This window comes from Peromyscus leucopus, chromosome 4 (assembly GCF_004664715.2).
Source record: "Peromyscus leucopus breed LL Stock chromosome 4, UCI_PerLeu_2.1, whole genome shotgun sequence".
Lineage (NCBI taxonomy): Eukaryota > Metazoa > Chordata > Mammalia > Rodentia > Cricetidae > Peromyscus > Peromyscus leucopus.
Window position 1 is genome coordinate 41,916,937 of NC_051066.1, and position 238,788 is coordinate 42,155,724.

Genomic DNA, 238,788 nt, shown 5'->3' on the forward strand with positions numbered 1-238,788 from the left:
TTTGTTTAGGTCTGCATCTGGTTTTTTAAATCAGATTATTTGGTTTTTCAAATGTCTAGTTTCTTGAGTTATTTATATATTTTGGAGATCAGCCCTCTGTTGGAAGTGGAATTGGTGAAGATCTTTCCCTAGTCTATAGACTGCCATTTTATCCTCTTGACAGTGTCCTTCATCTTATAGAAACTTTTCAGTTTCATGAGATTCCATGTATTAATTGTCATTCATAGTGCTTGTGCTACTATTCAAGGTTATTCCCACTTTCTCTTCTATCAGGTTCAATGTAACCAGATTTATGTTGAGGTCTTTGATCCACTTGGACTTGAGTTTTGTGCAGGGTAATAGATATGGATCCATTTGGATTCTTCTATATGCTAATATCCGGTTATGCCAGTGCCATTTGTTAAGGATGCTTTTTTTCCCCACTGTATAATTTTGGCTTCTTTGTCAAATATCAGGTGTCTATAGGTGTGTGGATTTATGTCTGGGTCTTTGATTCAATTCCATCATTTCACATATCTGTTTTGTGCCAAGACCTTGCTGTTTATATTACCATAGCTCTATAGTAGAGCTTGAGGTCAGGGATGGTGTTATTTTATTGTATAGGAATATTTTAGCTGTTTTGGGTTTTTTGTTTTTCCATATGAAGTTAAATATTGTTCTTCCAAGTTTTGTAAAGAATTGTGTTGGAATTTTGATGGGAATTGCATTGAATCTACACATTGCTTTTATAAGATGGCCATTTTTACTATATTAATCTTGCTAATCAATGAGCATGGGAGATCCTTCTGTTTTCTGATATCTCCACCAATTTCTTTCTTCAAAGACTTGAATTTCTTGTCATACAGTTCATTCACTTGCTTGGTTAGAGTTACCCCAAGATATTTTATATCGTTTGTGGCTATTGTGAATGGTGGTGTTTCCTTGATTTCTTACTCAGCCCTTTTATCTGTTTATCTGTGTATATAAGAGGGCTATTGATTTTTTTTTAAGTTAGTCTTATATCCAACCACTTCCCTAAAGGTGTTTATAAGCTGTAGGAGTTTCTGTTAGAATTTTTGGGGTCACTTTTCATCTACAAATAGCGATACTTTGACTTCTTTTCCAACTTGTATTCCCTTGATTTTCCTTTCTTGTCTGATTTCGCTAGCTAGAACTTCAAGTACTATATTGAATAGATATGGAGAGAGTGGACAGTCTTGTCTTGTTCCTGATTTCAGTGGAATTGCTTTGAGTTTCTTTCCATTTAATTTGATGTTGCTTGATGGCTTGCTGTATGTTGCTTTTATTATATTTAGGTATGTTCCTTGTATCCCCAATCTCTCCAGAAATTTTATCATATATGGTGAATTACATGAACAGATTTTTGTATGTTGAACCATCCCTGTATCTCTGGGATGGAGCCCACTTGGTCGTGGTAGATGGTCTTTTTCACGTGTTCTTGGATTTGGTTTGCCAGTATTTTGTTGAGTATTTTTGCATCAATGTTCACTAGGGAAATTAGTCTGTTGTGGGAGTCCAGCTCCCAGTTTTTGAAGGGTTCTTAGGTGGAGGAGAGAGAGAGAGATAAGAAAATATCAGGTAGAAAGAGAGACAGAAACACAGGATAGCTTTGGGAGGGCCTGGGTCAATTCCCAACAGCCTTGTCCTTTATTGAAAAGGCTTTTATAATATGCCAAGGGGAAAGGCAAAAGACCTCCCTCTTGCAAGATCAAAGCACACTGTACAGCCAAGTGTAAACCCTTCCAAACACCTGGTAAACACACCCATGACCAAATCATCTCCTTATGCAGCCCTGCTGTGTAAAGCAAGCTCAGATTCTCTGACCCCGAGTAAGGTCTCACTAGATAGCCTCTGTGGGCTCCCACCATCTGTAATTATCTTTATTTGTTGGGTCTTTGTGTGGCTTGGATATCAGGGTAACTGTGACCTCATAAAAAGAATTTGGCAATGTTCTGTTTCTATTTTGTGGAATAATTTGAGGAGTACTTATATTAGCTCTTCTTTGAAAGTCTGGTAGAATTCTGTACTGAAACCATCTGGCCCTGGGCTTTTTTTGGTTAGGAGACTTTTAATGACTGCTTCTATTTTCTTAGGGGTTAAATAGGTCTATTTAAATTGCTTATCTGGTCTTGATTTAGTTTTGGTATGTGGTATCTGTTAAGAAATTTGTACATTTCTTTTAGATTTTCCCATTTGGTGGAGTACAGCTTTCTGAAGTATAACCTAATGATTGTCTGGATTTTCTAAGTGTCTGTTGTTATGTCCTGTGGGAGCCCGTTCTGGGGTTCCTCGTGGCTTTACCCAGCAGGTCCGAATAGAGGATGATCAGGACCACGAGCCTGAGTGCATGTGTCTGAGATGGTCTGCACTTGGCTGTGCTGGGGGAGGAGGTCTTTTGCTCCACCCCTTGGCGTCCCTATAAAAACCCTGGGCCAGAGACAGTCGGGGCCCTTTGGAATAGGTTCCAGGCCCTCTCGAGGCTATCCTTTATTTTCTATCTGTTTATCTCCACAAGATTCTCCGCTATAAATCCTTCTATCTAATATTTCCTGCTGCTCGCACTCAAGAAAACTCTGGGAAGCTGTGGGGGTGGTGGGTAAACGCCCCACAATGTCCCCCTTTTCATTTCTGATTTTGTTAATTTGGATATTCTTTCTCTGCCTTTTAGCTAGTTTGGATAAGGGTTCCTCTATCTTGTTGATTTCCTCAAAGAACCAACTCTTTATTTTATTAATTCTTTGTATTATTCTCTCTGTTTCTATTTTATTGATTTCAGCCCTCATTTGATTATTTCCTGCTATCTGGTCCTCTTCGGTGTGTTTGATTCTTTTTGTTCTAGTTCTTTTAGGTGTATTGTTAAGTTGCTAGTATAAGATCTCTCTAATTTATGCAGACACTTAATGCTATGAACTTTCCTCTTAGCACTGCTTTCATAGTGTTCCATAAGTTTGTGTATGTTGTGCATTCATTTTCATTGAATTCTAGGAAATCTTTAATTCTTTCTTTATTTCTTCCTTGACCCAGTGGTAATTTGGTTGAGAGTTGGTCACTTTCCATGATTTCCTAAGCTTTCTGTGGTTTGTGTTGTTGTTGAACTCTAACTTTAATTCATGGTGACCTGATAAGGTACAGGGGGTTGTTCCAATTTTTTGTAACTATTAAAACTTGCTTTGTGACTAAGCAGGTGGTCAATTCTGGAAAAGGTTCTAGGAGGTGCTGAGAAGAAGGTATATTCTTTGGTGTTTGGGTTAAACATTCTGTAGATATCTGTTAGGTCCATTTGAGTCAGAACATTTGTTATTTCTGTTGTTTCTCTGTTTAGTTTCTGTCTGGATGACCTGTCCACTGGTGAGAGTGACATGTTGAATTATCCCACTGTTAATGTGTGGGATTTGATATGCTTTATTAATGTTTCTTTTACAAATGTGGGTGCCCTTATATTTGAGGCATAAATGTTCAGAATTGAGACATCATCTTGGTGGGTTTTTTTTGTAATAAATATGAAATGTCCGTCTCCATCTGTTTTGATTAATTTTGGTTTGAGGTCTATTTTGTTAAATACTAGGATAGCTATACCAACTTGCTTCTTAGGTCCATTTGTTTTTTAAATCTTTTCCCAACACTTTACTCTGAGGTAATGTCTGTCTTTGATGCAGTGTTTCTTGTATGCAGCAGAAGGATGGATTCTGTTTTCATATTCATTCTGTTAGCCTGTGTCTTTTTATTGACAAATTGAGTCAATTGATACTGAGAGATGTTAATGACCAGTGATTATTAATTCCTGTTATCTCGTTGTTGTTGTTGTTGTTGTTGGTGGTGGTGGTGGTGGTGGTGGTGGTGGTGGTGGTGTATGTGTGTCCCTTCTTTGGGTTTTGCTGGTGTGGGATTATCTATTCCCTATGTTTTTGTGTATATAGCTAACTTTCTTGGGTTGGAGTTTTCCTCCTAGTACTTTCTGTAGGGCTGGGTTTCTAGATAGAGAGTGATTGAATTTGACTTTGTCATGAAATATCTTGAAAGTTTTGCTAGGTATAGTAGTCTGGGCTGTCATCCATGGTCTCTTAGAGCCTGTGAGAGGTCTGTCCAGACTCTTCTGGCTTTTAAAGTCTCCATTGAGAAGGCGGGTATAATTCTGATAGGTCTGCCTTTATATGTTACTTAGCCTTTTTCTTTTGCAGCTTTTAATATTCTTTCCTTATTCCATATGTGTAGTGTTTTGCTTATTATTTGCTTATTAAGGCAAGGGAACTTTTTTTTCCTGGTCCAGTCTATTTGGTGTTCTGTAAGCTTCTTGTACCTTTATAGGTATGTCTTTCTTTCAGTTGGAAAATTTTTCTTCTATGGTTTTGTTGAATATATTTCCTTGGCCTTTGAGCAGGGATTTTTCTCATTCTTCTATTCCTATTATTCTTAGGTTTGCTGTTTTCGTAATGTCCCAGATTTCCTAGATGTTTTGTGTGAGGAATTTTTTACATTTAACATTTTCTTTGACTGACTAATCTATTCCCTCTATCATATCTTCAGCTCCTGAGAGTCTCTTCCATCTCTTGCATTCTATTGGTGATGCTTGCATGTGTAGTTTCTGTTTGATTACCCAGATTTTTCATTTCCAGAATTCCCTCAGTTTGTGTTTTCTTTATTGTTTCTATTTCCATTTTTAGGTCTTGAACAGTTTTGTTTATGTCAGCTGCTTGTTTGTTTTTCCTTGGTTTTCTTGACATTCTTTAAGAAATGTATTGAGTTCCTCCAATTTTTGTCTTTTCTTCTATTTCTTTAAGGGATTTTTTTCCCATTTCCTCTTTAAGGACCTCTACCATCTTCATAAAATTATTTTTAAGGCCCTTTCCAGTTGCATTGGAGTGTTCAGGTCTTGCTGTCATAGGATTGCTAGGTCCTGGTAGTGACGTATTGCCCTCTCTGTATTGTGTTCTTACACTGGCGTTTAGGCGTCTGGATTTGGGATGACTATAGGTCTAGGTGTTGATTCCTGTGTTTGTCTTTGTTAGAGCAGTGTTTTGTTCCTTGGCTTCTGTTTCCTCTCTGATTTTCTGGCCTAAGTGTCCAAGGATTCTGGTAACTGGTGAGTGATTGGTGAGTAAGGCCCAGTAGGGTGTCTCCACTGGGGTTTGGAGACCTTGGATCCCTTGATCTGGTCTGGCCTCCAGTAAAGCTAATTTTTTGGGGGGGTCTCCAAATCTAGCCTGGCTTCCAAAAAAGCCTGAATCTTCTTCTGGGGTAGTAGGACAAGCATGGCCTCTGGTAGAACTTCTGGGATACACTTCCAACTGGTGTGAACTGTGTCTGGGCCTATGCAATCTACTGGAGTTCTGGGGAGGGCTGGCTACAGAGAGAAGGATGAGGAAGTTCGGTTTGTGCAGTGGTGTAGGTCTTGGAGGAGCAGAACCCAAAGGGGTGGCAGCAGCCAAGCTGGCAGGCCAGTTACTCACCAGCTAGTCAACTGCTGAGGCCGTTCCAGAGCAGTGGGATTCCATTGGAGTTGGGGGCAAGGCCCCGCAGTGGTGCTGGTGCTGAGATGGGAGGGGACAGGCCACAGAACAGGAGGGTTACTCACCACCAGATGTGGCTGGTATGGTCTGCAGCTCAGTGATGGATTAGGGGCAGTAACAGAGCCAGGGACTAGCTGGGATAGCCAGCGTGGCCCGGGAAAGGGTCATAGTGTGTGTGGGTAGGGGACAGAATCCAGGGAGGGGAACAATTCCACTGGCAAACGGGTTACTCACCAGTTCTGGCTTGTATGGCCATCTACTTGGTGGAAGTTTTCTGGGGTTAGGGGAGTGTCTAGCAGAGGGGCCAGGGACAGGATGGGACTGAGTTGGCCTGGGAAAGGGTCCCAGGAGACAGATTCCGGGGAGGAGTGTGGTTCCACTGGCAGGCGGATCACTGGTGTGGTCTCTCTCTCTCTCTCTCTCTCTCTCTCTCTCTCTCTCTCTCTCTCTCTCTCTCTCAGTCTCTTAACAGAACAGGAAGGGTTAAGCTTCTCACATGAGTGATCAGTGTTTTTAAATAAAGCAAAGGGGAGGTAGGCATAGACAAGTATGATAGGTACAAGAGACAAGCTAACGTCTTAATGTGCACTTGCTAGTGATGAGTTGCAAGGTTGGCTCCAAGCTCTCCCATAGCCAGATAGACCTTAAATAGCTTGAGGCTATCTTCATACAGAAGCCAAAAGTGAGTCTGAATGACCTCGAGGCTACTCAGTAAGGATATGAAGATTTCAGTGATGTTGCACTTTGCTTAACAGATATTGTTGCTGGGAACACTAGAAATGGGAATGTTGCACTTGGAATCAAGGGCTCTGATAGCGGGATCTTACATGTCTTCTCCTAAAGAAAACCAAGTGTCTCTGTAACACAGAGAACTGTGAAGCATCTCTTCTACGTGTCTGTAGCTAAAGTTTTCCTGCCTTGCCCACAGTAAGGACAAATCTTTGTCACCTGCCAGTCCCACAGCCACTCAGACCCAACCAAGTAAACACAGAGACTTATTTTGTTTACAAACTGTATGGCCATGGCAGGCTTCTTACTAACTGTTCTTATATCTTAAATTAGTCCATTCCTATAAATCTAACCTTACCACATGGCTCGTGGCTTACCGGTACTTTACATCTTCCTTGTCTGGCGGTGGCTCCAGGCAGTGACTCCTTCTGCCTTCCTCTTCTTTTATTTTTCCTATCTGTTAGTCCCACCTATACTTCCTGCCTAGCCACAGCCAATCAGGTCTTATTTATTGACCAATCAGAGCAACTTGACATACAGACCAACCCCCAGCACAGCCAAGTGCAGATCATCTCAGACACCTGCACTCAGGCCCGTGGTCCTAATCATCCTCTATGCGGACCTGCTGGGTAAAGCCAAGAGGAACCCAAGAATGGGCTCCCACAGGACATACAGAACATCCCACAGCACGTGTCTATTTTAATATTGGGTTTTCTGAACGATAAGATAGGACCAGTGTGGTGGTAGTAGAAATACCCAGTGCACATATTCAACATTTCAGAATGTAGTTTAGTTTGTTTGTAACAACCTCTCACTTCTAGCTTGTTTTACCATGTTTCTGCCCTTGTTTAGTGCTCCAAAGCCTTAAAGCAACTTGTATATTTAAATTTCTTTGTCCAACATACAGGTATTTAACCCTTGAAACTATAGAGATCCATAGCTGCAGCTTCACAAACATTCTCAATATTCTGCAGCCATTGTCTCTATTGCAGGGCATTCTAAATGATGAGCCATGAGTTATTTCAGATGCCTAAGGGAATAAAAAAAAAGGGCTTGGGTGATTTTACTTTTGAAGAAGTCCTTTTATCATTCTTGAAATGAAAACAACTAGATTTATCAAGAAAACACATGTCTAAAAGGGACTTTGGTGGTGGAGTACCAGTTTCTGTGTGAAGAGATGCAGAGGGGAGTCAGGTTTTCCCCTTTGTTTATGATGTAGACCTGTGTAATTGTATCTGACTCCAGGTGACACTGTTGGAGCAGTCATCAGTGACAGTGGATTAGACTGTGGAATGCACTAACTCATCAGCTATGGTGACAAAGGTCTCATCCTAGAGCATCACACGCTTACTTGGAGAAGCATACCATTCTGTATCAACCACTGCAGCTTTCAGATATGAAAAGGCAAAAGTCAGAGGACAGAGTCAAATTAGAAGCCTTGCATATGTCATGATTTCATGATAAAATGAAAAGTCACGCCAATATTTGTGTTTATTAAATTGAAAAGTTCTTGAGGGCAGTGATTCACTCAAGGAAAGAAAGTATCTCCATATTAATAACTCAGGAAAAGAATCACTAGCAACAGACCACACAGTTAAAATTAATGCACACCAATGTAATGGCTGCTTAGCTAGTTATGGTCCACATGAATTCTGGATTAGGACACCAAAGTACAATTACCAAGGAACAAAGTCTTTTAATATTAGATGTGAAGGAACCATCAGATTTTCTACAAGGCATCTATCTGAAACAAAGAAATACATAGCAATGTTAAGTATTCCCTCTGTATGCAATAGAGAATTTCAGTAGAAGGCAGAAATAATAATAAGATGTTCTCAGTGACACAAAGCCATGATCATTTACCCTTCTGGGAAACGATCAAGTACTGTTTAAGAACTGGAATTGTGTGAACTTTTAATTATTCCAAGTACTGGAAATGAAAATGTAGCTGGATAGTCAGGGCATCTTTAAAAGAAACCAGAAGACAGTGAGAATAAAATGTGTGTTAGAGAATTAACTATGAGTAACCAATAGAAATGAAAGGTCAAATGGTCATAATGAGGTAATAGTGAAGGAAAAGGCTGAAACCAGACTAACGGTCACAGGTGGAAGCTGGGAGTGGAGGAAGGGAGCAAGATCACCAATTCCTGTGACAGTAGCACCAAAGTCGTGACATAAATCTAATGCATTCATCTCCATGCTTTTCTCATGGGGCTGGTTAGTGAGCATGCCATCTCTCCTTGAAGGACAATGACAAGCCCTTTACTTCATGCTGTGCTTCATTAAAAGGGTTTTGTAGATAGACATGGGCAAGGGAAGATTTGCTTTCTTTTCTAAAGACAAAGACACCTTGACCTCCATTTATTTATCCTTTTTTAAAATTAATCGTGTACTTTTGTTACACAATCTTCAAAGACATTTAAGAAGAAAAATTAGGTCGTCTGTATTCTTACTAAGAACCCTGAAACCAAGCATGGGAGTTCACAACTGTAATCCCAGTGTTTAGGAGGTTGATGGGGAAGAATTGCCTTGAGTCTAAAGCCAGCCAAGGTGACATTGTAAAACTCTGTATCAGAAAACAAACATATAGATAAAAAAAGAATGTTAGTTGATTCAAGATGGTGGAGACAAGCAGACGCAGGTAGGCCTGTGGCAGCGGCCCGCGGAGGTAGACGGGTCCGGCGCAGTGGCCGACAGGGACATTTAGGCCTGGCGGCAGCTGGCAGAGACATTCAGGCCCAGCGGCGGCCCACAGAGGTGGATAGGCCCTGCAGCGGAGATAAGCAGACAGAGACATTCAAGCCTGCCAGCGGCGGCCCACAGAAGTAGACAGGCCACGGGGCAGAGACAGGTGGACGCAGGTCGGCGACTTGCGGAGGTGGAAGGGCCCGGTGGAGGCGGCCAACAGGGACATACAGGCCCCGTGGCAGTTCGCAGAGGTGGATGGGCCCGGCAGCAGTGACAAGCAGAGGTAGGTAGGCCCGGCGGCAGCCGGCAGAGACATACAGGCCCGTTGGCCGTCCGCAGAGGCAGACAGATCCAGCAGCAGCTGACAGGGACATACAGGCCCAGCGGCGAAGACAAGTGGACGCAGGTGGGCCTGTGGTGGCGGGCCGCAGGGGTGGACAGGCCCGGGGACAGAGAGGGGCGGACGCAGCTTGGAACGGGGACGCCCCTAGCCCCAACACCTGGGGAAGAGGCTATCTCCCTGGGTCGGAAACAGGGTGAGTCTGGACACTCCGTCTGGGGACAACCCAGGGCCCAACTGCTGATCCTGTGAAACCTAACAACTTGGAGGTGTTGGTGAGACTACCCTGCTCAGCTGAAACCCATCTGGGAGAGGATTCAGATGCCTACAGTTTGAAGTCTGAAGAAACAAGATCAGCTGAGGAGTTGACAAATGAACAAAACGTGACCTGGGAACACAGAAGAAGGCGCTACCCAGTCACCAAACCAGATCACCAGAATCATAAGTATATAATTCACCGACTGAAATCAGCTGTCCCTGAAGAAACAGCCCAATAGTACCAATTTAACCAAGAACCCCTACTAAACCAAGACTAAAAATTAGAACAAGAGAGGCACTCTCAGACACAGACACCACCTGCACCGCACAGAGGAAAAGATGAGTAGACGCCAGTGCAAAAATACAGGCAACAACATAAAGACCTATATGGCAACATCAGAACCTAGTGATTCTACACCTGCAAGACCTAAACATACCATGACAGAAGAAACAGAAGAGATCAACCCTAAAAATGACTTTAAGAAGATGATAGAGGCCCTTAAAGAAGAAATAAAACATTCCCTCAATGAGGAAATAAAAACTTTCCTTAAAGAGGAAATGAAAAACTACCTTAAAGAGGAAATAAAAAATTTCCTTAAAGAGGAAATGAAAAACTCTCTTAAAGAGGAAATAAAAACTTCCCTTAAAGAGGAAATGAAAAACTCCATTAAAGAGGAAATAAAAAATTTCCTTAAAGAAATGGAAGAAAAAACGAACAAAAAATGGGAAGAAATCAAATCAAGCCAAGAAAAAGCAATTAAACAGATGAAAGAAACATTCCAAGATCTGAAAAATGAATTTGAGACAATAAAGAAAACACATGCTGAGGGAATGCTGGAAATAGAAATCCTGACAAAACGAACAGGAACTACAGAAACAAGCATAACCAACCGATTGCAAGAGATGGAACAGAGAATCTCTGACACTGAAGACACGATAGAGAAAATAGATTCCTCAGTCAAAGAAAACACTAAAGACAAAAAAGTCATAACACAAAACGTCCAGGAAATTTGGGACACCATGAAAAGACCAAACCTAAGAATAATAGGGATAGAAGAAGGAGAAGAATACCAACTCAAAGGCACAGAAAATATATTCAACAAAATCATAGAAGAAAACTTTCCTAACCTAAAGAAAGAAATACATATGAAGATACAAGAAGCTTACAGAACACCGAATAGGCTGGATCCAAAAAAAAAGTCCCCTCGCCACATAATAATCAAAACACTAAACACACAGAACAAAGAAAAAATATTAAGAGCCGCAAAGGAAAAAGACCAAGTAACATATAAAGGTAAACCCATCAGAATAACACCAGACTACTCAATAGAGACTATGAAAGCTAGAAGATCATGGACAAATCTCATGCAGACACTAAGAGACCACGGATGCCAACCCAGACTATTATACCCAGCAAAACTCTTAATCACCATAGGCGGAGTAAACAAAATATTCCAGGATAAAACCAGATTTAATCAATACCTGTCTACAAACCCAGCCCTACAGAAAGCACTAGAAGGGAAAATTCAACCCAAAGAAGCTAAACACATCCATGAAAAATCAAGCAATAGATAATCCCACACCAACATACACCACAGAAGAAACAAGCTGGTGTAGCTATCCTAATATCTAGAGAAAAAGGGTGTTTCAAAAGAGAAGAAGTCTTGTGGCAATGCCTCAGTGGTCCAGGTAACTACCAGAACTCGGAAAAGTTGGTAGAACTTGGGATTGACTGGGAGGCCAAAGATTTAAAAAGCAGAAGATTCTCTCAAGACACAAGTTGTGTGATAATTAGTGTGTTTTGTGTGTGTGAATGAGAATTTGTAAATGTTGAATTCTAGGCTTCGACAATCATTGTCAGTGCAGATTAAGTTGCAAGTATTTATGCTTTAATACTTAAATTATAAAGCTAGTTACGTCTTTCTAACAACTAGTTTTAATGTTTATGAGCATATTTTACCTACATTACCTTTTCAGGATGTTGAGAAAGATGCATCACAAGCACAGGCTGGAGGCTGGGGACTAGATGGTTTTGAGGAAGAGGTTTTGGTGGACTCTTTCATAGAGCAAAGGGAAGCAATGCCTTCTGGGAAATGAGCTAAGTCTTAATCTAGTCTTTAAGATTAGAAGTCAAAAACAAAATTATTAAGGAAAGGAAAACCTAATTGATCTTTGAAGTATTGTTATGTGGAACTGAGTGGGACTTTTGAGGCCTTTCTTCCAGAAAACAAGGACTTGGTTGTCAGGCCTATATTAGGCCTAAACCTTGGTGCCATGTAGTTGTACTTAAATCATTTCAATGGAAAGTGTTTTAGTGATTGGATCTTCTAGTGCAGTTTGGAGTTCTTCCATTTGAAAAATGTGATATTTGCATGGGATTGTTTGAATCTTGTTTTCTAGTCCCTCCCCATCACCACCCTCATAGTCTGAAGGTAGATTTTTCTCTTGATAAAGGAACAAAAAAAGTGAACATCTTGTTTGTAAATAGGTATCTAGTAACTAGTGGTAAACTTGAAATGGTAGAATTCTTTAAAGCCTAATTCTAGATAGCCTCAAGAAAATGTATCTTAATTACTTTTGAACCTGTATTCACCTTGTTTTTTTCAAATATCTTAAGTTATATTTTCTTTTTCAGAGCTGCTTCTTATTTGGGGCTACCTTTTTTTTTCTTTTAATTGAGGCGTAATTCATAAAAGGGTATATTGTTTTGATGAGACTTTTTACAACTGTGGCTGGATGTCTTTCTTTAGTCTTCCAAGAAGGGCCATTTTACTTTTTTAGAGTTACTTTTAAAAGTCATCAGGTCAACAACTTGGACTACTATGCATGTAAGTGCTAATGCAAATTAAAGCCCAAGTTGACCTCCAGCAGCAGTTCATTCTATGTTGACAGTGAGAGAACACTTTGCCTGTTAGGATACTGTTACTCGTGGACTAAAATGCTGAAGAAACCCCTCCCCCTATTTTGTTTTTTTGCAAAAATCAAGGTATATTTAGGGTTTCCTGGTTGACCTCAACAGATAAACTGAGATGATAGTCTTAGTTCAGAAATGATCTGAATGTAGATTTACAGTCTACGTGTACAGCTGGCTAAGTGAGATCGCTTTCACAGTTCTGCATGTATCCCATCGGCTCCCCATTAGTCACTGAACTCTTAAAACTGGTATTGTAACATTATCACAATGTTTTGCACCAATTTTATAAACTTTACAGTGCAATATGTGTTCCTTTTCCGAGGCAAACCAAAGGTATATTTCTCAAGGTTCTGCTGCTATCAGCAGCGTTGATGGAGGATTTTTTATACATTTGTAATAGATAGAAATAAACCAGAAAAAAAGAAGGAAAAAAAAGTGGTGGAGGAAAAGGTGAACACTGCAAGAGTACTCAAAAGGGCTAAGAGTTGCAAACGCCAAGAATGGCTTTGCATAGTAAATGGAATAGAACAGCTCTGAACTATAGTTTACTTTTCCTGGTTTGGTCTGATAGAATGATTGAATGCTTTTGTATAAAAATCAGAGCCTTAAAAACAAGGATTGGATGAGAATGTAAAATGGAGTGCCACTTTGGCAAAACAGTTTGGTGGTTGGTCAAAATGCAAAACATTGTTACTTTGTTACTCAACAATTCTACCCTTAGGAATATATCCTCAAACTACTGAAAATGTGCACCTATGAAACATGTACATGAAGGTTTACAGCAGTGTGTTGCTAATAGTAAAAAAGTAAAAACAACACAAATAGCTATCAAATACTGGAGAGAAATAAAATGTGGCTTATTCATACAATAGAATATTATTAAGACATAAAATGAATGAGAAACTGACAGATTAAATGACTTTGGTGAACCTTCATAATTTCATTTGTAGATCTTTCCATTTCTAATTTATAAATACATTTGGGGTTATAAATTATAAATGTACTGCCTCCTGTCAACATTGTATACTTCTATTTGATGATTTCTGTGTCAAACATTATATGGAAATGTTTCCAAGTATTTTCTGTATTAACTGTGAATGAATAGAACAAAATAAATTGCCTGTGATGGAAAAAAAAAAGAATGTTAAAGAAGATATAGGAAAACAAAATCATTGCTTCAATTATTCAATGGTCTTTCCCAGTTTATTCACCTTAAATGGTACAATCAAAGTGTAGAGATAAAGTACACCTTCAACGTTCTGATTTTTAGATCTTAATTTTCTGTTTTAGAAAATTCATGTTTATACTTATGTGAGAGAGTAAAATATTTCATGGCTGTTTATTTATTTGTCTTTTGTTGAACAACCATCTGACTCCTTAGATTTCAGTTATAATGATCATTGCTCTTGAATTCTCTCTACATTTTTCTTCATTTTAATTATTGCCTTAGGATAAATTCCCAGGAATGGGGGAGTTGTGCCAAACAGTAAGAACATTTATAGTCCTCTATGAATGTTGCCAAATTGTTGTCTTTAAGGGATGCTCCAATTTACACTTTCCTCAGCAACATCTAACACAGTGATTTTCTCCCAACATTTACAGCTGATAGTTTTATCATTTGTCCGGTCCTGTTAATTCTTGATGGTTTTCTTTCCTTATTTAATTATAAATTTTGTGTGGGCAGGGGTGTGCCCCTGAGTGCAGGTGTCCAAGTGGGACGCCCTGTTCCATGTAGATGGGAGCTGTCCAGCGTGGGTGCTGGGAACTAAATTTGGGTATTCTGCAAGAGCAGTCCATGTTCTTATCTCTAAGCCATGTCTTCACCCTGTCCCTCTTCTTTTTCTCAACTAGGTAAGTAAGTGAGGGAGCATGAGATTTAACTTAGTTTGAATCCACTCAATGAAATACTATGCAGGACTCGGTAAGTAGATGAGTGTTCAGTGGTGTGGAAAAACACATTCTGAATTCAATTGAAAGGGAAAGGAGCTGGGCGGTGGTGGCACACACCTTTAATTCAGCACTCGAGAAGCAGAGGCAGGCAGATCGCAGATCTCTGTGAGTTCGAGGCTACAGAGTGAGTTCCAGGAAAGGCTCCAAAGCTACACAGAGAAACCCTGTCTCAAAAAAAAAAAAAAAAAACATAAACAAGTTGGGGGGGGGAGAAACTTAAAGAATTTGACGTGTCTACTTGTGTTTCCAAAGCTACACCATCTGAGAGACACCTGCGTACACTCAGCCTTGCCACATGCCGAACACTTTCCAACAGTACAGTATTTCCAAGAATAATATAAACCATTTTTCCAAGAACATTGTCTGCTGCCCAGCGACTTCTAGCTACTTACAAAGTTCAGAAGAAATGAACCAAACCAGAGACCTTGTGACCAAATGGGCATACATGGCCAAGTGGATTGATGGTGAAAAATTTATATACGTTGATAGGCCAGTGATCTGATTACTTTCTTGGTATTCATCCATGAGGTAATTTTCCTATGAATTACAAACCGTGTGCTCATCAGAATGTGTGACTTCCTATATTGTTTACAAATATTCCTGCTAAATATTAAGCTTGCCTATATTTATTTACACACACTGGACTTTAGAAATAGGCCATTGCAATCAAACCCTGCTTTTACCTCATGATCATAAGAGTTGATGGGTTGTTTAACCTGCCTTTGGTTCTATGTACTGGTCTGTAAAATGGGAATAGTAACAATAGTAGTGTTTGTCTTATTGGCCTGTTGTAAGGCTTTAGTTATCACTTCACAGTATCTGGGGTCACACAACAGAGCATTTAGTCACTCTGTGATGTTGGATGAGAAACCAGACTTCCTGTAGTGTTTGTTCTCCAGAAGCCCAAGTACAACGGTTTATTAGTGGCCTTCCTTTCCCTGCCTTGAATTGTAGTTTCTCCATTTAAAGCCGGATGATGAAAATACTGAAAATAACAGAGGCTGACTTTGACAGCTCATTATGGACCCCACAACGGACTATTTCAAGACATTACCTCAGTGCTCCCCCCAGTGATCCTAGAGTCTGTACCAGTCTTTAGAGGAAGCAACAGATGCTTAGAGAAACTAAATAACATGCCAAGAGCCAGCTAGGGAGCAGTCAAAATATTTCAGAGAAAGAGCTCACGTACCTAAGTGCTGCCGGTGGCTGACCCTGGGTCATGGAATTAGGACTGACGTCTTAAAATATTTTTATATTTATCTTCATTTTATGTACAAGAACATACTTATTTGATAACAAGTTATTTAAACACATTCCAATTAGTGAATATAATAGCATTTCTGCTTCATACTGAATCACAGCAAACTGCTCACTAAAATAAAAGTCTGAGTCTTTTGGGCTTATTCACAAAGCAGTTCCGTTATAGCCTAAACATGAACATAATGGAGCTGGAGAGATGGCTGAGTGGTTAAGAGCACTGCTGTTCTTGGAGAGGAACCAGGTTCGATTCCCAGCACTTACATGGTAGCTCACAGCTGCCTGAAACTCCAGTTACAGGATATCTGACATCTTCTGACCTTTGTAGGCACCAGGCACACACATGATATACAGACATTCTTGCAAACAAAACACTCATACACATAAAACGAATATGAATATAATGGTTTAGGCCCTAAACCCCACCTACTTTTTCTTAGCAGGAATAACACGGGGCTGGAGAGATTACTCGGCTGTTAAAGGCTAGACCACAGCCAAAAAAAAAATATAAGAAATTTAACATGTACGTATAGTTTTCTTTTTTTTCTTTTTTTTTTCAAGTGTAAGCAAGAGCCTGCTTTTCAGTTGGATCAGAGAGACTCTGCTCTTGCCATTTGGGTCCCTGAGGAAAATACCCTCCATGGGTTTGCATGGTGATCAGCAATAGAAAAGAGAGGCCAAATGAATACATAAACCTATCCTACTCCTCAGTATGGCCCTTATTCAACAACTTCTTAGAATTTACAAGGACTTGAGAGGAATGAAAGCAATGTGTGACTCATCAGAGTCATGGCTAGCTACTATTACTCTAAATCTTTCTAGGTTCTAAATCATTTTACCAGTGTTGTCCCTTTCCATCCTTCAACTCCAGTGTGAAGCAGGTATGGATAGTCTCACCTTACATGTGAGGTCAATAAAGCTCAGAGAGCAGCTGTGAACTGAAACCCACAAGGACAAACATCCCAGAGCAAACACTGAAGCTCTGGCTACCAGTCATCCACTCCTCTCCCCACACAACACCCAAACCCATGTGTTCATCCTTCCCAAGTCCCAGAAGCATAAGCCAGCTGGCAAGCTATGGATAGCATTACATAAGACAGTATCCATGAATTGAAATATGGGACAAATAGCATTAGTAAACAAGGAAGCATCACTCTATTGGCATGTGGATTCTACACTTCCTTAAGTTTTCTATGTAAGAACTCATTCTTTGTTGTTTATCTTTCAGTTTAAAATAGTAGTTGGCCAACTTCTGCTATGATCTATAAAATGTAGGGTGAAATTTCATCTTATAACTCAGGATAAAGTAATCCTAATGATGGAAACAAATCATTAGATTCGGAAGACTGCTGTACCTGAAACCACGTTCCACCAGAGATCTTTCCATTATCTTCCTTTCATAAGGCCCTGGGAAGGCGAGCAAAGACTGACCTCTATAAAAAGGACTTGTTCCCCTTTCCCAGATGAAGAGACTGAGTCATGGAGATTCTAGGAAGCCATCTATTAGCCCACAACCTACCCTGGCAACAGCTGAGTTTTGTTTCTGGATTTGACCTTAAGCACAACTTCAGGAGTAGCGGCTAATATCACACCTGTCTGTGATCTAACTATAAGGCTCTCATCATCTTTGACATTTCTGTAAATTTATTATCTTATATATCTATCAACATGGAGATTAAAAGGAGAGTATGAGTTCATATTGTTTTCAGAACTTTATGAGAACGAAGACATTTAGACAATGGGATATGCTACTGAATTGCATTAGAAAGATTTTTTTTTTTCTCCAAGAGGCTAAGCTGCCATTTGACTGGAATGCTTTGGGACAGTTGTGCCTAGAGGCAGGACTATGGACTCATTACCTCCTAGCCATGCAGGTCTGTCAATCTCAATTCTCACCATGGTTTCAATCAGATATGGCTGTCTCTCATTGTATTCTGGTTGGTCTAGGGTGGCTGTGAGCTCTTGCAATTTTCTGTATAGCAGGGAGAGAAAAGAATCTTCAATGTGTGTCTGTTGCTGGGCACGAGGCAGTGTGCATGGCAGTGGCTCCTTCCTGAAAGTCGTCATGTAACGTGTATTGATAGACAAATGCTCTGGGGCATTGAAAAGTGTCCTGTGCCAAATATAGATGAGTCTTGTTATTTCTCTTTGCATACAGATGAACACACAGCTGAGGTGCACTCAGGAGGCCTACGAGTCAACTTATTCCAAAGGGATGACTGTGTTATTTTTGCACTTTTCCCTCACATTATTTCTCAAGGCTTGAGGGAATTTAAATGTGACTTACTTGGCAGTGACAAGTCTCTGACCCTTTGGTACCTCTCAATGAGCTCCCTTTACATGACTCACTTCACCACACCCACTTTAATTCTTCACGGAGAAACCCTATCACTTAAAGGGAACCTACACTTTGAGAAAGAAGTTGCAAACTCTGCCTTGAAAACAGCTACTTTAAAATGTCATTATTAAAATCACAGCGCTCAATTGAAATGTCATCAACACATATATCTTCTGGAAAAGGAAAAAGGTTTCCTAAAGTACCTTAGTTTTATGAATATAGGACTTGAAGCTCTAGGAAATATCTTACTTTTGTGTCTCTGTGAAGAAATACCTGCTATCAACAACTCTTGGAAAGAAAGATTTGTTTTTGACTTACAGTTTCAGAGAATTCAGTCCATAGTTGCACAGCTCCATTCCAAAGGTGCATTAGGGCTGTGGGAGCATGGACCAAAAAGTAGAGAGACGAGAACTAGCACTCAGACTTCTTTTTTTCCTTTCTTCTCCCCTCTGGCTCATTGATGGTACTATCTACATTCAGAAATGATCTTAATTTGATAGTTTACCATCAAGTAGACAGGTGCCTTATTGATGTCATAGGTGGTTGGAAACTTGCTCAAGCTGGCAATGAAAATTAACCATCACATTAAGTATCTCAGACAAGGTATCCTGATAAAGGGTAAGTCTTGATGAGCATTACCAGGACTACAAACTGGACCTCTGGAGTCCTAGTCACTCTATGCCTTCCCTTTGCCCAGAGCAGAAAGGTTGTTTCAGTCATCTATGTATTTATGCAATTTTTTTTTTCAGTTTCTACCTCTATGGTAGCTCACATTCTTTCAGTTAATTCCAAAACAGAATTTACCATCAAAAACACCATGCTGGGCAAGCACTCTTGGAATAAGATCCATTTTGCTTCTCATTTTTAAGTGACCATTTAAAGTTTTAAGAAAGCATTCCTTAATTTCATTTGGATTCATTCCTTCAGGCAAAATTCTCTGTGAGGCTCCAGGGACCTTTGTCTTGAAAACAAGCAGTTCTGGGAAGAAATGAAAAGACCAACTGCTAGTGTTTGTTGAAGACGGGCTTCGTTGTTGCGACAGATGGCATCAACAGGCTGGTGGTTAGGAGGAGGGGACCTCCATCTCCATAACCACGCTGCCTTGTTTGACAGCATACACCACAATGACAATCCCTTCATGTAGACCGTCTTCTCAGCCTTCTACAACTGAATTGATGTGGATAATCTGCATAAATATTAACCAGACATAGACCAACTTCAAATGGTTGTGTAAGATGAATTGCTAAATGGTCTTATTAATTAAAAAAAAAAAAAAAAACCCGAAAGTCAAGAGATCAGAGGAATAGGACTAGCCACAGCCAACCTCACCTTACCAACTCCTCAGCTTTCAGAGAGAGCTACTTTCTGTATACCCACACCTATATGCCTTTCTGTCCTTTCCATCTCACCTCATCTCTTCCTCTCTCCACCCAGCTACATCACACCTCTTTCTGCCCAGCTCCGTCACTTCCTGTCTGTCTATACAGACCACCAGACCTTTATGGTTAACTAGTGTTGGAATTTAAAGGTGTGTGCCACCACACCTGGCTCTGTTCCCATTGTGGCCTTGAACTCACAGAAGTCTGGATGAATCTCTGCCTCCCGAATGCTAGGATTAAAGGCATGTGCTACCATTGTCTGCCTTCTATGTTTAATATAGTGGCTGGATTTTCCTCTGATACTCAGATAAGCTTTATTAGGGTGCACAATATATTGGGGGACATAGTACATCACCACACTGTTGTACTTGAGCTTATACCACATTTTTGTGGGTACTGCTTTATCTTCAAGTGGGAGTCTGTGTTGGTGTGTGAATTAAGTATATTGGAGTCTGTTTTTAATAATTCAGAACACTGTCAGCACTTTTAGTGGTAAAACATGTTTAATTAAATATGGGCATTAATTTTAAGATAAATACTATCACACATATTTTAGGTAACAAGTACAATATAAATATAACTTTTATTGGTTTTTGTTTTGTTTTGTCATAACTTTTATTGGTGTTTGTTTTGTTTTGTGACATCATCTATCTATTAACCCAAACTGTCTTTAAACTCACTATCCTATTGTGTCAGCCTTTCAGATTTGTGCTACCATGTCTGGGTTAAAGATAACTTTAATGTGCTACTGGGAAACACACACACACACACACACACACACACACACACACACAAAATGTAACTCATTTTATTGTAATATTTGCTCCACAGCTGTAGCCTAGAAATCACCCGAAATATCAGAACCTCTAAACACACTCAGCATTCTGGTACCCAGTCAACTGTCAAAGGCATGGAAAGCATAGATTTTTAAGATTCATGTTGAAACAAACACAGACTTTCCCCACAGACAGTTCATTTAGGCAATGTTTTAAGTAGAAACCGTCATTCTTAGAAGCCAGTCTCATTACTCTGATTAATCACCAGCACAGTAAGATAGTCCAAAAGGTGCAATAGTGGCACTTACATCCTGAGGGTAACCACCAGTCACCTAATTGGACTTACAGCCCGCTCAGGAGGAGGAACTTCATGCCTAGCACTGTAGATTTAGGCAACAATCTGTGGCTAGTAATGCCAAGGAACCTAGAGGAGAGCCTACTACTGCTGTTTTCCAGTGTAGATGCAGAATCTAACTGCCTTATAAAACCAATATAGATGCAGAATCCAACTGCATTATAAAACCACTGTAGATATAGACTCTAAGTGCATTATAAACACTTAACCTCATATCCACAAATAAGTGCATCTCACCATCATCAAAGAGACCTCTTTATGCAGCAGATGGAGATCATTACAGAAAGCCACAACTAGTCAAAATGCAGAGACCAATTGATTATGCGGTGCCCAGCCTCAGTTAATACATTTATAACACAGCCCTACACTTAAAACTCTGGGAACATTGTGACGTTGTGGAAGAGGAGGTGGAAAGATTGTAAGAGACAGGTGCCCAGGACATCTGCTCTAAGACGGCTTCTTCTAAAAACAAAACAAAACAAACAAACAAAAAAAACAGTAACAACAAAGACATGAGTGAGGAAGGAGCAAGTGGATCTGAAAAAAGTTGAGGTAAAGGATAGGAATATCGGGCAAATATAATCAAGATACTTGGTATTCTTGAAGAATTAATAAAATATCGTGTAAAAGGGAAAAATCAATTAGGATACTAAAACAAATACTGCTGTTACTTTTCTTCTCCGCATTGTCACATGTATTCTTTGAAATGGAACAAGAACAGGAAACATCATCCTCACCCCATTCACTAGAAGACACCTGAGACTGGCCAGTGCAGCCACGCAGGTGCAGCCCAGGCCTGCTATGATTACACAGAGAAGTGTGAAAGCATTGCCATAGTGCAGTGCTTGAGTGCACTAAAAATAGACAGCCCTGAAATATACTGCACTTGAAGGACATGATAAAAATAGGAAATAAACTTGAAAATCATTGTATAAATAGAGTTCTGGAATTAACTTCACCCGAATTCACTAATAAGATTGGTTATTTTTATTAAAGGCAAGAAATACGATACCTTTTACAAATTCAAGACAAATGTTGGCTAAAGAAGGGTATTTTGAGTTGAAGAATGTTTGATATTAAAAACATTGACAATTTACACTCTAATTTTGAATAGTCTCAATTTTTAAGCTGATATATCTTATATCTTTTAATGGTATTGTACACACACACACACACACACACACAAACTTGAGCTATATATGGCAGCTAGACACAAGCAATTGATTGTGCAGAAATATAATCCATTATTGGAAGCGTCAATAAAAATCATTGAAGTGTCACGGTTTCACACCTGTATCCAATTCCTGCCACACAAAAAGCTCAGTTAGAGCCCAAGGAATTGAGATGAATCAGATCATTTAATAAAAGTTTAGCTATTAATACAACGTCAAGTGATTTCCATGCCACCATTCCATCTTAATAGACCGTACTCTTCACGCTGATGCCAAACTTCCAAGGTGGCGAATCTGTCCTGGATTACTTACTCTTGGCCTCCTACTTGGTCCTTCCTTGTTTACCACCAAGAATCCTATGACTCCCCAGCTCTGCATCCTTTTCTTTCCCTTTATCTTGAGCCATCACTACCAAAACTTTTGGTCAGAACTCCTACCATGCAGACTTGGATTTGGACAAATGATCTTTAATTGCTGAAGTTTTTGTCTACTTCTGGCCTATGAGTCATCATTATATTATAAAAACAAAAACAAAAACAAACAAAATATCTCAGAGGATTATGTAGTGAAAAGATTTTAAATTTGATAGCCTGGAAGTCTAGACTTTCTAACCTAGCTTCAAAAGTTTAACTGAAACAGACCAATTACATATCTACTTTTTGACTTACTGATTTGTAAGTGATTCCCCCTGAATTTACTATTCAGTTTCTAAAAGAGAATACTGCATTACCTACCTGAAACAATTTTTCCTTCTCTTCCAGGGAAAATAATTCTATCACTCTCCAAGAGTGGTGTTTATCATTACTTACTTGAAAAATTTAGTTTTCTCAAGTAAAAAAAAATTATATAGAATAGGTTATTTTCACACACACACACACACACACACACACACACATTTTTGTACTTGCTTTAAAAGGCTTTAGCATTGCTTTCCCAAGCACATCTGTGTTGTTGACTGTGGCAATAATCAACTAGTTTGCTCTTTTGTATAATGTTATATTTGGGCATTATAACACAATATTCAAATACCCATTTACTTGTCAATTGGCATTTGATCTGTTTCTTTCTCTCTATTTTTTTTCATAATACAAATGTTTCTAAAGGATGTCTGAACACTCCTGAATGGGTGAGCACATTGAGTTTTAAGTTTTAAGTATCAACCATAGTCCTGTAAGGACAAGGTCAAAAGTGTCGCAGAGGCACTTCAATGAAATAACTATTACAGGACAATAAAACATGCAAGGGCTAGCAAGGGCAGGGAGATAAAAAAAAAAAAATCCCTAGCCTAAAGAGGCAAAGGGGGTGTAAAGGGATTAAAGGAATCTCAAAAGGCCAGCTAAGGCAGGAGGGAGGTAGACTCAGCTGAGCTCCTGTTCTCAGTGAGGTAGCTAACAGCCAGCAGGGGGGCTGAGCACACTGGGAACCCAGACCTGACCCTTCCCATCTCTCTAATGCCTTGCCAGTACTACATAGGCTGAACAGGAAGCCCTTCATCAAGGGGACCCATTGATAAAGACTACAGACTGTTTCTAAGAAGAGGCTGTGGAGGGCTGGAAACTAGCTCCAGAGAAGTAAACAGATACATGTGAACGTTAACTACTATTCAGTTCTATCTCATTTTCCTAAGTATTTATGTCAGCTGAATCAGGGACCAACAGCTTTAGGGAATTAGAACGATCCCTATCTTCCCTGACACTGACCTTCTCTTCTATTTATTAAATAGCTATATTAACTCTTCTATAAAATTCCTAGTCACACAACATAAAACTTAATTTTGTGCTAAAGCTTATGTAGAATAAAAAAATTAATAAATAGCCAAGACATTTTTGAAAGGGAAGAAGTGCCCCCTCACCACAAAATAGGAAGGGTGCTTAAAAGGTAGTTATCAAGACAGTATGGATTATCCTCTGCAGTATAAATTAAGATATACTTATCTTAGTCAATGGAACAGATGAAAAGAATTCCCCATGAGGCACACATTTCGGGATCATCACCCATGACAAGAGTAGCATTCAGATCACTGAAGAGAGTCATGGATATTTAAATCACAGAATTTCAAAAATTGTTTTTCATCTAGAGATGAAAAAGAAAATGGATTGCTATCTTCCACTGCCAACATCAGAACTTAACTTTAGGATAGAAAATCTAAAAATTGTCAGAATTAAATGTGATTGAATGCTCTTTCTGAGCTAGGAGTACTGAAGGATCTCTTAAGGATAATTTAAAAAGAAAAACAAACCTTAATCATGAAAGAATATATTGATATGACCAGTTTGTGTACTTTGAGTTAACTAAAATTTTGAAACAAGAAGGCATAAACATGGAGAAAATATTTAAATTTCATATAATTAATAGTGGGATAGAATCAAGAATATATAAACACTTTCCAAATACCAAAAAGGAAGAGACAACCTATGGGGAAATGGACAACTTGGATTGCCAGTGTGATTTTCTTTCATGATCTTGTTTCGTGAACTATAACTGAAGTCCTCTTGGAGTGCAAGAATCCTTTGTCAGCCATCTCTGTTTTCTAATCACTTCTCACAATGCCTAGGAAAATGGAAATGGTCAGTGTGTATGCTTGTCAAATACACCAGCTAGTTAGTATACCACCCCAGGGTAATGTGAACTCTGTTAGTGAAACTCACTTGGCACACCATCCACAGACTTTACTCACACTCTCAACTTAAATACCTTTCTGCTTGTGTCCACACCACTGGCTTCTATCCATCTACCCTAAAGTCTTCCCAGCACTTGCCAACTACCAAGTGTTCTTATGGAATATCTCTTGCAACATAAAACTGTTACTCCATATTTCTGCATCTGTGCCTCCTCTCCATGAATTTGCTTCTAATCACCTTGAGGGCATAGCCACATTTCTTTAAAACAATGGTTCTCAACCTATGGGTCTCTGAGTCTTATGTGTCAATTGGGTGACAACATCTCTATCAAAGTTCACCTCACAGAGTAAACAGTACACAAATAACACTTGACAACTTTTATTTCCCATCTTTCTCCCTTCTCTCAAAAATTGTTATGCTCTATCAGATTATGGAGTACATGCTTCTAGGACTGAATCATAATAGCCTTCAACAAGGTACTTTCATCAAATCATTATTTGCCTTTCATGATTTATATTGACCTGAGTGACACTAATGGTTGGTAGAAAAGAAACAAATGGCAACAACTCAAACCCCTCTCCACTTACCTGTGTGTTATGCAGACATGGGGCTCAATAACTCATCTACTGGAATGCTGGAAATAGAAAATCTGAGTAAACAAAAAGGAAACACAGATGCAAGCATAACCAACAGAATATAAGAGATGGAAGAGAGGATCTCTGGTGTGGAGGATAAAATACAGAAAATGGATTAGTCACTCAAAGAAAACACTAAAGCCAAAAAAGTCATAATACAAAATGTCCAGGAAATCGGGGACACCATGAAAAGGCCAAACCTAAAAATAATAGGAATAGAAGAAGGAGAACAATACTAACTCAAAGGCACAGAAAATATATTCAACAAAATCATAGAAGAAAACCTTCCCAACTTAAAGAAGGGAATACCTATGAAGATACAAGAAACTTATAGAATACCAAATAGACCAGAACACCCAAAAAAAGTCCCCTTGACACATAATAATCAAATCACTAAAAATACAGACTAAAGAAAGACTATGAAGATTAGCAAAGGAAAAAGGCCAAGAGACTTATAAAGGCAGATCCCTCAGAATAACACCTAACTTTTCAGTGGAGACTCTGAAAGCCAGAAGGTCCTGGATAGACATAATGCAGACACTAAGAGACCACAGATACCAGCCCAGACTCCTATACCCAAGCAAAACTTTTAATCACCACTAGAAGGAAAACTCAAACCTAAAAATGTTAGATGCACCCATGAAAACACAGGCAATAGATAACCCCACATCAGCAAATCCCAAAGAAGGGAAATACACACTACTACTACTACTACTACTACTACTACTACTAGCAAAAGACAACAGGAATTGACAATCACTGGTCATTAATATCCCTTAATATCAATATCAGTGAAATCAATTTGCCTATAAAAAGACACAGGCTAACAGAAGCGATACGAAAACAAGATCCATCCTTTTGCTGTATACAAGAAATATACCTCAACTTTAAAGACAGACACTACCTCAGAGTAAAGGGTTGGGAAAAGACTTTCCAATCAAATGGACTTAAGAAGCAAGCTGGTGTAGCTATCCTAATATCTAACAAAATAGACTTCAAACTAAAATCAATCAAAAGAGATTGGGAAAGACATTACATATTCATCAAAGAAAAAATCCACCAAAATCAAGTCTCAATTCTGAACATTTACGCCCTGAATACAAGGGCACTCACATAGTAAAAGAAGCATTACTAAAGCTTAAATCATACATCAAACCCCACACCCTAGTAGTAGGAGACCCGAACACCCAATTCTCACCAATGGACAGGTCTGCCAGACAGAAATTTAATAGGAAAAATAAGGGATCTTACAGATGTTATGACTCAAATGGACTTAATCCATATCTACAGAACATTCCATCCTAACAAAAAAGAAGATACCTTCTTCTTAGCACCCCATAGAACTTTCTCTAAAATTGATGGCATACTTGGTCACAAAGCAAATCTCAACAGATACAAAGAAAAATTGAATAACAGCCTGTATTTTATCAGACCACCATGGCTTAAAGTTAGATTTCAACAACAAAAATTACAGAAAGCCTACAATCTCATAGAAACTGAATAATGCTCAACTGAATCACCAATAGGTTAAGGAAGAAACAAGGAAAGAAATTAAAGACTTCCTAGAATTCAATGGAAATTAATGTATAACATACCCAAACTTATGGGACACTATGAAAGCTTGCTAAGAGGAAAATTCATAGCACTAAATGCCCACATAAAGAAGTTGGAGAAATCTCACACTAGTGATTTAACAGCACACCCTAAAGCTCTAGAACAAAAAGAAGCAAACTCACCCAGAAGGAATAGATGCCAGGAAATAATCAAATTGAGGGCTGAAATCATTAAAATAGAAACGAAAAGAACAATACAAAGAATCAATGAAACAAGAGTTGGTTCTTTGAGAAAAATCAACAAAATAGACAAGCCCTTATCTGTAGCAGGAATCTTAAAGAGTCTTATTAATAAAATCAAACCTGAGCCAGATATTGGGGTGAACACTGGAAAATCAGAGAGCCAGAACAAGCCACAGCTACGTCACCTCGCTGGATCCTCAGCTGGTCTTGTCTCTTCAGATTGGAGGCCTCTGAGTCCTCATCCAGAATGGGTCTCAGCTGAATTGCTGTGCAAAAGCCTGAATGCTTAACCAGGCCAAATGCTTAACCAGCCAAATGCTTCTAGTTTCTGATCCTCACACCTTATTATATCTTTCTGCTTTCTGCCATCACTCCCTGGTATTAAAGGATCGCTTTCTGAGATTAAAGGCGTGAATCACCATGCTTGGCTGTATCCTTGAACACATGGATTTCTGCCTCTGGAATGCTAGGATTAAAGGTGTGTGCTACCACTGCCTATCCTCATGTTTAATATTGTGGCTGTCCTGTTCTCTGACCCCAGATAAGTTTATTATTGTATACAATATTTGGGAAACACAATACCACCACACTTATCCAAACTAACCAAAAGGCAGAGAGAGAACATTCAAATTAACAAAATGAGAAATGAAAAGGGAGACATAACAACAGACAAAGAGGAAATACAGAGAATCATCGGGTCATACTTCAAAAACCTGTGCTCCACAAGATTAGGAAATCTAAAAGAAATGGACAATTTTCTGGATAGGCACCACAAACAAAAATTAAATCAAAACCAGATAAACATTTAAATAGACCTATAACCCCTAAGGAAATAAAAACAGTCATTAAAAGTGTCCTAACCAAAAAAAAAAAAAAAAAAAAAAAAAAAAAAAAAAAAAAAAAAAAAAAAAGTAGATGGTTTCAATGCAAAATTCTTCCAGAATTTCAAAGAAGAGCTAATACCAATACTCTTCAAATTGATCCACACACTAGAAACAGAAGGAGCATCACCAAACTCTTTTTATGAGGTCACAATTACCCTGATTCCCAAACTACACAAAGATGCAACAAAGAAAGAGAATTACAGACCAATCTCCCTCATGAGCATTGATGCAAAAATATTTAAAATACTGGCAAAAAAAATCCAAGAACACATCAAAAAAATCATCCACCATGATCAAATAGGTTTCATGACAGAGATGCAGGGATGGTTCAACATACAAAAATCTGTCAATGTCATACACCATATAAACAAACTGAAAGAAAAAAACCACATGATCATCTCATTAGATACTGAAAAGGTCTTTGCCAAAATCCAACACCCCTTCATGATAAAGGTCTTGGAGAGATCAGGAATACAAGGAACATATCTAAGCATAATAAAGGCAATTTACAGCAAACCAACAGCCAACATCAAATTAAATGGAGAGAAACTCAAAGCAATTTCACTAAAATCAGGAACAAGACAAGGCTCTCCACTCTCCCCATATCTATTCAATATAGTACTCAAAGTTCTAGCTAGAGCAATAAGACAACAAAAGGAGATCAAGGGGATACAAATTGGAAAGGAAGAAGTCAAACTTTCACTATTTGCAGATGATATGATAGTATACATAAGTAACCAAAAAACTCTACCAGGGAACTCCTACAGCTGATAAACACCTTTAGCAATGTGGCAGGACACAAGATTAACTCAAAAAAATCAGTAGCGCTCCTACATACAAATGATAAACAGGCTGAGAAAGAAATCAGAGAAACATCACCCTTTACAATAGTTACAAATAATATAAATACCTTGGAGTAACTCTAAGTAAGTGAAAGACCTGTATGACAAGAATTTTAAGTCTTTGAAGAAAGAAATTGAAGATATCAGAAAATGGAAAGATCTGTGCTGTGGGATGGTCTGTATGTCAAATGCTCTGATTGGTCAATAAATAAAACACTGATTGGCCAGTGGCTAGGCAGGAAGTATAGGCAGGACTAACAGAGAGGAGAATTGAGAGAACAGGAAGGTGGGAGGAGACACTGCCAGTCACCGCCATGACAAGCAGCATGTGAAGATGCCGGTGAGCCATGAGCCATGTGGGCTAATTTAAGTTATAAGAACAGTTAGCAAGAAGCCTGCCACAGCCTTACAGTTTGTAAGCAATATAAGTCTCTGTGTTTACTTGGTTGGGTCTGAGTGGCTGTGGGACTGGTCGGTGACAGAGATTTGTCCTGAGAAAACTCTAGCTACAGATCTGCTATGCTTATGGATAGGTAGAATAAATATAATAAAAATGGCAATCTTACCAAAAGCAATCTATAGATTCAATGCAAACCCCATTAAAATCCTAACACAATTCTTCACAGACCTCAAAAGAACAATACTCAACTTCATATGGAAAAACAAAAAACCCAGGATAGCAAAAACAATCCTGTACAATAAAGCAACTTCTGGAGGCATCACGATCCCTGACCTCAAGCTCTACTATACAGCTATAGTAATAAAAACAGCTTGGTACTAGCATAAAAACCAACATGTGGACCAATGGAATCGAATTGAAGACCCTGACATTAATCCTCACACCTATGAAGACCTGATTTTTGACAAAGAATCCAAGACCATACAATGGAAAAAAGAAAGCATTGTCAACAAATGGTGCTGGCATATCTGGATGTCAACATGTAGAAAAATGAAAATAGATTCATATCTACTGCTATGCACAAAACTCAAGTCCAAGTGGATCAAATACCTCAACATAAATCCAGTTACACTGAACCTGATAGAAGGAAAAGTAGGAAGTAACCTTAAGTGCATTGGCACAGGAGACCACTTCCTAAATATAACACCAGTAGCACAGACACTGAGAGAAACAATAAATGGAACCTCCTGAAACTGAGAATCTTCTGTAAGGCAAAGGGCACAGTAAATAAGACAAAACAACAGCCTACAGAATGGGAAAAGATCTTCACCAACCCCACATCTGACAGAGGGCTGATATCTAAAAGATATAAAGAACACAAGAAACTAGACATCAAAATACTAAAAAAAAAAAAAAAAAAAAAAAAATTAAAAAATGGGGTACAGATCTAAACAGAGAATCTCAATAGAAAAATTTCAAATGGCCAAAAGACATTTAAGGAATTGCTCAACATCCTTAGTCATCAGGGAAACACAAATCAAAATGACTGAGATACCATCTTACACTTGTCAGAATAGCTAAGATCACAAACACTGATGACAGCTTATGTTGGAGAGGATGTGGAGTAAGGGGAACACTTCTCCACTGTTGGTGGGAGTACAAACTTGTACAGCCATTTTGGAAATCAGTATGGCAGTTCCTCAGAAAATTTGGAATCAATCTACCTCAAGACCCAAAGATACCACTCTTGGGCATATACCCAAGGAATGCTCAATCATACTACAAGGACACATGTTCAACTATGTTCACAGCAGCATTATTCATAATAGCCAGAACCTGGAAACAACCTAGATGCTCCTCAACCAAAGAATGGATAAAGAAAATGTGGCACATATACACAATGGAGTACTACTCAGCAGTAAAAAACAATGATATCATGAAATTTGCAGGCAAATGGATGGAACTAGAAAATATCATCCTGAGTTGAGGTAACCCAGACTCAGAAGGAGAAACATGGTATGTACTCACTCATAAGTGGATACTAGATGTAAAGCAAAGAATAACCATACCCACAGCTCCAGAGAAGCTAGGTAACAAGGAAGACGCTAAGATTGATGCATGGATAGCCCTGGGAAGGGGAAATAGATGAGATCTCCTGAGTAAACTGTGGGTGACATGGGGCAATGGAGGGTAGGGAATGGGGCATGGGAGCATAGGGGAATGGGATGGTTGAGCTGGAACGGGGCAGAGTGGGGGAGCAATGAGGGAGATACCTTGATAGAGACATCATGGGGATAGCGAGAAACCTGGTGTGAGGGAAGTTCCCAGGACTGTACAGGGATGACTTAGACTGACTACTTAGACTACTAACAGTGGTGGAGGGGGTGCCTGAGCTAGCCTATCCCAGTGATCAGATTAATGAATGCCCTAACTGTCATCATAGAGCCTTCATCCAATAACTGATGGAAACAGATGCAGAGAGCCACAGCCAAGAACCAGGCTAACTTCCGGAAGTCCAGTTGAAGGGAGGGGAAAGGGATTCTATGAGCAAGGGGCATCAAGACAATGATGGGGGAAACTTACAGGTACAGCCAAACCAAGCCAGTGGGAACTCACAAACTTTGAACCGACAGCTGTGGAGCCTGCATGGAAATGGACTGGGCCGTCTGCATCTGTGAGACAGTTATGTAGTTTGGTCTGTTTGAGAGGACCCTGACAGTGGAATAGGATCTATCTCTGGTGCATGAACTGGCTTTTTGGAGCCCATTGCCTATGGGGGACACTTTGCACAACCTTGCTGCAGGGGGAGGGGCTTGGACCTGCCTCAGCTGTATGTGCTTCTGGGCTTGGCTGACTCCCCATGGGAGGCCATACCTTTTCAGAGGAGGGGATGGGGAGTGTGCTAGGGATAAGGGTTGTGGGAGGAGGAATGGGGGGATCTGTGCTTGGTATGTGGAATGAATAAAAAAATTCTTAATTAAAAGAGAATTAAACTATGATCCATATGTATAACTTTGAACCTTCTAGAAGCTACATTAAAAAAAATAAACCAGGTGAAAGTAATTTTAATGATAGTTTATTTACAATTGTAAATCCAAATTACCATTTCATATACATAAAATCAGAAAATAAAAGGTCATGTATACTACATGTAAACCAGACTTTATTTTATATACTATCAAAGTCTAGTGTGTACGAGAACCAAAGTTACATTTTAAGTTGTAATTACTGTGCCTAAAAGATCCATGAAACAAAATGCCTCTAACCTGTAAACCCTTTGCCCAAGGACAGATACTTCCTGAAATGCTGGAGGCTATTGTTTATGGGCGGTAACAAGCCACGTTTTCACTTCTCTAAACAAGTTTGTTTGACCTAAGGACACTGGATGTGCCTTATCACATGCGGGTAGGAGGCGTGAAGGAATAAAATAAGTCAGGATGTATGCTTGCCCTCATTGGACCTGATGAAAAATACACTAAATTGTGGGTTTTGCCTTTTTAAGCTCCTGCAAACCATAACTTGGGGCCATTTTCTGGAAAACCAGAGATGGAGCCCATCTACCTGGCCAAGATTTAATTAAAGCTTGCTTCAAATTTGAAACAAACGAACAAAAACCTATCCACTGACTTTATTATGAACAACTTCAAATGTAATGAATAGTTTAAAACCATTTAGTTATAGCTCCCTATCTTCACATAAATTTAATAATTGCTATAATTATCATAACAATACTGAGGTTAGTGGGGGCATCAGCAGAATTTATGATTTGCTGTTGCCTTGTAGTTATCTACAATCTCTCAACAGAGTCACTCAAGTAGTTTCTTCACTGTGACTTCATCAGTGAACATTTCCCCATTCATGATGTGGAGATTCCTCTGATGGCCAGCTAGCCAGTAGCTCCAAGGTTGAACTCTGTAATACAAGCTCATGGCTCACTTCAGCTGGGCTTAGACCTGTTGTCTCCTCTGCTTTCATGACCCATAACTCCTGCGTCTTCTCTCTCTTCACAGATTTTCAAAGAAATAATAATATTGACAAGCTTGGCAAAGCGAAATACATGATGGTCAGTTAAAATGGAATTTCAGATAATAATAGTTAAAATGTGCCCCCAATACGGCACAGAACTAATCACATTGAAGAGTATTTATCAGACATGTAAATTCACCTGGACATCTTGTATTTTATCTGTCAACCTAGAAATCCGAAGATCCTTTGAAGAGAATGGAGAAGATGCCGTTGAAGAATGGAGAACAGATTGAATAAACCTATGAACATGGTTAAAGTCATTCCGTCATGTGTCTAAAATGGTGCATCTCACTGACTACCACACCACAGCTCAGTCTAGTCCTGGGTGAGGCTCTGTGACCCCGTTGATTTGGGCTGGGCTGGCTCTTGCCAGACAGCCAGATCTTAGCAGTTGCTTCTGCTTTCTCCTTTCATCCTTCCCTCAGGACCACTCACAGATTTCTCAGAGCAGTATCTCCAGCATAGGTCCAGTGGCCCAAACACACCAATCTTCGAGATGTCTCAGAACCAGTACAATGTCACCTCTGTCTTGCATTAGGCATAAAACCAGATGCTTCTACAGGCAGGATACTGGGCCTGGCCTCTGTACAGAGAATGTCTGCCAAGTCACAGGGCAACTGCGTGCATGAATGGCAGAGAAATAATGTGGCCTACTACAATGGAAGATAAAAAAAATTATAAATGAGTGTTGTTTTGAAATTATAATTTTTTTTGAAATGTAGCATTATTTTTTCTGCCAAGAAAAACAAATTTTTCCAACTTTCAGATGGATTTTTAAAGTCCATAATGTGTCAAAACAAAGAATTCTATGCAAATTATCAGAATTTTCTATAATTTTTCTCCAAACACCTTTCAGAAAAGTTCTTTGAGAAAATATATGGTGGCATATTTGTCTTGTGATAAGTAAAGTATATCTGTCCACAGGATAAGCTAGAATACTAGGACTGGAAATTTGCAAGAAACAGATAAAATGGATAAAAAAATAAAAGGTTAAAAGGTCCGTAAGTGGGCCTACAATTCCAGAGAGCGTGGAAGGCAGCACCATTGACCTCACTACCATCTGTGAAGTTTCATCACGGGAAAGAGAAAACTCCTGAGGTACATCTGGCTGAGTGTCATTTCTAACCCCGCAATCTTACAAACTTTTGATGCCCTGTAAATCAAGTAACATAAAAATCCTATGCAAAGTTTAAAGTATCAAATAAATGAGTATTTCAAACAATTTCAAAGACACTTCAGGCAAGGATCTCCACTGTGACTTTCAGCTGCAAAGCCCCTTTACTCTAGAAAACAGAACAGTTAAAAGTTATGGGTGTGAGTTTTAGCTCTTTGGTAGTTAGTTTCTTCCCTGGTAGTAAGAAAAGCACTGTCATTAGGCACAGGCACCAACTGATCCATGGTTTTCAGCATCAGCTCTGGTCTAGGAAAGGCGACTGAGCTCATTGCAAGGACTTAGATCAAGTAGCAGAGTGGATTCTGTTGCCAAGGACAGACCTGGTAGGACATGTAGGTGAAATGTGAGGGAGGGCCATTCCCCCAAAGAACAAAGAAGTGTAATTCTTGCTCACTCAGTATGAAAAACAAATGCGTTTGGAAGAAAATACTGTGTGTCAAACATCTTTAAAATCCATCCAATCCTTAAAATCATCTCTACGAGACAGGTGTATCTGAACCCAGTTCCTCTGGAACATCAGTCAGTGCTCTTAACTGCTGAGCCATCTCTATCCTCTCAAAAGGGAGTTAATTTTCCCCCCAAGATGCTATGATGTTAAAAAGGTAGACAGACCTGAGACTTGAACCCAAATACCTTGACTCCAGGCAGTTTGGTATACCATAGCAAGAAATAGGAAGATGGCTAACAAATGTGACAGATCTTTTAGGTATAAAAACTTTCTCTTCCAGAATATTGGTATACCAAAGCCAAGTTGCTTAGGAATATTAGTGTGTGACTCTGTTCAATAAACACATACTCAAGACCTTAGAGTTCCATCAGATGGATTCAACAAAACATTAACAGCGGTTCCCCCAGCGAGGGAGCTAAGACACTAAGAATAAAAATCTCGTATCATATCCAAGTTATAATTTTAACATGTTGTAAAGAACCCATCAAGGTGAAATGCCTAGCTAGTCAACATTATATAGCTATTCAACATTCAACATGATAATCTAAAGTTGATTCTGGGTCTTTCCTGTCTTGTAGTTTTGTTAGCTCAAGGAAATGAGGGGAAAAACAACTCATCTTAGACGTCTCAGTTAAGGAGGTGGTGACAAAAGTCTAAAGCAGTGTGGGCAAGACTTTTCAAAATTTCCTAATTAATGACTCATAGACTGACACATCTCCCTCCATTCCATGTAACCTATACAATATTAAAACTACGTCTGTAGATTAGAACCTGGGGTGTAGGATGTCTTTGTTTTCAACCAACAGTTTCTACAATAAAACACAGCAACATGATTGATGTCTCCCATGATTCTCACTTGCTTTCCTCATCTGGTTCCTATCAAGTGACCAACCACCAGCAAGCTTGGAAGGAGATTTTATTTTTTTTCTACATGCTCAACCATACTGCAGAGAATCATTTATCATATTTTATACTTTCTATAACTGATATCATAAAACAAATCGGTAGTGGTTATTTGTTCCACCTGTGGCCTTGGAGTACCAGCCCCTGGGTGTGGCTTCTTGGCTAGCTTAAGATCTGAGGAACACATACTCTTGCACTCTTTGGTGGTGAAGACCGAGTCAGGTGGTCCGAAGCAGCATGAGACCAGTTCTCAGCCTTCCAGGGACTCTGTGACTGAATTTGCCCTATCCTGTATCAGTCAGTTGTTTGACCATACAATCCACTAACAAACAGTCCCTTTCTCAGTAGTCTGTGGTGATATTGTGTTCCCCAATACATTGTGCACCTTAATAAACTTACCTGGGGTCAGAGAACAGAACAGCCGCTAGATAGACATAGAGACCAGAAAATGGTGGCACACACACCTTTAATCCTAGCATTCTGGAGGCAGAGATCCATTCAGATCTCTGTGAGTTCAAAGCCACACTGGAAACTGCCAGGCATGGTGACACACGACTTTAATCCCAGGAAGTGATGGCAGGAAGGAGAAAGGTATATAAGGTGTGAGAACCAGGAACTACAGTCTGTTAAGCTTTGAGGCTTTTGAACAGCAGTTCAGCTGAGATCCATTCGGATGAGGACTCAGAGGCTTCCAGTTTGAGGAAACGAGATCAGCTGAGGAATTGGTGAGGCGAGGTTAGCTGTGACTGGATCTGTTTCTCTGATCTTTCAGCATTCATCCCAATACTTGGCTCCGGACTTGTTTTTATTAGTAAAACCTTTTAAGATTTGTGCTACAGTAATCCATGGGTTTCCTGCATTATCTGGCACCCAATGTGGGGTACAAATCATGACCCTGAGATTGACTCTCATGCTCTACCAACTGAGCTAGTCCGCCTACACCCATCTTGTTCTACGAGTTTTTTTTTTTTTTTTTTTTTTTTTTTTTTACGTTGTTTTTTGCTGCATTTGTGCTAACTCAGGACTCTAGCTTGACTGAGTATTGTATATGAATCTATCATGAATATACCCCAGTGTGGAACATAAAGATGTATTCAAGGCTGTCACATCTTGTTAAGGTCTCCTTTACATGTTGAATAATTTGAGGATATAGGCAAGGGACCTCTGACTTGTGGAACACTTCCTAGCAACAGCCACACATCGCCCCATTGCTGTTTCTTGTTTTTGATGCTGACTACTTTGGACCTTGCAGTTTTGCTGAGATGGTAACCTATGTATTTCCTACTTACTGTCTACTATGTGTCCGATTAGCAATGAAAAAGTCTTTTCCAAGTTTTCTAGGCTTTAGGATTTCCTCATCCTGTTAACAAATTAACACCTTTACATATCTTAAACAAGTTATTAAATGTGCCTTATTTGCCTTCATGGTACTTACATACATTTCATATCCTAAAGGTTTGAGATTCATTATATCTTTTATGAAAGCACCATGTATTTTAAATTAGTTTTCACATGCTACAGTCTGAAAGCACAAATTACGTTCTAAGTTTTTAAATGTTACTTTAAAAGCCTTCAGTCTGACACAAACCCATTGATGATACAGCTTGAAGTAGAGACCATGCTTTTCCTCAAACAGACAATTGTACAAACACTAATTTTCAAAAGCCTGCTCCTTTCTTCTCCTGGTTTAAAATGATAGAACCTGACTATCTGTGCAGACGGTTCTCACTCCAAGCTTGACACAAGGGAACAGCAGCAGCAGGAGGAACCAGGCTAAGTACTTTATGTGCTGGCATCAGAATATCAGGGCTTAACTTTTTCCTGAGAAGGCTAGTAACTGGAAGGAAGTACTATGATGTGCATGCTAATGGCGGACAGAAACATGCTCATCAGGGCTGGGGAGATGGCTCAGCGGTTGAGAGCACTGGCTGCTCTTCAGATGACAGGGATTCAATTCCCAGCACCCATCTGGCCGCTCACTACTGTCTGTAACACCAGTTCCAGTGGACCTGATGCCTTTTTCTTTTTCTTTTTTCTTTTTTCTTTTTTTTGGCCTCCACAGGCACTGCACACACAGGGTGCACAGGCAGAAAGGCAGGTAAAACACCCATACACAAAAAAATTTTTAAAAATGCATTCTCTTCAGGTATGTTATTCAAATATACCAGTTAATACAAACCACACTGGAAACAGCAGACTTCAAATATATAACTTGCTTTTATTAAATGGAAAAAGAATTCATGTTTGTCAAAATGGCAGATATTCCAGTAGCTTTAGTAAGAGTCAAAACAGCGTCAGGCTGTTTCAACAGTGTCTGGAATAAATGAGCAATTAAATTCATAAAGAAATCCAGCAACACCAACGTGTTCTAGACCCTAGGATCACTGTAAGCTAACACATCAATCACTGTTTCCCTGAACCAGTTTGGCTTTCAGGAAAATATATATTATTATTTAGACAATTAGAGTCTGAGCTACATAAATGACTAATTTAGCATTTTATTTTAATTAAATCAGGATTTTGGAAACTTCGAACTAGTCTTTAAATTTTTGAATACGGACACAAACCAGCCCCTATTCTCCCTACATACCAAATGTGAAATAACTGTCATAATATATCAACATTTTCACAGGAATATTTTAAGACTTCTGGCATTAGAAAATATGTAATATCTGTGTAACAACATAATTATATACAGAAAACATCTTAAAGTCTCCTTGTGCAATTTAACTACCAAAGGTTAAAGTGTTATATTTTTAAAAAATACTATTATTATTTCCTATTGATCTGGCACTCATTTGTAATTAAAAGAATGCACAAAATAAGTCTCACAATAAGTGATTCTTCAATAAAAATAAATGAACATTATTTATTTGATTTACTAGTTTTCCGTATCTTTCAGCAAAAAGACTTTATTATAATTTATGTTTCTAATTACAGCCTAATGCTGAGGCAGTAAATGTTAGTATGTGCTTGTCTGCTTCTCTGTCATACAATATATTCATAAATCTCAATTTATACCTTTGTTTTATGGTACACAGTATGTCCATAAATAAAAGAAAAAAATCAATAAACTGTGATTATTCACTGTGGGAAAAAAAAACAAGGCATTTATACCTTGTTTAAAGTTTCTAAAGCAGCAATATTTAGTTATGACAAAAAGACCAAACACTATTATAAATTATAAATTCTAGTCATTTTTCTTTTGGCATTAGATCCACTAACACAAATGCTTATTCTTGAACAGAGTTATATATTAATGTACATCTGAATATATAGTTGCCAATATTCCTTGCAGGCAGGAAGCTGGTCAGTGAAGTGTGTCACGGCAGGGTGATGTTAGTGACTGTCCTGGGCATCAGAGGACATGGCATAGCTGAGTCCTGACTTCCCATTCACAGAGATTGTATTTGATGGAACAGTAACCTAAGAGGAAGAAACACATTTTGTTCCCATCAGTTTTTAGAAAATGGGACAGCTGTCTAATTTTTAACAATTATCACATTATAACTTCTGCTTAACTGAAAATGTTAGCATTCAGCATTTATCACTCAATGATTTACAAATAATTAAGAATAAATGTTCATTCTATCATGAAATGGAAAACGAGAGACTTGTTATTTCCACAACAAACAAGTTAAATAACCCATCAACATATCTTAGTCTTTATTACTAAGCCAACATAAAAGACAAGAGCACAAACAGACTGCAGGCCAAGCTGTCACAGTGCAGTTTTAGCTAGATGAATCCTGCCTTCCCAAAGAGGCTTTGAGAAAAATGGGAAAACTAAAGTAAATTTTTTGCAAATTTTAACAATTTTGTACTAATATCAGAAAGTAGTTTGAAATCCTCCTCTTACCTACTCCATATATATATAAAACAAAAGCATCAACCACCAAAACTGGGTCTTTAAGAATTCTTTCATGGTAAAGGGTTACAGCCAACTGTCAAGCCTGTGACTATCATGCCTAGAACAGGATGAGGGAAGGGCTTTACAGGAAGTTTCAATCAATAAACACTCAACCTTCAAAACCCAGTGGTTGAGTGTTCCATCTGCAAAGCACTAGAGGAAAAAAAAATATTTAAGACAGTCGAGCAGCATGGTATATACCTGCCATCCCAGCACTTGGGACACTGAGGCAGGAGAGTTCCAGGTCAGTATTTGATGCAGAGTTAGATACACACACACACACACACACACACACACACACACACACACACACCACACACTCCCAAAAAACTGAAAAGTTTTCCAAATGCCTTGGAATTCTTAGGTATTTTTAGAAAGACTTAGAAGAATGTAAAGAAAAAAATATGGATCATGAAGAGTAAATACATACAAACATATATACATATATATGTCACATGTAAAATACAACAAAATATCACAAGAATACAATATAATATTATAATATTACATTGTAGTTTGAGCAGCAAAAATTTATAAACAAGAATTGCGATCTTCGAGTAAGGACTGACAGAGAAAAAACTACAGATCCTGTCACTAGACTAAGGTATAGAACGAATCTGTTTTGTTTGTACTTCAGTTGCTGCTTTTCATTAATGAAGATTTGGTTCTCTGTGGTAATGAGTTTCCTGGGGGGCTTAATCAACTCAAGATGCAGGGGAGCAGATCGAACTACACACCTGAAACTACAACTAAGAAGAGTTGCCACCAAGGCAACTGCTTAGTAGTCATGCGGGCTACTTTCCAGTATAATCAGAAAGCTACAAGTAATGACTTTTCACTAGAACTTTAATCTTAAAGCCTCTCTACGTGAAAGAATTATCTTTGTAATTCATTGTATAATTACAGTTCTCAAAATCCTTCTGTAAAAAGGTTTATTTTATTTATTTATATATGTATGTGTGTGTCGGGGTGGGTTTGTATGTGATCTATGTGTGTGCTTATGGAGGCCAGAAGAAGTTATCAGATCCCCGGAGGTAGAGTTATGAGCCTTTGTGAGCTGCCAGGCGTGAGTGCTAGACACTGCACTCTGGTCCTTCAGAAGAGCATCAAGAGCTCTCAATCACTGAGCCCCATTCATGGTTCTTTATAAGACACAAAGCATTCACAAAACTATAGTGATGGCTCTCAATAACTGCAAAACTTAAACACAATAAAAACAAAACTGGCAACCAATACATGGTCGGAACAGATGGCTCTCAAAAGGAGAAATACAAATAACCTATAACTGTTTTTAAAATGTTCAAAAACCCTAGCCATCAGAGCAATTAAAACTACTTTGAGATTCTCTTATCCTAGACAGAATGGCTACAAAAAACTAGTAAAGCCAGTGTGGAGTCAACATACAGGTTTCACACACACACACACACACACACACACACACACACACACACACACACACACACACAAAACACCTAAAAAGAGAACATATGACCCAGCTATACTATAGCTCACCCAGAGATATTCTCAAATGACTCCATATCCTACTTCAGAGACTCTTGCCCTGTTTACACTACCCTTTTCACAATAGTGAGGCAATGAATCTGCCTAGATCTAGTTTATCAATAGATGAAGAGATAGTGAAAATGTGGTATAAATACACAAAGGAATTTTATTCAGCAATTAAAAAAAAGCAGAATTATGAAATTTGCAGAATAATGGTTAGAACTGGAAAATACCATGCTAAGCAAAGCAAGAGAGGCCCAAAGAAACACATACAGCATATGATCTCACACACATGTACCGCTAGCTTCTAACGGCTAACTACGGATATCTAGGTGTACTGGCTACTTTTCTGACAACTGGACACAAACTGTGTCATTTAGGAAGAAGGAACTTCAGTTGAGACAAAGCTTCCCTTAGACTGGGCCAGAGGCAAGTCTGGGTGGCATTTTCTTAATTTATGACTGATGCGGCAGGGCCTAGCCCACTGTGGGAGGCGTCATCCCTGGGCAGTGGGCGGTGGGTTATAGAAGAAAGCAGGCTAAGCAAGTCTTGGGGAGAGAGCCAGTAAGCAATGTTCCTCCACCATTTCTGTTTTAGTGCCTGCCCTGAATTCCTGCCTTGGCTTCCCCTGATGATGATGGGCTGTAACCTAAGACAAATAAACCCTTCCCTCCCCATGATGCTTTTGGTCATGGTCTTTAAACAGCAAAGAAACCTAAGTAGGATACCAGGTCAGGCAAATATGGATAAAGACCAGGAGACTAGTAAGGGGCAATGTGCCTGGGGTGGGGGGGTGATACTTCAAGGGAGGGGGATGGGGAAACCGAGAACAAAATGAATGAGGGTAGAAAGTGGGGTGAAACGCGAGGGTGGGAGATCAAAGCAGACAAAGAAGTCAGGGGAGAATCAACTAAAATGTAACATGTGTGAAAAAAACTTATGCAGAAACCAACCGAGTATTTTGGAAGCTAATTTTAAAAAGTCAAATACTGTATCATCTTAAATACTGCAAATCTACGGAAGCTTCAGAGATACAAATTTATGAATTATGTCCAGAAGATTCCACTGTACAAACCAGATTTGCTAATACACTAACAACATATTCTGGAAGGTTACATGGCAATATGCCAGATGCAATTATTTACAACTTGATAGCACTTTGAGAGGTTGGGGCAGAGGGACTGTGAATGCAAGACTAGCCTGAGCTACAAGAGATAGATCAGACCCTATATCAAAAAAATAAAAATAAACAAAGAGAGGTTACCTTAAAGGAGAAAAAACATATTTCTTTGATATTTCAAAATATATTAATAGATATCATTAGTATACTTGTCTATGAATATATGAACTCTGGGATCAGAGATCCCATCTATTGGATCCCACGTCATATCAAAGCTTCTTTTGGTTCCTGTCACAGTCTAGTGCTAAAGAATATTTCTTAGGTGAGATGCAACTTTTCAGAAACACCCAGAAACCAAAACATTATTTGACTTGAACTTCGATAATTAACTTACAGTAGAATTACTTTAAAAAAAACTATTTATTTTTATTTTATGTGCATTCTCAGTGTCCACATAAGCCAGAGAAAAGCATCTGATATGCTGGAACTGGAGTTACAAGCAGTTGGGAGTGGCCACATGGGCACTGTGAATGGAACCTGAGTTCTCTGCAAGAACAGACAGTACTCTTAACTTCTTAGTCATGTCTCCAGACCCACAATAAAGTTACTTTGTAAAAACTAACATTTAAGACCTTATTGATGTGCCTGTTGGTTATCTACCCTTGATGTTTAAAGAATCTTCATGAATAGTCACAAAATTTGAACTGTGGCTATGAAATACAGCACTAGTTTTTTTTTTGTTGTTGTTGTTTTTTTTTTTTACAGAAAACATATTTAGAAAGAACTGTCAACCTGTGATCCTTTGTTTAAAATCAAACCAAAAAATAAGAATAAAAAGCAAGCTAATTAAATAACATAGACTAGTAGAGTCTGTAAAAGGCTTCCACAGACTTTCTGTTCCTTCCATACTTCTGGTCAGTCAAAGATAAATTTTACATTCTGAGACAATGTACAATATGAAATATAAAACAAATTTACTCTAGACTCTATTTTTAAAAGCTGTATCTATTTGTAACAATGTAGTGGTCCGATTTTCAGTAATTTAGGGACAACACAAAGCACCCAAAGGCCTTGTGTCACAGTTGACCAACAATATTGGGTAATTTAAACTTCATGCTCTATGAACAATTTGCTGATTCACGGATAAATCTGAACACTGAATACAATTTTAAAATACTGCACTAGGCTAATTAAAGCTTTGTATGAAGATAAACTAGTCTCCATGGTTACCTGCGCGGTGCATGGGAGTAAAGTGTGGAAAAGCCCCAGAGAAGCATGAAAAGATCACAGCACATTCACACAACAGACATGAACACAATGTCCTGATGCAAAGCAGCTATTCTAACGGAGGTTAGCTGCTCCACAGGAACCAGAGCCATGGCCAGGTTCATACCTGGAACTAAACTGAACACTTTGAGTTCAAAGACATAGGTGAACATGGAGCCAGCTACCCTTTCCATATTCCGATTTTGTCTGGCCTGAGCTTGTGCAGAAATTGTATATGCTGTCACAGCCATTGCTGAGTTCATATGAGCTACAAGGCATGCCCACTGGTCCAATAGTGGAATGGATGTTGTGGTGTAACCAACCACTTGATTGGACTTCAGGCCTGCTCCACAAGGTGAAACCCGTACCCAGAACAGTTATTGGAACTCCCAAACTTCTGGCTAGACATGTCAAAGGCCCTAGGGGAAAACCTGTCACTAATATTCTTCTAAACAGACATAGTATTACACCAACTCCTGATGATTATCCTTCTACTCCTAGATTAGCGCATTTCTCATGAGGATCCAAGAAGCTCCTTTTTGCAGTGGATGGCAGTTTACACAGAGACTCATGACTGGTCAAGATTTATAGAACAGAAGACCACAAAATGCTCATCCCTAAATGGGACATCTATATCACAACTCCTCCTCCCAAGGCTCAGGGAACTATGGGGAAGAGAAAGCTGGAAGATTGAAAGAGTCAGAAGTAGTGGATGGCTACAAGAAAACCGTTTCCTGGACACATCACATCAGTTGCATGAGGTCCCACCTTTATCTGAGGAACCATTGACAGTTGACAGCTACTGGCAAAGGGAAACCCAGCTTTAAGGGTGCGAGTCTGTGGTAGGTTAACCACACTTCTGGAGTTAGCCCAGAACCCAAGAGTACATGGGCAACACAAGTTGGACTTGGTGGGTTTTTTTTTTTTTTTTTTTTTTTTTTTTTTAAATAGAAGACACAGAATTGGGTAAGGAATGAGAAGTCGATCTGGGAAGAACGGGGCGAGGGAATGAACAGAATCAAAATGCCTCATATCAAAGTCTCCAAGAAGCAATGCAAAAGCTTTCTAAGTGAGGCTATGAAGTTGGGAGGGAGGAAGATGGGGACCAGTGAGAGGAGTGGAAGGGTGGTAGTGGTGGATGGACGTGATCAACATACATTGTATCAATGTATGAAACTATTAAAGAACATTTAAAAACACATTCCAGTAAGATGGTCTAGTCTTCGAAAACATTACTGTTTTTATTTTTAGAGGTAGAGTTATATTTATTTGGAACATCACAAAAGATATGACAGGAGCACTGTTACATGTAAGTCTTGGTCTACAAAAATAATTTTTAGAAAAAGCCGGGCGGTGGTGGCGCATGCCTTTAATCCCAGCACTCGGGAGGCAGAGCCAGGTGGATCATTGTGAGTTCGAGGCCAGCCTGGACTACCAAGTGAGTTCCAGGAAAGGCGCAAAGCTACACAGAGAAACCCTGCCTCGAAAAAAAAAAAAAATATATATATATATATATATATATATGAGAGCTGAAACGCTGGCCATTGAGTTTAGAGATTGTGAACATGATCAGCTCCTTTAACCACTTTTAGTGAAATAAAATAGATTATGTATGAAATGTTCATTAAAAGCCTTAGGAGTTGGCACTCTACAGGCTGCAAGCTGTTAATAACCTCCTACTCAATGAGATCAAGTTTTATACTCAATAGAATCTAAAGTAATGAGTTTTAAATAGGATGCAATTATAGACGCATCATTTAGGCCCCCTGTCTGTTGGTTCTGATCCAGCTCTTTCTGGAAGCCGTGAGAGTTTACTATGTGAAAGCCATGCCAAATCAGGCCCAGGAATCCACCAGTATCCAGCTGCTGGCTTCAAACACATTTGCAGTTCAATGCACAGGATTGTGCAATGAGTACACAGGAACTGGTTAGTATATGCACGTGCTCACGCCTGAAGCACTGTGTTTAATTCCTGTGTAGGCACTGGGCTCTCCTGTGGACACAATGCAACACTGCTTTTCAGGCCCAAGCTATATAGAAGGCAATGGCTTGACTTATTCATCTTTCTGCCCCCTGTGTCTAGTAAAATATTTGTGCCTCAAATTTATTAAATTTAGGAATCTTAGATTGGTGGTAATTGGCTTGAAACTCATATGTAACTTCCTGGATAAAGAACAGAAAATATTTCATAAATAAGACTAGGTTATTTACTGACACTAGCATATTTTCCCCTTGACAAAGAAATTTGTGAGAACTGATAAAATAATAATTTCAGTATTTAAATCCATATGGACTTTCCTGGTACTTATATAAAAAATCTACAAAGTTCAGATCTGTCCTCTGAATTATTCCTTCATGTTTCTATCATTCTTCAAACCACTTAATATGTGTTTTGCCTCAGTGCTTGCTCAGAAGGGTGTGCCAAGTCTTCTGGAACAGCAGTAACACACGCACTCACTGACGCACGCACGCACGCACGCACGCAGAGGTAACTGCCTTGACAGCTCTTCATGGCAAAGGCTGGTATGGTTGGAACACCTAAGACACTGATCCCTTCTGTTTTTCAGCACTTCTCTTCCTTTGCAGCTTTAATTTCTTGGAACTCAAAGTTTCACTCCAGTAGTCTCTTAGCCCTTCTTTAAACAGCTTCTAATGTGGTTATCAAAGGAGGCTACAACATGGAACACCCAGTCAGTCAGTCAGTGGACTCAAAACTCTCATGTTGAGGGGCTTCTCACTGCACAACGGAGCAGCATCCATGGCAATGGCTGGTCAACTTGCCCATGCTCTCCCAGGGGAGGAAGGTAGAGAGGCCAGACTCGCCTGTGACACTCACATTCTGTCTAGAAGAATTGTACCTCTGTTTCATTGCTATCCCTCCTACAGCTAAGCAAGGGGACGGGCTAGATCCTTATGAACAAGGCTCTGGATGAGCTTTCTACATTCTCTAGCTTCCTTTCTACTTTTTATAACTGAAATTACTTTTTGGAATTGTCCCTAAAGCCCGGCTCACAGTTACTTGGACCACTGAGGGATGACTGCGAATATAAACATTCCCACTAGTAAAAGTCTACCTTTTCTGGGGAAAAAAAAAAGGTGCGCGTGGGGGCGGGGGCGCTTCAAGAGAATCTTTCTTACTGTGCTAACATAAGTTTTTAAAATAAGAGTCAAGGCTAGCTTTCTATTTATACAACAATGAATACAGTCGTATTTTGAACCTGGCCCACACAATGGAAAAAAAACAAACCTGACGTGTTTTTATGAATGTGTAAGACTCTGAAATCCTTCAGTCTATACCTCAAAAATGATTCCTAGAATAAAAATAATTCCTGGCATATCTTTCCTGTTCGTATTTGAATGTTAGAAGAAACACCCCTGCCCCTTGCTCAAGTATTAGTTTAACAAGATTGAAAGCAAACTCACTGCCCCCCATCTGACAGAGGAAAGCTTACTCTCTTCAACTTGGAAGCAGCCTCTCCGGAACGGATTGCGGTCAGCAAACTCTGCCGGACATGCTCTGGGTCAGAGCTTTGCAATGTTAAAGAACTCTGTCTCATAAGGGTGAATGGTGGGCCATCAGCTGGACTCAGCATCTGAGAACTCTGTTCATTCTGTAAAGGTTTATTTTGCTATGAGAAATAAATGCAAGATATTTTTATGAATTCCAAGAGAAGAAAGGCCTATTTGACAAAACATATTATCTATTGCTCTCTAAAAACCACCACTTGCCATGCTAATGACACAGTTCTTTCTGTACCTCCACCCTTCACTCAGTTATCTAGGTCAGTAGAGCCCAGATGGAAGATGACCTATGTACCTTCCTTTCTCAGCTTAGGAAGCTGTGGAAGAAAAATTGCTACCTTTTTTTGCTTCATGAATAAATAAAGTGGCAATTTTACTGTGTGTAAATCAAAGAACACTGATATTGCCAACACATAGAACTAGCTACCAGAGCCAAAACTCATGACAAAAAAAATCCCACAAACTGAAAAATAACCTATTTTCATGGTTCTAACATATTCAGGCAAATGTACAAGGCAGTTGAATACTGACTACTTTATACTTTAGAATCCAGTATACCATTGAACAAAGGAATATTGATGCCTCTACTACCCTTAACTGCCCAAGTTTTTGTTTCTAGAAGCAACAAGAAGTGTGGGCTGACTAGGATTTTTTCCCCATTAGACTAAAAATAAATGTTAAGAACTTCCAAACTAAATAATCAGAAATTTAATTAAACCTCTTAAGAACAAATATTTAGTAACTGATGTAACTGGGAAGTGTTACATCAAGTAATCTTAAAAATGTCTTTTACAAATTGTCAAATTCATATCTTTACTTTTTAAATGAACTAAATAAGGTTGAAGTGGTGACTCAAACTGTTTCATCTAAGTTAAGCTTCTATTATTTAGGAACAGTGATACATTTCAGGGAAAAGGCAGGCTTCACCCCCAAGTCAAGAATTCATCTCTATATCACACATCACTTCCTGATGCTAGGTTAAACTAGTAAACATGAATGTCAAGTGTATGAGGAGATATTCTTTGAGATAAATATTGCCTCAGCATTATAGAGAAATGTTTACTTGGCATCAGGGTCACTGTCTTCACTTAGTCTAGGAATATTTGAAAAAGTTGTATAAAATGCTCCTGGAGCTGTCACACATGAAAGTATTCTTTAAACACTATCAGAGCAGAGTACACAACGTAGTTTTTTAATGACTACCTGTGGATTCCCACACATCACACTGTGAATGTCATCATCTCCTTCGACTATTTTATGTGAATCCAGAAAGCAAGATGCTTAGTTGACAATTCAAGTCAATAAGACGTTTTTATAATTACCATGGTTGGATGGCATTTTGGTCTACACGTATATAATGGTAACTAACAAAATGGATAATTAAGAAAGCTACATTTTAAAGCCATTTTCATTTTAAGTAAGTTATATGTGATACATCTGGTAAGCTGAGGTAGAATACATGTGATGGGAAATGTACAACTGAGATACTCTGGGCCCCTTCAGTCTTTGATACCATTTGCTTCAAATAATTAAAACTTTCTGGCTATTACACAGTGCTATAAAAGTGAATGAAAAATAAAGTAAACCATAATATCCAAGACAGTTAAAAAATAACAAAGCACAGGAAAATAGTCACTGCCCTACACTCAGCAATTATACATGTGTATGAAAAAGAAATTTTAAAATATTTGCTAATGATACAATTACTTAACAATGACCTTATAACTGTATCTGATTGAATTGTAATTCTCAGAATAAAGAATATAGATCCTTAAATATATCCAGTCTTTTCCCAAAGATATTAATTCAGAATTAAACGATACACAAACGTACGAAAGTATTGGTATAAAATGGGCTGTCCCCTACTTTAACCAAGTCGTACTGGAATCGGATTATTTATACTGGAAAAGTTAAGGCTTACCTTATCAACATCATCATGTTGGGGAACCACTGCAGATTTATTTATTGCGTATAATCCATCCTCTGTGTCAGCTGCAGGCTGGGCAGAGAGGCCCTCACTGGATGATTCTGGACGTGCTTTACTGAATGACTGTGACCTTTTCACCACAGCAAGGGCAAAGGGTGAGGGGCCAGAAATGGAGTATGGTCGTGGGGCCCCAAATGTTTTCAAGGTCTTCAGGTTTAGTGATGCTCCCTGACTACCAGGAAGAGCCACAGGCTTGGGAGCAACAGGAGGAGGAGAGGTCTCAGCAGGAAGAGCCACAGGCTTGGGAGCTAGAGGAGGAGGAGAGGTCTCAGCAGGAAGAGCCACAGGCTTGGGAGCTACAGGGGGAGGAGAGGTCTCAGCAGGAAGAGCCACAGGCTTGGGAGCTGCAGGAGGAGGAGAGGTCTCAGCAGGAAGAGCCACAGGCTTGGGAGCTGCAGGAGGAGGAGAGGTCTCAGCAGGAAGAGCCACAGGCTTGGGAGCTGCAGGAGGAGGAGAGGTCTCAGCAGGAAGAGCCACAGGCTTGGGAGCTACAGGAGGAGGAGAGGTCTCAGCAGGAAGAGCCACAGGCTTGGGAGCTAGAGGAGGAGGAGAGGTCTCAGCAGGAAGAGCCACAGGCTTGGGAGCTACAGGGGGAGGAGAGGTCTCAGCAGGCTTCCGGGTGATTACATCATCATCAGTTTTTGAAATATTGGGCAGCGGAGCAGAATGAGTCCTTTCGCTTAAGGGAGAAAGAATCTGCTCTGGAGGGAGCCTTGGGTCCCTCTGCACCTCTTTGATTGTCGGTTCCTTGGGGGCAGGCCCGGGGGCAGTGTGGACACTCTTAGCAGCTGCAGAAGTCACATAGTGGCCTGATGCTCTCTTCTGCATCTGCAGAAAAAATGAACTTGGTTTGGCCTGGGGATTTGAAGCTCGAGATCTGAATTTTGACTCCAAAATATTGTTTATATCTTCCAAATTTGGTGCAAAAGGAATACTGCCAGTGTCCATAGTCATCCTGGGAGGTTTTGGAGGGTTCACCTCCCCACCAACGGGGGAGCTCACAGTCCTGTGCAAATGACGTTCTGTTCCTAAACTGGGCTTTGGTTTAAGGTCAGGCTGTGGCTCCTGTGAGCCTTTGGAAGTAACAAGGGCTTCTGTTTGCATGGCTGTTTCTGTCATATTCTCAAGCATGTGCTTCTGCCCCACAGCATGCGCCTTTTGTTCATCTTTATTCCCCGCTGTTTCTGACCCCCAGTCCTTTACTATTTCCAGGGACTTGGGAGGCACTATTTTGTAAGTAGTCATTCCGATTTTAGGTATATACTCTCTTGTAATTTCATTTGAAGGTTTTGGCTTGGGATTGTAGTCCTGTTTATAAAGTGGAAAATTCTTTAGGTAAGGAGCAGCTGGATTCTTATCACTTCCGTCTACAGGAGACAAAGGGTCATCGTTCCCATATGCACAAGCCGCATCTTTCATGGGGAGTCTATCTTGCACGTGTGTTGGGGTGCCCTGACTCCTGAATGCTTTTGAGGCATTTACAGAATCTTGGAGACTTGAGGAGGAGTGCTGAGTTGATCTGCTGCTGTTTGAAGTCTGCACACTCTCATCAACCCTGAGGTCAGATGAATTACGGTCTTCGTGATGCCCATCAATATTGCGGCAGGCAGGAGTGGCCTGAATTGCTGCGTCTTGCATTTTTGTCTTTTCTACACTTGGCTGATTCAGTTTTTGATCCAGTCCTGATGGTGCTGTTAGATGGTTTTCCCTAGAACTTTTATCATGATCCGTTCTACATGCAGCAAAGCCTGACAATCCATCAGCTTGTAGGTCCACGGCTTTCTCTGGGGTTTCTATGGCGGTTTCTGTTTTCCCTAGTCTGTCTTTCACATAATCTGTGTTTGTGGCACAGACGGCAATTTCATTTTCAACTATTAAGAGAAAGAAATACCATCAAGAATATATGTTAAAATGGAGAATTCAATTTTTCAGAGTGTGTCACCCAATCTATAACTGGTTGACTTGAGTGCTACATACCATTTTCAGCTTTTTAACTATACAAAGGCAAGTCATGGGACACAGAATATAGTATAGGCTGTTTCTAAGGGAAAATAATCAAGTGTAAAACTATTTGTACAGATCTCCAATAAGGAACTCTAATTTACTGGTGTCAAAACTGAATTTCAGGCGTCATATTTTCAGTGAGTTGACTTATTAATCACTTTCTATTTCTCATCAACATGTCACAATTATTCCCAAAGACGGTCAAGAAGACAGCCTAGACCCACCACTGAATTCATCAGCTGCCCACCCCCATTCATATCTAATGACGTCACCGACTGTCTATGAATGGCTGCAACATTTCCCAAGGAATGCCAATATGGGAGAAGGTAGCTACTGAATTACCGTTCTTCTCCTCCCTCTATTCGAAATTAACACTGACTTCTACAATGGGACAAAATGGTGGTTTAGATAACTGTATACAATGAAAAGAAAATTTTAATAAAATACCTTATGGATAATAGAAACTAATTTTTAAAATTACCTATAAATTGAGCAAGGCTACTACAAAGTACGTGTAGATGACAGAAAATATTACTGAGATATACTTGCAATTAACCCAGCACTAACCTGATGTCAAAATTTTACTGAGATGTGACTATCAAATTTTAAAAAAAGGAAGTAACTGATTGACTTTTAGATAGCTTCACTATTTAACCAGACTGTTTGTCTCAGCCTTCTGAGTACTGACATTACAGCCGTATGTCAGCTGCCAAGTTTAAGGAAGAGCTCTGAAGACTGGGACCTACCTGTGTGGTAGACACCAACCCTCTGTGTTGAAAGCCTGTATACAAATCCTAGCACTGCAAAGTAAATAAGTAAATTGACTCCCAAACGAAAGTAGTTATAAAATTCATGATTTTCAATAACAACACTATTGCCACAATAGTGTATGCAGCAAAAATCAGAACCAAGAAGAGTTTTAGAACATTTTAATAGAGTACCAGAGAAAAGTACTCTCAAGAATGGAAAAAATATGAATCAGATGTAAATGATTCACATTAGCTATAAAATTCTGTACTATACACAGGGTAAACACACACATACAAAAAACTACCATCATCAGCACCAGCATCAACAATATTGGAATTATCTATTTCCTAATAACAACAACGACACTAGAACTATCCATTTCCTTCCAAATATGAATTCTATGGCCCTGTGTTTGTTTTCTATGACTATTAAAAATGTTTACTTAACATAGATTGGACCATAAACATTCATAAGCCTTCCTTCTCATTCCCTTAAAATGTGTTATCACACGTTCCTTGAATTCTCTCCTGTGCATTATTCTGTTTTGAAGTTCAATCCTATGTAGATATGTTAAGTGTGCCTTGATATTTTGTAATGAGCTATACAGGTTTCACGAAGTCATAGATTGGGTTCCCTGATCCAACACTGTGTGACTTGGCTGGGAAGTCAGGAATTCTGCAGCACGTGGCTTGCAGTCATCAAATAAGAAAGTTAACAGAGAAGAAGGGTGTGAACAGGAACTGAACGGCCGAAGTAGATGGAAACAGTGTACTATACAAGGACAGCACGACCCTACGCCAGTTGGCAGAAGCAAATCAAATTACATCATGAGCAAAATAAGAAGCTGCCTTAATTTGAGTGTAAGAATGGGGAAATGGTGGCCAGTGATATTGCACAATTATGTGGCTTGAAAATCAAGAAGGCAAGTTTCATCCAAAGTGTGGCAATTTGAGTATGAAGTAAAAGCATGCACTAGGGAACTGAGAGGAACTTGGGTCACAGATAGATGCACAGAGGACACAACCTGAAGACGTGAGGTTTAAGTCAGACAGCATCCAAAGGTGGAACACCACCACGAGGCACAGACAGGACAGCTAAGAGCCCACTGTGGAACCATACCGTCCATGTTCAAATCCTAGGTCCACCACTTAGTAATTGTGAGATAGTATCTTCATGGCTTACCCTTCAGTGATAGGACACTAATAGTAATGTTCCCATAATACTCACAAATGAGACAGATATTGAATGAGTCAATGCTCAAAAGAACAGATTCAATATGTTTTAAGAATAGTCCTTGGTTCATCGCAGTCTATGACAGTGTTTGCCATTCATGTTTGTAACACTCACCGCTCCCTTGGTTTGAGCTCGATGTCTCCAAGTCCCTTAGACTGTTGGATACTGTGTCTTCACTGCTTATATCACATACAACAGGATGATGTGGCCCTCTGGAAGACAATGTATGTGATGTGCGGAGGTTGTTCAAATACACCATGAAAAAAAAAAAGCAGGCAATACTTTTTTCAAAGACAGATGGACTGAAATAATTATCCTTTCCTGCCAAATATTAAAGCATTAATAGCAAAGAAAAATATAACAGGAAATGCTGCTGTGAAACATTAGCTTCAGTATACTTGTCCTGCTGCAAAGGAAGATGTAGAGGCTTGGTAAAATGGACACTCTTCCAAATGAATGTCCGTACTTAGTTGTTAGGAGCTATTTTTCTCTTAATGAGAAAAGGAAACAAACTGGAATGTTTCAGTCTCGCATCTGGCAAAGTCAACTGCAGAAATCAGGATGTGAATTGACCTCACAGATTTTCTTTTTCTGGTGACAAAAGAGTTTAATTTGGAGACAATCCCATGCAAATTAGGTAAGCCTCTAATGAAGAAAGCTTATTTTGCTTGTTTGGTTTCATCTTTATTCACAGTATTGCATTTCAAACATAGTATTAGTAGACTAGAGGAGTTTTAACAATTCCTGCATCAGATGGACAGTGCTGCTTCCACTTCAGACTTGACTGTAAACAATGCTGTTGGCTTAATTTACTTCCAATTTCCAGAGCATTTTTACAGTGCAGGTAGTGAAAATCCTCAGATGCATTTGTTATGAAGTGAAAACTCGATTTATTTGGGTCAAACAGATAATAGACAAAAATGTATGAACAAACGGAAACTTATTTTTGAGTCACATAAATTAACTGTATTTGATGGCTATCTGACATCAGGATGCTACAACTCTTGAATTGGGCTTCATTTGAACACAATTATATGTAGCTTGCCACTTTATTAATAAGCATTTTACAAGGACAGTATGAGAGTTAGAATCTAAGCAAAATGGCCGACTACAGCTAAGCTTACAGTATCAGTTTTCTCCAAAAACAACAGCATTAACCAAACAAACCACCACCACCACTTATGGCCTAGAAACTACTTACCGTCCCTCTGTGTTTCTGCCTGCTTGGCTTTTTCCCTTGGAGCTTGGAGAGGCCTCTCCATCACTGAGGCCGAGGGCTGAGTCAGGATCATTCTCCATCAATACCGAAGGGACGTCAGGTGACTTCACAGGCCTGCCTTCTGCCTGATCTTTAGATGACTCACCCAGTTCTTCCTTTTCGTCTATCTCTTCAAGACTGTAATCAGAGCTTACACCAGCTACAAAGAAACAGATACAATTCTAAATGTTAATTTGCCCTCTTCATCCTAAGCAATCTAGCAAGAAGGTTGTTTTTTTTTTTTAATAATAATAATAATTAGTTAGCATCTTTTGGTTTTTCAAGACAGGGTTTCTCTGTGTAGTTTTGGTGCCTGCCTGGAACTCACTCTTTATCCCAGGTTGGCCTTGAACCCACAGAGTTCTGCCTGGCTCTGCCTCCCGAGTGCTGGGATTAAAGGCGTGCGCCACCACTGCCCGGCTAGTTAGCATCTTAAAATGTGGTTCCAAATTAATAGTGAAATGCTTTTTCTAATGGTAAATCTAATGGTAAATCGTCATCAAACAGATCATCTCACATTCATATTATTCTAGAACCATGTTCTACCACTCTGGGCTTTATTCACAGGTTAATCTTATAAATGTCATATGATTGCATTCAGGAATGAATACCTTTGCTTGGGTAACTTTAGAGTCATGTAATAATAATGTGAATTAAACACATTACCAAGTTAAAATTCAAATTAATAGAACATGAGATTCTTGTACTGTCTACTAACATGCCCGTAGACTGTCTCAGTAGGTACAGCATTGACTGAAACTGAGAATACCTGGTTCTTCTCCTTTGGAAATATGGATGCTCACATACATTCTGCTACTAAATTAGAATCCTATGGTATGGGGCCAAGAACTGTGAAGATTCTTTAGGTGTTTCTAATGTGCAACCTATATTGAGAGCCAACTTATCTAACTGCTTAACATAATTTTTTTAATAAAGGAAAAGAAAGATTACACACTGCAAATTAATTTTTATTCTCACTCAAGATTTTTTTCTCTTCTTAGATATGATATACTAGTCCTTGACTTTACTACATCCTGAACTATGTTTGCAGCAGTTTTATATTTTTCCCAGTAAATTTCCCAGATTGGCCTTGAATATTCTCTGTAGCCCAGGGAGGCTTAGACATGCAATCCTCCTGCCTCAACTTCCTGAGTAGTTAGAATTACACATCTGAGGCAGCAGACACAGTTCCAGTTTTTGTTGTTATTTTGTGTTTGTTTGTTTCATTTCATTTTCCCTTTGTCGTTAAGGTAGAGTCTTGTGTTTCCCAGGCTGGCCTCAAACTCTTGTAACCTGAGTGCTGGGAAATAGAAGTGCAATCCATGCCTAGCTGAAGCGACTTTCTCTGACACTTTTTCTTGTGTTCCAGAAAGTATAACATACACACACAAGCAGGTATCCACGTTCACAGCCTTTTCTCTTTTTGTTCATTTAAAATGGAGTATGTTACACTCCATGTTTTAAACCGTGCTCCCCCACCCCACCCACTTACTATAGTTAATTCTTATCCCATATTGGTATGAATGTGTGTGCATACATATCTTTTCAACAGTTTTGGATAATGTTTCATTCTACAAGAATTTCTTTCTATCACTTCTTACTACCAACAACCAATGGCAGCAGGGTAAAACAGGGGACATTCCAACAGCTAAGTGCTCACCATTCTTGCCAACATTAACTGTGAAAGTTAAACTATCCACGAGGCTCAGGACTTTTGCTTAAACAAATTTTAACATTTCCACTGATATGACAGCCTCTGAACGAAGTCTAATTGTACCTGGGGAGAGGGCAGTAAGGTCACAAACCACTGCTACAGTGGTCAGACTATCCATAAACTGTAACAGGCTTTGATTTTAGTTTTAGACAGGAAAAGTGTGTTAACTTCTGATCTTTGAAAAATATGAGGCGGGAGTGGTGCCATACACCTTTAATCCTAGCACTTAAGGGGACAGGCAAGTCTCTATGAGTTCAAGACCAGCCTGGTCTACGAGTCCAAGACAGTCACGTCTATATAGAGAGAACCTGTCTCAAAAAAAAAAAGGAAGGAAGGAAGAAAGAAAGAAGAAATGAAGGAAAGGAAAGGAAAGGAAAGGAAAGGAAAGGAAAGGAAAGGAAAGGAAAGGAAAGGAAAGGAAAGGAAAAAAAGAAACATTGAGTGGGTGGGTGGGTCATGATTTTGTACAACACTAGCACCTGGGAAGGCTGAGGCAGGAGAATGATGTCTCCTAAGAATTTTAGGCTAACGTGAGCAACACAGCAAGACCTTTTTCAAACAAAACAAAACAAAAAATAACACACAATGAAAACCTCAGAACAAAACAAAATCAATGCCAGGCATGCTGCACACGCCTTTAATCCCAGCATTCAGGAGGCAGAGGCAGGTGGATCTCTATGCGCTTCTGGCCAGCCCAGTCAGAAGTAAGTTCCAGGCCAGCTCGACCTACAGACCTTGTCAAAAAAAAAAAAAAAAAAAAGGAAGGAAGAAAGGAAAGGAGGGAAGGAGGGAGGGAGGGAGGGAGGGAGGGAGGGAGGGAGGGAGGGAGGAAGGAAGGAAGAAAGAAAGAAAGAAAGAAAGAAAGAAAGAAAGAAAGAAAGAAAGAAAGAAAGAAAGAAAGAAAGAAAGAAAGAAAGAAAGAAAGAAAGAAAACACTAGTGGTTAGTACTGCTGATTATTTCCTTCATAAAAATTCGATTACTTAACAAAAAATTTTAAGAAATTTGAATTTAAATAAATTTGAAACACATGAAGATGAAACACAACTAATACTTCAAAGAATGTGTCCACTGCATTTGAATTGTGAAGCTATTAAACTTAACATCTAAATAAGTCTTCAGATACCACGGTTTTTTCCTGGTTCTCATCAAAATGGAAAAATTGCTTGATAGATACTGTGCCTTTGGTAAAATATAGCTCTGTTAAATCAGTCCTAAACACACTTCTCTTTCTAGTCAGCACTGCATTGTATGGACGAGTTAAAACTTAACTATTTTACAGTTTGGAAATATTTGGGTATTTTCCCCTTTTGAGGCAATTGCCTTGATGGAATCTGTAACACCGCAGGCTTCGTATGTATTTGGACTTTCATTTTTCTTGAAAAATACCCATGGGCAATGATTGTTGAGTCATATAAGAGATGAGTATGTACATTTCATTTTAAATACCCTGCCAAGAGCTAAACGATAGCACAGTAGGAGATCCCTGCCCCCTTAGCATGAAGCACCCCCCCCCCAAAATTCTCATCAAACTGTTTGACAAAGTCCTCGGACAAGTTTGCATTCTCACAAGGAGCACGTGACGGCATACTAATTTTAGGCAGCTAAGTTGAAATGACAAAGGGCTTTTTTGAGTCATTAAAAAAATGAGTCAATTCATGAGGAGATTCAAGTTTTATATAATTATAACATTGTGCTATCTTAAAACAAAATAATCCTACTTCCAAAAGAGAAAAGGCATCTGAGAATAACATTAGAGAAAATAAGCCACATTGCTAACAAAGAGACAGCTCAATAAAGAATACTTGGAAATATTCTCTTATATAGTCATTGAAAGTGATAAAGTTCAAGCAGCCCTTCAGAATAGTTAGGAAACCAAACACAAGCGAAAGTGATCGTCAGGGCCACTGAGTGACTCCCCTCCTCTTTGCCCTGCTTATTTAGATGGTTAAGGAAAACCACACATTTCAAACTGGGAGAAAGGGAGAAACGCTTATTTACTTATAAAACACTTTAGAGACTGTCGTAAGTCGTCTGAGCTACACTCAAAGGCATCTTCCTCTGCGTATTCCAAAGCCACAGCCAGTTAAGGCCTGAGCACCTACATGTCAAGGACGCTGCTACAGCCGCCTCTGGAGTCCCAGGGCCCTCAGAGAGCGAGAGTTCATCCTCCGGCATGGGCACAGCGCGCCGCTCCTGGCTTAGGAACCCGGGGCCAGGGGAGCCGGCTGCCAAAGAAGCAGAGTCTGTGGAAATGGCACTTAGACAAGGGGGTTAACACAAAGCAAGCAGACATCAAGATGCAGTGGGAAGTCAGTGCTGTTAGCTCCCATTGGCCCACGGAATAGCTCTGGAAAGGTAAAGCGAGACTCAGATATGGGACAAGGTCTGAGTAGCATGCCCCATCTTTCCTAAGCTTCAAAATCTTCTAATTCCACTATATATTTTATGTTGACAACAGTATCTGATAAATTCCTGTGTGGAATGAGATGGTGCTGTTGAGACTGTTCTAAGAAAAAAAAAAGCATTACTACTTATCTTAAATCATAAACAGGAGATACTTTTATGACTTAAAATCCCAAATTCCTAAAGTCATACCTTTAGTCATCTCCATGCTAATGTACTAAGACCAAGACATTTTTAATATATTTTTTTTCCTTCTTGAGGCAGGCTGGCCTGGTTCTATGGAGCCTCCTGTCTCAGCCTCCCAAGTGCTGAAATTATGGATATGCACCACTACACCCAGCTCATATTTCTCCTTACAAAAGCCACTAGGTAGTTAGTACTGAAATATTAAAAACAGATGGAACTGTTTCATTATTTTTTTAACTTCAGAATCCATAGTGTGAGCTATGTTGTGCAAGGTATTTGCATGTGAACAAAATTCATCGTTAGAATGCTGAATTCATATTGGAAGCAGCTGCTGAAAGAGACTGTATTTAATGTGAAGCCTTTGAAACACACCGAAGAATCTTCCCACTGTGGTGTATCCCTACCTAGAAGGAGGCTGTTAACTGTCCACTAGATAAGGCATAAGGAAAAACAAGAGAGCAAATAGAGAGCACTCAGGGTCCAGCTCCAGAACTGAAATGTTCATCTCTGCCAGTTTCTAATCCTGGCCTCTAATCCTCGGAGGGAGGAAACAAAGGATTTGTTTCATAGCACAACTGTGGGGAAAGGACACCAAAGAATTCAAATCTCTCTCAGTACGAGGAGCTGGAATTCCAGTTCGATTCACTTCTCAACCGTCAAGACATTTCTTTCCTTCACAGCTGCAGTGTGCAGTGATTGGGGGGGGGGGTCATACCTGGGCTGGACAGGCCCTCAGGAGAGTTTGCTTCCAAAGCGCTGTCTGGAGAAATTCCATCTTCTGAAGGCAGGGCTGAAAGATGCAAGAACACCGATAAAAAGTCATACTCCGATGAGAAAGAGCTCCCGAGGGATTCCCTGCTTTTACTTAATCCAGGAAGGATGAGATTTAAGTTACCAGCTGTGAAGTGACTACATTCACCCTCCATCCCCATTTCTATATAGCCAAACCCGGAATCACAGTATCTTCTGAATAAAGCTGCACACTGTCCACACGTTCATTACAATAATGAAGTGGTATAATTTTGTCATATTTCATTGAAGACTCTTCAAAAGCAGTTAAGCAATAATAATCAGGTTATTTTAAAAGCCTAGTGTCAATATCTATACATATATTAATACAATTTTTATATATGCATATATACACATTATATATATTTTAGAGAGAGAGAGTGAGTGTGAGCGAGTGCATGAGCCAAGTGCGCATCTCAAATGCCAGCACTCAGGGACAGAAGCACACAGATCTCTGTGAGTCTGAGGCTGGCCTGGTCTGATTAGGGAGTTCTAGGCCAGCCAAGGATATATAGTGAAAGCCTGTCTAAAAGGAGAAAAACAAAAGTTAGGACTCACACTGCTTTTACTGACTGTATTAAAACCCAAAGCCAAAGCCAACCAACTGTTCACAAGAGAATACCATTATCAGATGCAGGGCTGTTCTCATCATTCTGCTGCAGGGGTGTTTTCGAAGGTGGCGCGGGTGCTTTTCGCTTCGTTCTTTTCAGGGACAAAGTTCCTACTGCCGAGCTACTGAGCTGCAGTGACCCTGTCCTCACCATGACCCCGTCAGTGGAACTCTGCAGAAAACAAGATGGCCAAAGAATCCTACATGTAGAAATCAATCACAAACTTCAGGATGGCCCTGATCTCCATAGCAAACACGTCAAATAAAACAAACCACAATAGCCATTCACTCGAAAATATTTACAGAGCATCTGCCATGTACAGATGGTAGACAAGGAGATGGACACATAAAAAAACAGAAACAAATGGCCCTTCTTTAAAAAAAAAATTAGCCTATGATGGGGTTGACACACAGTCTCCAGTGTATAAGACTTCAAACTGGCACAATTAAAAGCTAACTTTTGAGGAAAGTTCTGGAGAAATTATTAGATGCCAAGAACAGTATGGAAGGGGCTGGGAAGACGGGTCAGAGGGTAGTGTTGCTGCACAAGCATGAGGTCTTGAGTTTGAATCCCTAGCATCAACTTAAAACTCACACATGGTGTCCCGCATCTGTAATCCCAGGGTGTCCTGCAGCTGTAATGCCATGGTGTCCCATATCCTCCCCCCATGGTGTCCCACATCCCCCATGGTGTCCCGCATCCCTCATGGTGTCCCGCATCTGCAACCCCATGGTGTCCCACATCTGTAACCCCATGGTGTCCCACATCTGTAACCCCATGGTGTCCCACATCCCCCATGGTGTCCCGCATCTGTAACCCCATGGTGTCCCACATCTGTAACCCCATGGTGTCCCACATCCCCCATGGTGTCCCACATCTGTAACCCCATGGTGTCCCACATCTGTAACCCCATGGTGTCCCACATCTGTAACCCCATGGTGTCCCACATCCCCCATGGTGTCCCGCATCTGTAACCCCATGGTGTCCCACATCTGTAACCCCATAGTGTCCCACATCTGTAACCCCATGGTGTCCCACATCCTCCCCCCATGGTGTCCCACATCCCCCATGGTGTCCCACATCCCCCATGGTGTCCCGCATCTGTAACCCCATGGTGTCCCCCATGCCCCATGGTGTCCCGCATCTGTAACCCCATGGTGTCCCACATCTGTAACCCCATAGTGTCCCATATCTGTAACCCCAGTGTTTGGAGGGGGCAGAGGAAACCAGTAGATCACAGGGCAGCCAGTTAAACCAACTGGAGAGCTCAGGATTCAGTGAGAGACCCTGTATCAAAAACAGAGCACAAAAGAGGAAGACCTCTAACACTAACCTCTGGCCTCCCCACATACATGAACAGGGGAGCGCAGGTGCGTGCAGCACGTGCATACACACATACACAAATGTATAAAGTACTGACGAGCTGACTCAATCTATGTTTTTCGGTATGAAGTTATACATGAAAAACATGTAAAAAAAAAATCTCTGTGTGACAGTGCAGCGGGAAGGAGAACGGGAAGGAAGCCATCAGGAAAGCAAAGGAGCCAAGAGCACAGCATACGGAGAGGAGAATCAAGTAAGGCACACTTTACTCAAGAGCGTCACAACTGCACCTAATAAAATTAAAAATAAAATGCTGAAAACCACAAAAAAAAAAATAAAGTATCTGACTGGTGTTTTAAAAATGTAAATAACACACATATACATATATACATACATGCATGCATGCACGCACGCACGCGCGCGCACACACGTCCTTCTTCCCCATTCTCCTGTTCACTTCCATGTCACGTGTAGATTTTTTTTTTACAGGTCAACATATATATTTGTACCAAAAACATAGACTGAATCAGCTCTTTAATTTTTTTTACATTTCTTAGTGTATGTGTGTGTGTGTGTGTGTGTGTGTGTGTGTGTATGTGTATGTACATATGTGCCTGTGTTACACAGATTTGTGCTACATTGTACATGTGGAGGTCAGAAGGCAACTTGCAACATATGATATCTATTGATCGCTCGATCCAACTATTGATTGATAGACAGACAGACAGATGAGAGGCAAGTCCTTAGAGGTCACTGTGCACGAGCATCCCCTGTGGCCCCATGGCAGGTGACTGCAGACTCCAAGACAAGCATTTCTCAGCAGGCTGGCTGATGCCTCCTGGTCAATGGCCTTACCATCTTATCTTGCCTTCTGCCCTTACAGGAACACTGTTTCACAGAGTTGTATAAATAGTTCAATATCCTATTTTGTACTGAAGTCCTTCCAACTAAATTTTTCCAAACCTTTGATCCATTAATACTTTTGCTAAGAAAATCAACAAACCTGATCATAAATAATAGTCACTGACCTGTGCAGCACTAAGCACAGCTGAGCACTGCTATTCAAACCTTTCCTTACTCCTGGGGCACCACATTCCAGCTACTCCATTTTTCTGTTCATTACTATTCATGTCCTGAAGCACATCTCTGGGACTCCCTCACAGTATATAATTCGTTTTTAGTGTCTACATTCACTCTGCTGGCAATCCCATGATTTTCTTGATTTTAAGTATTCCTTATATAATATCCCAAACTCCTGACTCCATCCTAGACCCCTGTCCTTTCTCCCCTATATGTTATAAGGATACTTGATGTTAGCATGTCTGCACCTGAGCTCTTGATAATCACCACTTCTCCGTCAGCAGCAAAGCTGTTTTCCTCATAGTCCTGGAAGTATCAGCAAAGAGAAAGCCCTGCTCCCATCTTCCAACTGCCTCATCTGCTCGCTCCACCCACACTGCCTCTGGTCTGTTGGCTCTCTCCTTAACATCCAGCACCCAGATGACTTCTGTCCCCCTCTGAATCACTGAAAACCTTCTAAATTGACTTAATTCTACATCACTTCCCTACTGACCTTTCTTAACACATCAACGCCTTGTTAGGATGCACACCACAGTAAGCCCCTTTACTCAAAGTCCGCTGATGACTTTTCATTTGGCCCAGTGAAAAAAATTCTAAGTGATGATATGGCTCCAAGAGCTCTCCTTCTCCAGGGATGGTTGACTCACATCACCAATACTGTCCTTGCCACACTCTCTTCTTGCTTTCCCTATCTCAGAGTGGTTACCTTTGCTGTTCTCTGGGCCTAGAACTCTCTCTTCTGACAACACAGTATCATATCCCTCATTCTCTGCTGGTTATTTCTCAAATAGCACCTCCCCAGTGAATCTCCAACTCCCAACAGCTCACACCTGCTTCCCAGCTTGATGCCTGTAGACCAGCATTGAATAGTTTTCCAGCATACTACAGAGCTAGCTGAATTGCTCAATGTCAATTCCCCCCTCTGACAGACTAAAAGGGCAGGGACTTTTTTCCCCCAATTACGCCCACTGCTGTATTTCAACACCAATGTCTGGCTCATTGAAGTTTTGTAGTTATTATAAGTAAGAAGCTGAGGTGAACTTGAACTAGGAATGCATGATCTTGGGTCAATCTAATCTTACAGGATAATTAAGTACACTAAAGGGTAGTGAACAAATTCATAGGAAAATTTCAATCCTTGTACCTTGCTATTAATCAAGAAAAATTTAACAAATTTACTCTTTCAGAATTTTTAATCTTTTTTTCCAAAGGAGCCTCCCAACACCAGGCAAGAAAATAAAAAGGTTTGATTTAGCATCTGTATCAGGCTCTAAAGACATCTCATGGGGACAGAAAAGTGAGCTCTACAACAGCAGGCACTTGGCTACACAAATATCTCTACCCACTCCTTTTACAAAGGGGCCAGGACTATGTAGCACCACTATGACCTCTGAGGCAGCCAATAACTAAACTTCCATACCACTTGGTAAAATACCTACAGCCAAACCTAAGCCAGCCCTTACCAAACACTACTCCTCTCCTTCCTCCAAGAGTCTTGAGACCTCTCCATAACCAGACAAGGCATGAGCTACAACGTGCACCCCAGTCCACATTTGGTGTCAGAGTCAATAATGTCAATTCCGATTAAATATTGCAATCAGACCCCCTTGGGAGGGCATGCAAGTGCATCCTTAATGAACTTATGACATAATTCAAGGACCTTCTGTGACAAAGAGCTGAGAATGAATCACAGGACCTGGTAGTGTTTAAATACCACTGTCGGTGGAATATAAAGTTAAAAAAGCTCCTCCTGATGCCTCTGTATTCTGAAACTTTCATTTATTATGTTATGAAAGTAATAAATTCTCCTCAGGTCTGCCAAGGGGAGGTTGGCAGGCAGTGTTGTCCATGCTGGCCAGGAGACAGAGCCTGCAACAAGTCACCGAGCTGTTCAAGGTGCAACAAAGACCGTCATAATAAAAAACAAACAAAACTAATCCATCACAGAAGAGGATTATGGAAAAACTACTAGGGGTTCAGAAAGATGGCTCATCAGTTAAGAGCATTGTGCTGCTCTTGCAGAGGACTGGAGTTTGGTTCCCAGTACCTGCATCTGGTAGCTCGCTGCTATCGGTAACCTCAGCTCCAGGGAATGAGATGCCCACTCCTGGCCTCTACAGATACCTATGCACCACTACTACTAGGACCATTATTGTGACATCCATGTGAGCATTTTAAAGGACTTTGGCTGTAGTGTTTAAAAATACTTCAAGAACTAAACCGTGGCATATAACATTTGGAAGGAAAAATGAAGAACTGTTAAGTGAACATGGGCAAATCATGAAAATTCACATGCAATTTGATGCAGATATACACACCATATTATATAGGAAAAGATACCCCAAACAGACATTATCAGGGAAGCCTCAAATTCTAAACAACCTGACATTTCCCTTTTTAAAATATTTACCCCAAAGCTCAAAGAATTAGAAGTCATTTCTTGATGACTTTACTTCTTTTGATAAAGCCCGTGACACACCATTCCCACCGCAGTCCCGGTTCATAGGTGAGAATACAGTAGGTAATCAATAAGTAACTGTGAGAAGCAGGAAGCAAGAGAAACTGCGGCTTGCCTTCTGGTTCCAGGCTCCTAGAGTTCTGACTGATTGCTTCCAGGGTTGTATAATAAAACTCTTTCACCTCCAGGCTTCCATGCCCCATCACTGTCACTGAGGGGGTCCCTTTTATCACCTGATAAAAGCAGTCATGACAGGAATTTTCTCAAGCAAAAGCATGTGGTTAGAGTCAGCGCTCTTAAATGTGAGGCAGAGGAGTCTAATAAAACTGAAGACAGAAATAAAAAAGGGAGGAATTTTTCTACACAGGCTCACAAATTTATATGAACCTATCTGTAACTTAAAGACAGAATACGCACAGATTCATTTATCAGTCTGGAGATCTTAAAAGCAAGCTAGTATTTTTTGGACGTGATATTTACATTTCTAGGGGTAGGGAATTTAAAACACATCAAAATGAGACTGCAGTTTTATAAGTGGTTTAAATTTTTTCAGTACGATTTATGAAGCCAGTTGAAAGGGGAAAACACGGACATCCTAAAGTGTTTTATAACCTTATCCTGTGAGAGCCACCCCGTTAGCCTGAACAAAAAGTGGAAAGAAACACAAATTTCTAAAAATGCAGTTTGGATCAAGGGTGCTAAGAAAGTGGACGTTAGGGGAGAACGTGATTGTTACTAAGTCACAAAGGCTAGACCTGAAGGCCTATCATAACCACAGACTATGTGGTAAGTATGGTGAAAACTCACTAACTTTATTGATAAAAAAAAAAAATGCAAATGTGAGAATTGGTGCAAATTGCCCAAAGGTAGGAATTTTGAACAAGTAAGAATTGTGACTTTAGATGATCAGCAATAAGTTGATGACAGGAAGACATATTTCATTTTGATATATGAATGAGATTAATGTTAAGCCTTCAAGAAAGTAGATTTGTATATTTTACTGTCTTATAAGACAGGGAGACAAGAGGTGATTGGTTGCCATAAAGAGCCTTCTCAGCAAAGAACTACAGTCAGGATACAGTCAAAGAAAGCTAAGGTCATAGCATCATATCTGAAGATCTTTTATGTTACCTAAAGCACTACTTTTCATAAGGCATGGTGAAAACCCTAGGACCCTGATGAAGAGAAGTCTTTCATCTACTGAATGTATCTTTTGCTCCAAGTCTTCACGGAAAGGGGACATGCAAATTAGAAGACTTCAGTATCTGACTAATTTGCAGGCAAAAAAAAAAAAAAAAACTATTAAACATTTATGTCAACTATATGACACAAGACTGGAGAAGCTCCGACATCAAGAATATCAAACCCCGGAAAGCAAACTTGCAGAACTACTACAATTACTTAAGAAAAGCATATTATGAGCTTCCAAGGTGACCAGCCACTGTATTCAGTATTGTTAAATGTGAACTTATCTAATTGAAAAGAGGCGTACAGAGTGCTCTCAATTTGGAAGATGACAGACTCTAATAGTGACTAACACGTAGGATTTGAAGTCAGTATTACGGGCTCAACCAGGGAAACATGCTGTTCACTGCCTTGAGAACTCCAGCCCTCTCACGTATGGAAAGTAACCACATTAACCATAAAAAGTACCTATGTCCAAAAGGGACTGGTTTACCCAAATGGCATCATGTGTGTACAGGAAGAGTAATGCCAAGCACACAGTACATGCTACATTGATATTAGCGGGCACTACTACATTTGTCTATGTTTAGGCTGTGAATGTTACTTTATAAATAAGACTTTATACTACTACTACTGAGGCAAGGAAGAGAGTTATGGATATAAAATGGGGGCATTTAAAATCACCTATCTTTAGTGAGAGTGGAAGTGGACTTCTACTGGAATCTGTCTTAGGATCAACTCTAAAACCCAACAGGGCTTATGTTCTGCACCCAGGTTTAGCTCACTGCATATACCAGACCCACTGCCTGAAAAATCTCCGCTGTCATACATGAGAGACTTTCCTAACAGTTACGGTTTAACACTAGTGTGTTAAATCTTGGCAATGAGTAGATAAATGTATGCTATAAGATATACATATAAGATAAGCATGTTTAATTAGAATTAACTACTTACAACTCTTTAGTTTTGCCATCAAAATTCATTTCCTTCAAATTGGGATTGAACTTTTAAAAGAAGGGCTAAGTTATTTTTTAAGTCTGAAAGGTTTGCAAAATGAAAAAACAGGTTTTCTAACTCCCAAGGAGAACCTGCCTTGGATAATCATTAGCTACTCAATTATTTGTTCTAGTTAAAGCCACTGATAAGGTTGGGTGCTATTAGCAATCCTGCACCTGAAACAGCAACACACACCTCCAAACTTTATGACCTGTGAAAAGGGAAATATTACGAGGAAAAATAGAACACGCAGATGAAAGAAAGTGGTAAGGTCAGCTGGAAAACCATGGCAGATAGTCCACCTGCATCCACATCGGGATTAGAATCCACTCACTCGGATGGAATGAAGTCTAACAGAAGGCAGAACTCAGCAGAGCTCCCCAGCTTCGCTGAGGACTAGCGCTGGAAACACTATTGGCTTACACATTGATCACAGGCACATCATAACATGGGGCAGTGAAGTGTATCCTGCATGAATCATGAATACAGAAAGAAAACGACTTGCCGAACAGAAACAGGGCAGCCCCGACTCCAGTGATACTGCTATTCTATTATGAGATCTTGGATTATATCTGCTCTTAAGAATATTTTCATGTTTGGGGAGTGGTGGGTTTAGGGGGAACTTAAAAAATAATTTGAAAAGATCTTTACTCTTAAATACATTTCCCTTTAATAGGACAGATTCATATTATCCTCAGCTAACCTATTCCACAGCATAAAATGTATTAAATATCTTATGATTGACATTAGGCTTATCCAAATATACCATGGATATGTCCCAATGTCTCAACTTCATATATGATTGAGGGTTAAGTTTTAAACTCTTGGTGGAAGATCCCTAAAATAATTTTACAACTTAAGACATACAAGTTGGGTTTAAACGCCAATTATTTAAAGATAATTATTATGCCATAATTAATGGGATATAGAAATAAAAGGTATTGAATTTGCAAAGTACGTAAGCTCTGTAAGCAACTTTTTCTCCTATAACAGTGAAATCAGTATAACTGCATGTGAAATGTAAACAATGCCTAAATGGAGGTGGGATAAAGAAAAGAAAAGTTGCTGTTAATTCTAACAAACACTGGCCATCCCTTTGAGGTTTTACTATTTATTTTCTCGTGTGTAATTTTTACACCTGTATAATCAGAATTGGCCTTACACTGACTGGAAATATAAATGCTACTTGTTTATTTGTCATTGAAGCAGATTAAAAATAAATTGCTATTTCTGGATGAAATATGGAAATGCTTCTTCCAAAGACCCAAAATCTCTGCTCTCTATTCATTTCTTCCCTGGGAAACAGAAGCACCTAGAATGTTATATGCTCTATTTTCATACTCTCTATTTAGGCCCATATTCGGAGTCCTCACTGATAGCACGGGAAGCCATACCTTGTCAGGATCAACTCAGATTATGCTGTCAAACGGAAGGAGTGGGGAAACAGAAGTGACAGATCAAGTATCAGCCATCTGTGCGGAGCAGGAGGACACAGGAGACATTTGGTCTAGGGTCTGCGGCCCTTCATCCCACACCGTGAGCAGCCATCGGCCCTGCCAACTTTAACGCCACTCCTATCAACCTTCGGAGGTAAGTACTATGACAGCAGCCAACGAGATAAGAGCTGGACCAACCAGCGGGTGTTCCAAGTGGCATCACCACCAACAGCTTGTGGCTTTTTGTTCCTAATTAAAGTTAAGGCCCTCCAGGGAATTCCAAGTGGCTGAGTTGGTCACAAGATTTGTATTAACCATATCTAGTATAAAATTCATTACTAATTAATAATGACATTTGATTCCTCTAGTCACTAAGTTCAGTAAGTGCACACATCTTTCTCACACTTGAAGCCCTCCATTTCTTTGTGGTAATGTGAGGTGCTTGTATGGATCCTTGGGTTACAGTCACTGCAGAGAGATGCCAGGTATTAAGCCTTACATGTCACTTGGGTAACAGAAACCTTCCAATAGGAGTAGGCATTATAACCTGGTTATGACTGACCAAAGGTCCACACCACAGGGCACTTTCATCAGGTAAAAGCCAGACTTAACAGAATTCTGCAACACAAGAAGTCGACGATTCTGGGAAATTTAGTTACAAAATCTTATTCCTTAGAGGAGAAAGCTCGGCAATGGAGAAGTTCAGTGAAGATGAAAAGTAGGTGGAAATGAAACGACAGGGGTAAAGAACAAGACAGAACAACGAGGAGAGACCAAGATGACACAGGACGTGCCGAGGTTTAGTAGCCTCCCATTGACATCCACACTGGCCCTTTCCTGTGCAAAGAAAAAAATGACAAATCTGAAGGCCTCCGTTGTGGCCTTGACAGACTTTCACGTTCCCCTTCTTTGGACAAATCAGTGTTCTCGTCAGTCCTGCTCACTCCTCATTCACTGAAATGTATTTATGGAATCAAGGCTGATGAGCAACAATCCTTGGTTTTAGCATTTTTAAGCCAAACGATGAGGGCCGAGCTCAGCAGGACATCTATGAACAAGAGAGTAGAGCCGAGGACTCAAAGTCAAGGGAAAGAAGGGGTGGTTACCACGCTTGCCTGTAACCCCAACACACTGGGAAGACGTGATTCTAGGGACATGTGAGGAGAAGACAAAACACTACAGATGAGCCGAGCTTAGAACCTATGCCAGACGGAAGCACCAACCAAAGTAATGCACTGGGGGACATTTCAATTCAGCCCAGACAGGAAGCCAAAGCTGTAGAGCAAGCTCTACCCATGTGCCCTCCCTATAAACTTATACCCACGGCTACGTTTATCTGCTCTGCCTTCTGCTGATGCATGCTGCTCACTGGAGGAAGTCTACTCCTGCACCACTCTAGGAGAGCAGCTAAGCAAACCCTCTGCACCCCTGACTTCAGCATTCTGCTGTGACCTTAGTGTGAAGCTTAAGAGAAGTTGTCTTCTCATTGACAGCCAAGGAAGAGAACTATGTATTCCGTCTACAAATGGTCAATGTAGAACTTCGCCTGGACTATTAAAAATAAATCCATAAGCAAGCACGGTAGCTTTACTTTTCGTGGCTGATTTGTGAATAAATCTTAGGAAAGTTACAAAGAAATAATGTGCATTATACCCGGCAAAGATTAAGTATTATACTGCGATGGTACATTTTTCAGATGAATTAACCCACTCATAGTTTTGGAAGTGTAGCCAGATGTACTCTGTAGATCAAGCTGCAAATGCCATGGTAACCACTGTTCCTAGGCAACTGCAGAACTATGTGTGGGGGTCCACTTTCCATACAATAAATACAAGAGGAGAGTGGAGGGGAAAGCAAAGTGTTACATGATAACCTGGACAGAAAAGAAAGGCAGAAAGGAATATTACTTAATGAGTACAAATACCTCATCTATTATACAGGGGAATACAACCTTAATTATTCTGCATAAAATAACTAGAATTAAAATTCACCAAGTAAAATAAAAACAAATGTTTACTTATTTCATTAGTACAGCATCTGCTTTTAAACCACACTATGTGGAGAAAAGATAAAACTGGGTAAAAGAGGAATGTGAAGCATTCCTAAAAAATTTTAGCCAGCTATTTAAAAACTAATACTCTGGGTATTAAATTTCACTTGCATAATATTAGATGGCAAGAAGTCTCAGTTTCTCAATATTTGAACGTTTTCTGTAGCAGCATGCAAATTGAGACCAAATGAAATGCCCAGTAGAGATCATCCCTTTACTGTGCTTTCAGCCACAACCCTATCCCCAAGGAGGTCAAGCACCATGCTAGCAGCCAGGGAAAAAGCTGTTCATTGTTGTATGCCTGGGATTCTAAGCAGGAAAGCTACACCAAATATACAAGTGAAAGGTTCTCCAAAGGTTTTGTGAATTCTGTGGGTCAAGATTTCCAACAATTTCTTTTCAAGCCCTCTACCTCCACTTGAAACATAAAGAAGCCCAAGAGGTTAACTGGCCTAAGAGACAAGGCATCATCTGCCTACTGGTTTTGTTAAACGTGTTTCCAACAGACAGTAAATGGGGTATAGGAATCGGATTCCTATACTTAGCTTTAATTCCAAAATTCTGTATTACTTTAAGTCAATGCCATTGTGTTTGGCAATCTGACTGTATATGGTTATATACATTTCATATAGGAATACAGTATTACTGTTCATACATATAACAACAAAGGCTGAATACCATATACCTCATAACACGAATGGCATTTCAAATCACTAGGGAAAAAAAAAAAAACCCTGCTTAACAAAACATTCAGAAAGTTCCAGGAAAAACTGCTAGAAAACTTCCAATTGGAAATTCATTTGGAAATGAACATTGTCATAGAATGTAATATATTCACCTTTATAGAGAAAGTGACATGGGGCTGAAAATCATGCCCAAGTGGATAGAAACATTTATGAACATGAAAAAGACATTCTAGCACTGACTTCAACGGAGTTTCAGGAAGACTTATTCTTTAGCTGGAATGTTCAATGCAGAAATTCCACCAAGGTCAGGACCGAGGGCTTTGTTAACTTGGATCTTTAATGAGCACTTTGGGGAAGAGCACAAGCAGCTGTCAAGATTAGATTGCAGATCAACAGCCAGCTATGTGAATAATTCCAGTGTACGTTCCAGACTCACTCTCCAAGTACCTCAATGAGGCAAATTATTAAACATGGAAAGCCAACAGCAGAAGAGATGTGGTTAATACTTTTTTTTTCAAACACATATATTTAGCATAAGCATTGACTAACAAAGGTGACCACTAGACAGACCACTGACTACTTAAAAGGGGGCCAAAATGAACCAAAAGGTGCAAATGAAAGCATTGTTCGTCATAAGTATTTTTCATGCATTACTAATATCTACCTTTCTATTTTACATTCCTGTCACTTTACCAAACAAAATTAAGAATTTATAACGTAATGTAACCATTTCAACATTTTCTTTTTCTTTCTTAAGATGCTTTGGGGGTAAACATGGAAAATTTAGAATGCTGTACTTCTGTTAAACAGCACACCCTGGTGGTTTATGCTGCATCACAAGCAATAGCAGCTTTGGTCATACATATTTTTTTTTCCTTTCTGTTATGTTTTCATATTTCATTGCTATTACTTTCAGTGACTTAAAAAATAACATTTGTTAAAATTTCAACCAAATTGTTCAAGTAAATGTATAATATTTCATTACAGTTTATAGTTTTTATTTAAAATTTAAAACAGCAACAAAATAAGTAACATTCATTAATAAACAGATATGTTCCACTGAACTTCATGAATATTTAAATATAAACAATACCAACTCAAGAGTTAATTATAAGTATCCTACCTATAGGCACACACAAATTAAAACCCACAAGACAAATTCAGAAAAAGCAATGATTATTCTCTTTAGATCATTCTTCATCAGGAATCAACTCTGTGGAGAAGTGAGAATACAGAAGACAAGCAGCATGATTCCCTTCTGAAAGGATGGGAAGCGAGACGTCACAGGAGCAACAATGACTCAAATACCCTGCTTAGAGTTCAGAGTATCCTGAAATTGATAAGGAACAGAGGTTTAAAAGAAAAATTGTAGCCGAGTGGTGGTGGCGCACGCCTTTAATCCCAGCACTCGGGAGGTAGAGCCAGGAAGATCTCTGTGAGTTTGAGGCCAGCCTGGGCTACAAAGTGACTTCCAAGACAGGTACCAAAACTACACAGAGAAACCCTGTCTCAAAAAAAAAAGGAAAACTGTAATCAGTCAATAGATGAACTTAAGACCTAAAAACTGATCATCTATACAGTTTCTAACCTGGGAAACAGTAAATAAAAAACATAAATGTGACAGTCAGACACAGAGAGCAAGATGAAGATAGGTTAAGCACATTCTCTTAAGCACATTCTCTTAAGCACATTCTCATCTGACATCTACTCTGGATTTCACTGGAAATGATATGAGCAAAAAGAATGGGAGAGAAATGAAATCCTGGTCTCTAACAGACGTGAAAACTATAAAACACACACCAAGATGATTCTGAACTTTGAATACAGGGTAAAAACAGAGTTGCATGTTAGATGTGCTGATTTCCACACAATGATAAGCATTCATGTGTTCAAGTTTAACAGCAAGAATATGAAGATTGGAATTACAAAGTTGGCACAACGGTTTCTTAGGAATGCTATAAAAACTCACAATGGCTTAAAACAGGATTCCAAAGGCCAACAGTCTGAAATCAGAGCACAGTCCCTACCCTTGCCGCGGCAGTCTCTGGTGGCTTCCAGGCTTCCTGTACGGCAGAACGCCCAGCTTGGCCTGGGGCTGCACACAGCCTTCTCTTCTGCCTCCATGCTGTGTGAATCATCTTATAAGGATCCTAGCCTTTGCATTCGGGCCCACCTTAAAACAAGATGGTGGCACCCCCAAACTGAAATCCATATGCATACCCTCTATTTCTAAGTCAAGTCATATTTACAAGCATCAGGGCTTAAGGAAAGAGAGTCAGAGGGCCATACGTAGACAAGCAAAATGGCATCAGGCTTCCAGAGAAGTGGGATTCTTATTACCAGAAGGCACTATGAGGAGAAACGGTAGGAAAGCACAGGGTGGGTTTCTAAAAAAGAACAGTGAGGGCAAGAAGAGGAGCCAGGGGCCTACAAAATACTTATGGATTCTAAACCTTAGAATCTGCACCCTGGTTACATTAGGATCTGAATACAACTCTTCGAGGGGCATTATTCAAACCAATATACCTGAGATCCAATCAAAGAGTCAACAACAACACCAAAATGAATATCCTTTCTTAAAGAGTATAGAAAGTGGGCTTAAGACCATAGATTCAGGTTTGGCCAGCACAGAAAATGGGTGATAGATAAAGAAAGTAATAGTATTACTTAAAGGGGGTGGGGGGGTGGGAAGAAAACTCCTAAGTTAGAAGGAGACTATCAAGATAAAGGAAGAGTTAAAAATGAAGGGTGATTTGTCACATAAAATTCAAAATAGTGAGTGCTGAGATGCCTGAGAAGGCATGAGTTCTTGTGTGTCCATGAGTAGACCCACACAGACAAACACCACCCCAGCTTAATCATTAAGGGTTTTGGTAATGAATAAACAAAAAAATGGTTCTTCAGCTTCTCTCGGGAAAAACAAATAATTCTGTTTCCTGTTGAACAATACATCAAAGAACTACCCAGATGTCCAGATCAAAAGACAAAATAATCAGAAAATTGCATGAAGATGTGTAATTTGCCAAAGGCAATATACAAAAAAAAAAAAAAACAACTTAACCCAGGGTACCAAGTAGTCACAGAGTGGAGGGTGAGAATCAAAAGCACCAGCTTTCTATGAGGCTGCTGGCAGCACAACTCAGGCATGTAAGAGGCAGACAGCCAATCCAGACTCCACACAGAAAGTTACAGGGGTATCTTGAATGAGGACAGCTGGTAGAGGTAACTTCTGTATAAAAGAGAGAATAGTCTGGTAGCTACACAAGTGTATAAAAATTTCCATTCTTGTAGTTCAGTTTTAAGGTAACTAAAATCAAAATAACCTTCAAAAGGCTATTGTTCCTATAAAGACGTAGAAAGGGGCTATAAACACAAAGGGAGGTCTTAAGGACCAGCCTTGTCCTGCCTTCCTTGCTCAGCTGCAGTCTGGTTCTCGCTCAGGCCCCAGCACGCCTTTATCCTTGACATTCTGGAATCTGAGCCGAGTCTTTCACCCAACTATTGTACTCCCACACACATTTATGACCCAACACAAAGATCTCCTGTTCTGTGAACCACCGTCCGACTACAGCGCGGATACTCTCCAAGTTGTGTCAGCAAATGAACCTCTCAGGGGGAGAAGCCATTACCCTTCTGTTTTGTTCGATGAGATTTTTCATGCCACAGCATTAACTTAGATAAGAAAATACTAAGTTTTTAAAGAATTCATTTTTTCTGTCTGAGTTACTAACCACCCAGGGGGAGTAAAAATCCTTCAAACCTCAATACTGGAGCACCCACCACTCAGTGTCTAAGTAACTCAAAATACATTTTACTCTCAATGACATTGAGATTATTCCACCTGATTATAAACAATAAAATAGATGGTGTTACGTTCCATCACGTTTACCTAAATCCCACTTATGCGCCACCTGAATAAAGCAAGGGAAGTGTAGATACATTTAGACAAATGGATCTCACAAAAAGATATATTCAGCCGGGCGTTGGTGGCGCACACCTTTAATCCCAGCACTCAGGAGGCAGAGGCAGGCGGATCTCTGTGAGTTCGAGGCCAGCCTGGGCTACCAAGTGAGCTCCAGGAAAGGCGCAAAGCTACATGAGAAACCCTGTCTCGAAAAAACCAAAAAAAAAAAAAAAAAAAGATATATTCTGCGAAACTTTAGTATTAAGTATTTTTTATTTTAAACTGAGGTGGTCTGGTGAGGTGGTTTAGCTGGTAAGGGGGTAGGGGCCTTCTACCAAGCCTGATGACCCAGGTTCAGTTCCTGGAGCTGACGGAATGCTGGAAGGACAGAATGCACACACATACTGTTCTCTAACCTCCACCTGCCACACACATACCCCACACACCCATACTAAAATAAACAAATATTCCTTTCTTTTGTAAATTGAGAAGAAGGTTTACGCAGACCGTCTTCTCTGGGTAGACAATATGAGTAAGTCAGCAGTATAGTCTATTAAAAGACTTGTTTTAAAAATCAGCATTGATAGATCAAGTAGACACCAGGATTTCCCCTGGAGAATCTCCGAAGATACAAAAGGTTAGAAACGCAAGAATGGAACACACAGACCCGTGTGGTTGTTTAAAAGGTGTGTGTTGAAGATATGCAATTAATTCCTAACACACTCAGCCAGTGTAGAGATCCTGGCTGAGATGAAGTAAAGCAAGACGGAATGTATATTATCATGCGTTAGCTTGAGGATGGAAGCTCCTTAAAGCTGACATTTATTCAAGATATGGCAGAAGTATACATGACCTTTTTCCACCAACCTGGTCGGTAACTATTCTACTGAGTGCATATTAATAACTGTTTCTTTCTCAGTAGTCTATGTGGAAAAGAACAAGTTAGACAGAGAATAACAGACACCTCCCTACATCAACTTGGAAAAATAAAACAAAAGAAACAGCAGACCTTATCAGTGTCGTCCACACTGGTGGATCTCACCACGCACGAAGCTCGCCTCTCCTGGCCTTGCGCAGAGCCCTGGGATGGGGGCATGGGGGGCAGCGGGGCACGCCTCTTCTTGGGTGCGTCCGAGGGCAGTGTGTTGGAAACATAGGGTTTGGAAATGGTGTTGGACCTCGTAAAAGATGGGCGGTGCTTGCTCACTAGTGGGGTTGCAGGCGCGCTGGCAGTCTAATGGAGAATCAAAAGGCAATGCCTGTTTATGATCAAAATGAAAACCACTTTAAAAAAATACTTGTTAAGCATCTTAACACGCTGCATGAAAATGCTTACTTGCTCCCGCTTTTTCTTACTGCGTTGGAAAAAGCTGAAAATCCCTCTGTTTTCTTTCTCCTTCACGATGTCTGGGGTTTGCGATATTTGGCAGGACTCTGAAAAAGATGAAACACAATTTCCTTTTTGTTCATGGGTGTAACATTTATTTCCAATGCTTCTTTCCTAGTCTCCCCTTTTAGACGCTTTTCTGGTGATGAGCATTACCAGTTACAGCCACTCTGCTAGGCAGCATACACCTTACCCGACTCCCGAAGCAACAAGAGAATTACACAGTTACCGACCTAGATCAGAGGAAAGTGGAGCTTAAGGAAGCTAAGACAGACAGACAGACAGGGCCAAGAGGCCCGGCTGGACAGTGAGCTCAATTCCTTACACACTGTGTCATTACCAGCATTTCAGATGCAAAGTAAGGAGGCTACAGCACAGTGACACATGATGCTTCTCCCGCGCAGCTTGTCCTTTTATTTCAGCTACAATTTCGTCGGAGCTAAACAACACTAGGCAATTCTTTATCAAGGACTTGAGTTCCACAGACTTTGGTTCAGAACCAATCTCCCCCAGGCCCTGAGGGAAGAATGGACTGCATAATGTCTCATAAATGCTATTTGTTTAACCTAGTAGTTCGAATAGGGGCCGAAATTACCAGGCCCTAAAAGGGTTAAGAGTGCTAAAATGGAACTTTAGAATGGCAACTGTCAAACTTCAAGGCTGCATCCACAATCTTTCTTTAAACCCACCCCACCTCAAGGCCTGTTATCCTAATGTCAACTGAAGGGGTCAATGAGCAAGGGCCAAGCCAGCAGCTAGGCCGCTGTGTCCCAGTACACTTCCAATATGGCACCCCACTGAAAGGAACCATGGCGGCTTTGAATTCGTTGGTTTGCTGTTTGTATAAAGCAATGAGCTACAAACAACTAGTCATGTCAGGGTGAAAGTTACCAAAGTCCACTAGGAATCCTGCCAAGGGACTTAGGAACCATCCTACAATGGTTTGTTCTGGCAAAATTCAGGACAATTTAATGTCGTAAGAGTAACTCTATATATTGAAAGGTATCACACGAGCATGAGGAACTGAGTCCAGATTCCCTGAACCCACATACAGCTGAGCAAGAAAACACACATCTGTAGTCCTAGTGCTCCTACTGTGTGATGGGAAGCAGACAGGAGAACCCCTGGAGGCCTGTGGCCCTCTAGCTTGGCAGCAGGAAGAGACCCTATCTCGAATGAGGTAGGTTACAATGAACAGCATCTGGGGTCTGCTACATGCACATTATAGCACACACACACTCCTCTACAGGCATCCCACCGTGCCCCCTACATTCATATACACAGGATGAAAAAAAAAAAAGTGCTGCAGGGCAGTGGTGGCGCACGCCTTTAATCCCGGCACTCAGGAGGCAGAGCCAGGTGGATCTCTGTGAGTTTGAGGCCAACCTGGTCTACAGAGCGAGATCCAGGACAGGCACCAAAACTACACAAAGAAACCCAGTATTGAAGAAAAAAAAAAAAGTGCTAATAACTAAAAGCAGGATTGCATAAGACTAGCACTCCTTTTCAGTTCCTTATTAAGATGCATACAGAAAATGCTGTTGATTAGTGATGTTATTAATATGTCTCTAAGTGGAAATACAAACCACTATTTATGAAAGGTGTTTTGTTTTCCTGGAGAAGGGATCTCTCTGCAGCTCAGGGTGGCCTTGCAGCCCTAGACTTACACAATCCTCTTCCCTCCACCTCCCGAGGAGCTGGGACTACAGACAAGCATCACTTGGTGCTTATGAAGTATTCTTGCCACAAATCATCTCACCCAAACCAGTCAAGTCTCTAGATTTATGGTCAGTTGACAGGAACAAAAGAGCAGGTGAAATTATACCCACAGGGTACACGGGACCAGTCCTGAAAGAGACAGACTACGAGATGAACCATGGAGACAAAGGACTTGGTGTCTTCAGAAAAAGAATAATAAATTCAAAGAGGGAGAGTGAAGTGTGAAAATATCTCTTCCACGAAATACACGAGAATTCTATGCAAATCCTAATGATATTGGAAACAAAGCACTTCACATAAAAAAATGGAGAAAAAACTTAAATGGGACTTGGAAGTAAATGTACAATCTTAAATGATTGTATTTAAAATAAAGTGTTTAAAGGTAATGTAGGGACTAGTGTAGGGAAGCAGAGAAACTGTGCTGGGTGTGTGTGTGTGTGTGTGTATGTGTGTATGTGTGTGTGTGTGTGTGTGTGTGTGTGTGTGTGTGTGTGTGTGTGTGTGAACTTGACATAAACTACACTCATCTGGAAAGGGGGAATCTCAAATTATAAAAGGCTTCCCTCCACCAGACTGCCTGTGAGGCATGTTCTTGGTGAATAACTAAGCTTCCTGTGGGTGCTGTCACTCTGGGGCTGGTGATCTCGGGTTGCTTGAGAAAGCAGGCTGAGGAAGGCGTGGCTTCTGCTTCCATTCCTGTCACCAGGTTCCTGTGGCCCTGCTTGAGTCCCTACCTCAGCCTCCTTTAATGACAGACTGTGATCAGGGACCTTTTCCTTCTCAAGTTGTCTTCAGTCATGCCGGTTTTTTATCACAGCAATGGAAAGAAAAGTAGGGCACACATTAGTGCAATCTGTCGCAGCAGCACACTAAAGGAAAACGGTGTTTCGTAAATTGAGACGCCAATAACTCAACCATGAAATAAGCGGTACACACTGCCCAAGGGCCTCCCCGAGGCTAACAAATGCCAGTGAGAACATGGACAGCACGTCAAGGCTGAAGGTTTTTCATATGCTTTATTTCTGAGAACACCTCTGTGAATGAAGAAATAAAAGCTTCATTCTGAGCTATTTTTTTCCACTGGCATATGTTAGCCGGTGGTGTGACAAATGAAAAAAAAATCAGCATTCCATTCACATTTAAGGAATCAAGTGCCCCGAGATTTGAATAACTTGCAAACTCATGGAGACATTCAGCAAGTGTAGCCAGAATATGTCCAATGATGCTTTCTGGACACCTGGTCACTGACCGACCACTAGGTCAACCCTCCTCAATTAAAGCTGTGTGCGGATCGCTGGGTGTCAGAGTCAAACACTAAGACATGTGCATCCTTGCCTTGACTCAGGAAATCAGCTCAGGTACTTTGGCTTCCTGATTCTAGAAGAGAGGCCAAAAGTCACAGCACACAAAGTCGGAAGGCTTCTGATGACATCCCACCAAATCGGGGTAAGAACATCTGTCGGGTTTGGACTGACCTGCTGGACTCTGACACTGTAATATGAGCTCTCCTGAGTCCACAATTCCAGTCCCTGCAAGTTCTGTTCATAGCAATTAAGCCTCTGAAAAACCCCATACGTGTAAGGCTAGAAAGGACATTAAAAATTAATATATTAAACGCTTCGAAGTTGAGTCTTAAGAAGACCACGGGATGTGGTGAGGAGCAAGCCAAGTATAAGCACCATTTCTAGAAGGAAGCAAAGACTATTTGTTCCCATTTCCTGACTATCAAAGACGCAGAGTCTAGACATATAAAGCTATCTTCCCTCGAAGCTTGCCACCCTGGCTTAACAGCCAATGTAGCGTCAGAATTAAAGAGCTATTTTCTGATTCTCTGCCAGGGTATATTTTAAGACAGGAATTTTTAACTCCTTTGATTAGACTAGCCTGTAATAGCCACTGAGAATAAATCAACATACACTTGCTCCTGTGGGCTTAATCAGAAAAGCCTGGCAACATGTAATATGCAGTTTGCTTTGAGGCAGGGTAGTAACAATTAGACAAATCAGAAATATGAGCGTATCCTGTTTTAGTGGAGGAAAAAGACTCATAGATTCTATTATTAAATAATTTCAATCAATTTTTTTCCTATGAAAATAGTATATATTCATTGTAAATCCTGTAACAAAGAAATACAAAAACTTGCTCACAGACCTACCCCTCAAAGCTAATCACTTTTAAACATTTTATGTATTTCCTTTCAGAAATTTAATATAAAACATTTTTGACATACAGTATTAAATGCCTGTATAAGCTTTCAAAGCTAATTTTAACATAAAAGTTTTCATATTATTATAAAATGCTCACAAGAAACCTAAATGGTGGCAAACAGAAAAAAAATGTTGTGATAAAAACAGTAAGTGCCACCTCTCTCAACGGCTGCTCGGCGTTGAGACTAAGCTCAGACCCTTCTACAGAACCACCCAAGTATTTATCCACACTCGTATCCAAGCACGCTCCTACCCAAATCGTTTTCACTTCTATGAGAGTAACAAACCCATCTTCCCACATTTTTAGCATGATCCATTTTCTGTTTTGTTTTTAGTGTCTCAGATTTTTTTTTTTAAATATGTGTAGCTCAGGCTGGACTCGTCTAAACTTGGAATCCTTAGAACACCCCGAGTACTGGAATTACAAATCTGTACTATTACTCCTAGCTCTAGAATGACATCATTTATTAGCATTCTGTTGGAGTGAAATGATTATTATAATTAGAACCAGAAATCAAAGAAGGGAACCTATAAATTCTTTTTTTTAGGAAATCAGACCCCCAAGATTTTCTAAGTTAAAATCTCTTACGGAATTGCATGTGTTAGTAATGTTAAAAAAATAAGATTAGGATCTCAATTTTCATCCTCCCCATTTGTGTTATGATTTACAGTTTCTGCTGGTTCATGTGTCTTACCTTGGAAAGATGACTTATGGAAGGCAGTAACAGTAACAGAGGGGGCTACAGCAAGAGGAAGTAAAGGAAAGGACGGTGACAATGTGTCCATTAATTACTCAACAGCACTGACTCCAAACAGTAGTCGAGGGATTACACTCTACCACACCCTCAACAATGTCTGAAATTCTCTGAGCAGTGTGCATTAACTGTCTCCTCCACTAAACCCCTATTTCCCCAAATAAGAGATTCACACTGAATATCTACCAGGCACCTGGAAAAAAAAAAATCAACCTCATTTGAGAGCTCCATAATTTAATGCCTCCCCTCCTTATATAGATGAAAACTCTGCTACCTAGAAAATTTGGGGAAGTATTTATGATTCATTTTATATGCACGTTTACTCTGTGTGCTAACCTAAGAAAAGAATTTGGCAAAAAATGTCCAAACTTTGAGTGATAACTAAGCCTCATATAAAACTATATAAACTAACTACTTCTTCATAAACTAACTACTGCTTCATCAGAACGGTATGGGCTTGTACATAAATATGTACTTCATTTAAATCCACCCAAAGCAGGACAGGGTGGAACAAGCCTGTCATCCTAAACTACTGACTCAGCTGAAGAAAGGAGGATTCCTTGAGCTCAGAAGCTCAAGCCCAAGCTAGGCATCCTGATGAGACCTGATCACAAAAACAAAACAAAACAACACAAACAAAAAAAACCCAAAAGGAAAAAGAAATGCAAAGCTACCAAAAGAATTCCGGGGTTGATAGAAAAATATAAAATGGGATGACAGCTGAGACGACCAGCTTTGCTTCCCATTTCAATAACTGCTATCAAGTTAAACTGTACACTTGGTTTGATTTTCATACTTCTATTCAATTTTTTTTCATTTTATCCTCAACGGGATGTACTTACTTCTATCTACATGACTGATCCATTAAATCCTTGGCCTTATAAAGTTGGGAGCATCTAGCTATACACACTACATACTACACACAACACACACACACACACACACACACACACACACACACACACACACAGAAATCACTTAAGTGGGGGAAAAGTCCACTTACCTCTGCTGATATCCATTGCGTATAACTCTCTCAGTCCCAAGTCATTAAGAGATTTTGTCAAGTCCAGGGGCTCCTGCGCCTGATAATCCTTCAACAGCACTGTATGCAGTGGATCAAACTCACATTTACTGCATATAATGGGAACAAGATCTTGAAGCGGTGCATGGGGACTAACTCTCACTATGGTCTTCTGCGTTTTCTTAAAGTTGATCACTACTCTCACAGTTTTCTGAAATGTAAATTAAAGCCACAGTTACAACATAATTTATTAACTAATACAAAATTTCCACAAAGGCATCTAGAATGTTGTCTAGAATAAATGACCACCACAAGTCTCTGTTCTGTAACCTGTGAATTAAATCATTACACCACAGGTTATTTATTAAAACAAACTCTGCAATGCTATCCAGTGTTATGTATTACTCAAAGCTTCATATTACTTCAGCAAATAGTTCTTTCCATTCTTTTCTTCTTCTGGTGTAAAATTTTCTTTATCATTAATACTATTTCCTAATTTTAAAACAAATTCTTAGAAAAGAAAAATTACAGTTTTTGTTTTGTTTTGATTTTTTTAATGGTCCTGGAGATTGAACTTAAGGTGTTGGGGAATAATCTTTTTGAACACTGTGAAGATGTGTCATTCTGATTGGTTCACTAAAAAGCTGAAGGGCCAATAGCTAGGTAGAGATTTCAGACACACAGGATGCTGGGAAGAAGAAGGGGAAGTCACCAGCCAGGCAGAAACAGTATGAACATACAGAGTAAAGATAATAAAGCAATGAGGCAGAAAGTAAATTAATAGAAATGGGTTAATTTAGGTTATAAGAGCTAGTTAGAAACAAGCCTAAGCTATTGACGAAGCGTTCATAATTAATAAAACATAATAGTACAGAATATCAATATCTCCATGTGGTTATTTGGGAGCAGGCTTGCGGGAAGAAAAGTCCTCCAATATTAAAGTTTTATTCATGGTAGACAGGTGCTCGACTACTAAGCTATACTCCTGATCCTTTTTCCATTTTCATATTGTTACAGAGCGTCACTAAGTCCCGGATGGACTTGAACTCAATATATAGCCAAGGTATGTCTTGAATTTGTGATCCTCCTATTATAGCCTACTAAGTTTCTGGGATTACAGCCATGCACCAGGCCTAGCTCAATTTGTTTTTATAATATTAAATTAAATTCAAAATTCTTTTAAGGTTTCTATATTGTTTATTTATTTTTGTTTGTTTGTTTGTTTGTTTTGAGACAGGGTTTCTCTCTCTAACCCTGTCTGTCCTAGAACTTGCTCTGTAGACCATACTGGCTTTGAATTCAGAGATCTGCCTGCCTCTGCCTCCCAAGTGCTGGAATTAAAGGTGTGTGCCACTACTGCCCAGCTAAAATTCTTGAGAGTAAAATATTAAGCAGATTTAAATCCAACAAGAACAAAGGCTCATATGTAGTATTACTAGTATTTTTATATTGTGTCTTAAAGTATTTATTTTCAAATTATCAAATACACACAATAACAATTCTATGTTTTATGTTGTCCTTTATTTAAGGAATGCTTATCTTATAAAAGCCTGTCAATAGCAGCATGAAAAAAAAAGTATTTAGAAAACTACTATCCTTCTAACAGGATCAATCAGATCAATCATACTAAGAGATTAGCATCATGCCAATCACATGGTCAGTTATCAGTAAGTGAATACTACTTATTGTCATTGATGTTTGTTGTTTATATTATTATTGCCCCAGTTAACTTTAACATAATAGTACAGAATATCAAAATCATCCTTACTTAGACGTAATACTAATAATTCCAAAATTATTTACACACTTTCAAGTGTTTCCTAATTTTGATGTAACTGGATTAACCACATTAAAAATGGAACTCTGCAATAGGTAGCTACAGTAAATGAAATCTACAGTTTTCAGATCCTCAATGATGTTAATTCACAAAACTAAAATCCTGTATGTAACTGAGGGGCTCCTGAGATTGACAATCTATTTGCTACATAAATAAAATTGCTACAAAATGGATCAATAGCATGTACATACAGCAGGTAAATTCAGACCTAGACAGAAGACAGACCACTGTTTTATTAATATTTAACATTAAATCAATTATTATTTTCTATCAATGTTTTATCATGAAATCTGTCAACATTTTTAGTAAATGCTTATAAACAATATGAAGACAATGTAAGAATGTATGTATTCAAGTCAGTGCACAAAATTCTATATATATTACAAAGTAAAAAAAATGTTATGTTCGTAACTCAGAAGTATTTTTTGAAGTCATCAAAATGGACATCAACTTACTGGTAGAATGTCTGTCTAGCAAGTAAAACGTCCTGGATTTGGTCAAATACACAAATAAATAAATTAGCATCACTGTGGTTCAAAGTTTCTGGTTAAAATTCACACATTAAAAAAAAAAAAACAAGATTTAAGGATCAGAACAGATGGCTTAGTGGTTAATCATGTGTGCTGTACAATCACGATCCATGTAACGAGCCAGGCAGGATTTCACACATGCCTACAGCCCCAGTATTGTGGGGGTCAGAGACAAGAGAATCAATCGTGATTGCCAACAGAGTAGCTAACAATTAATAGCTCCACATCCAGAGAAAGACCCTGCCTCAAAGGAACAAGGTAGATAGTGATAAAGAAGGACACCCAATGTCCTCTCCTGGCCTCCGTACATCCACCTGGAAATTTACTACACACACATGCACACACACACACAAATATCAAAAAATAAAAATGAGCTACTATATAAAATAATAAACTGTGTTCTAGGTGTATATTGTATTAATGACTTACAAAATACCTAGAAGTCAAATATGATACTAATAAATATTCAGTGGTTTTTAAAATGTCATTTAAATATAAAATATTTCAAAGCATAACTTAAACTATAGCACATGGATTACTGTCAGATCCTGATTAACCAATCCCGTCATTTTCAGAGCACTTGATGTCTAAATCGTTCCCCAATTCTCGTTGACCCAAGAATGAATAACCAGCTGATTAACAAACAAAGTAGTTTAGGAAAATATGATAACCATATTCTAAAAAGCTAGGCCAGAAATCTAATCTTTATTTCACCTATGATGAACCATAACCATTGGCTAAAAAAATTTACTGAATATCTCAGCCATAAGAACATCAAAATCTGTGACAGAATCCTTACCTCTGGGATTATAGGTGCAGGCTTTTTCTTGTCCAGAGATTTTGGCTTTAAAATGACCTTTTCTACCTCCAGCATTCCTATTGGTGTGTTTGGCTTAAATTTGATGAGATTCTCTTCAGCAGACAGTAAATCAATTGTGTGACTTGATGGGTTTAAGTGATACTGTGCGCAGAGGTACACGAGCAAGTCCATCATTGGCTTACTGTAAAACAGGAGGAACAATGTCTTTAGAGTCCAACTCAACCGACTGTGCAACTTGATTGTTTTGAGAATTCTACTCTGGTCCTGTTTGTCTTCAAGACATAAAACAAGGCTACTACGACGTAAGAGTTGCAGGAGCAACTTAAAAATCTCATGATTAGGAAGACAAAATCCTCATAGATTAAAGGCAGTGGTTAGAAGGCTTGAGATCTTAGAGGCTAGTATTGGTTCAACAATTCTCTACATATTTTTATTTGCCAAGTTTTTTACATATAAATTGTAGGAGTCCTTCCTTCCCCAAGAATAGTCACTTGGTTTTTAAGATAGTCCTCAATATTATAACTTGCAGCTTTTAGCTCATGAATTGGCTACATCCCAAAGCTCAAATGGAACAAAATACAATCTTCTGGGTTTTAAAGTATGTGTGTGTGCATGCATGCATATGTGTATGGGTGTGTGTATTATATAGCAGTGAACAAATATATGTGGATCCTCAAACTTACAAAGGGTTCTTGCATTACTCAAAGAATACTTATATTTCCTAGGTTCTGCTGTCATTGTACAAACATTGTTACATGCCTGGTCTGAAAGCTCTAACACTCTAGTTGGCAGACTGGACCATGTGTCAGCAATTATACTTTGTAGTCCACACACAATCTGCCAGAAGCCTAGGCTAGCCTCAACTCACTGTGTACCCACAGTCAGGCCTCAGCCTTGGGATTCTCCTGCCTCAGCTTCTCTAGTGCTAGGACTGCAACTGTGTGCCATTATGCCTACTTTCGATGTTCTGCTTGCTAAATTGAGATTTTTAGGGTGCATCATGCTTGTTGGTACTATAACTTGTTAATATAATGTCTCAGGCTGCTTTTTTGTTATAGTAGCAGATTGAGGTCGATGTGGCCTGTAGATTGTATGGCCTACAAAGCTTAATACTTTTATTATCTGGCCCTTGATATAAAAAGTTGATGGGCCCTTATGTAAAGCAATAGAAGTGAATGTCTGAGTTCATATGAAATAATGGCCCAAAGGAGAATGCAGGACTGATCTCTGTGCGGGAAAAATTTCCACAGGATTCTTGCACTCTCAGCTTGGGATTCAGAGTACTTCTGAGCTTGGGGCTCAGTTTTCTTTTCCAATAACAGAACACTGTGGTCTTGTCTTTGGTAATTGTCAGCCCTTTAGAAACAGGAAATTACAAAATCTTTTGTATCACGTTTTCCTCAAATGCCTGGTGATCCTGAACCATTCACACTTAAGACAAAGGCATGCAGGCATGAGCACGGAAGTCCCGTTTCTTATTTCATGGGCGGAGGTAGAGCTTCGCGGACTTCGCTTAGGGAAATCTGAGAGCGGCCACCCCCTTTGTTTTGGGGAAAACGTAAATGCCAGCAAAAATGATTTTCCAGTTATTCAACTAGAACCCAGCTACTAGCTTTCAGGAAGCCTGACAGGGAAATGAGGCGAGGAAACTCACCATTGAGCTTTCCATGTCAAATTCAGTATACCTGCTCAATACAGTGCCTCACCCGTGTCCAAACTGCAGCTCCAGGGCTGTGACCTCTTTGACTTAGTCTAGAGAAACAGTCTCCTAGAGGAGAGCTGAAGGGCCAGCTGTCACCATGTGGACCTTAGGTGACATACCACTACTTTCCCTAGATTTTCAAAACATCCCCTATATTTTGCTTGGTTTCATCCCCAGGACATTCCAATCTCTAAGCATTGAAGAGCTATACCTCTCTCCCCAACGCGCCAACCTGTGGACTGAACCCAGGGCCTTACGCTACACCCATCTCACAAGAGGTATAGCTTTAATGGCACCCTTTGCCCCCCGCCCCATGTACAAGCAGCATTCCAGCGTGCAATAAATGACTAAATCAGTAAATGACTGCACACTGCAGTGTGCAAAGCCTGGATTTAGAGAGATAATAAACAAAAAAGAATACACAGACTCTTATTCCTAAGTGCTGGGGATGGGGAGGATATGAGGGAATGTTTTTTAATTGGAAAATGGCATTAGAATAGAGAATTGGAGAGAATCGGTGAGCTGGGGAAATTTCACATTTCAGCTCTACCTGGAATGACAAGGCTTGTCCAAGGCCCTGGATGCAGAATATTAAAAAAAGACAGTTATAATCTAACAGTGTTTTTAAAGGCTTCTCTGGGAAAGACCTGAGATTTGACACAGTGAGAATTAAAAGGCTGTGAGAACAGTTAGAGGGCTATAGCAAAAACTTACACGGGTCACTTAACATATACCTGTAAAGCTAGAATGTTGTCAGTCTGGAGGCCTGGACTAAATACTGAGGGAATAGAGGAGAAAACTGAGGGGAGAATACGACACTTGGGAAATTACATCAAGTCACTAAGGGGACTGCAGATTCCTTGGGAATTTTGATAGGGGCTCTGGCCATTTTGACCCAGACCGAATCTAGGATCCATGCACACCTAGACGTGGTCACCTCTCTCAAAGGACCCCGGCTTAGCAATTTTCATTCCCGGGAACTGAATGGAGGCACAGAATGAAGGTAACGCTGATACATGAGGACTTCAGAGGACCAGCCAATGGCCATTTCCTCCTGGGCAATTCTGCTCCAAGAGCAATGTTACACACACACACACACACACACACAGAGAGAGAGAGAGAGAGAGAGAGAGAGAGAGAGAGAGAGAGAGAGAGAGAGAGAGAGAGAGAGAGAGAGAGAGAGAGCAAGCAAAACATCCCAAGATCCATGTGCAGTGACTGATTTACGGGTTAAACCTCTGCTGAAGGGAGAGGCACATGCTTCAGGAAAAGATATGTACTGAACACTTCAGCAAATTTGTGAGGCAGCCTTGTTTTATATAAAGCTGTGCCACCAACAGTAAAGAGGGCTAGAATCTTTTCCAAATATACCTTCAGACCAGTTTGAATGGTTAAAATACATAAGAGAAGTCTCGGCATTTGACAATAAGACACCTCAGCCTTTCCCTCCACCACAAGGGTAGGAATCACAGTCTAGCTTGGGCATACAGGAGCCAAGACACTCTCAGGGAGGACTCAAACTCTGAAGGAGGACAGACTCACTAGTCACATACTGCTCCCATAGAAAATAAAGTCAGCACTTAGATCTAGATGAGAATTCTCTACCTGGGGGCCAAAGTACTTTTGCCAAAGACGACGGTTTTGACTTAGGAATAATTGTCCTGCTCTGATGTGACTGACAGCAGTTAGGAAGCAAGTTTGGCCATGGGTTATAACAGAGAAAGTGCCATTTTCCTGTAGCTCAAGGCAGGAGCATCTGAGACCCAAAGAAAATTAGTAAAGCAGTTAAGGAGCACAGGTCCTGAATTACCACTGCCTCACTGATATGTGCATTGGCCTCCTCTCCCCTTATCTCCAGACCACTGTGAATTCTGACTTACCACAATACCCAGTTGCAATGTTACTATTATTAATGTTCCTATATTATTATTAATACTTACAGACATTTACATAATTATTTCCTGGAAGGCTTATTTTAAAAATTTTAAAACAGCTAATGTAAAAAAATTTCTTTGAAAACTCTCTTTGACATGAAAAAAATCTCTGTGAGACTTCCAAGTTTTTTTTAATAAACAAATAATCACCTTTTGAACCTTTAGTTCATGTCTATTATTTTATTTGAGCTCTTGTCTACCATTAAAGCTATTTCCACACTATAAATGAAACAAAGGAAGTTTAGGAAATCGTATTATACACAGCAGCTATAGCAATCACTTGGACTGGAATCTTCTCACTTTCCAATCCAGAGTTTCCAGCTACGTTTTAGCATCCTCGTGATTCCAGGCAGTGTCCACAGTGGTGAAATGGATGGTGTAGAACAGGCCATCTGCTTGGTGCTATAATTTTACCGTATAGATCAAAGACTTCATCAAATCCTTCCTAAATCCTCTGGGACCCTTTCTGTATCTGGGACACAGAGTAGTAGTAATCTTAACCTGGTTTTGATAACGGATGGTTAGAGTTTCTATTTCTGTATTTTAAAGATGCAGCTAGAGATCAAAAGATACAGGTCACGACGCAATAAAGGGCTCCAAGAACAGCAAGACGTGCAAGATGGGACGGGGCAAGTGAGGTTCCAAGCCTCCCAGTGTTTAAACAAGGCCATTTGCCAACAGGGTGCCTAGGTAACTTTTCATTCAATCGGGGAGAGCTGAGAGCAAAGGGGTGCTTGCTCCGAGTAACAACGAGGATAAAGGGCGCTACCAGGAACACCCCAGAAAATGCGAACACGTGACAATCAGTGAATAGACGCTTTTCCAGCAACAGAAGAATAAATAAGATTCTTCCTGTACCTTTTCAATCTGCCCCAGTCTCGAACAATGTATATTATACAATTTCAACAAATCCTCAAAACTGCTTTGAGTTGAATTGTGTCTCTGCCTTCCGAATGCACACCAACAACTGAGTATGATCTATGCTGTGTTCGCCCTTCCAGATCCAAACATATTCAGAGGATGAAAGAATGCTAACTATTGTGCATCCAAGATGGCGAACACAGCTCATCATGGTGTTAGGAATGGCTAACTGTGCCAGAGAGACTAGGAGACTAACACAACCAGCAAGGTCTGAAGACAGCTAATGTTGGAATAGGTCACTGCTAAACTGGGAAGTGATTTCATATCAAACACTAAAAACAGAGGAATACAAAGGCTTTTTTTTTTCCTTTGTAAACCATCATTTTATGCTGTGGTTTACCTGGTCATTTACCTTTAATGCCATTTCCAGAGTAAATTATAAATAATTGCCTTCAATTTAAAAAAGAAAAACCATGGCTAGGTAGTGGTGGCACACACTGTTAATCCCAGCACTTGGGAGGCAGAGGCAGGCAGATCTCTGTTAGTTCGAGGCCAGCCTGGTCTACAGAATGAGTTCCAGTACAGCCAGGACTGTTACACAGGGAAACTCTGTCTTGAAGGGAAAAAAAGAAAGAGAGAAGAGGTGGGGGAGCTCGAGACTGACCCGGTGATTTAAGAAGAAACCTATCGCAACTTCAAGGTGCATTCTAGAGTTAAAGAAACTGAGGCAGGAGGGCTGAAGTTCAAAGCCAACCTGGGCTAGAGATCAAGGTCCCGTCTCAACACTAAGAACACACATACACAAACTATCACACCCAAATAGAAACAATCTAACAACCAAAAAAGAATATACCCACTAAATATAAACACACACACACACACACACACCATTGTGTTATGGTTTGTCTTTGTTGAAACATCAGAGTGTATCCTGGAGTACATTTCTCATACTCAAAGTCCTGCAAGTACTACATTGATTCTTGGAGGAGATGTTACGCTTTCTTCAAAGGTGAGGTGAAAAGGTCACAAAATAGTCGCTGTTTGTCCAAGTGTACACACTAAGTCTCCTAGAAGTAGGAATAGCAACTGGAGAAGAAGACCAAAGCGAGGCAGAAAAGCAGAGAAACCGGGAATTCATCAGAAACTAAATGAAGTAGTGCAGAGAGACTTCCTCCAAAACAGCCCAGCTCTCAACATGGCGACGACCTAGGGAAATTTACAGACAAGGACCAGGGTCAGTCACTGCATGGAAAATAACTAAAAAGGAACAGAGAGGGGATGAAATTCTCAATGTGCTGGCTAGTTTTACGTCAACTGGACACAAGCTAAAGTCACCAGAGAGGAGGGAATGTCAATTTAAAAAATGCCTATAAGCTCCGGCTGTAGGCAAGCCTGTGAGGCAGTTTCTTAACTAGTGATGGATGGGGGAGGGCCCATCCCATTGTGGGTGGGGCCAGCCCTGGGCTGGTGGTCCTGGGTTCTATAAGAAAGGAGGCTGAACAAGCCATGAGGAGCAAGCCAGTAAGCAGCACTCCTCCATGGCCTCTGCTCTTGACTCCAGGCTCCTGCCCTGCTTGAATTCCTGTCCTGACTTCCTTCAGGGATGAACAGTGATTGGGACGTGTAAGCCAAACCCACCCTTTACTCTTCAAGTTGTTTCTGGTCACGGTGTTCCATCATCACAGCAAGAGGAACCCTACCCCGGGCACTGAGCAAACCAGCCTGGAAGAATTCTTGTGGGTTTTTTGTTGTTGTTTCACTTGTTCTTTTGAGATAGGGTCTTACTTAAAAGTTGCTACTTAGTTCAAGATGACTTTGAACTTCTCATCCTCCTGTCTCTGGTTCCCAGGTGCTGACTATACACCTGGCTTCATTTAACAGTTTTCAAATTAAAAAACAAAACATAAAAATGTGAACTTCTGAATTCTGGAATCCATACTTGGTTTTAACATAAACTGATTCACAATGGTGTAGCCTGCCCTTTTTATCAGTCTATTTCCTTCCAATAGGTGGCACTCTACTCCATGTAAATGCTCTCAGTTGGCTGCTGACCTGCCCTGTACCAGTCAGAACTGCTCTCAGGGATCCTGGACAAAGTATCAATAGGCCACATGTTTTATGTAAAATCTCTCTGGTCCTTTAACACAAAAACCCCAGAGAGGTCAGCTGATGTTTTTGAGGTCACACAGTAAGCCATGATGCTAAGTCTAATTTCTAGCAGGGTTTTCTACTTTGAAGTTCGGTGCGGCCTCTTTTTTTTCATAAGATTTTGTAAGATGTTTTCCCCCTTTTTGCAGTTACAAAGATATGACACGGCAAGTCTTCCCATTAGCTAACACTTTTAATAAATAGAATATACTTTACTATTTGGACATCTTTTGTGCTTATTAACACCTTTTAAAATAATGGCTCATCAGGACCTGGAACTGTTAAGACAGCTTTAATCACACTCTTAGTATCCCTCACATCACACTCCTATGGTGCTCCAAATTACACTGGGAAAAGTCCCATACTGCACTCTAAAATATCTAGAAAAGTAGCTCAAAAATTATCACAGAATCATACAAAGATAACTCAAAACCACACAGTGCCTTTCTACCATCGACATTTCAAATAATCACGAGTCCTCTAACTGAAAGGCTTGTAAAAGTGACCACACACCATTAGCTCTTGGGTGGTAAGACTATTAGAAGCGAGCTGCTACATTAAAACCTGATAGCAAATAAATCCCAACTTGCAAAACTTGAACCCTAAACAAAATTTTTAAAAAATTAGAGACCGTTCCTTTTAGGGCATTCCTACCATGATCTCTACTTGGAGAGAGTGGCTCAGTAGTTAAGACTGTTCTTCTAGGGGACCCAAGTTTGGTTCCCCAGATTCAGAGGATCTGGCACTTCCTTCTGGCCTCCACATGCACCTGTGCTCACATGCACATGCAGGAGCTCGTGTACGTACACACACACACACACACACACACACTCACGGGTTAAAGGCAAAAAGCATCTTTGCTTTTTCTTTTTTTAAGATAAATATATAGAAAGCATAGGATGAAACAATATCCTCTTACTGCATGAAGAATCAAGAGGGTGGAAGTGTGATGAGGCAGCTGATTCTGGGATATCAGGAAGTTTCTGTATCAAGTGTCATCTGAGCCCACATAAGCTAACTGGAGAAACTGTCAGCTGGCAAGTCCTACAGAGGGTTGGGGGTGGTGTTTATAAAGGTACTGAGGTTTCAAAAAAAAAAATATCTGTCGAAGAACAAAGAGTCATGTGGTAAAGCTTAAGATATATAAAAGAGGGTAGGGAAGAAAAAGCTTACTTAATTTCAGGGGAGAAATAAACATATTCCAATCTCCGCACTTGGTAGTCTGGACTTTCTTGATTTAGTATTGAATTGCCATTGTTGCACAGACTGAGAGGTCCTTCAGTCCCAGAAGTCTGTGTGCGGAGCAGTAAAGGGAGACAGGCTAGGTGAAGGGAATCAGCCCCCTATAGAAGAGACCTTGAGGGTACCGCTCAGTGATACAGGACTTACCTGATGCTGGTGTCTCCCCATCATCTCCCCACCACTAAGAATAGAGCCAATCCGTGCCAAGCAGTGATAGTATTTCATGTAATCCTAGCAATATGTGAGGTGTTATTTAATCCTAACAGTTCAGGCACAAGACATTTTCATAGATAAGCAAATGTCGCCAATCAGTAATGGCTGGGCTCGGACACACACAAAGGTTGATGGATGGAAAATTACTCAGGTTTTAGGAATGGAGAAGCCAAAGAGCTGGAAGGCAAAAGGTGTGAAAAGTTCTACGGTCCCAGTAAGAACACACGTCGCAAAAATGATTCAGAACCTTTAAGTCATATATGAAGAAAACTCAGATCCAAGGAAAATGAAGAAGACAGAGCATCATAAAATCAGTCATAAATTAGACTAAGAAGGAAAGGGGGAACAAACTGAAGTCAAGAAAAAGAAAGTAGAAAACCTAGACATTTAAAAGACTGCTCAAGGAGGCCTACCATCTCAGCAATGGGGCAGTTTAAACACAATGAGATCCCACAGCAGCTCTCAGGACAGAGGACTCAGGATGTAGCTTCCCAGAGTGACTGTGCCAAATACAAGGTCAGTGGGCAAGACCATGGTTCAAAACCAAGTCTAAGGAGCTGGCATAATAAGAGCAGATCCCAAACAGAAAAGACCACAATCCAGTGTGATTACTGGGATGTGTCAGAAGAAAGGCATGCCGGTAATGAAGTGTGCCGGTGATGAAACCAACCTTACCTGTATGCCTTAGAGAAAAGCAGGAAAACTGAGGTTTTCCTGTTGCCGATGGGCTCTACTGCCTAAGCTACATCAATAACCAACGCTGTTTTATGGCATCAATGCTATGACGTCAGAGTACTGATTTGATGGTCATTGCAACTTCCTTCCCAGAAGAGTGCAGGATAGGTAGAAACCCACCAAGGATAGTCACAAGGATAGCCACTTCATAAATAGGGTTCAATGAAGAAACAAGAAGCCCTAAAACTATCTTCACTACAAAAACAAATAAGACTAAGACTTAAGACTATAAGACATAATTAAGAATTACTTCCTAAGGCTGAATTTATTTTCATCCATTTTTTACAATGTTATAGTGTGACATAAGATTTTGATTAATCTAGCCGGGCAGCGGTGGTGCACGCCTTTAATCCCAGCACTCGGGAGGCAGAGCTAGGCGGATCTCTGTGAGTTCGAGGCCAGCCTGGGCTACCAAGTGAGTTCCAGGAAAGGCGCAAAGCTACACAGAGAAACCCTGTCTCGAAAAACCAAAAAAAAAAAAAAAAAAAAAAAAAGAAAAGAAAAAAAAAAAAAGATTTTGATTAATCTAAAGTTGTGGTTATTCTGAACGAGAGTGTTACAGAAAGCCATCTTATTAGAATGTAATGACCAACACAATGCTTACTTCTTTGGCCACATACGCACACACTCATGTATGTTGAATATCAATGCTTCTGATTCTAACACATGTAAAAAGTGACTGAGATCAAAGATATAGTTCATGTAACTTTCCACTTCCGGACAAAATGGAAAATTACAAGTGGCTTTGTTCCATCTTCCCATTTTTTTTTTAAGTATTCAAAATCACTAGCCTCCTAAACTGGATCTTTGTTCCTTGCTAGTTTTAGTTTGATTTTCTATTTCTACTTGATGCACGCACGTTTATGGAATTAAATCAGTGAACTGAAAAAAAATCCCTAATGGTGCATATAGAGCTATTTGGGTAAGTAAGAAAATGCTACATTTTAAGCCAATTAACTCTTACATCAGAGCAGCAGCCTGAGGGGAAACAAGAAGGGAAGGAGAGAGGGAAGGGCAGCCTGGGCTGCAGGCTCTGGCTTTGGAGCCTTGACTTGCAAACAGAGTATTAGGACAGGGTTACTTCTAACATCTATCAATAAAGAATGATCCTAACATCTATCAATAAAGAGATATGTAAAAATTCCAAATCTTCATCACTGAACTGAGCTGGTAGAATACATAGTGTAGTGGGTAGCCATTCCAGCCTTGATCTGGAAGTTCCAACCCCCCACTGAGGCTTCAGTAACTGTCACAAGGCGGGGCCAAGAGAGTACAATGAAGACCCAGAGATCTGCAGGCTCTCTTGGTTCCTGGACCCAGGATGCTGGATTTAGACCGAGCAGGGTTCTCCAGAGAACACCGCTGGACTGTACCACGTCCTTCCCAGACTCTGTACACTATCCATTCACTTGTAAGTTACCCTACAAAATAAACCTCCCTTTTAACTACATGGAGTGGCCTTAATAATTTCACCAATAACATAGCCTTGATATTAAAACTCCATGAGAGATTTACTATGTTAGCACTTGCTTTAAAGACATAAGTAACAATTGAATGATGTATTTTGTCAGAGAACAAAAAAGAAGACCTGTGTCACAGGAGCTTCAATGGTGGCAGAATAAAGTAGGGGCCTGGTATTTTAGCCGCTGCAGCTTACCTGCCATGAACAGTAGTAGATTTGAGAATATCTCCAGGCAGGACCACTGTGAGTTCAATGTCTTTATCGATCATATTTTCATCTTGCTCCATGATGACAGCAGCCGATTCTATAGGCTCCCCCGCAGAAGGGACACCCATGCCCTTTGTCTCGGCAGGAGGAAGTGGTGCCTTCGCTTTTGATTTCCTCCTAGAATAAAAAGAAAACCGAGAAAATAAAATTACCTTTTTTTTTTTTTTTTTTTTTTTTGGTTTCTCGAGATAGGGTTTCTCTGTGTAGCTTTGCGCCTTTCCTGGAACTCACTTGGTAGCCCAGGCTGGCCTCGAAATCACAGAGATCTAACTGGCTCTCCTTCCTGAGTGCTGGGATTAAAGGCATGAGCCACCACCACCCAGCGAGAAAATAAAATATCTTAAAAGAAGCTTTCTAGTATTACCTAATTTTATAAAAACCCCAAACCTAAGTTTAGGTTATTCTCACATCCAGGAAAATTGTAATTCGTTAATTAAAAGGCATGAAATATGAATAGCCAATGAACACATGAAAAATGTTCATCACTAGCCATCTGATAACCAATCTAAAAGGACACTGAGATCCCATCTCATCCTACTCAGAATGGACATTAAGAAAAAAATAACAATAAATGATGCTAAGAATCACAGAAAAAGGAGCCCTTACAAACACTAAGTAGGACTGTAAACTAGTCAAACCACTTTGAAAATCTGTATGAGGGTTCTGGGGAAAAAACAAAACAGATGGACTGTCTGATCCAGCATGCCATTCCCAGGTATTCACTCAAAGGACTTTTAGACAACATATCATAGAGATCCTTCTTCAAGGATAGTCACTGCACCACTATTCACAAGGGCCACACTGTGCAACCACCTTAGGTGTCCATCAACAGGAATGCATAAAGAAAGCAGGTATATATACACACAACAGCATTTTATTCAGCAATAGACTGGAATTGTGTCACTTTCAATAAGACTGATATGCAACTGAAGATTTTAATAGTAAGTGAATTCTGACTCAGAGAGAGAAATAATACATACTTTCACCCATTTGTAGACCCTAGCTTTTATATAGATATACAAAATCATTTCTGTGTGTATGACCTAAAAGTAGAAACAACCGTCTATGTGAATGAAGTTGACTACTAGGAGATTGGGAAAGAGAGTAGAGAAAGGGATATGGGGGCCACGAGAGAATGGCATTGTATGTATGTATGCACAAAAATGTCCTTATGAAACCCAGAGCTATTTATGTATAATGAATAGACACATTTTTAAAAAAACACAATAAAATCTATATCGGCCTTCATCTGCTTCAGTCAATGTTCATTTCTATCAAATCAAGTATACCGTTTCTCTTCTTTGATGTGGTAACATTAACAGTGTCTCAGGATGGACGACTACACTAGACACTTCACAATGACTCCCGAGTCTGCTGTTCTTTTCACACCATGTGCTCCACTTCTCTACCCAGATAAACCTTATCCATCCATTATAGTCTAGCTTAGTTTACCCTCCCTTCCCAAGAGCATACACAGAACTTCTTTCTTTGAACTGATGCAGCATATGCAACTGAATCTCTAAATCTAGTGGCTTTTTTCCCCCTATTTTTCCCTGATTACCGGATCATTCCTCTGATTTTATAAGACCATGAAAGAAGAGAAAAGGCTGTGAGTGGCTCTATTTTCTACTGCTTCCTCCTGGCATGGAACAATGAACTGTCTCACTGTAAGACACTCATCTGGGCATGGCTCTTACCCAGTGGGCATTTTCAGGCAAGTTTAACTGAGGCAGCAAAGATCCACCCTGAATGTAGGCCCCACCTACCAGAAGGCTAGGGTTCAGCCTGCATAGAAAGGAGAAAGGGAGGGAACACTGGCCCTCAGCACTGCCCTAGAATCCTAATAGCACAACGTCCTTGTCATGGTAGAACACACTGACAAACGGGAAGCCAAAAGACACTCTGCCTTGCTTCTGTCAGACACTTTGTGGCAATGGTAAAAACCACAAAGTAACTTACCTAACCTTGTGGTTCACACTTTGTAGCCTATGGAAGGCTTGGGAGCTGCAGCCAAGAGAAGCCCAAAAAACGCTATGAGCGGCACTGAATGGGCCATTCAGAACTTCTGAAGACCAGAATGCCTGCAGAAATACAGGCAGGAAAGGGCAGGCTCTGGAGAGGTTTCTGAGATGAACAGGACTCTATCAGGAACTGGGTTAGAGGCCACTCCTGTCGTGTTCTCCAAAGAGTCTGGCTGCATTCTAACACTTGAGGCGGAAAGCAATGGACTGCATTATTCAGCAGAGCAAATTTCAAGGCAGCAAAACATTCAGACTGTGGTCTAGTATTTCCTCAATCTATCCATTGAGGTTTATATGAGACTTGCAGCAGAAATGAAAAAAGTGTGCAGTCTAGCAAGGAAAGGAACTGGAGTATGGTGAAAGATGCAGACAAGATTGAAGGAGATAAAATAGCACTAAGATGAATTAGTGTCATTAAAGAGAAATGTTGTGTTCTTTACTGGGTAACAGGAAAGATGTCCGGAGGGCAAGACTCCACCTATGGAAGGCACCAACTTTTAGAAATGCAAATTCATTTGAAGAGAGAGATCCAGAATTGAAAATACCAGGGACAGCCTCCCCTATTGAAGGGACTCCCTGCTTATAAACAATTCCGTAGGAAAAGTTATTTCCCTAGTTTTGCCTGCCACAGAATACAAAAGCCAAAAGAGCTCTGGAAGAGGAGTCCAGACCGTATCTTGCATTGGCAGCAGAACTGGGGACCATCAGCCAGAAGGTGCTGGTTTTAGAGGCACGTGAAATGCAAAAATTATGGGATCACAGCGGCTTACACCATGGTTGCAGGAGGCCCCTGAGACCAGGCAAAGGTAGGTTCCCTGCTTTGAAGGTTCCCTGCTTTGAAATACTGTTGTATGCCACTGTGAAGATGATGCCTAAGCTGCAGTCAAGAACCCTATTATGTTGGGAACGTCAGAACCATTGAATGTCCACTAAGGAATGTAGCATGAATCTTAAAAGTTCTTATTAATAAAATCAAACCCGGCGTCAGTTATTGGGGTGAAATGCTGGAAGATCAGAGAGACAGAACAAGCCACAGCTAACCTCACCTGGCCAACTTCTCAGCTGGTCTTGTTTCTTCAGACTGGAAGCCTCTGTGTCCTCATATTCGAATGGGTCTCAGCTGAATTGCTGCTCAAAAGCCTGAAGCTTAACCAGCTTTTTAAAAGCTTAACCAGCCAAATGCTGCTAGTTTCTGGTCCTCATGCCTTATATACCTTTCTGCTTTCTACCACCACTCCCTGGGATTAAAGGCTTGCTTTCTAAGATTAAAGGCGTGATGAGTCACCATGCCTGGCTGTATCCTTGAACACATGGATTTCTGTCTCTGGAATGCTAGGATTAAAGGCGTGTGCTACCACTGCCTATCCTCTATGTTTAATATTGTGGCTGTTCTGTCTCTGACCCCAGATAAGCTTATTAGCATGCACAATATTTGGGGGAATACAATACCACAAAGGAAAGCTGCAGTCTAAGTGAGAAGCTATGGATGCTGTAGATGGCAGAACTGAAGGACCTGGTCCGGCCAAGTCAGCGTCAGCTCCAAGGATACCATCACAAGCCCCATACCTGGACATGAAGCTGGGGACTGGATGTTTTATCTGCTTAGTTTCCTAGTGATTTTGTACAACTTTCCTTTCTTTACCTCTATTCCTCCTGTTTGGAATGTGTGTATTTATACTATCCCATTGTATATTGGAAGAAGTGATAATGTAGCTTTAAAAAGGTTTTCGTTTATAAGGTATCACAATTAAGAAATTACCTTGGGTCTCATAAGACACATTGGACTTTTGGACAATGCTAGAACTATTAATATTTTGGGATTCTTACAGATGAACTAAATGTCTTTGTGTTATGAGATGGCCATGAGCCTTTGAAGACCATGAGTGTGGGGCTATGGCTTAAAAAGTATGATTGTCAAACTGACAAGGGATAGACGTTAATATTCACAATTAACATGGATAGATTTAAAATCACCTAGGAGGAATCACTTCTTGGTGTTTGGGCTAAAACTAAGATCAAGTGTAGCATTACCTAAGAGACAGACCTGTGGGTAGGCCTGTGAAAGTGCTTCCTTCCAGAAAGGTTTACCTGAGGGAGGAAGACCCATCCTTCTATGGGGGTGCCATCCCAAGGGCTGGGAGCATAAACCAAAGAAAAGAAGTAAAGCAAGAAGAGCTGGAGCCTGCAAGATCACCTCCTTCTCCTGACTGCCCAAGATGCCACAGCCATGATGGACTAGACTTTCTTCCGTTGCTTTTGCTAGGGATTTTGTCACAAGAAGAAGAGTGACAAATAGTTACTTCATAAATTACAAATTGGGGGGCTGGAGAGATGGCTCAGCGGTTAAGAGCACCGACTGCTCTTCCAGAGATCCTGAGTTCAATTCCCAGCACCCACATGGTGGCTCACAACTATCTGTAATGAGATCTGGCGCCCTCTTCTGTGTACATAATAAATAAATAAATCTTTAAAAAAAAAAGAAAAATATTTTTTAAAAAATTTACAAATTGGCTCCAATTAAATTTCACAACTAATTATACTAATGAATACTTTCAGTGTCAAGAGGACAATGAGGCCACTTGGAAAAAGAAACAGTAGACATCTGGAAAACAATTCCTACAGAAACAAAAGGTCTTTAAAAAAATAAAATGTGGGCCGGGCGGTGGTGGCGCACGCCTTTAATCCCAGCACTCGGGAGGCAGAGCCAGGCGGATCTCTGTGAGTTCGAGGCCAGCCTGGGCTACCAAGTGAGTCCCAGGAAAGGCGCAAAGCTACACAGAGAAACCCTGTCTCGAAAAATTAAAAAAAAAAAAAAAAAATAAAAAAAAAATAAAATGTGAAAAAAAGAACTGTAACTAATGATATATTTTTTAATATTTAAATAAAATTAACTTTAAAAGTTTGAAATGGCTCCAAGATGAAGGGCACTGGCTGCTCTTCCAAAGGACCCAAGACTGATTTCCAGCATTCACATGGCAGCTAGCAACCATCTGTAACTCTGGTTCCAGGAGATGTGACACACTTTTCTGGTCTCTGTGCATGCAGCAGGCATGCACAAGGTACATGTGCAGCAAAACATTTTACATATAAAATAATTTTTTAAAAACATTGCTTTGGAAGAAAGAATACTATTCATTTCTTTTCAGGAAAAATATAAATTTTAGCCGGGCGGTGGTGGCGCACGCCTTTAATCCCAGCACTCGGGAGGCAGAGCCAGGCGGATCTCTGTGAGTTCGAGGCCAGCCTGGGCTACCAAGTGAGTTCCAGGAAAAGGCGCAAAGCTACACAGAGAAACCCTGTCTCGAAAAAACCAAAAAAAAAAAAAATATATATATATAAATTTTAATCCCACATTTCCTGAGAAAATATAAGAACCACACGAGATAAATATACCATTCTCCAACTCAGTGTTTTCAAATTTTAGAACTTATTAATCCAAGCATCTTTAAGCACTACAGTAAAAAGACAGAAGTAGTTCTTTATACACTAAGTTATTTAAAGAACTAGTCTTTAACTTTTAGCCATATAATCAGATTTATGTTATATTTAGGGAAGGCTTCTTTTCTAATTTGCAACAAAATTAAATTTTAAAACGGTTACAATATATTTTTTATTCTATAAAGAAAAACACTATCCTGTTCTATATATTAATATGTAGAAACTGACTACTCATATATAATGAACATTATTTCTATAACAGACAATTTCAGTACCCTATTCAAATAAGCACAAGAGAACTCAAGATGAATGATTCAAATATGACTTTCTAAGGGCATGGCCCACAGGGCTGATGAACATACAAAATTACCATAAAGTCTGATGAAGGGTCAAAGCTACCTGCACAGAGTTCTGCCCACAGTCACCACAAGACAATCTAACTTTCCTGAGAAGCAAAAGGTTGTTAAGTATAAGAAATATGAATGCACCAAATATGGGTGAAGAAATCTAAATATATAAGAAATAACTTTAAATTATATTTCTGGCAGAGAAAACAAATAGAGCCACAAAGGAAAAATAGTACTTCTTAGAATTGAACACTGTGATAAAAATTTTACAAAGAGAAAGGAGATCAGCGGCACAGCTGAAAAATGTAAGAGGATTCAATCAAATGGCTTAGTGCAAAGATATGCTTAGGTCAATAACCTACTTACACATAAGCAAAAACTGATCAGAAGTCATAGTGATCAAAAATTCTGCTGGGGATGTCTTTCTGTGTGCTGTGAATGTGTATTGCTCTAATTTTGTTGATAAATATTATACTGATTGGCCAGTAGCCAGGCAGGAAGTATAGCATATTTGGTATAAGCAGAGAGGAGAATTCTGAGAACAGGAAGGCTGAGTCAGGAGTCGCCAGCCAGTCATAGAGGAAGCAAGATGTGAACGCAGAACTGAGAAAAGGTACCAAGCCATGTGGCTAAACATAAATATGAATTATGGGTTAGTTTAAATGTAAGAGCTAGTCAGCGGTAGGCTTGAGCAGTTTTAATTAATGTGAGCCTCTGTGTGTCCAAGAAGCTGCAGGACTGGCGGGTGAAAGAGATTTGTCCTGACCACGGGCCAGGTGGGACACAGGAAAACTTCAGCTACAAAATTCCTTTTATAATAGTAGAAAAATGGCCGGGCGGTGGTGGCCCACGCCTTTAATCCTAGCACTCGGGAGGCAGAGGCAGGCGGATCTCTGTGAGTTCAAGGCCAGCCTGGTCTCCAAAGTGAGTTCCCGGAAAGGCGCAAAGCTACAAAAAGAAACGCTGTCTCGAAAAAAAAAAAAAAAATAGTAGAAAAATGAATTAGAAAAGACTCCAAGTTTCCCCACTTTTGTGAATTACATGTCTTGAAGTTCTCTGGAACTCAAAATCTCCTTTCTTAATAATCTAATCCCCAAAGCCTCTGTCAGCACTACATTACAAACAGCTCAAAGCTCACCCCAACCAACGCCCTGTGTTGATTTCCTGGTGTTTGTTGCTACTGCCCTCCTCACTTCCGTGTCTTTTTCTATCTACCACCCTTCAGGACCTAGAGAAGTAAAACTTCCTGAACAGGCTCTCCCCTGGTTACTGGCCCCACCAATACATACATTCTCACAGTTTTGACACTGTGTGAGAATGCTGTCTTGCATCCTAAGGTAGTTGGAGTCTGTGATGAAACTCCATCTCTAATTACTGCCATAAGTCAATTAGAGACCAATCCACAGGCTAATGGAAAGTGCTGTCTACGTCTACGTAGAACTGCTACAAAGAATTATCTCAAATCTCCTTTTATTGCCGTAAAGAACAAAGCATTTGTCTCATTTTTTGAACTAAACATGGAAGTACCTGGGAGACTAAGGCTTGATAATCCAAAAAGGAAAGTGTAAAGACACACAACCCAAAGGCCACCAAGTAGACGGTTAACTCTGAAGATCAGAGCAAGGACCACAGCTGGAAATGGGTGAGTGGCGTGGGGAGGAGGCTCAAAGCGAGCTTCTGAGAGCAGAGAAAGTGACTCAGTCCCCGAAGGCAAAGTAGGACTTCCTAGGTAGAGCATGTCCTGCCAGTTAGAATTGGCTGCGAATGTGAGCCATTCACAAAGTGAGGGTGTGTCTCTCCAGTTCACTTACTCCATCCGCCATAGTCTAATCTAGTGAGCAGAATACCAGGAGAAGACCTGGGTTTGGCCTGAATCTTAAATAGCTTCAACACTTTAACTTACACGACCTTTCATTTTTCAGCAGAAGATTTCAAACACTTTTTGTTTAACCTATTGACTCCTCCTGGTGTCGATGTTTTGATGTCATGATATGAATCAGCAAGACAAGTGGACATTACTCAAGCCAAGTAAACAGAGTCAAACATAAATTATAGGTTATCTAAATGCAGAAAATTCTAGTAATAGAGAGGGAGAAGAGGAAGATAGGGAGGGAAAGGGGAGAGAGAAGACAGAGGGACATAAGTACTTAATAACTACTGCCTACGAATATGAGTCTTTATTACCATTTATCTTGTGTGGCACACATATGCAAGCATGTGTGCATGTGTGAGTGTAGATGCAGGTGCATACAGAGACCCAAGGTTGATGGCAGGAATATTCCTCCATCACTCTCCCACATTATTATTGAGGCAGTACCTCTCAATCAAATGCAGAGTTCACAGCCACAGCTCATCTTTATAGCCAACTTGTTCTCGGGATCCCTGCCTCTCTGCTTTCTGGAGCTGGGATTTACAGGCAAGCCACCACGCCTGCTCAGCATTTCATTTATGATTCTGGGGACCTGAACCCCAACCTTTAAGTGTAACCAGCAGGTACTTTAATTGCTGAGTATCTCCCCAGGCCCTAGTTTCCAGTAGTGTATTGAAATCATAGTTTCATAGCTGAAGAGATGGTATGGCAGTTAAGAGCATAGGTTGCTCTTGCAGAGAACCTGAGTTGGGTTCCCATCCATGTCTGGCATCTCACAACCACATTAACTCCAGCTCCAGGGCATCAGGCCATCTCTTCTTCCTTGCTCTATGGGCACCTGAACTCATGTAAACACACTCATATACATAATTCAAAAATGACAAACATAAATCCTAAAGTGATAGTTACTGTCACTGAAACCCCACATCCTATTGGCTGACCGATTTTGATGCTCAGGATCAAATACACCACCCTGAGCAATTAGAAAAGTGCTCCATCGTTGAGTTGATTCCCAGCTGTACCCCACACCTTTTAAGAAGAATACTGAAGAATTTTCACAGCAGCTCTTCCTTACCAGTGTCATAGAGTGCAGTTACCTGTGCCCATTCAAAGGGGCTGCTACCCTTGGCAAATCTCAGTGTTAAGAGGTACGAAAGAGAAGAAATATGAAAACATATCTGAGACAAAAAAAATCCCCCAGATTAGATGAAAAATTAATCCTTAAAATTAGCATGCCACAGTCAATCACTGTGGAATTATTGATTTTTAATTTGAAAAAAAATTCATTACATTTATTTACTTAGAAAGAGGTGGGGAGACACAAACATGCCCGCCACAGAGGCCAACTTGCAGGAGTCAGTGTGTTGCCCTTCCAATATGTGAGCCCTGTGGATTGAACTCCCGATCAGCAAGGCAGCAAGGGCTGGTACCAGCTGAGTCTTTGTGCTGGCCCCAATTATTGTATTACTTAATGATCTTCATGAAGACAGCTATCATTTCAAATACCCAGTGCATTACTTTTCTGCAGCAAAACACCTAACAGAATCAACTTCAGGAAAGGCGGGAGTTTGTTTCGGCTCGAAGTCTGGGGGTCCATCCTGCTGCAGGCACGGTAGGGCACTAACTGTAGCAGCAAAAGGGCTGGTCACATTGTGTCTGCCCACAGTCACGGAGGCAAGGAGGTCAGAGATGAACACCGGTGTTCGGCTTACTTTCTCCTTTTCTCTTACTAATTTGTCTGGGTCCTCAGCCTCTGGGACGGTGCTGTCCACAATCAGGGTGGATCCTCCCTCCTTAGTCAAACCTTTCTGGAAACACCATCACAGACACACCCAGAAGTACTTTTCTTAGGCAATTCTAAATCCAGTCTAACTAATCATCACACCTGATGATACATTTTTAAAATACCAAAACCTCAGTTGACTCAGATTTCCACTGGCATCCCTACAACTAACACTGGTCTTTTCATCTGATCTGGAGCCCTTCAAATTCTGTGCCCAGGATGATCCTAAATCTATTAAGGTCAGAACTGAGACCCATAAAAGATGAAGAAGAAACAGAAATGTAGCAAAATAACAGAATTAAAACCAAATGTCTCTTCGGCATTTCAAAGAAAAGGTGAAAATGCCATCTGAGCTTCGGCTGTTCGTTGGGAAGCTTCTCAGCTCAATGGGATATCACCTGTGCTTCATTATGCTGCAGCATAATAAGTTATAATATTCTCACAGATTTAGCTGCACCATTAAAGACAAAGGCATGGAAATAAGACCCAAGACAACAGCCTTTGAAACAGTGCAGTTCACCACCAGAAACCAAACGTAATAATGCTTCCACCCTCCCAACACAAAGTGCTATCAACCATGTGTCTCCCAGTGTAGGTAGTGAGCCCCTCATTCCACAGAACTGGCAGTGTTTCTGGAGCCCCTAACCTATGCCTCTTCATAATATAATAAGGACTGGTCTCTCCATCTAGGTGTCCTGAGGGAAGAGCAGATTTAGTTAAATAGAACTTGTCCCATGGTGGATAGAATGTTGCACTCTGGGGAGGATCATGAATAGTAGAGAGCAAGACTAACTTGACATCAGAATGACTGTCCATGTGGCTTTGACAAACCAGAAGGAAAAGCCACAGAGGGAGACCTTCCACACTGACTCAGGTGACATTTCTCTTGTCAAGGGCACTCACTGTGTTCCCGGGTTTAAGCCAATCACTCCAAGCACCGTCTCCTGGCTGTTCAATCTCTCTACCAGGGATTGTCCATGGGCTTTTTGGTGAAAGCACAATCCACCATTTTCTTTCTTCCTGTCCCTCCTGTCTCCACTGCCGTACTCTGGGCTGCTGTATTCTCAATATCAGAGACCCTAGTGTCCACTCTCTGTACTTGCCTAGTCTCTGTTCACATCTGTACTCCCCAATGACTTCATCCACCCCCATAGTTTTAAATGTTATCTACATGTACATGGCTCACAAATTCACATCTGCAATCCTCACCTGTCTATTGAGCTCTTATTGTAATTTCATAATCATATTGAAATTTCATAATCATCCCACTTGGATGTACCATGTGTACCTCCAACTTTACATAACTCAAGCATTTATTTTCGTCCCCATCTCCATTTTTATACAAACCTCTCCATACCTCTGTGAATGAATCCAATTAACCCTTCAGTTAACACAAGCAAAACTCCAAAGCTCATTTTGATTCCTCTTAGCCTCATACCTACTTGCAATCCATTACCAAATCCCACAGGCTTTTTATCTAAATCCCATCTTGAACCTGAGTTCCTTGCTCCAGATCCTCTGTTACCATCTGGATAATTCAGTCATCATCTCAAGTGCTGATACATCTCCTGCTGTCTCTCCTTTCCCTTGAAATCCATTCTTCTCACAGCAGTCAGAATCATTCCCTAACATGTCAACCAGCCTGTTTCAGATCTCTGGTCCTCCAGTGTCTTTCCTCGCACTGACAGTGTCTCCTGAGTCCTTTCATTGGCTTTAACGTCCCCTCGGAATGTATTCGTTTGGTTTCAGATCATGAGCGAGGGCACCTGAGACCTTACAAAGGCAGATTCCTTTTCCAGAGCTGTTACCAGCAGAGTCGGGGGTAGGGCAACCCACACCTCACAGCCTTCCAAATGCGTGCTCAACATCTGGGCTAGCCCCGGGAAACCTGAGCTTTCCTATTAGGTCTAGTGTCTGTTCCATATATAATGCACACAGGTGTCTTTCCCTTTCTGAAGCAGACCCAGTTCCTTCGCATCTGAGGACCCTGCAGAGCTTTCCTCACCCCCAAACACTCCAGGCACTGTACTGTAAATCGCCTATTCCTTGGGCTCATTCTGACTTCAGATAAAACATTTCCTCCTGAAAATGGGATGGGGGTGGTGATAATGAGATGTGTGTGAATGATCAAAATACCAAATATACATGTAAAAAAGTCACAGTGAACACCTTATTATACATAATCAGTATATTAAAAAAAAAATAAAAACCTCCTTTTTGAAGTATTTCCAGATCTCTCAGGAGATGCCAACCCCCAGTCCTACCCAGCATATACTTTCCCAACAGGACATTGTCCTCATCATGTCTATTATTACTAGAAATCATCTTGCTCATGCATTTACTTGTTTGTTATTCAGTGTTTAGATGAAAGTCCCCTGGAGGTTGGGACTTGGGCCCTCTCATTCTCTCTTGTCCCAGTACAGAGTGGGTATTCTCTACACCAAAGCAAGCATCTACCCAATTAGCATCTAAGTCCCAACAATAAATTCCAATAAAGGACACAAGTATAGAACAAAATAGTGTTATCCAACATCCTCAAGAGGAAACCCTTGAATATCTTAAAATTATCATGGCTGGATATGGGGATCCAAGAGGCTGAGGCAGAGGTTTGACAATGATCTAGATAATACAGCAAAACCTTGTCTCAGAACAAGAAAAAAAGACAAGAGGAGGAAGGGACGAGAAGGGGAGAAGAGAGGAGGAGGGAGGAGGAAGTAGGAAGCGTTGTCTTAGTTAGGGTTTCTATTGCTATAATGAAACACCAAGACCAGAAGCAAGTTGGGGAGGAAAGGGTTTATTTGGCTTACACTTCCCTATCACTGTTCATCATCAAAGGAAGTCAGGGTAGGAACTCAAACAAGCAGGAACCTGGAGGCAGAAGCAGATGCAGAGGCCATGGAGGAGTGCTGCTTACTGACTTGCTCTGCTTGCTTTCTTATAGAACCCAGGACCACTAGCCTAGGGGTGGCACCACCCACAAAGGGCTTGCACCCTATCCCCCACATCACTAATTAAGAAAATGCCCTACAGGCTTGACTATAGCCTGCTCTTACTAAGGTATTTTCTCAATTGAGGCTCCCTCATCTGCAGTGACGCTAGCTTGTGCCAAGTTGACATAAAACTAGTCAGCACAAAGAAGAAAAACTGTCCTCAGTGTCTCCAGATGTGTTAACACATCTTCACACCACCAATGTGGTAAGTACTAACAGAGGAGCTTCTGCATGAGAAGGTTGGGAGGTGGGGCTGCCTAAGGTCACCAACGGAGCAGAATTTTAATCTTAAGATTTTTGGTTCTAATGCAAGGGCTCTCAACAGCTATAGCATAGCATTCCTTTGGGAGCTCAAAGAGTCATACAAAACCAAATCAAACCATGAATTAGCAAAGACCAAGTAGCAGAGGAGAAAAGAAAGAGCACAATCCATGAATATCCACCACTTCCACCACTAGGCCTTGTATAGACACTTTTTTAAGTTTTACATTTAATCTCATGAGGCAGTTGCCATTACACTTTAAGTATGGTTTAGAGAAGTGAAGAAATTTGTCCCAAGGCGCACAGAATGTGGTATGACCACAAATGAATTCCAAACTCTTCAAGCTTAACACGGGTAATCTAAATAAGGCCTGCTGTGTATGCAGCAAAGCAGATTCCAGATGTGCAGCAAAGCAGATTCCAGATGTGCAGCAACCTCAGCCTCCCCAACAGTAACTGCTTTCTCCCAGGCAGGCTGGGGGAAAAACACACAAACCTCCTGTGTAGTAAAGTCCTGGCTGCACTGTCCATGGCCACTGCGTTATCTTTTAGTGTTTCTAAAATACAATATTTTAGAGGATCATGGGTCCAACCACATTCAAAGATTTGAGCATGCCTTGTTTAAACACTGAAAACAGACACAAGATCTGCAGAACTTGGTGGCTGAGCTAGTCTGCAGGCCATGTGTGGTGAGAAGAGTCACATGGACAGGACTGACTCCTCCTCATGGGAATTATTCCTGTCCTGGGACACTTACGGGTCTATTCTGGGGCTCCCAGGAATTGGAAATCTGGAAAAGGTTCCATTGCTGAGTGTCTCTCTCTCACACTTGGCAAACACACTAGGAAAAAGATGAGCTTCTGACAAACTAAAAATGAACAATTCTGAGCATCTTCTGGGTTGTGTTTCCTACATGCTACTGTTTTACATTTCAGCACCTGGAATATTGGGGCCCGACCACAAGCCATTCTTCATCCCTTGGGGACCGTACAAAAATCACTAATGATTTCTCTCTGTAACAAACTAAAACCCTGAACCATATTCCAATCATCAAGTCCCAGTTACATGTTTCTGTCCCGTGAGTAATAAATGTCAGCAGTAGCTGGACTTGACATCCTCTCTCATAAGCTTCCTTTGTACCTTGTCTGCTGCCTTGCATGATGTAAATGGAGAGGTCAGGGGAGTGTCCAGAAGTCAGTCTGAAAGGGCAGTAAGTGGAGCAGGCAAGACAGCTCATGGGTAAAAGCATTTGCTCGATGAGACTAACAAAGGAGTTTAATCCCAGAGGGAAGCAGAGAACCAGCTCCACAACAACCAAGTAAATATTCTTTACAAAGCAATAAAAATCAGGGCTGGAGGGGTAGCTTAGCAGATAGGAGTGCTGGCTGCTTTTCCAGAGGATCCAGGTTCAATTCCCAGCAATCACATGACAGCTTACAACCATTTGTAACTCACAAATAAGGGAAGGCAAATATAGAAGTAAACACACCCATAAGGAAGTAAAGCACACACAATATGTGGAAGTAAAAATTAAAAAAAAAAGCCGGTGGGACCTTTAATAGATCAAGAACAGCATCTGTGAGTTCGAGGCAGCCTGGCTCCAAGTGAGCTCCAGGAAAGGCAAAAGCTACGCAGAGCTGTCTCGAAAAAAAAAAAAAAAAAAATTAAAAAAATAGCCAAGTACTTTTAAAATTAATAATTAAGTCATAAAATCTGGTTGGTACCACTATTTATTTCTATTAATAAAAACTAAAGGAGAGATAAGTAGACAAAGGTTAGAACACATTTTCAAAAGCACACTAAAGTTTAAGAATAAAAGGTTTTAAATATGCAGCATCTACTTCCACTGTTTCAAGGAGGTAAATATTTCACTCAGAAAGATACAAAGAAAAAGGGACTGATTAAAAACAAAATTATCCATACATATTTGTATTATATTCTGACATAACAAATAGATGCAAAGAAATAATTTACAAAGTCATTAAGGGTTTAGTCTAAGTATTTTATTAGTTTTTCAAAACATGATAGGTAAGAAATTCTAAAACTTAAAGGTGAGATTTATAATTGTGTGTGTCTGTGTGTGTGTGTGTGTGTGTGTGTGTGTGTGTGTGTGTGTGTTAATTAGTAGGAATGAACTCTCTTCTAAGCAAGCAGGAAGATTGGTCAGCCAGCCAAAGAGTGAAAGAAAAAAATCAAAGTCATGATCTCAAAAATCAAATATGGACTTTAGTAAATATTAAACAGTATCCAGTTATTAGGCGATGTTGTGTTAAATCTGTTTGAGGGAGTGGTGCATGTTGGGATAAATCAAACCAATCACATCAAAATGAGAAAGCAAATCCCTTGAAGTAATTTTCTAGAATGATTATCCTATCTAAAAGTTCTGACAAAGACTAATTAGGAAAGAAGAACTGTTAAAATCTAAAGCAGAATCTATGAAAGAAATTAACCCAATCTCATCATAAACCAAAAACGTGAACTTCTAAGTGTTTACATGAAAACATACCAGTAAAGCATTCAGAGCCACAGGTTTGTCAAAAGGTTCTCAGGCACAGGTCATTGTAGATGAACGGTCTTGTTAAATAAGAAACACAGAGCCAATGCAGAGATGAAAGACCAAGAGGTCAGAGCTAGAAACCTTACCCTTCACTGCCGCTGCTGTCTTCCTCAGCAAGAGACCTACTCCTGTCTTTGTCTTTTTTATAGACCTTCTTTTCTGCCTTCTCACTGGTTGTAAACCCAACTACATGACCTCCTCATCACTGCCTGTCTGTATAGACCTCCAGGTCTTCTATGGTTGGTATTGAGATTAAAGGTGTGTGTCTCCAATGCTGGCTGTATCCTTGAACACACAGAGAGATCTACCTAGCTCTGCCTCCCAAGAGCTGGGATTAAAGGCGTGTGCCACCACCACCACCCACCACCACCACCACCACCACCACCACCACCCAGCTTCTGCTATGGCTTGCTATTAGCTCTGACCCCCAGGCAACTTTATTTATTAACATACAAATAAAATCACATTTCAGTACAATTAAAATATCACCATAGGTCATCAAAGATTTAAAAATAAGTAACAATTTTACAGTCTTGATAAACCTAGCGGCGTGGGCGCAGCTTTAATCCAGCACTCGGAGCAGACAGTGATCTTGTGAGCAGACCTGACTACAAGTGAGTTCAGGAAAAGCGCAAAGCTACACAGAGAAACCTTCAAAAAAAATTCCACATCTATAAGCAACAAAAGACACATTAATAATCAAACAGAGACTCCTCTAAACAGTAAGAAACATGTATTCCAATTATAAAATGAGGGGAAAGGTTTGAACACTTTGGCAGTGAGGAAGATCATTGCAAGCCTGACTACCTGAGGTCCACGCACAGAGCCTCAGGCGCAAGGAGAGCAAAGACTCTACACAGTTGTCCTCTGACCCCCCACACAAGTGCAGGGTCACAAGTGCAGTGTCATACCTATGTACAGACATAATCTCCCACACCACACACACACACAATGGGGGAGGGCGTGATAAAATCGAATTTAGAACAGTAAAGGTTTAAAACTGGCAACTAGGTACAAAAAATGATATTCAATGCCATCCAATAGGAAAATGAAAATTAAAGCTCAGGTAATATATACCACTACACACTGAAATAAAACCGATCTCATAAATGATAGCTCCTGCCTTTTCTTTTATAAAATCAGAGGCTGCACTAGATTTTCAACGTTCCTCTTCTGGCATTTGCATGCTTATTTTATATAAGATCACTTTTTGGCTGGAGAAATGGCTCCGTGGTTAAGAGTGTTTACTGCTCTGTTGAAGGACTGGAGGACTTTGGATCCTAGCACCCATATTTGGAGGCACAGATATGTCTGTAACTCCAGCCTCAAGAGATAGATCCAAAGCCCATTTTTGACCTTTGTGCACACATATAAATAATCTCTAAAAGACATTTCTTGTTTGTTTCTAGTAACTTTGTTCTAAACCTAACTCCACACAGTCTCAGGCAACCCCAATGTACTTTCCAACTCTATATATTTATTCTGAGGACATTTCACTGATTTTTGCATCTGTCTTCTTTCACAAAGCTCAATACTTTTAAGGATCATCCATGTTGTAGTATACATTCAGACTTTCTCTTTATTACCTAGTACCAGTCACTGTGTGAAATTATGTTTGATTTAGTCATCAACTAATTGGTGAGCATTTGGGTTTTCCTCCTTCTTAGCAACTGAAAACCCTTCTGGTAAGAACATTCACACACAAGTCTTTGTGCACACCCACTCTAACATAAGCAGTTCCCTGATTTTTATAACTTATTCATTCTTCACTGTCTCATTCATCTCTAATTCAATAGCACATTTTAGGGTGACTCACTAGCATGCCCCTCCTAAGCATTTCGCTATTATAGAAACATCTTATTAAGTATTGTATATTTATGATATTTAGTAAATCCACTATTATTAAATTATTGTAAAATAAATCTTCCTAGGTTAAGACATTAAAACAGAACTTGGAGCCAGGTGGTGGTGGTGCACGCCTTTAATCCCAGTACTCGGGAGGCAGAAGCATATGGATCTCTGAGTTTGAGGCCAGCCTGGTCTACAGAGTGAGACCCAAGACAGTCAGGGATACACAGAGAAAGTCTGTCTCAAAAAAACAAAATCAACCCCCTCAAAAAAAAATGGGGGAAAAAAAAAAGCAGATTTTGGACGAAATTCAGTAGGCTTGTACATGTAAACTAGACAGTCTCCCAACTAGGGACTCTACAGACATGTGGTTTGTTTCACCAGGGAATTTATGATCTACTTAGTGAACTAAAATTTAGGAACTTCTATAGGACTTCTACATATAGAATTGCTACAGAATTTGAACCATACATTGACATATCCTCAGGGAACCATGACCAAAAACTTGTGTTGTTTATTTTTTTTAAGTTCATGCAAGCACTTGCGGACTAAAAACCTGCTGACTCACTATCGAATTCCTAAGAACAGCAGCAATGAGTGAGAATACACACGCCAGAAGTAATACTAGTTAGTACCTCAATAAAACAATACTCTAGAAGGCAGCAAGATATAAATATGTATCTCCCAGGTAACCAGCACTTTTATTCCTCTATAGACACAAATTCTTTTATCTGAGGGTGAAATAGTCTGCTGCTACAGTTTCTATTATTTACATGTTCATACTCATCAAGATACATGTATGAAATGCTCAGATTTAATAAAATATACTTTAAAACACATTCTCACTGGGCGGTGGTGGCACATGCCTTTAATCCCAGCACTCAGGAGGCAGAGCCAGGCAGATTTCTGTGATTTCAGGGCCAGCCTAAAACAAAAAAAAAAAACAAAAACAAACAAACAAACAAACAAACAAAAAAACCCATTCTCCTACATGCTGTCCATGCCAGAGTAAATACAATGAGTCAATGCAGAGGAATTGTAAAACTCCCAGCATGTCAATGGAAAAATACAATAAAATTGAAAACCACGTATGTATTTGCAAAGAACATGTATTAGCAAAGAAGGCCTCCAAGAAATCCGGGATTTTCTGCTTTCTTAATTATTGCTGATTTGTTTTCTTTACTGCAAGCACACCATGGCAAACTAAGCAAAGGGGTCTGCTCACACTGTATACATAAAAGCAACAAGTACATCCAAAAGACTCACTGTAAATTACAATCCTGAGTACTCAAAATTAGTAGATTTTGACTAGCAAATGAAAGCCCACTGAGTCTAAGTATTTCGAGACTTTGATTTAACCTATTATCATGAAAAACACATAATTTTTATTTGCTTGAAAAGCAGCTTAATAAAATGTTAGATGAATGAAACACACATGCACACACAAATATCTACTTTGCAATGCATACAAAATTTTCCAAATTAAAAAAAAAAATCTTTCTTGCTAAACGCACAATGTGATAGGGCTTCTGATAAATTTAATGTGACGTGAGTTTTCTCTCACCATTTTAGACAAGAACCTACACAAAGAATAACTTTTCACTGCTTTAAATAGAAAGGATGCATCCACAAAATAAACCTGTCTGTCTTCTGCAGTTCAAACAGAACCAAGCGACAGGGTTCCTAGCATTTCTATCACACTGAAACAGATTTATCTTCCTCCTGCTTATTAAAGTCATACATTGCACTTTCGTATACTATTAGTCTGGCAAGTCTCCCGTTTTAAATATGTTCTCCTTAATCATGAAATATTAAGAATACATTTTATATTCTTGTGAGAAAGGGCAAGTATCTTATTTTTAAAGTAATTGTGCAAAGTTAAAGGTAACCCCACATAAAAGGAACTGAAACAGGAAGTGAAGAAGACCACACAAGGCAAGTATACTTAACACACACACACACCCTCCCCGCCCCGCCCCCCGCCCTTTGGGTAAAGAGGCAGTCACATTTCCTACATTCAAAGGACCATGACTATTATTTTATAACATTAATCAATTGTTCTTGTAAGTCCTAAAAGTTACCTGTCCACTAAAATGGAGCCTCTATGAGTACTAAAGTAATTATTGCAACAACACTGTGAGTTATTGGCTTCTGCACATTTTACAAACTAAGAACAAATTCCCAAGAGAAGAATCTCTTCGCCATCAATCAGTTCACTATAGATCTAGTTTCTAACCCAGGACAGTTCATTTCCAAAGGCATTTTCTTGTCGCCATGCCATTCAGGGACTCCATCCCCTACTCTGTACTCCCGGGACTGGTGAAGCATCACCCTGACACCTGAAAAACAACTGGAGCCGGAGAGAGAAGAGCAGCACACGGCATGGAGTAAACGCAGGCCCCAGGTTTCTACAAAAGGACAGACACCGAACGAAGCAAGTCTTAGCAGAAGAAAAGCACTTACCATGTACACACTAAGAAATGTTTGTGCTTGTTTCTTTTCTAACAGACCTGGCTGTCCTGGAACTCACTTTGTAGACCAGGCTGGTCTTGAACTCAAAGAGAATCCTGCCTGCCTCTGACTCCTAAGTGCTGGGATTAAAGGGCATGCCCAGCCTAAGGTAAGTTCAATACACCCATGTTTTCATGACCCATAAAACTTCAATAAATCACTTCAGCTAAAGGAAAACAGGTACACTGTAAAAACTAAACTGTTTTCATCTGTTGGCCCTTCCAACTACCCTATCATTTCCTCAGAAGGCAGCTGAGTAGAATAACCATTATAAACATCCACCGCAACTCTTCTTCCCTTGAAACAAGAATTGAAGTCACAAAGCTGGTGGAATGTTCACTTACACAAATGTTCCCTGAGGAACAGGTGGATCTAGAAACATGGGTAACATGCCAAGTAGCAGTGGATGTCAAAGCTCAGGGTCTTACAAAGAAAGCATGCAGCCATTTTAGCCAAGAGTTCTTATAAAACAGATGTGGTTCACTGAATGCTAAGAATGCCAAGGTACAGATGGTATTTCCTCATCAGCACAGTCACTCTGTGATGCTGAATAAAAATCAGGTGTGCTGATGATCATGTTTATAAAAAGGTCATTTTCTATGTTTGGCCTCAAAATTTAGTAAACACCATTATTGGTGAAATTATTAAGGCCACTCCACATTGTTAAAAGGAAGATTTATTTAGTGGGTAGCTTAAAAATGTAGAGATAGGTAGGTCGTGGGGTCTGGGGAAGGTGTATTGCAGTCCAGCGGTGTTCTCTGGAGCTCTGCTCGGTCAACCTCCACTGTCTAGGGTCCAGGAACAGAGAGTGCACTCACCCATCCAGATCTCCGGTCTCCCGGCCCTTCCTTGGCCCCACCTTGTAGGTGTGACAGTTGCCGAGGCCTCAATAAGGGTTGGAACTTCCAGATCCAAGCTGGAATGGCTGCCCACTACACACCATTCACACTGTTCTTACTGTATTTTCACAATCTCCTTCTACCATCTTTCTTTAAAGCAAAACATGAAGCCTTTATTTTTCTTTATGGGTATAATGTTTATTTTTATTACTTTATGATATATATATATTATGTGTGTATATATCACTCTCAGCAATTATAGCAAACTTTGACCAACAACTTTAACTCTTCCTAACTCAATATGAAAAACTAAAAATCATCTTCAGGAATTCTAAACAAACCATATGTACCAGGTCATTAATTTTATATACTGTGTCATTTGTTGTTTAATCAAGAGGGAAAACTATTTTCTAGAGTTTCTCTCTCAGAAACATATTTACGTGTTTTGATTCAGCACTTACAGCTGCAGATGAGTATACTATCCCTAAAAGACAAACCAGAAATTTGAGTTTAAAAGACACTTTTTAAAGTAGTTAAAAGCTCTACCACATGAGGCAAAACAGGTCCCTAGCGTATACACCGCACTGGTTTGGATTTGGTGGAAAAACAAAACCCAAGTTACTCCAAGAGACACAACCCAACCAGATCCAGCTGACTGGAAGTTCTGGCAAGCAGCTGAAATTAACAAATAAGAAGAGCTCAGTACCAGCATGTAAATGAAAAGGTTGATGAATGGTACCCTCCACATAGCTTAAGGATCCACAACCTTCATATGAGTTACTTTCCATTTTCTTCTGACAAGGTTAACAGTCACAGGTATTTAAAACCTTCATTCAAAGATAAACTTCAAAATACTACTAGAAACGCACCTGAAGTTAATTCTGAAGATTAAGGTGCAACTATTTCAAATATTAACATAGAAGTATACTGTCAATACTGAACGAAAGTGCAATGAATTTGTGTTGAATAGTTCCATCGCTCAGTTTCTCTGCCTGATTCCGTGTGGTTCTGTAATTTGCTTTCTGAACAACACGGGCTTAGTGGGAATCAACAAGCCAGCCAACATATTCTCTTCTTCCTTTTAATGCCATCATTGAATATGCCAGTTTCTAGTCTTCACTGTCTGACCTCATTGGCTACAAGAACAAATTGACTTGTTTCATTAATTCTCATGGTGTGTGCTACATACCAACTAACCAGTGACAGTAACAATGCTATATTATTTTTCAAATAAAATATGATGAACTTACACTTTCTGTTGATCTGTATGAAACTTATAAACGAATGGATTTCTTTATAAGTACGATTCTAAAAATATAAATCCCATGCATTGATTTCTAAGGGCAATTTAAAATTCAATTATGTAAGTTGGATTTCTACAGCCCCTGATTTATGTGTACATACTTGTTTTCATTCTACTGACTAAATTTTCCCAGACTTTAGATTTATAACATGTGAACTTGTAATCTCAACCTTTGGAATCTCTCCCATGGACAATCATTGCTTCTACTTTATTACATAAGGTCTGAACAATCTCAGCACTAGGAAGACTTCTACATACAACAATCAGCTATATTTTAAGAAGTGACACAAAAGGTCACAAGACAATGTCAACTCACGTTTTTCTCCCTTTTTTTTTTTTAAAGTAAGTTCTTTACTGATTGACTGTGATTGTATGTGTGTGTATCTGAGTGAAGGTATACCACACAATCGCAGGTCCCAGAAAAGGACTGGAGAGGGTGTCAGATCCTCTTGAGTTGGAGTTCTAGGTGGCTGTGACTTGCCTGGCATCAGTGCTGAGTAGCAGTCACTAAAAGGGTAGAAAGTGCTCTTAACTTCGGAGCCATCTTTCCAACCCCATCTGATTTTAAGTCACCAACTTTTCAATTCAAACCACTTGGAGTCTCAATTCAAAGGAATCTTTTACTATTAGCAGATATTCTATTTCAAACTTCTAGCACATATTGAAAATACTGTCACATTTACCTACCATTGCATGACACCAAGCAACTATCTAAGAGATATTTAAGAGAATCATTAGTACACAAGGATCTGAGGATACAGCATAGTCCATGCTAGACCCTGAGTCCTATCCTTGGTGCTGTCAATCTTTCTTAAACTTTTAGCTCTCACGTAGAATAAAACTCAGCACCACAGCAAAGAGATAAATCAGCATCTGCTCTTACATTAAACAAAGTTGTAAATCGCCAGGCAGCAGCCCATCAGAATTTCTACAACACTGTCCTCAAAGTCCACAAAGGCAGCATTGATGTTTGACCCAACGTCTGCTTCATCAGTTATGGTACATTCCTTTTAATTTTTAATTCAAATAAATTGGACTACATACATTTTACTCATTACCTAGAAGGTTAAGACAGAAAGATCCTCCAATTAGTCTACCACAGGGAAAAGAGCCCACTGAGGAAAAAAAAGAAATGCCTTCATTCCAGTTTCAATTTCTCTGTCAAATAACTTATCAACTCTGAGTCTGTTACTTAACGATATCAAAAGGAAAACAGCAAACACTTCCTAGGGTTCTTGTGAATGCTCAAAGACTGTGATTAGACGCTATAAAACAATTAGAGCCCCAGGTAAGAGCTATCTTACTGAAATGCTCAGCAGACTCTGAAAGGAACTTTCCTATGTCTAACATGTTTCAAGAGCGTAAGGAACGGCAACAGTTAGACACACTGCAGTTTAAGGAATCGTTAACCTACAACTTCTTCAACAAGCACTGATTACATAACTGCATATATTTAATGCTGCTGAGAAGAGCAACATCAATTCACAGAACCGTGAGTGTCTCAGTTTTTTCTACAAGATGCTGACCTAGGAAAAAAAAGATCCTCACATGTAAAATATTTAAGAGTAATGACTCTTCAAAAGGAAATATTAAGCATTTTTAAAGCAACTGATGAGAAAAAGTAAATTATGGTGAAAGTTTTAAAAGCAAACATACTTACAACTCTTCCAGAATGTCTCTTAAAACAGAGCCCCACGTTAGCTATTTACTTCTGGAGAACGCTGGACTGACTGACTGCCTGCTCGATTCCAACCCCAGTGTTTATCTCGTGTGTGTGTGTGTGTGTGTGTGTGTGTGTGTGTGTGTGTGTGTGTGTGTTTGCACGTATGCATGCAGGCACCAGGCACTTCTTACCTCTGACAAATATGGAAAAGCAGGAATTTGTGATTCTTACAAAATCATTCTAGGAATGATCACGTAACATTTTCGTAAGCCTTTTTTTAAAAGAGAGAGAGAGAGAATGTGTTTTACTCCTCAAAATTTAAAAAGCTTTTTTCAAGAAATATGGAAATTATAAAAGTCAACGTTCTATCTCCTTTATAAAGCAATAAATGCTTGCAAATCTCAATATACACAGATATTTAATTTTTAAGTACTATCCCATCAGATTGTTTAAACACTTTAATACTGAGGAGTTCATCTGTATCATATTAAAGAAAAACCTTCGAATTATTTTTAGAATAGTTAGAGGAAAGCTCTTCATATAAAAACAGAAGTCCGCGCTGGACTGTGTCAACAGGACTCGGACACCGTAAACCCCCGGGGGATGTTCCTCTCCTGGTGTCAAGGCAAACACAACTGTCCACTGTGGAAAGTCAACGGAAGCTGGTATTGGAGTGTGGGGACTCCACCCCTACCACACATAAAGCCGTCCTATGAGTGAAACGTAATTTGAAAGGTTCAACTTCATAGCCAGTCCCTTTACAGTGCAAATATATCTCTGCAACACTTGAGAATTTTTCCAGGACCCTCAAAATCAAACGGAAGCTATTCAAATAAAAGTCACAGAAACAATGCAAAATTACAGGTTCTGTTAACGGAAGCATTATTTCTTATCCTATATATGTAACGGTGGCTCGGACGCAGGTAAACATAAAAGCGATCAAGAACTTCCTCTGCCATTCCCGACTTTTACATTTTTTTATTTCATTTATTATCAGTGGGGGAGGAGGAGATGCACCACGGAGCACATGTGGAGCCTGGAATTAAACTCAGCTTACCACACTTCCGTTAGTTACCTAAGTTTCTTCTACAGCTCTTTTTATTTTGTATCTATACCTGTCTGCAGAGCAAACTTCTTTTAAAAGATGATCGTGAGTGTAAGACAAGAGATCTGATACATAGCATGGTGACTGTGGCGAACAACACTGGGTGCTAGCTAAGGAAATGCTCTTCCCATGAAAAGAAACTGGAAAGGGGGAAGGCAATTAGGAATGAAGTGGATAATTTCATGTACTTTGACGGAGAACTCAAATCACTGCATACGTATATACAACATCATGTTGAAAACTAAATACACACATCCATAATAAAGGCATTCATGCTTTCTGTTTCTACTTTGCAACTTCCCTGCCCCCGTTGCTCTTGGCCTAATCCACATGGCTGCACCCTTGCATCTCCAAGAGGGTCCTTTATCATCACCAGAGTCCCTCCTGGTGCTTTGAAGAACTGAGCTCTGTTCTAATCCTCATACCCGACTACTTTTCAAGTTGTCAGTCTTCAAAGACTAGTCTGGAATCAGATTCCTACATGCAATCCAATCTGCTTTGCCAAGTGAGTGCGAGAGCGTCTCTGCTGACCCTATGGTAGCACTGAGCAGCACACTGTCCCTGAGACTTTCATTCTCGAGGTCCCCAGGTGGTCCCATCACTGATAAATCTGCCCTTTCTAGTTATTCTCACCTAATCTTTCTGCCATCTCTTTGTAGCTAAGTAGGCATCTCAAACACAATGGGCCCTAAGTGACCTCTTTACTCCACAGTTCAGTCTTTGTCATCTTAAAAACAGGGGATACAACATCCAATATTTGATTTCTCTTTGCTTTGCTCCCCACATTCAACCCACTTAAAGGCATTTCATCTTGACAGCACAGCAGTTTACCCCATCACCTCACCCCACCCCATCACCATCGCAGTGCTACCTCTGCTCTCTGTCACCTCGGTCCCAAACCCTTCAAAGCCTCCCGGGGGCTCAGAATGACTCCCGGGCTCATCTTGGTGAATGAGGTCCCATAAGATGGGAGAGCTCCGGTTCTCTGCCCCCTTCTCCCACAAGATGGGAGAGCTCTGGCTCTAGGTCCCCTTCTCCCACAAGATGGGAGAGCTCCGGTTCTAGGTCCCCTTCTCCCACAAGATGGGAGAGCTCCGGTTCTAGGTCCCCTTCTCCCACAAGATGGGCGAGCTCCGGTTCTAGGTCCCATTCTCTGTCCGCTGTGCCCCAGCAATCACTGTTTGCTGCTTTGCTTTCAAGTGTGTGCTACAGCTCTCCAGCCTGGCTGGCTGCTGTCTAGGCCTGGAATTCTCCTCTTCTTAAAGAGTTCCTGTCACTCAGATCTCCCCTCAAAGGCTCCCCCCTCATAAACATAAATGTCATGTTACAGGACCACAACTCTCTTCAAGTCTTTTATCACTGGTCTCTCTTTGCACTTATTTTGTGAGGTTGTTCCTGTATAACATTGTCAATACCATGACCTAAATTCAAAGAGGCACCTGTCTAGTCTTTTTTCAATGCCTGCAAGAAAGACGGATTTGAGAATCAACATGATCTTTCTTGTCAAATACTTACATAAATTATAACTAACTGTCCTTTAGGAAACCTTGTGATCAAATCACATATGTGTGTACATATATGCACATCTAAGGAGCACTATCATTAGTCCCTCAAAAAACAAAACGAATTAATGTTACATATTTTAAATTTAAAAATAAACATTAGCATATTTTTTAATTTATAGAAAAATAACTTTACAAAGATAATCTTATTTACATTGCATCTTCCTACTCTTAAAATTTTGTATAGGAATGTACTAATAAGTCAAATACCACATGCAATTCGGTATAAATTCAATTCTTCATTTGTTTTGCTGGTTTTATAAGGTAGCACCTCACCCCGTAGCCCAGCCTGGCCTGGAAGTCACAATATAGCCCAGGATACCTTGAATTAATGGCAATCCTCTTGCCTCAGCTTCTCCAATTACAAATGTGAACCAACACATCTGGCATATTAACTTTATTTTAAAAATGAACTTTCAGTTTCACTTTTGAGAAAGTTTTCTAGTGGTCTTACAACGGAAAAGAAATACTATGCTGTAACTATTAAATAATGTGTGTTACTATTCGATGAAGGTTCTCCTGAAAGGTCACTATTACTCAAGACCATTTGCAAGTTCTGTGGGTGTCTTAGCTTGCTTTATATTGCTTTGATCAAAACCTGTAAGCAAAAGCAACTTGGGGAGGAAAAAGGGTTTACTTCCCTTTACAGTTTACAGTCCATCACAAGGGAAGTCAAGGCAGGAACCTGAAGACCAGAACTGAAGCAGAGACCACCGAAGAAAGCTGTGGACTGACTTTATCAGACTGCTTCCTTGCACACCGCAAGGCCACCAACCCAGAGGGGATACCTCCTACAATGGGCTGGCTCCTCCACATCATTCTTTATTCAAGCCAATGTCCCTCAGGCTTGTTGACAGGCCAATCTAAGGGAGCATTTTCCCTGTTGAGATTCTCTCCTCCCAGATGAATCTAACTCCTGTTAAGCTGACAAAAACAAACACACACACACACTAACTAGTGCAGCAGTGGAACTATTATTTGTCCTCATTTCTGCCCAGGACTCTCCAGAATATTCCCTGCATGCACCTGGGTATAAGTCCAAACACCATCACGTGAGAGGAAAATGGAGTATTGCTATAAGCCCGCACTTACAGAGCATTAAGAAGGCTCACCACGGTCCTTAAGAACACTCTTCTAAATCAAGATGGATGAGGCTTATAACTAAGTGAGCATAATAAAGCATGGTATCCTAAAGCAATTTGTAGACGTTATAAAACAATGTCTTTAACATGGGGTCACTGAGGCACAGGAGAATGAAAGGGGTCATGGTGTGGAATATTACTTTAACAGTGTAAAGACGTGTTACATTTATTGATGCTGCATTTGTTTAATTATGTAAAGGTGTGTTGCATTTGTTGATGCTGCATTTGTTTAATTATGTAAAGGTGTGCTGCTGTTTCACCTTGCCTGCCTAAGGCACCTGACTGGTCTAATAAAAAGCTGAGTGGCCAATAGCTAGGCAGTAGAAGATATGTGGGGCTGGTGGGCAGAAAGAAGTAGGAGGAGGAATTTAGGCTCAGGAGAAAGGAGAGAAAAAAAGAGAATGAAGGAGGGAGATGCCCAGGGCCAGCCAGCCAGGCAGTCGCCAGACAGACAGACACAGAGGAAGCAGGAAAGTAGGACACACAGAATGAAAGAAAGATAAAAAACCCCAAGGCAAAACATAGATGAAGAGAAACAGGTTAAATTAAGTTATAAGAGCTAGTGGGAAAGCATAAGATAAGGCTGAGCATTGATAATTAATAGTACGTTTCTGTGTCATGTTTTGAGAGCTGGTTGGTGGCCCAAAAGAAAGCCTGCTACAGGGTCAAATGTAAAAGATACTGGCATAAGGAGACAGAGGGCTGGTGTAGTATGAAAGACACCTAGCTAGCAGGAAATGAGAACCCATGTTACTGTGTGACAGTTTTTTTTAGAAGCAACTGGAACTCTGGACTTTAAGTCAATCTTCAACATTATCACATAACCCATTTCTCTATGCCCTGGAAGAACAGCACTGAAATTCCAGGCCAGTGGCTGAGTCTCACCCTTCCCCTCTGCTCCTATGCATAGTGCCCAGGAGCTGCCGAAAACTATGAAAAGATAAATTCTGAGACCTCCAAAACGTGTCTCCTTGGATCCACCAGGAAGGCCAACTGACCTTCTCAGAGGCTCATCCAACATTCTTTGAGCCCCACTCCTTGGGAGATTGCTAAGCACTAACAGAACCAGATAACAGGTCAGAGGATGAGGACGCTTGCTGTTCCACTTCCTTCCTGAAGAGCAGTCAACACAGGAGAGAAAAGAAGTCTCAGCATCTAAAGATAAGGCTTTCCCGGAAGACCACGAGCTATGCTGAGTAGTGTAAACCTCAACTCTTAAGACGCCTTGGAGTCCATAAATAGAGTAGTAATATATCATAGTTGTACCGAGAACTATCACTATATTGAGAACAGAGGGTTGTAATAAAAGCAGTAGCTAAGAAAGAAGCAGATTACTATCTGCCCTGGGCCTGAGTCTTGAACAGCCATTAGCTTGTTGTGGACTGTGAGCTGTTGCTTCTCTGCACTCATCTTTGCTCTTCATCTGGGCCATGGCGCAGGAACAGCAGCCACTCAAGGGATTATAGAGAAAACTTACGAGTTCCTATAAAGCCCTCAGCACACAGTGCTCAGGGCACAAATAGCTAGCACTGTGTTTCCTGATGCCACCACAAGAACACGAAGCAGGTCTTCCTAACAGCCATTTTGGAAAATTAAAGTCATCCCAGGCAATTCTTCCCTTTGAATTTATAATACTCATTGGTCAACTGAAAGGAGAAAGATCACTTAGTTAATGTTTCTGGGTCAACTGCATGGAAAAGTTTTGAGAATTCTCATGAAAACTTCCCTCCAGACCAACGTAAACCTGGTTTCCCCGTGGAAAATACTGAATAACTGAGGTGGGTGTGGTGTGGTGGCACAAAAGCCTGTGATCCCAGCATGTGGGGGGAGCTATGTGGAGGCAGGACCCTGAACTCCAAACCAGGCTAAGACACACAGCAAGACCTCGTGTCAAAATAAGAAAGAAGTACACATTAATTGAAGGCCTGATGACTGTTCTCCTTGGTGCTCCGGAGAGAGGATTATGATCACCACAAAGAGACACACATCAACACCACCACAAAGCACAATGCTCTTCTTTATTCAACAGCAACTCCACTTTTATGCGTTTTCACCTTTGTGCCGTATTTAGAAGTCAACTGATGTTTGCCCTGGGCGGTGCTGAGAGTCTATTTGCTGGGCAAAGGGGAAATTCAGAAGGCAGAGACAGAGGGCAACAGAAGGGAGATGCTGTGTTTTCATGGAGACCTGCTGTCACCTTGGGAGGTCTCTGGACATGGAGTAAATATCATTCCAGCCCATAATTTGCTCTCCCACTTAGTCAGTCTAGAACAGATACTCCTTAAGACCTCGCCTGTGTTGTCCACATTTCCCCAGGGGTGTTTCCTAACTGGAGAATTTTCAGTACACACACACACACACACCTTCAGTTTCACTAACAGTGAGTAATGTGTTTCCGTCTCTAATATTCTGAATTTTACAATGTGTATTTAGTTACTTCCTGAAGCAGGTGGGGAAAACTTTGCAAAAGTTGTTGAAAATAAAATTGAAACTAACAAGTTGTAGCCACGTTTGAGGAACACCAAACTTCTAGCTCCAGAAGCTCTGGCATCATCATCAACTGTCCCAGAGCTGCTGGGCTTCCGGAACACCTGGGGCTTCCTGCAGGCCTTCCTAAGAACTGTTTGCTATTTTCTACAACCTCACAGAGAGGCATTCAGCTCCCCGGTGTGATGCTGCAGGACAAGTCAAGGACAAGAACTTCCTTGTCAATCAAGAGAGCAGTATCCCTGGATGGCAGGCTTTGCACCATGGCGGCCTGACTACAGCGTGGTCATTTTTATCCACTGTGATAATAATAAAGGCAGAGTCAAAGACAACGTGCTCCCAATTAAATCAGCCATCCCGATTCTGTTTCAAAGATTTAGGTGTGACATGCTTAAAGCAAATCAAAACTAAAAACTCCTAAGAACACCACATCAGAAAAAGAAAAACGGTAAAATGACAGATTGAGCAATCTCAAGGGCGTGGCAGTGCGCTGGGGGTTCAAACCTTTCCACTTTTTTTTTTTTTTTTTTAGAGAATTTGCAAACACACTGCCCTAATGAATAACATCAGTAGCTTATTTTCAACTGACTGAAAACTTTAATTTTAGATTAAACTGCCTTCCTTCCCCCATATAATCAATTATAAAGTCCAAGAGCTTTTAATCTTGTAATCTGGAACATTTCTTAAATGCGGACAACACTTCTAATTTCCCATCATTTTGATTTGTACCTTTTCCCTGTATGTTTTGCCATTTTAGATTTCCAGATCACAGAATGAAACGTCTTGAAAGCTAGCTTTTCCTGTCAGTTAACGGTTGGTATTAGAAAAGCACATGGAAAGGCCTTACTTCTATTGCTGATTAAATCTCTCTGATGAGCTTGCCATTTGCTCTACAGCTTAATAGTATTTTGATGTTAAGTAAAACTTTCTAAACACATCATTTCTAAATTAACTCTCATGATGACAAATTTAAGAGTATTCAGATGATTAGAAAGTTTAATGTAGTACCACTAATAAATGAGTTAATATGTTTAATTTCATAGACTGAGTAATAAAAAACAAACCAGCTGATTTCCAATATTTTGCCTATTTCCAATTCTTTGAAAACTATTACATCAAAAAAAAAAAAAAAGAAAGAAAGAAAACACTATATACAGTAGGTACACTACTAGATGCTACAGTTTGGAGAAGTGTTATGTAGCAGTCTCCTCCCAGATTGAAAACAACCCATCCCACAGTGAAGCTCCTTAAGAGAGAAGGTGAACAACTCAAAATAGCTCCAGGAAGTCCCTGAAACTGATCAGATTCACTAGGCCCCTGCCTCCCAAGAGTCAGCAATAAAGACTGCTGAGAGTCAGTCTCAGACAAGCCAGGTTGTAAAGAAGATCTGAGACCAAACCAGCGGCCTGAAAGAAGCATAAAGCAGCTAAACTGCCTGGAAGCGGTTTAGATCAACTGTGTCACTTGGAAAGGGCACTCTCCAAGCAGTTGAGCTGCCTGCAGGCTGTATAGCATGCTAAAGTTTCCCAGGTTGTGTGGGCTGTCACCCTTGCTTGGGTGGGCCTTTGAGTCATTTCTGCTCCTATAAGTAACTCCTCACCCATATTCCCTTAAGTAACCCCAATAAAACTTCTTGGCTCACAAGTTGGACTTTGGTAGTCTGTCATGGGCTCCCTATCTGCACTAAGTAGATGTATCTTGTCAAAGTAGATGTTTCCTTGCCAGGAAAGTTCTTGTCAAACAACAGAAAGAGATGGAGACAGGCTGTTGAACTTAGGCAGACTTTCTTATATTTTTGGTTGTGAGCCTAGCCTTGAATGGCTGGACCATCGCTCCAGCCCCAGACTTTCTTTTAGGATAATAAAATAATCTGTAACTGGGTAATAGTGCTGGTTACACAACACTGCACATGACTAAATGCTACGTACTGAGGGGAATCTTGCCAGTTAGAGCGTGGCAAACATGGCTCTGGCAGGCCTTGCCCTTCTCCCCCATACCCTCTGCCTTGCTAAAAACCATTAGATTACATTCCTAAAGCTGGCCACCAAGGTCTGCTCCCTTATTTGGCCACTTCCTCCTCCTGAGGTTGACTTCCAAGGTCCAGCTATAAAAGTACTGAAATCCAGCAATCAAAAACCCCCTTTGGCTCACCTAAATAGCATGCCGAATTAAAATTAAACATCTCATCCTAACATGGGGTTTTCCATTTTACCTTTATAAACCACCATTTTCCCGTGTGCCACATCTGTCTCTGCTCTATCCAGAGTCAGTCTTTGTCTCTCCAGGACAAATGTCCTGTCCCCCTTTCCCTTGTCCCCTTCCCCTTCTGCCTCCTCCCCTATCTCCTTCACCACAGCATCCCAGCCCATTCTAACACTAATCCCTGGTCCAGGAGGAAGCCCCCACCCTGTGAGGAGTGGGTGGGGGACTCCTTCAACATACTATGTACACCTACATACCAAAGAGAGTCATTTTTTGGTTACCTCTCTTTTGCCACAGTTTTGAGAAATAAAATGGGCAATTTATGAATACTATTAATATAACAAGTCGATATCTGTTCAAAAACTTATACTTAATAATTTGGATAGAAAAACAGTATGCCATTAAATGACATTTATCAAAAGCTACATGTTTAAAATACTAAGAAAATCCATTGAAGGTACAATTTCATCTCCTAGAAAATAAAAATATTCCAAGGTATCTGAAAATACTTCCTCAGTAGTTTATTAGTATGCATAGCTTTGTAGTAGTTTCACATGATATATAAAGGGGAGATCGGCCCTCCAGTGTGCAATAATAGCTACATTTGCAATGTGATTCCATAGAAAATGAAATCAGACTCCATTGGTCTTTTAAAAAGGTGAGATCCACGCATCTCTTAGCGTGGGTGAGCACTAACAAAAGCCGTCCGGGTGTCCTTGGTTCCGGCATCACAAGCTCCGCCAGGGCTGGCCGGATCACAGGAGTAAAAGCACCTCTCTGTCCCTGACGTGAAACCACACACCCAGATGTTACTATCATAAATCAATAGTTTAGAATGAACCCACGAAGCGCTTCTCCTGCCCCGGGGACCACTATCACCCCTTCCATCAGGAGGTGGCCCCATACCTAAGTCCAGGAAGGAGAAGCAGCAGGTACACGTGGACACAGTCTTCTCAGGCTGAAATTAGTAGAACCTACCTCTTCCTAGGACTCTGGGGCAGGAGTTGAACATTATTAAAACACTGTAAAATACTGTTAAATCATTGTTACTGCTAATAATAAACCTTTATGGTAAACAGTCCTTTTAATAAGCAAAGACACCGGGGACAGAGGAGGTTGAAACCACCATTAATAGCTGTTGGACCCTTTTCTTTTTCTGGCTGGCTTGAGGATACAATTATTAGTTAAGCAGCAGCCAGATGGACTACCTCCATGCCAGCACCAGACATTCTGAACACTCTACTGATGCCCTGAGTAAACCACATGGCAACCACAGCTGCCTACTGCCAAAGCACAACTTCACCTCCTCAAGGCACATCGCAGCCATGACTATTTCAGATAACCTACTCTAGACATTTGTTATTTTAAGCCTCAGTGAACTCTAGGTGACTGTGTAGCCTTTCCCACCCAGAACAGAGAAGGATGGCTTTCCCTAGTCACCTTGCCAGAAGGCTTGTGATTGGTACAAATACTGTCCTTCATTTGCATAAGATACTGCTGTGATTGGTAGAACATGGTTTCTCATTTGTATGATGGACTGTGTCACAGCTGGTGTAAACACCCTTGCCTAACCTTTTTTCTAGATGTTATCATCAGGCCGTATGTGCTGGTTAGTTATGTCCACTCGACACACGCTTGGGTCATCTGGTTAGAAGGAATGTTACAGAAGATGCCCCTATAGAACTAGCTTGAAAGCAAGTCTGTAGGACATCTTCTTGATTCATGATTAAGGTGAGAAGGCCTAGCTCCTGTGGGCAATGTCAACCCCAGACTGGCCCTGGGTGCTTTAAGGAGGCAGGCTGTGCAAGCCATGGGGGAGCAAGTCAGTAAACAATGATCCGATCCGTGTGGCCTCTGTTTCAGTTCCTGAATGGAAAAAAAGAAAAAAAGAAAAAGAAAGAAACATGACTGCTCCTAGGTATGGTGGAGGAGAAGGTTTGTTGTAGATAAAAAGGGAGGGCCTAGCCAGAGGCAAGGACATCTGAGAGAGTCCAGAACAAGCAGGGCCCTGAGCTGAGCCATGGGAAGAGAGAGTGGGAGGAAGAGCAAGAGAGGAGCCAATGACCAAGAGTGGTGGCCTGGGCCAAGAGACTACCATAGCCAAAAATGGCTGTATTACACAGAAGGGCAGCCCAGCCCCTGGGCTGGATAAGTTTAGAGCAGGCACCAGAGTATGCCATCCATACCCTTGACAGGTAGGGACTGATGGATGCTTGGAGAACCTAGGAGCCAGGTCTGCTTTGGCATGTTAAATAGGCACCTCAGTTAACCATTTGTTTGAGGTAACAGTTCCGACCTCCAGTTTCCTGCTCTGGCTTTCCTCATTGGTGGACTTATATAAGCTGTAAGGTGAGATAAACCCTTTCCTCCCCAGGCTGCTCTTGGTCACAGTGTTTGATGGCAGCAATAGAAACACGACTATGACGACAGTGTTCCCCTCCCTCGGTGAGTCAGCGGAAAGGCCTCCTGTGTTGCTCTCTAGTGATGCAACATCCGGACCCAGGAGAGGCTCCCTCTCGGTGGTCTTCTCTGAACAACTTTTGATCATCCTTAGCAGAGCAGGCGGAGGTGGTAAAATGAGGAAACTGTAACAGCACAGTGGCCAAGGCAGGGACTTCCGGAAGGAGCAGCAGGGACCACAAGCATGAGTGATGAGGAGGAGCTGAAGAGCGGGACACCATGACAGGGACAAATAACGGAGAACAGAGGCAGTGGGGACAAGGGGTGCTGGTTGTAGGAGAGAAGGCATAAGAAGGTAGGGAACTGGGGCTGAGGCGCGGAGGCTGCAGAGCTAGAGAAGAGAAAGAGACCCCGTGGACTGGTTGCTGAAAGGGTTCCAGAGAGCTGCCAGACCTCACAGGCCCACAGTTTAGACCCTTAGCCAGAGACGGCACATCCAAGGATCACAATACCCTAGGTTCTGAAGCTGCAACCACTGAGCTGGGGTTCCCAGATTCCAAGGCCTGTGTGAACGCTCTAATAGGCGCGGGTGGGACCTGCTGCTGCTGGCTTCTGTCTGCAGTCAAGGAGGATATAAACTACCAAGTCTGTGTGGAAGGGGGACAAGGGGACACCCTGGTTATTAAGTCTCATTGCACAAAGCCTCTGACCAGAGAGCCTGGAGCCTCTGGCTTCTAAAAAAGGCTCCAGGCTGGATGCCTCTGGGCCTTTTCCAGTCCAGGCCCCTAGGCACGGGGTACTTTGTCAGTACTGGAAAAGTTACTCCTTACCTACTACCCATAATTCCTAGCTGGATGGGGCAAAAGGACTCCACCAGCTTACTGGTAACAAGACTTTGTTTCTGTCCTCTCCTCATAGTAATTTCTCTCGTTCCACCATCGTCACAGCACTGAGCTCATACTGCATTCACAGGTGTGTACGAACTACAAAGCTGTTTCTGTTTATGCATATTTTATATTCTCAAAAAGACTCCTACGATCTTTAAACGGGGTCCCGCCATCACAGTTTCAGTACACAGGAGTCCCTTCATAAACCCTGTTGTGGACCCTGGGTTTGCATTCTGTACTTCTAACTAAATTTAAAAACCTTTGGGGTACAATGCACAGGTATTTCCTGAGTCTAAGTGACGCTGGTATATGGAAATACCAGACCCACACGAATTGCTGTGTGTCGCTGCTTCTGTGAAGTCCACCATGATATGTCCTTTTCTACCCACTGTCTCTCTCTCTGGAAGAGCCAGTTCCGATGTTATTTCCTCTGAGAAGACAGCCCTCGGGACTCCCTCTCCATCCTCACACTCTAGATTCCCAGACTCCACTTGCTAAGCAAGTAGAGACCATATTCATAAGCTCTGAAAGTGAGATTCCCTCACAGCACACAGACATATGCATTTACCTATTTCCCCTTCTTACAATATCCTCCATTATGGAAAAACATTTATCATTTTCACTGTAGGAGTCCACTGCCACTGGAAGTGTCAGCAAAGGTTTTCAAGTGACGGGTGCAGGTGTAAAAGGAAAGTGCTATGGTATGGCTGTACCCCTGGCTTCAAATTCAGGTGTTAGAATTGCAATACGGAATGGGATAGTGCTGGGAGGAAGCTTCCTGGTCGGCGGTAAGATTAATGTCCTTACGAAACGCTTCAGGCTGGCTTGCCCTCCCTCTGCACTCTGCCACACGAGGGTTCACCACCTTGGCAGGAGCTGGTGCTTGACCCTGGCCTGGGCAGCCTCCAGAACACTCAGGGCCTAACTTTTCGTTCTTTGTAAATCACCACCTCATCTGTGGGGCTGTGTTACAGCAGCAAGAGCAGACAGCCACTCATGGCGGTCCCAGGAAACTTTTGGGAAACCCCGTGAATGAAGAACTCAAATAAGGTTTCCCCTGTCTCCACCGCCCGCCTCTTCTTCTTTTTTTTTTTTTTTTTCTTGAAAGAAAAACAATGGTCAAAGCCCTTCGTGATGAGTCAGAAGGACACAGTGGGAGCTCTCAGCAGGGGTTACTGCAGGAAGCTACACCAAACATTTTCATATGAGCAAAGAGGTCAAAAAAATAAGAGACAATATCACCGTTGGGGTTGCTATGGTAACAAACAAACCCTGTACAGATATTCTAGTCATCGCCTACTCTATTTACTAAGGGTTTTCAGTGGTTGCTGAGTCCAAGAAAGGGAAGAAAAAAAAAGACAATTAACAAAGGGCAGCTGAGACTGTCTCCTGAAGGAAAAAAAATAGGAAGTTGATTTGGGAGCACGGATCACACGTCTTCTTTGATATAAACAGCAGGAGGAAATCCTCTCTCATCTCCCAAAAAGGAGACTTTTAACACAGACAGTAATAAAACTTGTAGCTGAGGTGATGAGGAAATGTTAAGAGAAGTGGGAACACAGTAAAGGAAAATAAATCTATATTTTTTTAGTTAAATATAATGTGTTACAGTCAACTTGACAGACTTAACCATGAACACACTTCTACTAACAAGCTCACCACTGCATAAAGAAACCAATCAAGAATTCTTTCTACACTTGGATGAAAATTCAGAGGACCTGCCTTAAGATAAAGAGTCATTTGAATTGTATTTTGTGTATGTGCATGTATATTCTGGTGGAAGTCAAAGGTCAGCCTCAGGCATCACTCTTTGGGCGCTGCTGTGCACCTTGTTTTTTAGACAGGGTCTCTCACTTGGCCTGGAACTGACTGATTAAGCTAGACGGGCTGTCCATGGAGCCCAGGGACGGACCCATCTCTACTTGCCCAGGGCAGGGATTATATGTGTACGCTGGTACACCCGATGTTTTATATGAGCTAGAGTATTAAACTCAGGCCCTCATAACTGTAGAGTGAGCATTTTACCGAGCGGGCTATATCTCCTCTGTTCTCGTGTCCTTTCTGACTATACAAGTTCTACAGGTTATTTTTATTCATAAAAAACACAACACATCTTGGTAGACAGCAAAGGGAATGTACCAAAACATGCAGTCTTGCCACAAATACAAAATAACATGGGCACCAAGAATCTTAACAGCCACACCAAATAAACCGGAAGAAGGGAAGGGGTTAGAAATGAAAGCGCATGTTCTAGAGGCAAGGCCTGGCGTAGTCTTCTGTGGATTTTATTACTAAGAGGGCTTAGACGTTTCTAGAAAATGGATGAGATGCATGAGCAGAGACAGGTAACACAGGGCATACATAGCTTGGAGAGGATCATGAAGTTCAGTTTCAAGGTGGTACAGGAGGAGCTCATGAAACAATGACCACATACACACACGGGAAGGAGGGAGGGAGGAAGAGAGAGAGGGGGAAGGGGTGGGAGGGAGAGAATATGAATGAATCTCAAATCATACCACAAAGTCTAAATATGAGAATCATTATCTTCCAGTTCCATTTTCTTCAGACCCAAGATCCATCCTCACAGTCGATTCTTTTCTCAGTAGCTCCAATCCACAGAGCTTCTTAAAAGGGTTCTGTCTCACTCCCTAAAACACCATGAATTCTCAAGAAGCCTGGCACATTCTTTAAAGATTCCTTCTCTTAAGCCGGGTGGTTGTGGTGCACGCCTTTAATCCCAGCACTCGGAAGGCAGAGCCAGGAGGATCTCTGTGAGTTCAAGGCCAGCCTCGGCTACAGAGTGAGTTCCAGGAAAGGCGCAAAGCTACACAGAGAAACCCTGTCTCAAAAAAGAAAAAAAAAAAATTCCTTCTCCTACTTCCTTGCCTTGAAATATCTTGCCTTTTCCTTGATCTAGCTCAGTCACACATCTCTCAGAGTTTGTTCAGTCCCCTCTTACCCCTCTAGACAGAACAGTGCTAGTATTTCCTGACTCTCTCGTGATCCTTGAACACTAATATATAACTTGATCATCAGTCACCAATCTTCTTCTCAAGGATCTAACCGTCCAAGTTAATGACAAGTTAAATTACTCTTCCTTATTGCTGTCATTACTTTGTAAATGTCAGATCCTACACTGATGGTCCATCCAAAACCTTAACACTGGCCTCTTCACACCTGTATTCTGTTACCTCAAAGACTGTGTTAGTCCCTCAAATACCTTGTGCTAGTCAATTTTTATTGTCAACGTGATACAATCTTAGAGTCACCTGTGAAAAGAAACTTCAACTGAAGAACTGCCTAGAACTGATTGTCCTGTAGGCATGTCTGTGATAGACTGTCTTGACTGATGCTAACTGATGGAGGAGGGCCCAGGCCACTGTGGGCAGTACCATCCCCTGGCAAGTGGTCCTAAGCTGTATAAGAAAGCTAGCTGAACATGAGCCATGAGTGAGTGAGAAAGCAGCATTCCTCCAGGGCTCCTGCTTCACTTCCTGCTCCCCTGACTTTTCCTCAACGATGCACTGTGACCTACAAGTACAAGCTACATAAACTCTTTCCTTCTCTAAGCTGTTTCTGGTCATGGTGTTTGTCACAGCAAGAGAAAAACAAACTAGAACATATCATTAGAAAACACAAATGTTATCAAATGCAGTATGACTTCGCAAATATCAAATCTATGCTCTGGAAGTAGAATATACTACATGTGAGTGAAGTTACTACAGTGCTATGTATATGAAGTATAATAAAGATGAGATTTTAAATGCTCTTACACATAAAATGGTAACTGAATGAGATGACTGACAAATTGCCTTGATAGTGTTATACTAGCATAGGTTCGACATTTCTTATCCACGATGCTTTGGAGCACAAGTGTTTCAGAGTGAGATTTTTCAGATTTGGATAAAATTTACCATCTCTTACTCAAATATCTGACATTCAAAATACTCCCAGATCTGAAGAAGAAGAAAACATTACAAGGAAAGATTAGTTTTAGGCTACAGTCACTTAGCCCTACTGCTTTGGGTCCATGTGGGACAAAATCCATAATAGTGGGAGAACATGGAGGCAAGAAACATGCTTAATTAACGGCAGATGGGATGCAGAGAGAAGAAGGCAAAGTACCAGGATCCAGATATCTCCTGCAAGGCCATGCGCCCAATGACCTAACTTCCTTCTGATAGTCTTTACCTCCCAAATGGTCCACCATCTCCCAGCAGCACCACAGGAGACCAAGCCTTTGGGGAGTACTCAAGATCTGAGCAGTAGCACTGGACAGACCTACTCCCCAGCTTTTATGGTTGTGGGTATTATCACCAAACTGCTTTCTCCACTTCCACATAAGGCTTCTAGATAAAGTAGACTCATGAGATTGCTCCATTGCTGATTTCAAATCTATTTCTCTTATGACTTGGTTTTCTATAATCAAGCCAGAAATATGTGTTTTAGAAAAATGTGACGATTCTTTTACACCGAATGAAAAAGCAGCTGCCATAGCAGAACTTGTCAATGGCTTCAACCCCATCTGTTTCATGCCTCGTGAATGGGTTATAGGCTAGATGGGATCAATTCTGAGACCTACCCATATTACAGACTCTGACTGGTCCACACAAGGAACAAGTTCTTACAGCTGTACCACTGTGGTTTATAGTAACCCGATAATCTCACACCAACTAGAGGTTCTCACAACTCTGGGTACATTAACTGCTTGGGGAATGGCTGAAAACTGGCCCAGAGTGTTCCAGAAAGCCTGTGTAATGCTCAGGGAAGGAAAGACTATTTTTCTCTAAGAAGTCTAAAATCTAAGAAAGATTGTTATGCAGATGTGGCATTTTGAATTGCAAGCCTTTGGGGTGGGTGAAATGCAGGGGACCAAAACCAGGACCCTGTGTGTGCTACCTGGGAGCTTGACCAGTGATGTGCTTTTTTCCTTTTTCCTATGTTTATGAGTGTTTTGTTTACTTTTTTACTTTGTTTTCAGTTGCAGGGCATCTAACCTTCCCAGAAGAGGGAGGTTAGATGCCCTGCAACTGAAGTTACAGATAGTTGTCAGCTGCCATGTGGGTGCTGGGAATCAAACCTGGGTGCATGTTCCAGCCCCCTTTTCTTTTCATAATCTGAACGGCGGTAATTAAAAGCTAGCCTCTGCACAAATAATGAAAATTTCATGACACATACGCAGGTGGCCCAGGCTCACTTTCTCCTCTAGTATCACCAATTAGCCAGAGAACAGAATGGGAGACACTTGAATATAGGCTATCCCAGTTTTACAGTTGGTAGCATGTTGGGCAAAGGTTAGTCTAGAAAGGAAGAAAAGCCTAAAATTGATCCAACCCTTGCCAGGAGTTAAATGATCAACCACAGAAGTCAATTAGTACAGGAGCCAGTGAGATGGCTCAGCAGACAGAGGGCATTTGCCACTGAGCTTGCTATGTGGGGAGGAGCTAACTAACTCCTCCAAGCTGTCCTCTGCCCTCCACATGTGCATGTGACAGACACCAAAACAAAGAAACAAGAAGATGACTGGTGATGGATGGAGAGATGTCTCTTTGAAAAGAAATTAAATCAATACAGAGAAACAAATGCACAAGGTATACAGGGTATAAAAATGGATTGGCACAGAAGCGGGAGAATCGGGCAGAACTCATCAGTTTTTCTTTTCAAAGATCTGCTAATTCTAGGCAGTAACAAGAGAGAGGGTTTGTAAGAGCAGATGTTGAAAATAAATACATACACAGACACACTATGATAGAATGCTAGAGGATCACAAGCCGCCTTTTAATAGAGAATTAGGTACAAAGGTTAGAGAGGACTAAGAAAAATCCAGATGAGGTGAGGGTGGGGAAGTTGATGGGAAATGAACAAGCTAGTAGATGGCAAGCAAGAAGGTTGTCAGTGGTGTCTGGCCGAATGGTATCACCCTGGAAGGCAGTCAGAGTTCAGAGAGTTCCATACCTAGTTCCCAAGAGCGAGGGACACAAAGTGAAAACCGAACACACAGAAACACAGCATTTCCTCTGGCGGGCTGAGCAATGAGTGTCGTCTAAGAAACAAGGGTGTTTTTGAAAAACAAGAGCAACAAAACTGTATCTACAAGGGACCTCAAGGGCAGCTGAATCACTACGTCAACACAGTAGTTCTCCAAGGGCTTGATGCTTAGCCTTTATTTCTTCAATTCAGATTTCCAACCAGGTAAGAGTATTAGTTACTACTTAACCATCCACCTGAAACCCAGAGCTGACAAGCCTATTCTTATCAACGCCTAGACAGCCTGCAAATAGCCTCTCTGCAATTTCAAAGAAACAATGAAGTACAAATGGGAGATTCCCAGCTAAGACTTCTGGCTACTTCTCCACACTGGACCCCACCGGAGGTTGGCACTCACTGCGCTAACTACGGAACCTAGTAATGTTTCTACAGCAGCCTGCTGGTCTTTTCCCACCCACCCCACCCCCTTTCTCCTCTTTGGTTGTCCTTAAGCTTAACAGTCTTTTTTCTTCTACCTTCAAAAACAGGAGAAATAGATGAAGTAGATAAAAATATAAAGGGGAAAAAAAAAAGCCTAAATACAAATACCCCTTGTCATTAATCAAGAACAAAGGGTTCCATTCATCTGTGCCCCTTGAATTGTGCTGCAGGTGTTTAGGTGGCCCCACCTCTCTCTCCCTCTCCACATCCCACCCAAAGAAAGCTGCCTGCAGCAGCTCCTCCCCTTGGGCTGCTTAGACCACGCCCACAGGGTCCTTAAGACCCAGCCCATAGACAGCAGCAGCTCCTCCCCTTGGGCTGCTTAGACCACGCCTACTTAAGACCCAGCCCATAGACTTGCCCGGTGGTTTCTTCTCTTCCCCTGCGACCACCCAGGCATGCTTTGCTCAGATTAAAACCTGGGCTTCAATTCAGTTTGATTTAGCCTGTTCTGATTTATTGCATCGGCGGAGTTACCCACTATGGGGGAGGGGGGATATTTTACTCCTCACCAGGGTCTAACACTTGTGCAATAAATAGAAAGGCTGCTGGGAAGATAGGAAAATAGAAGGATCACTCAAGGGATTTCAGTAGCAAACACAGAGGCATCATTAGCCATTGAGGGGAAATGTTCTGGAGAACTCTCAACCTCTCTCTAGAAGCCAGCCAGATTTCAAAATGTTAAGTAGGCACTTGATCTAAAATTCAAACCCAAAGATACAACCCAGCCTAGAAATAACTTCCTTCCCTCTCATTTTTCTGCAGAACATGAAATATCAGCTTGTAAGTGTCTCTTTAAAGAACGACTCCCATCAAAAGTCTCCAGCAAAATCCACATCTCGATTTCATTCCATTCGGCTAAATTACATAAATGTATACACTTAAGCATTCTGCGTAGCCTTTCCTTATAGAAGAATGCCAAAAATTCTCCCAGAGATACATGGACTCAAGCATTTTCCTAAATTTATATATGTGTGTATGAATTTAAATTATATGTTATTATATAATCATAAGTATATAACATCTAATGTAAAATTTTATATATTACATATAATTTTTCCTGGTATTTGGTACTAAAAGCTGTCAACACCTCTCACTACTGGCTATAATATTCAGCTTCCCAAAAAACTTTAAGTTAACGGCTATAAACTAATCCCATCTAGTGTGTTTTCACTGAGAACACACCTATGACAGGATAAAACCTCTTGTCACCGAAGTACACTGAAAAGCAAAAATTGAATAATCTTTTGCATGACAGGACAGGAAGGACCAAAGGTGACATTTTCATGATGGCTGGGGGTGAGAGAGCTCAGGAAATGTGGCTATGGAAACCAGCAAGGGCTTATCCCACCACGACTTTTTCAGTAGATGGGGTAAAGCCCAGCATGAGCTTCCTTCCTGTGTGCCTTCCTGAATGACAGACCCACAACCTAGTGCATTCCCTTTCCCAGGTTCCCTTCCACCCAGGGCTCTGCTGGCCAGATATGCAGGCCAGAGACCAGGAAGGAAGTGAGCTCAGCAGGGGCCCTGCGCTCTGCCTCTAAGGAGCAAACTCCACCACACAATCACTGACCGCCTGAGTGTGAAAGCAGCAAAGCCCGAGCTGCTCCTTTACATCAACAACAGGATCTGAGACACTGCCCATTTGTGGTTCTGGGGTCCTGGGTCATAACTGTACTTGAGAAGCAGCCTCTCCACCTGCGGATGGTAGCAGACATGGTGTGTCTCTGGACGGCTACATGAATAGCATCACTACATGTGATGGTCCTGGTTTCACTGTACAAGACCCTGCTACCCCAAGCTGCCAGCCTTTTTACAATTTCTCAAGGAATTCTTTTCTATTTAAAAATATGTGTCAGCCATCTATTTCCAGCACTAGGGAGGCAGAGGCAGGCAGATTTCTGTGAGTTCTGAAGTTACCCTGCTTGGATTCAGGAAACCACAGCCCGATGGACACACAGCAAATTCGGTTCTAAGAAAGAAGCAGAAGCATGTTTCAGAACCAACCCGACTGGCTCCTGCATCGCACGCACTCACCACACACCCCGGCTAAAACCTACAGATGGGGAAAATAAAGTGACCAAGTACTGATCTGACCTGTCTCTTATACCAGTGCATGTGATATCAGCTTTCAGTTTCAGGAAATACAAGGATGGCATATGCTTTTAATTATTTACTTATTTATTTTGTTTGAGTTTTAGAGACAGGGTCTCAGTATATATACCTCTGGCTGTCTTGGAACTATGTAGACCACTGGCTCCTGAAAGAACAAAGTCGGGGCTTCCACTATCACATAATTAGAAATGACTACTGTTTCAAGAATCCAAGTTCAAAAGACTGGCATCCAAATGTAGAGTCCATCCCTAAGTAACCTTGAGCCAGAAACTGGATCTTTAAGCCTGGATTTCTTCAAATTCAGGTGGAGCAGTACCAATTATATAAAAGTATTTATATAAATTGAATATATAAGGAGTCATAGGCATTACATGTCCTGAGGGGGAAAAGGATTTTCCCCTTTAAAAAAACCACATTGATAAATGGTTTGGTGCTCAATAAAATGTCTAGCGTTAAATATTCACAGCAATTTTCTTTCTCTTTTGTTCCTCTTTGCATTGGTATTCTGCCTACATGTATGTCTGTGTGAGGGTGTCAGATCTTACAGTTACACAGTTATGAGCTGCCATGTGGGTGCTGGGAATTGAACCTCAGTCCTCTGAAAGAGCAGTCAGTGCTTTTAAAACACAGAGCCATCTCTCCAGCCCACAATTTTCAACGTAGGCTTTGCATCTATCGAGAATACTTTTGAGCCTAAACTGCCTGCAGACATTACCCCTCACAGGTTCCTGCCTAAAATAAATATTTAGGGAGAAGATTAAGTGACCTCCTCTGCTCCAGCCCTGGATGGACTCCCTTTGCAGGCCCACCAGATCCTGGAATCACTCCTTGGAGTAGACATTCCACTAGAAGACACGCCCAAGGCTCCCACCCAGAAACATTCCTACCCCCAAATTCCATTCTCCTCCTAATCAGGGATCCCTACCCTGCTGGAGAAAGAACAACCTTATCTCCTGCTGGAGATAATCAGCCTCCAGCATCCTACAGGAGACAGGCAGGGGCCCTGCAGTGTTTCCACTGGGACCAGACAGGCCAGGACAATGAGTCAGCCTTGCAGGCACCTTGTTCCTTCTGGGGCTACCTCCACACTGAAGGGTAAGAATGAATGGAACTTCTTTTCACCCAGAAGAAACTCTCTATGTGACAGTGCTTTATCATCCTTCTTTAAGGCAAGGTTCAAGCTTTAAAACAATTTTCAAAAGGAGGAATTCAGCTGCCTTAGATGTTCAATACAACCAAAAGCTCTTACAATTTTTGCTTGCTGTGTTACAAATTTATAAACTCCATTTTAAACAAAACTGAATTTCAAGTATTTTCACATTACTTTGATGTAAGTTTTGTAACAAACACATTATTATCCTAACATTGTATCTTTATCCGTGCTCAAAAATTAAATCCTGAACAATGTAAATCACTAATGACCTAAAGACAGTCTACTTGAAGAGACTTTAGCGATCAGGTTTTCCATGTCAAGCTGCATGTGAATTCCTTTTCAATGCTGACAGGCCTCTATGGGAACAAGGAATAGCAGGAAAAAAAAAAACAGTGTATGTATGAAAAACAATATATGACACAGAATGGAAGGGACATTCAATCGAGACCAGCGTGCATGCCTATTTCCTGCAGGGTGGTAAGACTATAAACATATCCCTATTTTCTTTTCTGTTATGAGGGCTTCGACCCAGGGCCTCACACATGCTAATCAAGTGCTCTACCACTGAAAAATCCCTTTAGCCCTTTTTCATTAAAATTGATTTTGAGACAAGGTCTCCATAAGTTGCCCACACTGGTCTACTCTCCTGCCTCCACCTCGTGAGTGGCTGAGATTACAGGAATGCTCAATCACTCCCAGCAGAACGCTGCTTTTTAAACTGCTCTGAAGTGCAGACGTCATTAATGTCACCACTAGAAAAGCAATTTTCAATTCAACCACAGGGGTGTGTGCATGTGTTAATACTATGAAATTTTAATGGGCATTTTAAGAACAGCTTGTACATAAACTGCTTAAACACTTCCTCATAATTCATAGGAACCTGTCCCAGATCATGTGATTTCCAACTTAGAAGGGCAAGGTAATACACACTTAGAAATGACAGAAGGGACATGAGGAAGACAATGGCAAGCTGTTTGTTAAACAAAAGAATCACCTGACTTTGTAAAGTACTGGATCCCTCTGAGATGAGAAACCCACACCTCAGCTGAAGGGTAAAGACTGAGCCCCAGGCATCCTGGTGCCAGCAATGCCTGTTCTTACACTGTGGTTATAATCCTTCCATGGTGTGTGCCATTACTCACACAACAGATAGAAAAGAGAATGCCATTTGTCTCAAGACTGTGGACCTCACGGGAGGAAAATGACCTGGAGTTTCAGAGGTATTCTATAGCAAGCGCAGGTCCAGGTCCTGAGGAAAAGGAAACCCTGTATGCACTGACAGGTACTCCATGACATTGTTTTGCAAAAGGGTGACGCAGCATGGCATGAGGAGGGCACACAGAAATCAGGACGATGCTTCTGAAGAATTTCCCAGTACCGTATTTAGAACTGTGACACTTCAGTGACCCTTTGCTAGGCACAGCGATGGCCCAGAGGACTGCATACCACTTCGCACATTCCACTGGTCAACCAGGTGTGCACTGCCGCGCAATGCCAAGAACAGAGAAGGAAGGAGAGAGAACAGGCCACGGGGCAAGCCTGGAACCCACAGATTCCTCAGGATGCAAGATATTCCTACGTCAGCCCTGTGTGTCGGAGCCAGAGACGCTGTAAATCTCACAAATCTTTTCCCCACCCAACAAGTACTAGTGTTTTGAGATTTAGTATTATTAAGAAAAGAATATGAGACTTAAAGCCCTTTAAGTCAATGCCAACAGCAGGAGCCAATAAAAACAAAAGCAAATTGTGAGCAATACTTATCAGAGTGGCCAGTCTTCGCCAAACCCACTTCCTTCTAGGGCTCTTCTCATCTCTGTCTCTAGGGAAAGTGGGTTCCACGTATCAAGTAATCAAATATGTTTATTTTGAAAAGGAAACTACTACTTTAAGATGTCCCCTTTAAAACTACTCCTTTACAATAACATTCTAAAAGGGAATTCTTTATGATTTTTTTAAAAATAACATAATATTTTGAAGTTCTCAGAGGACTTAGAGGATATAAATAAAATTCTCAAACAAGAGACTATTATGTATACAGAAGAGCATGAAAGGAGAGTTATTACATGGCAAAGTATATACTGATAAAAAAATATGCAATTTCCCCCAAATTTAACAAATCAAAAAAATAATAATTCATTTTTCCTCATGGCATTGTTATTGATTATATCTACTCATTCATTATGTTTTATTAAACATATTATTGCATACAGCCACTAATCTTTTCTTACCCTTGAGTGGCTAGACTGAGCATAATCCACCACTCAGGACATAAAACTCTCCCATGGACAGTAAACAGTATCTCCACCACAGCCTCACGCAGGTGGGAATGCTATGACATCATTTTAAAATTCCTAAAAACATACATCTATAAAGGCACTTAAATGTTGAAAATACATGGCTAGACTTAGAGAAATCCCTTGGAGTTTGGAGTTAGTAAAATGACAAATTAAAATGTATATGTGTAATTTCAAAGCTGCATTCAAAACTAGCTTCTAAAGCAGCAGTTCTCAACCTGGAAGTTGAAAACTTTCACAAGGGGTGCATATCAGACATACCACATATTACATGGCTACGTTATGACTTAAAACTGCAGTAAGTTCCAGTTATGAAGCAGTAACAAAGTAATTTTATGGTTGAGGGTTACCACAATATAAAGAACTGTATTAAAGGGTCCCAGCATTACGAAGATTGAGAACCATTGTTCTAAAGGAAATAAGCTAGTCTGTGGTGATATTATGTTCCCCAAAATATTGTGAACCCTAATAAACTTATCTAGGGTCAGAGATCAGAACAGCCACTAGACATAGAGGCCAGAAAATGGTGGTACACACGCCTTTAATCCTATCACTTGGGAGGCAGAGACCCATCCGGATCTCTGTGAGTTTAAAGCCACACTGGAAACAGCCAGGCATGGTCACTCACACCTTTAATCCCAGGAAGTGAACCTTTAATCGCAGGGAGTGATGGCAGAAAGCAGAAAGGTATATAAGGTGTGAAAACCAGGAACTAGAGCCTGGTTAAGCTTTTAGGTTTCTGAGTAACAGTTCAGCTGAGAGCCATTCAGATGAGGACTCAGAGGCTTCCAGTCTGAGGAAACAGGATCAGCTGAGGAATTGGCAAGATGAAGTAGCTGTGGCTTGTTCTGCTTCTCTGATCTTCCAGTATTCACCCTAATACCTGGCTTGGGTTTGATTTTATTAATACGACCTGTTAAGATTCGTGCTACACTAATCTGTTACCAGGATGAAAACGTATGACTTCTCAATATGTAAGGATCCTAATTACAAGGAACAAGTTTAGCTGACTTGGCAAGCAGCGCTAAGTTTTCCAAGAGTATGCCTGAAGAAGAGAGGCCCCTGGACACTGGACCTTTTCATGAAACATGCTATTACATTCTGTGGCAGTTTAAAAGAAAATGGCCCGCAAAGGGAGTGGCACTGTTAGGAGGTATGGCTTTGTTGGAGTAGTTGTGGCCTTGTTGGAGGAAGTGTGGCACTGTGGGAGCAAGCTTTGAGGTCTCATATGTGCTCAAGTCACACCCAGTGTCAGAGTTCACTTCCTGTTGCCTGAACGAGATGTAGAACTCTCAGCTACCTCTCCAGCACCTTGTCTGCCTGCACACTGCCATGTCCCACCATGACGATAATGGACTGAACTGAACCTCTGAAATGTAAGCCACCCCAATTAAATGTTTTCCTTATGAGTTGGCTTGTCATGGCGTCTCTTCATAGCAATAGAAACCCCAACTAAGACATATTCACCAACTATTATATATCTTGTTAAAATTTATTTAACTTCAAACTGTTTTACCTAGATCTGTGCTTTCAATGAAAAGAATTTATGAGTTCAGTAATATCTCAAGGAAAAAACTGGGGAAAAAAATCTAAAAGTGCAGTATTTTGTGAAGTAGCTGACAGTCTCTTCCAGAAGTCAGAGCTGGACCTCTCCCTGAGGAGCTCACCTGTAGAGGAAGCCACCAACAGAGCATGCAGGCCAGAGATGCCTGAGCTTAGAAAATGCCAAAACCACAAGGGGGGAGGGGGAGGAGGAGGAGAGAGGAGGAGGGGGAGTGGAAGGGGGAGGAGGGAAAGAGGAGGAGGGGGAGGGGAAGGGGGAGGAGGGGGAGGAGGAGGAGGCAACCTGGAAACTCACAGAATGACCCTCTGTCACTACCTCTTTACTGTTCTCTTGGGAAACAAGTTATCAGATCTTTGCCAGTTACCTTGTGAGGAGAAACAGTCCCTAGGGTCAACAGAGTCCAGAAGATGGCTGAAGGGTGACAGGGCCAATGTTGAATGAACCAGGCCAGAAGATGAGAGACGGAAAGAGAATTTCATTCATGGTGCCAGGAGAAATGTGGGATCTCTATAGCCCACACGCAGGATGCAACACCAAAAACTCTATCTTTGGTTTATGAGCAGAAAACCGTAAGTAGAGAACTGGATGAGCACGATGTTACAGAAGGCTATGTAGACAGACACCTGAGCAGAAAGCAGAAAAATCAGGGGCATGTGAAAGCGTGCTGTCTGTGGCACATTCCGACTGAAGGAGCCTGTTAAGGACAAACTGCGCTTGCCAGATTCTAAAAAAAAAAAAAAAAAAAAAAAAAGAAAAAGAAAAAGCTGGAAGTGAGCTGTCCGGGGACGGCACATACTGTAGCTCTGGCCTAAGCCGCCCTGTCCCCTTTGGACTTCAGTGTTCACAGGCTCCTGCCTCAGTACAAGCCCTTCTGGAGAGGCATTCTTTTCTTAGTGCCAAGTCCAGGAGCTGGGTGGTACCCTCTCTGCAAGAAGGTGGGGGTATGCATCTGCTGTGCTTTGTAAAAAATAAAACCTTTAAACCTCAAAAATGAGTATCAGTCATGGTAGACATCATTTGAAGAAATTGGGACATAATAGATACCACGAATGTTTGGGAGTCCACCAAGCCAAAGTGAGAACTGATTCACATATGGTAAAGATATTAACTTGGAAAACTGAAGGGTATTAACACACAAAAAGTCATTTGATGACCAGGATAAACTAAACAAAATTTTGTTTTGGTAAAAACCAATCTACCAGGCTAGATAAGGGAGGAGGTGGTCAGTGAAGAGAGGGAAAGAACTAAGACACTCCCCTAAACAAAAACCCTAAATACCATCACCATGACAACTATCAAAAATGCAACCAACTACTGCAAACCCAGGCAGCTTTCCACAGATCTCAGAGGTGTGATAATCAAAGCACAGGGCGTCCTTCGTGGACAGTCAGTAAGATTTATACTATCTAAATCCTAAGATTTACACATCATCACTTCAAAGGGCAAGGTTGCAAACTGAGTCACACTCCTCCTCTGCATCATTTCTAGATTCAATATGCTGACACAATCCCTCACGGTTTCAAAATGAAAGACGCTGTGTGTTGCGACTTGCCGCTTCTCGGCTCCAAATACGCCCTCCTTTAATGAGTACCCTGTGATAAATACGCAAATCATTTTAACATTGCTCCAATCACTTCATCATGCCATTCAACTTTTTACAAAGGGCACAGAAGGGAGGCTTACTGAACGGTCAGCCTTGTGCTGGGTGGCACAGCGCATGAGGGATGTGGTTACAGGGGACCTCCAGCAGAGTCTGCCCCATCCATGGACAGACCTTGGCCCAGTCATGGGGCCGGCACAAAAATGTAATCCTTCTGCTTTACCTTGACATTGACATCGGAACCCTCACAGGCTTGTACGCTCGCTCTGAAGGACATCTGCTTGCGCTGGTATCAAGGTTACACTGAGGCCTTGCTGCCTGTAGACTGGAAAGTCACACACAGAACAGCACTTCTTTTAGGTCCCTCCTCACACTCATCCTTGCCCATCTCCACCACCCAGCACCCTGGGAAGGACATCTGCTTGCCTGTAGCTCTTAGGCAGCCACCATGGTCCACACCACTGGTAGCTGACTGCCCGTTTCCCAGATGGTCTCTAGAGAGTTGTCTACTTGTCAAACTGCTCCAAACCAAACCATCAAGCTTCCCATGGATGTGTACTTTCTCTAAGGAAGTGTGACTCCTCCGTGAGTTTGTTCTTCCAGGGCTACCTGGCCTCACCCTAGGGTACCTGTGTTTCCTTATATGTCATAATCACTCTTTCAGGCAGGTAATGGCTCTTCATGTGAATTTTCAGTGTAACAAACAGTCTGGATCCTGTTTCCATATCAAAACCTTGCTACTGCAGATGTCAACTAGGAGTTTTCTTCTGTACGTGTAATGAGAAATCCTTCCACTGTTACTTAACCTGTTATATTTTATTCTTCCACTTCTCTTATCAGTATACCACTTTCATAATTCATAAGTTCACCCTAGAGTTCAGAATGCCCAAGTATGTAGTGGGTAGCCATTCCAGCTTTGACCTGGAAATACCAACCCCACTGAGGCTTCGGTAACTGTCTCACCTAGAAGGTGGAGCCGAGAGAGGAGCCCTGAAGACCCGAGATCCAGATGGGCCAGCTCTCTTGGTTCCTGGATCCTGGACGCTGGGTGTGGACCGAGCAGAGTTCTCCAGAGAACACCGCTGGACTGCGCTACACCTTCCCCAGACCCTGTTACCTATCCCTTCACTTGTAAGTTACCCCACAAAGTAAACCTCCCTTTTAACTATGTGGAGTTGCCTTAATATTTAAACCAATACAAGTATGTCTTCTATGCTATCCTAATGTCACGATCTTTATAAAGAGCCGAGGCTCCTGCCCTGACAAAACCTTACTTAAACGTATTTGTCATCTCAACTCTCAGGACAGATAAACAGACCTGGGACTGTACCAGAGGACCCCAGACTGTACACCATATTAACTAAGAAAAACGTGTTCCTTAATACCTATTAAGACTGAGCAATAGCAAGTGATCGTGCAGAAACCCCGAGCTGGTCAGACATACAAGCACACATCTGTGCTCCCATCACGCTGAAGGCTGAGGCAGGAAGATCTAAGCTCCAGGCCAGCCTGGCTGCATTCCAAGATGCTGACTAAATAAATAAATAGCTCTTGGGCCACTCAAGGACTTCCTCTCGGCTCTAACATACCAGGAAGGCAAGATTTCTTTTATTCTTGTTTTTTTTTTTAAACATTATTTTATACTGACATACTTGTACGTATTTTGCTGTAATCGTATTTACTCCCATTACCCCTACATATCCCACTGTCCCTTCTGTTGACCTCTTTTTCTTCCCTACTAACTCCTCTTCTATTTTACACATCTCCTCTGAGTGCAAGTGTTGCTCAGGCGGCCACAGATGCCACAAATGCCATAGTTAATGCATCTATTAACTGCCACAGCGGTGTCATATCCGGAAGACAGCGATTCGCTGTGCTCCTCCCTACCCTCTGGATCTTAAGTCTTTCTACCCTCTCTTCTGTGATGTTTGCTGGATCTTGGAAGGAAGTGATGTAGACATTCCACTCAGGACTAACACTCGACAGTCACATATTCTCAGCACTCTGACCATCTGTGCGTCTCTGTTTTGACCATTATCCCCGGCAAAAGGAAGTCTCCTTGATTCAAACTGAGAGTACCACTGACCTTATGGGTATAAACACAGATACTCAGAAGGCAGTTTTGGCTATGTGTCCCTTTACAAAACATCAGTAATGTATTCCTTCCTAGGGACTATGACCTCCCCAAGTTTCCAGCACCCAACATATAATCCCTCCTCAAGTACAGACAGCCTCAAAGGCCATTGCAGAGTAGATGGTGACCCCCTACACAGTCCTGCCACTGTTGTACCAGGAGACACCTCTTGTGAAGGTGCTATTTCTAAATAATTATACAACTATGTACCAGGCACAGTTTGGGGTTATTTTACACATGTTCTGCCTGGAATCACCACATATTCCTATGAACCAATTAAATCAGTTGCTTCTTCAGGAAAACAGGAAAAATTTTAAGCAGCATGTTAATGGCAAAGCTCTCAGATTCAAGTAGATCTTTCTGACCTCAATGTCTCCGCTCTCACTTTGTCATGACCACATGATGCACAGGACTCCATCAAAATAAGGCAAAATAGAAACATACATTAATCAGTGTTTCAAAAAGTACTGATTACCAATGATATATATGATATATATTTCTTCTAAACGAAAAAATATAGAACACTTTGACCCACTATTGTCGAAGCAGGTCAGCTAGCCCCTCCCCCCTTTATCTCAAACACCAAATTACCCTTTGCTTTGCTCTCCCCATATAAAAACATGGAATAGCCCTCATAGATCTTGTACAGATGTTCAGTTTCAAAGCTACCCTGAGTAGAACTGAAATCATGTAACTCCATCCCTGCATCTCCATGCAAGGCTACAAATGATTTAAAGCACACACTGAGAATGTCCGGCTTGCAGGTGGCATACCTAAGCAAACCTGAGACACAGGAGTGGCCAACAAATGTAAAATAAAATGTATTTACCCAATTTCAATAGAAAAGCCCTTAATGCCCTCACTACTGGGTTTCTGGACAGACAGATTGATGGTTTTAAGGCAGTGAGTTTTAAGTCAGAGACTCTGCATAAGTTAGAGGAGCACTGCCTTTCTACAAGTTCTCTTATGTCTCTTCATGCACATTTAAAAAGTTTAATTATGAGTGCTGGAGAGATGGCTCAGTGGTTAAAGAGCAACGACTGCTCTTCCAGAGGTCCTGAGTTCAATTCCCAGCAACCACATGGTGGCTCACAACCATCTGTAATGAGATCTGATGCCCTCTTCAGGCCTGCAGGGACACGTGCAGACAGGATACTGTATACATAATAAACAAACAAACAAATAAATAAATAAAATCTTAAAAAAAAAGTTTAATTATATTTGAATTTTAGTGTGCTGTGTGGGCATATGGGTGTGTGCAGATCAGAGGACAGTCCTCAGGAGTCGGACCTCTCATTCCACCACATAGGTCTTGGGGTTCAAATTCAGGTAGGTCTTGTTGGCATGCACCTTTACTTGCTAGGCCATTTCTCCAGCCCCCCTTTTTTAAATTACACTTTAATTTTATTTTTATTTTAAATTGTCTAACATTCAAATTTCTCACACACAAAGAGAAAACTGCATTTTTTTTCACTTCACTAGAACATTTATAAAGACTACAGTAGGATATTCTAAAGAAGTCAAAGCTAGTTGTTCAGATACAATCCCAAGTTTTCTCTTCTTTAAGAAAAAAAATGTATGTAATTACAACTACTCCAGCCAAAAACAATTTTCCCTAATAAATACTTTCACTATAAATAATAACTGGGTAATCAGGCTGGGAAAAGAATTGCATTATAATTCTCTTGTCAGGAAAACAAGAGAAGGACGTTACAAGATCTTGACATGGAGGTAGACTGCCTGCTCATAGATAACAAGTTTTTTAATTTTTTAAAAACTATTTAAGGCAGCAGAAGACACTGGTCCAGGTTCTGGTGTCACAAAATGAGGAAACACACTCGACTTGGTTTCTCCAATACAGACACAACCCACGGAAGAACAGCGTGAGAAATCTGAGGAATAAATTGGAATAACAGAAGGGGAGCATCTGATTCAATTATTCTCCCCTCCAATTACCCTGTTGGACTCACCACAGCTCGAAACTCAGATGCAGCAGATGAAAAGGGCCAAGGAGACATAGAGGGGCCGGACACCCAGGAAGAAGGTGTCCTTTTGTTTTCTTGAGCAAAAACCAAAAGTTACAGTAACAACTTCAAAAAGATTTTAACTGCAATGCTTATAAAGTGTCTTGACATCTATATTCTGAAGCTTAAATAACAAGGCAGTAGATACCCAAGAGGACCCCACTAAATGGAGAGACCTATCATAGGTGTGGACCAGAAGACCCAGTACAGAAAAGACAGCAACAACTCCCCAACCCATCTACATATTTAACAATCCCAGTCAAACCCTAGGAAAGCATAGACACAGACCTCCATTGTTGTTAATTTAACGTGAAACACACCACAGTTAAAACTTCATTAATAATAATAATAATAATAATAATAATAATAATAATAAATAAAACTGCTGTATAAAACAAGAAAAAAATCACAACTTGCTAAAATAGCTAAAAATAAATAAGAACAATACCACTTTTGGGTGAGTTTGCAAAGCAAATAAAATTTCATGAAGTATAGTAAAATAAACAACCATGCTGAAAAGTGGTTTGGGAATGTCTCATAAAATTCTACATATATTTAACTATGAAAGTCAGTAACCCATCTTTTAGGTGGTTCCACAGAAGAAATGAAAACTTAGAAGTCTCTCTGTCTCTCTCTGTCTCTGTCTCTGTCTCTGTCTCTCTCTGTCTCTCTCTCACACACACCCCACACACAAACAAAAACCCTTTACATGAATGTTCTAATTGTAATGATCAAAAATTGCAAACCATCCCCAATGTATTCAATGACTAAATGGGTAACTGACACACAGGAAGTCTAGAATATGAGCTAACAGACTAAGAAGCAACAACAAAGGAATTCACAGATACAAGTAGAACTTGGAATTTCAATAGCATTAATATTAAGTGAAAATCTCTCGAGGGAGGGAGGGAGGGAGGGAGGGAGAGAGGGAGAGAGAGAGAGAGAGAGAGAGAGAGAGAGAGAGAGAGAGAGAGAGAGCGCGCGCTGATGTTTAAAGGGAATCTTAAAAAGTCGATTACAACAACAGACTAGAATTGTACGTTTATGTTGGGGCAAAGTTCTGACTATACAGGAATATAAGAAATACTTTTCTGCAGAGATGGAACCATTGTACACCCTGATGGTGGTGGGGTTTACAAAACCCTATGCATGGCTTGAAATACCTGTAACTGTACATCAAAAAAATCCACATATTGTGTTGACTGTTTAAAAACTAATAGTCTTTACAGATATCAAGATTAAAGAGATTGCCCCATGATTTCATATTTATTTCCGTCCCTAAAAATCAAAGCATTCTTAACAGAAGAGTCCTGGCTAGTATGTTCCCTTCTATTTGGCACTGTGCATGCTCTATATTTCTAGAGGAAGGAAAACACTCTAAATGCTAAAATGGATTGGTTATAAGATACATCTGGTCATTAGAAACAAGCCATTATTCTTTTTTGAAACGTGTATGTGTATATGGTGTGTATGATGTGTGAGGCATATGTGCATGTGTTTGTGTGTGTGAGTGCAGGTACATCTATGTCAGGGTGCCTATGTGCAGGTCAGAGGACAACCTTGGGTTTTCTGTGCTTGGTACTCACCTCGTTTGAGGTAGAGTCTCTTTATTATTCACCACTGCACAGTCCGGGGTAGCTGGCCCACAACTGTCCAGGGAGTCTCCTCTTTCTACCTTCCATCTCAAGGTAGGAACCCACGGATTGCAACCTCCAGCTACACCCTGACTTCATGTAGGTTCTGGACATTTAAACTCAGGTCCTCACACGCGCACAGTGATTGCTCTACCCACGGAACCATCTCCCCTGCCTGCATATTTTATTTCTTAAGCTTTCAAAATAAGGCAAAAGGATTACAAGCTAAAGGCCAACCTCGGCCACATAGTTTCGTTCTGATGCAAGAGGGGAAGACACACCATAATTCAAGTATTATAGTAATACCGTTTCTTTGTAACTATACGTGAAGTAAATATAAAATGTCATTTTAGCTCAGTACTTTACAGTCTGGACAGTTCAGCAACTAAATAAAATAGCTTCCCTTTTTGAAAGGAGGCCTCAATTATGTTCCCCAGACTAATCTCAAACTCCCTGGGTCAAAATGATCCACCAGCTTCAACCTACCAGGTAATTAGAACTATAGGTGCATGCGCTAATTTTATACACGCATGCACACATTGTAAGTAAATGTGTACATTGCCCTTTTATAGCCCATTCTCAATCATCTAGTTAAAAATTAATATTCAAAAATGAATGCTAGAAACAAAAAAATATACTTGAAGAAAGTAATTTTAAAAAACTATAAAATATATGCATTATGTTTATTGTCATGAATTCCACAACATTGGCACAGTATTTAGTAGATAGTTAAGTATCATTTCATAATATATAATCCAAGAATTGTTTATAACATATAATCCAAGAATTTTTTTAACAGAAATACCTAACATAAGAACCATACAGTAGCCAGACACTGGTGGCACACGCCTTTATTCCCAGCAGTCAGGAGGCAGAAGCAGGTGGATTTCTATGAGTTTGAGGCCAGCCTGGTCTACAAAATGAGTTCCAGGACAGCTAGGACCATTACACAAAGAATGTATGTCCCAAAAAACCAAAAGGGATCATACAGTAACACTTGTCTCTATAATATAAACTAAGATTCAATAACTTAAGAATGCAAATGTGTACTTACAGTAATAACTTTTGTGACAGATCTGACTGATATATGGAAAAAATGAATTGTACTAGCCCAGTCAAGTAAGGAAATTTTGTACAGCAACAGACAAGAACGAAAGTCAGGACACAGAGAATGGGCTCTGTGCATAACGACTAAGTGCCGAAGCTTGCTAAGTCAAGTTGACTGCATGATGTGCTTGAAGTCAGAACATATATACCTTCACTTCTGCATGCTACAGGAGACCGTCAGCAATTAAAATGGAACTCTGAGATAATCTAAACCTAGGTTTTAGCCAGGTGTGGTAACACGTGTCTTTAATCCCAGCACTTGGGAGTCAGAGGCAGGGGATGTCTATGAGCTCGATGCCGGCATGGTCTACATAGTGAGTTCCAGGGCAGTCAGAGCTATGTAATAGAGAGACTCTGTCTCAAAAGCAAACAAACACAAAACAAAATATAGAGGTTTTATCATTTAAAAACCATAATTTCGATATCCAACTTTTAAAAAGTCTACATGATTTTCTAAGAAAGATTCGATTTCATTTACTGCTAACAAGTTGAGAAAAATATTTTCAACTAAAACTCCAAGTGACAAAAAAAAGGGGGGGGGATGAAGGAAGGGGAATTTACTTACAAGGAAGACATGAGCAAAAATTGTTCAAAGCCAAGTAATAATGAGGCAGTAACAATGAGGCAATAACATCATGCTAAATTGCTAACTGGATGAAAGATTAATATACCTACCCAGAAGTTGGTGATAAATTGCTAGTTGGATGAAAGATTAATATACCTACCCAGGAGTTGGTGATGTTTGTTTAGTCTTGTCATTTATTTTCTGGTTCAGTGTTTTCAAGCAAGATTTCATGTAGTACAGGCTAGCCTCAAACTTGCATATAACCAAGGTAACCTTGAATTCCTGATTCTTCTGTCTCTGCCTCCCAAGTGCTAACTGTTCAACCTACAACCCAGGTTTTTCCTAATTCAGTGTCATAACACGCACACTCCCTTATATGCGAGAAATAAAGACCTAAAGGCTTTGCAATCTCATCAAAGGACAGTTCTTCCACCCCACACCAAAAATAATAAGGTACCAAAAATGTCTGGAGAAAATTGGTAAGTAATGTTCCTATTAAGTATTTTGTTACTGCATGCCTCACCCTTTCAATGGATGTGCTATTAGTAATAACACCTGAGTGTTTTTAGAGCCTGACAGCAATCATAAAAGTTTTTTTTTTTTTTTTAAGTTGGCAAACAAAACTAACATTGGCTGTAATCACCTAATGTAAACGGGCTTATAGTCACGCTGTCTTTTCTCGATTATCATGGCACAAGATTCTATCTCCAGTCAATTTCCTTATAAGATATGGTGTTAATTAATCTGATCATAATGGGACACACGTGAGGACAGTCAGGGAGCTAAAGCTCCAGACATTCTTGAACTCTATCCCAATTAAACCCAAAGAGTGATGGTTCAACCCCAGCAGACGTGACAGGAGACTCTAAAAGGGCAGACCTCAGGGAGCTAGAGGCGAGGAAGGTCTGCTGACAACTCACCATTCCCAGAGCATGAGAAATCCACAGCCCTGGGCAAAAAAATGTCCTCTAAGGCCTAGGTGAAAGAAGATGCCTGGTGCACAGGAGGAGCCGAGATGAAGTACGGTACAGGCTCAGATAAACCTACTGCCACGGGCCTCAACTGACTCAGAACATAAGCTCCGGCCGGCACTGAAATGATTTCAACGTTTAGGGAAAATGGGAAAACAGCAGGAGAGATGCATTTCACAGAAGTCTGGGGTATTTTATTCCATAATAAACATAAGTAACAGGAACTTCCCATGAAAGACAGGGGCTCCCTAAACCTGGATCTGTATAACCCTGGACAACACCTTTCCTTTGATGAACATGGAATTTAAACAGTCGTTGATTAAGCAATTAACGAATTCCTGTAATAATCTTACTTATCACGGAGTAACTTAACTTAGGGTTTTCACACTATTCTCATGAAAAAGGGTGGCTTCTTCAATTTGTGCAACTTCCTTGTAAAATGCTAGGAGAAATACTCTTCCTTCAGAGCCTTTTGGAGATAGTGAAGCCCCATCAATAAACTGATTGTTGGTTGGTTGGTTGGTTGGTTGGCTGGTTGGTTGGGTTTGGTTTTTCAAGACAGGGTTTCTCTTTGTAGCCCTGGCTGTCCTGGAATTCACTCTGTAGTACAGGCTGGCCTCGAACTCAGAGATGCCCTTGCTTCTGCCTCCAGAAGTACTAGGATGAAAGGCATGCACCACCACTGCTCAGCAATAAACTTTTTCCACATCAATTTCTTTGGCTCAATCAGCTGATTCATGATTCAATGTTCTGGGTTTTTTTGTTGTTGTTATTTTTTTTTTTCGTGAAAATCCATTTTGTCTAGAATTTCTAATTTAGCACCCCCAGACCTATCTTGTGTTTTTGTTTTGTTTTGCTTTCATTTTGAAACATTTTACACAGCTTGGGCTGGCCGGGAGCTCACCATCGATTGCCTTGGACTGGAGCCTGGGCTCCATGCCTGGCATGAATAGCTTTCTCACATCTTGACACCCACCTAACATGTCTATTTTATTTTTCTCTGAATTCCTTTCTTCTCCCGAAGATGAATGGCTCCCAACCTATACCCTCCCTCTTCAGCTATAAGTTTGTCAGTTAGCAAAATGGGCTGAATTCCTTAGTTCGTGTTCTCTCGCCTTTATCTTCCACAATGAAAATCACACATTTACTGGTTTCTAAGTAGGGACTCTTACTAATACTAGGAGTCTATTCTCATACCTACTTATTTTGAATTCTTTTTTGCAACTCTAAATGTTTAGAGAAATTTGGTCATTTATTTCCAAGCAGTTGATTTATTTTTATTTGAACTCTATTTTAAATAATATCTTTGGACTGAAGAAGTTATGTCTGTGGAAATAAACTAAGTTTTCCTTCTGGGCTGGCCTATAATTAGTTTTACAAGCTTCTTAAGTACACTAAGTGCATTTTACTTCAGTCTGATGCCTCCCAGTCTCTTTTAATTTAGTAAATATCATTTTAATGCTCCCTACATGCTAGGCTATATACTAGCTTGGGGGTGGGTGTCCCAGTGAGGAGAGGCCATCAGAGTAAGGTCTGTGTGGTTCCTGACTTTAGTCCTGACAGTGTTTCGGCCTCTGTGTTCCAGCCATGGCTGCTTGCTGCTAACAGTCTACCTGTACTGTTCTAAATCACCACTTAGAACACCTGCCATTGACTTTAAAGTCAAGCCTCCGCATGTTAGAATAAATAAAACTAATGTTAAATAAAACTAATGAGATCTAAGCATGGAATCTGTTAGCACAATCTTGGGGAAAGATCTGAACTTTATACCATGTCCTTCAGCAGCTGGCTGTATAATTTACCTCTATTGAGTCCAGCTTTCTAGGGTAAAGTGTACTAGACTTTTAACGCATGCAAGCACATGGAAAAAGTTAAAACTAACACAGTAAACTACTGATTTTTCAAAAAATCTTAAAACTTAGTTTTTTTATACATAAAACAAAGTCCACAGTTTTTGTAGTATCTTGGGTATAGCTCCATTTGTAAAAATCATCACTAACTGAAATTGTTTAAACCAGAATAGCTGGTTTGTTGCCCCACTCACATACTCTTAAAAAGAACAATGTTTCTTTTTACAGCTAAACAATGTGGTACTTAATACATCATCCACTAAGTAGTCTCACTGGACATGCACTCTGCAATACATAACACTGAAAAAAATGTTATCATAGGCTGTGATCCTCAAAAGATACCAACCCATGAAACAGCCGAAACATTCTCAACATCTCCACAAATGTCCTTCAGTTGTAAGGTAAAATTCCTTCCTTTAACTATAAAGTATATGCTTGAATTTTAAGGGAAAAAAATTAACCTTCAGCAACATATCCCCAAATTTCTGTAGCAACAGAGCTGAAAAAGGACAATACAGTCTATACATTTCAGTATTGTGGTATCTGATAACATTATAAACTATTTTTAAAACACCTAAATATAAAAGAAATACTTATCTATCACAAACCACCTGATCTAATGATTTTTTCTGACTAAACCACAAGAACTCTGTATCTGGAGTAATTGTCATTTCCCCCGTAAAACGGAGTGGGGGGGGGGAGGGAGAGGAGGATGAAACAAAAGGAGTGTTTGTGGTCTAAATTTCTGTAAGACTAGGTGCTTCAGCTGAATGAAAATAATTCAAATCTAGGATGGGCCTTTAGTAAGCTGTTAGTGGAGCCTCCTAATATCAGTCAGTATGGAAGAAAAAAAACAATGACAGGAAGATAGCTGCTAAGTAATTAATTTTACCCCTTGGTGCTTGTTATATTCTCAGTTCTAAAGAACAAAATCTCTAACGAACTTGTAACTGATTCATTTATAAATGTCACTAATCAATTTAAACCCCACTTGTGTACATGGACCCACAACAAGAGGACGACAGCAGCCCCAGACCGTTAATAAATACACTCCAGTGCTATGCGCAAGCAAGCTTTTGAAGGCATCTAAACAAGTCACCCCTTGACGTGGCTATATTATCAATAACTTTGTAATTCCACAGATCGCCAAAGTCCTGAACTCATGTTTAATTTCATTTAACTTCCCTAATTGGAATTCAGACATCAGTTCAATTCGGACACGGTTCACAGTGAGTTTTAAATAAAAATTCTGTCCCCAACAAAAGCTACTTTTAAAGAAAGACAAAGACAAATGAAGACATATGGGAAGCAGGTGCCTTGCTTCAAGCATCCATTTGTCAGAGTTCTCCTGACTTTGAATAGAGGCTTGCAGGGACATGTTACTCAATGGATGAAAAGGAGAGGAAAAAAAAAAAAGAATCTAGAATTAGTCAAATTAGAAAATGGCAGCCAAAACTTGCATAATAGATATAATCTACTTAAAAGAAAATCTTAAGGGCAAGAGCAGAGCATGTCTGGTTCCAGAAGTGTCATGTCATGCTGCGTATGCTTGCTCGAGCACAATGCACAGACCCAAAAGTCAGTCACTGCCAACTGAGCTTCAGGGAAGAGCCTGTCTCTGAGCAGAAGGAAGGAAGGAATCCCTTACGACGGCCATTGCATTTCTATGTTCCTAGGTTACACTGGTCAAGAGAGATGTAACACGACAAACTATAAGTCTTTCTTTCAAAAGTCACTATCACAAAAAGGTTTCCTTGTGGTGTGTTCCTAGATACTATCCCACTTAAACCCTTCCATCTCCAGTATTCCCACTTCCATGTTCATATCCTGCAAACCTTTCCGTTTCATTAAACTAATATTAAAAATTAAGATACAGTTTGGTGCATGTCTACAGTACAAGCACTGGGGAAGCCAAGGCAAGAAAACTAATGTGAGTTCAAGGCCAGGCTGGGCTACAGGAGGGAACCCCTTCTCAAAACAACACAGCACAAGAATACTAAGTGGCAATGAACTGTGTATATCACCATGATCCAATCCCACTTGTGACAGTGGGTCTGACTACATGTGCTTGGCAACACTGTGACACTACAGGGACAGTTTGAGACCAGACAGGGCCGCAGAGTAAAACCCTGCCTCAAAGGCCACAAGAACCTGAGTCAGAGGAATGGTTCAGCAGGTGAAAACGCTTGCCATGCAAAAGGCCTCTGTGCAACCTTGCACTTGCACACACACCATATGCACAGACACCAATAAGACTTCTTAAACCTGGTAGAACCGTATGTGAAAATTAGGTCTCAGAAAAAAAAAAAAAAAACGACATTGACTCTAACAAATGCTACCATCCTGGATTCAGCAACATACAGAACAGTACATCTAAAGATTGACTTCAATTAGAGGATTAAAATCTCATCATCTGGGACCAGTGCTGTAGGTGTGGTTCAGCTTTCCCAATGGACTCACCCATTTTATCCCAGTGTTCCTTGTCCTAAGATGACTGGTTTTTAAAAGGTACTCTGACTTCCAGAAATACCAGGGTTACGCAGTCCCTACCTGAAAGATCCTAAGGATGGAATCAACAATAGGCAGAGAAGAGACAGCACTCCCAGGATTACATTCGGGTTTCGACTGTCACACTAAGACTAGAAATAAATCAAGAACGGAGGCAGCAGCCAGCACTGTACAGAGGGGGAAAAAAGTTTTCACTTATCTTCTCCAACTCTATAGCCACATGTAATACTCAGAATCCTCTGTCACGATACTTTCTTTTCTGAGATTCAGCAGTTCAGAGGCCTGAGATATCCCAACACATTTGCTTTCATTCTAAAACTAAATACCCCTAACACGTTCTTGGTTCTCCCGCTCCCAACCCACTTGGTTACATCCATACTGGCAGTAGATGGGACCATGTTTCACATCATGATTTTGTGCCCTCTTTACTCCATGAGGCCTACTGAAGGGCACATTGTTTCCCTAGTAAAGTGAACATACAACCATGAAATCATCATTGTTGTTTAAACAAAGATCTTTTATGACAGACAGAACAGACAGACAGACAGAGAGAGAATTAGTTTGTATGTGTTACCCTCTTGTACTGTTTAGCTGTGGTTTAAAGAGCAGTTGACTTTCAGGCGGCATCTGAGGACAGTGAAGATGTGAAGTTACCATGACAATGTCAGCATTTCATTTGCTGACACACAACTGAATGTGTCACTTTCTGAAACCTAATTCTGGGAAAGTTGAAAGTTCAATTGGAAGTTTAATATTTCGGTCTCAAGTCCTCCAGAAAACTGTTATTTAAAGGAATAAATACTGAAATCTTTGAAGTGAATACACTAGTCCTAATTTGAGCCTAGTGACATGAATTTTATTTGGCTATGTCACGTCATGGGAAAATACAGACATATAAGTTATATTTTACTTTGTTGTTCAATGTTCAAGTGGCTTACAGTAATGCTTAGGCATCACAGTGCCTGTCCTTGCCCATACTGTATTAAAAGGATATCGTGGTTATGATTTTAACAGTAAAATCAGCTAGCAGTTATCAAGGGCTTATTATACACCAAGTGCTGTACTAGAAGATTGACTTCTGTTTATTTTTTTTATCCACCTTCAATCTGGGTGCTAAGGAGTTTGTTTTACAACTTGAAAAATGAAGCAGCGATCTTGTCACTCACAGGCCTACAAGGTGGACGCACCGTCTGAAGTCATTCCCAGTCACCTGGCCTGGTTTGTTATTACCTCAGTTGTATCGCACATGCTCTTGTGTTCACACATTTATCGAAAGGACTTCCGTGCTGAAGTAAAACCGAATGGTGGATTTCAGTGTTGGAGAAGAAACATGGGGCCTGGAACTGGCTAGGTGAGTGCTTATCTCTGAGCTACACTCCAATTCAAGTCCATCTTCACGTTTTAGTCCAGACTGAATTGTTAGAAATGTAACACAGATATGAACTAAGATTCAAAAGTCTTAAGAGACACAGACAGATTATGACCTGCCTACCATACTGTATAAATCATAAGTACCAAGGGCACTGTCCACCAGCTAATTCAGCTTTGAATGTGGATTTCAAATGAATTTTTGTAGAAGTGTGGTGCTGAATATCCTATATACGTTATTATTTCAGTTCGCCTGTAAAACAGGATTCACAATTGAAAGCCATTCAAATGTTCTTGGCTGACCTCGGTTCTTACATAATTCCACAAGTCTCAGAAATAAAATGGTTTTGTTATCTCATTTGTGGTACTAGATGTTGATTTAAAAAAAAAAATAGTCTGCGTCTCAAAGTACCTACACCTACTTGTGGCCACTTGGTTTAGCTACAGCACCAGATAGCGTTATCCCATCACATGAGGGACTCCCGCCATCCACAGGGATGTTTCTCCTTATTACTTCGCAGCTTAGTATAGACTTGGTGTTCCCTTCCAAGCATTACCAAGCAGTAAAAAGTGATGAGCCAACTGATCCGTTCCAGCATCCCTCGCCCCCCTAAAACACAGGAGAGACAAGTATAACAACGTAAACACAAGACTTCTGATTTCAACTCCAGCCTTGCTCTCCAGAACCCAAAACATTCCTTGGGCCACTGGAGTATCTTAGGAAATGATGAGAAAATTTAATGGAAAGCCTGAAAATTTTCCAGTGATTTTTATTTAATACAGTCACATGATTAAGTTGTTCTATAGGGAAAAGGAAGAGAATGGAAAATAAGGTGGTAGGGTCATGCCCGTTGTACACACACATACACGAAATTAGTTTTAATCTCATTTTGTAAGCAAGAGAACAATGGCTACGAGGATTTAAGTAACTTGCCCAAGGTCACCCAACAAGAAAAAAAAATGCTATTTTGTTTCAGATCTGTGTCTGTTTGACAAAGTTAGAACTTTGTTTATTTAAATTCCTTCACCCCCTCCACCCCTCTTACCCCCATCCCCATCCCTGTCACCAGGTACAAGGAACTGAATGCAGGCTTTGACGCACATCAGACAACCAGTATCATCAAAGGATTTCTAGCCTCCACCCAGGCCTAGAAGGCTGCATCTTACAAAGCTTTAGAAAACTCCTTACGGAAAGTCTCTCTCCTGTGCATACAAGAAGATAACCTTTCACTTGAATAAAATGGATAAACCAGTAGGTGCCAGCTATGAGTTACAATGGAGAAGATTCATTTGTTTGTCCCAGGGTCTCCTCACTAAAGTAAATAGGATCAAATACAACAGTAGCTCTCACAGACTACCAAATGCTAGAATATAGTTGACAAAGCCCACATAAGACGTCACATCTAATAAGGTATTAATAAATACTGGCCAATCACAGTCTGGCACAAAGCGCTCAAACACTGAATAAGTAAGCTGTCTAAGAACTTGCCAATTTCATTCATCTCAATGCTTATCTGTTGATGAGGAAGAAAATACTGAGACATCAAAACTACTAACTATTCTGCCAATTTTTCTTTTCCTCCACAATGCCACCTCCATTTTAGTCTGAAGAAACCAAGCAAATCAATTAATCAAACAAAAAACACCAAACACCAAAAATAGTTGAAACCAGAAAAAAAAAAGGAAAAAGAAAGAAAAAAAAAACCAGGCAAGCACGTATGTTTTAAAAATATATATTTAATAGTTTTTTTTTCCTCTTCCATTTGAAAGCAAACTGCCCCAGCTCTTGAAAAATCAGTCAGCTCCCATCACTTCAAGGCTTTCCACCAAGTTCCCTCATTATCTGTCCTTCATGCCACGAAGAAGGCAGAGGCAAATCAATTCTCCATGGGCTGACTGTAGTTGATGTAAGTGACTCTGAACCAATATTTATCTTCTAGCCTCTTTTATTATTAATTTGCTTGATTAACCCAACTTTGTTGACTTAGCTAATAAGCTGGTTTGGAGAAGGGCTAATGCTAAAATCACTTCTACTCTGAGCAGATCTTGAAGCTGAACTTGAGTTGATCTTGTAGAAAAAAAGGTGGGGTCAGAAATGTATACATAATGAATTCTTAAAGAAACAGAACAGAAGAGTGTCATGGTGGAGGGCATCTTCACTGAAGCACGGCAGGTCCAGCATGAATACATGGCTCCGTCCTTTACTGACTCTCACATGAGAGAAGCATGTCAAGGCACTGCCAAGGGACATGGTTCTTAAAACATCCAAGGATGGGGAGGATGACACTTTTTCAAGCAAATTTTAAACACACATCACAAATACCACAACTGGTTAAAGGTCTGTGGATGTGTGACATAACACCTTCCCGTGGGACTGAAACATCCCATCCTGCAGGAAGCTTCTTAACAGGAAGGCAAACAACTCAAAATACTTTTAGGAAGTCCCTGAAATTGACCAGGTTCACTAGGGCCCCTGTCTGCTAGAGTAAGCAATAAAAGCTGAAAGTCCCTTTGCAGAGGAGTGGAGTTGGGCCGCAAAGCGACTCAGACAATCTAAGCTGCTAAGAGAGCTCCGGAGTCTAGAACAGCTACCTGGAAGAGGTTTAGACCACTGAGTCACTTGGAAAGGACAGATTCCAGCCTGTTGAGCTGCCTGCAGGCTGTGCTGTGTGTTCCCAGATTCCCCAGCTTTTGTGAGCTGTCATCTGTGCTGGGAGCTTTGGAAATACAGCTGTCTTTGAGTCATTTCTGCTTCTGCAAGTAACCCCTCACCTGCATTCCTCTTAGTAACCACAATAAAACCCATTCGCTCACCAAGCTGAACTTTGGTGGTATCCGTACTTCGGTCTGTCCCTACCTAGGGTGAGTAGACGCAGATGTGTGTGTTGCATCTCCCAAGGAAAATTTTGTCATACAATAGGATCATCCCTCCCCAAACCATTTTTTTTAAACATACCTTAAAGTATATATCTAGGATGGGCGATGATGGTATGTACACACCTTTAATTCCAATACTCGAGAGGCAGGCAGATCTCTTTGAGTTTGAGGCCAGCTTGGTCTCTACCTGGTCTACAGAGCAAATTCCAGGATAGCTAGGGCTACACACAGAAACCCTGTCTCAAAAAACAAAGACAAAACAAGACAACAACAACAAAAGTACATATTCTGATTCCTTTACCTGATAAGTAAAAGCAAGCAGAAAGGTAGGGGTAGGACCAAAATAAGCAGTTATTTTAAAAATAGCAAATTATTTTACTGCATCCTCCTTTATAAAAAGTACAATGTGTTAGATCATCAAAGTCTTAATTATGGACAATTACTTAAAGCCTTTCGTGGAAAAATCAATGCAAGTAAGTGCTAGTGTGGAGAAAAAAAAACCTGAATAGGTCTTGTACTTAGGACGTTTGTTGTTTTGTGTAAAAGCATGCAACCCTGGAGGCAATCGGGAAGAAGACATGTATTGGTTCAAGGATCTGGGAAAGCTCTAAGAATGTGGAATGTGGAACTCGGCACCCACAGACAATCCTATGATGCCTCTGGACAGAGAGCTGGCCCAGTAGAATTCCACATGAAGAGGGACCAGGCATGGGCAGAGAGGAGTGAAACTCTAGACTTCTAGAGCAACCACAGTTGACTTCCCAGGTGTGAAAGGAATGTGCTCAGAAAGAGCCTCTGGGAGGTGAGGCCAGAAAGTAAAGTTAGGAACAGGAATCCAGGCATCCCTGGTGCCTTGACAAGCACTGGAGTTGATGGAGGAGGGGAAGAGGAGCTCCATATGAACTGAACCCAGGTTTGCCAATATCCCTGTAAGTGTAATAAATATTATAAGACAAAAGGAACCAAAGGCATCGACTAAGAACTGTGGCGGTTGTTTGTTTGTGCTCTAACAAGTAAAGCTTGCCTGGAGAGCAGAGTATGGAGCTAGCCACTAGCTAACCATAGAGGTCATCCTTTAGGTAAGGGAGAAGGGAAAAGAATTCCAGACTGTAGAGAGCCCACTGGCTGCATCACCTTATGAACAGCTCTTAGATCTGTTAACGTTCTCCATTTTCCAGATTTCTTTTTAATAACAAACACAGGAGAATTCCAAGGGCTGGTTGCGTCTTCAGTATGCCAAGCATTTAGCAGCTCCTGTACCAGCTGTTCTAAGGCCTGCAGTTTCTCTGATGTTAAAAGGCCATTTCACGCCACAAAGAACAGCAGGAAACAGAAGTTCAAAAGCTTATTATATTCTACAATATATATATTATATAATATATAATATTTAACATGTTGTGATATAGTAAAAAATATAATTTATTTGTGGTGAAATCAAGTGCTCATCTGAGATGGACCAGCATGTGTGACCAATGGGCGAGACAACCTCAGAGAGTTGCTATGTGTAGGTTAAATAGGAGACTTGCTATATATATATACACCAAAGGTCTGACTGAGACAGCAAAGGTAGAAGAAGGGAGGCTGGCACGGAGTTACACTTTGGCTGCTTCTGATTAGTTAGTAGGTGTAGGACACATTAGAGGAGGCCGCAGAAATCCAAGTGGAAAGAAAAAGTGGTCAGTGAAAGTCAAGGAACCAGTGCCTGGTGAAACGCACTCAGGTGAAGCATAAAGGAGGCCTCCAGGTCTCTGCTGGGAAGACCCCAGCCCCAGGCCTCTGCGGGGAAGACCCCAGCCCCAGGCATCTGCTGGGAAGACCCCAGCCCCAGGCCTCTGCTGGGAAGACCCCAGCCCCAGGCCTCTGCTGGGAAGACCCCCCAGCCTCCCCAGGCCTCTGCTGGAAAGGGTGGGAAGACCCCAGCCCCCCCCCCCAGCCCCGGCCTCCAGCCTCAGGCTCTGGGAAGACCGCCCAGCCCTGGGCAAGAACGGCATTGCTGGACATGGGAACATCAGGGCTTCAGCAGGCTATACCCACTGACAGAAGAAACTAATCATCCACCTCCAAAATTTACAAACAGAACCCCCACGAAAAGTATGATGTGCACACATGTAAGACTGGTTCTCAACATGGGGGCTTTCAAATGACCCTTTCATGGCAGTCACATATCAAATATACTTCATATCAGATATTTATATTACAATTCGTAACAGTTGCAAAAATAACAACAAAACAATTTTATGCAGGGGATGGGGGTGGGGGTCACCACAGCATGAGGAACTGTATGAAAGGGTCGCAGCCTTAGGATGGTTGAGAACAACTGATGTAAAACAAATGAACTCCTATGTGAAATTCCTTAATCTGATACAAGAATAATGACGTGTGTGTGTGTGTGTGTGTGTGTGTGTGTGTGTGTGTGTGTGTTAAGTACATAGCATAACTGAGATTAAAAAAAAATCCTTCTCTTCCACAAGAAGGAAAAATACTAAGTAAAACAGAGTATCTCAGTCCACTGTAATCTTCAGAGAATGTATGCAACAGGGCTAATTGTACACACTCTCACCAGCCCTCACCCAGTTTCCTCACACTAAAGTACTCAAGGATCTCCATCACCCAGAGCCGAGACCCAGGAAGTTCTCTTCCTTTTTGAGTCTGGCAACTTCGAGTACAGTCCTCACCTCCACCTGAAGACCCCTTGTGCTTTGGGACAGAACTAACAGCTGGCTGACTGAATTCCTAGCACATTCTCTACACATCTCAGCTGCAGGATCTACACCCCTTTAAGAGAAGCGCCAGAGCAGGGCACGGTGGCTAATACCTGTAATTCCAGCATTTAAAAGCATGAGGATGAGGATCCCAACTCTGAGGTCAGCCTGAGCTACTGTCTCCAAAGATGAGAAGCAGGAGGAGGAAGAAAAAAAGAAAGAGAAAAAGGACGAAGAGGAAGAGGTGAAAGAGGAGGAAGAAAAGTCAACTCAAGAGTTCCCTCTCCCAGAATGCCTCAGGCCTTCCATCGCATCCCTTTGGCTATTTGCCCTAACCAATTATAAACTTCCAGCCACAAGGAAATCTTACCTTTTTATACCTATTATTTAGCCCCAATTTCTAGCATCAAACAATTTAACAATATGTTGAGTAAATGAACATTTTTCCAGTTTCCTAGTAACTGATCAGGTTTTGGGTACTTGTTATTGTGTATATTTAATGCTACTATCTACGAATTGAATGAAGACATTACTCCTAATTCCACTCGCATATTCTAGTTACAAAGATAGATTTGTAAAACTGTAGAAATATCATAGAAATAGTTGCATCATTGAGTGTAATGTTGGAATCTAATAACTTAATCCCATATAATATCGAAGTGGATTCAGTCCACATCCTGCTCTCCATCACTTTATTACCGACACTGACATTACTCCACCGGTCACTTACCAGTACTCTAATAACATGAATAGCTGCCTAAGACACAGGTGATTCCTATGACTGCCACTACCACATACGACGACGACAATTTTATAAGGTTCACGATCTAGCAACTAACCAGTGATTTGCAGCCTTTCTGGTGCCCAGAATCCCGTGGGAGGTCTAGATGATTTCCAGGATGGCCCCTCATCTTTCTGACTGTGTACACTTTGGATTGGGTTAGAGTAACTGCAATTTTATTAAACTCCCACCCAGCGGACACTGGCTCTGGTGGAAACTCTTTCACAATACCTTGAGGGTAAAGCTGTTTGCAGACATCTGTTTAGTTAAGCGGCCCTCGGGACACTCTGTTTCTAAAAGGGGACAAGGACAAAAAGAAACCCACTAGGAGTGAAATAGAGAGTTTCGTGAGCTAAGTGAGACTTCAGAGGAAGAAAACGGACCAACAGAATACTTCTGAGTATTTCTGAGTAAGCAAAGTCAAGACAATAGATATAATATGGAAGTTGAATTCAACCCAAAAAAAATCTTATTTCCAAATTTAAATCCATGGTGGGGGGGGCGGGAACATGGCTGAAAAAAGCCAAGGGAACTTTACAAAGGGATGTTAATAATTTCAACATAGCCTACCGGACATTACAACATACTCTAAGAGGCCCCAGAGAGATAGCTCGGTAGATAAAGGTGCTTGGCCTGTAGGCCTGATGACCTGTGCTCAGTTTCTGGGCCCCACATAAAGGTGGAAGGTGAGAACCGACTCCAGGAAGCTGTTCTCTGACCTCCACTGCATACTCTGGCATGCATGCTCCTACACAAATTAATTTTTTTTTTTTTTTTTGGGGGGTCCATGCTGGTAGATCAGAGAGACAGGACAAGCCACAGCTATCTCACCTTGCCAATTCCTCAGCTGGTCCTGTTTCCTCAGACTGGAAGCTTCTGTGTCCTCATCCCGAATGAATCTCAGCTGAACTGTGTTGCTCCATAGCCTGAAAGCTTAACCAGCCAAATGCCGCTAGTTTCTGGTCCTCACGCCTTATATATCTTCCTGTTTTCTACCACCACTCCCTGGGATTAAAGGCTGGCTTTCTGGGATTAAAGGCGTGTCACCATGCTTGACTATTTCCAGTGTGGCCTTGAACTCACAGAGATCCAGAGGGATTTCTGTCTCTGGAATGCTAGGATTAAAGGTGTGAGTGCCACCATTTTCTAGCCTTTGTATCTAGTGGCTGTCTGTTCTCTGACCCCAGATAAATTTATTAAGGTACACAATATTTTGGGGAACACAATATCACTACATCTCCTCTCTTTTTGTCTAAAATTAAAGAAAGCTTATAACTAATACAAGAAAAACTATCTTCAATAAGTATATGCAATATACAGTCAAGATTACATTAACAATGTCTAGTCCATTAACATTTGACAGATCCAGACAAAAAATTCCATTATATATATTAACAATGTCCAGTCCAGTAACATCTGATAAACTCAGACCAAAAATTTTTCATTACTTATCTTATTTAAAACAAGTAGTTCCATTTTATAAGTAGATTCCAAAATCTCCCTTTTTATCTTATCATATCCATATTTTCTCTTTTTTCTTTTCATAATAGATTCAGTAGTCTACCTTTTGTTATTTTTATATCTTCCCCTTTTTCTTCAGTGTAGATTCAATGATCTACCTATTTATCCTATTATTTCTTTATCTTTTTTCTCAGAGTAGATTCGATGATCTATCTCATATCTATATTCTCTTTTTATCTTTTTTCTCAGAGTAGATTCAATGATCTATCTCATATCTATATTCTCTTTTTCTTTTTGCTTTCTAGGGGTGAAGATATCTTTAGGGAATCTTGAAAAGAAAATTTTTGGGTTAATCATCAAGTCCTGTATCATTTGTCCAGTCTCTGCATAATAGGAAAGTTCAGGGCTTGTTTCAAGTCCTTGTTCGAGTAGTCTGTCAGGCTGGATCATCTCAACTAGTCCTCTCGAAATTGTCCTGACCATGCCGGGCGGTGGTGGCGCACGCCTTTAATCCCAGCACTCGGGAGGCAGAGGCAGGCGAATCTCTGTGAGTTCGAGGCCAGCCTGGGCTACCAAGTGAGTTCCAGGAAAGGCGCAAAGCTACACAGAGAAACCCTGTCTTGAAAAACCAAAAAAAAAAAAAAAAAAAAAAAAAAAAAAAGAAATTGTCCTGACCAGTTTGTAGTCCAAAGTCCATTTTTCCATGGTGTTAATTGGCTTAATGGCTTTATCATAGTCCATGTGGAATCATCGTTGTAGGATCCTGTCATCTTTTTGAAGTCACTGTTAGGCATGGTCATGGTTTCCTGCAGACTTTTTTTTTTTTTTTTTTTTTTTTTTGCCTCCTCTGTGGTTTGGAGCAATCACAGTCTGATAAATTTCTGTCTCTTGGAACCATGAACGTTCTTCCCTAGAACAGAAAATCTTCACAACAATTTCTCCCCACCATTTGTCTTGCCAAACTTTTCCAAACTGACCTTTGCCGATGCTTTCTTGTAACACAATGGTCCTGGCAATTCTTCTCTCAACCAGCAGCAGTAAACCCTTTGTCCCAGGTAGCAGCATCACCGCAGTCACCAACATGATGAGAAGGAGCTGGCAACGTGGAGCAGTAGCCAATGCTTCCATGGTCCCACCACTGTTTGTGGTTCAGTCCGGGCCAAAGCTTCTCCCAAGCCTCCTAGGCCGGCCTCAAACTCGGATCCTCCTGCCTCTGTCTCCTTCAGCAAATCCTACCGGTGTGCGCCACCACAACCGCCTGAGTGTAGCTTGGGCCTGAGCTGGGGCTCACAAGGCCACAGGCAAACAGCTTTTTCATGAATTCGTAACACAAACGTTGGGCGCCAGATATAGCAGGAATCTTAAAAGTTCTTATTAATAAAATCAAACCCGAGGCGAGTTATTGGGGTCCATGCTGGTAGATCAGAGAGACAGGACAAGCCACAGCTATCTCACCTTGCCAATTCCTCAGCTGGTCCTGTTTCCTCAGACTGGAAGCTTCTGTGTCCTCATCCCGAATGAATCTCAGCTGAACTGTGTTGCTCCATAGCCTGAAAGCTTAACCAGCCAAATGCCCCACAAATTAATTTTTACATAAAGACAAAACATACTGTAGGACACCTCAAGTAACCTATCTTTGGCATAAGGAAAAGGGGGAGAAAACTAAATAAGGCCCAGCAATAAACATATAAACAAAAATAATCTCAATGTAAGATAAGGCATCATTTCAAATCAATCCTAAAAAAATCAATTATTCAAGAAATAAATAACAGAAAAGAATAACCATTAGCTGGGCACACCCTTGATGCCAGCACTTGGAAGGCAGAGGCAGGCTGATGAGCAGTTGAATTCCAGCATAGTCAAGGCTACATACAGATACCCTGTCTAAGAAAAAGAAAAGAAAAAAAGAAAAAAGAAAGAAAAGAAAAATAACCATTTTATTTCTAGCAGATATTTAATAATACTTTAAGATAAGGGAATATTTTGCATATACAAGTTTTTTTAAGTAAGACAAAGGAAAATAAACAGAAATATCTCTAAAATAATAATAAAACTAAAATGCTTCAATAAACAAAGCTGCATGATTTTTCACTAAGGCTGGGGAATATTGAGAACAGGACATACAGAATCAATGGGTTTGACATAATGAAAGTTTTTAGAACAGTCAGTTGGCTGGGCATGGTGGCTCATGCCTTAGGAAGATCTCTATTAGTTTCAGGCTAGCCTGATCTACACAGCCAGTTCCAAGTTATCCAGAGCTACATAGTTAGACCCTGTTGAGCAGGGAGAAATCAAATAAAAAGATGAATGTGCAAACATAGAAGAGATCTCTGTCTACCCTGTGAACATGTGTGAGGAAAACAAAATGATTATTAAACATATTAAACATGTTAAGAGCTCATAAACCATTGAAGAAACACAAAACAAAAATATAATTGCCCCTTAATTAGAAGTTGCCATCACTTCACAGGTGCAACTAAAAAACAGAAACTTCTAAGGAAAGCCTGGTGACAGCAGGAAATGCATCCATGTCCAGCATGAGGGGAATGTAAGGCAGAAGACAAAATAGTTCCTCAGCAAGTTCATGCAGACTCATACTTAAAAACCTGAGGCCATTTTTCCACCAACTTTCATTTAGAGTGCAACTTGATTTTAAAAGCTAGATTTTTTTAAAGGTTATCTCAGAAGAAAATCAATGAGGAACAGCTAGTTGGCCTCCTTTTTTTTTTTTTTTAAACTTCAGGAATATCCAAGTCTTTTACTTGAGAGAGTTCAAAGCATCCAGCAAAAACACAAAAACGCTGATGAGAAACTTGAGGGGTTCCAGCAAATCTTTAAAATCACCTCATTCTCTGAAGTCACCAAATACTAATGTGTGATGTGTTTTCAAGCTGATTAAATTTTGGTGAGTTTATCAGAAACAAACAAACACTGGACAACAACTAACACACTCTGGTCCGCGGCCTAGACTTGTTGCTGTTCAGACCCGATTTCTCCAGTTCAAGGGTCACTAGTATCCTTGCTGGGATGCTTTAAGTGCTCTATGATTAGAATAAAAAGATGTTTTCCTTCAGAAACGGCCCTGACAACTTTTAATTAAACAGACTCATGGAAACGAACTTTGGCCGAATGAGGACAGCACCTTGGAGCGCAATGACAGGAAATAGCTCCTCAATGTCACCCAACTCTCCATTCTCCCGAGAGAATCTGTCAAGATTACATACATACATGTAACTTCTAATTACAGATGTGAAAATTGACTTGTTGAAGACCACAGTGAGTAGGATCCTTCTGTGCACATGGGATGGATATAAAAGCATCCAAGAAAACGTTCTCAAGTAAGAGAAGACTGTCATAGGCTCAAAGACAAAGTCTTCTGAAAAGAAAGCATCACTAATGATAAAATCCATTTGTGTGGCTGCTTATTTTCTTTCCTACAGGAAAAGGCAATGAAGCTTTTTAATATTGACAAGGTGTACTTATATTATCTCTACATCTTACCAGGTAGAGCCTTTTCTAATGATTGCTACAGGCCAGAGAAATGCGCTTACAGAGAATCACATTCCACGAATTAATGAGTTACAAAAGAGCCTGATTTATACTTGGGAACCCATGATCCCAAGCCAAGTATCAACTACTGACTTACTAAGCAGAACCTGAGAGCTGCGGCTAGGGAGAGAGCTCAGTCCCCATCCCCGTCCAAGAAGGTTTGCCTTGTGAACTGTGGAAACTTATTTCTACCCTCAGAAACCACGTGACAAGTCAGGCATGGTGGTGAGGAGCCTTGCAATACTGGCGCTCGAGAGGCAAAGACAGGGTAACGCCTGGGGTTCTATGGCCAGCCAGCCTAGCACTGCCTGGCCAGTGAGAGAGACCCCGTCTCAAAACAAAATGGGGAGAGGGGGACTGTGTATGTATCATGCATACATCCTATGATGTGGTAGCTATTCAAAAACTTCCACCACTCAGCTAGAGACATCTGTTCCATGAACTACTGCGCAAGAAGTTACTACTGTCCTTAGTTCTTCTCTTTACATAGAGCTCCTTCAACTACTTCCGGTGTGTCTTGTCACTCTAGGAAGATCAGTCCCAAGCTTAAGGCAATGGAGATGACTTGCCAAAGTCTCCACGGATGAAGAATAGCTGTCACTACTGTTGCCTGTCAAACTGGCAGTGTGACCCACGCCTACTGTGCCAGCTGGCCTGGCAAGGGAGGAACAAGCCGAAGTTAACCGCCTCTTGCTACCATAGCAATGAACCTCAGTCCTCCTGGGTTACAAAATATTCCCTTCAGGAATTTTCCCTTTGGCACCTCAGAGGCCCTTGCAAAGCGTGCTCCGTGATGAGGACAGCTTTCTCCACACTTGCCTTTACAGACCCAGGCTGAGAACGGCAGTTTTGATACTGGCTTAGAGTCAAGAGAAATCTGTGCTAACTTCCTCGAGTCTGTTGAAAACCGAGCTTAGGAGAATTCTGACCAGGGAGGAAGAGAATACACATATTCACACAGTCTACATTCCTGTACACTTCCTCAAAAGGCCCAGATACCTTACAGACCAGACATGATACCTACTGAAAAATAAAAACACTATTTGATGTTCATAGTAATTGGCATTTCAAAGATTTGGATTTTATATATATATGTATGTATATATATTATTGTTTACATGCTCTCAGAGGTTTTTAAAGATGCATGTACATATATATATATATATGTGTGTGTGTGTGTGCGCACATGTGTATGTGTGAGTGTAGGTGTGTGTGAGCGCAGGTGTGTGTTCACGAACAAGAGGTTCTTTCACGAGTGGGTTCTCTCCTGCCACCTTGTAGGATCCAGAGATGAACCTCAGGGTGTTAGGCCTGAGCAGCAGCAACCCTACCTACCTATCCCCCCCCTCCACCCCCCCAGCCATCTGCCAGCCAACAGTGTACATTATTAAGAAGACAGAAATCAGCTTCTCCTCTCAGCCAAAATGATTTTGTTCTATGAATATAATTTCCACGTATTATAGTAATATTATCAGTGCAGTTCCTGCTAATACCCAACCCAGTATCTGAAAAGGTTCATTTTCAGTAAATACATGTTAACTTAAAAAAAAAATCAATGAACAGTAGATTAGAAAGATTTCTTATCCTTAAAATGAACTACCTGCTAAACAGGCTGAACCCACACCTTTCCTAATTAACTCTCTCCCTCCCAAGTCCATTTCTAGACACAGAACCAGCTTCTCCACTCTTTAAAGGAGCCTGGGCAGACCTAAGCCTTTCAGGCTCCTGCACACCAGTGTTAAGCATGCCTCCTCAGGTGTTCACACTTCTACCCCAGAGTTAAGCATGCCTCCTCAGGTGTTCACACTCCTACCCCAGAGTAAGGCACATTCCTCAGGTGTTCACACTTCTGCAGGACTGCTAAGACACCTGGCTGCACTCCTGCAAAGCACACATCTATCTGAGCGGGGCTGGTGGTACCAATCTGAACTCCCTGTACTCAGAGGACAAGCTGAGGCCACTTGAACTACACTGTGGGAACCTCTTTTGAAGGACACGGAACCAACCAAGCCACCACAAAAGAAATGACATGCAGTCAGGACCTTAGTTCAACTGGCCTCTATTTCCCCAAAGAACATCCCTCCCCTGGCATCTTACCCCCATGATGCTCAGAGATTCCTCTGAAGGCTGCAATGATTTCCAGTTCCTACTGTGGCATTAAGCCTGAGGGCGGGTCCTCCAGAGCATCGGGCTTGGAAAATGGCCTTCTCCCAACCTAGGGCTGACATCTCTTTCAGTTAATGATTTCACTGGGAACAGTTCAGTGGCTCAAAAGGTGAAAGGTTAAAAATAACACCAAACCACACAGGGATACTCACAGGACTTGCTAAGCAGACATTTCAAAGGAATTTTTAAATGAATTTTAAGTAACTTACAATACAAACAGAGAAAACATGAATACAATACGTGCAGTCAAAAACCCTAAATGCTCACGAAGCAATCCAGAAGCATTCATGTTATCTACAAAGTTGTGTGAACTACTTTGGAGGGAATGTGGACTTGAAGGTATAAACCAGTGTTGTAAAAAATGAATCTGTAAAATGTTGCTCACTGTGGCTCCCATCAGGATCCTGCTTAACAAACATGGCTCTATCCCCAGGATACAGTAAGAGAATAAAACTGCTTATAGGGCATTTCTATAGAGTATTTGACCACTGGAGCTTTTTTGCATGAAATATGTAAATTTGCTAAGATTATAATGCACCAGAGAAATGTTAAAATGCCAATTATTTGCATTATTACCTCCCTAAAGCAAAAAGAATTATTTTTCTTTTTAAAGTCACTAGTTCTTTAAATATTCTGGATTACATGTTAACTTTACAATAAAAAAAAGATTTAATTAAATTAAAAAAAAAAAGTGTTTTGTCCCATTTAAGGTTAGTTCTGCTACATTCTGGCCTTGCCACCCTAATGGTTCCCCAAGACAGACTGTATAGCAGTTCCAAGATGCAGATAGTTCCATGTAACATTCACGCTTGGTTTTCAGACCTGCCACTGCCTGGTCAGGTGACTCTGCACAGTAACGCTTCAAGATGCAGAATCCTTGCTGGGCGGTGGTGGCGCATGCCTTTAATCCCAGCACTTGGGATTAAACTCTGTGAGTTCAAGGCCAGCCTGGGCTACCAAGTGAGTCCCAGGAAAGGCGCAAAACTACATAGAGAAACCTTGTCTCAAAAAATAAAAAAAAAAAAAAAAAAAAGATGCAGAATCCTTTTCAGGAAAAGTACTAGATGTCAGCTGGATGTTACCACTAAGCACAGGAGAACACAGGATGATAACATGACACCTGGCATCACTCCTGTGACCAGTCCCGGGCAAGTCAACACTATTGTCTTTTGGTTGTTGTTGGTTTTGTTTTGTTTTGGGGGGTGGGGTTGAGTCAGGGTCTCACTATGTAGTCCTGGTTGTCCTGAAACTTGATATATAGAACTCATGGAGATCCACCCGCTTCTGCCTTCCGAGTGTTGGGATTAAAGATGTGCTATCACCTGCCTGGAACATCAGGACCCACAGACTAGATGACCCAGAGACTAGCACAGAAGCAAACATGACTGGAGGAAAAAAATGTTAATACAATGATGCCTAATGATATTCCACTATATTCACAGGTTGGTGCCTAGTCCACTTGTCACGGGAGAGTAAACAGATGCAGACCCACAGCCAAACATTAGGCAAAGCTCGGGGAATCCTTCAGGAGAGGGGGAGAAAACGTAGAAGCCAGAGGGGTCAAGGACATTACAAGAAAACCCACAGAATCAACTAACCATGGTTCATAGGGGCTCACAGAGACTGAACTGACAACCCGGGAGCCTGCATGGGACTGACCTAGGCACTCTGCATGTATGACACAGTTGTGTAGCTTGGTCTTCTTGTGGGACTCCTAACAGTGGGAGCAAGGACTGTCTCTAAGTCTTTTGCAAGCTTTTGAGACCCTACTCCTCATACTGGGTCGCCTTGACCAACTTTAATAGAAGGGGAGGTACTCAGTCTTATGGCAACTTGATATGCCATGTTTTGCTGATATCCATGGGAGACCTGAACTTTCCTGAACAGAAACAGAGGAGCAGTGGATTGAGGGGTGAGAACAGAATGGGGATGAGGGGAGGGACTGGGAAGAGAGGAGGGAGGAGTGTGGTATTGTATTCCCCCAAATATTGTGCATGCTAATAAACTTATCTGGGGTCAGAGACAGAACAGTCACAATATTAAACATAAAGGATAGGCAGTGGTAGCACACGCCTTTAATCCTAGCATTCCAGAGGCAGAAATCCCTGAGTTCAAGGATACAGACAGGCATGGTGACTCATCACGCCTTTAATCCCAGAAAGCAAGCCTTTAATCCCAGGAGTGGTGGTAGAAAGCAGAAAGGTATATAAGGTGTGAGGACCAGAAACTAAAAGCATTTGGCTTGGTTAAGCTTTTAGCTGGTTAAGCATTCAGGCTTTTGAGCAGCAGTTCAGCTGAGAGCCATCGGGATGAGGACACAGAGGCTTCCAGTCTGAGGAAACAAGACCAGCTGAGAAGCTGGACAGGTGAGGTTAGCTGTGGCTCGTTCTGGTTCTCTGATCTTCCAGTGTTCACCCCAATAACTGGCCCCGGGTTTGATTTTATTAATAAGAACTTTTAAGATTCCTGCTACAGAGGAGAAACTGTAAAATCAAAAGACCTTTTTAAAACATGAAATAGTGTGGGTGCCACCATGCCCAGTGCCGCTTAAGCTCCTGCAACCCCGCGCCTTTCAGAAGTGGAAGTCTGGCTTTACAAATACTCACTTGGGGTCATCATTTACTTGAAAAAGATTTTACAAATATTCTCATGACCTCAGACGCTGTCAAAAGCCTGTGCCACTTGGCAAATTACCTCGTGAAGCACACTGACTAAAGTTAACTGACCAGAATCACGCCGTTTCTTTAATACCTCTCAAGTGCCGAGGAGTCTATGCCTGGGTATAACCAGAATATACCAATAACATCTACTGTGAAAAAAGCCAATACGGTGTCAGGAACTTTTGAATGAGACTTTCTTCTTAGACCCCTGCCCCCATCCCCCAAAAAGGGGGGAAAAGGCATGTAGACATTTGTCTCAAACCAATTAAAAATGTCTAGGACCACCTGGTATATATTCTTGTTAAAACAAACAAACAAAAAAATGAATAAAAAAAAATCCAAGTTAATATATAAATCCACTGACCTAGTTACCTTCCACTGTCAACTTGATACAACCCAGCGTGCACCTGGGAAGGGGGAACTTCCCAGGATTTGCCTAGATCACACTGGTCTGTAGACATGTCCGGGGGACGGTCTCAGTTGATACGGGAAGGTCGAGCCCACTGTGACAGCACCATCTGTAGGATGTGGTCCCAAGCCACATAGCCAAGCTGGCGGAGCACAGGCCTGGAGGTGAGCCAGTAAGTGCCATTCTCCCATGGACTCTTCCCCAGTTCCTGCTGGAGTTCACTGCCTCCATAATGAGTGGTGACCTGGAAGCATAAGCCAAATAAACCCCTTCCTCCCTAAGATGCTTTTGGTCAAAGTAAAACAGTAACAGAAAGGAAAGTGGAACATCCATTTAAGCATATTTGTCACAATAAAAACTCTCCAGCCCAGCTGCTGAACCCAGGACTGTGTGTGTGTGTGTGTGTGTGTGTGTGTGTGATATATATATCATATGATGTATATATATGATGTGTACACTAGCTTCAATGTCTCAAGACAAGCGCGGTGCACGCTCCCCTCAATGACTGAACAGTGCTGCAATCATCTTAGGGAACCAAGATTCAGGAGTCACCGGGACTTCTGCTTATCAGTAACGAAAGCTGGCTTCTAGACAGACACAATTTCACAGCCTCTGCAGCACACCACGCCTCGAGTTCTTGTTCAGGAGAGGTAGGAGGTCGGTTTATAGAAAGAATGTTTTCTCTCCAGTGCTTGACCTGTGGCCACAATGGTGTCAAGCTCTTACTCTCCTTGCATGCAGCTGCCGCTGAGGCGATCTCACAGGAATACTATCACATGCCTAATCTAATGCGGGGGTGGGGAGAGGGGCACTTTCTTCCAGTGAACAAGCAGGTGATTTCATCAAGGTTTAGTATAGGTTTTGCCTTCAGCAGGCCAAAAGCAAGCACCTCGAATTTAGGAAGCTTCACCAAATGCCATCCTCTCCTTCCTGGGAAGGGCAAACGAAAAGCGGGCATCCTTGTCCCTCCTTGGCTTCCTGTGATGCTGTCAACATTACAATGGGCTGCTTTCTAATAATGTGGACAGTTATTTGACATTTATCAAACCTATCTCATGCCTGGTACACGCTAGTCTTATTTCCCCAGTTTGATTCTGTGGTATTAGACTTTTCTCCTAGGCAGGGGTCACACAGTGCCTGAGCCAGCCGGCAACAATGTAGAGAGACCCAGCGCCAGCTCTTCTGCCCAAGCTCACCCTACGACAGCAGCCTGCCAAGGGCCATCTGACTTCTGGATGGACCAGTTTTGTCTGAAACCAAAACCAATGCTGTTAAATGCCAGAGAGCCAAGTGTGCTGGTTCATTCCATCAGCCAATTGTAAGTAGGCTGCAGCCCTGAATGGAGAGACTGTGACTCACTTTTAAATGCACCAAGGACTGCAGGATCACCTGTCCATATGTTATCATTTCACAAAGAGCTTTTGTTTTGTTTTTAATGAATTCAATTTGTTCACTGAAAATTCCATCCATGTATATAATGCATTCCGATTACTCTCGCCTCCCCCACATACACCCTCATACCCATGCCTGTCAACACCTTCCTTTCCTCCCTACCTTTCCCTCAAAGGTTTTATTGTTTTGTTGTTGATGATTTTAAAGATAAAGTCTGGTTTAGGAGTTCATCTTACTTTAGGAGACTATAAAATGCTGATGTATTGCCAAAATATCCTTAGAAAAAGAAGAAAAAAACCTACAGATGAATGTTGTTTCTATGAACTACAGTTTGCAGTTTTACACTCATTTTTGTAGAAAACAAACCAAAAACAAACACACACACACACAAAACCAGCAGCCCTTAAATCTAGGGGGTGTGGGAACCACTCAAAACCATCAGAGAAAAGGGTATAGGTAATAGTTTGGCAATTTGGGGAGATGGAAGTTGTTACATGTTTGTTATTTGAGATAGAATCTCATTATGTAGTCCAGGGTGGCCTGGACCTTCAGCTCCTCCTGCCTGGGCCTCCAGAGTTCTGGATTACAAAGTGCTGGGATTACAGGCCTGCACTACCATGCCTGACACTATTGAATTTCTTGCCTTCCTAACACCTCTGAATTCTCAGTCTCTTCTTTCTAGAACTAGAACAAATAGACCATTCATAACTCTATTCTATGTTTCCATCTATTGTTTATATCAACAGGCCAATTCCTCTGCTAACAGGAGTCCTGTACCAAAATGCCAAGGCATTGACAATTTAGATTTTCCAGCCTTGACATAAGAAGGAATGATGAGGCACTACTTGCCTACCTCACTTTCAGAACCCCTAACCTGACTTACAAATCAAACGCTCTTTCCCTGTCCTGACTCAAACAGGAATAGTAAGCCCAACTAAGAACAGCACTGTCTATGTGTCCTGTTAATTTTGCCCCATAAACATAAAGTGGAAATAACAGCACTAAGAATTTTCACTTGTTAAAGAGTAAGGATGCTTCGTCTGATCTCAGAATGAGTATGTCTCATAAGGACCACAAAGCTAAGAGAGAATCTCAAGAATGATGGGAAAACTACACCAGCAATTTTTTTAAAGATTTATTTATTTACTATGTATATAGTGTTCTGCCTACATGTATGCCTGCAGGCCAGAAGAGGGCACCACATCTCATTATGGATGGTGGTGAGCCACCATGTGGGTGCTGGGAATCTAATTCAGAACTCCGGAAGAGCAGCCAGCGCTCTTAACGGCTGAGCCCATCTCTCCAGCCCCCACCAGCGATTTTATAGTACTGCGTCTGACAGCATCTTAGCAACAGCCTAGAGTCAGTGCTTAGAGAAGCCCCAATACTCTAATCACCCCAGCACACAGCGCAGTGGAGTTCTTCCGACTTTACCAGATGAGCAATTCCCTTGCTCCCATCCCCAACATCAACGTATTCTTATCTAAAAGCTAATCGTTGTTGGTCTGAGAACGTGCAGACATGAAATTAAAACCTGCTATTTAGACAAAAGTAGCAGCCCAGAACATGGCCTCAGTCTGTTTTCCTATTTCCCAGGAGATGTTAAGAATACTATTGTGATCATTTAGTAGCAAAAGGTCGGTAGGGTGTTCTGGGAGAAGTAAACCTAAACATCTGCCAACAGGGAGCTAAAAAGGGGGGAAGGACGCTTCATAAAGAAAAGGAGTGACTGCTAAGGACCACTAAGTTTAAAGCAAGGTACAAAGCAGCATTACTGGATAAAGAAGAAAACAACACAAACACACATTTGCCTGTGACTCTGAGGAGACACATGGCTCCACATGCAGGGCACCAGGTTCTTGATTAACTGAGAAGAGGCTACATGACCCTGAAATAAAATCTTCATGTTACTTCATCAACTGAAATTTTACATCTGATTCACTGTAAAGTATTATTTCTGCTAGAGACAACTTTATTGGAACCAGAGGGATGGCTCAGTGGTTAAGGGAGCCTACAGCTCTTACAGAGGACTCACGTTTGGTTCCCAGCAACCCACATCAGACAGCTCATAAACTACCTGTAACTCTAGCTCCAGATCTGATGTTCTCTGAAGGCACCTGAACTCATATGTATACATAAGCATTAACACATATACACTTAAAAAAGTAAAAATATTTTTTTAAAGACAACTTTGTTAGTGTGCTAGCACTAGAATCTATAAACGACTAGGTTGCATACTATTTAAATTATGTTGGTTGTGGGGATTTGAGAAAATTTTCAATCACAGTATCCTACAGCAGGATTCCAAAGAAACAGTAGAACTAGAGCTGGGCATAATCATGCATGCGACCCTGGGTATGACTGGGAATCAGGGTGGGGCCGGAAATGATCATTTTGTTGTTTTAAGAGTGCTTTGATTTGTGATTTGTTTCGCTTCTGCTTCTTTAAAGTCACTTTGCTGTTGGGTTTTGAGACAGTCTCCCACTATTGCAGGAGCTGATCTTGATGCGATTTCACTGTAATCCTCCTGCCACGACCTCCCGTGTGCCACGATTACAGGTTCCAGCCACACAAGGGATGTTAATGTTAATACCAATCACCCCGGGGGTGGGAGTCTACAAGGCAGCAGTGAAGTCATACCACGTCATTGAAATAGATCACCTATTGAGAAAACACCCATACACACACTGCAGTTACCTTCATTGACATTGATAAAATTATCAACTTGACTACAGATTAGAGCTCCACACTCCCATATCACTTAAGTAAGTGACAAAATACTAATATAGAAGCAACTTGTGAGGTGGCTCACCGCTTTTCTTAGTCCCTGAGGGTAGGGAAGCCAGGGGGATTTCAGAGCAGCCAGACCCTGCAACTGGGGCTCTAATTTTGGAAGACTATGAAACAGAGCTAGAGCCTAAAGCAACGCCAGGCTACAGCCCTCAAAGGTCAGCGCCTGTGACCCACAGCTCAGCTAGCCTTGTGCCAAAGCATCCTTCCAAAAAAGTGCAACCAGCTGGGAAACAAGTTCCCCAAACATGAGCCGATGGGAGGAGACATTTCATATTCGAAGCATGCTGTATCCTCAAAGTTATACAGGTTGCTCTTGGAAAGGTTGTATACAATCGCGTGCACAATACATTCTAAATAATCTAAAATCACTTGAGTGCTTCACAACAGGGCCACCGACCAAACCTTCAAATAGCAACCCAGCATTAGCACAGTGTGTGTTTTCCCCAGCACCAGGAACTGCTGTCTTTCATTGATCAACTCTCTGAATATATATTTCTTGGCTCTTTGTTCCTTTGTTCATCCATCCCAAGTACAAATCTGATCATCCTGACATTTGCATTTAGCAAGAGACACATCACTCAGGCTACCTAAGTAGAATAAGACAATTCTCCCTTTTAAAACTCCCTGAAATTGGTTGCTGAGGTAAACAGTGTGAAAATGTTAGCTAATTACAAAGGGCCAAAGGAAAGAAACTAATACACACAACTGATATACAAATTTTTTAAAAACATCAAATTGTATATAAATAGAGTTGTTACCCAAATTCCAAAAAATTCACCATTTTATTTTGAAGACAAACATGATTTATACTATTAAAATTCTGAGCTTTAAAGGCATCTATCACCCAAAACAGCTTTTCCTTGGCAGCATTAAACTGTTTGGCCTCTAGAACTAAGGAAAAGGCCTCCTCCATTCTGGACTCCCAAGCATGGCTACCTTTGTCCTCCTTCCACTTCCCTGAGAGGCTCTGCTGTAGCCGGCAAAGCTGTGCATCATTCCCCCAAAATGCCCTGGAGCCACAATGGCTCAGCAGCTCTGTGGTGACTGAACTGGGACACGCTCCTCACCCACGTCACACTGCATGATGAGTAACCCCACAGTCCATGGGGGGCTAGGCCCTCCAGTTCAACGCAAAACACCTCTCAGATGCCTTGAAGGATGAGAGGGAAATGGCAAAGTGCCTGAACTTTTACAAATTGCTTCTTGATAGGAAATCTCTTGAAACACAAGGTGAAAACGGGCAGATCAGAAGTTATGATACACTCACCACTTGGTCCCTGTCTGTGAAACAAAAGACCTCTGGTATCCTTTCTCCTTTCTAAACCATTAATATCACTGACTTCTTCTCCTTCATGTCCAAACCATTCCAAACATTGTGGGATTCCAGAACCGTGGTCTCTACGCCACTTAGCTTACAAAGTAATTATAAAGAAGCAATGAATGACCAAATCTGATTTTCAAATACCCCATTGTTGATGATGACTGGCCTCCTCTCCTCTTTCCTTTTGTCTTTGTCTTTCTCTCTTTCTCTGAGTTTGGAGACAAGCTCTCACTCAGTACAACAGGTAGACCTCAAACTACATATGTAGGTCTGCCTCACTTTGAGCTTACAGAAAACCTCCTGCCTCAACCTTTCTTACTGCTGGGATTACAGGCATGAGCAGCTACAGTTGACCAATTTTCCTTCGATGTGCTTAACAGGCAGAGGAACACACGAACAAAAAGAGAATGGGTTTGAGTTGTCAACGATTATTATTAATATTTAGTTCCTGCCCATCAATTCAAGCTTACAGAGTCTTCTCCGTCTCTAAAAACACAAATCCCAAAATGCTGCATTTCAAATATGTGCCTGAAATCACGAATTTGATTTGAAAACCCTTAAAACTTCTCCAGATAAATTCAAAACCACTTCTATGCTGAAAATGCATTCTTAAAGTCTTCACAAAGCCCAGGGCTGCATTTTCTCAGCATTCTGTATGAATGGGGTCCTTATACAGTTCGACAAACACATAACATCATACTTGGAAGGTGAGAATCCCTTTTGAACATTGCACCTTCCAAAGCAGACGGCGTTTCCAAAGGAAAATATGGTAAAGGAGAGTGGGCTGGAGGTGGAAATACATTGGAGAGAGAAATTGTGTCCCAAATAGGACGTCAAGGGAAAAATGAGTCTGTTTCCTCTTTCAGGTCACTTTGTGTTAAACATTTTTCTTTGACGTGATGACACAGCCCACACTTTCCTAGATGGGAAATCAGTTCATAGGGAATACTCTATCACAGTAAAAAGTTAACCTACGAGAGAGAGAGAGAGAGAGAGAGAGAGAGAGAGAGAGAGAGAGAGAGAGAGAGAGAGAACAGAAAAGCTTGGGGGCCAAAAGTACTTGCTACGTAAACATGAAGACCTAAGTTCAGATCTCCAGAACCACATGACAAGCTGGGAGTGGTGGGTACGAGAGACATCTGTAACCCTAGTGCTGGGACCAGAGACAGCCAGATCCCCAGAGCTCTGTGGTCAGCACTCTAGCCAACTAGAGCTCTGGGATCAGAGAGGAAGACTTTACTGCAAAAAAAAAAAAAAAAAAAAAAATAGAGTGGAGAGCACTGGAGCCATACAGCTGAGGTCAGTCTCTGGCTTCCACATGTGCACATGTACCTGCATACGCATGGGCATGCATACACCCAAGCATGCACTTATGCACCCCATGCAAACACTGACACCGAGATAAAGACTGATAGCGTATGTCCACAAAAAATACACATTTTAAACTTCCCTCTTCGCCTACAGGCATTCTTTTCTGCCACCTTCGGCTCCACCCCCTCGAAGGTCAGAGTATCTAACCACTCTCTGGGGATGTGGAATGACACATCCTAGGATGTAGGATGGATGTGGGTGACACACAGGAACAAGAGCTAAGACGAAGGGACTCCCTAGCCAGGCTTTGGCCAGAAATTTTGTAGCCCTCCTACCGAGGAACGGACAGCAGAGAAAGAGAGTAGCCAAGGGACGGAAAATACAGATGTCATCCTCTTAGATAGTGACCTTAGAAAGGTTTCCTACGGTCGCCTCTATGCTTTTAGGGCGATGATACAGTAAGTGGCAACTGAGCATAAAACAACAAGGCAGGAACAGCAGGCTGCTTCTCTGACACTCCACTCTGCTGTAACTCCCACCCCTTTTCACCAGTGAGAGGGTGAACTCAGTGGTTCCCAGAATTATCCTGACTACTGTTGATTCGATTGGTCTCGAAAGCGTAGCCCATCCAGTGATCCCAGAATGGAAGGGTCCCGGGCATTTTCCCATTAGCAGCTCAACTTCCTGTTTTTCTAGAATATTTGAACTGACACACAGTTGCAACAGCTGTTAAAACGCTGGCTCTGGCCACCACTGCTCCCTTTGGGCTCATCTAATACTTCCAGGCTTCTGTTTCTGCAGGAATGATACCATGTGTTCGTTCGCTCCTGTGCATGAAGACAGAGCAGGCAGATGGAAGTCCTCCAGGACTGGCCATAAATCCCTCACCTACGGTTGAGCATCTTAACTGCTTCCTTAGAAATAGGCCTCGCTGTACAGACAGAAGCTACGGCATCAGGCCATAAAGGGAAACGGTGTTGAGTTTCTCAAACCCATCAAAAGGAAGCCAATTACTTGGTGTTTGGATGGTTAATCTCAATTGTCAGCTTGATAAACTGTAGAATCACCTGGAAGAGGAGCCTTTGGGCATGCCTGAGGGACAGTCTTGATTAACTGAGGTGCACCTCGAAGGGGGTGCCATTCTACAGACTGACATCCTGCACTGTGTAAAAAGGAGAGAGTGAGCTGAGCATGGATCCATCCATCACTCTCCGCCTTCTAGCCGTAAACGTCGGCTCCTTTTGTCTTGACTCCCACCATGGATGGGCTGTACCTATGGACCATGAGCCAGAATAAACGCTTTTTCTTTCTTACGTTCCTTTTGTCGGAGTATTTTATCACAGCACCAGCAAAAAGAGACAGACAGTTTTGACCACGCTGAGAACACAGTTTTTCCACAATGGTGCCAGCACAATAACAATAGGCCATAGTAATTTTTGGGCTTAAAAGTCAACCTACACACAAAATCAAAGTCATTGTGCACAACTATATTATGAACCCAAACTATTATAACTCCAGTTCATGGCCAATAATATTTCAAAATATTGCCTCTAAAACACTTGAATCGTTTTCCAAAAATTAAATTTTCTCATTTAGGGAATTATTTTAAATATTCTTTTAAAATAGTCACTCTTTTAAATATTTCCAAATGTCGTATTTTCTACAAATTTGGGGAAATTATAAAGAATAAGCATGTCATTATATTTCATACTTTAAAAATGCAGTATTATGCTCTGATTTAAACTGATAATCAAATACAGAACAAGGGTAAATATAGGATACTCAAAAGAGGGATTCAGGTCATATCTAGGACTTTCATGTCTCACGACCTCATAGCCACATAGTTGAAAGCCTTCATGGGGCTCCATGTTTTCTATACAGTAGACAAAGCTGAGAAATTGATCCAAAATTGTAGTGCAGTACCATTCAAATTCCTATAACACACCTATGAGCTTATTCCCTGAGGAAACATATTAACATATAAAGACACCGAAGTAATCAAAATATCACTTCCTACATGACACCAAAGAGTTAGACACAAATTATTGCTTGGAAGCCATGATGACTTTGGTTCTTGTAAAGTGGTATTAGCTACCTAAAATCCACTCAATGCTACAAGTCGATCTAACTGCCTTTACATTCCTTACTGTCTCAAAAACTGAGACCACCACCCCCTTAATGCACTCTTGAAAACACTTCAAAATTCACTTCCAAGTTTCCAGATGTTTGAAATCTATCCCTAAACTTTTAAATTGATGGGCAGCACTGTGAATTCAGTCTGTGAAAAACCAGCAACCCCGGTTCACTCCTTACATTTCCTAAGTACCAGCCAGTCCTTGAAGAGCCTTTTCCAAAGCAGGCATTCCTCAGATAGGGAGCTTGGAGCCCCTTGGCCCTTTATAAATAGTCCTGGGAAACTTCATTCTCCCATACTTTTAGTTTGTTTTTATTATAACAGATGGGGAAAAAATTTAGCAAAGCAGTGTCATGAAAAAAAAAAAAATCTCATAGCTATCATACTAAAGTTGGAACACTAAAAGGCCCAAGGCTAAGAAATATCTTTAACAACCATAAAAAAAAAATTGCTGGAAATTATAAAGACAGTTTGACTTGACTCCTAACATAAGCAGAGAGTCAAAAAAGCTACACAGGGGGCTGGTGAGATGGCCCAGCTGAGAAGGTGGTTGCCACCAAGGCCAACACTGTGAGTTCGATCCCTGGAACATACACAGTGGCAGGGAGAACCTCCGACTCCATGCACACATGTGCACAGACACAAACACACACATAAATGTAGAATAAATTTAAAAACTAGATAGGAATTCCATCCACTTTCGGTCCATTTCTTCCTAGTCATTTATTTCTGAAAACCATACCACATCTTCAATTGTTTGTGAAGGTTTCTGTAGTACAGGAGTCTAAAAGTCCAGCCAATATAAGATAGTGGATATTAATCCAATATCCTCTAAATGTTAAAATTCAAATACATTTGCCAAGGGCCAAGCCTAGTTTTCATTTGAAAAAAGAAAAACCAATTTATTATTCTGAAAAACCTCTGATATAGATTTTATTTTATGAATGTATAAATCATTTAGAGTCAACAGACATTTGTGTTCAATATTTAAAAGTAAATACTTTCTTAATTAAAAAAATCAATACTTTCATGTTTTCACTTCATAAGTTAAGCTGGGGGGGGGGTCAACCAACTTTTCCAAGGAGTGTCTGAATATGTAAATGTTTTTAGCTTTGCAGGCTACAAGATTATAATCTGGTCTATCCAAGTGCAGTGTGAATACAGTATGCAAACTCATGGGTCCCAGCTAATTCAGCTCCTCAAAAACACTGGTAGAGAACGAGAAATTAATATCCAAAGAATACCTAAGATCAAAAAATAAAACCAGGAAAAAATTTTTTCAAAAACACGCAAAGTGCTTGAACAGATAATTCTCCCAAGAAGATAGAGAAGTGGCTGAAAGAAGGTACAGAACCGAAAGCTACCTGACATCACTAACCATCAGGGAAATATACTTCAAATCCAGAATGAGACCCCTGTCATACCACTAGGAGGGTTACTACTGGTATGAGGCATGAGCAGAAAATTGTAGTTGTTGAGGCAGTGAAGAAATTAGACGCCCTATCTACTGTTACGGGGAATGTAAAATGATATAACTATTGTAGAAAACACTATGAAAATTTCTCAAAAAAAAAAAAAAAAAAAAGAGCTAGGCAGGGCAACACATGCTTAGAAACCCAGGATTCCAGAGGCAGGTGACAGCTTTGGCTGCATAGTAAGTATCAAGAAGCCGGAGCTACAGAGCAAGACCCTACTCCAAACAATGAAAATGTGTTCAAAAACTACGGCCATGGCAGCAACACATCTATGTTCCCAGTATCGGGAAGCTGAAGCAAATTTTGAATTCAAGACAGATCTGGACTACATAGCGAGGCCCTACCTTGAAGGAGGGAGGGAAGGAGGGCTGGCAGGTAGGCTGCATGAGACACCAATTCCACTTCTCACTACACATCTAAAGGCTGAAAGCAGGGTCTCTAAGTGCTATTGGGACCCGCATATTTATAACATCACTACTCACAATAACTAAAATATGGAGGAAACCAAGCATCCACAGACGGATGACTGGATCTTTACATACAAACATAGTATTCACCAACACACAGGGATGAAGTATCTGTACATGGTGCAACATGTAAACACTGAAGCCACGGGAACTAAGCAGCTCACAGATGACCAACAGATCCCATTTATGAGAGATGCTCAGTAAGGTCAAAATCAAGATGGTGGCTAGGTGCCTCTACAGAGGGAAGCAGACGACTACTGTTTTAATAAAAATAAAGTTTCAGTTTTAACAGAACAATGGGTGTGAAGACGTGTGTGTGTGGGGGGGGGACGGCTACACAGCAAAGTGAATATGCTTTTTGCAACTGAATGTACACTTCCAAATGTCTAAGACAGTAAATTTGATGTTGTGGTTATTAGTTACTATAATTTTAAAAAGGAAAAAAAGGGAGAAAAGCACAGGTGGAGGCCTGTCTTTAGGTCACAATTTGTCAGGCCACAATCTGCAAGCCCAGGAGGTAGGTATGGTATCTTAAGTTCTAAGAATAAACAGAATGTTGAGCTGGCACCAAGGTACCGATTGTATCTAATATGATGTTTCTTTTTTTTTTTTTCCTACAGGGTACAGATAATTTCTTCAGCAAAGCACTTACGGTCAGGAACCAATTTCCCAATGTCCCCAGCACAAATCGTTTCATATAAAAATAAGAACTAATGAGCATTTGAAAAAAATGAGAACTCTTAATAAGACAGTGGTGGTGCATGCCTTTGATCCCAGCACTAGGAAGGCAGAGACAGGTGGATCTCTGAGTTAGAGGCCAACCTGGTCCACAGAGTGAGTTCTGGGACAGCCAATCTGCACAGGGAAACCCTGTCTGGGGGTGTACGGAGGTGGGTGGGGTATATGGATGGTTGGTTGGCACTCTTATGTAAATACATCCTACAGAATTGTTATTCTGTTTCCTGTTACCTCACTCAGAGGAAATTAAGATTTTGTAGGAAAAACTGAGCATTGTTTTACTAAACAATTTCATATTTCTCATTTGGTAAGCTCTCTTACTTTTGAAATTTTGCTGTAAATAAACTTCACAGCCACTTCATTACAAAATTAAACACCTTTACAACAAAGAATTGCCACTTACTATGCATAGAAGTTTCATTGTGAGTTTGAAAACATAGTTTACCCCCAATAATTTACTATGGGTTTCAACACATAGCCCAAGTATTTAATCTCCTTTGAAATGTTACATATTTTATAATCACTGGAATGTGCAGGAGTTTTTAAATATATAAAATATAGACATTGTTTTGAAAAGGACTATGATAATGAACTTTTCATTTCATTTTGAAATGAAAATCATTTGGGCCATTAAGGATAAACCATCACACCAAATGTAATACATGACACGGTTGTAAACTCAATGTGTTATGCTAAGCCTACTGTTGAAAGACAGGTTTGGAAGCAGATCTTGCTTCCAATACTCCTGCACCCCTGGAGTTCTATAATCATGGATATGTTAATTCAGCAAGCATAAGATGAAGTTAATATACTTTCTCAAAAAGAAAAGGCAGGCAGTAGTGGTGCACGCCTTCAATCCCAGCACTAGGGAAGCAGTGAGTTCAAGACCAGCTCGGTCTATAGATGGAGATCCAGGACAGCCATAGCTACACAGAGAAACCTTGTCTCAAAAAAAAAAAAAAAAAAAGACAACTATTTTAAAAATAAAAGATACTATGCAGAATGTGAATAGAATCTTTAGAACTGGAGATCAAGTTTAGTTCTTTAAAACCAGCAGTGCCTCTATCCCATCAGCTGCTGATGTTAAACTATCACTCTCAAACCGAGCTGCACTGTAAACCTAACCATGCCCTTGGCCTAGACCAAGCCAATCAAACCAGAACAGCTAGGTGTATGAGGAAGCCTGGGCAATGGTTTGAAAGTTACCTAGGTGATTCTTACGTTGAAACTTATGCTAAGTATTCAATAGTCAAACTTTAGAACCAGTAACGCACCCAAACAGAGGCAGAAGAAAGCTATCAGTAACTTCTTTCTTAATTTTCCCTAGCCTTCCACTTAACTCCATCCACTGCTCCCAAGCTGTGAAAAGTAAAAAGTGAGTTTGTTAACCCCCTGCCTATTCCAGATTTGTTTCAGAACCAAAACAGTAAGAGCCTTCAAAGCAAGGTCAACTAAGACTTTGACATTTACATTTTGAAAAAAAAAAAAAAAAAAAACCTTATCTGGGCAAGCAAAGAATGCCAGCATAAGCACATGATTCCAAAGATAAAGTCTCAAGCTGAGGTCAGCAATCACGTTGCTTTTTTTCAGTGATTAATGCCAGAGTACTGAGTACTAAGACACAAAGCTTGGGTAACTTTACTCTAAGAGAATAAGCAAGCTCTTCTTTGTGGGGATTGTGTTTCAAGGCTCCCATGGATGCCCAAAACTGTTAACTGGTTCTAAACCCCACCCATACTATATGTTTCCCTATACACACCCCTACCTTGAATAGTTTAATCTACAAACTAGGAACAGTGAGATGCTAGTAATAATAACTAGAAAATGGAACATTACTATACCAAAGGTTACATGAGGTGAATATGTCTCTTTTAAATCATCTTGTACTTTCAATTCAAGAAAGCACTTAATTTCTTTGTGGCATATCTGAATTTTCAGAATCTCAAATCCTGGAATGTTGGGGCCATTATTAAATAAAATGAAGATTTCTTTCTGGCTTTGTATTATAATTACTATTACAACTACTACAACTACTACTATTACTATTAGAGACCAGGTCTCACTCTGTAGCCCAGGATGGATGGCTGGAACTCATGGCAATCATCCTGCCTCAATTTCCCTAGACCTGGGATAACAAGCATGAGACACCCAGCTTGACCCTAAAACACTCCTGCACTTGAGTTGGCTGATGTGATAGGCAAGATGGCTACCAAGTGATCAGTGGTAAACAGCGGACAGAGCATGGGTAAACAAAGTCATCTCTTGGGTTTGATAAGATAGAACAAATCCAGGCGGCACAGTATGTCATCATGCTACTCAGAAAGAAATGTGACTCAACATTTACAAACCGTTTCTTTCTGGAACGTTCTATGTGATATTTTGGACCCATTACTGACCACAAGAAACTCTAACACCAGATATCCACAGTAGAAAGGAAAATGTGTGGTTACTACCTCACCTCTAACACCTTTCCACTCTCCAGTGTCTCCAGAGTGCCCTTCTCTTCCAAGACACACCAACCAACCCAGCACTGCCAACCAAGGAAACTAACAAGTGATTATAATTTTCATGTTACAATACAAATTAAACCAGCTCACTTTCATCTGTGTAAAAACCTATACATTAGGACAGATAGATGAGAGCTCGGATAACGAACAGATACACGTGGGTACATATTATATGATATCTAGGACTGTTCAGAAGGAAAATTATTTAGATGAATTCCAAAGACTATAATTTGAGCAGAGATTTAAGATCCAGACAGCTCCTCCAATCAGAGGAGGTTCGGAAAGTGCTCACTACCAAGATGACCGCATACCACTTGCAGAAAACAACTTCATTGGCCACAAGTGAGTCAATCGGCAGGCAGCTGGTTAAAGCATATCCAGTTAGTCGTTTACAGCTTAGAGCATCAATTAACTACAAGGCTCAATTACTGATATATTCTTTATTAGGCTGCTCTGTTGAAACTAGTGCCAGAACCGAATTCAAATCAACTGCTTTTTGCAATTTTACTTTAAAATCGTGGGTAGTGTGCGTGTGTGTAAAACACGTACGTAACACACAAACTTTAATCTAGGCAGCATTTCCAAGAGGTTGAGGCAGGAAGATCCAGAGTTCAATGTCGGCCTCCACTTTTGTAGGGCTCTTGGCAAAACAAACAAACCGATGGGAAAAACAAATAAACATTTAATCTCAAAGTAAAATCAAAGCTGTTGAAATTCAGTGGCTTTGAAGTCTAAACTCAGCAGCAGTCTTCAAAGTCAAAAAGCCAAGCCTACAAGACATGCAACAAACGACCAGGGGAGTGGATACTTAGCACAATATTGAGGAGAACTAAGATGATGAGGGACTGAGGAGGTGAGCCAGAAAGACCCCCCTGAGGGCCAGAGTTTTTCAGCAGATGGCAGGAAGCCACAATACCTATGCAGACAGTTCCACCTCTCCCGGGTGTTTCACCAGGCTATGCTAAAATGTGAGCTAAATATATGAAAACACTGAAGAAGAAAAAAACTTAAACTACCACAGTTTTATCCAGATACGCAATATCACAGTTACTTGGGATGTTTCAAAGAAAAAGTAGTAGCCAAGAGGCCACAAATTAGTTTGTTTTCCTAAGATAATGTTATTCCCTGAGTGTGCTGATACATAATAATAAAAAAAATGCAAATTGGAAGAGGGACATCAACCAATTTTACTGTAAATACTGTACTGTAAGCTCATCTTATGTGACAATAAAATAATACCTTGACTAGGTACTTCCTGAAGGAAAGAGGTGTTGAGCTCCAGCCGCAGAGGCTAGGGCCAGAGCTCAAGCAGCCCTAGCTGTTCAGCAGGTGAGGGCTTGCTAACAGGAGACCATAAGAAATGGAGCAAAAGGCAAACAGAGACAGCCAGGCTCACCTCACAACAGCATTCCCTACCCCTAGCCAACCCACTCCCATTAATCTTCCCTAATGACCTCATCATCTCTTAAAGGCACCACCTCCAATTCCGTTATATAGGGGGCCAAGTTTCCAACCTAGGAACCTCTGTGAGAAAAACCGGATCTCAACTATAGGTCTTGGTTAATGTTTCAACACCAATGATGTTAAAATGTCGGGGGGATTTTTGTTTTTTTTTTTTAAACATCTGACCATGGTCAGGAGACTATTCAAATCTGTGAACACAATCAACAGTCACCTCCAACCTCGGGTTTTACTAATTGGCTCAGGAACTTGAGCAGAGGGTTTCCTCCGGTCTCCTTTGTAAAACTTGAAGCTGTGTTGATTTGCCTTTCAAATAACCTGTTACAACAGCATACACCTTGGAAAATTACAGACAACAGAGGGCCTCTTCTGAGCAACAATACCCACGGATAAGAACTAAAGCAGGCCTCACCAGCTATTAGGCTATTGAGTCATGATATAATTAGTTCTATAGTAAGGAACCTACCTTCAAAAGCAACTATTATATCATATTAAAATTGCACCCTGCCACCTCATAAGTACTCTTATTTTTCCACAATTTAAACCTTTTTAAAAGTGTGTGTGTGTATGTACGTATATGTATGTGTATATATATATTAATATATATATTAGAAAAAGCAAAAGTTAATCCTGTGTAACCAACAAAGCACTGGGAATTACATGCCAAAAGACAAGTGGGAGAAAGTAGGGGCTCATTTTTTTTTTTAAAAGGATACAGTCAGTTACTTATTGCAACGCATGTGGTGGTGTACTTTTCCGGGTGTCTTCCCTTAAGTTTGGAAGGGAAAGGCAAAGGTCATTTAAAATATTTTCTTCTGTGAGGTGTGCTAGTGCACATCTGTTATCTCGGGAGGCAGAAGCAGGAGGTCACCTTCAACTATACACGAAGCTCCATACCAGCCTGGGCTAAAGGAGTCTCCGACTCAATAAAAGAAAAATAAATTTTAGAAGCAGCAAAATGTTTCACTGAGAAATTAGACTCTTCAAGAAGTCGTTAGTTTAGCCTTCCAGTCCTCGCATGTACACCCTGGAGTAGCCTAGGCTTGTCACTAGCAAGCTCTTTGTAGTTGTTCATCCCAGAGCGAGCTAAACTCACCCATTTTATTTAAAAGAACATCATGATTCCCAAGCATCTGTAAGTGTATTATGTGTAAATGGGTATTTTGAGAGAAATAAACTATTGCCAAAGGCACCAATGCAATTCTCTGTTGTTTTGTGAGAGTCTCAGTCTTGTGAGAGTTGGTCCATCATTAACTTACACAAATCTGCAGCTCTATTTCCAGGCTTTGTTTTATGCTCATCCTACTAAGACAGTGAAGGAATATACAGAAGGATACACAGTAGTATCTAGACAGTGGAAAACCAAGGCAAAAAAAAAAAAGTGGACAGCTACAGCAGAAGGGATATTTGCAAGGAGAGGATCAAAATTTCGAGAGAAAAAAAAAGAATGAATTCATACAAAAAAAAAAGAACGAATTCATACACTGCATGTTTCCTCTACGTAAGCATTACACTAAATATCTGTTAGATTAGTCATGTTGCCTTGAGATTCTTCCATGTTTCCTCTAGACAACTGCCAATGCTCGCATGGCCTCTGATGAATAAACATGCTGTGACTTGCTCCTAAGGAAACGCCTGTCATGTTCCAGGGAAAAATGACTTCTTCACTCTTAAACCAGAAAGAAGGAAGAAGAAAAAAAAAAAAAGAACGACTCTCATTCATTGCCTACAAAGTCGACTGTTCCTTACTCTTCCTATTTCTGGAATGTTCATACTCTGTTTTAGGACATTTCTACGTTCTGATTAACAAAGGAAAATGAGATTGGGGGTGCCTTATGAGAAGGTACACGGCAGGAGGTCTTTAACTAGGACAGGGTTGTGTAGCTTGACCATTTACCACGACAAAGGTTACTCTCAAGTTCTCCTCAGCCCTTGCAGGACTACCTGTTCTCACTACTGTTTACCCAAACGTTTAACAGAGTGATTTCTAGACTATTTGGCAGGAAGGCATGCTTCATTTAATATTAACCCACCATGTGACATCCCCTTTCCCTCCAATCGCTCCTCAGACACGTGACGATAAAGAAGTATAGAGCTGTTTGCCAATGCGACTTTGCGCTTGGTTTTGGCATCACCAATTGGCCAGAGGCACACACACACCCCCAGTCAGAGGCAAGCACCCCGCCTGCTCCCGGAACTGTCAAGCCGGGCTGACAGCTGGCACACCTTGCGGCGCCCTCCGTGGGCTTTCAGAAAGCCCCTTCCTTGCAGTCACCTTGACAGTCAGGACTGCTCCGCTTGGGCCTGAGCACTTGGCCAGTGAAACTTTTTCTTCCTTAACCGGAGCGCACTTACAGGTGTCGTCCCCCGCTCCGGAGCCTCAACAAGGAACCCTTTGTTACCACTTTTGCTCCGGGACTCCTCACCCAACGCCTGGCATTCGCCTGGCCTTTTGCAACCCCGGTCGGAAAGCCTGCCCAAACCACCGAACCCACCTACCCCCCACCCCCAACCCCGAGGACACCCGGGAGGACGCAGTCTCCCGCCGCGTTTGGCTCGGCCCGGGAGCCAAGCGGCCCTCGGGGAGAGCGCTGCGGGCTGGCTAAGCGCACGAGGTCACGGCGGCCGGCGGGGGTGGCCACCCTGCTTACCCTGCGGAGCCCGCGGGCTGCGGGGCGGGGGTGCGGGGCGCGCTGCGGGGTCCGGGATCCGGAGCGCTGCGGTCCATCGCGCTGCTGCTCGCTGCGCGGGCTCGGGCTCGGAGGCGGCGCGTCACTGCTGGGGTGGGAGAGGCCGGCGGGTCAGGGCGGGAGCGAGCCGGCCGAGAGCCCGCCTCGACCCACGGCAGCCGGGGCGGACCCGCCTCCCCGGGGCGCTTCCACCTGCGGGCCGGTCCCCGCCCGGGGGCGCCGCGACGCCGGCCCCAGGTCCCCGCCCCGGCTGCAGCCCGCAGCCAGTTGGCGGCAAAGGGGCGGCGCGCGGCGCGGCGGCCCCGACTGCAAAGGAGGAGGAGCGGGTTGGGCGCGGGACGGTCGCCACGCCCGTAGTCCTTGGGCTCCGGCGGCCCGCTGCGCACGAACTGAACCCCGTGCAAAGTTTCCCCGAGGAGCTGCGAACCACAGCGCCCCCGCTTTCCCAAGCCGCTCCCCGCTCTAGGGGACCGGGCCCGTCCAGTCCGCGCACAGCCGGCCCGGAGCACCGCTCCTCCCGGGACGGCTGGCTGGGACGCCCAGAGCGAGCACGCGGTGGAAGGTGGCAGTCCCCCACCCCCGCGCGCGCAAACCCCCAGCTGCCGCACCCGTGCTCCCACTCACCCTGCCCCATGGCCCTGCCCGGAGCCCTGAGCTCTCGGCTGCCTCGTCCAGCAGAAGTGAGGGTGACTAGGTCGGCATCAGAGCGAGCAGGGCAGCCAGCCGGAGAGGGGACGGGCAGGGCAGGCGGGCGGGGACGCAGAGCGAGGAGAAATTTCCTCCCCCTTCCCTCCCCCCGCACTCCCCCTCGCGTCCCGTGGAACGCGGCTTTAGGGTACCGCGGACTAGACTGGAGGAGAGTAAAGTCCTCAACGGTGCGTTCTAGTTCCCACCGCCAGCGCGTCGCTTTGGGAAGCCCCACGAACCCCTGAGGGACAGTGGGGGTCAAGGCACAAGGCACAAGGAGGGTACCTGGCCCGCAAAACCAGAGGGAGGACCCGGGCTGTGGCAGAACTGCAGAGAGCTGTCGGACTGAGTCCTGCAGATTGACTACCTGCAGGCTGGCCTTCCAAGTGCAGGATTTTTTTTCTTTCTTTTTTTTAACCTTACTGACCCCTGCGGTTGTTAGCCTGTAAATGGCACCTCTGACATTATGATCTTTCTAATCGGTGGCAGGTTTAAGCTTGTCCTGTCTTCCCAGGCATGCTTCTCTTGATGTAAACACCCAACAGCTGTGATTTGAGGACTGGACGTTCTCATGATGACAGTCTGTTAGCTAAGAAAGAACTGAACGTAGATTTAGTGGCCTCTTGGAAGTTTCACGGGAATAAAGGAATCTCAGACAATGCTTGCTTGTTTGTAGTGTCGGTTCCTGCAAGCCGGCTCCTCAGAGGAGTCTTCCCACCTGACAAACAGGTACATTTGCATATCCTCTCTTCATTCTTAGAAGCCTGCCAGTTATTTAAAGTAAGTCATATTGATGAGTCCAAACGCTTACGTCAGAAAATAATGTTAAATTTTAAAAAATAACTGGATACTTAAAGCGACAAGAGCATGCTGTAGGAAAACAGAAAGGATTCAAATTAATGGTACACATTAAATTGGTGCTTATAGCCTGTGCTTAATTAAAGGTTCTTCAATTGCTCATTCATTGCAACCACCACCAATGAATTCTGAAATTCAAAGTACTACAAAGTACTCCCCAGATTTTAGCATTTTGTCTGTTATGGGCAATCTTTAGTCTCCCTCTCTGTACAGAAAATATAGTCTCAGTACATTCCTGAATATAAAATAGAGGCAGGGATCATGGCGACTTCTGAGAATTACTGTATTAGAACCATATCATTAAAAGTTGCTTTTAAATATTTTGACTAATACTAAAGCACTTGATTGAACTGGATCTGGATTTTAGGCTTTAAACAATAACACAGGTTCGACAGGTTCGTGAATCCTTTCTGACGCCTGACTCGAAATGAATCGATTTATAGCTGTTGCACAGACAGCTGTAAATAGTGAGCAACATTGAAACTCCTTAAAAGTTTATAACTTTGAATCACATGATCAATCACTTAATTAGTTTCAACATAATAATAATAACAATCACTTAATTTTTCACAACATTTCGTCACTGCTGAGAGCAATTTTCACGACACCAGTTTTCCTGTCATCCTTTGTTGTTGGGTGTAGGGTAAGGTCATACTTTCCATGCACCGAAACTGAGCCTATCCATGCACAAGGCTTCCTTGCACAAGTGAAATGTTTCCTTGTGGGATCACATCGAGGGGCATGCTGAGCCTCCACAGTCTTCCCTTGTAGGGAACATCATGCAGAGATGTGTTAAGATGGAGGTGATACAAACCTGAAGGATCCTAAAATGTTAACGCTATATTACTCTGAGCACAGCTTCTTGGAGAGGCCCAGGACTGACAGAATCCCCCAAAGCGCTCATCTATGCTGGGATGTGTTCAGCAGCTTTCGGAAACAAGACTATACTTCGTGTTCTTATTTATTACTATCCATGATGTAATCTTGTAATTGTGTGACTTACCAGCGAAATAACAATCCTAATTGCTAGAAACCTTTTCACATAACGCTGGAAAATGGCCCCTTCCCAATCCCTCTGAAAAGCTGTTCAAGTCTGTCCAAATGTTGTGCAATTTCCCTGATTGGAAATTTAACCTCCTATTCTGTACAATCATTTTTAATGCATGCACTCAGGTATTGATTGACACTTCAGAAAGGCTTTGCAGACTGCCCAGATAGAAAGAGCCCACTCTTTCTTAGCCCCAGGAGATCGGTAGGTAGACCAAGGCTGGCATACCCATTTCAGTTAGCTTTTCATTGCTGTGACCGAAATACCTGAGGAAAACAGGGGGGAAAGTTTTTTCAGCTCACATTATTAGGGATTTAGAGGTATCCATTCATCATGTCAGCGAAGGTGTGATGAGAAACATTTCCTGCCACGGTGGCCAAGAAAAGGAGAAAAGGCATGTGCCAGCACGTAGCTGGCTTTCTCCTCTCTTAAACTTTTATTTCATCTGTGCTCTTAGGCCAAGAGAGAAGGTGCTGCTCACATTCAGGGTGGTTCCTTTCTAGAACTGTCCTTGTCCACAGGTCCACAAGAGTGCTTTACTAATCGAAATGACCTAAGTTCAGGAAAGTTGATGCTGATGATTAACTGTCGCGTAAAAGAGTTTGAGAGGCCTTGTGCCCAGCGTTGTCTTCTGGAAGTATAGCTCAGACCACAGAAGGCAGTCCGTGAAGATTTGTGGAATGGGAAAAAGAAAGAAACCTTAACAATTTCACTTAAGACATTTGTTGTGAGACAAAACTTTTCCTGGGGAGATGCAATACGCATCCACTCACCCCAGTTATGGAACACACACAGAACAAAGTGCAGATAACACCAAAGTCCAGCTTGGTTGTATTGGCTAGTTTTGTATGTCAACTTGACTCAAGCTAGAGTCATCAGAGGAAGGAGCCTCAGTTGAGGAAATACCTCCATGAGATCTAGCTGTAAGGCACTTTCTTATTTAGTGGTCAAAGGGGGAGGGCCCTGCCCTTGGTGGGTGGTGCCATCCCTGAGCTGTTGGTCCTGGATTCTATAAGAAGGTGGGCTGAGCAAGCTAAGAGAAGCAAGCCAACAAGCAGCTTTCCTCCATAGCCTCTGCATCAGCTCTTGCCTCCAGGATCCTACCATGTTTGAGTTCCTGTCCTGACTTCCTTCAGTGATAAACAGCAATGCTGAAGTGTCAGCCAAATAAACCCTTCCCTCCCTAACCTGCCTTTTGGTCATAGTGTTTCATCACAGCAATAGAAACCCTAACTACGGCAAATGGGTACCAGTGTAGTGGGATATTGCTGTGACAGACCTAACCATGTTTTGGGGAGGATTTCAGAATGACTTTGGCACTTTGGGCTAGAAAAGCCATAGAGTGTTGAGACCTCAGGGGGATGTTCTGTGGGAACTTGGAAGACAAGAATGTTAAGAACAGTGCAAAAGATGGAGGCCTGGCTTGAAAACTTTGAGAGGGACATTTAAAGACTCAAAAAGGGCCATTTGTTGTTGTTTTTTTGAATTAAGAGTCCGTGGTTCTGCTTAACTGAGGCTGAAGAATCAGCTGTGATTAACAAGATACCAGAACTCCTGCAGTGAAAACTTTGTTACTGGGACAATTGATGCTGGTGAGCTGGAGCTAAGAAATTAGCTATGATTAAGAAGAGACCAGCATCACTGGTGAAATCTGGGAAGTATTTCCTGAGAGCAGAGAGAAGCTGTGTTCCCGAGGTGGCCAAGGTTGTACCTCACTCGGGCAGCCAGACATGGTAATAATGTATAAGCGTCACCCAGGTGGTACTGGGTTTTAAAGCATAAAGGAGTCATGGAGAGCAGCTGAGGCTTGGCACTGTGAGAGGCCAGGCGAGGCCATTGGTAAAGGTACAACCTCAATGGCAGTTGAAGGCCCAGGACTGAAGGGGTCATGCAAAGATGTTCAAGCTTCACACCATGAAAAGAGCCTATGAGAGGCTATTGGTGAAGGTGCAACCCAGTGACAGCAAGGGACCCCTGCATTTTGGAGATGCCAGTGCCATGGAATGACCCCCCCAAAACAGCAGCAGCAATGGAGTGGAGCCAGCTGAAGCCTAGAAGACAAACTGCATGTGCTGCAGAGGGCAGAGCCGGAGAAGTGACCCAAGCCCTCTGGAGGAGTCCAGAAGATCATGAGTAAATCCCAGGTAATTGGATAGTGAATTTAGTTTTGCTTGGTTAAGATTGTGAGGATGCCCTGGTTCTTCCCTCTTGAAGATAATTGATTTTGATTTTTAAAGGAGCCCACAGCTGAAAGACTTGAACTTTTTAAAAAAAGATTGGCTATTTTAAAAGAGACTGGCCTCGAACTCACAGAGATCCTCCTGGTTCTGCCTCCCGAGTGCTGGGATTAAAGGCGTGTGCCACCACAGCCTGGCAAAACACTGAAATTTTAATGTGTTTGAATTGGTAAAGACTGTGGGACTTTTAGAATTACTTGATTTCAGTGTGAGGTCTTGAGGATGAGTAAGAAAGGAAAGGATGTGGTTAATAGTGATGTGTTTGTGTATCAAGTTGACAAGGGATCTGTTGTACTGGCTGGTTTTGTGTGTCAACTGGAAACAACCTAGAGTCATAAAAAGGAGTCTCAGTTAAGGAAATGCTGAATCCACGAGATCCAGCTGTAAAGCATTTTCTCATTTAGTGATCAATGGGGGAGGGCCCAGCCCTTGATGGGTGATACCATCCCTGGGTTGTTGGTCCTGGGTTCTGTAAGAAGGTGGGCTGAGCAAGCCAGGAGCGGCATGCCAGTAAGCAGTTTCCCTCCATGGCCTCTGCATCAGCTCCTGCCTCTAGGATCCTGACCTGTTTGAGTTCCTGCCCTGACTTCCTTCAGAGATGAACAGCAATGCTGAAGTGTAAGCCAAATAAACCTTTTCTTCGGCAGCTTGCATTTTGGTCATGGTGTTTCGTATCAGCAATAGAAACCCTAACTAAGGTAATGGTGAACCAAGGAGCTTTATTGGGATTATTTGCGGGAGCAGAAATGGCTCAAAGACAGCTACATCACCAAAGCACACCCCAGCACTGGTGATAGCTCACAAAGCTAGGAACCTAAAGCACACTGCACAGCCTACAGGCAGCTCAACAAGTTGGAGAGTGTCCTTCCCAGGTGCCTCAGTTGGTCTAAACCTCTTCCAGGCAACTAGGCCAGTTTCTGCTTCTACTAGGCAGCTGGTCACAGGTTCAACAAGTTTGTGAATCCAATTTATAGTTGAACATAAAACATTAAAAAAAATCAACACTTGCCTTTTTTTTGTCTGAGACATTGTTCTATTACTGTGAAGTGATGCCATGACTACAACTCTTATACAAAAAAGCGTTTAATTGCTTATAGTTTCAGAGATTTAATCCATTATCATCACGGCAGGTAGCATGTCAGCATGCATGCAGGTGCTGGAAATGTAGCTGAGAGCCTCAACTTGATCCCTAGGCAGAAAGAAAGACTCTGGACTTGGCCTGAGCTTTTGAAACCCCAATGTAGTGGTATTTGCTCTGCCCATGACCTTGGGCTATAGGGCCTGAAGGAGGCAGTGCTTCTTGCCATTGTATGTGACCTCTTAAAGGAGAGGAGAGAGGTAGCTCAGTGGTTAAGAGCACTGACTGATATTCCAGAGGAACTGGGTTCAATTCCTAGGTCATCCAGAGTCCGATCGTGCCATTGATAAAAAACAAAAGGAAGGGACCATGTGACCCCTATCTCCTCCCTTTGGCCTTATAGTCCAAGCTCATGGGCAGAGCAAATACCACTACACCCCAACGCCCACCCCAGTGACTTACTTTTTCCAACAAGGCCATATCTCCTAATCCTTTCAAATAATGCCACTCCCTAGAGACTAAGCATTCAAATATATGAGTCTATGGAGGCCATTTTTATTTAAACCACCACATTCCATTCCCTGACTCCCATAGGCATACAGCATTTAATATGAAAAAAAAAATGCATTTAGTTCAACTTCAAAAGTGCCTATAGTCTATCACAGTCTCCACATTGTTTAAAAGTCCAAAATTCAAAGTCTCTTGTGAGACTCAAGTTACTCCTCTAATGTAACCCCCTGTAAAATCAAAATAACAATTAGATCATACACTTCTAATATATAATGGCACAGAAAATACATTTCCATTCCAAAAGGAGGAAAGGAAGCATAGTGAAGAAACACTGGACCAAAGCAAGGCCAAAAACCAAAATTCTAAAAAGTTTACAAAACATTTAGAAAAGCCCTAACTTTAAAATATAGTTTATATAGAAACAGCTATTTGTGCCCCATTTCCCTAAAAAACTATTGTTGGGAGCTGTGCAGCCTAGTTTTGGACCAGTATATGAGTGCTTGTCCAATGGGTCTCCAGATGAGGTAAAAGCCCATGGGGACAGGCTCACTTGGCAAGGACCAGTGGACTTGAATACAGCACAGACTACTTCTGGGACTATGCAGTCTGCATTCTCTCTTCTCTCTCATAATATTGATGATGTTCTTGGTAATTTTAGTGTCATTTTGTCAATCATGCATGGGACAGATGTGAATGAGTATTCCTGGAAACCTTACTTTTTCTCAAATATCTTCCCCTACAATTCATTAGGACCTGATGCTTCTAAGGTTTCTTGTCTAGGGAAGCCAGCTGTCACTTCAGCCCCCGGAAGCTGTTCTAATTTAGTACTGACGGGATCAGAAGCTGATCACCCATATTTCTGTAAGTATGATTTGAACGGGATTGTTCTTGAAAATAATGTGCCCATGTTTAACACCTTTTAAAGACGACCCGTATCTAGCTCAATATTTGGCCAAGCTAACAAAATGATGTGTTGTTTTGGTTTAAAGATATTTTAATGTAAAAGTTGGGAAAAATATATTTGACATGTTTTTATCAGAGGTCAATGTTGGAGGATGAGAAAAACTTGTTTGTTAGTATGGGAAAACAAGCTTGTTTTTGATGTATAAATAAAGATGGCTGGAGCTATTCAGGCAGGCCACTTGTGTGAAATTCAGTTCCATGATAGAGTGCTTTCCTGACATGCAGAGGCCCTGGGTTCAATCCTCAGTACTGAGGGAAAAATGAATTTCACAGCAAGAACAATACTTTTTTCTTTGGTAGTCCTGGTTTTGGAGATAGGCTCTTACTCTTAAATCCAGATTTGTTTAGAATTGTCTGTGTAGCCCTTGCTTGTTTTAAACTAGAGATCCCTTGCCTCAGCTTCCCAGAGTGCTTTAATTACCAACATGGACCACCCTTTTCTCATGCTGTGTTTGAAGTCTATATGTCCTATCGTGTTCTACTTGACTTCCTTGGGTAGGTGTCATGGAACTTTGCCTGGGAAGAAGTGAACAAACACCCAATCACCACTGATAATGGCACCAGTAGAAGACCAAGTAAGGGATTCTAGCAAGGCATTTATCCATCTTGGTGAACCAGTAAGTTCATTGAGATTCCTTACAGAAGCATGGATGATTTAAAGGCAGCTGCCTCACTGAAAAGCTCACCCCTACGTGGGGGACAACTCATGGAAGCTGTGAATTTGAAGCTCCCTGCACAACTTACTGGGAGCTGAATAGGTCAATTAGGATGGTCTCCTCCACCTAATAGTCTTTATTGCTTGTATAACCTTGAGGAAGAACTTTGTGAGTCTTATAAGTTTCCTAGACTTCCTGAGATTTATTAGTTGTTTACTTCCTGAGCTTTATAGATTTTTGTTTACTTCCTGGACCTTAATCAGCCTCTCTGGAGGGTGATATTTTTAACTTTGGAAGCAATTGTTACATAGTAGTTTGTCACTTGCAACCATTCTATAAATGAAAAAGTATGCAATTAGATGTTTTTTTAATTGTCAATTTTACTGAATTTTTAATTCATCATATTTTGCAGTTTTTAAAGATGAAAAAAATCAACATACATTTTCCTAGAATAGAATTTCCAGGAAGAGAAATTATTTATTAATTAAATTTTACATCCATTTATTTGATGCTATATCATGTATTGGACTAGGCAAAGAAGATGGTGAACATGTGTTCTGTGCCCTTTGGAACACAAAGACCACTGAGCTCTCAAGTTAAAGTCTAAAGTAAGTTGGCTAGTAAACACTGTAGGGTCTTCTAACTTTCTTCCATAAAAGAAATGTTAATATTTCAGAATTCTGGCTATCAAAAGAAGAAATGACTGATTTTACTATGCTGTAGACTCTTGTAAATACCACTCTATATAATCACATACAATCTAGGGAGCATTTCCTTATTCTAGGATGGACGTGAAGCTCAGAGAAATGTATATAGGCTTGCAGACATGTGAAATATTTAATACTTTTGAGCAAGATTTTCATTTCCCACCCAAATTTCAAGTCCAGATTCTGATACAGCAACACCAATTTGTTTCAAATGTATAGAATATTCTCTACCCTTCTTAAATTGTTTCCTTACCAAAATGAATTCATCTTCTAAATTCAATTATTCTGGTACTAGTTGGTAGTAATAGAGTTACTCAGTGAAAGTGAATAAATATCTATATTAAAGAGCCTGTTCTAGTAAAAGTACCCTGGTATTCATATTAAATTCCATTCAAATATAGATGTTTCTTTTTTTCCTTACAAACCTAAGGACCAAAAGATGGAGTCAAATTTCACCTATTTTATTTGATATATATAGTTAACTAAGTTTTGTGCTTAGGTTTTTTTTTGTGTGTGTGTGCTTAAGTTCTTGTCATGAACTATTTGTCATTTTAGCCATAACTCCATAACTGGGTATTGCATTCCTACTTCTATGTTTCTTCAGTATAAATACGAGCTTTTATTATGATAACTTTATGGAAAGCACCTTTTCACATATACAGAATAATAGTAAACCTTATTCATCAACCAACCTGGGGGACCATTAAAACACTATTTTACCTCCCTTTCTAAGTCTTAGGAGTTTTATAACTTGCTTGTCAGTCCCTGTCTGTCACAAAGTGTCCCTGAGCCAGGCTGCCGCTGATCTCGGCATACCACCCAACAAGGCCCAGCATATTTCCTTCTGGAGAGGCTCCTCAGTCTCCTCGTCCTTTCATCTGGAAGGCTGAGCCTATGTGGTTACCTCACTACTGCAGAGGTTGAAATCCCAGATGTGGGTGGAGATCTACTTACCATCTTAATCTCACTTAGAAAGTGTCTGTTCTCAGCTAAGAGTCAATGTCCAGTGCAGGTAGACCCTGCATTCAGTAAGAGCAGCAAAGGCTCTTCTAGCAGGAATGTTGCAAATGAGAACATGTTGTGCCTTGGTTAAGACTTGGGCTTTAAAGCCGTTTTCCTGCTCCAGGCCCAGAGCTCTGGCTTCTTGCTTCATGGTGACCTTGGGCAAATCACTCAGCTGTGGAATATTGAATTTCCTTATCTCTGTAATGACAACAGAAATATTCCATGATCTGAGTGTTTTCGTTCCCATCTATGTTGGGTACTCAAGCTTACTACGTTAAAGACTCTAAATTGGTGGCTGGAGAGATGCCTCATTGGTCAAGAACACTTGTTGCTCTTAAAGAGGACCCAAGTTTGGATCCTAGCACCCACATGGTAACTCATAGTAATCTATAACTCCAAGCACGGGGGATCCACTGTCTTTTTCTGCTTTCATGGGCACCAAACATGCTCATGGTGTACTTACGTACATGCAGGCAAAACACTCAGATACATAAAATAAATGTTAAAAAATTTGAACTCTGAATATATATGTGTGTGTATATATATGTACTCAGACACACATATATACACTGCTAATGGCATGTTCTTTCATATAGTATAATGAGTCTAGTTTGAGTCATTGAGCAGCCTGCAAGATAAATCTTCTTAGCCTCATTTTACTCTTCTGAAAATTTAAAGTAGTCCAGAGCTTCGTTATTAGTAAATAAACAAAACTGGAATTAAACTTTCATTTATTACTATTGTTTAATTTTCAGTTAACATTACATACAGTCTTTGCCCCAAATGTGGACCATTTGAGAAGGTTACTCATTGAAAAATATGATCAAGCAAGTAGCATGCTGAATATCTTTCCCCATCTCTGGTCAGCTTCAAAAGCCCTGGCTGCCTGAACCTGTCCTGTCACAGAAGATCTACTTCAGCTATAGAAAGGCTGTGTTCTGGAGTGAGTGAGCATCAGGGCCCCATGAGCTACTCCTTATCACTACAAAATCTGAAGGCTTGTTCTCAATAGTGCATGTTCTGCTGTGGGGCTGCAGAACTACCTGAGTCATTCTGGATACTGTGACAAGCAGGGCTAAGCTGAATTGGATCCCTCTGTATTTATGTAAAGGTCCGCCCAGTGAGAGATTGGATGGAAGTACTTACACTGTATTTCTCTCCACTAACAAGGGGGGAACATGTCTATCTACGGAAGGCAGCCAGACAAAGTATCTCACAAAATGCTTACATGGAATACTGTTTGCATGAAAGAGGCCCCTGCTGTGGATATTGCTCTGTATAAATAAAATGTTGATTGACCAGTAGCCAGGCAGGAAGTATAGGCAGGACAAACAGAGAAAAGAATTGTGGGAAGAGAAAGGCTGAGTCAGGAGACGCAGCCCACCCTCCAGGGAGCATCATGTAATAGGCACACAGGTAAAGCCACATAATACGTGGCAACATCTAGATTAACAGAAATGGGCTGAGTTTAAGTGTAAGAGCTAGTTAATGGTAGGCCTGAGCTAGTGCCCAAGCAGTTTTAAATAATCTTAGCCTGTGTGTGTTTATTTGGGTCTGAGCAGCTGCTGAAACACAAGGATGCAGGAGCCGGGTGGACACAGAAAAACTTCAACTACAGGCCTCAAAGTCTCAAGTCTACCTAGTATATTTTTAGTATGTATCAAATATGAGTTAAAAGCTTTCAAAGATTCATTATTCCTCTTCCCTTTTGTTAACTGCTTTGCCCCAATGACTGTGGTAGAGATGGGAAAATGTCATGGAAAAGACAACTTTATAAGCATTGGGCATGTATGTGTGTGACCTCATAATGTTGCTGAGAAATTAAGTGGGATAATATCCATAGAATTCTGGCTTAAAGGTGTAAGTGTGTAAATAGCCATGTAGGTAACTGTCAACTGGAGTAATTTCTTGTGGGCTTACCAGGTTTATCAACTATCACAAAACAGGGAGCAAGATGAGGTTTTCTACGTAGACAGTTTCACTGTTTTATCATTTGTATATGTGGACTTACAGAAGTTTCTGTGTGTGTTTTAGGGATCATAACATATTTTCTGGAATGATCTGTGTGATTTTTCTGTTATAAATAAAATGAACAACTTTGGTCAGCTAGGGATAAATAGTCTCATACAATGATCTGGCATGGTACTAAGTAAATACATAAATCCACAATAAAACTATGCACATGGGATGAAGATGATCTGAGTATGCTAATGAAGATAATGCAGAGTTGCCTTCACTTTGAGCTCTGTATTGGCTGACCACTCAGGGACACTGTGACTGTCACCTTTTGCTTGAACTACTACTCAATTATAGCCTTGTATCTGCACATAGAAAGCCAATCTCTTTGCTGCAGATTGGGATGTAGATTAAGAATTGCTAGTCACTGCCGTCAACTGAAGAATAGATTAAGAAAATGTGGTACATACACATAATGGAGTACTACTCAGCAGAAAAAAACAATGACATCATGACATTTGCAGGCAAATGGATGAAACTTTCTAGTTTTTCTAATATTATCCTGATTGAAGTAACCCAGACTCAGAAGGACAAACATGGTATGTACTCACTCATAAGTGGATACTAGATATAAAGCAAAGGACAGACTGCAACCCACAGATCCAGGGAGGCTACCTAGCAGGGGGCACCCTAGGATGACTGTGGATTATAATAAGCTTATGATTCCTGGGAGATGTGGTTATTTTTAAGTGGAGCATATCCATTTTCGTAAGAGTTTTATTTTTTTTTTTTTTATTTTTATTTTACTGTAGATCACTCTGTTACCATAGTTGAAAACTTGGGAAAATAATGGAGAATTTCCATGTAAGTTCAGTTGACTTCCCAAGCTGTGATATCCTGAAAGAATGGAGACCTGTCCTGGGCCACAGGCTCTGTGCTAGCAGGAAGTAGCTCCCTGAGAACTGGTGTGGGTGGACCTCTGGTTTGAGATGAAGCACTTGAGAGAGCTGCAAGCAGGAGCAGAAAATAACAGTCATTATCAATGATTTCAGAGGGGCTAGGTTCAGGCAGTGTTAAGTCCTTTATAGATCTATTTAATCACCACAAAAACATACTAAAAATAACATTATGTCCTCCATTTTACTGATGAGAAGCCTCATAATCAGTATTTCAACAAGGCCAGTCTGGGGTACACAGTGAGTTCCAGGATAGCCTGAAGTAAAATCCTGTCTCAAAAATTTTAAAATAATGACTAGAGATAGAGCTTGTTGTTAAGAGTACTTGACTGGTATACTCGAGGACCTGGGTTCAGTCTTTAGAACCGCCCCTCCCCCCACAAGCAGTAAAAGCATAAGATGATTGCACAACATGCATGTGCGCACACATATGAGAGACACTTCCTATGGAGAAAGGATGAAAACTTTAACTTTAGATAATGCTGGAGCACATGAAATGTGTACATCCTTGACAAGACATTTATGCAAATATTAAGTTATATTTACTATATAGCCAATAAATAAGTCTATTTAACTCTAAATATACCACAATAAAATTAAAAATAACATCAGTCATAAACTCTGCTGGTGTTTCTGACTCTCGAGGATTTTTTGTTTTATATTTTTTAAAATATATTTTCATGGATTATTTGAGAATGTCATACATGCATACAATGTATTTTGATCATAATTATCCCTAATGCCTTCATTTAACTCCTCCCAGGCCCTCCGCCACTAACAACCCTCTCAAATCCCACCTTCTTGATTTTTTTTTTTTTTAAGCCCACCAAGTCCAAGAGTGTGCAGCCATCCACTGGAACATCCTGACACCTCAAGGTTAATAATCCTCTACTTTTTCCAACTTAAGTGTTTCCTTCTATCACAAGATTCTTGCTGACAGGCACACTTGAAGGTGAATCATAGTCATACCACCTCTGATATGTACCTGCCAATTTATAATTACTAGTATTTAACATAATTATGAATAATCACAATTTAGAGCTAGAAAAGCACATGATCGAAACAGGGCAATTTGATATGTAGCACATGTAACCAAGGCAACTAGCCTCTTGTTTTCCCGAGTTGTGTAAATGTTTATGGCAGAAATGATTCTAGCACTACCAAGCCCAGCCCTGGTGTATGTAACGTGGGCTGTGGTTCATGATGATAATCTCCCCCACAATAATTACCTACATTGTTTAGTTGTTAACTAATGCCTTCCAGGAGTAAAACTGGAATTCTATTCAGCCAAAAACAGGTGCCCAGCTTGCCTAAGTTTTTTTTTTTTATCAGCATTTTAGTCTGTCTTGAAGCAAGAGTAAGATGGAGTATAAGCATGCTTAGAGAATATCTTTTCTATCCCTTCTCCTTGACCATGTAACTATGCTGTTGTGTAGATAGATGAAATAACCCAGTGCTCAGTGAGATGAAATCAGCTGACGGCACTGGGAGCTTGCTTTTCAGACCCAATGACTTTAGTCTCCTCACGTGTCTCAGCTTTTTAAATGTCAACCACTGTACAGTTTGATAGACATAGATATAACAATAATCTTAATAGCAACAGGAGCTAAGCACTCTCTCATGATTTGTCACCCCAGAGTCTCTGTGCCTTCTCTTTAATTACATGTCAGGCTGTTAGTGAGAGAGAAGTATTCATCTCCTAAGACACAGAACAGAGCATCTCCGTGACCTTGAGAAATCACCTCTCGCCGTACATTCCTCTTAGATTCCCCAACACAACTCCAGTTCAGTCTCCTTTTTAACCAAGGGTTGAGAGTGGGAGGGAGAGAATTTATTCCGTATTAGATATTATTTTCTAAGGAAGCCAACATATGATCAGTACAATTTATGATATTTAAAAATATTTAAATTACATTGACTTTTCTTTGTGGTTGTGTATGTGTGTGCGTGACACATATGGGGTTGGGGGTGCAATTGCCATAACATCAGAGGACAACTTTTTGGGGTCATTTCTTGTCTTCCACCATGTGGGTCCTGGAGATGGAACTCATGTCTTCAGACTTGGTGGCTAGTGCCTTTACTCACGCAACCATCTTGATGGTCCATACGATGGTTCTGATGCAGATTCAACTGGCACTGGAGATGCTGCTTATCGGTACAATACTTGGTTAGTATTCGCAACCCAAGCCTCAATCTTAGGAGGAGGCGGAGTGGGGGAAGGAAGGAAGGAAAGAGAGAAAGAAAGGAAAGAAAGAAAAAGAAGGAAGGAAGAGAAAAAGAGGGAGGGAGGGAGACAAGGAGGGAGAGGAGGGAGGGAGCGGGAGGAAGAGAGAGAGAGGGAGGAAGGGAGGGGGAGAGAGGACAGTTTTGTCAACATGTTCCTTTATTTCAGGGTGTTGTACAAGAGTCTTGGTGAGTTTTTTTCAGTTTTTCCTTCACTGTTTCTTCTTGCTTCGGGGACTGTCTGACAGATTTATTTTTCTCAAGTGTACAGATACCCATGAGATTCTGGTCAAAGTTTAGGATCTTATTTAAGGAAATAAACTTTTTGCTTGAATGTAAAGTAGCAAAAACTCACTCACAGAGCATGGTGCAGATTAGGACAGGTGAGGTCTTTTGGTTTATGCTTTTATTCCACACGTTTCAGAATGACTTAGAACATGTACATTTGCAGTAACAATGTTTTGTCTGCCGGCTCTTAACACCACTGCGGGCAAGACACCTAGAGGGCAAGCAGACTATAAAAGCAGACTCCTCTCCGAAACTTAAATATGGCCACATGTCAACTGTTTCTGCTGTTGGATGTTCTAATCCTGAGCAATAGCATCTTCTTCTGCTTTAGTACCCTGTGCACGGTGTTTATCATACCATGTCTGTCTAGATAGACACTCATGCTTCACTAACACACTGCATCTTAAGTCACTTTGTATAACTGATAAATTACTGAAAAAACATTGACTTTTTTTTATTTCACTTTTGTGAGCCAACCGATACCTGCACTCCCTTCCCTGAGCCACACGGCCAGAGCGCAATCACAAAGCCATCATGGGCTACACTCTCTCTCACTAAGCAGAGCACATGGTCTTTGGTGCGAAGCGAAGAGGAAAGGGCTGGTCCTTGGCTTGCTGTAACGGATGGCAAGCTCGTTCTGTGGTGGTAGACTGGTTTCTCTGTGAACTTAGGACCCACACAGAGGTCTTCCCATGGGCACTACAGGCAAGCCTAGTGGTCCTATTTGTTCTCCCCTATGCCCAGACTCCTGCCACCAGAACACATTCCTCAATTTGAGCCTTTCTCTCAGTTTAGGGACCAAAGGGCTTGGGTCACTTCAGCTCAGTGTCTACACCCTCCTTTTTCTTGAATAAATCCAGTTCTTTCTCCCAGGGGCATGACTTTTCAGAGAGCAAGGTATAGGCCCTTAGGAATACCAACGCTGAGAATCAAAAAGCCTAGGAATCCTCCTTGTGACAATGAATGGACAAACAAACATGTTCCTTTTGCTGATGAGCCCTTGGCAGATAATGACATGTTTATTAGTAAGGGTGGCCACTGCTCTCTGGTAGAGGACTTGGCTAGCATACTAGAGATCCCTGGATCCACCTTCAGCACTGTAAATAATAATGATAATAATTGTTACTTGCTGTAACATTTATCCAGCTATGTTTTTTTATAGTGCTTCCATTGTGTGTTTGATAAGCAGTTAGATAATCCCTTCTAAGGTATTCTAAGGTAGAGAATTACTTCTAAGTGAGTGAAATATATTCACTGAGTTTATTTTTTTCCCAATATGGGTTTAATATTTTGGTTACTTGAAGAAGCTCATTTACTTCATGACTTCACCTAATATATGTTTTGTTTTACTTAAAAAAAAAAAAAAGCATCTTCCTACATAGTCCAGGTTTGCCTCAATCTCACAATCCTCCTGCCTCAGCCTCTCCAGTGCTGGAATGAGAAGCATTTGCCCTCATGTGGCTGCTTTGGTACCTGTTTCCAATAACTATCAAATCTATACTATTTTTCTTCTGATTTTGTATCCTCATCTACAACGAGACAGCTCCAGAATGTTTAAATTATGAAAGTTCACATTCAAATCCGTTTTCATTAATATTTTTTTTACTTCTCCCATGACCAAGAAAAAGGAAGAAAAGTTGAGACATGTTCTCACTGTATATCCTAGGTTGGCCTTGATTCTTTGTCTGTCTGTCCCAATATAGTGCTCTTTCCAGCTATTGTAGTTTGTTGCTTTTGTTTGTCCGGTTGGTTTGGTTTTTGTTTTTGAGACAGGGTCTCTCTACATTGCCATGGCTATCCTGGAATTTACTATGTAGAACAGGATGACCTGGAATTCATAGAGATCCACCAGCCTCTGCCCCCTGAATACTGAGATTAAAGGTATGTCCCACATACTCAGCCCACCACAAGCTTTTTTAACTATATATGTCTACATTGCTCTTATTATGCATAAAATTTTTCGCTGATTCTTTCTTATTCTTAGTAATACTTCAACTTCTAAATCCTAAAATTGGTTTAATGTTGGGATCAGGTATGGTGGCACATGCTTGCAATCCCAGCATCTGAGGTTTCATGTCAAGAGACTCAAGTTTGAGCTTACCCTGGAGTACATGAGGGCTATAAGGACAGCCTGGATGGAGATAAGGACAGAGTAGACCTGTCTTATCAAACAAACAACAAAAATATATTCCCCAAATCAAACCCCAAACTGCTAATATTTGCATCACACAACTTTGTATGTGATAGAATTTAATAAATAGTTAAAGCCAATATTTAGCATGTATTTATTATTGGGGTGATAGGGCATACCACATAAAAATTTAAAATAAAATCATTTTTTGCAATACATATTGTGAGAATGTCCATCCACAGTGGGAGTAAAATGATTGATCCTTGCAATAGTAAGGAAAGGCATTAATTATATCTTCCTCCCGTGACTGCCCCCCACCCCCACCCCCACCCCCACAAAGGAAAGAAATATTTCAATAGCAACTCTGCTGAGTCACCATGTCTTAAGGCACATGGGATTCTATGACTTTGGGAATCAGCCTTACCTGGCCCTTAGGGTAGTCTACTGAAGCCCTAACTGTAATACATCTATACCTGTATGCCTGTGTGATCTACAGCTCAAAGTAAAGCAGGAAGAAGAACCCTGTCTGTGCATTGTCCTGTCTCCCATGCTTTGGATCTGTTACATGAATGCATGGATGTAGCTAGAGTTTTCCTGCCTGTCCCACAGTCAGGACAAGTCTCTGTCACTCGCCAGTTCCACAGCCGCTCAGACGCAACCAAGTAAACACAGAGACTTATATTGCTTACAAACTGTATGGCCGTGGCAGGCTTCTTGCTAACTGTTCTTATATCTTAAATTAATCCATTTCTACAAATCTATACCTTGCCACGTGGCTTGTGGCTTACCGGCATCTTCACATGCTGCTTGTCATGGTGGCCGTTGGCAGTGTCTCCCTCCACCTTCCTGTTCTCTCCATTCTCCTCTCTGTTAGTCCCACCTATACTTCCTGCCTGGCCACTGGCCAATCAGTGTTTTATTTATTGACCAATCAGAGCAGTTTGACATACACACCATCCCCCAGCACATGGATGTGTTTTTTTGAATGATTACAGTGGAACTATTTGAAGCATGTTGATACATCTTCATTTAGGCAGTTCTCACACAACTCTCCTCATTTATGATTTTAGAGGAACAGAAAGAACTATACACCCTACCCACCTACTCCCATACGTTTCTACCTTTCTTGTAAAAGCAAGTGTGTTCCCAGAGGCTGGAAATTGAAACATCTGTCACAGAAATCCTGTAGTTGGCATAAAATGGGCCTTCATGCTTAGTTATTTGCAGGTCCCAATCATACCACAGCTTGCATTTTGAGCACATGCCTGGTTCCCCTATATTGTAGAGTTTTTCTCCAATGAGTAGAAACCACAATCCCTTAAGGTTAAGCCCAAAGACCATGTGTTATCTCCAGAAAGAGGCCATGGCTGAGTCTGAGTGCTTGCCAGAGAGAAAGAGGAAGCATAAGGAGACACTGTCAGAGGCAGGGGTGCTGGGAGCCATCCCCGGCAGTGGACAGGTCCAGAGAGGAATGTAAGGTGTTGGAGAGGGGAGAAGTGAGTCAGGCGTGGTGGTCAAGAGAATCTTGCAGCCTGACTGACTAGCAGTCAGAGCGCTTCCTTATTTATACAAAATTTAGTAAGCAAGGATAGATTCATGTTGTTCTAAAACATAGATCATATCATTTTTGGTTTTGGACATGTGTTTTACTTGTTCAGCATTCAGTCATTATTGATAAACTGTGACAGAACAGAGTTATCTTTTCTAATCATTTTTCCTCAAGTTTTGACATTATTTAACAGTTACCATTTTTTATTCATTAACTCCATAACCCAATTTTTAAGAATCTAGAGGCATGTGACAGCTTGTTCTCAGGCTGGTATCTCTGGTTGCTTCAAGGATCCTAGACCAAAAGAAAATTTCCAAGCCTATCCACACAGATTACCATGTCCAAAGCAGTGTATTATTAACTCTTAATGGTCAGAGTGCCCAAGAAAAATCCTCAGGCCAAAGCTGCTGCAGTTATTTTCATTCTGGCATAATACAATGTTTATATTTTATATATTTATAGAATTTGTTTTTAATCTCTAGTCCTGGCATTTTGTTGTTGTTTGGTCATAAGACATCACAGTGACTGCATGTGCTAACTTTTCTAAGAAAGGGAGGTCCTGACGTCATTTTATCATCTTTTTTTATCATCTTTCCATTCCATATTTTGCTCATCAATATAAGTCTCTGTGTAGGGCAGAGGTAACTTCAGCTAATCTAACTTTGTTGCTGTATATGCCACGTAGTCTCCTGGGTCTAGAGTGGGAAGAGGCTTGCAATCTGATCTGTGGCCAATTCCTCTAGTCCACCAAATCTTGTTGACCTTTTTAAGTTTACTTTGTTTTGATTATCTTGTTCCTGAGTAAGTACAGGGACAAACATTTCAAGAATGGCTCATAGTAGCCGGGCGGGGGGGGGGGGGGGGGCGGCGGCGGCGGCGGTGTGGTGGCGCATGCCTTTAATCCCAGCACTCAGGAGGCAGAGCCAGGTGGATCTCTGTGAGCGAGATCCAGAACAGGCACCAAAACTACACAGGGAAACCCTGTCTCAAACACACACACACACACACACACACACACACACACACACACACACCAAAGAATGTCTCATAGCCTCAAAAAGAGACCCCTGGCTTCTTTAGGTGTGTCACAACCTCCAAGGTTTAAGACTTTCAAGTAGATAAGGATATCTCCCTAAAAGTGGGAGGGGTAATATATTCAGGATTTTCCTGGGGAAGCTTAGAAGCAATACTCCTGGGAGACAGCATAAATGATTCATAATAAATTTCCCATGAATCCAATATCCCCAAATTGTACAAATATTAAAAGTCTCCCAAGTATGCAACACGCACAGATCAAAGCCAAAAGTGGCATGGTAGTCATGAGGCTCAACTTTGCTGGATTTGTCTAGCAGCTATGCTGGCTTTATGATTTCTGCCATTCCCATCAGAAATGGCTGTGTCACAGGGGGATAGTCTCTTCTATGTAGAGCCTCTTCTTTCCTCTTCAAAAGTAAAATTACAAAAAGGGGAATTGTGTCAGAAAGACTTAAGTAAACATGGGATAGCCTGAGAACATTGAAGCACATGTGCTGTGTCCTGAGGCTTTCGAGGCAAGGCAGCTTGGAGACATGTCAATGTGATACAGAGCTAGGGTCTCTTGGTGAGATGAAGCTAGCAGTGTCTCTACCTTCATGTTGAATCTTTGCTGTGGAATAATGCTTTTGTATATTGGTTTAATAAAATGCTGATTGGCCAGTAGCCAGGCTGGAAGTATAGGCAGGACAAGCAGACAAGGAGAATTCTGGGAAGAGGAAGGCTGAGTCAGGAGATGCCAGCCTGCCATCCAAGGAGCAGCATGTAATGGCATACCGGTAAAGCCACGGAATACGTAGAAACACATAGATTAACAGAAATAGGCCGAGTTTAAGTGTAAGAGCTAGTCAGTAGTAAGCCTGAGCTAATGGCCAAGAAGTTTTAATTAATATAAGCCTCTGTGTGTTTACTTGGGTCTAAGTGGCTGTGGACGGGGCGGGACACAGGAAAACTTCTAGCTACAAATCTTTGGCCAGAAGTTTCCAGAAGTAGTTGAGAGCCACTGAACATATATATGGGGGCCTGGGATCAGGACAAGGGCAACCGTCATGTCAAAATAAACCAGCACTTAGTCCCATCACGGGGACACCAAGGTCAGGCATCAATTCAGCCAAGCAGGATCCAAATACATCATTCTGCTGGTCTTTGAACACATTGCCTTTTGTTCTATGCTCCTATATGCCCAGAGGCTTCATAGCAGTAGTAGAATTTTAGAAAGGAAGAAAGAAAAGGAAAGAAAAGCAGTTTGAATCATTTAATAGTAATGCACAGATTAGCATGATGACATCACCATGCTTGTGCCATGGCATCCACCAGGTGGGAGCTCCTGAGGATTAGTGATTCAGCTAGCCTTGCTTTAATTCCACAGAAGTACCAAAGGCAATGTGTTTATTCTTGATGGGGCAGATCTAGAGACTGCAGCTCACCATTCCTGTTCCTTTCAGTTTGGGAAGGGAAAGGAGGAAAGGAAAGTGTGATTACTGATGTAAAGGTGCCTCAGAGTCAGGGAAAGGCTTTCTCGTCTTCACCCTCATTCCTGCCACTGGAGGTCTGGAGGGTTCCCTCCAGTGAACTCTCAAAATGTGAGGTCACTCCTGGAAGCTTTCATTTGAGGTTCTTTTACTTTCTTTCTTTCTTTCTTTCTTTCTTTCTTTCTTTCTTTCTTTCTTTCTTTCTTTCTTTTTTTTTGCATTCAGCTGTCAAGTAAACATGTTACAGTGCCTGCTTCTTACAAAGAAAAAAAAAAAAAAAAACTAAACACAAAACCAGAATGCCATTTTCAAATGCAGAATCACTTCTTTTGTTCTAAACTCCTGAAGATATTTACAGGGGCATCCTTCCCTCTTTCCTCTGGCCCTTCCTTTATTCGTCTCCTTTTTTTTTCTCGCCTTCTCTTTAAAACATGGCATCTAAAAGAACTTTCCTGGGTCAAAAAGAGGGATATTCCCTGTGGTTCTAATTGACTAGACAAAAGCAAACAGTAAAAGAAAAAAAATAGATGATCCATATAGCACTAGAGCCCAACATAACCTACTTGACATTTATAGAGCAAGACACCAACACATTTTCAAGGACACATGGTGTAGTCATGAGGACAGCCATGTTCTGATCCAGTAAACACACCTCAACATGTACAAGAGACTTGAACTCAGGTGCTACAGTTTCTAACTGTATTATAATTATAATTCTATAAATTATTAGACAGGATACATAGAAAATATTAAACATTTGGAAGCTGATACAGTTCTACATAGTGAATGAAACAAATGGCAGGGAAATAAAGTACTCGGATTCTACAGCAATAAAATCGATAATATGAGAGCTGAGTGGATGAAGCTAAAACAGCGTTTACAGGAAATTAGAAGTTGCCAGGTGTAAATATCTGAGATGACTGATTTTAATTTGATTGTCAAACTTTTATTTCTTTCCTTTTTCTTTCTCTGGGTACATGTGTGTGTGAGGGTGCACGTGGCATGTGCACATACATGTGGAGGTCAGGGGTCAAACTTACATGTCTTACTCCATTCTCTCACCTTTTTTTTTTTTTTTTTTTTTTTTTAAGATAGTGTTCCATTGAACCTGGAACCCACTCACCAGCTCAGCAAAACTGGCTGGCCAGTGAGCCTCAGGGGCCCTTCTGCCTCTGCTTTTTCAACACTGGGATTATAGGTCTGTGCTATCCAGCATTTTTATGTGGATGCTTGTGATGAAACCTCAGGCCTTCATGACTGCATGTCAAGTACTTTCCCACCTGGACCACTTTACCAATCCACTCATTTTCTACTGTAAAGAAAAATGTCACTGGAATGCAGTTCTAGTTGACAATGTATGCAAGATTTGTAGCGTGGCTCCTATTGAATGCCAGGGTTAAATGTGCTGTAATCATGCTTCAGGATTAACTTTCTTTAGCATTTCAGTATCTCTGGTGTTATATCAGTGAAAAGTAATGTCATATCCAGATATTTGTTTGTATTAAGAATAAACGTGGGATTCATAAAGCCAAATAAACAGACTACAATGGAAAACCTTAGCTCTCTGCCCAGCTGGCCTGTTGTCGCAGTTCAGCACAAACACCCCGAGGCAGCTGGCACTTATTTGCATACTAGGTTCCCAGCTCAAGTTGAAGCACTATTAAAGTATTACATAGACCTGAAATGGAAATGGAAATAAGATGACATTGAGCAGACATGATGTGGACACTGATAAATTGGCTGGAGAAGGACGTGGCTTTTTCCTTTGTGACAGTAAACACTGATCATTTTGTGAGTACAGAGAGATCTGGGGGGACTTTTGGGGTGACCCTAGAGTATTTCTCTCTGAACTTTCCGAAAATGGAGTTTCTAGCATAATTAATGGGCACACATCCTTTATGAAGAGAGGGTCTGAACATTGCTGAGGATTTGTGCTACTGTATTAACCATGTGTAACTAGCATGTTCCTTTCAACATTTCTTAGTGATACTTTACTCCTTAAAGCCCAGGTGAAACACTCTGCCTTTACACAGTTTCTCTCTACACACATTGCCAGGTGAGCACGTTCCTGCTTTCTTATTGTCCAGCCTCCCTCAGCTTCTTATGTCTTCCATTGTCCTTGTTTACCGGTCTCTTATTCTCTGTCCCTTTATTTAGTTATACACATATATCTCATATATATGCTCGTGTGTGCTTGCTTTTGAGACAGGGTTTTATGTAGGCTAGGTTCACCTTGAACTTGCTGTAAAACTGAGGATGACCCTGAAGTTCTAATCCTCCTGTTTTCATTTCTGGAATGCTGGCATCATAGGCAAGTAAGAAAGAATCTTTGTGGTCCGTTTTCGGAATGAGGTGCACTTGGAGCTCAGCAAAAAGTCACAGATGAGCAGAAGGCACAGGCCCCCTCTCCCCCAGCTGCTGGCTGGCTGCCTTAGGACGCAAGTGTTAGAAAGCTCAGGCCTTCTGCTATGTACTGAGCCCGCAATAGAAGAAAGGGAAGGGAGGGAGGGGGGAAGGGAGGGAGGGAGGGAGGGAGGGAGGGAGGAAAAGGGGAAGAAAGGAAAAGGGAGAAAGGAAAGGAAGAAAGAAAGTAGCATTCTCTAGCTCCAGAATATTCTTTAGATAAGGCTGAACCAGTAGACTGGGGGATTTGGGAAGGGGGATGTTCTAGAAGAGCACAAAGATTGCATCTCCGTAGAGTACCAGCCTTTGGGGGAAAGAAGGCCGGAAGCTCCTATGATTGGCAACTTTAAAAACCACTATCTTACACCAAATCACCACACCAGCCATTTTGCCTTTTTCTGCTCTTGTTTCGTTTTGCAGATGGTATATTAAAAAGTGTTTTGTTTTCACTAGTCTCAAATTTGTTATCGCAGAGTGAGGGTCTTGTTTCTCACAAGCATGTGCCACCACAACTGGTTTGCCTATTTAATTTTTAAAAACTGGACTTGAAAGCAGAACCCAAATACCAATATTTCAATACTTCTTAGTAAGTCGTACATAAAAGGAAAAAAAGCTTAGCTCTCAAAGATGCCTATCAGTGCAGACTTACCTTTTTGTTAAGCCTGAAGTCTGGGAAACAGCTCCATGTACTTTTTTTTTTTCCTATGTTACTGTTTCATTCACCTCTCCAATCTTAAGTATGAATGTTCCTGGATCTGTTTAAACAGCCCACATTTGGCTGACTCATCCATCTTGCTAATGCAGTAGTGGGGTTCAGACGTATAATTGCTTAATTTGAGCTCATGAATAGTCTCATATTATTCAGTTCTAGTCCTCTCATAAACTTTGTTGCCCCGAGGTATTTGAGAGTAAAGATCTCTTCCCTACGGTGGCCTCATGGCCGCACCGGTAAGCACACAGCTCTGAGGGTCACAGAGGTTGGTCACTGCAGTCTCAGAGCTGTCCTCAGAGTGGAGGCTGTTCCCAAGGCTTCAGCCCCCAGGGGCTGTGTACACTAATTGGCTGCAGTTCTTTAATCTTGGCGTTTCTCAAACTCTTTCAGCTTCTGTTCAGAATTTTTCTCACCCTAGGGCTCAAAGAAGCCAGCTCCTTGGGCCTGTTTAATTACTTCTTCAAACATGTCTGGACATCCCCGAGGTTCCTTGAACTCACATTGTGTTCTTCATTATCCCCTGAAAAAGGTATGTGTTCAGACACTGTCTCTGCACCCGTAGTTGATAGCGCAACCGTTTGAATCCTTTCTAACATTATCGTCACACTTCTAATCTTGATCTCAGGGACTCTAAGGAATTCCATGGTGGCATCTCCTGGGTGGTGACAGCTGAAATTCAGATTGGAGAGAAGCTTCTGATAAACAGTGCAGACCTTGTGTCAAAGAAATCTTAGTACTTGGGTTAGTTGAAGACACAGGAATTCTTATGTTTATAAATGTATAAAATTGGTAACAAAGATTATGATGCCTTGGATATAAAGCAAAAAGGATTATGTATCCTTTCAGTACCAAGGGGAGCATTATCTAACAGATTCAGTGCATGATAATTTACCTCCATAGCAGTGTGTCCTTTCTTGAACATACAATGTTCACTGTTGGGTGTGTGAATGCAGTACTGTATACAGTGAATGCATGCTGATTAAATAAAGAAACTGGCTTTAAAAAAAAAAACCCGAAAAACAAAAAAAATCATAGATCATGAAGTCACATGTTAACCTTTATACATTTTTTTTTTTTTTTTTGAGAAAAGTCTTGTTATGTAACCTGGTGCCATGCAGTCCAAGCTGGTCTCAACTAGTGGCCATGCTGCTAATTCAGCCTTCCAAGTATGTGGCCATGCTTGGCTTTGACTTGTGGATTTTTATTAGGCAGAGATGTAAAGAGCTTGTCTAATAGAAAGGATAGGCCCTAAGGACATAAATCAATTTCGTATCTAACTTAGCCATCTAATTTCAACATTCTTTCATTTATTGAGTGCCTTCTTGTGCGCTCTTAAAACCACGCTTTGCTGTGGGATGATCTGTATGTCCTGTGGGAGCCCTTCTTGGGTTCTTTGTGGCGTTGCCCAGCAGGTCCGTATAGAGGATGATTAGGACCATGGGCCTGAGTGCAGGTGTTTGAGATGGTCTGCACTTGGCTGTGCTGGGGGATGGTCTGTATGTCAAGTTGTTCTGATTGATCAATAAATAAAACCTGATCGGCTGTGGCTAGGCAGGAAGGATAGGCGGGACTAACAGAGAGGAGAAATAAAAGGACAGGAAGGCAGAAGGACTGGCTGCAGCCGCCGCCATGACCAGCAGCATGTGAAGACGCCGATAAGCCACCAGCCATGTGGCGAGGTATAGATTTGTAGAAATGCGTTACTTTAAGATATAAGAATAGTTAACAAGAAGCCTGCCACGGCCATACAGTTTGTAAGCAATATAAGTCTCTGTGTTTACTTGGTTGGGTCTGAGCGGCTGTGGGACTGGCAGGTGACAGAGATTTGTCCTGACTGTGGGCAAGGCAGGAAAACTCTGGCTACAACGTTTGGCCAGTGAGATGGCTCAGCAGGTAAGGGTACAAGCTTGCCAGCCTGAGCTGGGTCTCCAGTATCCACAGAATGGTGGGAGAAGAGAAATGGCTTCACCAAGCTGTCCTCTTTCCTCCACATCTATGCTCTGCACATACATGCACACACAAAATCATGGCCAGACATATATCATCATACACTCAAGCAAAGACATGATGCTGATGATGACTTTTCAAACATAGTTATCAGTTACCTTCTTCAGTAACAATGTGTTTGAGACCCTCTTTAGTTACAGGAAAGCCATGCTTTACCACAATTTTTTAGTTATGCCTTACCATTTTTTAGATGCTGTCCCTGTAAACTGCCCAAAGAGACTCCCTAGCCAAGACCAATGACAGCAGATTATAAGAAGTGCAACCCTTAAACTGTTTAAACCAAACACCTCTCTTCCTACGTCCTGTGAGAACCCCAGGCTACACTGGAACTTTACTGTAGTTGAGCCTCCGCTTCTGGGATTTGGCTGTTTTCTCTGCTGTCGCTTTGCTTATTTCTGTTTCTTGGCAGTCTGCCGGTCCATCCCTACCTTTTCTTAGTTTTGGTTTGGGCCACTCTCTGTCCCAGACAGATACAGAAATGACCGGCTATCTGTGTTAGTCACATTTCCACGACTATGACAAAATTGTCCAAAGATCGTTAACTTCCACGGAGGAAATTTTCTTTTGGCTTGAGGGTTCTGCAGAGTTGTTTGGCCTGGTTGCTTTGGGCCTGTGACAGCAGAACATCATGGAGGAAACACTGGTTAAGCAGAGTTGCTCACCTCCTAGGGAACAAAGAATGGGTCCAAGTGTAGAGGCTGCATTTGTTCTGAGTATCCCACTTGCTCCTGTGTGCCTGCCTTGTATGCCTTGGTTATTACAGGACTTTGATTTCCTCATTGAAACACTTCCTAAAGGAACATCCTTCTTCAAGGGAACATCCATGTAATGATATTTGCTCCGCCCATAACCTTGGACTATAGGGCCGAAGGAGGATGTAGCCCAAAGTCATAGGTGAAGCAAGTACCACTACACATCCACAGTATTCAAGTTCCCTCTGCTAGGCCTAACCTCTTAAAGTTCATGTCATTTCGCAATAGCATCAGACTCTGTGAAGAAGTCTTTATCCCACAACTCTTTGGAGAACACATCCAACCATGCTGGAATCAAATCACAAAGCTACCTTCAACTGATAGAGTATCTATCATATCAGTGGTTATCAGCTTGTGGGTTATAACCTCTTTGGGGTTGAACAACCCTTTCAGAGGGGTTGCCTAAGACCATTGGAAAACGCAAATATTCATATTATGATTCATAACAGTAGCAAAATTAGTTATGAAGTAGCAACAAAAATAATTTTATGGTTGGGGGTCACCACACAGTGTTAGGGAGGCTGAGAACCACTGTTCTTTCTATATTGGTGTGTGGCTATTGCACAGCTGGTGAGCTATTATCTGTCCCTCAGAAGCTGCAATGGTTCAGAGTTGGGTCATGGTCTGCCCATTCCAGTCAAGTACATGATAGTGTTCTCTGTCAAGTAAGAGACAATAGAAAATCTTGTCTCTTGTGTATTTGTTTTTCTATTTGCAAGCTCAAAGGAAAAGCATCTTGTTCTCTCTGGAAGAGAATACCTCCTTAGATCAATACTGGAGCTTGAGGGTTTCCATGCTTTGACCTACAGCAGAAAGTGGAGAACCAGAGATTGAAGTTCTCTGTGTCCATGACAGTGCAAATCCCTTGCCTCTTGTTGACAGATGATTTTTATAGCTCCAGAAGGCATTAAAGTGATTGGTACAACATTTCTTAAAAATAACATGGCTTTAAGTTTACCACTTTATTGAGGATGAACAATTAGAAAAATACAAATTCTGAGAATTCCCAGAAAAAAGAAAAGTGGTTTCTCTCAGAAACCAACAAATTAGAAGGCTGTGTATATAAGATCAAGGTGAATCTGAAAACAAATACTGGTTTTAAAAATTCAGGTATATGGGACTAGAGAGATGGCTCAACAGTTAAGAGCACTGGCTGCTCTTCCAGAGGACCCAGGTTCAGTTCCTAGTACCTATATGACAGCTCACAACTGTCTGCAACTCCAGTTCCAGGGAGTCCTCACACAGACATATATGCAGGCAGGACATAAATGTGCATAGAAAGTGTATTATTATTTATTATGTGGTAAATAAAGTGTATTATTGATTATTTAGGGTTTGAATTTGGTTTCTCATATAGAGAGCAAATCTAGATTTACTGAGTTTTGCTATTTATTGATTAGATAAACTAGCATATTTCATGAAATGCTTACACTTTAAGAAAATATTCGGCCGGGCGGTGGTGGCGCACGCCTTTAATCCCAGCACTCGGGAGGCAGAGCCAGGCGGATCTCTGTGAGTTCGAGGCCAGCCTGGGCTACCAAGTGAGTCCCAGGAAAGGCGCAAAGCTACACAGAGAAACCTTGTCGCGAAAAACCAAAAAAAAAAAAAAAGAAAAAGAAAATATCCATTAAATATTCAATCCCATGGGATTTCAACATTTTTATTTCAGGCCTGGTGTCTCATCACAACCACGGTTCTGTGGATCTAATGGAATCTTTAATTTTTTTTTTACACTTTGATTTAAATTTTTTTTTATTATATTCATTTATTTAACCATCAGGGCATGCACATTGGTACACCATGTGTAGAGGTCAGGGAGGTCAGAAGACAACTTCTGGTTTTCTGTTTCCACCATGTGGGTTCTACATGATTGAATATAGCTCACTAGCCTTGATGATAAACACCCTGAGCATCTCTGCAGCCCCTATAGGGAATCTCAAGGAAATCCAGTGGCACCTTAAGATCCTGCCTACTACACAGTCACTTTCACAAGGTTCCAGAATTTTCCCACTCATCTGTAGTTTACAGGAAATACATGATGACTAGCGAGAAGAGAAAAACCACAGATGAATGATAGAAGTTTTTTTTCTGATTGTGTTATATCTAACCATGTCAAACTGGGAAACAATGAAAGCTTCAATTGGAGTGCCATGTAGTGACTTCTTTTTTTATGGGGAGGGTTTCAAGACACAGTTTCTCTGGCTGTCCTGGAACTCAATTTGTAGACCAAGCTGGCCTTAAACTCAGAGATCCACCTGCCTCTGTCTCCTAAGTGCTGGGATTAAAAGCACTTTTAATGGTGTAACCAGAACCATTCCTGTAGATGCTGCGTATAGGAGTAAATATCATCTTGTTCTGCCTGGTCCACTCTGTGAAAGGACAAAGGTTGTCCCAGAGAGCAAACTCTATGCCTATAGAACAGTGCCAGAAAATTGGTCTGATGTATTTCTGGGAGCTGACTGACTGCAAATCGTTTATTTATTGCTTGGCAGGCCAGAAACATATTTTAGAGACCTTGAGGAGAAAATAATTTACCATAACTTGTAGATACCACAAGGAACTTTATTGAGATGAATTTTTTTGGTTTTGATTCCTTAGGTTCAGACTAAGACAACTGAAGGTAACAATTTTTATAACTCTGGAATAAAAGAGACTATTTGAAATTATTTATGAAATTTTTACTTAGGTTAATTTCTGACCCGGGGGAGTTTTCAGTACCACGTGGCTCCCACTGTGTTGATCTTAGCAAGAAGGCTTACAGAGCTAATCAACACCTTCTGGGAGACTGAGAACTCACCATACAATGAGACAGGACTTCCTTTGTTTTGAAGAATAATCATTGGCCATTTTCTTTGTTTTCATTGTTTATTTCTGAGCTGAAGTGAATGGAAAGGTGGTTTACACATGCTGGAAAGAACACACCTTTGATGTTTATACTGGTAGCTCTTACCGTGTCTGCCATTGGAACTGGGGTTAGCATCCCCTACCTCCTTCACTAATGTGCTAAATAAATGTTAGACGTGTTTGTTTTACATTTATATTGGTTTTCAAGTTTTTGAAAATTGTTTAGTGTTCTAATTATAATGAAGTATCAGTTAGGTCCCTCACCCCTAACTTTACTGTGTTCTTGTAATTGATCTTTACTAGCTTTGGGAATTTTCTTTCTTTTTTCCTTTGGGATTTTTTTCCTGTGATGATTCTTTAACTTTGCTATTTAAATACTTAAATTTAGAAATCTTAGAGGATACATTTGAAATTTGATGGGTATCTTCTTGTTCATGGACATTCCTATGTTAAATGAGAGGAAAAGATAATATTTTTCTAAATCAACTAACTCATTAGTATTATGTTTTTTTTATTTAAATTTTACCAGATTTTGGTGGGGGTGGGTTGATGAAGGGTTTCCTCTTCATGTTCCATATAATTTATATGCTGCTGTCTGATTTGCCAGTGCTGTTCTTAATGTATTATGAGAGCTAAACAAACTTAGAACTTATTTTTGTTGTTGCAAAGCAAGTCTCGATATTGAAACCTACTGACTACTGCACTCTCCAAAATTAACATTTGGCTTCAAAATCTAGAAGTTTTCCTTTGTTATTATTTTTAAGGATTTTTACATTTTTATTGGATGTTTATGACTGTTTTACTGGCATGTATGTATGATGGAGGTCCGAGGAAAGGGGTCAGATCCCGTGGACCTGTAGTTACAGACAGTTGTGAGTCACCACGTGGGTGCTGGGAACTGAATTCAGATCCTCTGCAAGGGCAATAAGTGCGCTTAACCACTGAGCCATCTCTCCAGTCCCTATTTATTATTGTTGTTGTTGTTATTTATCTCTATATGAGCATGTGTAAATTGGAAGTTCCTTAACCTTTCTGTACTGCAATTTACATCTTGAAAATGGGAGTGGTAATAATATTCTGTAACTCAAAGTATTATGCGAGGATTAAAAAATCTAATATATACATAGGACATATGTGGGTAGAGTAGATTCAGGAAACGTGTTTGCTATAACTAATATCTCATCAGTTTCCACCAGACCATGATAGATACCCAGCATCAAATTAAGATGAATAGATACTGACAGATTTTAAAGATATTTAACCATTGCTCCCACCACTGTATGTTTTAATTGCAAGCAATATTTGTTCCAATTAACTGCTAGACAATATAGAAACATTCAAAGGCCAGTTGTCACAGCACATTCAAATTTTTATTTCATTTAGGTGGACATTTATTTGCTTGCTAATAATGCTATTTTAGTTTAAAGCACATTAGCTAACCTGTAATGAATACTAAAATTTGATCAAGCTATCTTATCCTTGCTGCCCCCCACCACCAGAAACACACTAGTTTCTTCTTATTTGTTGTTATTGATTTAGGGATGTCACACTCAAATCCAAGTTCAGCATCCTGGCATTTCATCATTTGTAACATTGAGATTGCCTCACCGAAGTCTGATCTGGGTTGGAGAGAGGTGAGATTGAATGTTATGAGGTTCATGAGAGGGCCAAGAAAAGGCCCTAATTTGTAGCTGAAGTTCAACAGCCTTAATTGAAATTAGTGCTAATTGGCATCCTAGCTATATCCCACGCTTCTCTGAACTTGGTGCTGTAATTTCTTAAGACTGCAAACACCAAGTTTTAGAATTCCAAATGTCTCATGAGTATTTGGCAAACGAAACTCACTTTTTTTCTGAAAATAAAATGTGCCAGAGATGGTGTTAGGCATGGAGAGCCTTTCATTAGCTACAGCAGCACTGGTGGTGGAGTTAGTTCAGCTGCATTTCAATTTGTAATTTAATTTCGGAGGTCATAATGAGAACGACTAAGAGCAACTTAATCCAAGTTCCTCAAATTCTTTTCCCTGCCTTATGTTCTGAGCAAATGGTTTATTAAACAGGCTTCTTAGAAGTCATGATAGCTTGGCTTAGACACTAATCTGTGTTCTACAAATTTTGAACTTACAATATATGCCAGGCATGACTCCTGAGCTAATAAAGATAGAGTAATGAATGGAACACTAGATTTAGTGTTAAGAAATTAATCTCTAACTGGATATCCTTGATTTAACCTTTACTTTTCAACTTTGTAGACTGTGTGGTCGAGAATGTAGAAAATTAGAATGGCATTGTGTGTTTGCATCGCTGGCATGTGTACCAGTCACTGTCCTTGTCGCCGCGACGGATGTCACTACCTGATGGAAACAATGTAAGGGAAAAAGGGCTCATTGTGGCTTGTGGTTTGAGAAAATTCTGTGATGGCTAATCTTGGCTGTCAACTTGACTGCGTTTTGAGTCAATGGAAACCCAGGTTGCTGGACACTTCTCCTGGGAGGGATTTCCTCCATAAGAGTATTTGAAGCAGGAAGACCCACCCTAAATGTCGTTCGGCGGCACCTGCTGGTGGCAGCCCAGGTCAAAGAGTATGGAGAAGGAACTTTGCCTTTTAGCTCTTTGCCTTTCTTCACCTGGCTGGCAAGTTCATCCGTCCTGCTGCTGGGGCATTCCTTTGCTGATATTAGAACCAACTTCTTCAGGATTCCAAAGTAGACTAAAGATCAGCGGTTCTGGGATCTCTTCAGGTTTTGAGCATCAGATTGGGACTAGGGAGATGTCTAGGTCGTGGATTGAGACGGCCATTATTGTGCTACCAGGACACACCCTGCAAGTCAATCCAATCAATCCCCTCTTATTATCTATTCATTTGTTACAGTGCTATTCTTTTGCAGAACCCTGACTAATACAGACCCACACCATTGTGGTAGAGAAGACAAGGTTGGTACAGTTCCAAGGCTGGAACATGAGGGTGGTTACATCCCAGTGAAATTGGGGAACAGAGAGTTTAAGGCAGATCCCAGAGTGGGCTAAAGACCTTTAGAAGTTATAAACTCCTACAATTCACTTTTTAAAGATTCTACAACCTCCTTTGGGAAGAAGGTGCCACCACCAAATGTTTAAACACACAAGCTCCTGCTGGACACTTCATTCGACTAATGGCCATCTCCTAATGCAAAATGCATTCGATCCAGCTTCAAAACCTTCCGTCAGTAGTCATAAGTCTGAAGTCTCTTCTGAGACCCAAGGCAAACTCTTATCATGAGCACCTGGGAAGCCAAACAGTATACAATGGCACAGAGTAAGCACTCCTATTTGTTTTTGTTTGTTTGTTTGTTTGTTTGTTTTCCAAGACAGGGTTTCTCTGTGTAGCTTTGTGCCTTTCCTGGATCTCGCTCTGTAGCCCAGGCTGACCTTGAACTCACAGGGATCTGCCTGCCTCTGCCTCCGAGTGCTGGAATTAAAGGCATGTGCCACCACCGCCTGGTGCACTCCCATTCTAAAGTGGAGAAAATTTAGAAGTATAAACCGGTGCTCTTTTATAGGATTGGTAATCCAGTGCCTACGACCAAACAGGTGGCCAAATTGGATGCCAGAGTAAAATTTTGTGATGTTTCGTAATGGACAAATGGATCTCCTATGAAGTAAACTAGAAGAAAATTAAGTAATATTTTTAAAAGGGTGTTTGAGGCTTAAAATAAACAAACTATCTACTTGAAGCAATACTGAATAATTGCTAAAAGCAGTTGTATCTGTATAGGAGCTTTCAGTGAAATCATTTTCAGAATGACTATTCACAAGGAAGATCCTGGATTCTAACCTCTGTTCTGCCACCTTGGGAAGGCATTTAGATGATGTGAGACTCTATAAAATGCCAAGACAACACCAACACGGTGGAAACGGATATGAAAGCAGCTCTTTCTGGGCTGTTGGCGAGATCGCCGCTTTCCAAAGCTGTTTCCTGCTCAGCTTTGACTGTCTGGTGCCGATGCTGAGAAGCAAAGGCTTTGTCAATGGGGCAATTATGCTCCTCACTGTCCTTATCAAGCCACAGTGTCTTGATCCCAGCCATGATTACCCAGTCTGACTTTGTCCTGGCTTTCTATTGTGACTGCTGGTGGCTGAAATCCAGCCCAGATCCCTTGATCACACAGTTACAAACAGTGCAAGAGAAACCAGGCGGCCTTTAACCCTATCTCCCTGCCTCTAAAAAGGGGAAGACGTTGGCAAATATCTACAAATGAATAACTGTGCTAGTCAGAGAAACAACCAAACTAAGAAGGGAGAATTTCCTTTAGAAAGCCATTTGCGTACTTTCTGGCAATTTCTATGCAGCTGCAACAGCAAATACACGTTCTGAGTGGACACAACTAGGAAACAGATGGAATTGGGTTTCTTGGCATTGCAGATTTGTTAATTTGACTGAGAAAATTATTTTTCATGGGTTAAAAAGTCCCCCCAGAATATTATTCTGAGGCCTGAGTAAATGTTTCCCTTCTTAGTATAAGTCATCCCTCCTTAGCTTTCAATGTCTCTTCATTTCTTCACTTTTTTGAGAGGGCCTTTTCCTTCCTGGCCATTCTCTGCCTTCCAACCTGGGCACGGACACATGAAACTCTGAAGTTCAACTCACTACATTGGCCTGGAGTAGTCCCTGTCCCCTGACCTTTCGCTGGATGCCAAATTCTTTAATGGATCAATCTGTTTTCAGTTCTGGTGCTGGCGCTCCCATGGTACTCCAGCCTCTTACATTGTACTTTATTATGTATCAGCCCATACTGTCCCTTGCTTTCGTTTCTCTCCAGTCCCCATGCCAGCGTATCTCCGGCTCTGTTTCCAGGGTGAACCTTGTCTTTTCTTCTTCAGTTCATTTCTTTTTTCTGGTGAATGTGGGACTGGTGTATGAACATATGGTGTTACACCTATGCCCATTGCAGTGTGCACGGCCATGATGGCATGGGGAGGCTAGAAGAGGATGCTGGGTGTCCTGCTCAGGACCTGCCTTATTTCTTTGAAACAGTGTCTCTCACTGAACCTGAGCTAGGCTGGCTGCCAGGAAGCTCCAGAGACTCTTGTACCTCTGCATCCCCAGAGAACTGGAGTTACAGAGGAATAGCTGGGCCTGGCTCTTTTTATATGGGGGCCTGGGCACTTTAATTCAGGGGCTCAGGCATGTGCTGCAGCAAGCACTCTTACACACTGAGCTATCCCCCAAGCCTTCCAGGATGGTCTTGAACTACAGGCTGGCTTCAAACTTTGCCTCAGCCTCCAAAGTACTGGTATTTTAGGTGTGAGTCATATCACCTGGCCTGGTATTAGTGATTTTTAACAAGATTTAATTAAAGTCATGAGAGTGACTGTGATGTTTTCATATATAGTCTGATATATAGTCGCTGTGGAATCATCCTCTTATACACTGTAAAGGTTTGTCACTCAAATTGGCTTAATAAATACTGATTTGACCAGTATCCAGGCAGGAAGTATAGGCAGGGCTACCAAACTAAAATTGATGGGAAGGAGAAGGGTGGAGTCAGGAGACACCAGCCAGCCTCCTAGGAAGCAAGGCATGCTAGAGGACAGGTAAAACCACGAACCACATGGCAATACATAGATTAATAGAAATGGGTTAATTTAAGTTATAAGAGCTAGTTGGTAACTGCTGTGGATATCACTTTGTGTAAATAAAATGCTGATTGGCCAGTAGCCAGGCAGCAAGTATAGGTGGGACAAGCAGAGAAGAGAGTTCTGGAAACAGGAAGGCTGAGTCAGGAGACGCTGCCAGCTGTCGCCATGACAAGCAACATGTAAAGATACTAGTAAGCCATGAGCCATTTGGCAAGGTATAGATGAATAGAAATGGGTTAGTTTAAGATAGAACTAGATAGCAAGAAGCCTGCCATGGGCATACAGTTTGTAAGCAATGTAACTCTCTGTGTGTTTACTCGGTTGGGTCTGAGTGGCTGGAAGACTGGTAGGTGAGAGATTTGTCCTGACTGTGGGCCAGGCAGGACTGGAGAAAACTTCAGCTACAGGTAACAAGCCTGAGCTATCGACTGAGCATTTATAATATAATCTTCTGTGTGGTAATTGGGAAGCAGCTGCTGGATATTTGGGAACAGGCAGTTAGGATGAGAAATGTCAGCTATATATAGTAACACATACGTTGTACCATGGGTAGGAGGAAAGCTAAAAAGTATGTCATTACAGAGAATATGTTTATGAATTGAAAAGTACTAGAAAACAATGTTTCACACACATGGATATAGCTATATCAGGTTCTTTTGGATACTGCAGATATTTTAGACCTTAAATGTATTTTGTTAGCTTCTTGTTTATTAACTGGATTAGAATTTTATAACATTTTATGCTTTATTATTGTGTGCCAAACTGAGAGAGCCTTTATCACCACATTCTATTTTTTCACAACTTAGAGCAGAACTGTATAAATATACATTATTAATTCAATATTTTAAAATGTGAACGTCTCCACATGTGCTTTGGGAATGGGGCTGATCAATTGGGAGTCACAGGGCTGTCTGCCCTTGGGTTCCACTCACTGGGGAATACTGCCAGCTGTCCCTCAGTGGGTTTACTTCAGTCTGGTTTGGCCTCCAGTACAGAAGACAAGGTTATCTGTTGTCCTGGACAGTAAAGGTGATTCTCTCAGGATGAGACCTCTGTTTGATCCTTTCCTGGAATTGCAAGGTGATGGAGCAGCTGTTAACAGCAGTGCTGTAAAACAAGTAGTAAAAACAAAGGGAGAATACATTTAAACTTCTTTATTCGTTTGTAGTTTTACTAAGTTGCCCAGACTAACCTCAAACTCTTGGCCTCAAGCAATCCTCCTGCCTCAGCCTCAATAGTAACTGGAACTATATATTTGTAATAATGTGTCCAGCCTGGCATGTATTGTAATACAAGTTTTTAAAGATGAGTTGGTAAAAATTGCTGGCTGATGTGAATGTTTAGGATTGGCTAAGTGAGAAACTGTTTATAGTCTTTACAAGAATGTCTTAGACATTTTCAAGCTGATTAGTGCAATTTGAATGATGGTTGGATGTTTAAAGATCTGAGGATCATGTGTGCAATGCATCATTTACCATGAGGAGAACAGCTGGTTTTGTAGGAGTTAATTCATCAGTGAAAAGACATCCAAGCATTGCCATAGACAATGTTTCCTCGGTGCCCAGCAGGCATATATTTGGAGATCAATTTTTCAGCATGGAAGATGGAATAAGGAAGTTGGATGCTGCAGTGTGTTTCCCATGAACATGTCATTTGACCTTGGCCAGGATCTCCCTCTCCCTCGTGTTCCTTTCTTGTTCCATGCTCACAGAAGGCCCCAGATTCAAAAGCCTGCTTTTTCTCTTTAGTAACTGTCCTTGTCAGTGGATTAAGGGTGGCTTTCTGCTCCCACCTCTCTGAAACTCTATCACAGAATGAAAGAATGTTAAGGTTGTGTCTGCATGAATTGGTATGACTCAAACTGAAGTGTTCATAATTTAATATAAATGCTCCATCCTCCTAGGATGCCCTCACCCCCACCCCGGCTGTGAAGTGGATAGAAACCACATAGGAGAGATACTTAAAAAATATTTTATATTAATTTATTTTTATGTGTATGAGCATCTTGCCTGCATGTGTGTATGTATACTGTTGTGTGCCTTGTTTACCCATGGAGGTCAAAAGAGGGTATCAGATCCTCTGGAACTGAATTCATCAATGATTATGAGGCACTGTGGGTGGTAGGAACTGAACCTCGGCCCTCTGCAAGAGCAACAAATACTTTTTCGTTTTTGAGCCATCTCTCTAGCTCCAGGAGAGACATTTTAACAGTAATTAGTAGAAAAAGTTTTCTCTTTGACACTTCTGTTTTTATAAAGTAATGTTATTATCTTTACTAACAAAGGTTCATATATTTAAAAAGTATTTTATCCTTGTACGTATACGTACAACCTCTATGTGTGGGTGTTGGCACACTCAGAGGTCAGAGGACAACTTTTCAGGGTCTGTTTTCCCCTTCAGCCTTCGTTGTCAGCTTGCACAGCAAACACTTGTATGCACTGAACCATTCTGCCAGCCCAGGGTTGAGCATTATTTAAAATCATTTTCAAAGTTCATGATGATGATGATGATGATGATGATGTGTGTGTGTGTGTGTGTGTGTGTGTGTGTGTGTGTGTGTATCTCCGAGTGTTCTGTGGTGCTGAGAACAGTGGGTCCAGACATTCACCACTGTGCTTTCTGTTTCCCAGGTGTCGACACACAAATGTCACTATGAGTATCATCCAGTGGAAGACTGGGAACTGGCTATCACTCTCAAGCTTTCTGGGGCTTGGAATCATTAGATATAGGGGCGTAGTCACGCAGATGGCAGTAACAGAGATGCTAAGAGACAGATGACCAGGGATCACACATCAGGAAACTCCAGTTCTATTGGTGAAATTATTAAGGCCACTCCATGTAGTTAAAAGGGATGTTTATTTTGTGGGGTAACTTACAAGTGAAGGGATAGGTAGGTTGCAGAGTCTGGGAAAGGTGTGGCGCAGTCCGGCGATGGTCTCTTGAGAACTCTGCATGATCTACCTCCAGCGTCCAGGGTCCAGGAACTAAGTAAGAGAAGGAGGTGCATCCAGATCTCGGATCTTCAGGGTCCTCTCTTGGCTCCGCCTTGTAGGCGTGACAGTTACCGAAGCCTCAGTGGGGGTTGGAACTTCCAGGTCAAAGCTGGAATGGCTACCCACTACACAGTTCTGCTTGGAATAGAAAGCCATCCCCTGAGTGTGTGGTTGCGGGAACCCAAAGCTGGACTCTGATGGAACTCCTGGTGGTAGGGACAGTGACTGTGCAGGGCAAAGGCCATTGTTGCCTAGGAGACACCGTGGAGACAGGTACCAATATCCCAGTGTCTCCCAGTCCAAGAGGAGGCAGAAAGACCGTAAGAGCCAGAGGTGGTGGGTAGCTCCAAGGAGACATCATGCAGACAAAATGGGACTGATGCACATATGAACCAAGAGAGATTGGGACTGTTCACACAAGCTCTGCACTGTTCAAACTAGACAACATCCTAGCATTGAGAAGGGGGAGGGGACACAAAGTCCCACCCCAACCAGGAAGCTCTTTGCAATTGGTTCCTGCTGGGAAAAGGAAAACTCATTTTCTCTAATGGTGTCATACTGGGTATATCAACCTCCAGGGCAGGGCCCGTGTCCAGGAATAGTTGCCAACACAAAATGGGCTCCATGTTTTTTTTTTTTTTTTTTTTTTTTTTTTTTTGTATTTTGGGTTTCTTTTGTTTGGTTGTTTTTTTTAGCATTTTTAATCCTATTGTTTTTTTCTTTTAGTTTGTTTTGATTTTCCTGTTTTGTTTTTGTTTTTGTTTTGAGAGAGAGATAAAGAGAAGGAAAGAGCATGAAGTTGGGTGAGTAGGGAGGTGGGACAATCTGGGAATTGGGGGAGTGTTGTGAATATGTTGCTCTAATTGATTGATAAATAAAACACTGGTTGGCTAGTAGCCAGACAGGAAGTATAGTGTAGGAGGGATAAGCAGAGAGGAGAATTCTGGGAGGTGGAAGGCTGAGTCAGGAGATGCTGCCCACCACTGCCACCATAAGAAGCAAGATATGGAGATACCATTAAGCCACAAGTCATGTGGCAAGGTATAGATTTATAGAAATTGGTTAATTTAAGATATAAGAACTAGATAGCAAGAAGCCTGCCACAGCCGTACAGTATATAAGTAATATAAGTCTCTGTGTGTTTACTTGGGTCTGAGTGGCTGCAGGAGCCAGGTGGACACAGGAAAAACTCCAATTACAGGGGAGGGGAAACAATATGATCAAAATATATTGTACAGGGGAAAATTAAGTAAAAAAAATGAATTAATTAAAAAAAAACCTCAAATTCTCCATGTAAGGGATCTGTTACAGTAACAGAATTCTGTTTGTTTCCTTTAAGGACTTCTGTGTTTGGGAGCTGTGGGCAGAAATCAGCATGTGCTAGACTGAATGTGGCTGAATGGGCACATTCATAGAGCTGGATGTCAGCAAGTTGGACTGGCTCATCTTCACCCTCACTTACTCGGGGTAAAACGGGGTGCTGACTTTGTGTGACATTGTACCTCAGTGATTTCAAGTCAGTATCGATGATTCATGACATGTATCCTCCTGTCACAGAGCAAACAGGTGTCTCTTGTTGGAGCTGCTCTGTACCTGTGCTGCTGATGTGCAGAACTCTTAGAGCTTCATGTTACTGTTTTATTCTCAAAACAGCCTCTTGTGCTGCCACTCACAAGCCTTTGTTCTGGAAGAGAACAGCGGGGACAGGACAGTTAGCTGACAGGCACACGGACTTACACACAGATGCTCTGATTGGATAGCCACATTAAAATGAAGTGTGTTCTTATAGATGTAAGCCCCCGCCATCATCCTCAGTCAGCCCTCATCTTTCCTCTACAGTGATGCCTTCTAACTGCCTTATTCTCGTTCTCACCCTCTCCATCATAGCAAAGCCTCCTGATGCTTTCCCACTCTTACCTAGTAAAGGGCCATATTATTCGAAGTACAATACTTGTGGGTTTAGCAAACAAACACAGCCTAGTGTGATAGGGATGCTGATAGTTTTCTGATATGGCTGGACAGTAATTTATTTACCTACCCATAGGTAAATAATTTTAAAAAATTATTTTTTCAATTAAATTTTTTCTTTAAATAATAAAGACACCATCTTTCCCCAATGGCTTCTCAGAGGCCACTGGCAAGCTCTAGAGATGAATGAAAAAATTTGTTCTTGCCAGGCATGGTGGAGCAGCCCTGTAGTCCTGAAACTTCAGCGGTACAAGCAGGAGAGTCTGAGTCAGAGCCTGCTTGCGTGACATGAGATGCTGTTTCAAACAACAGCACCAGCAGCAGCACCACCACCAAGGGAACTCTATCCTGTGCATTTGGCCCAGGAGAAGAGTGCTGATCCTCAGGTAGCAGAGCTCAAAGCCTGAGCAGGATTTATGTGCCGACTCACCTCGCCTGTGGAGACCTTGGGGCTTGGTGAATCGCTGGAGCTGCTGGCAAAACAACAACTCTTTTGTAGTGTCTGTCAATGGTGCTATTTGTTTTGGCCTTTCCTGGGTAAATTTGGTGGGTAGCCAGGGCAATACAGGGTAGTTCTTAGACTAGAGCTAGGCATAGCAGCTGCACGGATCTTTAAGCAGTAGGCAGGAAACAGAGCAAAGGATGCTGGCCAAGACCCTGTAGGAATAGAGCTTAACTTACCTGCTCATATTTGAATAATGAGCAGAAGAAGGAGAACTGCTTCAGCAGGCCTTAGTATGCTGAGAGAGATTTCTGCTCCCTGGGGGCAAATCACATCATACATATCATCCTTGGGGGCAAATCACACCAGGACTACAGCCTAGAAGTTCCTCTCAACTAGCAACATTATCTTTGACATTTCGTATGTGTGATAATTACAGGACAGTGTGAGAAGCTTGACACTATTTTGGCAGTAGGTGCACTCATATTTTTGAGAAATGAGAAGGAATGGATTAATTGCTATAAAAACATGAGCATATTTACAAGCTGATAAGTAAGCACCATGATAAAATGCTGTAGGAAAAGCCGTATGTTCTTAGAGACTGGGTGTGCCACATCTAAGTGATGAGAACACAAGAAAAGACACATTGATCCACCTTTTAAAGGATTTATTTCTGTGTACGTGTCTATAGGTGTGTATGTACAGGAGGCCGTGGAGGTCAGAAGAGAGCATCTGCTCCTTAGAGATGAAGGTAGAAGGCAGTTGTGAGCTGCCTAATAGTGCTGGGCACAAAACCCCAGTCTTCTGAAAGAGCAATTAAGTTTTCTTAGCCATTGAATCATATCTCCAGCCCTGAAATGTGATTCTTAACTGTTCCACAAGGTTGGCCAAGAAGACCTACACATGATGATGGCCACAATATCAAAAGTTCTCATGTTTTAATCTAAACAAATGATTCTTCTAAGACTGTTGATTTCAAGTCCTATGAGCCTATAAAAGCCCCATGAAGCCGCCACCTTTGCTTTGGGCTTTATGTAGCCAAATAATTACTAAAGACTTCAACCTGTCGTCTTTTTTTTTTTTTTTTTTTTTTTTTTTTTTTTTAACTGCAAAGGTCAGCACTCTGCTGCTTCTTGCTTTGAGTTCATGCAAGACATCATTAATTACACATGTTATTAAGATGTTCATTCTCTCTTCAGATACCTAATTATATTCATATCAAGTTGGCTATGTGTATTTTTCCCTCTGAATCAGTTGAAAATCAGAGATCAAGGAAAACCTCATTTAGTTTACTGTGCTTTGCAATCCAAAGCATCGCCATCTAGTCCCTCATACTTTTTTTTTTCTTCAATTATTGCCTGGAAAAAATGTGTTTGCCTAACTTTTTTTTTTTGAAGCTAAAATTGCAAAGGTCAAATTTTATGGGTGATACAAAAGACTTTCCTCTATGAATAACCACATATTCATAGCCCTGGAAATCTCTGTAAGCAATCACATAGTCAGCCGGGATCCAGATAGGTCCATTACAGACTGACAGCTGTCTTTTTGTCCAGACCCACTCAAACTCTCCTAAGGAAGCTTCTCCTGTCACATGATCAATAGTTTGGTTTGGTTTTTGTTTTCTGTGAAAATGTATTAGCTCTCTACCTTCTGTGACTAAAAGCCATGTCCGTTCTTAATATAGTTTTTCTTCTAGATGACAGAGAATGTCTAGTCAGAGGAAATGCTGGGAGGAAAGGGTATGTGGGAAGGAAGGTGAATCTCGTGTTATTTTGTTACCTGAGATGGTTTGGTGTTTGGAGTCATTGCTGGAGAGATGTCATCTTTTTCATGTCTTTGAAACAAGTTAAGGGGAATGATAGACCACTTTTCCACCAAGGAGTGAGCATCCCAGAACACTTGAGCTCCTTTTTGTCCAGTGTCGATATGAAAATGCAGTTCTTTTCTCCGAGTCCTGTTTCTTAAACTGACTCCTTACATCCCATGTTCTTTCCAGTAAGTCAAGACAACTTGCAGTTGGAAGTATGAGGAGACAGAAACTGAAATTAAATGACCTCAAGATCCTGTAACAGCTCTGTCTTAGTCCAAGTTCTTTTGCTGTAAAGAGACACCATGACCACAGCAACTCTTTTCAAGAAAAATATCCAATTAAAACTGGCTTACAGTTTGAGGTTTAGTCCATCATTGTCATGGCAAGAATGGAGGCATGCAGACAGACATGGCACTGGAGAAGTAGCTGAGAGTTCTCTATCTAGCTATATCTAGATCACCGGGCAGCAGGAAAAAGTGACACTGGGCCTGCCTTGAGCATTTGAAACCTCAAAGCCCACCCTCAGTGACTCAGTGACACACTTCCTCCAACAGACCACACCTACTCCAACAAGGCCACACTTCCTAATAGTGCCACACCCTGTGGCCTATAGGGGCCATTTTCATTCAAATTGCCATAAGCTCCTTCCACCAAAGCTCTTATGAGAAGTGACATAGTGACCAGATACCCAGGATGAGAGCCAGCTTAGGATAATAAATGCAAATCGCAGAAAAATCAAAGATTCATTGATGTCTAGACCTGGGTAAAGAAATGCTATATCTCTACATGCCTCTGTAATCTTGAGTCGGCTGATTGAAGTACATGATTTGTTTTTCTCAGGAGATTTTATGTAAGGATTTGAATTATACATATCTACCTGTACTCTAAGAACTCCAAACGGGCTTATAACCTAGTAATACTTAATGTGAGAGGCCCCACTTAAGTCAGTTTTGAGTACAAAGCTAAAGGAAACTTATTTAACTTCACAACTTATAACCATCAAATGTCATTACTAAGCAAATGTCAATTATGCTTTAGAATCCACCCATCTACTAAGGAGAGGAATCATAACTCCTGATGTTTCAGTACAAAGAAACAGAATCTGGGCTGCTGTGCTAGTCAGGGTCCTCTAAAGGAACAGAACTAATAGAATAGTGTGTGTGTGTGTGTGTGTGTGTGTGTGTGTGTGTGTGTGTGTGTGTATGATGTATATGTACATAGGTTAATTAAAGTTCGACAATGGTGATGGCCTGATGAAAAGTCCAAGGATCCTGTAGAATTCAGTTCATGTCCCAATCTGGTGCTGGAATC

The 238,788-nt window shown here is 41.1% G+C and overlaps 1 protein-coding gene across 4 annotated transcripts; it reads right to left on the reverse strand.

Moving 5' to 3' along the window:
• Window positions 1–37,089: 37,089 nt before the first annotated feature.
• Window positions 37,090–195,284, reverse strand: Cobll1 (cordon-bleu WH2 repeat protein like 1). 4 transcript variants are annotated; one of them, XM_028858665.2, is made up of 16 exons: window positions 195,197–195,284; window positions 194,534–194,660; window positions 95,036–95,224; window positions 84,523–84,724; window positions 81,339–81,567; window positions 80,276–80,320; window positions 75,604–75,701; window positions 75,277–75,501; window positions 59,161–59,320; window positions 58,465–58,539; window positions 57,263–57,385; window positions 53,388–53,604; window positions 52,301–52,398; window positions 48,134–50,070; window positions 46,143–46,319; window positions 37,090–38,317 (listed from the first exon to the last, which is right to left on the reverse strand). In XM_028858665.2, the coding sequence occupies exons 1-16, from the start codon at window positions 195,204–195,206 to the stop codon at window positions 38,231–38,233; spliced, it is 3,999 nt and encodes a 1,332-aa protein (XP_028714498.1). In that variant the 5' UTR covers window positions 195,207–195,284; the 3' UTR covers window positions 37,090–38,230. The 4 variants fall into 4 exon arrangements, with proteins under 4 accessions (XP_028714498.1, XP_028715130.1, XP_037060733.1 ...); XM_028859297.2 differs by lacking the exon at window positions 80,276–80,320; XM_037204838.1 differs by lacking the exon at window positions 57,263–57,385.
• Between the last annotated feature and the right edge of the window lie 43,504 nt (window positions 195,285–238,788).

Coding starts and splice junctions, on each gene's coding strand:
- Cobll1 (XM_028858665.2), bottom strand. Junction 58,540..59,160: donor CAGCCCTGCATCTGATAATG/GTATTCTCTTGT, acceptor TGCATCTTTCAG/CCCTGCCTTCAGAAGATGGA. Junction 57,386..58,464: donor TGAGGGCCTGTCCAGCCCAG/GTATGACCCCCC, acceptor CTTCTTTGGCAG/CCGGCTCCCCTGGCCCCGGG.